General features: G+C 34.7%; 9 protein-coding genes, 2 long non-coding RNA genes and 9 pseudogenes across 20 annotated transcripts; 14 read left to right on the top strand and 6 right to left on the bottom strand.

Moving 5' to 3' along the window:
- Nucleotides 1–2,452: 2,452 nt before the first annotated feature.
- Nucleotides 2,453–3,944, bottom strand: LOC144573533 (transcription factor WRKY45-2-like). The gene is made up of 3 exons (XM_078323320.1): nucleotides 3,516–3,944; nucleotides 3,310–3,414; nucleotides 2,453–3,105 (listed from the first exon to the last, which is right to left on the bottom strand). The coding sequence occupies exons 1-3, from the start codon at nucleotides 3,803–3,805 to the stop codon at nucleotides 2,616–2,618; spliced, it is 885 nt and encodes a 294-aa protein (XP_078179446.1). The 5' UTR covers nucleotides 3,806–3,944; the 3' UTR covers nucleotides 2,453–2,615.
- Nucleotides 3,945–40,997: 37,053 nt separating this feature from the next.
- Nucleotides 40,998–42,593, top strand: LOC144573639 (uncharacterized). Its single transcript, XM_078323416.1, has one exon. The coding sequence runs from the start codon at nucleotides 40,998–41,000 to the stop codon at nucleotides 42,591–42,593; it is 1,596 nt and encodes a 531-aa protein (XP_078179542.1).
- Nucleotides 42,594–51,631: 9,038 nt separating this feature from the next.
- Nucleotides 51,632–53,666, bottom strand: LOC144573202 (uncharacterized). Its single transcript, XM_078322914.1, has 3 exons — nucleotides 53,085–53,666; nucleotides 52,570–52,701; nucleotides 51,632–52,356 (listed from the first exon to the last, which is right to left on the bottom strand). Exons 1-3 carry the CDS (start codon nucleotides 53,612–53,614, stop codon nucleotides 51,924–51,926), a joined length of 1,095 nt encoding a protein of 364 aa, XP_078179040.1. The 5' UTR covers nucleotides 53,615–53,666; the 3' UTR covers nucleotides 51,632–51,923.
- A 33,932-nt stretch (nucleotides 53,667–87,598) lies between these two features.
- On the top strand, nucleotides 87,599–92,217 carry LOC144572957 (trans-cinnamate 4-monooxygenase-like). Its single transcript, XM_078322600.1, has 6 exons — nucleotides 87,599–87,951; nucleotides 88,049–88,327; nucleotides 88,483–88,844; nucleotides 89,493–89,614; nucleotides 91,403–91,790; nucleotides 91,929–92,217. The coding sequence occupies exons 1-6, from the start codon at nucleotides 87,808–87,810 to the stop codon at nucleotides 92,134–92,136; spliced, it is 1,503 nt and encodes a 500-aa protein (XP_078178726.1). The 5' UTR covers nucleotides 87,599–87,807; the 3' UTR covers nucleotides 92,137–92,217.
- On the top strand, nucleotides 90,870–91,339 carry LOC144572959 (uncharacterized). Its single transcript, XR_013517849.1, has 2 exons — nucleotides 90,870–90,998; nucleotides 91,151–91,339. It is a non-coding gene; the product is annotated as an uncharacterized LOC144572959 (long non-coding RNA).
- A 171-nt stretch (nucleotides 92,218–92,388) lies between the features above and the next one.
- LOC144572958 (uncharacterized) lies at nucleotides 92,389–93,776 on the bottom strand. The gene is made up of 2 exons (XM_078322601.1): nucleotides 93,576–93,776; nucleotides 92,389–92,987 (listed from the first exon to the last, which is right to left on the bottom strand). The coding sequence occupies exons 1-2, from the start codon at nucleotides 93,729–93,731 to the stop codon at nucleotides 92,499–92,501; spliced, it is 645 nt and encodes a 214-aa protein (XP_078178727.1). The 5' UTR covers nucleotides 93,732–93,776; the 3' UTR covers nucleotides 92,389–92,498.
- Nucleotides 93,777–96,782: 3,006 nt separating this feature from the next.
- On the bottom strand, nucleotides 96,783–98,238 carry LOC144573638 (uncharacterized). The gene is made up of 4 exons (XM_078323415.1): nucleotides 97,709–98,238; nucleotides 97,530–97,595; nucleotides 97,290–97,406; nucleotides 96,783–96,851 (listed from the first exon to the last, which is right to left on the bottom strand). The coding sequence occupies exons 1-4, from the start codon at nucleotides 98,138–98,140 to the stop codon at nucleotides 96,783–96,785; spliced, it is 684 nt and encodes a 227-aa protein (XP_078179541.1). The 5' UTR covers nucleotides 98,141–98,238.
- Nucleotides 98,239–117,746: 19,508 nt separating this feature from the next.
- On the bottom strand, nucleotides 117,747–129,504 carry MAN6 (Glycosyl hydrolase superfamily protein). Of its 2 annotated transcripts, XM_078323041.1 has the most exons (7): nucleotides 129,440–129,504; nucleotides 121,841–122,114; nucleotides 120,590–120,784; nucleotides 120,322–120,444; nucleotides 119,800–120,011; nucleotides 119,227–119,690; nucleotides 117,747–117,795 (listed from the first exon to the last, which is right to left on the bottom strand). In XM_078323041.1, the coding sequence occupies exons 2-6, from the start codon at nucleotides 122,078–122,080 to the stop codon at nucleotides 119,258–119,260; spliced, it is 1,203 nt and encodes a 400-aa protein (XP_078179167.1). In that variant the 5' UTR covers nucleotides 122,081–122,114; nucleotides 129,440–129,504; the 3' UTR covers nucleotides 117,747–117,795; nucleotides 119,227–119,257. The 2 variants fall into 2 exon arrangements, with proteins under 2 accessions (XP_078179167.1, XP_078179166.1); XM_078323040.1 differs by lacking the exon at nucleotides 117,747–117,795 and having other exon boundaries at nucleotides 119,124–119,690.
- A 4,778-nt stretch (nucleotides 129,505–134,282) lies between these two features.
- On the top strand, nucleotides 134,283–135,980 carry LOC144573018 (receptor-like protein kinase FERONIA pseudogene; annotated as a pseudogene). Its single transcript, XR_013517862.1, has one exon. The product of XR_013517862.1 is annotated as a receptor-like protein kinase FERONIA pseudogene (transcript).
- A 2,342-nt stretch (nucleotides 135,981–138,322) lies between these two features.
- LOC144573017 (receptor-like protein kinase FERONIA pseudogene) lies at nucleotides 138,323–141,389 on the top strand (annotated as a pseudogene). The gene has a single exon (XR_013517861.1). The product of XR_013517861.1 is annotated as a receptor-like protein kinase FERONIA pseudogene (transcript).
- A 14,655-nt stretch (nucleotides 141,390–156,044) lies between these two features.
- LOC144573610 (receptor-like protein kinase FERONIA pseudogene) lies at nucleotides 156,045–258,100 on the top strand (annotated as a pseudogene). Its single transcript, XR_013518046.1, has 2 exons — nucleotides 156,045–156,168; nucleotides 255,423–258,100. The product of XR_013518046.1 is annotated as a receptor-like protein kinase FERONIA pseudogene (transcript).
- LOC144573608 (receptor-like protein kinase FERONIA pseudogene) lies at nucleotides 156,246–159,163 on the top strand (annotated as a pseudogene). The gene has a single exon (XR_013518044.1). The product of XR_013518044.1 is annotated as a receptor-like protein kinase FERONIA pseudogene (transcript).
- Nucleotides 182,091–184,625, top strand: LOC144573609 (receptor-like protein kinase FERONIA pseudogene; annotated as a pseudogene). Its single transcript, XR_013518045.1, has one exon. The product of XR_013518045.1 is annotated as a receptor-like protein kinase FERONIA pseudogene (transcript).
- Nucleotides 191,996–193,452, top strand: LOC144573611 (receptor-like protein kinase FERONIA pseudogene; annotated as a pseudogene). The gene has a single exon (XR_013518047.1). The product of XR_013518047.1 is annotated as a receptor-like protein kinase FERONIA pseudogene (transcript).
- LOC144573607 (receptor-like protein kinase FERONIA pseudogene) lies at nucleotides 213,431–216,461 on the top strand (annotated as a pseudogene). Its single transcript, XR_013518043.1, has one exon. The product of XR_013518043.1 is annotated as a receptor-like protein kinase FERONIA pseudogene (transcript).
- On the top strand, nucleotides 232,164–235,400 carry LOC144573430 (receptor-like protein kinase FERONIA pseudogene; annotated as a pseudogene). Its single transcript, XR_013517964.1, has 2 exons — nucleotides 232,164–232,298; nucleotides 232,383–235,400. The product of XR_013517964.1 is annotated as a receptor-like protein kinase FERONIA pseudogene (transcript).
- On the top strand, nucleotides 244,742–247,742 carry LOC144573606 (receptor-like protein kinase FERONIA pseudogene; annotated as a pseudogene).
- Nucleotides 258,101–261,903: 3,803 nt separating the features above from the next.
- Nucleotides 261,904–263,414, bottom strand: LOC144573457 (uncharacterized). Its single transcript, XR_013517980.1, has 2 exons — nucleotides 262,867–263,414; nucleotides 261,904–262,340 (listed from the first exon to the last, which is right to left on the bottom strand). It is a non-coding gene; the product is annotated as an uncharacterized LOC144573457 (long non-coding RNA).
- A 5,145-nt stretch (nucleotides 263,415–268,559) lies between these two features.
- On the top strand, nucleotides 268,560–270,271 carry LOC144573500 (pathogenesis-related genes transcriptional activator PTI6-like). The gene has a single exon (XM_078323280.1). The coding sequence runs from the start codon at nucleotides 269,207–269,209 to the stop codon at nucleotides 269,978–269,980; it is 774 nt and encodes a 257-aa protein (XP_078179406.1). The 5' UTR covers nucleotides 268,560–269,206; the 3' UTR covers nucleotides 269,981–270,271.
- Nucleotides 270,272–270,956: 685 nt separating this feature from the next.
- Nucleotides 270,957–274,209, top strand: NAP7 (non-intrinsic ABC protein 7). The gene is made up of 6 exons (XM_078322880.1): nucleotides 270,957–271,256; nucleotides 271,535–271,585; nucleotides 272,168–272,389; nucleotides 272,781–272,903; nucleotides 273,258–273,434; nucleotides 273,946–274,209. Exons 1-6 carry the CDS (start codon nucleotides 271,002–271,004, stop codon nucleotides 274,030–274,032), a joined length of 915 nt encoding a protein of 304 aa, XP_078179006.1. The 5' UTR covers nucleotides 270,957–271,001; the 3' UTR covers nucleotides 274,033–274,209.
- Nucleotides 274,210–287,050: the final 12,841 nt, after the last annotated feature.

Genomic DNA, 287,050 nt, shown 5'->3' with positions numbered 1-287,050 from the left:
GTGAACAGTATTTTCGGGATTACATCCAAACAAGTCCTTAGAATGGACACCTTCAGTTAACATTTAAGGACATATTGGTCAATTCAATTTTTAAAATAGTTAAATAAAATATTAAATACTTAAATGGAGATAGAAATAAGAGTGTCACATTTTTATGGAGACATTAAATATTATGATGTTTTTATGGGGATATTGGCTATTTCAAAAATTTGTGTAGATACATAGAAAATTTTCCCATATTTATAATTCGTTTTGAATCATTATTTCGTTGGTTCGTTGGTTCTTTCTTTATTTTATTTTTCTTTTGTTTTATGCATAGAGGTGAAAACAGTATGGATAATATTTGATCCGTCTTCGATCTGTATTCGAAAATTTAGATATGGATATTCGATATCCGTGTGGATAAGTATACTAATATGGTTTTAAGTTTCAATTATTTGTATCCGAATAGTAGATATATACTATATATTTTAATATATATTATGAAAAAATTATGTCATTCGCCATTATAATTAGATAAATATTACGAACTTTAATATTTTATATTATTTTAATAAATATCTGTATCTGTATCCGTCTGATATCTGATCTGTATCTGTATTTGTATCCGAAATATGAAAAAAAATATATATAGATATAATTTTACCACTATCTGCTCCGTATCCGCCCGTTTTCATTCCTAAATTGTGCATCATGAAAAACCAACCTCTGCAGATTCATTTTTCAATTTCATTCCACAAAAACAATATAAAGTTTAAGCAAGGTAAGTAAATTAAAACAAAATGAAGCCGCCACTGTTTAGTATAGAAATGTGATCAGTTCTTTCTTTATAAATATTAAATATTCAAGAAGAGGGAGGCTACAGTAATATGTAAAGCGTGAATTGGTTCTTATTATATACAAGTAAGGCTTGGGTGCTATGGATAGCATAGAGGCCTACGGTGCTACGGCTCAATATTCGAGTTTTCAAAATCCTAACGGTCGATCTGAACCGTTCATCTTGTTCTCCATATTAACAAGTGTTTGGAGACCAAATTTTACATTTTTTGGAAATTTTTTACTATTTTTTTAGGTAGGTAGAAAATCACTTGATCTAAAAAATTCCGCACCATTAAGATATTTGTTTTTCTACCTATCTAAAAAAATAGTAAAAATTTTCCAAAAAATGTAAAATTTGGTCTCCAAACACTTATTAATATGGAGAACAAGATGAACGGTTCGGATCGACCGTTAGGAATTTGAAAACTCTAATATTGAGCCGTAGCACCGTAGGCCTCTATGCTATCCATAGCACCCAAGCCTTACTCATTATATACCAATATATTGATTTCAAAGTCTAAATAATCGATCAAAACTATTTAACATTATCATTTGAAAATTTACTTGCAGACAAATTTTATATTTTTAATAAATTTGTATGTTTTTTTTAGATGGGTAGAAAATTATTATTTTTGAATGATCTAATACCTTTAAATTAAGTAATTTTCTACCTAAGTCATACCTAAAAAAATAATTAAAAAATCTAAAAAAATAATTAAAAATCTAAAAAAAATATGATATGTACATTTTTTGTTTGAAAATTATGTTAAATGGTTGAGAATAAATTTGTGAACTTTTAAGATGATGTTGATCCATAGTACGGATCAATATGCTCTAATATCTATGCATTAGACCGGAGCCTAACTCTTCTGAGAAGTTAATATCAACTTTACTAAAGACAAGAAGCCTTCAAAAAGTTACAAAAAGTACTTCAATCATATAGCATTACAAGACATTTAACAGTTCTACCAAATAATTGAAGGTAAAATACTCGTCATGTTTAGACTAAATATTCAACAACTTAATTTAAAGGTTAAAGTAATGTTTTATGTTAGAGAGGTTCCATGACTCGAATAAATAATTATTTGTGAATATTTAATATTGGATGCTTGATCTCTGTCCTTATTTAAAAAAATAATAGAACTAATTCATGGAGGCCATATATCTTAGTTATTCTTCTGTTAAAACCAAACACACAGAATTAGCTCTGTAAATTTATTTATAGCCACAGGTAAAGAGAAATCCATTTCAGGGAGAACCATTAAACATTTATTTCAATTTTGAAGATAATACCAAGACATATTTTGTGACGAAACTAAAATTTCCTTGTAGCTTAAAGCTTTTTTATTGTTGAGAATTTTGTAAATTTCATTTCAAGTAAAAAGCTTAAAGGCATACATCATCTCTACTTCCGACAAGCAAAAGGGGAAAATTATCTTGAAAAACAAACATGGAAGTACAAGAAAAACTCTAAAGACTAACAGTTTCCCCCAAATTAGTATCTCTAGTGTGGCAATCCTCAAAATCACCAATGTTTATCTGATCAAACATGTAGTCCATAGCTCGTCTCCCTTGTCTCGACAAATTATGAACATTTTTGGATTGAAACCGTCGAACGACTTGGAACTGGGTCTTCGAACTGATCTGAATCATATTTGTATTACGAAACAGCACCACGCAGTACGGGTTACCAGATATGAACAGAACAACAAAACATTCACATTTGCATTTTCTCATTTTATTCTCGGCATTTGTTCCTCCTGTGTATTAGAGATACAACAATATATTACCCGGAACTAAAAATCATAGAATGAATCCAAATCACCGAGATCAAATTCAGTCACCATTAGATGCATATCTATATCAACAATCGGACAGTTCAGACCGGATGTCACGTCCCCTCGATCCTCTGCTTGATCTGAAATTTGTGTTATTGGGTCCGAATCACCGCCAGCTGTCAGACTCAGATCAGCCATGGTCAAGTTACTCAGGACATCGTCTTCACCGTCTAGCTTGGGGGTTTGAACAGATGAGGGGACTATGTTGTCTTGACCAATTAGTTTATTATTATTATTAGATGTTGCGGTGTTCGATTCAAAACTAATTAGGCAAGAGCTATTGTCAGGGGAGAAGTTTTCTATGATTTGAGGAAGAGATGATGCATTCTGGCAAGTGTGATTGCCAATGTAAGTGATAATAAAAACGGTAGGATCTTCTTCTGATTTTTGTGATTGTTTCTGAGCCTTACAGCCCTGTTCGAATTTGTGCGTGCACCGAAAGTAGCTCCTACAATACAAAAATTAATTAACAGGTTATTAATTGTGAATCGTTTTCTCATTAGTTTTGACATGATGAATCTATTGTCTCCTTAATTCTCTTTAAAGTTGACTTTGTCTGAATGAATTATAAACCCCCAGTTTTATACTCATTTGTACATATAAAATTTGAACAGGAAGTTGACATGCTTTTAGAAAAGAAAAGAAAAGAAACCTGGGGTTTGTGGAATTTAGAATCTCTTTCTGGCCGTACTTTCGCCATGCTTGACCATCCTCTATTGTATTTGCCTTTATCACTCTTGTTGATGCCTGTCGAATGCTGCATAATAATTCAGCACAAGATGAAGTTAATAACCCATACAATATATAATCATAATCAAGCAAATAAATTTTTAGAAAAGAAAAGAACAAAACCCGAACCTTTTTCGCGACCCGTTTCTCTGATCGGACCCGTCAATACCCTTCCTCTTCTTGTTGGAGATCTCGCTTGTCGGATCAGCCGACTCAGTCAAACGAGTTCCTTTTAGTGCCTCATCATTTTGTAAATAAGTAATAGCCGTAGAAAAACTATTCAAAATCTCTCCCATCAGATTTTTAGCCTCTACAGAGCCCTTGATCAGGGCATTTAGTTGATGCGCAGATTCTTGCCCTTTGAGCAAATCCTTGAGAGTCCAGTTGAGGTTTTTCTTGGGAATATTTGAAAGTGCCATGATTTTTTTTTTTTTTTTTTTTTTTTTTCTTGTGGGTGTGGGGGTTTCTAGCACGCTGCCTTTTGAATATATACTGTTTCTTTGAATGAAGCTTTTTGTGTTTCTGCTATGGAGTTATCTAAGGGAGACCAAGGTAGCTTGCTCTGGCAAAGGACTCGCTTTTTATGGCTTGATGAAGGTACTGGGCCAAGGGAGCAAATAAATAAATAATACAGACGGGTTAATAGTTCACTCCAGTATACTATAACTGGAGATCTCCAATCACGGGATATTCAGGATGAAGCAAGAGCTGTAGCATACGGAGACTATATATGAATGTGACCAATATATAGCTATTATTGCTCTTGCTTTTCAAGCATTGAAGTAATTAGAAAAATTAAATCAAAATATTGTTAAAATTTATTGTTAATTGATATTGGGGGTTGAAATATGGCTTCACAGTTAGGTAAGATCAAAATGAATTTATTAAATATTATGAGCTTATGAGTTTTGATGGAATATAAACATTTTAAAGTGGATGTCAATAACATAAGACTTCAAATTGTTTTTTGTTAAATTGAAATTTCTGATGAATATACTGGATTTTATATTTGAAACAATGAGATTGTTACCTACATTTATAAAATATTGTGTAATAATAATAATAATAATAATAGTTTATAATTAATAACTTTGGTTTAGGTTATGAAATATAATAATTCCGAAAATATATTCCTCTTCTTCTGATATTCATCCTACAAAATTAATGATTTTCATAATGTACAATCTATAAAACGGATAAAATCACAGAAAAAAAAAAAAGAATTCTCCAATATAAGTATATAACACAGTCAATTAGATTTAAACTCTAATCATTTACTCGCGTTCTAGACTGTAGGGAAGAAACAAAAATGGACGCTCAGTTTTTATTGAACTGGAGATGGTGATTGTGCAGTAAGAGAAAACGTGTGATGAGGTAACTAGCATGACGCCAAAGGTTCTACGTCACGCAGAACTGATTTAGCTGGCAATGTCTCGGCAACTTCCGTTTTTCCACGTTCCAATAGGCTACATGGATTCTCAATAAAAAAATAGGCTACATGGCCAAATTGGCCAATGGATATGGTTGAACTGAGATTTTTTTTTCAGATGGGATTTTAATATTTGATTTCCACCACTGCTAATTTTTTAAACAAAATATGAAAGGAGATTGTGCTCAATCCAGTTTTTATTGTGCCGGCTGGTGCGGTACACTGGTTTTGTAATCTAGGTATTCCATTTTTGTTTTAAAAAAAAAAATAGAAATAAGTTATATTTTTTATTTTTATGAATGAAGAAAGATTTAGGTCCCTCTTCCATTAAAAAAGATTGTCATGCAATATGAATCACTGTTTAAGATAGGTACAAAATTACTTTGTTTAGAAGATTCTGACTATTTAAAAATACCGATTTTATACCTCTTTAAATAATTAGTAAAAAAAAAATTCTAAAAAATTTTAAAATTTGTTATTCAAGAATATTTTAATATGAAAATCATGTTAAATGGTTCGGATCGATTATTTAGACTTTGAAAATAAAGATAATAATATTAGAGTATTGGATTTTTAAAATAAAGATAATAATATTGGACTTTAAAAATAAAGATAATAATAAAGATTATTTAGACTTTGAAATTTGATTTTTAATGTGCTTACATCATAGCACACTGAAATGGTCATACCGAAATTTGATTTTGAATTAGCTTATCATAGCACACTGAATTGCAGTACGGTTGTCAATACTTATATTGTACTGTACATGTTGACATGAAATAATTCATATTGCATGACAAGCTTCGGTGACTCATATTATAATTTGCAAAGGATATAAATTAAGTTTCTCAAACGAAATGGTACTCTAATTTCATGCTAATTTTTCAAGCAGTTATTTCACGAGAATTCGGATTTTAGTCCCCGAAATTTTAGCAAAAATTAAATTGATTCTTATAGACTTATATTACAATAAATTGGATTATAATTTTTTTTTTGGAATTTCAAGTGAACCCCTCACAAACCTCGAAATTACGTATTTTCCTCTCTTAATTTTATGATATCATATTTACCCTTTTAAATTTCAAAAACTCACAAGTTTATCTAATTTATTGTCTTTTCTATTAAAATCATTTTATATTTATAAAATATTAATTTATCCTTTGTTAAGAAATAAAAAATAAGTAATTTGGTTTAGAAAAACATTAAGTCTTCTAAGGGCAAATTATTCATTTTTCTTACTTGTCGCACATACAAGCATATTCACAAGTAGAGAAATAAAATTTAAAATGAATAAGACTGAATATTAATTTTACACATAGTACATATTTTTTTTTAAAAAAGGTATAATGCAAATTTTATAAATTTAAAATGAGTTTCAATAGACAAGACAATATATTGGATAAATTTGAGGAATTTTGAAATTTTGATAAACATGATAGAGGGACAAGCAATTTCGAAGTTTTTTTAGGGGTATACATGAAATTCCCTTTTTTTTTCCTCCAAAGAAAAACAAGTTGGTACTTAAACTCCATGTTGCGTCAAATATGTCCTTCAACTGTCAAAAAGAAAATATTAATTGAATCTTTCAACTTCTCTCAAATTAATCTTCTAAATTAGTTCTTTATGGGAACTTGAAAGATCCATTCGGTTCATATAAAAATTTAGAGATCAACATTCCCTTCTTTCCAAAATTTAAGAACTAGCTTAGACTTCTTTTACAAAATTAATGACTAGTGTGATGCAAATGGAAGTTCATACAAACTTGATATAAAAAAAAAGTTTCTGAACAAAATTTGAATTTTCTCTTTCTTGAATGCACAAGTTGATTACCCTATCTTTCAGAAATGAGAATAGACTATTTTTATAATTAGACTATTTGGAATAAATTGTTCTATGTTTATTATATATAAATAGTTAAAATAGAGAATTTAAAGTTGGAGACACTACTAGAATACTGCAAAGATTTTCAATTGGAGTGTTGTATTAAGGTTGTGACTACCCTCTTCTCCTGTCATATCGAGACACTACTAGATTGCTGCAAACACCTTCAATTGGAGCGTTATATTAGGAGTGCAATCACACTCTTCTCTTGTCATCTGGGGACACTACTAACAATCTTATGAGCAATATCACAAAGCAACATTTACTCTAGGACACTAACTCTATCAGGTAGTTGCAACCCTAATATAACACTCCAATTGATGGTCTTTGTAGCACACTAGTAGTGTCTCCATATGACAAGAGAAGAGGGTGGTTGCAACCCTAATACAACACTATAATCGAAGGTTTTTGCAGCACTCTAGTAGTGTCTCCAAATGGTAAGGGAAGATGGTTGTTGCAATCCTAATACAACACTCAAATTTAAGGTCTTTGCAGCATATTAGTAGTGTCTCCATATGGCAAGAGAAGATGGTTGTTGTAATCCTACTATAAAACACTATAATTGAAAGAGTTTGCAGCACTCTAGTAGTATTTCATGATAGCAAGAGAAGAGGGTAATTGCAACCCAATACAACACTAAAAATTGAAGGCCTTTGCAGCACACGCACGATCAATTGGAGACGATCTTACAATAGAACATGCAGTCAATCCTAAGCAGTTTATGGATCATGCCACACGCACGATCAAGCAAAGTGAATTTCCGTTACCAAGTTTATTAAGCCAACAAATGAGAGTTGAGGTTTAGGAATATTAGATACGGTCAGTAGAACTTTACACAAAGAAACAACGTAGAAACAAACGCATGCTATATAAATGATTATGTAACACCAAGTAAATCAAAATAATAAAATAAGGTACAACCTAAATAGTATATAAATTTCTCTTTCATTTATTTAACTTAACAATTCACAAATTATTCAAATTGAAATACCGTGACAAGAAACAAATAATTCTGATACCTCTGAAATTATATACTCCTATAAATATCGTTGCCAAGTCATGAAAATCCCGATAGAATTATCCATTTTATTATCTGCCAACCTTAAAATAAAAATAAAAAAAACCAATCATACAGTCATATAAACCAATATAACCCGATTATATATATTCCAATTATATATATGTCTGACAGACGGTGTATTTATGAAAAGGTACAAATCTAACGTAAATAGATAACAGTTCAAAATAACCGGCGCCGATCCAAATTAGAAACTGTCTCTGTAAAAATACATGAATTAATCGATTTGCATCTCTTTGTCTCCTTCTCCGCATCTTCACAGACCCCGTAGTTTTTTTCAATTGTTTATTCATTTCCTCCACTATCTTCCCGAAATTTTTAAATATATCATTATTCAAAAAATAATAAACCAAAACACTATTTTTATGTGGAAATTTTAAAAATAACATGGCCTCATCCCCTAGAAGCGGCCACTGTTTTGGTGGCCGCATCTACAGAAATCGGCCACTATTTTGGGCTGCTTTTATGGGCTGCGGCCATGGCCGTTTCTAGGGGATGCGGCCACCCCTCAGGCCTATAAATAGTGGCCGCTGGTTTCATTTTTGGTCACAATTCCATTTGGTTCTCAATCCCTTCGAATCAGGTAATTTTCTTCTTCTTTTCTAATTTCAATTTTTAGTTTAGATTAGGAATAAGAGTAGGTGTAGAATTAGGAGTAGGGTTTAGATATGTACCAAACCTAGTTATTGACCAAAATAATTAGTTATGGACCGAAAGAATTAGTAATTGTCCAAAAAATTAGTTATTTACCAAAATAATTAGTTATGGACCGAAATAATTAGTCATTGACCAAAATAATTGTAAATTCTAATAAAACCAAAATATAAAATACAGCATGGCATCTACGAGAGATATACCTTCTTCCAGTCAAGGTGCAGCCCCTATACCTTCTCCTATTGAGATGTCACAGTACGTCGATGAGGCGTTGACATCTGTGGTGCCCGGTATCCGGTACCGCACTGATTGGGTGTCAAACTTTCTCTGGTACCCGAACGCGGAGCACCGTATCTTCGAGGCTGCCACTGGGGTAAGTTTTATATTATTAATAAAATTATAATTTTATTGCAATTTATATTTATATGAATGCTATGACATTTTTAAAAATTTAGGGACTAGATGCAGTTACAGTACGCCACAACAAGATGTGGCTTAAGTACCAGACGGCCTATGCTGGGACATTGCGTGCCATGGGATTATATCAGTTACCCCAGATGGCCGAGGAGAATGCTGACAAGGGATTGTGCTCTGGCCTCATTGAGCAATGGCGTCCCGAGACCCACTCATTCCATCTCTCCCCTGCTGAGATGACAGTCACCCTACAGGATGTCAGCTGTCTGTGGGGGCATGACTATTGTTGGGGAGCCTGTGACGGGCGTCGAGTACGGGGATTTCAGGTCCTTGTGCTAGGATTTGTTGGGGGTACCGCATGCACAGCTACAGAAAGAGAAGAAAAGAGACGCAACAAAGACACAGATCTCCTCCGGTATCATCAGGTATATAAATTTTATCTTATTTACGAGTATCCAGCTCCTAGTAGTCATCCCTCTCAGGTATATAAATTTTATCTTATTTATTTATGAAAAATTTAAGTTGTCTTCTATCTAAAAAATGTTCTAATTAGAATAAATAACATGCCACCATTGATCAGCACTTGCGTTCATACATTATGGAGATGATCTCTTTCAAGTTGTTCCCTGATTCACACGGAGATCAGGTGCGGCTGTGCTATCTCCCATTGCTGGCTGATTTGCCCAATGCGGGGAAGTACAATTGGGGGGCTGCGACTCTGGCGTGCTTGCATAGGTATGTGTTTTGAAATTGTTGTGCAAAAATTTTAATATGGAAAATACCATCATTAGACCTGTTGTTAACACTAACATTGTACAGGGGTCTTAATCAAGCATGCCTAAAGAAGAACAAGACCTTTATTGGACCATGCATGTTGTTGCAGCATTGGTCCTGGGCGATTTTTATTGTTGGCCGTCCGACAGTCACTAAAAAGACAGATGTGCCGGATTGGGGCAGGCCAGAGCCAGACACATGCCCTGCATACGCGCATAGGCATGGCTATCCGAAGACCTATGTCGAGAATCTCAGGGATGATCCAGAGTATGTGACCTGGGAGCCCTACAGAGAATATGTAAGTTCTTATTTTATTTTAAATTTGATCTAAATAAATTTGTAAATCTTGGCACTTGGATTGATGTGAGTGTTAAAATCTGTAAATTCAGCTCGAGGTAGATGGGGGTACATCAGACCTACCTTGAGATATTACCCGAGAGATGTCGACAGCAGGAGCGTTACTGGCGTGCCGAGGTGCCGCTCATATGTTTTCAGGTACCGTATTTGTAATTTACTTTATAAATTTCAGAAAAACAACCTTTATTAAAAAACCTACTAAATTTCAGATTGTCGAACATCATTATCCTGGACGGGTCATGAGATAGTTCGGATTGCGCCAGACAGCTCCTCCCCCGATGCCGATTAGTGAGGACACCTGGCGACAGCTTCATTTTTCCAGGGACATCTCTCCGGGCAGAGACTGGGGGCATTGGCACAGAGAATACGTCTAGCTGGCATCCGCTGCCGTCCCACCCATAGCTGAGGAGCACCGTCGCATGAATGTACCGCCAGTGTAAGAATCTCTTTTTTTCAATGTCTCTATTGAATCTTTATGATTGTAATATCTTACTTATTTTTAAAAAAATATAGGCCTTACAGAGATTGGTATCAGGAGAATGGCGCGTACACGGTGTATTTAGAGGGGTGTATGACCGATAACCCTCTCGAGCGCGTACCGAGGCCGAGGGATCGGAGAGGACGGGTTCATGGTATCATTCCAGCCGGCGCACCGTTTGCATCTACGGTATGTTTACTTTAAAAAAATTGTAATATTTACATATGTACAATATTTATATATTGTTTTACTCTCATTTTTGCAGGCCTTATATATGGTGAAGAGCTACGTCATAGCAGCGACAATGGCCACAGTGCGGGGCTGGAAGAGGCTTGGGAAAGCCATCCTCAAGCACAATGTACCTGCGGTGTGCCAATGTGGGTACAAGACGCGCCTCGACTCTCTCCTGAGATGTGCAGGATTGCCTGGATGTGATGCCATTGATGACATATCGGATGAGCCAGATATCTACGTCCAGTACACTGGTGACGAGTCTATTTGGACTTCAGTCCGGGATACGGAGACTGTCGATCAGGCGTTCGACAGAGGTGCTGAGATGTTGCGCCAGCGCGCCACAGAGCATACCGTCCCTACTCATGAGCAGGCCGTCCCTACTCAGGAGCAGATCCCTACTCAGGCCTTCTCTACTCAGCCCACGCAGACGCAGGTATGTTTTTTAAAAATATACAACTTGTGCATTTAAAAAAAATTAAAATAATGCATAACTAATTTGTAAATTTGTAGGAGGACGACGGGCTAGGCTTCAATATCAATATAGACCCCGATGGTTTGTATTCTCCGGGTTACATTGCGACTCAGTCGTTGCCTCCTACATATCTACCAGGGTTTGTTCAGCCGAACCCCTTCCCGCCGTTTCCTGGCACCTGCACATAGCCGACTCAATATCCTCCCATCTCGGACATTGCTGGCACCTACACGCAGTATCCTCCCATCTCCATGGAGGATCCTATCATGAGATGTGCCTATGGTTTATTCCCGCCTTCTGAGACTGGACAGACAGTAGCATTCGGTCCTGCAGTCCAGCAGTCGACCGACATTGAGATTTAGGATGCTCAGGTAGAGGATGCTCGGGCAAAGGACCAGCAGTCGCCCGATAACTCAGATGATTCTATGGATGATCATACACCGATTGCAGTTTTGATTCGGAGTATGAGGACTAGGAAGGCAAGGCAGCCGTTCACTCCTAACTATTAGTGATGTCAGATACTGTGATTCGTTTTTTTTTTACTATAGTGATGTCAGATACTGTGATTTGTTATATCATGATGCTTATTTTGTCACATACAGTTTATTTATCGTACTATTCCGCTTTTATCTTTTATCATTTTGGCGTCATAGTAAAATTTAAACGTAACGACATGTTAATTTTTTTCGACAAAAGTAAAATATTTTTAAAATAAGAGACAAAAAAACAATTACAACTATTTTTAAAACAACAAATAAATCAAAACCAAAAACACAATAAATCAAAACAAAAAACAAAAAAAAAATTTGGGTGGCCGCATCCCCTAGAAGCGGCTATGGCCGCAGCCCATAAAGGCGGCCCAAAATAGTAGCCGATTTCTGTAGATGCGGCCACCAAAAAAGTGGCCGCTTCTAGGGGATGCGGCCATGTCATTTTTAGAATTTTCACAGAAAAATGATGTTTTGATTTATTATTTTTTGAATAATGATATATTTAAAAATTTCGGGCTATCTTCACAGAGGTGATCAATTATTATATTATTTTTCATTTGTTTTACTCCTTTCCCTTCATATATTCCATGAGTTACCAAATCCGTACCGTCAACGTTTCAAATTTCTATTAAATTAAGGTTTCTTACATTTGGATTTTGTTTCCTTCTGTTTGCATTCGTTGGGGATTTGATTACTTTATACTATCTATATACATATAAATATACATGTCTCCGTTTAGATAGTCAGATTGTGCCTCTTTTATTTTTTTTTTTCTGTTTTCATTCGGTTTGAATTTGAGTATCTTATACTATATATGTGTGTGTCTATATATATATATATATATATATAGAGTTAGACTGGGGTGCTATGGATAGCATAGTGGCCTCCCGTGCTACGGCTCAATATTCAAGTTTTCAAAATCCAAACGGTCGATCCGAACCGTTCATCTTATTCTCCATATTAATATCTGCTTGGAGACCAAATTTTATAATTTTCTGAATTTTTTTACTATTTATTAAGCCACTTTGAAAATCGCTAATCCAACGGTTTTACTGTTTTGTGCAGCCACCGTTGTATCAACAATTTTGTAAAATACTTAATAAATAGTTGATATCTCCATATTTGATCTATTGTTCCGACCAATTCTTGTACCAAAATCTGCTTTTTAAACCACCAAATCGCGTATTTTACATTGAATATCCATAGAATGTGGTACTGCTGCGATTTCATTCTTATGTTGCAGAAAACGGGCGAAATCAGGGAAGTTACTGAATTCTGAGACATCTGATGCGACCCTCATCACATCTGACGCGACCCTCATCAGAGTCCATGCGGGTAGCATCAGGGTCGATGCGGGTAGCATCAGACCTGACGCTGGTCGCATCGCGAGTTTCCAGAGCAGACAACAAAGGCCCAATAAGGGCCCAGAATTGAAAGACTCGTTTTAAAAAGCCTATAAATAGGTCACCTCTGCTACCAGAGAGGGAGTTCCGAAATTTGAAGATTCAAAGCCTCAAGAATTGGAGTGTTGATCAAGAAAGAGAGAAATGAGGGAAGATCCTTGCAAGATTGCTTCAATTGGTTCTATCATGATCCTATCTCTTCTCTCTTCTTTTATGATGTTGTTTGAATAGATCCTTCTTTGTTTCTAGGGTTGATGTAGTCTAAAGCTTTGATTATGTGTATTTCACTTGAATTTGAGTTGTTCTTGTGATTAATTGATTGTGTATCTTTCTTTTAAAGCTTGATTGAGATTGTGTGATTGCATTTTGTTGACTATTGTTGAATGAATCTTTCATCTCTTCTAATATCTTGATCTAGATATTTCTTGCAATTTAATCAAGCACTTGAGGTAGATTAGAAATCTGAAAAGATAGATCAATTGAACCGAAAGGTGAGATTTCCATTTATTAAGAGATAGTGGATACCTTTAGCAAACCGATCAATTGACTTAGATTGAATACAAATAAACGAGAGTTGAAAGTTGTAGATCTAAGAAGGTGAAATTGCAATTCCCTACTAGGTTACTGGTGCTAATAAACGAGAGTTGAGGCTCAGGAATCGTGGGTAGGGTCAGTAGAACCTTGCACAATCGAATAACTCAGAAACAGGTGAAATGCTGCATTCACTCGATGGCCATGCGAGTCGCATGGGAGACCATGCGGGTCGCATCACTAGGGTCGCATCAGAGATGATGCGAGTCGAGTGAAGGTCCAGAGAGGCAAAGCTGAGGATGAAATCTGAAACCTTGGAAACATCCTTTTAAACTTGACTGAAACAAACATTTACTTTCTTTTGCAATATTTTGTTATTGAATTGAGAAATTGAAACGAATTCAAACCAAACCTTTCACACTTCTAGTACTTAACTCGGATTTGTAGAAATTTAGAATCGAATTAAACCGTCCCTGAGGATCGATACCTTATTATGCTATACGGATAGGGTTGTGCACTTGCAACCTTAGACGAGAGTAGATTCAAGGTTTAAACTGGTACAACTTGTTGTACCTGAGACTTTGTAGCATACCTTTGTAAGCGAACAATAGTAAAAAAATTCAGAAAAATGTAAAATTTGGTCTCCAAGCAGATATTAATATGGAGAATAAGATGAACGGTTCGGATCGACCGTTTGGATTTTGAAAACTCGAATATTGAGCCGTAGCATAGAGGCCTCTATGCTATCCATAGCACCCCAGCCTAACTCTATATATATATATATATATATTAGTTTGATAATAGTCAGATAGTCAGTTTGGAATTCGACTATGTTATTAAATTTGTTTATATAAGTCAGATTAGATGACAATAAATTTATTTGATTATATCTTGAATGACAGTCAAATGAAAATATATAAGTACTAATTTAGAAACCGTGTTACATGGTCTAGGTCTGAGTTCTAAAGTAAAGAGTGACGAAGAAACAGTAGCAAACTACACCACAATAGCAGGTACGGGTTTCCTGGATATTGTCAAATTGTTACTTACCGTTTTGTTTGCATTTATTTATTCATGAATTATACATGTTGAATCGAACGATCCCTTTGGCTTTGTTTAGAGAATATTAGGATAGGATTATTCGTTTGGTCAACGGACTCATAGGATGTGTTGTGTTGAGTATGACTTGTGTACAATTAATGAGACAAATATGGAATGTAATGGATAAGTTAAAGGAAAGGGGCCAATATGCGTTGAATGCATGTTGGAATGTATACATTGGGTCTAGTGTCCGACTAGACCCCTCGTTAACGTGGCGTTGGTTGGACTTCCCGTCAAGGGTCAATATCTTGCGGTGGTTCGAGTCCCCGTTGAGTGAGACAGTTGAACTAGTGGTGGTTCGAGTCCCCCTAGTGAGACGCCAATAGATGGAGTGGTTCGAGTCCCCCTGGTGAGGCAAAGAAGATCTAGCGGTGGTTCGAGTCCCCGTCTAGTGGCACGGCCAAGATCTAGTGGGGTTTGAGTCCCCCTGGTGAGGCAGTTAAAAACTTGAAAGATAACTTAAGAAGTGTGTGTGTGTGTGTGCCCGTGTGTGTGTGTTTTAAATATTCATTAGTAAGATCGCATGTAAGGATATAATTTTAATATCCTGTTTGTGTTAATAAGTGAATTTGACAAATTTCGGGACTGGAACTAAATCCCGTACTGAGAGACTGTTCGATCTCTCACCCGTTCCACTTTTATGTGGGTTCCAGGAAATGGAGCACGAATAGGAGGGATACGGATGAGGAGGTCAACGAGCAGATGGCTCAAGTATCTTTTTATTTTCTTTTTTGTTGAACTTTAATTCTCTCTTTGAAAGTGGATACATTGACTAACATGGCAATTATCGGTTTGTTTGCCATGTTTGTCTTGATCTCATGTTGAATTTATGTTATGTGCTTGAATTACTTGTGATGTTAAAAAACTTTGTTTGACTTGTAAATGTTGCATGAGTATTTATTATTGATAATGTATGTGATGTGCACACGCCTTACGTATAAATACGTGGCGGGTTGTCTGGGGTGTGACAGAGTTGAAGATGAAATCTAAAACCCTGGAAACGCCTTTTTATATCTGATTTAAAATCAAATTTTACTTTCTATCATTTAATTCTTAAAATTGAACTTAGAAAATTAATCAAACCAAATCAACCCTTTTAAACTTCTAGTACCTAATTAATTTAGGTAGAGTCTAGTTTACATTTGAACTGTTCTGTGGATCGATACCTGATTTTACTATACGATAGGATTGTGCACTTGCAGTCTTAATCGGAAGTTAACTCAAGGTTTAAAAGGTACAACTTGTTGTACTGAAACTTTGTGATATACTTTTGTGCGAACATGCATCCGTGAGATTAAATCGACTACCTGGTCGCTATGATATGTGAAAGTTAATCATCCTAATTTAATCCTCACACTGATCTTACATGCAATTAGAGTTCCTTGCTAATTACCTCGATCAAGGATAATTTAGAGTTTGTTACTTATGATAGTGTTTCACAATCTAGGTTCGTAACCTAATGAACTATCATATAACCAAACTCAAGGCAACAAATTGAACAAGTCACCCATTCTATGATCAATATGAAAAGCAACATAAACATGATTGCTCTAGGACACTAATTCCTTCAATCTCCCACTTGGACTAGAGTCTAACATGTACTCTAATATCCAACATGCATTGGCATCTTCAATGAGAATTTCAGCAATTAGATGTTCGATTTTCAAATATAAATGATTTTATCTTGTGGTATATCTAACGTTGTTATGCAAAGAATGGTTATATGGAAAACTACTCGAGATGATATTCCTTATAAAGAGAAGTTCGTGAATATCAAGATGGAAATTACCCTTATGTAATACTCGTAGATATATTACATCATAGATATTGTATAAGTAATAATATCTATTAGGCCTGAGACTATAATGTATGCAGTATGATCAATGTTGATTGTACAAGATTCAGTCGAGCTTCTAATTCAAGTAACATAATAGATATAGTTCATGATGATGACACACTCCTAATACCTGAACATATCGATTATAGATATTATGAGTAATGGATAATTACATGGGCAGTATACTGTATTATCTATATTGGATCAATGATACTGTTATTGTACATGTTGTTTGTACTAATTGGGTAATCATAATACCTTATGCTCAAAGTTGTTTTATGATCATTAGAACTTGGTTCTATTGCCAATACAAGTATAGATCCAAAGAGGTCACACCTGATAAGGTCCCTGATGAGATGTTATACAGTGATGTGATACTTAATAGTGTTATAGAATAATACTAGGTCAAATCCTAGAATGTATGATGTGATACTGGGTATTTACATGTGACATTCAATCAACACTAAAAGAGTTGATCAAAAGGACGAATTAATTTGATACGGATTGCATGCAAATTAATAGAAGAATTATTTAAATCAATTAAACAAAAAGGGAACAATGATATGACTTATCCATTTGGTCAATATTACTGTGCCATTGGATAGAGCTTGATTCAATGATCGTGTAGATATATGGAATGCGCAAAATGGAGTTAGGGTTTGGATTTTATGGCAAAAATGGTTTTGACTCATTGTTGGTCAACAAAGTCAACTGCGAGAAAATGGGTTGATGTAGACTAAGTGTTGATCTGGTGAACAGCTGAAGTTGAGAGGAGAATTCTTGGAGAAGGGGCTTAGTCCATGGATATTTTAAGGAGGCTTTTGAATAGACTAATGGTCTATTGGACTAGCTATTTGTTCGATTACTATTCTGCCCTTAAGTATTGTGTAAGAGGGATTCTCATCCGCATCCAACATGGGCAAGCTAGTAATTACACAAATAAGATGACATGAGCCATTTAAAAGCTCATCTCTTCTCTCTCATCTCCCTCATGCCATTCTCTCTTCTTCCCTCCACATTCTTCTTCCCTTTTCCTCTCTCTTTGGCTGAACCCAAAGCCTCCCCTCCTCCTTACCCACTAGCCACCACCACCACTCCTCATTGCCAGTTGGCCGGCCCTAGCTACCTCATCTTGAGGCCGATCGACCTACGAAGGTCGGATCACCTTGTGTGAGGTCTCGTTCTTCTCGTCTCATCGAGTTCGATCTAGATCTCTATCTTAATCGTTCTTTACTTTTCTTGTGCTAGCTAGATATGATGGAAAATAGAAAAATTGTATTCAGCCGTAATAATTGTTATGATAAATAATAATAACTACTAATGAGGCAAGTGTACACCCTCACAAAAACTAAAATGGGCCCTCAAAATCAACAGTAGTCTGAAATACTGTACAATATTTGCAATCAGAAACTAGTTATATTTGCAACGGTCAAAATAATGTCTTGGGTTGCTTCAAATCACAACAGACTGGACAACTACAATGCTATCAAAATATAATTCACAAAAAATGGCACTATACTTGTGTGTGAACATCACAAAGAGTTCATACAACGGTGGAGCTCAAAATGTAAATCTGTTTAGCTTCATTACAGTTCATTCTTTATTTAGCAATACAACTTTCATTATAGATACATGCTAATTGTGAATGATTATTATGTTTCCTATAACTAGTGATTACATATATCGGTCCTCCCATAATTGGCAAGTATGAGAAACTATTGCCTATTTGAGAAAAACAGTAAATGTAATGATTCCAATATGCAAAAGAACTCAATATTACCAACATGCACCCTTAGTCAGACAATGATAGTTACACCTTCAACTGAGATCGAGCCAGTAGTACACGCGGGCACATTAATCTGATATGCTCTACATGCCTCTTCTGGTGTCATGTTCTTGTACTTTACCTAAAATAATCTTAAACATCTAGGTTATTTTTTTAAAGAGCAACATAAAAAATCAAAAGTAGCATAGGAGTTTCTCTTGTCGTCTTTTTATTTTTCTTCTCTTTTTTACAATCTTTCTAATTCTAATCGCAAGGTCAATCCAAAATAATATGAAAATCATGAGATTAAGCAAATATGTAGATTTCCAGTCGGATCCCCTCTAAGTTTATAAATTTCCCAAATAACACAACACAATAGTGGTGCTACGCCCCTCCCCGCCTGGCAATGCACGTAGCTAGATCTTCTTATGGTTGGTACAACGATACCACTTAATAGGCATTAGTGAAGGTTGATATTATATAAGATGTTGTTGTGCAGTGAAGGGCTAATTGGGCCATGTGAACTAACTACAGAAAACCAAAGAAAACATAATAAAAGGCTAATTATGAAGGACCATGCTGGTCACAAAGAAGAGCGTTAGTACAGGGTATGATTTGAACCCTCCTCTATAATAATAGTGCCCAAATTTTGCCTCGATTGACATGGGAAAGATAAAGGCATTGTGTCAGCTTAATCTACTGAAAATTTAGCCATAATTTAGTCGTCATAATTAGCCCACACAATTTTTGAAGTCAATTGGATAACTAAATCTGAAACTCAATTAACCACCAATGTAATCTACTAATTCAATCATATAATTATTTACTTGTACTGTTCTATTCTTCCACTATGAGTGCACTCAAATGTTTAACCTAATTGCAACTAACATTCTACATATTGAGTCAATAAAGCATTATATTTCATTGAAAATAATACTATTATTGATACAATTATAAAATCAGTGAGCTGATGATCCATTTTAGATAATATAACAACAACAAACTAAAGAAAAAAGAAAGGTAGTATTTTACCTCTGTACCGGTAAAGAGAGGCAAGAAGACTTCAAATTTAAGCTAGCACTGACTGTTAAGATAAACAAACAGAAGAGCATAAATTCTTTAATTTGTAAATTACAGTTCAACAAAAAAGTAATTTCATTAATAAAAAGGAAAAACAACAAAAAAATGTGGTTTGTACAAAGTGCATATTGAGTAGAGCAAGAACAGTTCAAGCTAGCCCGACACATAATTGGTTGATCATCTAACAACACTAATTTTGTTGTGGTAAATTATCTTCTTAGTATATTAAAATGGGTTTCTCTGCATAAAGTTGGTTTGACAAGGGCCAAATTTATTAATTTGACAACATCTTTTCAAATATAGCATATTACAATGCAATAATTAAGTGTAGACAAGTGGTTGTCAACCAAATGTTGACAATTTTGCCTCTAACTTCAGTAATTATATAGATATAACAAAAATGGCTTGTACTCATTGCATATAAATTTTTTATTCCTTAAACCCTGAAAAAAATTGATAAAGAAAATTGAATAACATTATATCATATGAACTTTAGTTGCAACACAATAGATTTTTGGAAGAAGAGGAATATAAGAAAGCAAACTGATGTTGATTTTTTTGTTTATGCAAATTTTTTTGGCCTTTCTTTTCAAATTGTCTAATACATCATTGCATGTTGTCTAGAGCTTGATTAGTCTACTCATAATTGTTGAGTAGTACATGCTATCGGCAAGTTTAGTAGGTGCGGTCGTTGTGTTCTGTATATCTATCTGCAATGTAAATTTAGAAAAAAATGTGTTAGATGTTAGCAAAAACAGAAGTAATATATTGTTTTCATATTTTTTTTCAATAATAGCAGTATTGCTTTGACATGGTTACAATTTTATTTTTGTTGTGATGAATAAATGTAATGTCTATGTGGAAACATACCTAAATCTTGTCATAATTTTTTCAATAACAAAAGTATTGTTTTGAGGTACTGACTTGTTAGAATCTATACATTTACTGGTGCAATTAATGATAAGTAATTTTATTTGTACTGAGTTGTATTTGTTGTACATATTTAATATATAATAGTAAGTAAAGTAATATGTGACAAATTTCTAATTTGGCAGAATGCATTATAGCAAGTATTTACTGACTGATTGAGTGTACTGATTGTCTTCTACCTTTTTTTTCTTTAAATCAGTAACTTCTTTTTATGTTAACATATTAGAAGAAGAATAATAATTCTAACATAAATAGGTACATAAGGCAGTATAAGACGAATGTAATATTGAAATATAAATGGGTGCATAAGACAATGGAAGAAAAATATAAATTGTGAAAATATTTTTGTTGTTGTGAGCGAAAAATATGAACTGTCGGAAGTACAATAGCAGGAATTTTGTAAGCTTAAAATTGTAAATAGAAGTTATATGTGCTGTAATTATTGAAATGTTGTATGTTACAAGAGCAATACTAGAGAAAGTAGGTCATATTAATATCCCACTATACAGTAGTTCAGTTTACAAAAGTTTCTTATAAAATACTGTTACAAAATCAGTGGGCACACTTGCAGGAGAAGTTAACAATATACATAGTACTTAAACAAAAGGGTAGCTGGATGGTTAACATTTCACAGCTCGTTAAGTTGACATTGGCAGTAGCAAGGGGGCAACATTTTGTGTTGTGTTGCCGTTGATTGTGGCCTGATTGTTGCTCACCTGTGCCGGTGTCTCATGTGGCATTGGTACCTGGAGCAAGCTGTGGTGGTTTGTGTAGAGGAGATTGTTCACGCTTTCTACATAGCGTACACAATTTTTTAGCATATGATTTGACATTGTTGCCTGACAGTTCTCGTAGAAGAGAGTTTGTTTGCAATGTCTCCAACATGTGGGTGTTGTTCATTTTCTCAGATAAGTTAGTGTGATTAAGTCTGGTTTGGTATATTGGTCATGAAGGTGTCTGATTGTGTCTCTTGCTACATCGAGTTGATGGGCCAAGCTGTCAGTGACTGCTTTCCATGCTTTCTTGGTTTGTATGAAAATTTCAGAGTTGAGATAGGAAGAGACACAATTGTCTCCTATGTAGTACGCCTAGATAAAGCGTAATGTCATTCGTGACACAATATCTTTCACGATTATGCAGTTGTCCTTAGGCAGAGAGGAGAAGGTTTTTTCTAGGGTTGGTATATTTGGACGGCTGACATATATAGTGACCATGATAGTGGTTAGCCCTCGCAAGTCGGTTTCATGTTAGTAGGTTGGGAGGCGCAGTTTTAGGTCTATATTAAATTTGGTAAGCAATTGGCGGACTGTTAAAGACATTAACGCCATTTTTGTTGTTGTTGGTTTAGAGAGGGGATTTTTTTTCCTTTTATAGATATGTTGAAGAGAATGTTGTAAGGCTGCTTCCAATTATATAGATGTAAGGGCGAATACATTAAGGAAGGAGTTGATGTACTGGATAGTGTAATGGAGTAGAGGACACATGTTTGTTATTGGTGTGATGAAGCTGACAAGTGGCATTTTGTAATTTTTGAATGAGACAAGTGTCTAATAGAGGGGGAGTTGGAAAAATGCATTGTAAATTTGTATTATCTGATGAAATGAGATGAGTTACTGTGGTTTACCTTGGATTGATGGGCCTCATAGTTCAGTTGGGCTTTTATGACTTCAATGGCGTATTTATATTGTAGAATGTCTTTCCTGAAAAATGAAGCAATTGTAATTAATTGGGAATGAATTTCATATGGTATAAAATATGGGTTGTTGCAATGTAGATAATTTTGGTAGTAAATGCACTGTCTACAACACCTTAGTAATATTGATTGAAATTTACTTATGTTGGTTTTTCAGAGTTGCCTATGTTGTAATGATGATATCAATTAATGAAATTTTTTATGAGAAGCATAATGCCTTTCGTGACGCGTAAGTGGAGAAATGATTGAAATATATTGTAATGATATCGAAATGCATCTTGGGGAGTAAAAAGAAGAAGTTGGGAGCTTTCTACGTATGGTCTATGACGAGGGTGGAAATATTCATTGGAAGGAAGTATGGGAGATCATGAGTATATTGGATGTGAAATTTGTATTAGTTAAGTCATATGCAGCTGCCCATAAAGTGAAGCATGTTTACTTTTGAGTATGGCATATTATGGTAGATTGATTTTGATGAGTTATTCTATTATTTTTGAGATGATGTTTCTCTTGTACAACAATATGGTGCAGTTGATATTGACATAATGCTAAGTTGAAAAAAAGTTAGAAAGAGATTTTATTGTGAAATTATATAAGTAGGGGTTGTCATACATGACAAAAGATGGGGTTGTTATGGATTGTAGCTTATATGTACTGTCATTCAAAATAGAAATACAATGTTCTATTACAAGTAATGGAACAAAACAACAGCAAACTTCGGATGTTATGATGTAGCATGCCAAAAAGTTTTGCTACGGTGTCTTAGCAGTGGAGCTGATATCACTGGAGTGTGAAGCACTAACGACAATGATAGACAGAAGAATGTCAAAATAGAATGTCATTTAGTTGATGCACAAATTACTTTAGGGTAATATTTCATAATAATGTATCGGAATACGTCAATTTTTATAGGAAAGTTTTGGTACGAGGTTTGCTGTGCGAATTGAACAAAGTTGGTTAAGCATTTTACTTGATGGTGGTTTTTTCTTTATTCGATGTGGACAAAATCTTCCTTCTTGTTCTGTAAGAATGGAAGTATGTGGGGCACTCTTGGGGTGAACTGTATTAGATATATACAATTCAAACAAATGAAGTTAAATGATAGAAAATGAGTTTTATAATATAGTGTGTGCAAGTAAAGTAAGTGATTCAGAGATTGTTGTAAATATTGTCTGTGACATACTCAATGTAGAGATGAGTCGTTTGCAACGAGAGCCATGTATAGCTTTCCTTTTTGTTGTCGATGCATGTGAGTGAGATTCTGTATGAGATTTTGTAGAGAAATGGTCCTCATGGATGTTGAATGGCAGCAAGTGAACTTGTGGAACAATGGGAAGTATTGTCGGAACATGTTCAATCTTGTTGACGTTGTACATTAAGTGTTGTCTATGCAGTTGATTTATATTTATATCTACAATAAATAAGAAGTGTTTTTCACATACATTCTTCGCTTGTTTTCCCATTACAGTGAACTTTGTCGTGGCATCTCCATCGGTAACTTGCAAGAGCAGACGATACCAACAGCATGTTAGGAAACAATGTTACAATTGGGATGGGAAGGAACATAGTCAAGGACATAAATAAAATTTTATGGGCACCATTGAATATGACGGTGTGTTATATTTTCGATGTTTTTGTTTGTTGAAGCATGGTAGTATAAGGTTTATTTTTTATTGGTGTTTGTAGGTTTTCATGTATCCGACTTTTTGGTATTGGTAAGAACAGATACAAGTATTTTTTTTCAGCACTTTCTGGTTTTTTTTTTTCTGATATGTGAACAGATGTTGGTAGTGCTGATTTTATTTTTCTACGATTTATATATTTTTCTAATATTCACTTAGTTTTTGCTAGTTTTGACGTCGGGTGGCTGTTACAACACTCCAATTGATGATTTTTGGAGCGCTCTAGTAGTGTCCCCAAATGGAAAGATAATATGGCATTTATAACCCTAACACAACACTCCAGTTGAAGGTGTTTTGAGCACTCTAGTAGTGTCTGCAGATGGCGAGATAACAGGGCATTTACAACCCTAATACAACACTTGAATTGAAGGTCTTTGGATCGCTCTAGTAGTGTCCATATCTGGCAAGATAATAGGACATTTACAACCCAAATAAAACACTCTAATTGAAGGTGTTTGGAACACTCTTGTAGAGTCTCTATCTGGCAAAATAATAGAGCATTTACAACCCTAATACAATACTCCAATTGAAGGTTTTTGGAGCGCTCTAGTAGTGTCACGAGATAGCAAGATAATAAGGCATTTCCAACACTAATAGAATACTCCAATTGAAGGTCTTTGAAGCACTCTAGTAGTGTCTCCATATGGCAAGAAAATAGGGCATTTAGAACCCTAAAACAACACTCCAATTGAAGGTGTTTGGAGCACTCTAGTAGTGTCCCAATATGGCAAGATAATAGGGCATTTACACTCTAGTAGTGTCCCTATGTGGCAAAATAATAGAGCATTTACAACCCAAATACAACACTCTAATTGAAGGTGTTTTGAGCACTACAGTAGTGTCCCTATATGGCACGATAAAAGAGCATTTATAACCCAAATACGACACTCCAATTGAAGGTGTTTGGAGCACCCTAGTAGTGTCTCGAGATGGCAATATAATGGGGAATTTACAACCCTAATACAATACTCCAATTGAAGGTGTTTTGAGAACTCTAGTAGTGTCTCTAGAGGGCAAGATAATAGGACATTTACAACTCTAATACAACCCTCCAATTGAAGGTTTTTGCAGCACTCTAATAATGTCACCATATGGCAAGATAATTGGGCGCTTACAACCCTAATACAATACTCCAAATGAAGGTGTTTGGAGCACTCTAGTAGTGTCTCTATATAGAAAGGTAATTGGACAATTATAACTCTAATACAACACTATAATAGAAGGTGATTGGAGCACTCTAGCAGTGTCTCCATTTGGCAAGACAATAGAGCATTTACAACCCCAATATAACACTCCAATTGTAGGTGTTTTGATCACTCTAATAGTGCCTCCAGATGGCAAGATAATAGAGCATTTACAACCCCAATATAACACTTCAATTAAAGGTATTTGGATACTATACTAGTGTCTCTATATGGCAAGATAATAGAGCATTTACAACCCTCATACAACACTCGAATTGAAGGTGTATGGAGCACTCTAGTAGTGTCGCTATATGGCAAGATAATAGGACATTTAGCAATGTCTAGTAGTGTCTCTATAGAGAAAGGTAATTGGGCAATTATAACTCTAATACAACACTATAATTGAAGGTGTTTGGAGCGCTCTAGCAGTGTCTCCATATGGCAACACAATAGAGCATTTACAACCCCAATATAACACTCCAATTGTAGGGGTTTGGATCACTCTAGTAGTGTCTCCAGATGGCAAGATAATAGAGCATTTACAACCCCAATATAACACTCCAATTAAAGGTATTTGGAGTACTCTACTAGTGTCTCCATATGGCAAGATAATAGAGCATTTACAACTCTCATACAACACTCTAATTAAAAGTGTTTGGAGCACTCTAGTTGTGTCGTTATATGGCAAGTTAATAGGGCGTTTACAACCCTAATACAATACTCCAATTGAAGTTGTTTGGAGTACTCTACTAATGTCTCTATATGGCAAGATAATAGAGCATTTACACCCTCATACAACACTCTAATTGAAAGTGTTTGGAGCACTCTAGTTGTGTCGCTATATGGCAAGATAATAGGGCGTTTACAACCCTAATACAATACTCCAATTGAAGTTGTTTAGAGTACTCTACTAATGTCTCTATATGGCAAGATAATAGAGCATTTACAACCCTCATACAACACTCTAATTGAAAGTGTTTGGAGCACCCTAGTTGTGTCGATATATGACAAGATAATAGGGCATTTACAACCCTAATACAATACTCCAATTAAAGGTGTTTGGAGCACTCTTGCAGTGTCTCTATATGGCAAGACAATAGAACAATTACAACTCGAATAAAACACCACTATTGAACGGCTTTGGTCCGCTCTAGTAGTGTTTGGATAATAGGGCATTTACACCCGTCATACAATACTCCAATTGTTGGTGTTTGGATCACTCTAGTAGTGTCTCCAGATGGCAAGATAATAGGGCATTTACAACCCCGATATAACACTACAATTGTAGGTGTTTGGATCACTCTAGTAGTGTCTCCAGATGGCAAGATAATAGAGTATTTACAACCGCAATATAACACTCCAATTGAAGTTATTTGGAGTACACTACTAGTGTCTCTATATGGCAAGATAATAGAGCATTTACAACTCTCATACAAAACTCTAATTAAAAGTGTTTGGAGTTCTCTAGTTGTGTCGTTATATGGCAAGATAATAGGGCGTTTACAACCCTAATACAATACTCCAATTGAAGTTGTTTGGAGTACTCTGCTAATGTCTCTATATGGCAAGATAATAGAGCATTTACAACCCTCATACAACACTCTAATTGAAAGTGTTTGGAGCACTCTAGTTGTGTCGCTATATGGCAAGATAATTAGACGTTTACAACCCTAATACAATCCTCCAATTGAAAGTGTTTGGAGGACTCTAATAATGTCTCTATATGGCAAGATAATAGGGCATTTACAACCCTCATACAACACTCCAATTGAAGTTGTTTGGAGCACTCTAGTAGTGTCTCCATATAGCAAGGTAATTGGGCAATTATAACTCTAATACAACACTATAATTGAAGGTATTTGCAGCACTCTTGCAGTGTCTCCGTATGGAAAGACAATAGGCCATTTACAACTCAAATAAAACACTCCTATTGATGGTTTTTGGACCGCTCTAGAAGTGTCTCGAGATTGAATGATAATAGGGCATTTACAACCCTAATACAACACTCCAATTGAAGTTGTTTGGAGTACTCTAGTAGTGTCTCTATATAGCAAGGTAATAGGGCATTTATAATTCTAATACAACACTATAATTGAAGGTATTTGGTGCACACTAGCAGTGCCTCTATATGGCAAGACAATAGAACATTTACAACTCAAATAAAACACTCTAATTGAATGTTTTTGGTCCGCTCTAGTAGTGTCTCGAGATGGCATGATAATAGGGCATTTACAACCCTCATACAATACTCTAATTGAATGTGTATGGAGCACTCTAGTAGTGTCTGTATATGGCAAGATAATAGGGCATTTACAACCCTAATACAACACTCCAATTAAAGGTGTTTCGAGCACTCTAGTAGTGTCTCTATATAGCAAGGTAATTAGGCAATTATAACTCTAATACAACACTATAATTCAAGGTGTTTGGAGTAATCTACTAGTGTCTCTATACGACAAGATAATAGAGCATTTACAACCATCATACGACACTCTAATTGAAAGTATTTGGAGCACTCTAGTTGTGTCGCAACATGGCAAGATCATTGGGCGTTTACAACCCCAATACAATACTCCAAATGAAGGTGTTTGGAGCACTCTAGTAGTGTCTCTATATAGAAAAGTAATTGGGCAATTATAACTCTAATACAACACTATAATTGAAGGCGTTTGGAGCACTCTAGCAGTGTCTCCATATGGCAAGACAATAGAGCATTTACAACTCAAATAAAATACTCCAATTGATGGTTTTTGGTCTGCTCTAGTAGTGTCTCGAGATGGCATTATAATAGGGCCTTTACAACCCTCACACAATATTCCAATTGAAGGAGTTTGGATCACTCTAGTAGTGTCTCCAGATGGCAAGATAATAGGGCATTTACAACCCCAATATAACACTCCAATTGAAGGTATTTGGAATACTCTACTAGTGTCTCTATATGGCAAGATAATAGAGCATTTACAACCCCAATATAACACTCCAATTGAAAGGATTTGGAGGACTCTACTAGTGTCTCTATATGGCAAGATAATAGAGCATTTACAACCCTCATACAACACTCTAATTGAAGGTGTACGGAGCACTCTAGTAGTGTCTCTATATGGCAAGATAATAGGGCATTTACAACCCTAATACAACACTCGAATTGAAGGTGTTTGGAGGACTCTAGTAGTGTCTCTATATAGCAACGTAATTGGGCAATTATAACTCTAATACTACACAATAATTAAAGGTGTTTGGAGTACTCTACTAGTGTCTCTATATGGAAAGATAATGGAGCATTTACAACCCTCATACAACACTCTAATTGAAGGTGTATGGAGCACTCTAGTAATGTCTCTATATGGCAAGATAATAGGGCATTTACAACTCTAATACAACACTCCTCCAATTGAAGGTGTTTTGAGCACTCTAGTAGTATCTCTATATAGTAAGGTAATTGGGCAATTATTACTCTAATACAACACTATAGTTGAAGGTGCTTGGAGTACTCTACTAGTGTCTCTATATGGCAAGATAATAGAGCATTTACAACCCTCATACAACACTCTAATTGAGGGTGTATGGAGCACTCTAGCAGTGTCTCCATATGGCAAGACAATAGAGCATTTACAACTCAAATAATCCTATTGATGGTTTTTGGTCCGCTCTAGATGTGTCTCGAGATTGTATGATAAAAAGGGCATTTACAACCCTCATACAATACTCTAATTGAAGGTGTTTGGATCACTCTAGTAGTTTCTCCAGATAACAAGATAATAGGGTATTTACAACTCTAATCTAACACTCCAATTAAAAGATATTTGGAGTACTCTACTAGTGTCTCTATATGGCAAGATAATAGAATATTTACAACACTCATACAACACTCTTATTGAAGGTGTATGGAGCACTCTAGTTGGGTCGCTATATGGCATGATAATAGGGCATTTACAACCTTAATACAACACTGCAATTGAAGGTGTTTGGAGCACTCTAGTAGTCTCTATATAGAAAGGTAATAGGGCATTTATAACTCTAATACAACACTATAATTGAAGGTGTTTGGAGCACACTAGCAGTGTCTCTATATGGCAAGACAATAGAACACTTACAACTCAAATAAAACCGTCCAATTGAAGGTTTTTGGTCCGCTCTAGTAGTGTCTCAAGATGGCATGATAATATTGTATTTACAACCCTCATACAATACTCCAATTGAAGGTGTTTGGATCACTCTAGTAGTGTCTCCAGATGGCAAGATAATAGGGTATTTACAACCCTAATCTAACACTCCAATTGAAGGTATTTGGAGTACTCTACTAGTGTCTCTATATGGCAAGATAATAGAACATTAACAACCCTCATACAACACTCTAATTGAAGGTGTATGGAGCACTCTAGTTTGATCTATATATGGCAAGATAATAGGGCATTTACAACCCTAAAACAACACTGCAATTGAAGGTGTTTGGAGCACTCTAGTAGTCTCTCTATATAGCAAGGTAATAAGGCATTTATAACTCTAATACAACACTATAATTGAAGGTGTTTGGACTACACTAGCAGTGTCTCTATATGGCAAGATAATAGAGCATTTACAACCCCAATATAACACTCCAATTGAAGAGATTTGGAGTACTCTATTAGTGTGTCTATATGGCAAGATAATAGAGCATTTATAACCCTCATACAACACTCTAATTGAAAGTGTTTGGAGCACTCTAGTGGTGTCGATATATGACAAGATAATAGGGCGTTTACAACCCTAATACAATACTCCAATTGAGGTTGTTTGGAGTACTCTACTAATGTCTCTATATGGCAAGATAATAGAGCATTTACAACCCTCATACAACACTCTAATTGAAAGTGTTTGGAGCACTCTAGTTGTGTCGCTATATGGCAAGATAATTAGGCGTTTACAACCCTATTACAATACTCCAATTGAAGGTGTTTGGAGCAGTCAAGCAGTGTCTTCATATGGCAAGACAATAGAGCATTTACAACTCAAATAAAACACTCCCACGGAAGGTTTTTGGTCCGCTCTAGTAGTGTCTCGAGATTGCATGATAATAGGGATTTACAACCCTCATACAATACACCAATTGTAGTTGTTTGGATCACTATAGTAGTGTCTCCAAATTGCAAGATAATAGAGCATTTACAACCCAATGTAACACTCCAATTGAAGGTATTTGGAGTACTCTACTAGTGTCGCTATATGGCAATATAATAGGGCATTTGCAACCCTAATACAACTCTCGAATTGAAGGTGTTCGGAGCACTCTAGTAGTGTCTCTATATAGCAAGGTAATAGAGCATTTATAACTCAAATAAAACACTCCAATTGAAGGTTTTTGGTCCGCTCTAGTAGTGTCTCAAATTGAAGGAGTTTGGAGCACTCTAGTTTTGTCCCTCTATGGCAAGATAATAGGGTAATTACAACCCAAATACAACACTACCATTGAAGGTGTTTGGACCACTCCAGTAGTGTCTCGAGATGTTAAGATAATAGGGCATTTACAACCCTCATACAACACTCTAATTGAAGGTGTTTGGAGCACTATAGTAGTGTCTCTAAATAGCAGGGAAATAGGGCATTTATTACTCTAATACAACACTATAATTGAAGGTGCAAAGGATCACTCTAGTCATGTCCCTATATGGAAAGACAATAGAGCATTTACAACTCAAATAAAACACAACTATTGAGGGTTTTTAGTCCGCTCTACTAGTGTCTCGAGATTGCATGACAATAAGGCATTTACAACCCAATAGAACACTCCCATTGTAGGTGTTTGGTTCTCTCTAGTAGTGTCTGCAGATGGCAAGATAATAAGGCATTTACAACCCCAATAGAACACTGCAATTGAAGGTATTTGGAGTACTCTAGAGATATGGCAACATAATAGAGCATTTACAACCCTCATACAACACTCTAATTGAAGGTGTACGGAGCACTCTAGTAGTGTCACTATATGGCAAGATAATAGGGCATTTAGAACCCTAATACAACACTCCAATTGAAGGTGTTTGGAGCACTCTAGTAGTGTCTCTATATAGAAAGGTAATAGGGCATTTGAAACTCTAATACAACACTACAATTGAAGGTCTTTGGAGCACTCTAGCAGTGTCTCTATATAGCAAGACAATAAATCATTTACAACTCAAATAAAACACTCATATTGAAGGTTATTGGTCCGCTCTAGTAGTGTCTAGAGTTTGCATGATAATGGGGCATTTACAACCCTCATACAATACTCCAATTGAAGGTCTTTGGATCACTCTAGTAGTGTCTTCAGATGAGAAGATAATAGGGCATTTACAATCCCAATCTAACACTCCAATTGAAGATATTTGGAGTACTGTACTAGTGTCTCTATATGGCAAGATAATAGAGCATTTACAACCCTTACACAAATATCTAATTGAAAGTGTTTGGAGTACTCTAGTTGTGTCGCTATATGGCAAGATAATTGGGCGTTTACAACCCTAATACAATACTCCAAATGAAGGTGTTTGGAGAACTCTAGTAGTGTCCCTATATAGAAAGGTAATTGGGCAATTATAACTCTGAAACAACACTATAATTGAAGGTGTTTGGAGCACTCTAGCAGTGTCTCCACATGGCAAGACAATAGAGCGTTTACACTCAAATAAAACACTCATATTGAAGGTTTTTGTTCCGCTCTAGTAGTGTCTCGAGATTGCATGATAATGGGGCATTTACAACCCTCGTACAATACTCCATTTGAAGGTGTTTGGATCACTCTAGTAGTGTCTCCAGATGAAAAGATAATAGGGCATTTACAACCCCAATCTAAAACTCCAATTGAAGATATTTTGAGTACTCTACTAGTGTCTCTATATGGCAAGATAATAAAGTATTTACAACTCTCATACAACACTGTAATTGAAAGTGTTTGGAGCACTCTAGTTGTGTCACTATATGGCAAGATAATTGGGTGTTTACAACCCTAATACAATACTACAAATGAAAGTGTTTGGAGAACTCTAGTAGTGTCCCTATATAGAAAGTTAATTGGGCAATTATAACTCTAAAACAACACTATAATTAAAGGTGTTTGGAGCACTCTAGCAGTGTCTCTATATGGCAAGACAATAGAACAGTTACAAGTCAAATAAAACACTCCTATTGAAGGGTTTTGGTCCGCTCTAGTAGTGTCTCGAGATTGCATGATAATAGGGCATTTACAACCCTCATACAATACTCTACTTGTAGGTGTTTGGATCACTCTACTAGTGTCTCTCTATGGCAAGCCAGTAGAGCATTTACAACTCAAATAAAACACTTCTATTGAAGGTTTTTGGTCCGCTCTCGTAGTGTCTCGAGATGGCATGATAATATGGCATTTACAACCCTTATACAATACTCCAATTGAAGGAGTTTGGATCAATCTAGTAGTGTCCCATATAGAAAGGTAATTGGGCAATTATAACTCTAAAACAACACTATAATTGAAGGTGTTTGGAGCACTCTAGCAGTGTCTCTATATGGCAAGACAATAGAACAGTTGCAAGTCAAATAAAACACTCCTATTGAAGGGTTTTGGTCCGCTCTAGTAGTGTCTCGAGATGGCATGATAATAGGGCATTTACAAGCCTCATACAATACTCCCATTGAAGTTGTTTGGATCACTCTATTTGTGTCTCCAGATGGCAAGATAATAGGGCATTTACAACCCAATAGAACACTCCAATTGTAGGTATTTGGAGTACTCTACTTGTGTCTCTATATGGCAAGATAATAGAGCATTTACAACCCTCATACAGAACTCTAATTGAAGGTGTATGGAGCACTCTTGTAGTGTCGAGATAATTGGGCGTTTACAACCCTAATACAATACTCCAAATGAAGGTGTTTGGAGGAGTCTAGTAGTGTCCCATATAGAAAGGTAATTGGGCAATTATAACTCTAAAACAACACTTTAATTGAAGGTGTTTGGAGCATTCTAGTAGTGTCTCCATATGGCAAGACAATAGAGCATTTACAACTCAAATAAAACACTCCTATTGAAGATTTTTGGTCCGCTCTAGTAGTGTCTCGAGATTGCATGATAATAGGGCATTTACAACCCTCATACAATACTCCAATTGTAGGTGTTTGGATCACTCTAGTAGTGTCTCCAGATGAAATGATAATAGAGCATTTACAACCCAATATAACACTCCAATTGAAGGTATTTGGAGTACTCTACTAGTGTCTCTATATGGAAAAATAATATAGCATTTACAACCCTCATACAATACTCTAATTGAAGGTGTATGGAGCACTCTAGTAGTGTCGCTATATGGCAAGATAATAGGGCATTTACAACCCCAATACCATACTCCAATTGAAGGTGTTTCGAGCACCCTAGTAGTGTCTCTATATAGCAAGCTAATAGAGCATTTATAACTCTAATACAACACCATAATTAAAGTTGTTTGGAGCACTCTAGCAGTGTCTCTATATGGCAAGCCAATAGAGCATTTACAACTCAAATAAAATACTCCTATTGAAGGTTTTTGGTCCGCTCTAGTAGTGTCTCGAGATGGCATGATAATAGGGCATTTACAACCCTTATACAATACTCCAATTGAAGGAGTTTGTATCAATCTAGTAGTGTTTCTATATAGCAAGGTAATAGGGCATTTATAACTCTAATACAACACTATAATTGAAGGTGTTTGGAGCACTCTAGCAGTGTCTCTATATGGCAAGACAATAGAACATTTACAACTCAAATAAAACACTCCTATTGAAGGGTTTTGGTCCGCTCTAGTAGTGTCTCGAGATGGCATGATAATAGGACATTTACAACCCTCATACAATACTTCCATTGAAGATGTTTGGATCACTCTACTTGTGTCTCCAGATGGCAGGATAATAGAGCATTTACAACCCAATAGAACACTCCAATTTTAGGTATTTGGAGTACTCTACATGTGTCTCTATATGGCAACATAATAGAGCATTTACAACCCTCATACAACACTCTAATTGAAGGTGTATGGAGCACTCTAGTAGTGTCACTATATGGCAAGATAATAGGGCTTGATATAATATTTAATGATCCACTTGTTCCACAGTTCCACTTGTGCTTGAAGCCTGGAAGATGAGTTCAGTTCAATGTATGTTCTCATCTTAAAAAGAAAAAAAAATTAAAAAAAAGTACAATGTATGTATGTAAGTATATATTTTTTTAAATAATTGTTGTGCAGTTGTACCCAATGTCCAAAGAAAAAGTCCATTGATTATAACTGGGGTAGTTAGCAGGTACTGAATAGTATAACTGTCTATAACAATAGGAAATTTTTTATCTGTAAAAATAAAATAAAAAATAGAGAGAAACAGAAAGAATATATCATATTTCTATTTTATAGAAAGAGTAGATTTTTCACCGATCTCAAACTTATTTTTTATTTTATTTTTTTAATGTGACCTAAATTGAGGGAATTTTTATATTAAATCTCTAGTAAAATTTAATTTTTTTAAAAAATAAATGAAATGTTTCTATTATACATAGATTTTAAGATATTCTATCTATTTTTATAAAAACTTTTTATATTTTACTAGAAATTTTTTTAAGGAAATAAATACAAATTGGTTTAGATCGGTAGAATTCCTACCATTCCAAACTTTTAATTTTTAGTTTCGGTAAAAATTCTACCTATCTTTGTACCAATAAAAATACTTCTATTTCACAGAAATTAAAAAATAATTTTTAGCATGTAATTGTTTGTTGGAAGTGGAGAGGTTTCCATCATCCAGAAATTAAACCACCTTTAGTTTTGTGCCAGTGGTACATATCTGCTTTCTATGGTGTATTACGTGTTACTGCCAATAATTAATTGTTTGCATCTTGTGTATATGGTGGATCTCGATTTATTTTTTAATAGAACTCTATTTAACTCTTTTAATCTTTTAACATAACAAGCACGGCGCGCGCGGAGAATTATTATAGAAATAGCCTCCACCGATTCTAGAGATTGGTGGAGTAGGAAAATTATTTTCTCCACCAATTTCTAGAATCGGTGGAGCCATTTTTATAATAAACTTCACATTTATCTCTATGATCGGTGGAGAAAATGATTTTCTTGCTACACTGATTCTAGAGATCGGTAGATGCTATTTTTATAAAAATTTGGTATAAGGTGCTTGTTCTTTAAAAGAATTAAAAAAAGTTATATTTAAAAATAATAATCGTTGATCTGTGGCGGAAAAAAATTATAATTTCCTCCTTCAATTATAGCTCAATTCGTTATGTAAGTTCATTTTTATCAATAAATGCACGGATCAGAAACTTATTAAAAGTTGTATTTTATATCATTTGTTTCCCTAGATGTTTTATTATTCGAAATTTTTTTAGTTAGCACCCTCATAAATCAGAATTAAACAACTACCACCTAAAACCTCAAATTTTAGTTTTTACCAAGAATGCATATCCAGTCTGCACATCATTTTTTTGGTGCGGGGACTAGGTATGCGTACCAAATTTTTTTTTTTTTTTTTTGATGTGCATCCTTAGTATGCGCAACGGTTTTTTTTTTTAGTTATGTTTTAAACTTTTTGAAAATTTTGGTCTAATTTTTTTTCTGTTCTATTATATTTCGTTCTGTGGTATTTAGAATTATATGTACACATAAAATTTGACAGTGAAATTGTAGAAAATAAAACACACTTATTTAACAAATAAATTTTTGGACTAAATTTAAACTAAAAATTACTACAACAAATTATACACACAATCTGAGCAGCATTTTGTTCTAAGTTAATGCACAAATTGCTACAAATTATACGCACAATTCCATAAACGTTTTGATACTACAAATTATACACATAACATAAAAAAAAATTAGTCAAAAAATTTCAAACAATTCGGAACATAATTAAAAAAAAAAAATCAGTGCGCATACTGAGGGTGCGCGCCAAAAAATAAAAAATAATAAAAAATCAATTTTGGTACACATACCCAGTCCGCGCACCAAAAATTTGGTGCACATACTGGATATGCGTTTGTGGTAAAAACTCAAACTTGAGAAGTTGAATGGTAGTTGTTTAATTCTGATTTATTAGAGTGCTAACTAAAAAAATTTCGACTTTATTATTTGTTGAAACAAGAAGCAGATGCTCTATCTAACGCAGACAAACTCTATCTTGAGTTTGATTCAGTTCAAGTCGTGCTGGCTCAATTTTTTTTTTCATCTGATCGCAAAAAATAATTTTCTAATTTTTATCACAGATAAAAAAAATCATGAGCGCATATAATTTTTCTTTGTGCTCATTACAAGAAAAGAAAAAAAAAATTTCAGACTCATGATTTATATGCGCTCACAGATAAAAAAAAAATTATATGCGGTTCATAATTATTAACAAACTGTTCTGACTTATAATTGACTTGTTTAAAATCAGGCACAACTTGACTCGCTTCTTTCTGATATGAAATTAGTTTGAAGTTTTATAATTTTTGAAATTTTTTTACTAATTTTTAGGTGGAAAATCACTGTTTTTTAATGGTCCAAAAACAGTGATTTTGTACCTATCTTAAAAAATAGTAACAAAATTTCAAAAGTTATAAAATTTCATCCTCAGACATATTTTAGTATAAATATCATATTGAGCGGTTTGGATTAATAATTTAAAATTTGAAAACGAAGATATAAAATATGAGATACGATAAAGTATGAAAAATACAAGGTATTGGAACCCTCATAAATGATACTCTTTTCAATATTATTTCATGGAATAGAACTAGTTCTTAAGCTCACCAAAGTGTTTGGTGAGCTTTAACTCCAAAATTCATCAAATCAATTTCAAATGACGAATTCGAACCGTTGAAACCCGCCTACCTTACAAGTGATGCATCTACATGTGAAAATTTTAAACATTCAAATTAATTTAGTATAAAGTCAAGCGGTCAAAAAACGTTCAAAAAATGTATGCACTAAAATTAATTTATTAACCTTCTAATTTTGACCGATTGACTTTATACTAAATTAATTCGAATGTTTAAAATTTACACATGTAGACGCATCACTTGCAAGGTAGGCGGGTTCCAACGGTTCAGATTCATCATTTGAAACCGATTTGATGAATTTTGAAGTTAAACTCACCAAACACTTTGGTGAGCTTAAGAACACCCTAGTTCTACTCTTATTTCATGTTGGAGTTTTTTTTTATAACCCATAATTAGAAAAAATATTTTTATGAAACCAACATGATTACTTTTTTTTTTTAACAAAAATTATAAGAACCGAAATGTCATTTCGGTTCCAAAACTTCTTTTTTTGGGACCGAAATGACAATTCGGTCTCAAATATTTTTACAATTTTTCAATGTATTTTTTTTTTTCAAAATCTATGAAAACGGCTAGAAAAAAAAGAACTGAAATAGCCTTATCAATTTTGTAAAAAATAAAATAAAAATAAATGGCGTCTGACATGTGGGTTGATCCGTGTCGTCTAGTTGAGAATGGTAAACAGACGGCTTAGGTCCGCTTCACATTCATTTGACATGGAAACTTCTGAGCGCTTTAGCTATGGAACTTCTGAGCGTGCATCCGAGGAAGCGTGAGAGTAAAACGGGTTGAATAAATGAACTTTCCTAGTGACCAAGGACATATTTAGAATTTTCGAAGACAAAAAAATATTAGATTTAAATAGTTAATTGGATTTAAATTCATTAACTAATTAAATACTTTAACTTTTAATTTTCAAAGCTCACGTATAATTTTTTATTCTCTAACTTATAATTCTAATTAACAGTTATATTTTAAGAAATTTATTTTAATTTTAACTCTAAATTTAACTCGAATTACAAATCAAACATCTATAGTGGGGTAAAAAAAATTAGGGGGGCAAGTCGGTTCGAACCGATAGATCTCTACTAAAACTCAAAATTCATGAAGGCAGCTGGCTCCCCTGGTAACATGTGGGTCCCGCCCCTACTTGTGACAAGTGACAAATGACTTATTTGGGTTCGGTTCGACGGGGTCAAAACTTCATGATTCGGTCCCACAAGAGAGAATAAAAATAAAAATAAAAATAAAAATAAAAACTGCATTTTTTCACGTTTTATTCGTAAATAATTCATTTATTTGCATTTATTTGTAAATAATTCAATAAAAATTCAATCAACCGAATAATTCGCCGTTCGGTTAGAAAACCTCCAAAAAAACATTTTATTTGCGAATAAAACACGAATATTGTCAATATAGTGACAATTGACAACCCATAAAAAGATCATGTGCACATCATGCGAGGGTCTGATAAGCATAAATTATATACACATTTGATCTAGATTTTATCATAAAACAACCTCAAATATCTTGTTCTTTTAAAATAAAGTGATTTAAATACACCTAGAATCAAGTTACTGCGGTTGTTTGGCTTTTCATTGCAGGAAATGATGAAAAATGGCGAAAATACCCTTAAGTGCGGATCAAACCACCAGCAGTACGGATCAATGCAGCCGCACTGAGTACTTAGCCGCATTTCCAACATCCAAGCGCTGCACAGGAAAAGTCCGAGCCTAATGCGGATGAACTTCCACCCGCAGTGCGGATGAGCCCAGCCGCACTCAATACTTAGCCGATTTCAGAAACTTCAGAAAAACAGACTCCACCCGCAGTGCGGATCATCCATCCGCACCCAACTAATTCGCAGAAGTTACAAAAGGAAACTTAGAGCCAATGCGAATGAGACCACCCGCAGTGCGGATCAGCCATCCGCACTAGACCCGCAGAAAAGCCAAATTTACACAGTTTCAACACGGTTTCTATTTTTGGCACTTCATGGACGCGTTTTATAGCCAAATGTGGACAAGGCATCCTGGGAAACAATCTAAATATAACACCCACTAACTCCACTTTCTAGGCTCTTAATTGGGCATGATCCTTGGCTATAAAAGAGGGGGTTCATTCTCCATTCAAATCATCTCTTCCTCTTTCATTCTCTCTCTACACACACAATACTTAGCGATAAATTCTGAAGTAAGGAAAGCTTTCAAGCAAGGAGAAGAAGGGTTTCCTGAGCAAGAAGTCGGCAAGATAGAGGTTTTTGATTTGTTAAAGGGTGTAATTACTTCTTTTATTTCATTTCTTCTTACTTTGCCAATTTTTGTAATGGATCTCTCCATGAGGGAGTAGTTCTCTCTCTAGGGGTTTAGGTCAATGCATGAACTTGTTTAATTGTATCTTATTCGGTTATTTGTCTTTGTTATGATTGTTTATTGGGATTTGATGTTAATTTCTGTGATTTATCATTTGTGTTAATTACATGATTAGTACTTGAAATCGCAGTAGTCCCACTTTGGCATCTCTTTGTCATGCAAATGATCCAAAGAAGTTAGGATGAGAGGAGAGTACCAAATTATGAATGCAAATATCCTAGGTTTGGATTAGGATCTAACCAATTTGTAATCTAAGTCAGAACTACAGAAATTAAGGTTAGGAATTTGGTGAAGTACCTAACCGTGAAGGCAAACCCTAATTAGGACATCTCAAATCGAATCGGGTATTGGTATGAAGGACTTAATCGTGAAGTATCAATATTTGAGGAGAGAAGAGACTAACAAGAGCTTATGGTCTAAGTAGCTAGGGTGAAGGACCTAACCGTGAAGTCCGAATTACTTAGACACGTTATTAATTCACGAAAGTGACCCTTAATGACATATTAGGTTAGAAACCTCATCAAATCATACATGAACTTAAACAAATACCGAATAGATAGAATTAGCAAGAAATTGTAGACCGAATACCCCTAGATCTTCTCATCTAGAAAGCAATCCAATCTTTCTTTCATTCATTTACTTTTATTGTTTTAAACTCTCTATTCGGGTATTGAACTCAAATTTAGGAATTGTTAGAACAAACCCCCCAATTTACTTTTATTGCACTTTACTTTATTTTATTTTCTGAAATTTATTACTAAAGTTTAAACTAAGTTTTTATCGTACTTCCTGTGGTTCGACACCTTAAATACTACTTTGATAGAATTGTGCACTTGCAATTTAACTCAAACGTGTGTTAAAGGTTTAAAAAGTAAATCTTTGTACTGAAACTTTGCACCATACCCTTTGGACGCATCAAGTTTTTGGCGCCGTTGCCGGGGAGTATAGTTTAAATTCTAAGTTTTTACTTTACAAATTTATTTCAGATTTTTGTTCTCTTTTTGTTTGAGAGCTAACCTTACTTCTTTTTCAGTTTTTTATGAGCTTTGGGAAGACCCCTTTAGGAACGCTCCATTACGAAGAAGAAGTTTACTCAAGCATGGCCACCCGATCCCTACCCATCAACTTCAATAACCACGTAGAGAATCCGGTTTTCGAACATGACGACCGAAACGCATAAGACAACCGTGATGATCTATCCGTTCATGACGCAAGTTCCCGTGTATGAGGAGTAACACTATCTCCTAACAGGAACCACGACTACAATAACAACAACAATGGAAACGGAAATGGCCGTAACCGTCAACAAGGACACCGCTTCGGCTTCATCCCTCACAACCAAGATCCACGCGACATCAAGCCCTCTCTCATCCACCTACTTAGCCAAAATCAATTTGGAGGAGCCCAAAATGAAGACCCACATGCTCATTTGGCGGTCTTCGAAGAGCATTGCGGCACTTTTGCGCGAGAAGGAGATGATCTAGACAACCTGAAACTCAAATGCTTCCACTTGTCCCTCCGAGACAATGCAAGAACGTGACTACGAACCGTCAACCGAGCCACATCGAGACATGGGACAACATGGAGAAGTTATTCTTAGGAAAATACTTTCCTCCATCCAAAACCCAACATTTCCGGACGAAGATCACGACGTTCAAGCAAACCGAGGGGGAGTCTCTAACCGAGGCATAGGACCGATGGGCGGAGCTCCAATGCTTGTGCCCTAACCATGGCCTTGACATGTGGTTGCTTTTTCAATTCTTCTATGGGGGTTGCACAATAGCTACTAAAACTCATTTAAATTCAGCTGTAGGGGGAAACATGTCACGAATGGATCCGGCACAAGCTATGGCAATGATTGAAGATATGGCGATCAACCAAAGGGAGTGGACTGCCGAGCGAGGGGGACGTGCCCAAACCACACCGGGAATCATGAAGGTTGACGAGGTTACCGCCTTGAGAGCACAAATGGAGGCCTGACAACACCAAATGGCACAAATGCAAAATGCCAAATCCGTGACGAAGAAGGCTCCATGTGGCATATGTGGAGAGGCGACTCATATCACCGCCGATTGCCAAGTCCTTATTGAAGGCAACGAGGTAGAGCAAGCAAATGCCATGTTTTATAACCAAGGCGATAAGAGGAATGACCCGATCTATAATAAGGTTAGGCAAACCGACAATTTCAATACAAACTCTTACAACCCTAACAATAGGTGGAACCATCCGAACTTCAAGTGGAAGACCGAGAATAACAATGCCAACCAATATCAAAGCCGGCCCAACCAAAACTCGTACCAAGGAACCTCCCAAAATAACAATCTAGAAAAGATGATGCAAGACTTGATAACCCAACAAAGCGACTTCATAGCATATCAAAGGAACACCAACACGGATTTTTCGGATTCCTTGAGGGACTTGAAGAAGAAGTTTGAGTTCTTAGATACCAAGACCTCGATGCTAGAAACACAAGTTGCACAACAAGCATCTTCCTCCTTCCGACAGCAAGGCACACTACCGGGCAAGCCCGACATCAACCCTAGGGAGCACGCAAAGGCAATAACCTTGAGGAGTGGCACGGAGTACGAAGGACCCGAGATGCCCATCATTGAAGAGCAGCAACAACCACCAAAGGAGGCACAACCACCTCCAGCTCCTCTCAATGCGGAAACACCGGCATCAAAAGAATCTCAAGAACCGGGTAATTCCAACCCGGCCAAGGTAAAACCTACTGAAACTCCTAAATATATTCCACCGCATAGGTTTATACCCTTTCCTCAAAGGTTGGTAAAGCATAAACTTGACCAACAATATGCCAAATTCATAGAACACCTCAAGAAATTGAATATCACCATCCCTTTTACCGAGACAATTACTCACATGTCCGCTTATGCAAAATTCTTGAAAGACATACTCTCTAACAAAAGATCGATTGAGGAAGTAGGTACGGTGTCCCTTAATGAGGAGTGTAGCGCTCTTTTCTTAAACAAGCTACCTCCGAAATTGAAGGACCCCGAGAGTTTTGCAATTCCATGTATAATTGGTGATACCAATTTCGAGAGGTGCCTATGTGATTTGGGTGCAAGTGTGAGCCTTATGCCAAAGACCGTATATCAAAGGCTCAATCTTGCTGATTTGAAACCCACAAGAATGTTTCTACAACTAGCCGATAAGACGGTACGCTACCCCGAGGGGATTGCGGAAGACGTGATTGTTATGATTGGTAAGTTCTTTGTCCCGGTAGACTTTGTGGTAGTTGAAATGGAGGAGGATACCCATACCCCTCTCCTATTGGGACGGGATTTCTTAACCACAGCCGATGCAAACATAAATGTCAAAGAAGGAAAAATATCCTTCGACATTGGAGGCAAAAATGTAAATTTTCACATGTTTAATGTCATTAAATTCCCTTCAAATGACAATGATTCTATTTGTAGATTGGATGTTTTAGATTCAATTTTAGCTACTCATGAGGAGGAAGAGATGGTGAATGAACAACTCGATCCAGATCTAGAAGAAACCGGGTCTCAAAACGATGAAAATGGTGAAAATTTTCCCCACTGCGGATGGAGTGATCCGCATTGAGCCCCCTGAAGCTGCAGAATCGACTTCCTTAGCCCAGTGCGTCCTCACTGACCATCCAGTGCGGGTCAGCCACCCGCACTCAGCTATTTCAGCTCAGATTTGTGAGGTTTCGACCAATTCCCCTGCACCGAAAGTCGACCTTAAACCACTACCACCTACCCTTCGCTATGAATACTTGGGGGAAGACGAAACCTACCCGGTGATTGTCAATTCTGAGCTCAACAAAGAACAAACCGAGAAGAAAGCAATCCAATCTTTCTTTCATTCATTTACTTTTGTTGTTTTAAACTCTCTATTCAGGTATTGAACCCAAATTTAGGAATTGTTAGAACAAACCCCCCAATTTACTTTTATTGCACTTTACTTTATTTTATTTTCTGAAATTTATTACTAAAGTTTAAACTAAGTTTTTATCGTACTCCCTGTGGTTCGACACCTTAAATACTACTTTGATAGAATTGTGCACTTGCAATTTAACTCAAACGTGTGTTAAAGGTTTAAAAAGTAAATCTTTGTACTGAAACTTTGCACCATACCCTTTGGACGCATCAGGGTCCGGACTTATGATGCTTTTTCTGAAATGAAAGGTGGAGCTATAACCTATCATCTTCCTTCAAACACATGTTTACATTATATAATATTTTCTCACTTTGTGAATTTTAAACTCATGACATTTTACATGAGAGTTATGTGTTTTTGTCATTAGACTAAAGACTGATTCTTTAGACTTATAATGCTAGAGCAAAGTAATTTTTGACAGGTACAATTAATGGATGGTTGGAAATCTTCTGATCCACTTGATCTAGTTAACTATAGAATATGAAGAAAAAATGAGAAAATTTTTGTTCATAAAAACTAATAATAAAAAATAAGAGGAAAATAGAAATAATACTTTCATTCTTATATTCATAGAAATATGCGAGATATTGCTTCCAATTCAAAATTAAATCGGAAAAAAAAATTGAAAGTACTTCATTTTTATACTCATAAAAGTATCGGAGACATTGCTTCTTATTCAAAGTTTGAATCAGAAACGTCTCCGATTCAAGCTAATTTGTTTATCTAATTTTGTTGACAGGATATTCTGTATCTAAACTGGCATGTTAGACATGATTCTTGTAAATTCTTTACATTTTTACCATTAGAAAAAAAAAAGTACACACTAAAATAAATAGTAAAAACATTTAATGATAAAACTGTAGTGCCCCAAATCCAACTAGATGCAATTAAATCCCCAAAATATTTAATGATATTTTAGTGTAGCAGGTTCAATTTTAACGTTACAAACAATCTTTAACATTGTTCTCGGTCAACATAATTGGATATAAGAATTAGATTTAGAGAATCCAAATAAGAGGAATAATAACAACAGATTAGTTTGGATAAGAGGCATTGTTTCTGATCTGAAATTTAAACCAGAAATATTCCAAGACGTGTAAGAATTAGAGCCGCTCTTTTTATTGCCCTCTATCATTTTTTATTAATTTCCAGGAATAAAAAATTCTCACGAAAAGTCCTCTGTTCGTTTCAAAACCTTACAGTATTTATTTAAAGAGGTGGGCCAAACGGCTGCTTTGTTGGGTGACTTTTCGAAACCTTCTGATTGATCGAATGCAACTTTGGTATGGTATTTCGCAAATGATCCTTCTTTTATGTTCGTTAGACTGAAATTAGGTGGCCAAAATTTACTTTAGTATGCAACAGAAGTTGTAGGAGATTGACATATATCTAAACAGATTAGATCATGATTCTTTTCTCTCTTTTTTTTCTTTCTTTTTTTTTTTTGAGTGGAAATGCCGAGGCTATTACATCATGATTCATGATTTGATCAAATCGTATTAAATTGCTTTCCTGCCTGATGGCGATAGTTGGCTACATTGGAGACCGGTCGAACCCACACAGATGGAAACAAATCTGCTGTGATTATTGAGAATCACACTGCTTTTGTTGGAACGCATTATCCTTTTTTTGTTCGTCATGTTTTTTTGTTTCAGGGATCAGCGCATGCATTATCCTTTTTTTATCATTATTGATGGTTAACTGGTTATACATCATTCCCCGAGTTAATTAAGATTAAAAAAAATTAATGAAGCTATCGATGAAAACTACTAACTTAGCACAAAAAATTTTTCCTAATTAATTTTATGTACTTATTTATTTATCTGAATATATATATATATATATATATATATATATATATATATAGAGAGAGAGAGAGAGGTTGGCTAAGATCAAAGTGGTAGCTCCTGAGCTTTGGTGCTACCAATTTGTTTTTCAATTTTCAAAGTTCAAAACGTCGATTCGAACCGTTCAAGTTGTTCTCCATATTAAATTGTGCTTGGAGACCAAATTTTACATTTTTCTGAATTTTTTTTACTATTTATTAAGCCACTTTGAAAATCGCTGATCCAACGGTGGCTTAACAAAACAGTAAAATCAGAAGCCACCGTTGGATCAGCTGTTTTCAAAGTGGCTTAATAAATAGCAAAAAAATTAAGAAAAATGTAAACTTTGGTCTCCAAGCACAATTTAATATGGAGAACAACTTGAACGGTTCAGATCGACGTTTTGAACTTTGAAAATTGAAAAACGAATTGGTAGCACCAAAGCTCAGGAACTACCACTTTGATCTTAGCCAACCTCTATATATATAAGATCAAAGTGGTAGTTCCTGAGCTTTGGTGCTACCAATTCGTTTTTCAATTTTCAAAGTTCAAAACGTCGATCCGAACCGTTCAAGTTGATCTCTATATTAAAATATTCTTGGAGACCAAATTTTACATTTTTCTGAATTTTTTTACTATTTATTAAGCCAATTTGAAAATCACTGATCCAACGGTGGCTTCTGATTTTACTGTTTTGTTAAGCCACCGTTGGATCAGCGATTTTCAAAGTGGCTTAATAAATAGTAAAAAAAATTCAGAAAAATGTAAAATTTGGTCTCCAAGCACAATTTAATATGGAGAACAACTTGAACGGTTCGGATCGACGTTTTGAACTTTGAAAATTGAAAAACGAATTGGTAGCACCAAAGCTCAGGAACTACCACTTTGATCTTAGCCAACCTCTATATATATATATATATATATATACAGAGAGAGAGAGAGATAGGCTAATCTGTTTTCGGAAGCATATGGGCCGAAATACACACAGTCAAAATTTGAAATTTCAAAATCCAAAAAGTCGATCTGAACCGTTCATCTTGTTCTCCATATTAATATGTGCTTGGAGACCAAATTTTACATTTTTCTAAATTTTTTACTATTTATTAAGTCACTTTGAAAATCGTTGATCCAACGGTTTTACTGTTTTGTTAAGCCACCGTTGGATCAGCAATTTTCAAAGTGACTTAATAAATAGTAATAAAAATTCAGAAAAATGTAAAATTTGGTCTCCAAGCACATATTAATATGGAAAACAAGATGAATGGTTCAGATCGACTTTTTGAATTTTGAAATTTTAAATTTGGACCGTGTGTATTTCGGCCCATATGCTACCGAAAGCATATTAGCCTATCTATCTATCTATCTATCTATCTATCTATATATATATATATATATATATATATATAGAGAGAGAGAGAGAGAGAGAGAGATTGACTAATGTGCATTCGAATGTATATGGGCCGAAATATATACGGTCTAAATTTGACTTTTCGAAATCCAAACGGTCGATCCGAACTGTTCATCTTGTTCTCCATATTAATATGTGCTTGGAGACCAAATTTTACATTTTTCTGAATTTTTGTACTATTTATTAAGTATTTTACAAAATTATTGATCCAACGGTGGCTGCTGATTTTACTGTTTTGTGCAGCCACCGTTGGATCAACAATTTTGTAAAATACTTAATAAATAGAAAAAAATTCAGAAAAATGTAAAATTTGGTTTCCAAGCACATATTAATATGGAGAACAAGATGAACGGTTCGGATCCACTGTTTGGATTTCGAAAAGTCGAATTTGGACCGTGTGCATTTCAGGCCATATACATTTGAATGCACATTATTTACTATATATATATATATATGAGTTGGGCTACTGTGAGTTGCGAAGTAAAGTGACTATTTTACTTCATGCTCATATTTTGCGATTTTAAAGTTCAAAGTGTCGATCCGAACCGCTCAACATGATCTCCATATTGAAATGTGGTTGGAGACCAAATTTTACATTTTTTTGAATTTTTTTACTATTTAGTAAGCCAGCTTGAAAATCGCCGATCCAGCGGTCCAGAAGTTTTTACTGTTTTTACAGTTCACCCGAATTTTCAGATTTTCAAAGTGGCTTAATAAATAGTAAAAAAATTTCAAAAAATGTAAAATTTAGTTTCCAAGCATATTTTAATATAGATTAAACATCTAACAGTTTGGATCGGCTATTTAAACTTTGAAAATGAAGATATTGCGTGAAGTAAAAACGTGTTTTACTTCGCAACTCACCGTAGCCTTACTCTCTCTCTATATATATAGAGAGAGTGGCTAATATCAAAACGTTTGCACCAACCCTCCCGTGCAACCGAGTCAGTTTCTGATTTTTAATGTCCAAATGATAAATCTAAACCGTTAGATGTGTTCTCCATATTAAAATGTGCTTGGAGACCAAATTTTACATTTTTTGGAATTTTTTTACTATTTATTAAGTCACTTTGAAAATCGCTGATCCAACGGTGGCTTCTGATTTTACTGTTCCAAACAGCCACCGTTGGATCAGCGATTTTCAAAGTGGCTTAATAAATAGTAAAAAAATTCCAAAAAATGTAAAATTTGGTCTCCAAGCACATTTTAATATGGAGAACACATCTAACGGTTTAGATTTATCATTTGGACTTTAAAAATTAGAAACTGACTCGGTTGCACGGGAGGGTTGGTGCAAACGTTTTGATATTAGCCACTCTATATATATATATATATATATATAAAGTATGGCTAACGCGCTTCCTCTAGCATATGGGCCGAAATGCTTTCGGTGGAAATTTGAAATTTCAAAATCCAAAAAGTCGATCTGAACCGTTCATCTTCTTCTCCATATTAATATCTGCTTGGAGACCAAATTTTACATTTTTCTGAAATTTTTTACTATTTATTAAGCCACTTTGAAAATCGCTGATCCAATGGTTTTACTGTTTTGTTAAGCCACCGTTGGATCAGCGATTTTCAAAGTGGCTTAATAAATAGTAAAAAATTTCAGAAAAATGTAAAATTTGGTCTCCAAGCAGATATTAATATGGAGAAGGAGATGAACGGTTTAGATCGACTTTTTGGATTTTGAAATTTCAAATTTCCACCGGAAGCATTTCGGCCCATATGCTAGAGGAAGCACGTTAGCCGTACTCTATATATATATATATATATATATATATATATATATATTATATATATAGAGTGTGGCTAATTTGCTACCGGAAGCACTTCGACCAAGGTGCTTCCGGGGCTATATTAGCATATGTGATGTTCAAACAACAAATCCAAACCGTTAGATGTTTAATCTATATTAAAATCTACTTGGAAACCAAATTTTACATTTTTTGGAATTTTTTTACTATTTATTAAGATGGTTTGAAAATCGCTGTTTTTATTAAAATTATGCACCGTAAAAAACAACAACTTTCAAACCATCTTAATAAATAGTAAAAAAATTCCAAAAAATATAAAATTTGGTCTCCAAGTAGATTTTAATATAGATTAAACATCTAACGGTTTGGATTTGTTGTTTGAACATCACATATGCTAATATAGCCCCGGAAGAACCTCGGTCGAAGTGCTTCCGGTAGCAAATTAGCCACACTCTCTCTCTCTCTCTCTCTCTATATATATATATATAGATGGGCTACGGTGAGTTGCGAATTAAAGCGACTATTTTTCTTCATGCTCATATTTTGCGATTTTAAAGTTCAAAATATCGATTCGAACCGTTCATCTTATTCTCCATATTGAAATGTGCTTGGAGACCAAATTTTACATTTTTTGGAATTTTTTAACTATTTATTAAGCAATTTTGAAAGTCGCTGATCTGATGGTCCAGAAAATTTTACTGTTTTTTACTGTTCACAGCAAAACATCAATTTTCAAAAATGCTTAATAAATAGTAAATAAATTCCAAAAAAATATAAAATTTGGTCTCCAAGCACATTTCAATATGGATTAAACATCTAACGGTTCGGATCGGTCGTTTAGACTTTCAAAATAAAAATGCGGCGTGAAGTAGAAACGTGTTTTACTTCGCAACTCACCGTAACCCATCTCATATAGGAGGAGGGTTCAAATGCACCCAAATTTTTGTGCACCCAAATGCATCCTATCTTTCAAATCATTTTTCTCCGTTTTCAAAGTCCGAATAGTCAATCCGAACCATTAGATGCGATATATATATTAAGATGTGCTTGGAGACCAAATTTTACATTTTTTGGAATTTTTTTACTATTTATTAAGCCACTTTGAAAATCGCTGATTTTACATTTTTTGGACCATTGGATCAATGATTTTCAAAGTGGCTTAATAAATAGTAAACAAATTCCAAAAAATATAAAATTTGGTTTTCAAGCACATCTTAATATATAGATTGCATCTAACGGTTCGGATTTACTATTCGGACTTTGAAAACAGAGAAAAAAGATAGGGTGCATTTGAACCCTCCTCCTCATATATATATATTTTATAAATCATTGTCCTTTTAAAGTTAACATTTGGAGACTACATATCTCAGCAATTAGAATTAAGAACATCGTATATTTGAGCGTGATTTTTTTTTAGGGGAGAGTATTGCGAAAGACGTATTAATTAAATAACACCGTGTATTTAATAATTAGCTGTGTCGATTAAGCCGTAAAACCCAGATTAATAGAGCAACATGAAACTTAGCCTGAAAAGGAAATAAAATGAGCATTAGAACTATAGTTAGAGAACATCAAGTTAACTGGACCCTTGTTTAAAAACAAACCAAAGAAAATGAACATAAATAAGAACAAACAATGGAATTATTCTTTGATTTAGTGATACAAAACAGTATTTTTCCATGTAAAAGGTTACAAGTTCAAAATATAATTAAAGTTTATAATGAATGTTTAAGTTAGGACGCTTGATCTCTAACTTCTATTAAAAAAAATAATAACAAGGAAGAAACAAGGTCCAACATTCCAAGGTAATTAAACATACAAAAATGTAGTTTGGTCTTAGAGGTTTGCTAAACCCGTTAGGGGTTGAACCCGTTTTGCCCGGTCCGTACCCGTTACCCGTGGTACCCGTACCCGTTGCCCGGGTACAAACGGGTAGATGGGTAGACGGGTACAGGTAATAAACGGACCGGACAACATATTTTTTTTAAAAACCCGTTGTACCCGTACCCGTCTACCCGCCAACCCGTACCCGCCTACCCGTACCCATCTACCCGCATACCCGTACCCGTTACCCGTACCCATCTACCCGCATACCCGTACCCGTTACCCGTACCCATCTACCCGCATACCCGTACCCGTTACCCGTACCCGACCCGTTTCAGTTAAAAAAAATTTGAATTTTTTTAATTTTTTGAAAAAAACAGAAAAAAACAAAGAAAAAAACAGGAAAAAAAAAAAAAAAACTGGCGGACCGGACCCGTACTCGGATACCCGGACCCGTACCCATCAACCCGCAACGGGTAATAAACATACCAGATAGAGGTTTTGGGAAAATTACCCGTCTACCCGTTACGGGTTTTACCCGTACCCGACCTACCCCTTTACCCGTCCTACCCGTTACCCCTAACGGGTGACCCGGAACGGGTCACGGGTAACCCGGAACGGGTAACCCGTTAGCAAACCACTATTTGGTCTGCAATATTTTATTTTATCGTTCTGTCTGAAATGTTTATTGTATAAAAAATAAATAAAAAATCAAAGTCAAATCAGTTGTATGATCTAAGGAGCCCACCTTATTATCTCCCCCAGATTTTAAGGGCCTTTATGAGGAAAGTCTAGAGGGGCCTTAATTTTTGTCAAAGTAAAATGATTGATGTAACAATCTTAGCATTGCAGGTCAATATACATCGGCCCAAATTTTGCTCAACAGGTAAGCGATGTTCCAAGAAAATTAATATGAAATATTATATTGTTCTTAAAAATCTAGCAGAAATTCCAGCAGGAGTTTTCAGTATTAAGGATGTCAACAACTCACAATTTAACCAAACGAGATCGACGAGGGATGTCTCAATGTGCGCAACACCTTCCGTTCAGACCTGGTCCTAGAGTGGGAAAAATGGCACGGTGGAGCCAGCTCCGTCACGGAATGGTACGGTTACGGCACGGAACGGCATGGCACTTGTGACTGTTATGTGTCGTGACTCGCGTGTCGTGTGCCATGCATGATCATCTTTTGAAAAATTTAGCACGACACAGCACAGGAAAGATCCGATCACAGCACGACACATTATGTAATCACGCGAGTCATGTGTAATTAAGACCGTTAGGTCTTAATCAAATGATGAATCTTAAATAAACTAACTTAAATTATGAGAAAAATAGTTAAACGTGAGAAACGTACGTAACCGGTTACGTAATTTGGACACGGCACGACACGTATCACTGTTCACTTGATCACGGCACGGCATGGCACGTTTTTTTCACTCTACCTTGTCCTATCCAAACCCGGTTCGACAAACCCTATGCGATATGGATATATGGTCAATTAGTTTAAAATTTTTATAAATTACCGTTCCAGTTGTTATGTAGAACTAGTTGTTCAGTTATAATGAAATGTAACTAAGACTGTTCAATTTTTAAGGAACTTCTATAAACAATTTGATATTTTTGTAAATTTAATTTCTTCCGTAAGTGACAAAAAAATGGAAGTTTTCTATTTTCCAGTTAATGGATGGAAGATGGCGAGACCAGCCTGAGCTAGGTGGTGTCATTCGTGTAACCCTCATATGAACATATCAAATTGATTAATTAGTTATTATTCGATTGCATGCACTGATAAAAGAATTCGACAGTGTGCATATATAGATAGACTGCTCGATCTTGTAAAGGAGAACCATATCAGCAGACAATAACATGCATATATAACGATTAGCGTATTAATTAATAACAGATTTATGACAAAATCAACTATATTAAAGTTACATGAGGTTTCTATGATTACAATTACATTGTTCAAAAATCGATGCACCCTTTAGTACACACAAATATACAATAAGGGATCGAATTTATTGTCAAGCCATAATTCAGGGGCTGAAAAAGAATAATATGAATAAATTACCTATCCTAAAATTACTCATCAAGTTTAACCTACTGCTCTATTTTGAGTATCTACTTGTATTAATTAGTTGTTGTTGCTTCAAATCTTCTTGAATTGTCTTTATCAATTTTCATGTTGTGAGGAGAAAATGGCATCCATGCTGCTGCTACTGCTTCCTGAGTTAAAAAGCACATCTGCCATGTCAGCCACAGGCCTACCATCTCCCAAATCCCTCGTTAACCAATTGCCGAGATGGATTGAGGTTGAAGGTTGCATTTGAGCTAGTGATGTTCCAATCATGGATGATTCTATGTGAGGATTAGTAGTAACATTGCTAGTATTGACAGTGAAAGTGGTGTTGATCGGAGCTACAGCTGAGGTGACTCCGGTATTCATCAGTGCAAGGGAAGATGTTAGCAACGGAGTGGTGGAGGTGAGACAGCTGTGTTGACCGCAATATACAATTTCATATGTATAGGGATCTTCATCAAGTCTCTGGACTTGCTTTTTCGCCTCGCATCCGTAGTAATTCTTGTGTGTGCATCGGAAGTAACTTCTGAAACAATTTAAGCTACCATGAGAATCATGTTTTGGCAAAAAGTTTATAGGAAAAGATTTGTAAAATTGGTGTTTGCAATAGCTTCAACCATAGCTTTTATATATATATATATATATATATATATATATATATGTTGAGTTTGTGTGCATGCTTTTTGTTAGTATGTTTGTGTAGACATTTGAGAATTTGAGCTAAAAGAGATTTACATACCGAGGGAATCTACAGCCGAGGATGTCTTTTTGGCCATATTTTCTCCATGTGTATCCATCGTCTGGTGGCATCTCACTGTTTCCTGTTCTGACTGCCGGGACCCGTTGCATCACTCTTTCACCATTATCCCTCCTATATATCACATGTATATACGTAAATGTATAAATAAATCTCTTAATACCAGACTTACAAGAGCGAAAATTAAGTTCGCCATAACCTTGTGAAACTGTTTAAGCAACATGGTCTACATTACCGTGTAACAAAATAGGAACGCAAGTGTAGAAAGAAGAAAATCTGGCATGGTTTGAAAATAGGGACCGGCTTTTGTCCAAAGGGCTCTGGACAAAACTTATCCAGAGTCAAATCTAAACTGTTCAATCAGTGTCAAGATTGGTGCAAAATTTCAAACTTTTTTGCATGAATCGATCAGACGGTTTAGATCATATTTTAGATAAGACTTTGTCCAGAGCAGTTTGGACAAAAACCCCACCATTGAAAAAATGTTCTATATTTACCTTCTCCTAGTGTTTCTTTGACCTGATGACCCAGCTGGTCCTCTTCCTGACCCTGAGGAACCTTCGGGAGCCCCTCGCGCATGTCGACGGGTCCCGCTAACCTCTGCATTTGTTGCTTCAAAGGCATTACCATACCCCGAGCCACCGCCAAGCTCCATCCCAGCAGTGGCAACATCTGGGATTGCCGGCATCTCCGAGCGGACTCTTGGCACCTGAGTAGGAATATCGAACAACGTTCTTGCTTGCTCGAACCCCTCCGATTGCAGGAGATTCAAAGCTTGAAAGAAGGTAGATGCGCCATGTGAGCTTCCCTCACCGGAACCACCAATGGTCATGTTTGAATTTACAGGGATATCAGGTGAATTGATGAGAGAATTCAACGACTTCATGGCTGTGTTGAAAGCAGTTATTATATCTTCAGAAGATTTTAAGAGGTAATTTGGGTTGATAGGGAATAGTTGTCTAATGCTGGTTTCAAGATCTCTGGCTAGTTTGCAACCTTCAAAGATGTGGTTTAGCGCTTCATCCATGGGAGAGGGATAGAATATTTATGATAAATTATGGTTTATAATTAGTATATTTATAGAGGTGAAATGGTCTTCGGAATGCTTATGTAATGTTTTTAACTTATTTGTAATTGGAGAAGACTGGTTAACGGTTTTTTAGAGGGGCTGGACTTGGTCTTGAATTCTCTGTCGTAACCATCGATCACTTTCTAAGGTCGTAGAGAAGACCCTGAAGGTTGAAGGATGACTAATCGAACCATTGAAAATTCTATGTTATTTATTTATCTTTGTCTTTTGATATGTTTCTTATTTTTTTATTTTTTTTATTTTTTTCACGCGAGGGAGCACGGAGACTTCGTAGATCACTTTTATTTTTAATTTGCACAAGTCTACGGGTACTGGATTTGAGAATCTATAATAAATAATATGTATATAGCAAAGTGACGCGGTGCTTTGCGTGCATTTACTTGATTTTGGTGCGGTTAATTAAATATGATGGTGATTAATTGTTGGTTGGTATATATATATGTTGTGTAATTTCTCATATCGCATGCTCTGGTACAATATATATGGTTGTAATATCAAATATATTAATTTAAAATTGTAATTTGATATAAAAAATAAATAAATAATGATATCTGAAACAGACATTTTTGAAATTCCAATACGGCAATACACCAGAGAATTAATAAGCCTCATAATATATATACATGCATGTACATACATACATACATACATACATACATACATACATACATACATACATACATACATACATACATACATATAGATACATGCATGTACATACATACATACATACATAATATATATATATAGAGAGAGAGAGAGTGTGTGTGTAGCTAAGCTCAAAACATTTTTTTTTCTAACCCTTGGAACACAGGATTCAGTCTTTTGATATTCATAGTCCAAACAGTCAATCCAAACTATTAAATGTTCAATCTATGTTAAAATGTGCTTGGAAATCAAATTTTATATTTTTGAAAATTTTTAACTTTTTTTTTAGAATTTTTTAAAATCAGTGTTTTGTGAATTTTTTTATTATTTATTAAATGAAAAATTGTGATTTAAAAAAAATAGTAAAATATTTCCAAAAAAGTAAAATTTGGTGTCCAATCACATATCAATATGAAGATCATGCTGATCGAGAAGTTTAGATAGATTGTTTAAACTTTAAAAATGAAGATATGAACAGAAAGCAAAACACTCTTTAATTTTATTTCCCGAAGTATGATAGCCATCTCTCTATATATAATTTTATTTTGAATTTTGCAACAATATTTTTTATAATGAGAAGAGGGTCAAATTTCTTAAATCATCTCTAGTACTTGTGTGGATTTCAAATATGTGACTCATATGAGGATATTGTCTTAGCAATTTCGGACTGTCGTGCTAACCAATGTTAATTAATATATACTAGTATTGTGCCCGTGCGTTGCAATGAGATATATTATAAGAAAACAAAACAAATTCTCATACAATTAAATTGACATATTTTTTATAAAAAAAATAGACCAATGAAAAAAAATAATTATTAAACAATATATCCATGAATGATATTAAAATAGATTGAAAATAAATAAAGACATGACCAATCAATTATCAATTAATTTAAAATTTTCTTGAATTACATTTAAAAAATGAAAAGAAATCAGGACCAAGTAGAAAATTGAGTATCCGGTAATCAAATAAGGGGGTTTAGGAAAGTTTTCGGAAAAAAAAAGAGAGAAAAGAGAAGGAAGCGTAGATTATGTGAGATAGAAAGTGCGAGAGGTGTGGATGAGTACGTGTGATGAGCATGTAACTAAATAAATTTAGGGTTTCACACTTAAAAATTTATCAAAAAAATACATAGAATAAAAAAAGTCCGACTATTTGATCGAAGAGCTGATATTCAATCTAAAATTTTATTTTTTAATCACAGTTGTTGGTAAATCAAGACATATACACGCTTAATATATAAAAGTAGAAATACGTAACCAAACAACATTGAATAGGTTGCGTCTCATGAATTGCATACTTGAAAGTTAAATACAGTATAATTATACATGTAATTACCTACATGCTTTAATTGGTTTTTAACTACTAATTTTATTAAACTAATAATTAATAAACATAACTCAATTTTGACTTTTATGATGAAAAATCACATTAATTGAATATTTTAAACAAGGAAATTGTTTTGATTAGTGTTCTAAATAGCGCGCTATAGCGTTTTTGGCCCCTAAACGCTAAACTATGGCATCAAAACACACTATTTGAGCTACAGACGCTATAGCGGTAATAGCGGTTCACTATAGCGCATAGCGTGTAGCGCAAATATCACCCGCTATGCAACATGAGCTTATTTTTTCAATTTATATGGGCTTTAAATAAAGGCTCAGATTGGATTTTAACCGTAATTTTTTTTTTGCAATTGACGTACTAAGCTTTATATTAAATTATTAATTATTAAATTAGAGATCCATCAAACGAAATCAAATAAAGAAGCTACAGCGTGCTATGCAACATGAGCTGTTTTTTTTTTTTCTTTTCAATTTATATGTGCTTTAAATAAAGGCTCAGATTGAATATATTAAGATATTTCTTGAAGTAATAAAATGATACTTACTATATGGTAGTTTGAATATTTTGAATAGATTAAGATAGCTAATTATGCCATGATGTCTAGGTTATTTTGAAATTTAAATAGAAAAAAGATAGATTATGTCATGATGCTGAATATATTTTGAATAGAAAAAGATCGATAGTTTATGATATTAGTATTACTATGGATATTTTCAGTCGTAATCAGTGTTCTAAATAGCTAGCTATAGTGGCGCTATAACTTTTCCGGACCATAAACGCTAAGCTATGAGATAAAATTGCGCTAACTCAGCTACGACCGCTATAGCTATAATAGCTGACCGCTATTACCGCTATATGAGACCCGCTATAGCTACCGCTATGCTACATGTTTTTTTTTACAATTTATATGGACTTCTGTACTTCTATTCTTATTTCTAATGCTACATGGTGTTCTACGATAAGTATAATAAACCAAACTATATGCTTCTATTTTTATTTGTGATTTATTATATCATTCTATATCGAGAAATATTCAAATACTAATTCTTCATTTTGATTGCTCTTTGCATAGTATTCATTTGTAAAATTATTATCGTTCATTTCAATTGAAAGCTAATTTTGATTATTATTATAATATATAAAATGTTTAAATATGTATATTGACTTCATTTACCTTAAAAAATTAATTGCTCTTTGTCTATTATAATATGTAATACTATGTAGTATAAACTATTAAATAATGTTACTTTTTAGATTTTTTTTTCCTTCTTATTTGCGTAATTGATAAAAAGTATAGACTTAGATTAGTTGTCATTTACTTGTTACATCAATTCTCTAATATTGATTATGTTGATAATTAGTAGAAATATATAATATAAAGTTTGAAAAGGAAAAATCGCTATGTATGATAGCTTCCGCTATAGCTACGCTATTCGCTATAGCTACGCTATTCGCAATAGCTTTTTATTTTTGTCTTCCCGCTATGCCGCTATAATCGCTATTTAGAACCTTGGTCGTAATTTAAACTTTGTATTGGTTTAATATGAATATTATAATTTTTTAATCAATTTGATGTTATTTATTGTTCTATGAGACTTAGATAGTGTTGATATTTAGTACAAATATATGATATAATTTTTATAAAAATGAAAAAAAGGGTATGTGGCATAGCTTTCGCTATAGCTTTTTTTTGTAGGCTTTCTGCTATGACGTGATAAACGCTATTTAGAACCTTGGTTTTGATTCACACAAAGTCTCTCAAAAATATAAGATAGCACCAATTACAAAGGATCCGGAAATGATGATTAATTCTCACGTGGAAAACCACAGAAATAGAAATTTGATGGTTGCACAAACACATATATGGTCATAGAATATGTGTATGCAAAGGAACCAAGAGGGGAATAATTGGCGTGGTTTGAGGGTTGCAAATTAAATGGTTTGTGTGTGTCTCCCTTTTGGGAACGCGGCTTTGAGACGCCTTGGTCTTATCCGACAGACGAATTTTACATTTTAATGGTCTTTTTTCATATAAAGATATCATTAAAGAAATGAACCTGACCAGTCACCACTAGACACTAGTTGATGATCAGATGGTGAAGTCTGAAGTCCAAGAATTTTACTTGAGCGTTGCTCAACGTGGAAAGATAATTATTTTTGTTTATTAATTAGATTGTGTTCTTATTTATTGGGAATCTATTATTGACACTCTTGTAGATTCAACGGGCCTCTTGAAGGTGCATGACTCCGTATTTTTTTTTTAAATTATAATTATGGGATCACATGCAATGAATTAATTCTTACATACATACATACATACATACATACATACATACATACATACATACATACATAAATATTGGCAAAAATTAAAGTGGTATGACAAAAATCTTAGTGCTATCAAATATTTGATTTTGCTTTTAAAATTTAAATAGTTGATTTGAAGTATTCAATGTGTTCTTCATATTAAAATGTGCTTGGAGATCAAATTTTATATTTTTTGAAAGTTTTTTACTATTTTTTATGAATTGTTTAAATTCACTATTTTTCATAATAAAAAATAAATTAAAAAGTTCATAAAAAATTGTAAAATTTGGTCTGCAAACATATTTTAATATAGAGAACGTGTTGAGCATTTCAGATTGGCTATTTAAATTTTAAAAATTACAAAAAAAAAAAATGATAAAACCAAGATCTTAATCATATCACTTTGATTTTAACCAACTTCTATATATATAGGGTCAAATATATATATTAAAAAAAAACATTTGTCTAACATTAAAATTACTATATATATGCATGTGCAATTAGAAAAAAAAATGAAAAACATAACCCCATTTAGGAAATGCAAATGGTAATGATGACAATAATGCAGTCAAATTGTAATCATCTGACAATTTAATTCTAAGATTCGATACATGATCATGTTTAGATTAATTAGTTTAGACAAAACTACATATTAGAACTCTAATAAGGCATGTTGATGTTGTAGAATTATTATTGATTTGAATTTTAAGAGATTTATACCCCTCAAAATAGGACGTCACAAACAATAACTAATTTATTATTTAATATTTATGAAGATGAGGGATCCAATTGAACGGTTTGGATCGACTATTTGAATTTTAAAATCGCAAAAATGACTTTTAAAAATATGGTGTTAAGATGTGTCATCATAAAATGATGTAATTGGATCCCTCCTCATTTATGAATTTTATTTATTTGATCAAATTATGTGGTATTATAATGGTTTTTCCGAAATTCTGAACTAAAAAAATTAGTAATCTTAAGATAATGGACTTAAATTAAGTCTCTTCTCCGCACTAAGGTGTGCATTCATATGGAGAGAGAAGGAATAATATCAATTTTAAATGTCGTACTTAAGACACTTAAAATTCGAATAAAACAAATTGAATACATATAAATACAAAAATAGTTTGATTTGATTTGATTAATTAATATTGTTCTGATTGATATCTCCAACTTAAATTGGTCCATGACAGTTGCGCGCAAGGCACGGCCCAAGTAATTTTCTTCCTCTGAGGCTCTTACCTTCTAGACTGTTGAAGAAGAAATAAGTACCACAACGAAGGGTTATGAGTACCTTATGAGTTATGACTTGGTAAAACTTCGGCTACAATCCACATCAGAAGCTACAAAGAAAAAGAAGAAAAATCGCAGGTTGGAAAAATACCCATGTGTCTTATTCGTGGGTCCTGACAGTGGGCCTCAGCCTCCATTTTGAAAATAATAACTGACGGTGACGAAGATTTGTGTTTCTGATTTTGCTTCTTTTGATGAGGCAACACAATATTTTGTCGACTCAGGTCGGATTCAATCAGAATCAGGTCAGTTTTCAGAAATTTTTTTTATTATTATTATTATTATTATTATTGTTTTTCTTTCGTTTTAGCTTTATGACATGCTACCCAGGTAAAGATTTTAACGGAGTAGTTTTGACTTAAAGCAGCGCATGAATCATGTACAAAACAATTTTGATTTTATGGTCCGTGTGTGCTATATGAAGCCAAAATTGCTCTGCTAAATCTTTACTTACCCTACTCCAGTGTTGTAAAAAATGGCTTTAAAGACTGATTAAACGCCCGTTTAATTATTAATCATGGTCAAACTGTTACGAATACACTAATCGATGATTTGTTTGTAGATTTTTCTGATTAATTGACCGATTATTCCTTATTATTCCGTTTATTTATGTTTTTTTCCATTTATTCCCGTGAATATTTATTTTTACGTTGTTTTTTTTCTGTGACGGTATGTGATAATAAGTTTCATAAATCATGTGTTGTAGTTTCTTTTGTGCTGAGATATACATCTAATATGTTTTATATTTTTTTTCTTACTTTGAAATTGTTTAATTTTAATATTATTTATATAACATATATATTTTTTACTTAATGATGTAATTTTTTTCACTTAGTACAACATGTTCATATGTGAAATTAAGTTGTTATCATATACTAAATTTAGTGATTTTATGTTGAAATATTTTATTTATGTCAAATAATATGGTATTGATATTTGAAAAAACTTAATTTTTAAATTTATTTTTGCATTAAATAAATATGTTAGTTACACATATATGTGTGTATGTTTGTTTAGAAGAAAATAAGCTTAATGTTATGTTATAATAATAGAACTGTCACACCCCGCGGCCACGGGTCGTAACAGTCCCCCGCCGTAAGCATACAACGCCGTGTATGCTTACAAGGCAATTAACAATTCAAACCAAACAACACGCAATTCAAAACAAGTTTCTAATATAAAATCAGAGTACACAGTCTGGACAGTAAATAATACAACATAAGTATCTCATCCGGATACCAACCATGAGGCCTACCCTAAAACTATACACCAAAATATCTAGGGTCCTGAGATGGTAAGCTACTATGGCCTACTACTCGCGTGCCTCTCCGGAATCAGTCGCACCAGTACCTGTAAAATAACCGGGAGGGTGGGGGTGAGAATAAATTCTCAGTGCGAATTTGCCACAGTTTAGATTATTGGACTTGCAATCAAACTCTATATTCAAAAATGAAACCCAAACAATAACAGTTCAAACAGATATATATAATCATAAATAACAGAATGCCAATGCTCGACAACAATTTATCAACCTGAAACACAGTTTACGGAATTTCCAAGATGGATTTCAAAACACAACATATATTTTGGCTTAACTCATTTCATTATGACTGGTAGCAACCACAGATGTTCTTTCGAGCTGAACCGTTATCAAACCCACATCTGTAGGGTTACAGACGCCTACAGATGGCCAACCAAGCTGGACCCTTTATCAGACACCCATCTGCAATTGCTGTTTGGCTTAACCATTTCCTAATGTCCGGTTACAAGTCACCAATACAGGTCAACTTGACTAATGCAATCACATGGAATCAAAGTTACCTATACAGGTCAACTTTGCTAAATCTCAAGCAAATATATATCAAAGCCACACATATAGGTCAGTCTCGCAAAATCATAACAGGTCAAACGCATAAGTCAGCAGCGTCACCCTATCCAGCCACCTAAACAGGTCGGTCTGGCAAATTCTAACAGGTCAAACGCATAAGTCAGCAGCGTCACCCTATCCAGCCACCTAAACAGGTCGGTCTGGCAAATTCTAACAGGTCAAACGCATAAGTCAGCAGCGTCACCCTATCCAGCCACCTAAACAGGTCGGTCTGGCAAATTCTAACAGGTCAAACGCATAAGTCAGCAGCGTCACCCTATCCAGCCACCTAAACAGGCCGGCCTGGCAAATTCTAAAACACAGGTCAACGGATAGGTCACCGTTACCTTATCCAGCCACCTAAACAGGTCGGCCTGGCGGATTCATTCACATCAAGAACAATTAATATAACTAATCAAATAATAACCATACCAACATGCCAAGTAATCTTAACCAAACAATTCAAATCATTCTCAGTTATGCAAGAATCAATCTACAGCATGAATTCCAAAATATGCAACAATTAATCATTCAACATGACAAACGAATAAACAGTTTAATTCCTGAAAATAAAGTATCAAACAAGTCCAAGAATCCCGCACCTTATATTGATGAGCGTACCGCTTAGTTACGGATCGGGCGTCTCGAATTGTCTCGCGATATCTTGCTCGACCGAGTCTACACCTATATTATACGTTTACTTGGTTTAATTCGGGTTCAGTGGTCTATACGTTTACTTAGGGTTGGTACAGTCCCAAATCAATTATTTTCGGTTCCTTCTTTCTTATTAAAAATCCCATATAACGGTGCACAAATGCATCTAGACCCTCTAGCCATATACCATTTCACTTTGGTAACAATCAATCACCGTTTTACTACTTTGGTTCTCGGATCAATTCAATTTACCGATTGGTTAACCCTAATTTGGTCAAAACCTCAAATCAGTCGTTAAATGTTCTAAAAATTCATGATCAGGAGGCAACCCTACCGATTATAAGTCTAATTGGTCGGGTTAAACAAATCAAATCACGATTATGCCAACTTTCAATTTTGGCACGAAACCCTAGAAATCAGATTTCACAAATCGGAAGAAATCGGGAAAAAGATTGACAAACAAACTAGTAAGGAGTGTAGAGGAACTAGTCCTCGAGCAATTTGAACACAAATCTCGAGTTTAAAACGAGAATCTGAGAAATCGAGAAAATTCGAGGTTTCGAAAGAAAGAAGGAGAGAAAGAAATACCAAATAAGAGGGTTCGGAGAGATCCTCGGCTGCCTACTCGGTTCCAAACTCGATTTCTCGCAACAATCGGAAGTCTGGAAGAAACGGGAACTTCTCACACTCTTTTTCTTCTATTTGGGCGAAAATCTCATGAAAATGGGGAATGGTGAAGAGAGAGAGAGAGAGAAGGTTGGATTTGAGTTTTAGGGTTAAATTTCCCTGAATGCAGATGCACCCATCCGCACTGCGGGTGGCTTGACCCGCACTCGAGACTTGGAAAGTTGTCAACAGAAATTTCAGAAAATCCGAGCCTAGTGCGGATGAACTCCACCCGCACTGCGGGTCAACCTCATCCGCACCCAGTACTTAGCCGATTTCAGGAAGTTTAACACAGAAATTCATGAGTGCGGCTGCACCCATCCGCACTGCGGATCCCTCACCCGCACTCACTACTTAGTCAATTTTAGACACAATTCCAGAAAAAGTCTGAGCCAACTGCGGATGCCTTCCACCCGCACTGCGGGTCCATCCATCCGCACTCAGTACTTAGAAAATTCAGACCAACACAGAAGTGCATGAGTGCGGATGCACCCACCCGCACTGCGGGTCAATCCCATCCGCACTGAGCCTATAAAATTTCAAAATCTCGAAATTTCGACGCGGTTTCGATTCACACTTAACTTACTTATTTAGGGGAACCTTAATTAAGGTTTAAACTTCCATTCTATTAGTACAATTAGCTTGATTCTTGCTTTTAATTCATTTGAATTTAATTGTAAAAATTTCGTAACGTAACAAGAACTATGTTAAATTAAGTATAATTGATACGTTTGATGAGTTAAATAAATCATTTTTAATAAACTACGAACATATACACATAATTTTGATGAAAAAGATTAATCGTCCGCATAATTCCGATTAATCACTTGACAATAATATGTCCTTCCGATAACACTACTACAAAAAAAAACCCTTTTATATCGGTTGAAATCGCATTCCGCCATCGGGTTTTGAATCGATGCATATCTTCCCGATAGAAAATATAGACATCTATGCTATCGGATCAAAAAATATGGCGTTAATCAATATACCATCGGCAGTGCACCTTTGGCCATCGGGTTTGACGAACCCAACGCCATCGCTTTCGTTTCGCCAACCGACGACAAATGTGATTAACGCCGTGTACTGAATTTCAATAGCCGATTGCAATAGTGTCTTGCACCATCTGTTTTGTTTGTGTTGGCGTTGGCAAATCCTAGAATTCTAGCGGGTCATTAATTTCTAGGCTGATGGTGATGTATATGTAATTATTATTATTTTTTACTATTAATTATCGTATTACAGGCTAGCCTAGCCATTTTTAAAACACAACTAGCAAAACAAAGATAAACATGCATGCGCTCATTCCATCATACCCATCTCTAAACCAACAATTAATATATACATACACAAGTACTCCAACATATAATATATATCAATTCATGTCACAAGCAATATCTAAAAAGAGTTTACAACAATTATTAAAAAGAGTTTACAACAATTATCAACCCGACCCCGTATTCCTTGTATAGGTACTGTCTGTCTCAGTAGCACCAATTCAGTAATACTCTTACTGGCCGTCTCATTAATCCCATCAACAGGCCCCTATCATGTATGATAGAATAGAGACAGATAGAGATGGAATAGAATGAATTATTGTATTTCATCATTAGTCTGAATCGATTACACTTGGGCTATTTATTGTTAGTTTGTAATAATCTAGAAGTCAATAATACGATAATTTATCATAAAGCTTTGTTCATGAATTGAATGTTTATTTATATATCATTTTGTTGCCTTGAGTATTATTGAATTTATGGATTATTTCGAGTTCATGACTGAAATTGTGAAACTCCATAATATAGATGATATATACTCTTAAAAAGTCACTGACCAAGGTAATTAGTAGGAACACTAATTACCGCGATAAGGTTAGTATGTGGATTAAAAGATGGTTAAGTTTTACAAACCACCTGACACGAGATGTCATTTTAATCACATAGATACATGTTCTAGGAACATGGTATTTGACAGACCCCGAATGAAACATTAAATAGAATTGTGTTCGTGTCATTTATGTTTTCATTCAGTGTCAAGTTCTACAGTATGAGGTATTTATCGTTCCCACTAAGAAATATGTATGTGTGAGTGTTATCTAACGCTGTCCGTAAAAAGCAGTCATAATGGTAGCATTTCCATATGTATAGCTTAGCTGAGGAAGTGATAGTTTACTAAGAATACTATTTGTCCCTCGTATCTCTATACGAGCTATAGCATCACTGGGCCCCTTGATAGAATAAGATTATCTGCTAGCGGTATAATTACAAGAGTAATTATATTTGATAATCTGCTCAAGATCAAGAAAAGATTCAGTTAGCAAGGATGACACACATCTACCTTGAAACTAATCTGATAGCTATGAGACAGAAGAACAGACACAAGTAAATTATTTACTGGATCGTGATATTGTACAGTACAGCATCATCTTTGTAATTGGATGGTCATGATGTGTTGCCAGATGCCGCTCATGATTATAGAAGTTAAAACAGTTTTAACTCTATTTACCAACATAACACAGATCCTATTGGGTCACACCATATAGGAGTTAATCGGAGAATCTTATTGTGATTGATTATAAATTGGTTATGATCAATAGTAAGATGGTTATAATTAATTATACGTGTTATAATTAAATTATAAATGTTATGTAAAAATAACAAGCAAAAACATTGGTTAATTTATAAACGTGTGTGACACGTTGTATAAAAGTTAACCGGTTAATTTATAAATGTGCCGGACACGTTGTATAAATTACCGAAACAACAACCGCAAGAAATATAATTTTTCAGAATAATTATACGAATATTATTTGTATTCGGGCCGAGGGCATTCGGGTTTTTTCATATTCGTCCTTATCCGCATGACGTGTCATCGATCCTATCCAGATGACACGTCATCGATCTTATCCACATGTCATCGTCCTTATCCATTCAATGACATATCTTGTAAATAGGCCGAACTTGGAGGGCATTTTGGTCTTTTGGCAACCGACCCTAAACCCTATAAATAGGGGTGGAGGGGTAGAGAGAAAATTCATTAATTCACTCGTATCGTTTCGTGTCGAATCGAATCGGTATTTTTTCTCTTTCTCGGTTTCTCTCCCAAATAGTATTTCGGTTGAGAAAAGAAAGTTATACGTAGTTGACGTATAATCTTGCGGGTTGTTGTGAAGTATATTTACGGGATCTATGAATAGTGTTTTACCGAATTTCGCGGTATGTCAATTTTGCTTATTGATGAAACTGAGCAACCGAAAATTCGTGTTTACAGGTTTTCGTCTTTTTCTCCGTGAATAGTGTTTTTGCATAATTCCGCGGTTTATAGTATTTCTGGCAAAAGAAATAAACCGCTCTCGGGTTAGTCCTGGTGGATAACCGATAGAGGCATCAGACGTCTGATGCTCTGAGGAGAATCATTCCCGTGATGTAGCTCTACTCGCTCGGTCTGCATTCCAACTGTGATTTGGAAACAAGGTATAAATATGTTATATTAATCTATTTAATTTGTAAGTAGATTAAAGTTTTAGAAATCAATCATGGAGTAGATCTGTAAAAGAATTAAATTGGGTTTTGATGCCAAATGAATACTGAAGGTGGACCGCCTGGGAAAGTTTCCTGACATACCCCTTTTAATCCTGAGCTTAAGTTGGCCGTAGAAATTTTTGTTCTACGGTCATTCCGCAGCTTAAGCCTAAACGGGTTTGGGTTACCCCGAAACCCAACAATTTATATAGCCATCAGCTTTATATCATAACAGCATATAAATAACTCTAAGGTTACAACTGTAACTAACTACACTAACAGCTATTACTAACATCCATAACTAAGTTATAACAAAAACAATGAATAACAGACTATAGGCTAGTCCTGACAATGTACATATATGATTGTATCACTTTCGTGTACATGTAGCAACTTATTTAAAAAAACACTAGTTTATTCAGTCAGGTGCCTTACCTTAGTACAGTTCGGGGAATCAGCTTCTTGGTTAGCATTTGGCTTTGCTCTAGCTAATATCTAATCCCTTGTTCTTCTTGCATTCCTCCTAACATGTATTGAATTGATGCAAATCTTCAAAAAATAAATTCTATATGATTGGATGTCAAGGCAATGTCGTTCTTGCATATTTCATGTTATTGAAGAATTAAAAATCAATAAAATGCCAAATTAGCAAATTTTACCCACACATCCAAACCAGCATCACCGTTAGTGGTAATATGAATTCATTGTTGATCAGTGTCGGGCCTTCTCAGTCTTTTCATAAGTGACAAATAATCTTGGACCGACATTGCTGAAATTAAATTACAAATCAAAGAGTAAGGAACCTCCAAAACTACAAATTAATGTTTAAAAAAACTAATGATCTAAAACTAAACCCTATAACCATATTATCCTAAAAACACCCAAACTAGAAAATCCTAGAAATTAAGATATAGACAGAGTGTCAGTTGCAGGAACCTTACGACGAAGAGCGATCGATCGGTGTTGTTGAGGTGGCGGGGATGAGTGTATTGTCAAGAGGGAGTAGCGGCAAAGAAAGCGAGCTACCTAGATACAACCAATAATTTCGAGAGTGCGATAGAACACTTCTGTAACTGTAATGCCATCGGCTAGTAGTCATGGTCAACAGTCCCACCGATGGTGGTATGTGGATAAATATGGTGGATAAATGCAAATAGTATGCGCGTATTTATATATATAACAGTGTCGAATTCAACTCCTCTCCGATACTGTAGAGGATGGGCCTCATTTACGGTTTGAGATTAAATCTCATCGCTTTGGGATTCAGACTAGCAGTATTATTGGGCTCTGTGATTCGTGCCAAGTTAAAAAGAATGGTCTAGATTCATTAATTGTAAAAGATTTCCAGTGCAGTATTGAAGAGGATGTAAATTCGAGTTAATCCACATCAATTCAAGCAATATTTACTAATTAATTTAAAATTTATGTAACTGTGCAATTAATATACATAAAAGTTAACGAGTTGTACATGAAATTAATAGGTAAACAATATATGAGGAAGGATCCACTTGCAATTAACATTTGTTGATGCATGTTTCTAATTATAAATTGGTATTTATTAGGCAATAGATAAACAATTGTAAACAATATTAATTGTAAGTGGATCCCTCCTTATGTGAACATATTTCGTTGATATTTCTTATATATGAGAGTTAGTATATATTTCTTATAGATTGATATTTCGTATTGATTTGTCAATTCTAATATAGAAGTTCACTATAATTCAATACGTGGAGCTTGACAACATCAATCGAATTGTACATGCAAGCAACATTCACTAATTTATCTAATTGTGCAATTAATCCACATAAAAGTTACCATGTGCATATATGCAACATAAACACTCAAATAAACATCCATATATATAATTTATCTCCTTATTTACAATTACAACACATCATATATATGCAACAATTTCTTTTGATTTGACTAATTAATTCACTATATTTTATTAGACAATAAATTTACAAGATCATTATCAATTATCTTGACTAGGTTACAAAGAAATGGGTCAAACTAACTTTCAACTAACAAAACATGTTCTGAACAATAAATCATGTTTTCATCCTAAGTCTTCGGCAGTACAAAAATAGGCATACGACAGTGGACTTACATTGTTGTTTAAACTTTTTCGCAAATCGCAGCTTAATTCAAAGGGAGTTTGTGTAAGAGATTAAACAACAATGCACTGTCGTATGCCATTCATACACTGCCAAAGAGTTGGGACCAAAATATGATTTAATTTTAAGAACATGTTTTATTAGTTGAAAGTTAGTTTGACTCATTTCTTTGGAACCTAACTAAGATAATTGATGATGTTCTTATAAATTAATTTAGTGTCTAACAAAATATAGTGAAAATCAAAAGAAAATGAAATTTATCACAAGCTGTCCAGCCAACATGAATCCATGCAAAACATGTTCTAAACATTAAATAATGTTTTAATCCTGAGTCTTCGACAGTGTAAAAATGGCCATGTGACAGTGGACTTACGTTGTTGTTTAAATTCTTTCGCAAACCATCACTTAATTCAAAGGGAGTTTGTGTAAGAGATTAAACAACAATGCACTGTCACATGCCATTTTTACACTGTCGAAGAGTTGGGATCAAAACATTATTTAATTTTAAGAACATGTTTTGCATGGATTTTGGACAGCTTGTGACACCTATCTCATTTAATCTACTACTTTTCATGAAGCAACAAAACAATAAAAAAAATAGATCACAATCAAGATCAACGCACAAATCACAATTAATACTGCTAGTTGTTTCTTGAGAATCGAAGATACTTCTACCTCATTTCGGTATATTGCAACTTGTCTGTAAGGTTGCTGCATATGAGGATTTAAACTTACGTTACTTTAGTTGGCAGTGTTGTCGCACTAGCTCATCCATTGATTGCATCCTGGACATGTATAAAATTTCCTCCCTGGATTCTGTTTGGTCTTCAAAAGCTTCATAACAGTTGGCTTAAGACATCTATTGCAATTATAAGATTCTGATGAGTAACAACTACTTTGGCTACTCATTTCGCCTATACAAAACAAAAAATAACATTAATTAATTAAACCCTAGTTTAAATTAATTATTCTCTAATTTAAGAAACTATTCAAAGTAACGATTAAAATAAACATAAATTAAAGAGTGAAGAGTGATCTAGCATACGAATTAATAACTCTGGGAGAGGAAATGCTGATCTTTGTCCGTCGATCGATTTGGGAAGTTAAAATCCGCAACGAGCAATATAGCAGAATACTTAATTTGGAGATATACTGGAAGGCTCTGGAGAGAGATGAATCGATCGACCTAGGGTTTATTGGAATATATAAAATATATAATAGCATCACCATCGGTTCAATATGGTAACGAGTTGTTATTACTTTGTACTACATCAACGGATCATGAAACAGTCAGATGGTAAAAGTAACCCCCTCAGTGCCATCGGCCGGTTAGCCGAACCGATGTTGAAGAATCACTCAATACTAACTGTTCGTGAAATTTAACCGATGGCAAAGGAGGGGGTTAGGAGGGGGTCCATCAACGCCATCAGTTTGTTATCCAGAACCGATGGTAGAAAGTTCAATGTAATTACAGCGCTGCCACTCGTAAGATACACCATATGTGCGAAAGCACCTGCGAATCTGCGATGGTAAAGGGGCGATGGGAAAATTATTTTTTGTAGTAGTGTAAGCGCATACCATTATTTACAACACTATCATGAGAGTAATTATCCAAAAAAAAAAAATAGTATGAGATCAGAATAAGTGAAATTTTCTGATATAAAATGGATGGTCAAGATTGGTCTAGGAGCATCAAATTAATGAGTTTAATACAACTGGATAGACGTCTGATTTGAACGGCTGGCAATAATTTGATCTGAGGGCTGAAAATTAAATAAAAGATTGATCGTTGAAAGCAGCTAGGATAAATGTTCGCATATCCAGAGCGAAACTTCTCGTCTCAACTGGCGATGGAAGAAATATTATAAAAATTTAGGGAGCAAAGCAAAAATTTTAATAAAAAAAGGAAGAAATATTATTTTTCCTGATGCGCATTTCTTTTGTACAGAGCCGGACTTAAGTCTTTGTCAAAGATGACTAAGTCAATATGTGATTTTAATTATATTAATTATGTATATTGGAATTTAGTTTAATTTATTTATTTTTAAATATTTTATATAATCCAGTCCTTATAAAATATTAAATTTTTATTAGTTAAGTGATTAGCTTTTCTTTGTGTTGGTGAAGACCTGAATTCAATTCTCAATTATTACAAATTGTGTATTTTAATTTGAACTATTTATGAAGATTTTCTAATTTGGTTGTGCTTTAGTAAATATAATTATGTGCCAGGAGTAGGGTTGCAAACGAATCAAATCGAATCCAACTTACTCTAGTTTGAGTTTGAAAAAGATTTGAACTTAACTGGTTTGATTTGTTTCAGAACGAACTATATTCGAATCAAATTAATTGCGAACTACAAATTTTTCGAATCGAAGTCAATCGAATTACAAACTACAATTTTTTTTTGACAGCCCTAGTTATACCGGTAGTTTATGCATTAGTTTTCTTATGGAGAAACAAAATTCACACAGTTTTATTTTACCTTTCACGAATTCACACTGATGGATTATAAGCCAGCTCAAGATTCCCTTACCTTTTACGCTGCTGGATTAATTAAAATCACGGTATGGACCTAGTCAAATAGAATTTATTCCATTGTTAATATGTTACGTTGCTAAAACATTTTCCTATTATAAGTTATCATTATATTAACAATTTTGAGCTCTGATATAAGTTTGGTTCCTGTATTATTTAAGATTGATGGTTGAATCCATTAGTTGCATTATTTGAGATTCGAACCTAAATAGTTCGCGAATCAATTTCAAACGAATTATATCCAGTTTGAATTTGATTTGAATAAGATTCGAACCGAGCTAATTTAATTTGTTTCAGAACAAACTAATTTCAAATCGAATTAATTGCGAACTTTCTTAAAATCAAACTCAAATCGAATCACGAACTACGAACTTTTTGTGCAGCCCTAGTCAGAAGAGCGGAAAAAGGGTTTTCACACCAATGCTTCTTTTTTTTTCCAACATTAACAGCTGGGACGGAGATTGATTGTTGCATGTATGTTCAATTATTCGGATATTAGTTGACAAATTAAACGAGGCTAGCAGAAGACCCCTCTTTTGCAGGTAATTGATCTCCATAATCTCCACGTGTTGCTTTTGCATCTTGTCTCCTGTTAAGTAGGTAATTAATTTTGTAGGTCAATGTTTATATTTTGCTGGTTAATTTGCTCGGAAGGTTCTGAGACCTGGTAAACTGATGCAAGTTTATTTTTTATTTTTTTAATAATAAAACAGAGGTCACCTCTATTTGATTGAAGAATGGTTTGTTACACGAGTCATGTTACAAATCATATCTAAATTAGAAAACGCAAACTGGATGCTTTAGGTAAGCTCTCCATGTGCTGCTCCAAAACAAGTAGGAGAAATTAATAAAAATCAAAATTATCATGAAGATTATCTCTGTGCCTGGGCTGTAATTCCACTCATGGACCGATCTAAAGAGGGTTGAGTGACAATTTTTTTTTTATGATACAGTATTATTTTATACTTGTGTTTATTTCTAATGGAAATAAAATTTATTTTTGAATTTAAAATTCATGTTTAAGTAGAAAAAAAGTTAATAATTTTTTACACGTGTATAGATAATATGATGTATATTATATCTAACCTTTTTATTTTGATTTTAAGTTTTAAAATTTGAGTTATTGAAGTTCTTAAAAATTGAGGCATTTGAACCCTCCTCTATAAAAATAGAAAAAAATAAAATAAAAACATAACCAATCAATCATCAATATTAATCTAAAAATTCCAAATGTCATTTAAAAAATGAAAAGAAATCATGACAAAAACAATTAAATAAACTTGTGGGGAGTATGTGTGGAGAGTACGTATCTAAATAAATTTAGACTCTTACATGTAAAAAAAAAACATTAAAAAATACATAGAACAAAAGAAGGCATGCTATTTGATTGGAGGGCTGATATTTAATCTTTTAATCACAGTAGTTGACGGATCAAGACATCTACATGCTTAATATAAGAATAGATATTATTGTATTATTTTGTATTATTATATTTGTTATTATTATTGTTGTTGTTGTTGTTATACAAAACTCGATATAATTTATTTAACATTAAAAATTGATTTAGGAAATGACCACAAGTTATTTTGTCTATGGATATGTGGTTCAGCACAACCAGCAAATCTATGTTAATACGACACAGTGATTTGCTTCATGTTCCAATTCGTCTGGGAAGTTCATGGCTAATAGTCTTTAGAAGTTATAAATGGTATTGGTCCATTGAAGTTTCAAGTTCTCTCTCTTAAAATGCTCCTATCAACACAAGAGTACTGGCAGAATCAGGCCATGCATGCTGTGCAGATGTGAAGGAAGCATATATATATGGGTTCAGATGTTAATTTTTCGCAAGTTTTATTTATTGTATAAAGTCTTTTAAATTCTGACAAATGAACTGATGTAATTGGTCTGATAGCCTCTATCAGAGTTTCAAAAAAAAAAAAAAAATTACTGAATGCAGAACAAGTCAATTTTGAATTATCCATTACAACAACACCAAAATTACTGAATGGTGCTGGCATTAACTTGTACTTACAACCATACTTGATCTTTGGATTTAAATAAATTAAGATGGCAGGGATTGAAATGCTAAATTACCTATAACCTAGGACAAAAACTTTAAAATCGCCAAGGAGAAGAGAAAGCATGTGCTTAGAATAAACAATCAACAATGATAGCAGAAAAGCATCTTTTAGTTGGTAGGCCTCACTGCACTGCTCCTTTGGAGGCCTTAAAAGGGTACATATATATTTCTTAGCCTACCCTTGGATTTCTATCCTTGAGTGATCAGCATCCAACCGTCGATCCATCGATCGATCATTTGACAAACCGGTGGATGGACGGTGTGGTAACCTTCCGTGCAATTTCATGTTTGTTCGAGACTGTCCATTTCGGTGATCATGAAAATTGTTAGACAGTTAAAAATATAATTGTTTCGATGACTTAGATCATTAAAGAGATGATGCTTTTTTTCTAATATTGTATTGAACATGTGAACATGGTATAGTGAATTGGGAAATTAAATTAAGGTTTTGAGGGACTTGGTGGAGAGTAGGGCTGTAAACGAGCTGGCTCGGGCCGAGCTGGGCCTTAACTCAGCTCGTTTATTTTGGCCCGAGCCTGGTCCGAGCGAGCTGGACCTAGGTCACCCGAGTCAAAACCTTTGGCTCAGCTTGTGACAAGCCAGCCCGAGCTAGCTCGCGAGCTGACGAGCTGGCTCGTTGGGCTTTATTGGGCTGTTATTATACAAATTCAAAAATAAAAAATAAGAAATCTTATTCAAAAAATTTAAGAAATTGTCCAGCAGGCACATCTTCAAGCAACTAAAGCCATATCCTTTCTTCCCAAACTGAAAATACATCAATTTTGCATAATTGCGCCTTTAAAAATGGAACTAGACTTAAAATTATACGGGACTAAACCCTAAATTCACTGTAGCTTAACGAGCCGAGCTGGCCCGGTCCGAGCTGACCCCTGGCTCAGCTCATTTATTTTGGCCCGAGCCTGAGCCGAGCTGGCTCGTTAACAGCTCGGTCCGCTACCGAGCGAGCTGTTAGCGAGCGAGCTAGAGGCGAGCCACGAGCTGCGAGCTTTTTTGACAGCCCTAGTGGAGAGCCACCATAAAAGCTTTAGTTGGCATTTATTAATTTATTTGTGTGCATTAGCGTTAGCATTTATCAACTAACCTGAGATGAGAAACTACTGTAGGGTTCAGAAAAAGAGGTCCGCTATAGGAATCTAAATATATATTATATTGTGCCATGACTTACAGTAATCAAGTCACATTAATACCTACCATGCTATGATCAAATTTAAAAGGATGGTCAGAATATGTGAATGGTCACAATATGTTAGTCACGTTATGACCACACGTAACGTGTCTAAACGTGAGTGCTCACGTTTGTCATATTTGGTCACATACAACTATATTTTTTTTTCATAATTTAGATTAGTTTATTCAAAATTCACCATTCAACCAAGATCTAACGATCCTAATTAAGGAGGGTTTGAGATTCGCAATTGGCAATAAAGATGAACGATTCAGATAATCCAGTTTGCAGAAATGAAATAACCATTTGTTTTGGCATCTTAATTAATGATTTTATGTGGGTTGAAATTTCACACAAGGCCCATGTAAAAAGCATCAACTCTATTGGCTCCATGCTGAGTTTATCAGTTCAATATTGTTTGACAAAATTAGCTGGCCAGAAACTGACTATTATCACTATCAGAGCACTAACGAACAGAGTTGAATTTTGTTCGTTGAACAAGCAATAGTCTTCTAAATTGATTATATTCTTCTTTTTCATTTGAAGAACTGAGGCATGATTGTACTGAAAAATCCTTTTGAATAATATAACGTATGAACTAGATCAGCACGAATTTTAAAGTTTTTTGTTCGACTTTCGATATAGGTCAGGAGGTTCTGACCTGAGATCAGACCGAATTTGATCTAACGCCCATTGGGCCGCAGCAGGATTCATTTTACTAGGCCTTCCCGGTCCAAAACTGAGATATTTGTAGTGGGCCCAGTGGCTGGTATTTGGGACTTGTTTTGGGCCTTTTCTTTAAGACTTGATCTTTAGGCCTAGACCAAGTAGAGGTTTTCTCACTTATTGGCCCAGTCTCTTCTGGGAATTAAGCCCATTAAAACCAAGTTCCATTTATTTATCAGCATCATGCTAAATTATTTTGTAGTCAACTAGCGAGTAAAGACAAAAGTGAGGTATGGAAACTCGAAAGCTCTACCTACCAATGTCTTCATATAATTAAACGACAAATTGCTTTCCTAGATATGTGCAAATATATAAAATATTCTCTACTTGATGGAAACGTCGGTAAGTTAGGTCGTACATATTTATTTTATTGTTTATAAACTTGTCCCATGTCACCAAAATCTGGCAGTTTTATTTATTAATATTATGTGATTGTAATACTTGTCAGGTCGGGGATGAAATATGGCATTGTTTTAAGGAAGTTCAGGGGCTTTTTTGCAAATTAACCTTTAATTTGTTATTAATCTATTGTTGCTGCCAGCTCATTCGAAATGTTGAACAAATCTTGAAACCAATCTAACTTTTAACTTCTTCTGGTTAGTTGGTTTATACTCTCTTCTTTGCTCCTAGGATGGAATTCACATCCTCTCCAATATCTGATAAGGAATCTTTTACAATTATTAGATCTGAACCGTTCTTTTTAACTTGACACGAATCTCAAAACCCAATAATACTGCTCCCTATGGTAACCCGAATTCCAAACTAGTTGAGATTTAATCTCAAACCATAAAGTGAGAGTAATCCTCTACAATACCTGAGAGAATACGAATCCCTTAGGATGAGGGTCCGGATCACCTAAAGTAATTCAATTTTTGAGTTTTGGATCGGGACCGTCCAATTCGAATCCGTCGCTCGAAATTGCTTCACGATTCAAACTCATTTTTCGAGATGTGTGCGCTCTACTTCAAATAGATTATCGCGGATACGAATCGGACGGTTCAGATTTAAAATTCAAAGATTGAGTTACTTCACTTAATTCCTAGAATGATTGGAGGCTCTGCTCAAGCTTCTCAAAAAATATATGCATTATTTGTTTATCATCTTTTCAAATTATTTTCGAATTTATCTTATTGAACGAACATCAAACTATTTATTTAACATTATTAATGTAAACTATAAATTTTTATGAGTGGAGCTATAGTGTTTTGTGATGTACACCTATCTAGCTAGTGTGTTTCAATGCAACAATCGTTGAATGTGCTTTGATTTTCATTCGGCGTGCATCTTGATACAAAGTGTATCGAGTATACTAGATAGCTGTACATTGCAAAGCATTGTAGCCTCACTCAATTTTTATGTATAGTATAACATATTATTATTTGATTTGGAAACAACAAATTATTTCACATTATACCCAAACCATGATTTAGACTTTGTTGGATTATTTTAGAATTACAAACTTATCATTATGCTGATATTTAACTTATAGTGTTTGCACCTTTCTATGATCATCTTTGTTTTGATACGGTCTTTTTTTATCATTAAATGAAGGGGAAATAATAATGTTATAGTACTTGTAATGTTTCAATTAGTATGCTTGGTTGGAAAGGCATTACTCTTAGAGCAAAAAGTTTGGAGACTAGTGTAAAATATGAACCAACAACTCCAATAATTTTTGTCATCAAGTACCACAAATTATTTGAATTATGATTAAAATTTTCGAGAGCTTGAAAGCCTTAAACATTTGGTAGTTACCCTATGAGCCCGTTCTTTCAAAAAAGAACATGTTTAATGTAATGCTATTTTTTTCGCTTAATGAATAACTTTTTGTTATCTCCATTCTTATATTCAGCACGTAGATGTTCTGATCCACCAACAACTGTAATTAAAAGATGAAATTTCAAATTTAATTTGAGCCCTCCAATTAAATAATCTGCATTTTTCTTATTCTATGCATCTTTTTTACGTTTATTTACGTGTAGAAGTTCAGATTTAGTTAGACACGTACTCGTCACATGCAAATTGTATTATCTTTTTTATTGGACCAGATTTCTTTCCATTTTTTAAATGTCATTTAAAATTAATTTTTAAATTGATTGATAATTGATTGGTCATATCTTCATCTTTCTATTTTTTTATATCATTTAAGGAATGTTATTTGTCATTTAATATGTCATTTTGTATGAGATTTTTTTTTATGAAAATATGTCAAATGATAAAAAAAAAGAGATCGAGTAACTATCCCCCAGTTAATTTTTTTCATTCATCTCCTAGTCAATAACTACCTGTGGGGACCACTAATTAACTGGACATCATTAATTACTTGGGGAACCACATAATATTTGATATATTTTACAACTGACACGCACAAATATAGATACATGTGTGCGCAAGTGTTAATATATAATTTATCAAGTATTCATACCTAAGATACCAAGTATTTCGGAAAAAAAATGGACACATCACACACTCATCTTTTACACATTTTTAGAGGTGAGTTTTTTTTTGTTCGTTCAATCTCGTCAATATTTTTGATAATCTGTGAGAAAATTTACAAATCTAAAACCATGAATGTCTTCTATGCAATTTTATCTTTCAAATGAGATCCATGATGACGTACTTTCGGGTTGTTCGTCGTGCAAGTATTCATGAATCGTCGTGAATACCTTGTCGTGTAAGTATTCATATCTTGTCGAGCAAGTATTCATCCCGCGCCACGCAAGTATTCATACCTCTTCGTGCAAGTATTCATACCTCGTAATGCAAGTGTAAATAATTCATGTCTGAAGTGTTTGTACCTAACATATTTTATTAAAAAAAAATTCATATGGCACTGGATGACGTCTGAAAGTATTAGTATCAAGTATTGCAAGTATTTATACATCATCATGCAAGTGTAAATAGTTTATATGTCAAGTGTTAATAACTAACATAATCTATGAAATTTTTATTGTTATTTTCATATGACACGGGATAATGTATGAAAGTATTAATTTCAAGAGGAGGGTTCCAATGCCTCATTTTTTTCATACCTCATATTTTATATTTTCGTTTTCAAAGTCCAAATTATCGATCCGAACCGTTCAACAAAATATTTATACTAAAATATACATGGAGATGAAATTTTATATTTTTTGGATTTTTTTTCCTATTTTTTAAGATAGGTACAAAATCACTGTTTTTGAACTGTTCAAAAAACAGTGATTTTCTACCCATCTTAAAAATAGCAAAAAAATTTCAAAAAATATAAAATTTCATCCCTAACCATATTTTAGTATGGATATCATGTTGGACGGTTCGGATCGACAATTTAGACTTTGAATACGAAGAAAATGAAGATATAAAATATGAGGTATGATGAGGCATAAAAAAATGAGGCATTGGAACCCTTCTAATTTTAAATATTGCAAGTATTAATACCTCGTCATGCAAGTGTGAATAGTTCGTGTATCAAATATTTGTATCTAACATATTATCTATCTTTTTTTCCCCTTGTAGCACTAGATGACGTTTGAAAGTATTAATCTCAAGTACTGTAAGTATTCATAACTCGTAATGTAAGTATTCATACTTATAACAAAAGTATGAATTGTTACGTTAAAAAGTATCTTAATTTAATATTTTTTACAAATTACTCTATTTGATACTTGATTGTATTAATACGTAATATGAAAAGTATTCACACGAGTGCATTTATGTACTAATATTTATGTTATAGACTATGTTACATGGATACGGGTACGAATATCGTATCAGATACGATACGGATACGACGATACAGTAATTTTCAAAATTTAGAATACAATATAGCTATTATACATATTATTTTTTATTATTTTAATTATATTATTAATTCAACACAATGATGCAAACAAAAATTTATAAAATTTGATAATTTTACTATGCTATCTGTCACATTTAAAAAAAAATTCAAATCCTTTAAAATCCTTTTAGTTCTTCTTCCTTTTCTTCTTATAAATACAATAATTATGATATTATAAAGGAACTAGACAAAATTTATGATTTTTCTATGAAATCGTCTTCTTCTTATAAATACAATAATTATGATATTATAAAGGAACTAGACAAAATTTATGATTTTTCTTTGAAATCGAAATATGAATACAATTCATCTAATATTTTATATTATTTTATGATAATTTATATTAATAAAAATTTCTGAGAATTATGGGCTGGGAATAATGTCAGTATATATATATAATGTTAGAAACAAAAGAATGAAATGATGAATCTGGCTGGCTCAGGCTGGGGTAACAAAACCAACAATTTAATGCCTCTAGAAGTGGACCTTATCTTGGTCAGAGGCAACCTGTCGGAAATTTTTTATTCGTAGAAATTGAAAAAAAGGTAGAGAGAGAAACAGAAAGAGTACATTATTTGTTATATTGATAGAAAGATCGGTACAGATTTTACCGATCTAAAAATTCAGAACACTTAGGATAGGCAGAATTCCTACCCATCCTAACTCTTCTCGGATTTTCTGTGACGCCGTCTTCAAAACAGGAATAGCAACAGATCAATTCTTGATCTTCTCAGGCACCGTCTTCACAGAAGATCCGAGAAGAGTTAGGATGGGTAGGAATTCTGCCTATCCTAAGTGTTCTGATTTTTTAGATCGGTAGAATCTGTACCGATCTTTCTATCAATATAACAAATACTGTACTCTTTCTGTTTCTCTCTCTATCTTTTTCTTAATTTCTATGAATAAAAAATTTCCCAACCTGTCTCGTTCGTACAGTTACCCATTCTTGGCCTATCTTTATCTAAATATCTCTCCGGAGGACCTTCCAAGTTAACAAATTTGTTCTTGCATATAGATTTTTATTTTTGATAGTTAATAAGTTAGTTGTAGAAAGGTAGTTAGATGGGGGATAAATGGGGGATAAAAATCTTTATTCTAAAAAAAAAACATATATATCATTTAAGGAATGTTATTTATATGTAGATGTCATTTAAGGAGTGTTATTTTTTATTTAGTCTAAAGTTTTTTTTTATGAAAATGACATTTTTTATGAATATTTTTTGTTCTCTTATAATATATTTTTGTTGCAATGTACATACACAATACTAATCAATGAAGAATTGCTAACTCCATAATTTGAAGTGAAAATGAATAAATGATATTCAAAATTAGTATGATGTCATATGAGATTTATAACAACTCAAGGCAAAAAAGAAAAAGAAGAACAAAAACAAAGTTCCTTAGCTGGATAAATAATGGTGAAATTTTTTCCTCTTTCATCTACTTTTGGTCATATATAGCAAATTAAAGCCTGTTGTTGTTAAATAAAAGTTTCATATCACAACTTATATATATGATATCTCTTTAAGTACTTGAATAATGATAAATAAGACTCTTCCAAAAAAAAAAAAATCGTACTATCTTCAGATTTATTTCGCATTTTCCGATTATTTTCCATTTATCTGAGTTTGCATTTTGCCATGCTTAGATCCATATTGACAAATGAATTATTCGGGTTCTGTTCGGTGATTTAGGAATAATTCAGGTATAATTCGGGAATGATTCGGAATTATCCAGACCAGAGATATCAATCCTGCAAGAGAGCAAAAAAAAAAAACAAAACAAATGTTATGGCAAAAATTCGCGAATAATTTGTACAATTCACAAATTATTCGGGTTTAATTCGGTCAAGTTCAGTCAAGTGAATAATTCGGCGTTCGGTTCGGTATCACTAAAAAAACGAATTATTCGAATTTGAATCTTATGACTATGCTTAGATCCTCACTTTTTTTCTTTTCGGGACCTGGAGAAATCTTCTGGGAAAAGAAAATGGAGAATGCAATCAGCCCCTTTCATTTATGTAAACCACATATCACATGGTAAGTAAGCGGTAAGCAGTGACCTAAGTGTTGGAAAGGGCGGCAGGTTGAGTTCAACATGTGAACCTACTGCTTATTAATTAATTTTTATTATTGCATCATGGTCAATTGGTAAAATCCCATGTAAAAAATTTACCAACTAATGGATGCAATTAAAAAATGATAAAATGCAATAATGAAAAAAAGTGTTATGCCACATCAAATGTAATGTTATTTGTTTGATCCTATGATTTGTACAATCTAATGGTTCACATTTTTGTTAGATTATATAAAAGTAATGTAAATCATGTTTCAAATGATTGCTTCACTATTGTGTGGTGTCTAATTTATTAATACATGGATTGAATTATATTATCTTGTGATTCTTTATCAGAATTTTCTTATATATTTTGGTATTGTATTCAATCTGATTGTCTATATCTTAATTTAAAATTTTAGTTTTTCTCCAACTTTTTAGAAGAGTCATTAAAATCTATAACGTTTTGTTGAAAAGTAGTGATTTTTATATAGAGATCATATTTGACGGTTCAGATCAATTGTTCAAGCTTTGAAATATAAATATAAATTCATAGTACAAGTTGATCTGTAATATGTATATTATTATAACCTCACTCTAGGGATGCAAACGGATCGGATAGATGTAAAATCATATTTGTATCTGTTTTTCAATTGATTAAAATCCAAAACAATATTTGCATCCGTATCCGGATATCTGTATCTAATTTTTGAATACGGACGGATATTATCCGAAGTAAAATAGTCGCTTTACTTCGCAACTCATCGTAGCCCATCTCTCTCTCTCTATATATATATATGTCTCTATCTAAATCAGTAAGCAATGGTTTACCTACTAATAGAAATCCTTAATTTGTTGTACTTCCAATTCTTTATTAATTATAATGTCGTTTTAATTCTTGAGTTGTTGGAGATCATAGGCTTTACTTTTATTACTTATTGAAGAAGAAACTTGGTAAAGAAATCCATTGAAATGTCAATCACGCTGACAAAATTTATCTTATCTGAAAGTTTATAAAATAGAAAGGGTCCAATTTTTAGGTGAAATCCTTAATTTGAATCATTCATAGTCCATTTTAAATTGATTCAAATTTAATATATACTATATTAAAAGTTAAAGGAGTTATAGTTTAATTAATTTAATGATGGAAAGATATATCTCATTTGAATAGTTCTTGATGTAGTGCTGAACCACAAATATTTATTGTGAAAGGATATAATAGTTTAGTAGCAAAGAGTCTCTGAATCAGCTTCAACGATAACATATAATATAAATTAATTGTTTTCGACTTAAAACTTAAATTATTTAAATAAAAATTATTATTAAACGGTTCAATTTAATAGTAGTAATATTGATTAAATATCTATAATTTTTTTAATTAATTTTTTTTTTGAGACATCAAATATATGCAGCATTAATCAATTCATTAATCTAAGATGCATGTGTACTGTTACTATCCGCAAGTAAATAAAAATAAATTAATGGTTCCAACAAGAAATAAACGTAAATAAATAAATAAATCATATCTTCGTTTTCTTCAAAATGTATAATACCTTGAAATTAGAAATAAATATCCCTGCGGTACTGCATAAGATAGAATAGTCCCAACCTAATGAAAAATAATATTGATGCTTATTTAAAATATGAAAACCACTTTAAATTTTGTACAAATTTAAATTAAACCATCCGAAATTAATCTAATAATAGAGTAACCTAATCCGAAATATGAGACTAGTTAGTAACTCATAAGGTCAAAACTTGGAATTCAGATCCAGTGAAGTAACTTAATTTTTGGGTTTTAAATCAGGACTGTCCGATTTGATTCTGCAATAATCTATCTGAAGTGGAACGTACACATCACGAGAGATTCGAATCGGACGGTCTCTATCCAAAACCCAAAGATTAGGTTACTTTAGGGGATTCGGACTCCAAAAATTGAATTCAAATCTGCCTCTCTTCTTAAGAAAATGAGCATCCTCCTATTCTTCCATCTGAACCGTTCAAAATTGATTACATGATTTAAATCACTTTTTTTTTTTTTATCAATATAATATATTAAAACAAATCAAATACAATTAAAGCCGTGTAATCAATTTTAAACGGTTCGGATAGAAGAATAGAAGGGTGCTACTTTTGTGGAGCAGATTTGAATCCCAAAAATTGGGGCTATTGAAAGTCAACTGTTCCTCAGGTCATTTGGACTTGGAGAGGGGAGTAGTTGTACTTGTACCATTTCTGATTCTACTTTTTATTTATAATAAAAAGCTGTCCGATTTTCCCTTTTGACTTGATAATTTATACTCAATATTAAAACTGAGTGCTCTTCGCCTCTTCGGCTCTTCCTGCTTCCACAGATTGACATGTTACCCCACGTACGTAACCAATATAAAATTATTAAATAGTATAGAAAATTCCAAGCTGTCCTGTTCAAAAATAAATAAATAAATATAATGTCAGATCTGAAGACTGGAGGAGCGGTGGTTCTTAACATGTGTATAATAATAAAAGAGGCAGATATGCTTGAATAAGAATAGTTGTCACCAGGAGTCGATTCATAATTTTCGTCAGATGGGACAAAAAAAAAATATATAAAATCAGATTTAAATAGTTAATTAAATTTAAACTCATTAACTAATTAAGTACTCGATATAAAACAATAATTTGACTTATATTTTTCAATGCTCCGACTTGTAATTTCTGATGATTTAACTTATAATTATAATTTTCAATCATAATTCAATAAATTTATTTTGATTTTAATATTAAATTTAACCTGAATTATAAATCAAAGATAGCACGATTCATAATCTTAAGTTTGTGAAAGATTTGCCAATATGCCCCTAAAAAATTGTACCTGTGCACATTGAGATTTTGCCTATTTGATTAAGTTTCTTAAAGAAAACTTTAATCAGTTGGTTTGCATATTGTGCAGACAAGAAAATTTAAAATCTTGTATAAATTCATTAGTCTCCTTAATTTTAAATTCAATGCGCAGAATTATATTTCTCACCTTACATGTGTGCACTTAATTTAGGTCCAATATCAGAACGCACCATGCATCCACCAACCACCAATAATTGTTTGTAAATGGTTTTTGTTTGTCAAAGGAGCCAATGAAATGCCCCACAAAATATTTTTTTAAAAAAATGCTTAATTATAGCCTTAAATATGCAAAGTTTAGTTGCATACACCAAGTTCTGATTTTGACTCTCAACTTGGCTCAATTCATGCTCAGTGTGCATTGGAAAAGTTTATGGTGAAATTTTCTTATATATCCTACAACTTTTGGAATTATATTTTACTGATCTTAGAAGGGCGTCTGATCCTAGAAAATATAATTATGTGAAAATAATTTCTTCTTTGTTCAAGTTGCAAGAAAGATAATACTAATAAAATAGTAGCTACACTTTCATACACTTGCATTGGAGAAAGGAAATTAATCACACTGATTCTGTCATATCAAGTTAAGTCATGGAAAGTGATTCACTGATTTTATTAACATTATTTTTTAATTATATTTATTTTGTAATAGTTTTATATTTTTGGAAATATTTTGTTCTTATTTTTTTTTAATTAACTTAAAACTTGAAAACAATAATTAAACGCAATCAGTCATGTCATGTGTGGTCACGGCGTGGCCACACGTGATGTGATTATTTGTGTGATATGACTATCATTTATCATTTTAGTCACGGTACGTAACAATAAACTTTGGTCATGTGCACATGCACAATATTATTTGTTCTTTCTCTTTTGATTTCTTTAATAATAATAATAATAATAATAATAATAAATTACACCAATCTAAAAAATAGTCAAATACAATATATGACAGTAACAGTTTATTTTATTTTAATAAAAACAAAGAAAAAGTAATATTTTCATTATTATAAACGAAATAGTTTTGAATATTAAAAGTGGCTTGTGCACGTTTAACCTTTTATAAACGAAATAGTTATGACGATTTAACCTCTTACAGAAAAAGTAATAATTTCATAATTATAAACAAAATAACTATCATACAGATTTTTTTCAACTTTTTTTTATGATCTTATACAAATAAACTTCAAATAATATATTTAAATAGTTAAATACATAAATATTTGATGCCATTCAAATTCCTTTCACACCAAGCAACCGAGATCTAGAGATATTAAAAAAAAACAATAATAATCGATAACCATATAACAGAATCTTTACAGAATATTTAAAGGATATTTGGCCGCTTTATTTTTTTTTCTCATGTAATAAAATTGTAATCTAGTTATTAATCGAAACATAAATAAATATCTCACAATATCTAAATAAAATGTATTCATTGTTCATTTGTTTTATTAATGGCATGGAGATTTAAATAAGATTAAAATATGAGGAGGGTTCAAATGACTCCATTTTTTAAAACTTTAATAATTTAAAATTTAAAACTTAAAAGTCAAAATAAAACCGTTGGATATGATCTACATCGTTTTATTTATGCACGTGTAAAAAATTATGATATTTCAATTTTAGTTTGATTGTCATCAAGAGCTTATAAAAAACACAATAATGTAGATGATTTCTAGACGTTGATTTTTGAACTTATTGATTCACATAAAAACAAAATTGAAATGTGATATTTTTTATGAGCACATAGAGAAAATAACATAGATCACATCTAACGGTTTTATTTTGACTTTTAAGTTTTAAATTTTGAGTTATTAAAGTTTAAAAAAATAGAGGCATGATGAAGGCACAAAAATGGAGACATTTGAACCCTCCTTTTAAAATATATTGAATCAAAACTTTACGCTAACCTACATAAAACACCTCTTTCTCATTTGTATTACACAATAATACAATTATAACGCGGATTTTGGTACCAATTTTAGGTATCAGGTCGATTGTGCTATGGATTCTGATTTCAATGAAATCGATGGTATATACCACTATTTTTAAAAAAAAAAAAATTTATAACGCGAATTAAAGTAACATTAGTACCGTATGAAAATTCATACAGGAAAATAAAAATATCGATTGTCTCAAATCAGAGGAGAGAACATGAGACAAAAAAAAGGGCTTTGAATTGTTCAAATTTTTTTTTTTTGGTTACTTGAATTGTTCAATTGATTGAAGATTTAGAATTGACCATTTCCAAGCTATATAAATCTACTTCGTGTACATATTTTTTTTTCAAAATAATGATAAGATTTAAGAAATTTAATATTAAACTCAAAAAAATATTCAAATTGAATTTTGAACCAATAACCTTTCACGCAAAATATATTATCTTAATTACTAAACTAAAAAATATTTTTTCACACATAAATATTGTAACGTCAAGGAACTCAAATTATAGGATAAATAATGATCTCTTGCCGCAATTGGAGAAAAAAAAAATATATCCATACACATAAAGTTAATGAATTTCAATTATCCGATCTGTTTTAAAATTCGCACGTACTAGATCTGTACTAATATTAAAGGGCTCCTTAGTTATAAACAGGAGCCGAATTGGTGTCATTTTAAATCAACGGTTGAGATTCATTAACCCAAAAGATAATATAAATTAAGTCAAAAGATAATATAAGTATACCTACCAATACCATTATATCTTTATACGTACGATCTATATTCTCTTGAATACGTCATCAGTCATCACGCTCCAAAATTTCAAACTAGATCGACGCATTAAAATAACCTTTACAAGAAGGTGGATAATTTTAAGATTTTGAAAGAAAGATAAAGATGCTATGCACACCTAATCAGCTGCCTATAGAATGAAAAGTTAGAAAAAAAAAAAAGACTCTGAGACACAGGAAGGGGCAAAGGAAAAAAAAAAAAAAAAAAAAAAAAAAAAAAACAAAAGAAATTGTCCCGAATTATAGCTTTCATTTTCTGAGCAAAAAGTTCTATCCCTGATGAAATATCTGTGATAAAGTCAGAAATAATAATTGTAAATGTACTTAAAATTTCTGTTTTGAAGTGGTGAATGTACTTGCTGAATGCACTACGCAGAAAATAAATTTTTCTGAGGCAACACTAGTTAGCTTGTAGTATGTGGCGGGTCAATTATTAGAGAATGCACAAAATTTAGCGTTTCTCAACAGCATAATCTTGAAAAAACATTAAAATTAAATTATTTTGTTGTAAAATATAAAAAAAAAATATGAACATCAGGATCATTTTAAATGGTGATAAATCTAGTATTTTTATGGATGACGCATATTTAGTTTATTTCGATGACATAAAAAATATAAAAAAAAATGTCAGGACTAACAAGAAACGTTTAACAGTTATCAATATTGTCATTCATTTCGTAACATTAGCATATCCTACAATAGTAATTTTTTTTTTTTCTAAACTTTAAATCTCTAAATATACATGAAAAAATATTGGTATGTAAATTTGCAAAAACACACAACCATGCTAAAAATAAAAAGAAGCAGAACTATACAGATAGTTGATGGCAACTGATTATTCCAACAAGAAGATCATCAACAAAAATATGGAATAGAAAGAAATAGGCTAATCGTCACACCACCTAACGGTTCTGTAATCGCCACAGAAAATCGCTACCAACTCTTTAATTGTTCAACTTTGTTTTTCTTTGAACAAAGTCACAAACGCAACCCAGCCGTACAAGATCAAGTCAAACCCAACCGCCCTTGAATTCGAAACCTCTGAGATATCTCAAATTTTGCGTGACCGACGTGTCCGGTGCCTATCGGGGACAGCGCAAAAACCAAGTATTATTTTTGCTTTCAAATTCGTGCAAAATGTATTTAACTGTTGTGATTTTAAGAAAAGTCACGCAAAATATGAGATATCTCAGAGGATGCGAATTCAAACACCCGACTCACGTGAATCAATTCTGAAACGGTCCAAACGGTGTCTTAAATTTTGTTTACATCTGGACCGTCGATTAAAATTCTGATCGGACGATTTTAAGTTTAAACTCAAAATTTGAGTTACCTATGAATTGAATTGGTAAAATTATCAAACTCTAAATTAAACTATACGAGTTATTTTAAGAAAGATAAAATTATTTGATTTCATTCTCCCACTTCAGAACGGAATCTCCATTGATAACTAAGTCACATGAGTAAAAGTCCTCTTACTGAAATTTGCAAAATTACTCCATAAATTTTACAGATTAGTTAAGAGGTTTTTAACAATTATTTAATTGTCGCCTTACTCAAAGTCTCGTCTCCTTCCGCCCCTGCCTTAATCAAATCTACCATCTTTTTCCCTCTATAAAACCCTTTAAAATTCAGAGCAACACACCTACCTCACCACTTCTCCTAGTTCCTACCAATGGATCTCGCTTTACTTGAGAAGGCCCTTTTGGGCCTCTTTGCTGCCATTGTTCTCGCTATTGTCGTCTCTAAACTCACTGGCAAGCGGTTCAAGCTGCCACCTGGCCCCTATCCTATGCCAATCGTTGGCAATTGGCTACAGGTGTGTATTCTCACAATCCAAATTAACCTCGACTTATACATTGAAAATGTTGATATACACTTGTGTGCATTCTAATTTGATTTGTAATGATTTGCAGGTGGGAGATGATCTGAACCACAAGAATCTGATGACCATGGCAAAGAAGTTTGGCGAGATTTTCCTGCTTCGGATGGGCGTCCGCAACCTCGTTGTGGTGTCCTCGCCTGATCTGGCTCGCGAGGTGCTCCATTCACAGGGAGTTGAGTTCGGGTCACGTACCCGTAATGTGGTGCTCGATATCTTTACTGGCAAAGGACAGGATATGGTGTTCACTGTGTATGGTGATCACTGGCGCAAGATGCGCCGGATCATGACTGTCCCCTTCTTCACCAACAAGGTAATTATACATCTTGCTGCTATGAAAGGTGATTTGAAATTTATTTACAAAAAAAAAAAAAAAATGGGGAAAAGGTGAATTGAATGTTGTTGATTGCCGAAGGAAATTAACGAGAAAAAATAACATTAAATTTGCAATTGGTTGTACTTTTATAGGTGGTCCAGCAGAACCGTGAAGGATGGGAGGAAGAAGCAAGACTTGTGATTGAGGATGTTAAAAAGGATCCCCGGTCATCGGTCGAAGGAATATTGATCAGAAAAAGATTACAGCTCATGATGTACAATGACATGTTCCGGATCATGTTTAACAGGAGATTTGAGAGCGTTGAGGACCCGTTGTTTAAGAAATTGACGGTGCTAAATGCTGAGAGAAGCCGGCTTTCACAGAGCTTTGATTTTAACTATGGAGATTTCATTCCCGTTCTCCGTCCATTTATGAGTGGCTATTTGAAGCAATGCTACAAGCTTAAAGATGTTCGGCTTAAGGTTTTTGAGGAACATTTTGTCAAGGATAGGAAGTAAGTGATTAATTGTATTTAGTTAAATTGTTTTTATTCATCAATCCACTAGTCATGTAGTCATACCTTCTTTTCAAAGATGGACAATTTTAGTGGTCTCAAAATGGTACTACCTAAACTGCTCCACATTAGCCATAGAGGTAGTTGGTCATACAGCCACATAAATAACCAAGCATGCACAGGTATCAGGAAAACTAAGGGCTTTTTCAAAGATCATGACCATCACTTCATTTAAGCTTATCCCATGCACCCAGTTCCCGGCTCTTCATGCTTTAAACATAGTGGACCAAGTTTTCTACAAATAAATAAATAACTAATTAAAGAATGATAAAGTGGACCAAGATCCATGAGGTGCGCTCTTGAAGAGGACAATGCTAAATGAGAGTGAATATTCTTAAAATGTACAATTGGAGATAGAGAATAAAATTATTTTTATGTAGCAATTAGGTATTTCAATCTGGAACCGGTCTCATGTTACTGTACCAAACAAAATTGAGAAAGAAACAAGCATGGTAACACCAAAAGAAACCATATATGGATGTAAGTTTTATCGGGAAAAATTAATAATATATTCACCATGGAAGCATTTAATATTACTAATTTGATATTTTACTCCATATGTACTAAATTGTTGTAAAATCTGAGCAGAATCGATATGGATCAGAAGAAAGAAATAAAGTGTGCCATGGATCACATCCTTGAGGCTGAGCAAAAGGGGGAAATCAACCATGACAATGTACTTTACATTGTGGAAAACATTAATGTTGCTGGTAATTTTCTAATCTTCCTAAATTTCTTTAGATAATCTTTTGATGTAATAAATTGCAACAATAATCATTTTCTAATCAGTGGGAGACATTAACTCCCAACCATTTTCAATATAAATAATAATACAACAATAACTTATTTCCAAAACTAAAGTTGTTTTCTCTACTTAAAAAAATAAAATAAATAAAGTTGCTTTCTTAGAAGAGGTCACATGTATGACCCTAGAAACAAGGCAAACATAGCTCTTACTCTGCAAATATGAAATGCATAGACAAAAAACTATATTCCAAAAAAGTTTGGTACATGTTCCATCCCATTTTCCATATGAAAAACTAGCTGACAGTTATCACTGGTTCTTCACATCAACGAATGAAATCAGATGTAATTAGCATTCTTATTAATTAGATGGGCATGTGGGAACTGTATGTGATGTTTTTGGGTTTTATGAGGGCTTTTAGGAAAATACAAGGCAGGGGGAAAGAGAAAGTCTAAACTAATAATGTGGTCCCCGAGCACCACAGTATGGTAACATGGCAATCCAAGTTGGAAACCATTAATTATATATTTTATTAATTTATTTGGTCTCACACCCTTAGATTGCAGCCTCAAGTTGCCATTGGTTGTATTATGGAACAAGTCACCTCTTCAGATATAATACTTCCAAGTACATGTGCAACTTGTAAAATTATCCCCTTCATATTTAAAATCATATATTGCACTTATATTGATCTGTTGGGTCCCTAGAACTTAATAGCTACTGGTCGAATTAAGAAAAAGAAACTTTGAATTAATATTTCTTACTGAAACTATCGTTAGATAACATCAACATCAACTCCAGCTGTCTAATATAGAAACTAATGCATCTTTGTTCTCAACAAATCATGAAAATTGCATCTGAAGAGAGACAAGTATGTATAAAATTAAATGTTGGTAAGTTAGCTGATAAATACTACAACAGAAAGGTAGAGGGTATTGGGGTTGGTGGTCACTTGCTCCACTAGGGTACTTAACTTTTCATATTTGAGGTTTGTCTTAATTATTTACTAAATTTTTAACAATTATATATAGAGAAGTTGCGTAACCCATCTTTTGCCAACAAGCTAAAAACAATCAATTTTTTTTACTCTTTATACAAAAAGGTTTGGTAAGTTTGGTAGGTTTGGCACTTATTTTGGAATATGACATCTCTTCATATTTTACCATCTGAATGGAATCACTTAAAAGTAGCATCCAACAACCCACTTTTTATTTATTTGATAATTTAAAATTTACAGCTGACAAGAACTGACTATGAAACTGACAAATTTTAAACCATTTCTGGGTCGTAAATAATGTAGTGATTCCGTTCTACATAATACAGCAAAGATAAGTCCGCAAACCAAAAAGGTAGTTCCTGTCCATTATCGGTGAACCTCCTGATTTTAAATTTTGCATGTTTTTCTATATCTTCCTTTCACTTCTCCTTTTCACTTTATCGGGTGAAAAGTGACCCAAAACAGGGGTATTTTAGCAGTACTATTCTGGTATGCCAGTTAAAGGCTTGCTAACAATATTAAACATTGAATTTAGTTTGACAAAAATTATATTGAATAAAGGTTATCTTCAGATGAATAATGTACATGTGGTAGATATGGCTTCCAAGTAATTATGGACTTTGGGCATCTTCTTTCATGAGAAAATAGAAATTATCTGGATTAATCAATGATCAAATGAAATGGCTACTTTTTTTTAAAAAAAGAAAAGAAAAAAACTATGTAAAGTTTCCTTCTAATTTTCTCTTGGATATACAGCAATCGAGACAACACTCTGGTCGATTGAATGGGGCATAGCCGAGCTAGTCAACCACCCAGAAATCCAAAAGAAGATTCTAAAGGAGATGGAAGCTGTGCTAGGCCCCGGCGTGCAAGTTACTGAGCCAGACCTACCAAGGCTTCCCTACCTCCAAGCCGTTGTCAAGGAGACGCTGCGTCTACGCATGGCCATTCCTCTCCTTGTGCCCCACATGAACCTTTCTGATGAGAAGCTCAGGGGCTTTGATATTCCTGCAGAGAGCAAAATCCTCGTCAATGCCTGGTTCCTCGCCAATGACCCGGAGAAATGGAAGAACCCTGATGAGTTCCGCCCTGAACGTTTCCTTGAGGAGGAGGCAAAGGTGGAGGCTAACGGCAATGATTTCAGGTACACTTTGTATAAATGTTAACTTCAAAGATGTAGTCTTGATGCAATAGTACTCTCTCTTTGTATAAAGATAGACTCGAGCTGCATTCTCTGGAATAATTTAAAATATTCTAACAAAATGCCTTTTCAATGTTGCAGATTTATCCCATTTGGTGTTGGCCGGCGCAGCTGCCCTGGGATTATTTTGGCATTGCCTATCATAGGCATCACACTCGGGAGGTTGGTGCAAGCTTTTGAATTGCAACCGCCGCCCGGGCAGAAAAAGATCGATACCACTGAGAAGCCTGGTCAATTTAGCAACCAAATTCGCACGCATGCTACTGTCGTTTGCATGCCCAGAAATTAGCAGGAGATATCTACTTCCATCTAAGCTCCAAATTCTTGCTTTTGAGTTCCCTTTATGCTATTAATACATTTCTTCTTCCTACTTATCATTTATGTATGATTTCACGAGATGAGTTGTCAGTTTGTGTAAATTTGGTTGTACTTGTTAGTTGAGTTATTTAAAAAAGATAATCTGAAACTTTCTTTAATTTATTCTTAGTTTTTAGTTTGATGATGATGATGAAAATAAAAATAATATTTGTGCTTGATGATATATGAAGAATGCACTACACTTTATTCATTATTTCATACTAAATTAGTCACAGTAAAAGCATAATCTGCTGTAAAAAACATTCATCACGTCTTGCCATTGTTTGCACATCTTTATTTCTTCCGGGCCACACTTTGATCAAAATCAACAGAATAGAAGAAGCCAATCAGCAGAGCTGATGACAAAGCAAGGGGTACAGGACCAAACAGCCAAATCAAAACTGGTCCAGTTGAGTATAGAACACGATTCCCCACCGATGCACAAAACCATCCTCTCTTGAGCAATCTTTCGGTCGTGCAATTGAACGTCTCACCAGACACATTGATCATAAAATTTGCCTCTATTATAGAACCTATTGCTATAGAACTGAAGAAGAAACTGGTAAGCAAGAGGAAGGAGGCCATTGCAAATTTTACGAGGATGATCTGGTCGCCTTGGGAGCCGAAGATTCGATGCTCTGAAAGATAATTTGAGCGGTACGCATTGTTGGTCAGAGCAGCCAGTCCAGTGGTTATTAGGATGGAGACTGTTGCCGATAGGATAGAACCCATAAGAGGATTGCGCAAACTCTGTACTCCGAGCATGTCTTTCTTCTTGTTCTCCTGTGTAGTTACAAAACAGAATTTACCATTGTCATGTCTGATGAAGCAACAAATTCATTGTTTTTCATATTTCTAACCTACTAGTTGTCAATATGACAAAAACACAAGTTCTGGAAGTGATGCATTTTTTTACTCTGTAGTAGTTGGAACTCCTCATGATGCTAGGATGCCATTATTCCTTATATATGAATTAGTTTTTCTGCTTTTACACAATTGGTTTAAATTTACATCATAAAACTAAGGAATAGGACTTGGTATTTGCTCATTGGTATAGTTGGTTCAGTAGAAAGGTAGTCATATATAGTACCAGTATGCACAATTTAAAGCAGCAACTGGCAGTTTGTGACAGTAATTTAAGATCCTGCAGAATGAAGTTCTTAAACTTTTAATTGATAAATAAAAGTAGGTATTGGAGCTCAAATCTAATTTTACATATCCATAGATTATTTCATTAATGTAAGGACAATAATTGATGTAATTTAACATAGATATGTATGTAAGAGGATATGCATGTACTCTCAACTAATTTTGAAGCTAACTCTTCTTCAGTTTGAAATCATGCAATATAATTTAAGTCACATATCTGACCTTAAGAACGCTTTCAATCCAGATTTCCTTTACGCCGCGATTTGTTGCTATGTACCTTTTCTTGATGCATTTCCATCGGAAAACATGGTACAAGGCCGTGAGACAAACTGTTGCGGGAACAAGTACTAGGTCTAGAGAATACCTGCTTAATTCCATATTTATTTCAACAAAATGCAATGAACAATGAATAATTGAACCAGAGAATACTATTTATATAGTCTACAAGTTAATGGGATCATATGCATGAGCTAGTGGAAGTTAGGTACAGCAATTCTTTTCTGTATGCAATTACAGAAAAGATTGTGGATCTGTAATCCGCTGAAAGTGAATCACGTCGGCTAAATTGTTTTGACTCCTCTCCATTTGGTACAAACCGCAGACCTCCTTTTTACATATATAACCATTTTAAATTATTTATTACTTATTAACAAAAGAGCAACCAAATTAGCTTTAATATTCATAACATTTTGTCTCGAATTTTTATATGATAGTCAGATACTGGCAGTGGTGGAGCCTATGGCAATTGTCTACCTCTAAAATTTTAAAATCGAGTATGAAGTAGTATAAATATGTTGGTCTGCTTACTCCTGAAAATTAGATTGCCTACTCCTGTCTTTTGACAATTTAATACTGCAATCAAATCGAATGAATTAAATTGCAAATTACGACTGATAATTGACTAAAATTGTTGAGTGTTAATGTTTTTCTTAATTTCTGTTTAAATCTGATTTAGAATTTGGTGAGATTGATTAAAATGATTCAAGTATATAAGTTAGTTTTGCCCACTAACCTAGTAACTCGGTAACCGAAACTTGTTGCCAATCCTGACTCAAATTCTGACTACGCCACTGGATATTAGATCTTTTCTACTGGTCCACAGCCCACAGGATGCTGTAATGCAAACTCATCTTGATCAAAACATTATTTAATTGCTGTAGTGGTTTCATCATCGTTGCGCAGCTGCAGGCTTCTTTCTTTGCAACCCCAAGAAGCACTAATGACAGCAAGGTGCATTCGCTGAGATTAAAACAAGTTGAATGTTTGTCACCTAATTAATAAAAATATAGCAAAGATATATAGTTGTACTCTTTAGTTTCACCATCAGAGATTAATTAAAAAATATTTCATACTACTTATTTAAAATAATGATTTCATATTACAATTAATTATTCTTATCGTTATATAATACCAACCACGTGAAACTAATTAAAACCAAGAATAAAGAAGAGAGCAAAGAGACATTCCAGAGACAGTAAATACAATTTCTTTAATCTGATTTTTATTTTATTTTATAAGAGTCTTAACATAAACAACATAATATAAATATATATATTTCATTGGATTCAAATAGCAATTTGGATCAAACATAACAAAATTACTTACATTTTTTTTTCTAAGAGCGTATTTACTAGTGTTGTAAAAAAGTTCGTTTAGGCCGATTAATCGGACTAATCATTGGCGGTGACCAATCCGTCATGGATATTTTCGACTAGCCGACTGATTATTTTCGATTAATCGTTTGGCGGTACCCTGTCCGTCTGACGACCGCATACATTTACAACACTGCTTATTACTAGGTCAGAAGGAGGTGCTTATCCCCTCCCATGATTTTTAAATAATTTAATTATTTAAAATAAAATTTACTTGATTTTTTTTAATATAAATTCACCCCCTCATAAAATATTAAATTTATGCATGTAGTTTAGTGTTAGAATTTTATTTTGTTAATAGTGGAGACTTGAATTTAAATCTCAGCTTCACATATTATGCATTTTACGTTTCATCCTTCAAATTTACATTTTTCTAGTTTCAGCCCTGCATCTTTCTCATAATTACATCTTGATTATTATAAAGAAAACTATAATATTATAAAGAAGAACGATCGAGTTAACGAGGTTTTTGTTTATACATGATTTAATTGGTAGGAATTTTGATTCTTTGTCTTTGAACGTTGTGCTCAAAATATTGAAATAACAGTTTTCTTTTGAATTAAATAGCTAAGAATGTTGCTATCATGCCAACTGGCCCGTCTCAATCCTTGTCTACTTTAATTTGGGCCGGATTTTTGGGCCCATGCCGAAATAAGCGTTTGCGCAGTGTAGAAAACTTTTGGGCCCAATTCTCATACACAACCTTTTGTTTCATATTAACATTCAGCTTTTCACAGAAAATTTCCAACATTTAAATTTCTTTCTTTCTTTCATAACCTAACATTTAACTTTAAATATTGTCCAATAAGTAGCATTGCTCCGATTAGCCTTGTAATTTACTAGAAAGATATAGCATTATTTATAAAGATAAGGAGGGTTCAAATGGATCGTAATTTTTGTGCTCTAATATGCTCAACATTTTTTATCTACGTTTTCAAAGTTCAAACAGTCGATCCAAACCGCTCATAATAAAATATGCTTGGAGACCAAATTTTACATTTTTTATAATTTATTTACTATTTTTTAGATAGATACAAAATTACTGTTTTAAGGAAATTCTGGACCATCCGATAAAGTGATATTGTACCTATGTAAAAAAATATTAAAAAAATTCTAAAAAATATAAAATTTGGTCTCCAGAAATATTTTATTATAAAGATTTTGACTGTTCGAATTTTGAAAACAGAGATAAAAGATGTGAAACATATTGGAGCATAAAATTATGGTGCATTTGACCTTTGCAATTTTAATAGCTTTTAAGTAAAGTTGTTCAACTTTTCTAGAATAATTTCAGTATAAATTTTTTAACTTTAGCATCATTCTTGTTCCACTTATCTGTACATGTTTGTCAATTATTTTTAAATTTTGTGTAACATGAGATTATAATGTGCAATTACATTATTAAGTTAAACCAGCAAGAAATTTTTCTGGCATGATAATTAAATTAATAATTTGTTTTTGGCTTCATTTATAAATCAGTTTGATATGGACGAAACTTAGTAAACCATGAGAAAAAAAATTTAATTTACAATATCAATTCTCAACTGCATTTCAATAAATAAAAATTTCTTCTCATTTTTCGGATTCAATTAATCTTACCGGGTCACAATTGGTATGAAAAATTAGCTTGGAAACTGTAAAAATTCTTGTATTGTTTCAACATATTCTACTCAAACAAGATATTTGAAATAGATAAAAGGCAAGGAAATTGGGAACAACAATTGCTAAAGAACCATAATAACAAGAAAGCAAATTGAGAACCCAAATTCTAATTTAGTTATATTGCGGCTTTTCCTTTATCCTGAACATTGGAATTTCCACTGTTTAGCTCCGCACAAGCTGATTCCTGCAAATGCAATTAATTACAAATTAAATAAGGATATTGTATTATGTATTATTGTATCACTAGTAGGGGTGTTCATTGAGTCCGATTTATTCGGTTTTGAACCGAACCGAATTAGTTTGGACCAAATGGTTCGGTTTGTTTGGTTTAACGGTTCGGTTCGGTTTTCTTTTAAAACCAAAATGACCGAACCGACTGAACTTTTATATATTATGAATTTGGTCCGGATCACATCGATTTATTTCTTAATAAATTGCTTTTAATACATCGGTTTATTATAAATCAATTGCTTTAAATAAAAAATTAATATATTTCGGTTTGAACCGTACAAACCGAAATAAAACTTCGGTTCAGTTGCAATTCTAAATCGACTCGGTTCTATTTTTGTCTAGTTCGAAATAAAACTTTGATTTGTCTAGTTCAATTCGGTTTCAACCGAACCGAACCGATGAACACCCACAGAAAAGAAAAACAAAAAGCTGAACTTGCCTCTGATTGGGTTCCTCTGCTTTTCTTCTCTTCTTCTTTTTGCCTCAGCGTTTTAACAGAATAAACACCCTGGTTTCATTAGTAAAATAAGGATAATGCTTGAGCATTTAATTTATGAAATGAAGTCTCAATTCATAAATTTTGAAAAAATTAACATATGCTAGAAAGATGAACTTGGCAACAATTAATTACCTCTGACAATTCTCTGCTCTTCTTTTCTTCTTCCTTCATTCTCAGTGACTGAACAGGATAAACCCTCTGCCAAGCATTTATTTTTTCGCAATAACCAATAAATAATCAATAAATGCACAGATAACAAATTATACCAAGAATTTCTGGTAACCCAAAAATAACAAGTGCAAATCACTAACCATAGATGAAGTTCTGAGATCCTTGAGCAAAATGAATTTATAAATCTCTAGCTCTATGCTGTTCTGTTCCTCAGCTCTCCTTTCCATCTCTTTCATGGCTCTCTCCAGTACCAAATCCCTCTCTCTGAGCATCTCCTCTGTTTTCTCTCTCCCCAGTCTCAGCCTCTCCCTCTTTTTTCTCACAATCTCCAGCTCCTCTGCTAAAGACGCTTCCCTCAGCTCATCATCTTGCTCCTTCTCCTTCTTCAAGTTTTCTTCGCATACACTGGGTTGAACTTGAATCAGATGGCTCTCCTTGCTCGTATTATCTTGAATCAAAGGTTGGGTTGTAGTTTTCTGATTGAGCTTTTTTAGTTTCTTTGGTGGGTTTTCTAGCGACGGTATAGAGTTCAAATTCTTAGGCTGTAGGGGTCTTCGGATTAGAGTCTCCATTAGAAAGAGGAGAGCTAGAGAGAGAGAAGGGGGGATTAACTTTGAATTTGAAGCGTCAGAGAGGTAACGGCTACTTGAAAAAGCTAGTCTTTTTCTAATTAAAAAATGCATAAAGAAAGGGAAGAGAAGGAGAAGGTGGTTCTCAGCGGAAATAAATCTCCTACGATCCTAAATGGATTGTAAGGTTCTACAATTCTAAATCCAACCTTTAATTTGTTTCCAGATTCGTGCGAAAAAAACAACCTCTATAGAGATTCGTACAACTCAAAAAAATGAAAGGTTAGATTTAGAATCGTAGGACCTTACAATCCCTTAGGATCGTAGCAGATTTATTTCCGGTTCTCAGATGAATGTACGGTTTTTGCCTTGGATAACACATGGGATCAATGAGTGCACTAAATATGTAATTACACATGGTGTACATTAAGTACGTACTCCCATTGCCACAAAGTGTAGGTCCGGTTTGAAACGGTTCAAGAATATTTGTGTGATCCACAGATGTGGGAACTTCTGTGGGGTACGCAGAAGAAATGGGCAGATTTGGGAGTCCGTGTCACCCCCAGGTACCTGAGATACAATTAATAAAAATGAACGGTCCAGATTAGTTCCATCCAGGCCAAACTCAATCCCGTAAGAGTTGAGGTGTGGGGGTCTGCTTTGAGATTCGTTCCAAGTGAAATGAACGTTCTAGATTCACCGTTTGCACCTCAGGTACCTGGGGTGATATGGATCCCAGATTTGGAACATAGTGTGTTTTTTTAGGAGATGCTTCGGTGTAATAATTTGACTTGTTCTGCTTGGGGGCACTATAGAATTTGAATTCATTCAAGTTTTATGTTGTCATGTCATAATTCCCATCTGAACCCAAACAACCTTTTTTTTACTTTATTTATGATGTTGCACGAGGTTAACATTTGCGGGAACAATGGGCTGGGTTTTGAGGACATAAGTGGACCCGCTTGGTTTAATTTTGTTCAACTTAATGAATTATTTTTCAAGGACCAATTTTCCCTCTTGGGTCAATTCAAGTTTCGGTTTTTTTTTATTATTAATATCCAAAGTTAAATAAAATTAATAGAAATGCCCACAAATCATATATTAATTAAAGGGCAAACCAAACCATATAATAAAATTATTTTATAATACATGAAAATAAAATGCAAAATATATGTTACTTATGCAATGCAGTGAGAATTACGTATTAATTATTTGCTTATTGTAAAAGTGTTGTACTTTTATTTGAGAAAATTTTAGGGATGATTTGAAAATTTTCTTTTTAGCATTCACACGTGTTACTTTATTATAAAGAGAAGTGTAGGATCCAACACGTGGGCCGTGCCAAGCACTGTGTAGCACAGTGGCTGAGGTATATGCCCCTATGTGGGGTTCCTAGGTTTGATCCTGGCTAGCACGATTTAGAGAGTGTGTGTGTCTACGGGTTAATGTAAAAAAAAAAAAAAAAAACACGTGGACCGTGACCTATAGGGGTGCAAACGGATCGGATAGTGCTAAACCCATATCCGTATCCGTATTTTTTTTTTCGGATACGGATACGGATACGGATCGGATAATAACCGGATACAGATCGGATATTAAACGGATACAGATACAGATCGGATATTTTCGGATATGAATACAGATACGGATATAATTCGGATTTCTAATTCAAAATATATATCTAATTAACTTGTTACACCATTACAAAATATATATCTGATTAACTAAAATTCACCAACATAACTATACCTTTAATTAAAAATACCAACACAAAAGATATTCTAATACAAAAGATAAATAGACACAAATTTTTTTTCTCAAATCTTAACATATCCGGATGGAATATGCTAGCATGCTATGCATAGCATAGAACCCCTCCATGCAACGGCTCGGATTTCGAGTTTTCAAAATCCTAATGGTCGATCCGAACCGTTCATCTTGTTCTCCATATTAATATGTGTTTGGAGACCAAATGTTACATTTTTTGGAATTTTTTTACTATTTCTTTAGATTTATTGAAAATTGCTGTTTTTTTATGGTCCAGATTTGCTGAAAACAGTGATTTTCAATAAATCTAAAGAAATAGTAAAAAAATTCCAAAAAATGTAAAATTTGGTCTTCAAACACATATTAATATGGAGAACAAGATGAACGGTTCGGATCGACCATTAGGATTTTGAAAACTCAAAATCCAACTTGTTGCATGGAGGGGTTCTATGCTATGCATATCATGCTAGCATTCCTATCCGGATATCCGAAAAATTAAAATATCCGGATCCGGATAATTATCCGTATCCGTATCCGATTCCGAAACTCAACCCGTATCCATATCCGAATCCGCATCAAAAAAATATGTATCCGTATCCGAATCCGCAAAAATTCGGATACGGATCCGGATTCGGACGGGTAATATCCGACCCGTTTGCACCCCTAGTGACCTATCATATGGATATATTTGATTCAAGAATTCAATTTTTTATTGTTTAAAAATTTCTAAACAATTGCATTTGAAGTTATAAATTAGCTATTACTTAAAATTAGAAAATAAGTATTTGTGAAAACATAGAGCTGTAAACATAAGAACTAGCTGTTACGTACACAAAAATTTGAATCTAATTAAATGTTTCCGATAGCTTAATGAATCTGTATACTGATCTTGACAAAGGATAATATACCTTGTCGGATTCATATTTGAACCTTGCAAGATCTGAATCTGAAAATTCATTAAGAAATAACAAGTAATGTTATTCTAATATACTAAATATGATTTGAGTTGTTCAAAGTCTTATTCATCAATTAATGTAGAGTTAGGCTAATATGACACTAGTGTTATATCAAACTAAATAACACCACATCTTAAACCCTTAGATATGCTTTAAGATTCGTACAAAATGAAGTGCTTGAACAGTAAAAGCGGATAGTACGAATCTTAAAACAGATCTAAGGGTTTAAGATGTGGTGTTATTTAGTTTGATATAACACTAGTGTCATATTAGCCTAACTCATTAATGTATATATGAAGAAAAAATCATAGTTAGTACCAGCTATAAATTAATTATTCTTAATCTTTCATAATATAAAATAGTTATATTCGTTTCTTATGCATTTTATTATTTAGTTATTTTAACTTATAATTTGAATCGATTAAAAATCTACTTCGATAGTAGATATGAATTCGGAGTTACAGTTCACATCCGGATAAATACTTAAATATTAATTTTATGACTGTATCTATAATTTAACCGATTATACTTTTTTAAATCATCATCTATTCAAATTAAATAAATTCGAACCAGAAGTAACAGTTCAAGACCGAATAATCGAATAAAAGTAGTACCTCTATTGAATATTAATAGATTCACTTTAAATTATACTAGACTTCAATCTGAATCTGCTCAATATGCATTCTTTTTTTCTTTTTTTTTTTTATGAAGAGATTTTGGCAAGGGAAAGTATTACCAACAAAAGTATGCGAGAAATTTTAAACTGAAGAAAAGTTTATCAAAGTTTAGATAGCAGCTATGGGCCATGTTTAGGTAAAATTTTAAAGGCGAGAAAATCAATTTCAAGAAAATGGGCCGACTAGTTTCGGCCCGTCACAGCCTGTCTAACAGGATGGATCTTTAGAGCATCTACACGTGTGGTATTACAAAAGATGACACTTTTCTCCACATTAGTAATTTCTTGGAGAGCTGCGGGTGATGGCGATTCTCTACCAGGGAGAGGTGACATGAATGCTTCTACCTCACACAACCTGAGCTCACTACCACTAGAACCATACGCCTACACACAGCTACAGGCAAGCAAGCCATTTAAGGCATATTGTTAGTTACTACCATACCTAACTCCTCAACAGAAAAGACCACATCATTCAATAACTCAATAGAAAGAAAGTACCAAAACCACTCCAAAATACATTTTATTGTTTTTTACCTAGCTGATTTTAGAACCTTCATAAATACACACTGAACTTTTTTTTGGATTTTCCCCTCCAGTCTTTGAATTTTTTTCTACAAGGTCTCTTTGTTCCCAAAGTTGAGTACTGTCTTCCAAACTCAACTCTTTCCTCTTCGTGTCTTTGCACTTTGGGTTTTTTCACTACTGTTTTCTGAAGCTCATCTCTTTCCTCAAAACCTTTTGCTACTGAAAACTCGTCTTCCTGAAATGGTAAGACAGTTTCCCCTTTGTACTCAACAAATCCAACAAGGCTGTGCTTATTTTCAACAAAATGACATCTACCACCAAAGGATAGAGGAACTGGAGGGTTCCATAAGAGTCATGGCTGCGGGCAGAACTCGTGACTTTGGAGGTTCTATCAGACAGGTACAAAGGTTTCTAGCTACAACCTTTGCAGGTACTGTTCATGATTACAAATACTGGAAATGTAGTCCTACGGCGTTTCGTATCCAACTGCCACATACCTTGAGCAGATTCCTGGTAATTCAGGAAGGTAATGTCTGGGGAGAGCAATATGGCTGGAGATTCACAGAATGGGATACCGACTGGAATGCTAGACACCAGGTTAAGCCTTACAGAGTGCGGGTTAGAGTGACAGAATTCCCAGAAGAATTTTGGCACCCCTTCTTCATACAGCAGCTTGCGGCACAGTTCGGTGAAATAGAAAGTACTGATGAAGAGAACATACAGGGGCCTAACCATATGAACCTTCACTTATGGGTTAGGCTAATTGATCCGCGAAGAATCCCGTACTTCTCGGTTTTACCGTACGGGTGTCAGTGGAAAGAGTGCACCATCACTGTAATAGCATGGGAATTCATTGGTGAAATGCCGGCAGATGCCGACCTACCTCCACCTGAGGACAATGGCAACCGTTATGGCCCATATGCACAAGAAAATGAGTATTATGTGCGGCAATCTTTATTACAGTTCCATGACAGTCTCACAACGGCCAACCAACCGCCGCCATCACCACCGGAACCATCCTCTGACTCTAATCAAACGGATAGCAATGCACCAAATGTTCACAACTTTGTACACCAGGAGTATAGAGCAAATACTGGGCAAAATGCAGTGCACCGGGTGCAAGTGCAACCTCCAAAAACAGAGGGGAAAATGGAGAAAGGGTTAAACACAAAAAAAGGTTTCTGGAACCCTTTTACTACTTACAGACAAAAAGCAGCAGTGCAGATAGGCAAATTTACCATCATGGTAAAAGACAATGGCAAGCTAGTGCCAGCTAAACAACAGGAGGAGAAGGAAAGCCAAAAAACATATATGGTTAATTTTAATATCGCAGTTGGGCAAATTATGGTATTAAAACTATCCCAAACATTTAAAGCTTTCCAAACAACAAAAGCTCAGGAAAAAGAAGGAGGTACTGGTTACTACAAAAGCAAGGGGGGTGCACAAAGCTGTGTTGCTACAGAAGCATGCAAGTACGACAAAGAAAAAGAGAAATTTCGTGCAGTGCCAAAACAAGCTCCAGACCAAAATAGCACAGTCAAAGATACAAAAGATAGCTTCAATAAGCCCAAAACTGAATTCCTGTCCCCAAAAATACTTGCTCCCATTAAAAAGCCCTTTTCCACCACCCAAAAGAAACACACACATACAGTCATCACATATCCTGTAAAAGTCTTCTCTACTCAAACCTCTCTCTCCCCAACAAAAATATTACATACAAACACGCACACAAATTCTCAGCTGACAATGGATTTGACTGATGAGCAATTTGTTGAACAATTTGCTGCACTGAGTTCGGGTGGGGAGTCATCTCAACCGGTACGTCTCCCACAAGTTGGCCTTGCCAACAGACAATGGAATCTGTGTGCACTCCTGAGGGTAGCAACAGATAAATCTGTCATAGACCACCATTTCGCTTCCACAATGATGAAGGCATGGGGGGTGGACCCGGCCACCGACATCTCAATCTTGGCACGTAACATGTTTCTGGCACAGTTTACCAACAGGGAGGACCTGGAGAAAGTGATGCAGAGAGGAATATGGACGTATAGAATGGATGCGGTGTTTCCAAAGCGAGTGGGAGGCCCGAGCGACCTCGAACGACCAGCGGTGGACGTAGCTGAAGTCTGGACCCAGTGGCATAGAGTGCCACCGGCAGCCATCTCCAAGGAAGGTATCCATATATTGGCACGTGAGTTGGGCACGCCAATAGCAGAACCAGTGGAGCTGTTTGTGGGAGGACATAAAATCTACAAGGTGAAGATACTGATCAAAATAGATGGCAAACTCAAAGACAGAGTGGATGTTGAACACCCAGAACTAGGTACAATCCCACTTTATATCACTTACGAAAAACTTCCAAGGATTTGTCTCTTTTGCTCCAAAATTGGGCATGATCCTTTGGGCTGTGCTGAGAAATTGAGGCTAGAGAGACTAAGGGTGGACCCAAGATTTAGGGATTTACCACATATGCAACAGCCGATTAGGCTTAAGGTTGGAGTCTGGATTAACAATTCGGCAAAGGTGCCGTTGACTGGAACAGGGAGCAATATACCAAATGGTCCTGATTATTCTGGGCCAAGAAATGAAACAAACCCAAATTACGGCCTAGCCTTTTACTCGGGTTCATGGGGAAGGGACGGCAACCAAGTTGACAACAATACTTTGGGCCTAAATCTGAATAGAACTGCTAACATGGAAGGATTCCCAAATAATCCTGCGGCAGAGAGCCCCCTAAGTCGAGCTAGGCCTTTCAGGGCCCGAAAAATTGATGAAGAAAAAAATGATTCCCACAAAAGAGCAAGCCCGATGGATGAAAGTGAGAAAGGACAACAGACGGAAGTGCTACACTTAGATAGTGCAAGCAGAGAGGATGTTTTTGACGCCCAAACCTCGGGTGTCGCGTTCGAGGGTAACGCACATAAAAAGAGGACCTTGGAGGAGAGCTCGGCTCGGCCTCCGCAGTACCAATGAGTACCATACTTTCATGGAATTGCCGTGGAGCCGGGGGGCCACAGAAACAACGATTCCTAGGTGACATCCTCCGGGCAACAAGGGCGAATATCGCCTTTATTTCGGAAACAAAGCGTTCGTATGAAAAATCCAAAAATATAATTAATCTTCTACCTTTGCAAAATAATTCTCTTGTACCGGCACGAGGCCGGTCCGGGGGACTTTGGTTACTTTGGGATGCTACAACAAATCTGACGGTTGTGACGCAAGACAGATTCAAAATACATGCAAGAATACATGAACAAGGAGGTGTGTCATGGACTCTTGTGTGTGTCTACGGGGACCCAGCACACGGGGGGAACCCAAGGTTATGGGAAGAGATAAAACAAATTTTGAGTACGGAAGAGACGGCATGTATTGTGGGAGATTTTAACGCGATAGCAAGTGAATATGAGAAATATGGGGGAAATCCGGCAATGAACTCAAATAACAGATCTTTTAGGAGATTTTTATTTGAGGCTGGATTGGTTGACTTGGGCTTCAAAGGCCCAGCCTACACATGGACAAATAAACCGAATGCCTCTGAAGCAATTCACGAGAGGCTTGACAGAGCGGTTGCAACGGCCCAGTGGATGCAAGCTCACCCGAATGCCTTTGTGAATCACATGCCACGAATTCACAGTGACCACTGTCCAATTTTAGTGAGAGCAAAAAACAAACAGTTTAATGCAAGAAGATTTAAAATTGAGAAGTGGTGGCAAAATTCAGAAGGTTTTAATGAAATGTGTGAAAGAAATTGGCACCAATCAGTGGGCCTCTCATGGGATGTGCGAATTGGACTGTTAAAATCCAAAATCGCCGAATGGGCCAAAAGTCAACAATCCCCGCAAAACAGAATAAAATTTTTCCAACAAAAGATTTTGGAGATCCAAACAGTACACCCTAGCCAACAAATCCATGGGGCGGAGGAGGCGTTGCAAAGGGAGTATGAGAAGGCAGAAGAGGACTTGGAAATATACTGGAGACAACGATCTAGGATCCAATGGCTGGGCGAGGGAGATCAGAACACTTCGTTCTTCCATGCCATGGCAACACAGAGGCTACGGGCGAATCTCATCTCCCATATCAGATGGAGTGATGGATCGATCATTACGGAGGAGGCCGAGATAAGGAGAGCTTTTGTCAGTTATTTCAAAGAGTTGTACGGCACGTTGCACCGGCAACAGCAGCGGGACCCAGTTCGGTTCTTGGCACAACTAGAGATAAATGAAGAGCAAAAAATCCCACTACATGCTCAGGCCTTGCTAAGTTCAGCCCCAACGCATGAGGAAACCAAAAAGACCCGGTTCAGCATGGGGCCCGACAAGGCGCCGGGGCCCGACGGGATCACAACACGATTTCTTCAGCAAAATTGGAGCTTATTTGGCAATGAGATAACAGCGGCCATTCAATTAGCTTTCCAAACAGAAACATTGCCAAATCAATGGTTGGCCAGTCATGTAATTTTGATCCCAAAAATGGAGGAGCCGCAAACCCCAAAAGACTACAGACCGCTCACCATTGGAAATACCATCTACCGTCTGTTCATGAAGATAATAGCAAATCGAATACAACCTTACATGAAGAGCATTATATCTAAACAGCAAACAGCTTTCCTTAGGGGAAGAAACATTGCTGATAATGTAATCCTTGTGAAAGAGGTAATGCATTCTTTCCATAGCTCAAATTATAAGGAAGTAGCTTTCTTGTTAAAAGCGGATGCGAACAAGGCGTTTGATACAATACAGTGGGATTTTGTAGAGGCGGCAATGAACATGGTGAGAATTCCAACCAAAATCACATCATTGGTACAAGCATGCTTGAAGGCAAGCAGAACCACAATTTTAATAAATGGATCGGGTAGCGGGTTTATCAAGCCTAAGAGGGGGCTTAGGCAGGGTTGCCCTCTATCGCCCTATCTATTTATTTTGGCAATGGAATGTCTCTCCAAGCAGATTAATGATGCAATGCAGAAGGGTCAGATTTTCGGAATCAAATTAGCCCCAACAGCGCCAAGCCTATCCCATTCTCTCTATGCTGACGACCTCATCATAATGGGTAAGGCTAGCACAAGGGAGGTTAATACATTCAAAGATATCCTAGATACATTTGCTTTGAATTCGGGTCTAGTTATTAATCCTAGCAAATCTACAATATGGTTTAGCAAGTCTTGTGATGAGACATGCTGTGAGCATATTAGGAATGTGTTGGGGGCAAAACTGGCGGAAGAAAAGGAGAAGTACCTAGGAGTGATCATCAATGCAACACAAACTGGCCATGACCCAAACAATGAACTGGTATTGGAGAAGGTATACAATCGACTGGCAGGATGGAAGGCAAACCAGCTCTCACATGCAGGCAGGGTAACCTTGATTAAATCTGTAATAATGTCAATGCTGGTTTATTTCATGAGTATAGCAACACTTTCAAGGGCTGCTATCGATGAGATCAACCAGGTCATGAGGAAATTTTTATGGGGAAAGTTAGGGAAAACCCGCTATATGTCGCTGATTGCTTGGGATAAGGTGTGCAGGCCAATTGAAGAAGGAGGATTGGGGATAAGAAACATCTCAGCTTTTAACGAAGCCTTGATGTTAAAATTGGCATGGCAATTATCAGCAAATCAGGATAAAATTTGGGTTGCCATCATGAGAGCCAAATACTTTCCAAGAGGGGGTTTCTGGGGAATTAAAACAATGACTGGTGCAAGCAAGACATGGAAGGATGTGCAGCGACTCAAGGAGTTCTTTAGAGAATCGGCCACATGGGAAGTGGGGGATGGAAAGAATATCACAATAGTTAACCAGCCATGGTTCGAGGGCTGGGAGGTACAAAGAATTACAACAAATAGGCAAAGAGATACTACAGTGGCACAGGTGTTTGACCAACAGCAAGGGACGTGGAGAGTGGATGTATTATCTCAAGTATTAGGGCAACAAGCAGTGGCTATCATTCAGGCAACAGTTCGGCCACCAAGGGAGTCTACATTGTTACCAGACAGGTTAATTTGGACCCCGAGTGCGAGCGGTATTTATACTGTGAAGGCGGGATACCACATACTGGCAAAGAGGAGGCAGAGGGAAGTGCAATTTGATGAATATCAAACTGAGTTATGGAAGGTGATGTGGAAATGGAAGGGAACGGTACCAAGGGTAATGACTTTTATTTGGAGGGCACTACATGAAGGAATTGCAACAGCTCAAGTGCTCCATCGAAGAATCAGAACCTCCCCTCCAATCTGCCCGCGCTGTGCTCAGGAAGACGAATCCATTATGCACGTCCTTTTTTTCTGCCCTCTGTCAAAGGTAACATGGTTCATTTCGCCTTTTGCATTGCGTGTAGATGACCTTCCTGTTAATTTTGCAAAGACCCTAGTGACTATAATTCGGGATTTGGATAATTCCCAAATTGTGGTTTTCACTAACATTCTATGGTGCATTTGGAAATCAAGGAATGACAAAATTTTTAATGGGAAAAACCTGACACCGCAAGCTATCCTAGCACAAGCAAAAGCCTTGAGCATGCCAAGAATGGAGGGCCAACAGTTGCCAATAGCAGCCAAATATACCCCTGAACTAGTTCCAAGGGGCAATATGGTCATGCTATTAGATGCCTCATGGGATATCACAAAGAAAACTGGAACAGCCTTCGTGCTATTTGATGAGAGGGGTAGACTACAGTATGTCCACGCGACGCATACCTCAGGTGCAGACCCACTACAAGCTGAAGCAATGGCCTTGGTGCAGGCTCTCAGGTATGTGGAAAGGGAAGTAAACACGGCAAGACAAGTGTTGGTGTGCTCGGATTGCAAAGTCCTGGTGCAAGCAATCATCCAGAACAATGTCTTCGACTTACCTTCATGGCAGGCGGCTGAGGAAGTGGCGGTGGGAGCACTGTTGTATCAAAAACTGGGCTGTAGAATCAATCTCAGACATGTCAGTAGAGTGTTGATCCCGCAGCCACACCTACTGGCAAATTGGGCAAGGACATATGGGGAATCCTGTGCAGGGTCGGTACCGACTGAGATAGCAGAAAGGGTCAATTTGGATACTGAGATTGACCCGGAAAAATTCATGCTGCTGGATCAACATGAAGACTGCTAACAAAAGGGATGCTGGTACAACAAGGGGGATTATTGCCTTAAGCAATTAATCTGTCAGTAGCTTTTATAACTTTTCCTTAGGATGTTTTCTTTTTTACCAAATGCTTGTTTCTGGTATATTTCTTTTAAGAGTACAGTAGGTAGTTACTTTTTACAATGATATTGTAATTCAGAACTTAAGTTTATTAATGCATGCCTACGGGTTTTTTCAAAAAAAAAAAAGTAATTTCTTGGAGATGAAAATGGACTCCAGTTATAATTTTTTAAATATTTATAAAAAGAAAAAATTTCAGAGATATTTCGAAAATATAATCTTCCACTTAGAAGATGTTAACTTAGTTACTGCACTAAAACTGATTCTTTATTATACATTAACAAGTTTAACAATTATTATTAATAAATTTTATATCATTTCTAGTTATGCAATTCAATTATGTAACTTATTTTGTAATTTCAAATTTAATCTACAATTAAAAATAAATAAATTAGTGGTAATATTTGTTAGTTTTTATTTTATTATGTGACCTATGTTATTATTGTGTACCAATTTCATTTATAGAATTAATGAAAAGATATATGAATTTTTGATGAAAAAAATTCATATTACTATTTATAAAATATACTGGTCATAAAGGTTGCATCAGAGTTATTAAACTATTCTTCTCTTTTTTGGACGCATTCTATCTTGAAAAATTTCGTCCATAAAATTAAATAGAGAAGAAAAAAAGAAAAACTCCTAAGGTCGATCATCATTACGTATGAGAAAAATCATTGAAGATCAATATTTACATTTCCGTCTAACAATGACATCATTCTAGAACTATAATATTTAAATTCGTTTGCTATTTTATTTTGAATTTATGCATTCTATATTATTTGTGTTCTAATTGCAAAATACACGATTTTAATTATGTCTATCACTATTAATTTAATAATTAATTATTTGACTTTTCGATAATTAAAAGTATAATTGTTACATCAACATTTGCAATCATGCATTTTAATTTAAGTGAAATATAGATGTGGCTTGAAAGGTCAGCCATCCCTGTTTTAATTTGTTTTGACCTCAATTCGTGTAAGATGGACAGTTCATGCATATATTCTCGTTCAACTCGATCAGCAGCGAATACATAACTGAGAACTAAAAATAAAATAAAATTAGAGAGCCGAGAAATCTAGTACAGTATAATTTTACAAAGGAACTAAAAAATATTGATGCATATAAAATTTACAAAATTTAATGGATAAAATCATAAATTTTCAATTTGCAAGGGAGGCACCTTTATTTTTTCTAAAAATTATAGAGGAGTCTGACACCTTTTCCGAAGATTTTTATTAATATCTCTGAAACAAATGTAAATTTTAAAAATGCCCCTGTTTCCAATTTTTTTTTAAAAATGTCCTGACCGCCTGGGCCCAGGGCGGCCCAATATTTCCTGTGAGGCGCCACCCCCTGGGGCGGCCCATAGCACAAGTGAGGCGCCACACAGCAGGGCGCCCCATATTTAATCTGATTTATAAACCCCGTTTTCTGCCTCTGTCACTTCTCGATTTGAGAATTTCGCTCGAGGCGAGAAACTGAGTGAATAGGTATGTTTTTTAATTATAATAATTAGTCATTACTGTAGATAATTAGTCATTACTGTTGATAATTAGTCATTACTTTAGTTATTTTTGACTGTTGTAATTACTGTAGCGTACCGTACATTTACTGTAGTGTACTGTACGTTTACTGTAGCGTACTGTACATTTACTGTAGCAATTTACTTGTACACGCACTGTAGCGTACCGTATATTTACTGTAGCAATTGCTGTACACGTACTGTAGCAACATTGTAATTTTTTTACAATTTTTTTTAATTATTTTTCAATTAGTCATTTATTATTGTACCCATTATTATGTCATGTAATACTTGTAATTTTTTTTAAAAAATGTAGTTTGTTAAATAAGAGATGTTAGTTGCACTGTATGTCGGCGGCAAGCTAGAAAGGGATGAAGATGGCGTGCATTACACGAAAGAAGTCGCATTTGGCTTCGAGATTAATGAAAATATCACATTTGAGGAACTGAAGGAACTAATATACGAAAAGACATCTGTAAACCCCAACAGGTATGAAATAGAATTGGCTACACGGATTGACAACTCACGTGTGAGGGGTAGACCTTACTTTGTTAAGTTTCCAATAACAGATGCCAATTTGTGGAGAGTTGTGTATACTCAATTTGTGGCTTGTGGGGTCCCGGTGATGGACATATATTCGAAGAGGGTTCCCCGGACGAGGGCTGGACCTTCAAGTTCGGCTGGGGCTGGACCTTCAGGTTATGACAATTCGGGTTATGACAACCAGGGGTACCATCAGCACTCCCCTTATGACAACCAGGGGTACCACCAGCACTCCCCTTATGATCACCAGGAGTACCACCAGCAATCCCCTTATGACAACCAGGGATACCACAGCCCCGGTTATGACAACCAGGGGTACCACAACTCCCCAGAAAATACTGAAGAGTTGCCACCACCACCCAGACAGACACCCATAATCCCTAGATTTCCAACTATGCCAGAGTCAGGACCGGTACCCGTTAATCGAAATGATATTGATATTGATGTTGATGCTATTGATGCCATACCAGAAAGGGAAATGGAAACGGGGGACGAATACCAAGGGGTTTGGGAAGCTGATGACTTATCAGATGGTGATGCAAATGTACCAGGTTTATCCAGGGCAGAAAAATTCCCGATTACAGGTCGGGGAAGTAAGCATCCGGTCGCCACATTCAACGACACCACAGCTTTCGAAGAGGCAGACATTAGTTTCTTCGGTCCTCGTGTTGAATACAATAAAGAACTTGCCGCAGGGCAAGTTTATACCAACATAGACGAACTTGTAAAGAAAATAAATGAGGCTCATGTTCACAGCAACTGGGAATGTATACTACACAAAAGGGACCGAACAAGGTTAGTTGTGCTGTGTAAAACTCACCCGCGCTGCGAGTTCCGCCTTTTTGCAACCCCTGTGGGTTCAGGGGAAGCATGGATGATTAAGAAGTGTGAACCACCTCATACATGCAAGTCTGCGTCCACAAGGACAGACCATGCGCAGCTGACGACATCACTAATTGCCGATGCAATTGAGGAGGACATTAAGCTGGATCCATCGATGAGCATCAAGGCGGTGGCTATGACCGTCAGACACAAATACAAATATGTAATCCCAAAATACAACAGGCTGTGGAGAGGTCGTGAACTTGCTATCTGCAGGATATTCGGTAGTTGGAAGGATTCGTATGGCTATCTGGCACCATTGCTCCAGGCCATGGCAAGTACAAATGTCGGCACCGTATATGAGCGATGGCATGGCCCTTTTTTTGATAAAGACGGAGTACTAATAGAGGGAGCTCAACAATTCAAGGGCATAGCATGGGCTTTCGGTGCTTGTATCCAGGCTGTGCCATACATCAGACCCGTTATCAGCATTGATGCATGCTTCATGTCTGGCCGTTACGAGGGGAGGCTACTGATAGCATGCGCATATGATGCTGAGAACCAGCTGTTGCCTTTGGCGTTTGCAATTGTTCATAAAGAGGACGGCGAGAACTGGGGATTCTTTATGCAGTTTTTAAGAAGACGGGTGATTGGGGAAGGGAAGTTTTTCTGCATGATATCAGACCAGCACAAAGGAATAAAATATGTTTTTGATCGTGAAGATTACGGTTGGTCAACACGTACTGGCCAGTGTGTGTACAGGTTGTGTATGCAACACGTTGCGGAGAACCTTTCCAAGGCAACCGGGGGCGACAAGTGGGTTACTGATACATTTAGATGGAATTGCAGAAAGAAAAAGCCGAGAAGGGTGGTAGAGATGACTAGCAGTTTTGCAAAGGTACATGTATTTCAATTGTTTACATATATTATTGTACTTTAAGAAAACAATTTTTTTAGTACAATTGTTTACTTGCATTATTCTATTTCCTTATTTTTTATGTAGTACATGCCAAAGGCAAATCTCTACTTAATGAAGGTGGGCAAAAATAATCCCCGAGATGTCAACGAAGATCCAGCATACGAGAAAATATATCAATCCCGTGATGGAGGTTGGCATTGGGGAATTATGACCACCAACGGGTCCGAGTCGCTGAATGCAGTATTCAAGCAGAGCCGGATGTTGCCTGTGGCTGCAGTTGTAGAGGACACATTCTACAAGTTAAATGCCTGGTTTCGTGATCCCGATGGGTAATGATGGAACAGAATTCGAAGTGCAAAATCCAAATGAGTACGTTCCTACCAGCCGTAAACCAGACGGCACTATGGCGTTTGTCAAGAGGGCTTGCAAGTACGTGGTTAAATTCGGAGATGCCAGGGCGGTAACCTGTACATGCCAGGGACCCCAACTAAGTCACATACCATGCAGTCACGTGATGGCGGTATGCCGAGTGAGGAACTACTGCGAGGATCACTATGTTGCTGACATGTACCGTACCGATTACCTTGCTTCCACTTGGGGTGGATCTTTCCATTCTTATCCCGATCAGCATGAGTGGCCTGCATATGAAGGTGATAGAATACTCCCTTCAGAAGGATGGATAAGGAAGGGGAGGAGGAGACACAAACGTGCTATAATGACCATGGACGAGATGGGTGGTAGGAGGCCATCGGGAAATCAGGCTCGCCGTTCCGTTTCTGACAGGCGCAGGGCAGGTATGTAGCATTTTTCGGAATTCATTTATGATTTTATTATATTACTAACTGAATTGTATTCTTATTTTCAGATGCCATAAACGCGCACAACGAAAGAGAAAATGCTAGAGTTGTTGCTGAAGCAACTGGTAGAACACAACCCCCCCTCCTCCGAGCCAATCATCTAGTTACCAAGCCTCTACAAGTAATGCCGCACCTGCAGCTCATACCAGTACAACTAGTCGTTTGTTAGGTTTATTGAGACGTCGTGGTAGGGGCAGATAAACTTGCTATTTTGCTTGTGTGAACTTTTTTGTTTATTGTAATATATTTCTGACTGTAGTATTTTTACTATGGGACTGCTGTATTACATTGGCGCGCATTATGTTGACATTATGTTTTATTATTTCATGTTCATGTTGGTATTATGTTGTTTGCACTTTACATTTCGTTATTATAACACAGTTTAATAATACAATTAAAGTTCAACAATATAATTAAAAGCGTAACAATATAATTAAAACCGTTAGATGTTCAATCTATTTTAAAATATGCTTGGAGACCAAATTTTACATTTTTTGACATACTCATAATATTTTATTTTTTGACATACACATATACATAAACCCTAAACTTTTTTCACAAAATTATTCAAATCAAAATACTAAGATTTCTCTAAAAAAAAAAAAAAAAAAAAAAAAAAAAACACACACACACATGAGGCGCCCTGCTGTGTGGCGCCTCACTTGTGCTTTGGGCCGCCCCAGGGGCTGGCGCCCCACAGGGAATTTTGGGCCGCCCTGGGCCCAGGCGGTCAGGGCATTTTTAAAAAAAAATTGGGGACAGGGACATTTTTAAAATTTACATTTGTTTCAGGGTTATTAATAAAAATGGCCGCACCTTTTCCTTCCACTAATCTGGGCTGTCAATACAATTATATGTTGGAGGCAGAACTAGAAAATTTAAATAAGAGATTAGAGGGTGAAAGGTAAAATTTAAAATTACTTAGCATGGTTGGTTTTTGAACTTAAGTTTCACAATAGCATATTATAACGAGTAAAGTTATCATGCATTATGCTTATCAAGAAGTTTTGGTGAGTATAACTCAAAAACTGATTTTTTTTTATTTATATCTAAAAAATAAATAAAATTTCAAAAAATAACCAAATCCGGGTTGAATTTCAAAAAATACCCAAACAGGAATAAATTTTTTCCGAATAAACCTCTAAAACCGGATTAATTTTTTCCAGAAATCCAATTCAAAAATTGGATTAAATTTTTTCGAATTCTATTTCTGGAAATATTTTTTTCCAGTTTTTAACTAGAATTTTTTTTTCCGGACTCGCATTGAATTAGTTTATAAAAACCATGGACGCTCTCGCTTTCACTCAGTCTCTCGCTTTCGCTCTTTCACAGTAAGTTTTTTAATTTTAAAATATTTAAATTAATTTTATATATATTGTTTAGACTAAAATAATTTATAAAATCTAGAATTATTTATAAATTTCCAAAGTAGTTTAGAATATTACCTTATTAATTTAGAAAATTCAAAAACAGTTTAGAATAATTTAGGAAATGGTTTAGATATTGCCTTATTAATTTAGAAAATTCGAAAATAGTTTAGAATATCGTCCTATTAATTAAAAAATTTCCAAAATTATAGAATAATTTAAAATTTTTCAAAATGTTCTAGAATAATTTAAAAAAATTCTAAAATAATTTAAAATTATTTTAGGAACCTCTTTCCTTTTCGGATCCCTTATGGAGCTCTGACTGTCCGATCAATCGGCTCTTCGATTCAGGTTATTTTATTTTTCTTATTTTAATTTTAATTTTAATTATAATTAATTAGTTCATTCCAAAATTATTTTTATTTTTATTTTTTATAATATTGTCCAAATAATTTAGAATTTTTTTGAACATTCCCAAATGGTTTAGAATAATTTATAAAATTCCAAAATAGTTGCCCTATTAATTTATAGAATTTCAAAATGGTCTAGAATAATTTTCAGAGGCCGGACAATTTTTAATGACTTATATGTTGTTATTTTTTAAATTGTCAGACTAATCGAAACTAAAAATGATAACTATTTGTGTGAATTTCTTAAATTATTCTAGACCATTTTGAATTTCTTAAATTATTCTATACCATTTTGGTATTTCTTAAATTATTCTAGACCATTTTCAATTTCTAAATTAATAGGGCAAATTTCTAAAAATTCTAAATTATTTGGACAATATTCTAGACCATTTAAAATGAACTAATTAATCATATTATAAATTAAAATTAAAATAAAAAAAAATAAAAAAACCTAAATCGAAGAGTCGATCGATCAGACAGTTAGAGCTCCGAAAGGGATCCGAAAAGAAAAGAGGTTCCTAAAATTTTCTAAATTAATCGAACAGTTTTCTAAATTAACAGGGCAATTTACTAAACTATTTTGGTATTTTCTAAACTATTATGGACCATTATGGACTATTCTGGAATTTTTATTATTCTGGACCATTCTGGTATTCTCTAAATTATTTTGGACCATTATGGACTATTCTGGTATTTTCTAAATTATTCTGAACCATTCTGGACTATTCTGGTATTTTCTAAATTATTCTGGACCATTATGGTATTTTCTAAATTATTTTGGACCATTATGGACTATTATGATATTTTCTAAATTATTCTGGACCATTCTAAATTATTTAAAATTAAATAATTAATTTATTATAAATTAAAATTTAATAAAAAAAATTACCTGGGGCTGGCCGAAGAGGAGAGAAACTGATGTGGGGGAGAGGAGGGCACACCCGGGTCCTTATGTAGGGCATCCCATTTCTGGAATAATTTTTTGTTTTCCGGTTTTGGGACTTAAAACCGGAAAAAAATTATTCCGGACTCTAAAATCGAAAAATATTTATCCGGTGTTAGATATTGGATTTCCGAAAAAATTTAATCCGATTTTAGAGGTTTATTCCGGAAAAATTTATTCTGGTTTGGGTATTTTTCGAAATTCAACCCGGGTTTGGTTATTTTTTGAAATTTTATTTCTTTTTTTGGATATAAATAAAAAAATCGGCTCAAAAATGTATGAGATTGATTTCAAACGACATATTCAAACTGTTGAAACCGATGTACTTGATCACGAATGATGTGTGTACATGCAAAAAAATTCAATTTTTTTAAATCATCTAGTACAAAGTCAAGCGGTAAGAAAAAATGAAGGCTTATGAGTTATTTTAATGCATTATTTTTCATCATTTTTGACCGTTTGACTTTGTGCTAAATGAATACGATAATTTGAAATTTTTATATATATGCATCACTCGTGAAATAGATCAGTTTCAACGGTTTAGATTCATTGTTTGAAGCAAATTCAATAGATTTTGAAGTTATGCTTTTCAAGAAAAGCTTAGTGAGCATATATAGTGCAGGTTAGCTTTACTGATCAATTATAATTATGTAGACTAAAAATACATGTGATAATTTATGAGAGAGGTTAAACAATATAAAAATTTTAATTAGAAAAATAAAAATAAATAAAAATTTAATGTACAAAATTAAATTTTTTGAATTATAAAGGTGCTAAGCACCTGTGAATTATACATAAAACCGCATCTGACTATGCGAAGGTCTGAAGGATGAAGGATCACTTATCATATAATATTTGCACTATTTGTTGATAAAGAAGACGATAATTATTTGACTTTTCGATAATTGAAAGTATAATTGTTACATCAACATTTGCAATCATATATGTACTTTAATTATATCTTTATAAGTGAAAGATAGATGTGCTTTGAAAGGTGAGCCATCCCTGTTTTAATCTGTTTTGACCTGATCAATTCGTGTATGATCATCATAGGCTTGTTCTGACCCAGCCCCTGTAAGATGGACAGTTCATATATTCTCGATGGTTTGTCGTTTCAACTCGATCAGCCAGCGCATGCATACCTGCACAATGACAGAACTAAAAATAATATAAAATTAGAGGGCCCAGAAATCTAGTACAGTATAATTTTACAAAGGAACTAAAAAATATTGATGCATATAAAATTTACAAAATTTAATGGATAAATTCATAAATTTTCAATTTGCAAGGGGGACCTTTATTTTTTCTAAAAAAAAAAAAATTATAGGGGACTCTGACACCTTTTCCTTCCACTAATCTGATCTGGAGCACAACTAGAAAATCTAAATAGGAGATTGGAGGATGAGAGCTAAAATATAAAATTACTTAGCAATGGTTGGTTTTTGAACTTAAGTTTCACAATAGCATATATATTATAATGAGTAAAGTTAGCATGCATTATGCTTATCAAGAATGTTTAGTAAGTATAACTTCAAAATATATGAGATTGACTTTAAATGACAAATTTAAACCGTTGAAATCAATGTACTTGATCATAAGTGATGTGTGTACATGTAAAATTTTCAATTTTTTTAATTCATTAGTACAAAGTCAAGCAGTAAAAAAAATGAAGGCTTATGAGTTATTTTAACGCATTAATTTTTCATCATTTTTGACCGTTTGACTTTGTGCTAAATGAATACGATAATTTGAAAATTTCCATGTATATGCATCACTCGTAAAGTAGATCAATTTCAGCAGTTTAGATTCATCGTTTGAAGCAAATCCAATAGATCTTGAAGTTATGTTTTTCAATTATATATATATAGTGCACACTAGCTTTACTCAATTATAGTTCTCTAGACTATAAATACATTAAGTGATAATTTATGAGAGAGGTTAAACTATATAAAAATTTTAATTAAAAAAATAAAAAATAAATTAAAATTTAATGTACAAAATTTTAAAAAAAATCTGAAATTATAAAAGGTGTTAAGCACCTCTGAATAATTCATAAATCCGCCTCTGACTATGCGAAGGTCTCTGAAGGACTTACCATATAATATTTGCACTCTTTGTTAATAAAGAAGCTAGACGAGCTCTCCCAATAAAAGAATTTTAATAGAAGCAAAGGAGTAAACTTTGTTGACAGTGACTCAGTATAAGTCGTGTCATGGTCGTATAGCTAGCGCGCAAGAGCAACTTTTTCACTGTAATGAAAATCCCACGTCAACAGAGACGGAGCAGCCAGCAAGGTAGGGTGTCTTTTTCTTGTGTAAATTTTTCTCATAGAAATTCCTTCTTTAATTTGTACCATGTACATTGATGTCAAAGTTTTAATATCAAAATTTATAAGTATCGATCAAATTGTTGAGACGTGTCACAAAATAAATAGAGAAAGGGTATATATGGACGGTCATTAATTTGATCGAATAGATTATATATTATGTAATAAAGAAAGTTTCAAGGACTAGCTATCTGCATAATTTATTCTTTAATTACTATACACATAAAGGGATAAAAGTTAGCTAATTTTCCTCAACTATTTACTTTTTTTTCTTCTTCTTCTTTTCATATATATCTAAAGATCATCATGATGCGAAGTTTCATCTACTGAAGTCGTTTTCATACAATTCCAGCGGCAATTCCAGTTGCACCTTGAATTGAAACTCTGAATGCGCCTAGACTGCACCGACATAATACTTGCGATGCTCGGCTCTTTGTTCAACACGACTGCATAACCATCATCCATATTTTCGGTGCCCTCGGAAAGTAGCTGCCAGAAGAGGCATCCGCTTGCACTTCCACCCCTCCTCGTCGAATTCAAAACAGTTTTGTACACCGTGTCTATGAACGTGTCTCTGAAAGTCTGATTGAACCTCCCATTCTTTGTTGAAACACCAAACTCGCCAAACACGACCGGCATGTCGAGTATGTTTTCTGCATCCTCAATGTGGTCTTGCATCCATCGCTTCACAAATTGGATGTGTGCTTCTGGCGATGCATCGGATAACCTTACATCCATACAAGAAGTAGATTAAAACAAGAGAAAATATTCAAATGCAAATGCTACAACAAAAGGAAAAAGATATCCAAATATACTACAGTTGAATCATGACTCACCAGGTATCTGGGTAGATGTGAACGGAAGCAAAATCGATGCCCAGCACTCGATGGTTTTTAATGAAATCGGTTCCGACTTGACCAGCATATGAATTAGGGTTGACTTGTAACCGATCAGCAGTCGAGGGACCATAGAAGCCCTCCGTACCAATTGCTAGTAGGTGGATTGGGTCGATCAACTTCACATAGTATGCCATTTCTTGTATCCATCCCTGAAGTGTTATTATAGGTATTAGTCAGTACGTACATGCAGGACTGTACTCTGCGTGATCGAGCTTCTGCTTTCATTAGATATATATAACACAATATATTTGGACAATTTACGGGGGTATGAATTCGTATCCTCTGAGTGTTTTAATTTAGCAAACTATCAAAGAACAAAGTCTGCTGGTACATACAAGTATATAACATGTACATATGCATTGCAGCCTTGAGCCTTTGATATACTAGACTACAGACAAAATGAAAATATATGCACATAAACTTGAACACAGACTGAATAAGGAAAATGTAAGTACATACTTGTAACTTATTGCCAGTTGAATCTGATTCACATCGTGCTTCATTCATCAACTCCCATCCGAAAATTGTTGGGTCATCTTTGTAGGAAATATTATTAAATGTATTCACTCTTGTGAGTATAGTCTGCTTAACAAACAAGTTAAATTTCTCTTAGTTTCCATAGAGCTAGTAGATAATTACATCTTCAGAACAAAATTATTCAAACAGAGTAATAAACAGGATAAAACATAGTATATATATACTTAGAAAAACATGAAGTTAATTTTACCTTGATATGACATTTGAAGTAGCTTTTAATGTTTGGGTCGACAAAGAAATCATCATCAGAGGTTACATTTAGACCAGCATCTTTACCCCATTTTACATATTGCTTTTTTCCACCATATGATTCCCAGTTGTTTGTCAAAGATAACAAAAGTCTAATTTTGTACTTTCTTGCTTCATTCACCACAAAGTCCAGAGCCTAACATAAAGAATGAACAATATACTTCATTACAGACTCCTAACCTGTCTGTAAGAATAACCAATGTTTTAAAATGTAGTTTAGTTCATGCATGCAGAAGGTCAACGAATACTGCATATGCAGATTTTAATGCGGACTTTAAAATGAATTGTTGTTGGACCCTAAATAGTTTGAAATATGTCTAAGGAATACCATATTTCAAAATCTGCTCTTGCTTATACTGTGCACATGGATAATTAAATCTGCTCAAAATTTATGTTTATCTATAAAAATACAATCATCCATCGTGCTCTAATTAATTAACAGTTTGTTACTAGTGTTGCAAATAATATACAAAATCATTGAGAAGGATAAATGAGACTACCACACTGAGAATCTTAATAAATTTGTCATGCTTTCATGTATCATATTCATATATATGTAGACGGGAGAAAATAGAAGTATATATTATGAAGAATATTTAATATTACATATGTTATATCTGGTGCAATATCATTCTTTTGAGTAAAGTCTGATGCTATATTTTAGTCTGACTTTCAATGGCTCCAAAAGAAACAACGAGTTAATTGATGACTTGGCTGATATTTTCATTTTCCACCTACCACCTTTCATTCAAATAATATTTAGAGCACCATCTAAATGTTATTGTCAAGTAAACTAGAAGCTCATCAAAATTATACTCGTTTGACTTTGAACGTTTTCTCGCTTCATCACCAAAGCTTTGGAGTGAATTCCCTCAAAGATATGAGGAAAGAGACTTATTTTTGTTATATATATTCTATGTACTTTAATTTCTGTAAATTAATTTGAGATAATACTGCTGTACATACCAGATCTTTCGGTGAAGATCAGAGTATTTAAGCTAGTATATATTATATGCAAGATATCTTAAATAGGGTTATAGCAAAAGCGTATTGTATTATAAGTCTATAACCTTGTTAAGTCCAAATATATTACATGCATTAATGCATTATAATATTTTCACCAAATACTCCAAATTTATATTTTGGTAATACACATAAAAGTTAAACGAAACAGCTAGCGTTACGTTCATACCTTAAAAACATCTTCATCATAGACTGAAGGAGATTTCTGAAGTGCTCTCCAACCTCCATCATTAAAACCCCATGTCCGACACACCGTTAATCCAACAGAGGCAGCTTGTCGAAATACATCACTTACCTGCTGCCTAGTGGAGGTATCAACTGCTAATACCATCAACCAATAGGAATTGAACCCATTAACATAAAATGGTCGCCCATTTACCACGAACTGGTTTCCATTTCTCCTTACCATCTCCCAAGGTTCTAAACCTCCATCATCGTGCTTCCTATAGAATGATAATAAAAATTGTTTAAATCAAAATTAAATTATGATGGGCCACAAATAATGATGTAACTCAAGATATTGAAATGTATCCCAAGATAAGCTACCAATGATTAAATATTGAAATGTATCTCAAGATTAATTAAAAACAAAAAGAAAACATGCATGTTGTGATCTATCGTAGTAGAACTTTCTAAGCTTGTGTCGGCATACGCATTCTGTCCGTCGAAACAAATTACAGTTTTGGAAGCCAAAAGAAGTATTGGAATTAAAACAAGGAGTGGTGCAGTTAATCTAGTTGTTGCCATGGTTCTGTAAGCATAGATTAATGGTTTCTTGAAGTTGATCAATTCGCAAATATATATACACAACATGGAGGAGCTAGGCAATGTTTAGGGGTCGTAGCTTAGAAGCAAGAAATCCAATGCTTAGAAAACATAAATTCATTTTCTTTATGGTTTGCTAACATAGGAAGATACTCCTAAGTGCAGTAAGGAAATGGAGTATGCGGTCAATTTTTGATGTGAAATGATGCTTGCTTTAAAGGAAGTGCTCTGGGCCCAATTGGGCCAGATATACTACTGATGATGTAGGATTTTACCATTTTATATACATGTAAAAAAATAAGACGGTTCAAAATGCCTCCATGTTTTTGTGTCTCCATCGTACCTCTATCTCTCTTTATTATTTTCAAAGTTCAAACAGTCGATCTGAACTGTTCAATCTAACCTCCATACTAAAATATATTTGGAGACCAAATTTTATATTTTTAGGAATTTTTTTACTATTTTCTTAGATAGGTACAAAATCAGTAAATCTGAACCATCTAAAAACAGTATTTTTTTACCTATCTAAAAAAATAGTAAAAAAATTCCTAAAAATATAAAATTTGGTCTCCAAACATATTTTAGTATGGAGGTTAGATTGAGCGGTTCAGATCGACTGTTTGAACTTGAAAAATAATGGAGAGAGATGAAGGCATGATAAAAGCACAAAAACATGGAGTCATTTGAACCCTCCTCAAAAAATAATGCTACATACAAATAATCACCCCCGCATATAATTACAACTTAAATTGAAGAATTGCATGAATTTGTATTTGCGACACGTACCATATAGTGGAGATATATAAATATTAGCCAGTTTGCTAAATGACATATCAAATGAAAGATTAATTTGACCTTGATATTTTGAGGAAATGTATTTTAGCTATTCCGTACGTACGACGTTGCCCCACCCAATCAATCTCTCATTGTATCAAGTAGTTGAAGACAATTTGGCTACGGTCTATACTCTATACCAGGCTTCTAAATAGCTAGCTATAGCGGCGCTATAGTTACGCTATAGCTTTTCCGGACCATAAACGCTAAACTACGAGATAAAATTGCGCTAACTCAGCTACGACCGCTATTACCGCTATATGAGACCCGCTATAGCTACCGCTATGCTACATGATTTTTTTTTTGCAATTTATATGGATTTCTGTACTTCTATTCTTATTTCTAATGCTACATGGTATTCTACGATAAGTATACTAAACTAAACTATGTGCTTCTATTTTTATTTGTGATTTATTCTATCATTCTATATCGAGAAATATTCAAATACTAATTATTCATTTTGATTACTCTTTTTATAGTATTCATTTGTAAAATTATTATTGTTTGTTTCAATTGAAAGCTGATTTTGATTATTATTATAATTATAAAATGTTTAAATATGTATATTGACTTCATTTACCTTATAAAATTAATTGCTCTTTGTCTATTATAATATGTAATACTATGAAGTATAAACTATTAAATAATGTTACTTTTTAGATTTTTTTTCATTTTTATTTGGGTTATTGATAAAAAAGTATAGACTTAGATTAGTTGTCATTTAGTTGTTACATCAATTCTCTAATATTGATTATGTTAATAATTAGTAGAAATATAGAATATAAAGTTTGAAAAGGAAAAATCGCTATGTGTAATAGCTTCCGCTATAGCTACGCTATTCGCAATAGCTTTTTTTTTAGTCTCCCCGCTATGCCGCTATAATCGCTATTTAGAACCTTGCTCTATACTAATTACCTAAATCGCTTATAATATTGTATCCTTATGTGATGATGTTATCATAATTAGCACTTTTTATTTTGTTTCATGTACATATATAATATTAAATTCATATGGTTAGAAGTAATAAACCATGACTATGATGATGATGATGATGATCATATTGCTTTATCTACTAAATTATTTTTATCACTAGGGTTATTCAGAATATTTCATGTAATTTTGGCTTTTGTCCAGATAAAATGAGGGCCAATCTACCAACTTTAAATATTCACAAAGGATCCCCTCCAAATTTCAAACATGCGATAAAATATTGTCTTAATAATTAGTCATTAGATTAAAGATTAATTCTCACATTATTTTAGGAACATGATAAACAACAAAACAATGGTACAAGTATCTAATTAGATATTTTGTTTGCACCAATTACTTGTTGAGACACTCATAAAAGAAAGATCGATGAACATATATATATACCATGAAACCGAATCTCCTGACCTTTTGTGGGCTGTAAATTCCTGCCTCTAAAGACATGGATACATAAGTTCAGAGTGGATTTTGAAGCAATACTATATTGAATATTTAAATATCAAACTCACTCTGAATCCACATGTCAGTGACTTTATGGACAACAATTTGCTGCCCTTCCCATACCCTCTTTGTGTGGTTGGTGTATGAGAAGGAGACCATGAGCAAAATTCCTGATTTTGGTATACTTGCAAGTGCATTGGACTATAAACACCGGATTCAAAGTTCAAATGACCAATTCAAACTGTTCATCTTGTTCTCCATATTAATATGTGCTTGGAGACCAAATTTTATATTTTTGAAATTTTTTTACTATTTATTAAGCCACTTTGAAAATCGCTGATCCAACGGTGCCTTTTGATTTTACTGTTACCGTTGGATCAACGATTTTCAAAGTGGCTTAATAAATAGTAAAAAATTTCCAAAAAATGTAAAATTTGGTCTCCAAGCTCATATTTATATGGAGAACAAGATGAATGGTTTGGATCAGTCATTTGGACTTTGAATTTGATGATTTATAGTCCAATGCACAAAAATGTCTATGCATTGCAATGTATGGTAGACTTACACAAAATAAAAAATAAATATAAGAGTGAGGTTATGGTAAGTTGGTAACTATAAATATGGCGGATTAATCCATACTATAAATTTTAACGATCGATCGGAACTGCTCAATATAGTCTTAAAATGAATATGTACTTATAAACTAAAATTTATATTTTTTTAGAAATTTTATTTTTTTAGAAATTTTATTTTTTTTCTTAGATAGGTAGACTATCATTGAATGATCCAAAATTTTCAAATTAAGTGATTTTTTACTCATCTAAAAAAATAGTAAAAAAATTTAAAAAATTATAAATTTTAGTTTAGATGTATATATTCAAATATAAACAATATTGAACTGTTTGGATCAACCATTAAAACTTTCAATGAAGATTTAAATTCATAGCGCGGATCAATATGCCTTATGCATAATACCGTAGCCTCACTCAAAATATAGTGTCCTAAAGTCAATATTCCACTGACTCAACAGATTCAACAAAAAAATACCTCCTATAAAATGTTGACAGCCTAGAAAGAGTGAGTCTATGGTACTATGCATATCACGGGTTGTTACCGTGCTATGGCTCTATATTTGAGTTTTCAAATCCTAACAGTCGATCCGAACCGTTCATCTTGTTCTCCATATTAATATGTGTTTGGAGACCAAATTTTACATTTTTCAAAATTTTTTTACTATTTTTTTAGATATTTAGAAAATCACTTGATCTGAAAATTCTGAACCATCCAAAAACAGTGATTTTCAATAAATCTAAAAAAATAGTAAAAAAATTTCAAAAAATGTAAAATTTAGTCTCCAAACACATATTAATATGGAGAACAAGATGAACGGTTCGGATCGACTGTTAGGATTTGAAAACTCGAATATAGAGCCGTAGCACGGTGCCAAATCGTAATATGCATAGTACCATAGACTCACTCGCCTATAAAACCCGAAACTCGCTGATCTAGAGTCCGGATGCTATGAACTCAAATTTTGAGTTTAGATCCGAATCGTCCGATCAGAACCGAACAAATCCCTTCCAAGAGTTAATGCACGACCCCTTTAACACAGGGGAATTTCATGTATAACCCTAAAAAACTTCAAAATTACAAAATTTTCCCTCTAAACTTTAAAATTACGTATTTTCTCCCTTTAAACTTCAAAAACTCACAAATTTACCCATTTTATTGTTTTTTTTATTAAAACTCATTCTATATTTATAAAATCTTATTTTACTCTTTATTAAAAGCATAAAACACCCATCATACTCAGATTTTAATCTGAAGGGATCATCCAAACTACTTTAAGATTGTGCACGCTAGATCAACATGAATCTTGATGCGAACACACATATATTGAAGAGACGTGCACAGATCTTAATGCAATGCACGTGGATCAAATTACTTTAAGATCTGTGCATGCGAACATGCACAAATATTGAAGCGACGCTCCAGATCGGACAGTAGAGGAACCCTTTGATAGGGGTCAAACAAGTTGTTATTTTCTCTATCACTTAACCTATATTATTGCCATTTATCAAGTTACAATTGATTATTTTTTAGAGAATCAGATTCCTTTTTGTTATTTCACTTGATTTTAGAGAATTACATATTTTCAATGATATTAGAGCAAAAACAGCTATAAAACATGCAATTCTGACATCTTAGCCTCAGCCGCACGGATGCCTTCATCCGCATAATACCCAGAAGAGCTATCGCAGACGGTTATAACCGCCCGTGCGGATCTCAACCGAACCGCATGCTATCCAGGCATTCGCACGCAGAAATTGCCAGAACAGTGGTTACAGATCTAACTTCTCAATCAAATCCTATATAAACATATGGACGCCTGAAAAAGATCTATCTCTCGAACCACAGAAGAATATACATATCATAGAGCACTTAGAACTAGGGTTCCACTCTAGTGGAGGCTATAAAAAGGAGTAATCAAAAGGAATAACAAGGTCTCTACTAGAAGAGGAGGAAGGAACAAAGCGTAAAGACGGCATGCATGAGATAAGGGGCAGCATAGGTGTTCTCCCTCCATCTCTCTCTGCTCTCTTTCTTTATGTACTTTATTTCTTTTGTTGTTGATCCTGCCGTGAGCGGCTAAGCAACCCTATTCTAGGGTGAGGACATGTAATCTTGAATTCTTATGAGTTTAATCTAGTTGTTTATTTATATTATCTTTGCACTATGATCTGAATTCTTACTGAGATCCCTATGTCTTATGTTCTTGCTTATTGTGTGCTTAAAGTAACCTCGTATACATGGAGTGTATAATCCATTCATACTAATTGAGAGGTTAACCAATATTCAAAGAATATAAGTATCCTAGATACAAGTAGAATAGACTGAGAGGGTGCCTGCTTGTCTTCGAACTACAGTTAAGGAACCTATTAAGATGTGGTTTAGCAGACCAATGTCGCATTCCATGACTAGTGGAGTAATCTTGATTATTAGTACTGTGAAATATTAGTAATTATGACTTATCATTAATCTTAATGCAATTGTAATAAGTACCTAACAAGTACTTATTCAGTTAGGGTGTTGCGAGACCGATATGAGATCAACACTAGAATAATATTAGTAGCTCCGATACCAGTGCAGGGCGTGTACGATTTAAGCCAAACCGTGTGCGATTCCGACTGGAGTGGAAACCAGACTTTGTACGGTTTACCCAAGTGTGTACGGATGGTGACAGAGCCGCATGCTATTGAGTAACTTTACAACTGATAGGTATTAGCAATAGCATGCGGTTGGTGACAGACCGTGCGCAATTGTTATGACAAGCATAACCTAGATTAAACGAGTTTGAAGGATAGAATGTCTGATTCCCTAGAAGTCCATCTTCTAAACACTTAACCTACTACTACTCCTCTGTTGTAATCCAACATTACAACCGAGCAACCAACAAACAATCAACCAAAACACAACCAACTAACCTAAATGAACCGATAACCTAGACCTTAGTTTACACCTTAGATCTCTTAATACACCATTCATGCAGATCGACAACCCCAATTTATACTATACGATAAATTCATGCACTTGTGAATCGATAGCAAAGTAAACATTAGGGTTATAAATATTATTAGCATTAATTTCCACCCTATCATCATATTCAAATTTGAGTCCCTTTTAGTAAAGAGTAAAATGAGTATTTTATAAATTTAGAATGAGTTTTAATATAAAAAAAAAATACAATGGGAAAATTTGTGAGTTTTTGAAGTTTAGAGGGGGGGAATACGTAATTTTAAAATTTAGAGAGAGAAATATGTAATTTTGAAGTTTTTTGTAGGGTATACCTGAAATTCCCCCTTTAACATATCCAACGGTCAAGATCTAAACTCAAATTTGAGTTTACTTTAGGTGATATGAATTCCCTGATCTATGCAAAACGGGACCTGAATGGGTGCATGCAATACGGTGTGGGGCCTAGGCAATGGAAGCTATACTGCGGTCAAGATGAGTCCGGGTCATATGGGTTAATGCACCGTTTCAATCCTGACCATCCAATCGGAAGTCAGACAAATCTGACCCATAATGCACAGTCCTATACAATTCGAGTTAATATATATTATATAACAAACAAATCGCGTTCAAACTCAATTTTTTGAGGTACATTGGGTGATATGAATTCGGGGCAAAATAGTGTCGGTACTGATTATTTTTAAATTAGTTCACCGTCAGATCTCTAATATGTACGGTTTGGCTCAGACTATCAGTTTCTAATTTTAAGAGTACAATTTGGAAAGTAATCCAGACCGTAGTTCAGATTGAATGGTTTAAAATAGGATAGCAGAGCTGCAATTAATCTAGCATATATATATATATATATAAAAAGCAAAACTAGGGTGTGTTGTGCTCACCCAATAATTTGGTTCAAAAGAAACTAATAATTGTAAGTTCTAGATATGTAATTATTATATTTGGTTCAAAAGAAACGAACTTTATTTTAATCAAAGTGACCGTTCTTATCAATTTAAAAATTAAAAACATGCATTGAAGTAAATAATTAAAAGAAATTCCATTTGCTTCTAATTTTTATTCAAAAGCAAAATGTAGAGAAACTCACCCTAACTAGAGTAATGTACATATTTGTCATCCATATAAAAGAAATAAAAAGTTCTGCATAATGACACCGCTTTTAATTCAAGATATAAAAAAGAAAAGAGAAAGAAATTTCCTGTACCCGTACCAAGGAATTAACCAATCCAGCAGACACCTTATGAGAGCCAGGCAGCTGTCTTTTTGTGATCTGACCCTGCAAATATATAAAAAGAAACAGTGAATTAGTAAACGCTGGGAAAGTGTTAAAAAGAAAACTAATTAAAAAGGCGCGCGATTGAAAAAACGAAGCAACAATTACATTATTAGTTCGTAATCATGTACAAATTACTTCCGATTTCGAGTAGAACCACAGTCGTAGAACACAGAAAGGCAAGAAAAAGAATACGGGAGAGAAAGAGGAAGAGCAACTCATACGTGTAAGCTTGAGAGAAATACAGCTAAGCAGGCGTCCATGCACAAGCAAAGGAAGCAAGGCGTGAAAGCATCAACTAATTTGGGTCTATGGCTGGGTCAGATTTTTGGGCCCGTAGATTGCTAAAATAATGGGTCAAGAGCCCATATTTCCAATTTTTTGGGGCGCTTCACACCTTGTTCAGAGGATTTCACATCCTCCCTCGAATACCTGATAAGGAAATCTTTTACAATTACTAGATCTGGACCATTCTTTTTAACTTTGCACGAATCTCAAAGTCCAAAAATACTGCACTCAAACCATAAAGTGAGACGGTGATCCTGCAGTAAGGATACGGATTCGCTTCAGAGAGAACTCGGATGAGACTAGACTAGTCAAATTATTGCGTTTGCTAGCGTTGGATAATATTGTACTTATTCTCCTCTCTGTCTTATTCTCCGATTTTCTCAGAATTTAAGTTGTAGCATTCTTTTGTGAGTGAGTCTATGGTAATATGCATATTACGATTTGGCACCGTGCTACGGCTCTATATTTGAGTTTTCAAATCCTAATGGTCGATCCGAACCGTTCATCTTGTTCTCCATATTAATATGTGTTTGGAGACCAAATTTTACATTTTTTGAATTTTTTTTACTATTTTTTTAGATTTATTAAAAATCACTGTTTTTGGATGATCCAGAATTTTCAGATCAAGTGATTTTCTAAATATTTCAAAAAATAGTAAAAAAATTTCAAAAAAATGTAAAATTTGGTCTCCAAACACATATTAATATGGAGAACAAGATGAACGGTTCGGATCGACCGTTAGGATTTGAAAACTCGAATATAGAGCCGTAGCACGGTAACAACCTGTGATATGCATAGTACCATAGACTCACTCTTCTTTTGTGGCCGAAAAAATATATATTAAAGTGTAGAACCTTAGGCCCTGTTCGGCAATATAGAAATTTTATGAAAATGAGAATTTTAATTTATCAAAATCAAAGTTATTTAAGTTATGAGAAATTTGTTAGGATGCTGGTTTTTATTTTTATTTTTATAGAAGATTTAATACTACAATTAAACTATATTAAGTGTATTAATACTAATCACTGATTATGATCAATATAATTGTATTCTAAAAAAAACTAAATATTTAATTAACTAACAATTTTAAATCTTTAATTAACTAACAATTTGTAAATCATTGCTAATTAAAAAATTTAGTTAATTAAAGAATGAATTAAATTATGAATACATACATTAAACTAACACAAAAAAATTATTAAATTAAATCCGAAAGGTAAATCGAGATGTTAGATCTGAAATAAACAAGGGGTAACGATATAATGTTAAATGTTTACGTAATTTAAAATACAAATTTTGCGACACATTTAGTGATGCCTAAATTTTATAATAATTTACAAAAAATTATAACAAAAAATTATACACAATTTAAAATGGTGATGCCGCAATTTTAATTGATTGTACAAGTTAATTTTGATTTAATTTATTAAATAAGCATTAATTAGTACAATTTCATCTTTTAATTTCATCCATCTTTTAACTTGAGTGCTGCCACAAGTTAAGTTGGGAAAAAAAACAGAGGTGTGAGTGAAGTCTTTTTCTTTCAACAAAAGCTATTGTAGAGAGCATGGTGTGTTGCAAAATGTGTACAATAATGAGTAATGAGTATTTTATCAAACTGCCGAACACCATATAGATAAAAATACCATTACCTCAATTTTTACTTTTAAAACCCATAGGAATGGGTGCCACCAAACATGCCCTTATTCTCAAAACCATGTGAGTCAATATTACTCACTAATGACTAATGGACTGAAAAAGGGATTATCTGTGAACTTTAGTGGGATTTCAGATTATCTGTGAACTTTAGTGTTAGTGGGATTTCAGATTATCTGTGAACTATTTCGTGAAGCGTACATATAATCTCCTCAATGTAACTTCAAAACTTATGGTATGAGTTTTCATACCGTACACGGGCGCAGATTCAGTGTTACTCTAGAGAGGGGCAGTTGCCTCTTACTAGATTTTGAAGTTTTATACAAATTTATGAGTTTGGTTTTACTTTGCCTCATTCTGGAATTTTATTTGCCCCCCTCTGAATTTTTGGTTTGTAATTAATGTTAAATTTAGGATTAGAATTATTATAAGTTTATTGAATTCTAATTTGTAATTAGAATTAGAGGTCAGAGTACGTATTAGAAATTAAAAGTCAGAACATTGAAAATTAGAAATTAGAGTGTTGTTTTTTTTTTATCTAATACCCAATTAGCTAATATGTTTGAATATGATTAACTATTTAAATCGTTATTTTTTTGTTGACAAAAATTCTGAATCGGCACATGAATCCGTACACGTGAAATTTCATTCTGCATATTCCTGTTACAACTGCACATGTTCTTAATGTGACTTTGTTTTACTATAAATTTTTTGATAATATTGATGAAGGGAAGGAAGTGAGACTAACTACAAGAATGGAAATTGCGCAACGCGGTTGCATTTGCTCTCCAGCTCCTCAAGTCGAATAGACCAGACCAGTATGTATAGTCAATCCAGCATTCCAGCTGGAGTCTGAGGAGCAATTAGTTGGAGACCACTAAACTGGCTATGACATGTGGCCCCCATCTTTGCTTCTATAAATCTGGTCAAGTATGAGCTCTCCTAATTCGGTTCTTCTCCAATTTTGGAAAATATATTTTATATCTGTCATTTTTAGGTGATAAAAAAGGTAATTTTTTTTTTTTTTTTAGTTTGAGCTCCAAATTTCATAGATTAAAAGAGGTAATTTAGGAAATTAATCTGCTGCAATTCAAAGGAATTGCATGGTTTATGTTATTTCAAATCTTTTTTTTTTTTTTTTTGAAATGTACAGATCTCAATAGAAATTGTTTTTTTATGCATAACTCTCAAAACAAATGAAATGTTAGATTTAGAATAACAGGTCTCTGCAATTCCTTCGGATCTTGTATAATTTAAAAAAAAAAATGCTCAAATATATTCATTTTTGTGTTTTATCATGTTTCTATTTTTTAGAAATGCAATATTTTACAATTTATGACTTAAAAACCAAAATAAATCATTAGATATGATATATATCATTTTCTCAATTTCGCACTTAAAAGATCATATATTTCAGATTATTCAAATTTGTTTTGATTAATATCAATAGCTTGCAAAAATACACCAATATAAATAAATTATGGATGTTAATTTTTCAACTTATTAATTTATCTAAAATCAAAATTAAAAAATAATAATTGTATATATGCATGTAGAGAAAATAATATAAATCACATCTAACGATTTTATATTGATATATAAATTTTAGAATTTTTGTTATTAGAAAATTAAAAAGTAAAGACATGATGCAACAACAAAAAAAAATAGAGGCATTTGAGCTTTTCTGCTTCATATTTTCAATTTACATATAACGAAAAATGATCCATCTTATGACTATTTTCATATATATTTTTACTACGGTAATAATTAAAATTTTAAGTTTTTTTTTTGTAAAAAGGATATAACTTGAACATTGAAAGTTTTATGTCACATAGAACTTTTGTTCATAATAAATATGGAATATGAAATTCTTTTGGTAGAAGATAAAAAAGATCAACGATCATAATTAACCATGCATAACCTGCCGTCGTTTTCCGACGTGTTGTTTGGAATAAACAAACTGTAAATATTATAATTTTTCACATATATGCATTGCTTGTAATATTGAATGAAATCAATGGTTTATTTGCATGATTTAAAATTATAAAATTTAAATTATTAATACAAAACAATTATTGCAATCATATGTCACTAAAAATTGTAACTGAATGGATAATTATCAAAAACGGTGTCACCTTCACCGACACCATAAATCCTCCATTATTAAAGGCAAACAGTAATCATCAAAAATAAAAAATAAAAAAAGGCAAACACTGATTCCGACTATATTGACTCATATTAGCGGAGGAAGAAACTGTATTCATCGATCAAAAGTGTCAATTTTAAACGAAAAAAATAAAATAAATCTATAAATTTGTAATATAATTTGTAAATTTCAGGGAAGTCACTCCTTGTGCTTTGCCATTGTTGCCGAAATTTTTTTTAGTAACCACCCCGGAAAATCAAAATTAATTGATTACCACCCATTAAGCCAAATTTTATTTTCTACCACCTACACAGATCCAGTTCACGTACCAAATTGGATTGGTCTACCGATTTGGTGTGCAGATTCGATTGGTGCACGTAATTAGTGCTTTTTATGCGCATACTGGACAGCAGTGACTAATTTGGTGCACCAACCCAGTCTACGCACCAAATCGGTGCGCATCTCCAGTCTACGTGCTAGCCCAGTTTGGTGTGCGGACTAGGTTCGCATAGGTGGTATGTTTTGAAATATATTGATTGGGGTGATAATCAATTAATTTTGATTTTCTGGGTGGTAACTAAAAAAAAAAAAAATTGGCCATTGTTGACTCGGATCAAATAGCTTGCTCAGCAACAGTTGTACCTTAGACTCAACCAACTATATATATATCAATATTCCCAGCTGGTAATTTGGCACTAGACACTGATCAAATTCCTTCTCAATCACTTTTACTGAACAATGACTTACATCATCTCATCTCTCATCCTAATCTTTCCTTCCCTCTTGTTCTTCCATTTCACTGTCCTAGCTTTGGCAACCGATTCAACACTCATCCTTTTAAGCTGTGGTACATCAGGTACCATCCAAGACATCAAAAATAACCGTCTATGGGTCGGTGACATTGATTCAAAATACATTTCTCAGGCAACCAGAGAAACTTTGGCCATCCCGTACCGGGACGAGTCTGTACCAGAGGTACCATTCACATCTGCCAGTATCTTCACCTCAAGTTATACCTACACTTTCCCTCTCTCACCGGGCCGGTACTTCCTTCGACTCTACTTTTACCCCACCAACTATTCGAACCACCTCGCATCTGACTCGTACTTTACTGTCACTGCGGGCCCCTACACTCTTCTTTCCAATTTCAGTGCCTGGCTTACAGCGGAGGCTTTGAATTATAAGTATCTCATTCGGGAGTTCTCCATTAATGTCACTTCAACTACTCTAAAACTAACCTTCACGCCATCTACCAATTACCTAAACGAATACGCATTTATAAATGGTATCGAGATTGTGTCATCTCCAGATATTTTTAGTTTATCAAACGCTTACTTGGCTAATGGTGATAAGCCGACCGAGTTTCCATACAACCCAGGTATGGCTTTTCAAACCATGTACCGGCTCAATGTAGGCGGCCAATCCTTAGGTCCTTCGCAAGACTCTGGTGGTTTGTACCGATCGTGGGATGATGACTCGAGGTACATATTCGGTGCGGCTTTTGGTGTCACCTTTCAAAATGATTCAAATGTCACAATTGAGTATCCAAGAACTATGCCACAATATATAGCACCGGTTATAGTGTACGAGACAGCAAGATCAATGGGTCCGAACCCTCAAATCAACCTTAATTACAATCTCACTTGGATCCTAACCATAGATGCCGGATTCTTCTACCTCCTGAGATTCCACTTTTGTGAGATTCAGTACCCCATAACCATGCTGAACCAAAGGGTTTTCAATATTTATATTAATAACCAGACTGCACAGAGAGAATTTGATGTAATTGATCAGACTAGTGGAATTGGTATACCCGTTTACAAGGATTACGTTGTTATTACAACCGGATCGGGTCAAATGGATATGTGGATTGAACTTCACCCAGATGCACTGACACAACCTATGTACGATGATGCGATATTGAATGGTCTTGAGGTGTTTAAGATGAGCATGGCAGAAAACAACCTTGCAGGTTTGAACCCGGTACCGATAGCATACCATACAATTGACCCAAGCAAGGCTGATAGTAAGATGCATCATGACTCAAAAAGAAATGTCGTGGCAATCGTAGGTGGAGTCGCTAGCAGTATTTTGCTCCTCTTTTTATTAGGTGGCTGTATCTGCTTATTTGTGATCTACAAAAACCAGAAAAAGAAGGAAAGGGAGTCTGAAGAAGAAAAGACAAGTGACAGTACGACTATGTCGATACCAGTGGAGACAAATATTACAAGTAACAGTACCACTGCAGATAGCTATAACTCTTTTATATCAGCTTCTGTTGCCACTTTTCATGATGCCAGATGAGGATAGCTAGGTTCTGATGGACTCAATCTTGGTGCTGTTTTCTCTGAGATGCTGAACTCAAAAGGACTGTGCTAATGTATGAATTTGCTAGCTATGTTACAGAATATTGTATACTGTTAGGATTTCACTGGGGTGATTGGAAAAAGTTCATTTGAAGAAATACATATAATTTAATTTGAAAAAATTTATAGAGGTTTTGTTGATTCTGTTCAGTGTTTTTTTTCACCTGAGTTTCCTTCATTCATCATAATCAGAGTACAGTGGATAGAAAAACAGTGAATACTTGAAATTAATATATAAATACCTATATATAGCTTACAGAACCGAAACCATAATGATGAAATAATGGAAAAATAATAAGCATGGGAGAAGCTACAGGATATCTCAACGGATCTAAGGGTGCGGAGGAGCGATCGATTTCACCTCTGTGCAGTTGGCAAAAAGGGAAGAGAACGGATGTGGGTCTTTTCACCGGTGCACAATGAATTCTCAACAAATACCTTCATTTAAAATGAAATTCCACTATGTGATTTGTTGGTCGAAAAGTTGTGTGGATTGAATTTTTCTACCTTATCCACAATTTCCAATCACGGATACGACATGGAATTCCAGTTGCATTTCGTATTTGATGCCCATGCTGGCTTTCGTATCAGACCGCACTCGACTTCATTAAAAAATTTAATCAGCACCTTTGCCTGGACAGGTAAGGAGCAGCTTCGTTATGCTTTCTCTGGAAAAGATCAGGTTAATGACATTATCACACAGAGAGCCATTTAAGCATCTCTTAACTTAATCGGTTCAGATTAGGCTCCTCTGTTTTCACCATGCTTGACCTGTTCTTTTAGGTCTGTTTTTTACTGGTATAAAATTGAATTATTTGTTTGAACATTATTAATTATACTGATTGGCAAAATAAACTTCACCACGATGTTAATGAGCTGTCTTATGGTTAAAGATTTAGAATGTGTAGATGTTGCTTGTGAGAAATTGTAGATTATGTTGTTTCTTTCTTAAACAAATATTAAGAAAATTTCTATTTTCAGTCAGTTAGCTATTGTTTTAGTAGGTAGGTGATATACTGAAAATCAAAAGAAAGTTCCTCAAATTTAAATCAGCTGTGTAAACAATTGGCATGCATCTTTGAGGCATATCTGTTTCATCCTCTCTCTTTTGCGGTTCTATACTGTCCTTTCTCAAATTGAAACAAAATATGCATGTGTTTTTGTTGTATCAATGATTCTCCATTATCGGTAAATTATTTTATGGGTTGCTAATCCATAAAGCCACAATATTGAGTCAGGTTCTGGCCCACTGTACTATTATACTTTGAAAAATAATATTCAAATAAGATAATTTTGGGTCTGAAGCCCAGTAAATTGTTATGGACTCATCATTCAAATTATTGTTTTTTCTTTTTCATTATCTCTTTGCTAATTTTGTTGAGATTTATGTATGTTTATGCATTTTATAGAACTATAGGGTCATTTTGATAAGATAAGTATTATAGAGAATCGTAGAGTTATGAATGAAAATGTAACGTCTATATAAGTCCAAGAGAACAAAAGAATCCATACAACTCATTTTTCTAATTTTCCACTTGGTATCAAAGTTTTAAAAAAACCTAAACCTAACCCTAGCCGTTACAATACCATACTGCTACAGTAACCCTGCCGAATATTTCCAATTATGACCGATTATTCTCAATTATTTTCAATTAATTACTTGACAGTATCTTATACATCTGATAACCATTATTTACATCACTACTTGAAATAGCATTAGTACCTACCAATGTTGTAAATAATGGTATGCGGTCATCGGACGAACAGGGTAGCGTCAGCGATTAATCAGAAATAATCGGCTATCATCGGAAATAATCAGTCAATTAGTTAAAAAAATTAATGATAGTTTGATCACCGCCAAACTAATCGACCAATTAATCAGCCTAAACGAATTTTTTTTACAACACGGGTACATACCACAAAAATTAAAATAAAAATTCCATCAAGATTTACAAGGGGGGAATAAGGCAAACGCGCTCACATTTTCTTGAGGCTACAGATAACCCCCATCCCATCTGCAGCCTCAAGAGCAATTCGTTAGAATCCACTAGCCTGATCATGACTTGTGGTCCCCACGTTTGCCTTTAGGAATCTGCCTAATTCTTCCCTCACTTTGACTCGTCCCCAGTTCTGATTTTTTTACATATATAAAAATAATAGATCAATTGCAGCCTTGTCGGTATGGTTTCTCATAATTGATGACTAGTTACTAAAGCGAAATTACACAACCTGACTCAAGTATAAAGATGATGTCACAGGAAATCCGATTTGCCTTTAGGAATCTGTCGCTGCCAGTCTGGAAGCCGTGTCCATGCTTCCAGTCTTAATTGACTACTAGTCTGCCTCAGCTATGATCATATCTCTATATAGACACATCCAAAACTAAACTAGTTTGGTATTAGACGCTCCGCACATAGTTCTCTCTCTGGTAACCTTTTCTCCTCTGTTCCTCTTACCTCAATTGTTGGTTCTACTGACTTCTATCCCTTTTTGATGCTCTTAGCTTATACTGGTAATCCCTTCTACTCCACTTATCACCTTCTTCTCAGTAACTTTTGCAGTTTTACACACTGATCTGATATAATTTTGGATCAACCTTGTGCTCAATTTCCATCAATAATCTCACAAAACAAGATCCCAAACAATGAAATCCGTGACATGTTCTCTAATCCTAATATTTATTCCTCTCTTAACCCTCCATTTTGCCGTCCCGGCTTTCACGGCAGACTCCAATGCCACTCACATCCTGTTAAGTTGTGGCACATCAGAAACCTCCCTCGATACTGATGAGAACCTCTCCTGGGTTGGAGACATTGGTTCAAAATATATTTCTAATGAAGCCAGCCAAAATGCAAAAATCCCGTACCAGGACCCAGCGGTACCAAAAGAACCATTCAGTACTGCCCGTATCTTCACCGCAAATTATACCTACTCCTTCCCTCTCTCTCCCGGCCGATACTTCCTCCGCCTCTATTTCTATCCCACAAATTATTCAAATTACCCGGCAGCCAACTCATTCTTCACTTCCACTGCTGGCCCTTACACTCTTCTCTCCAATTTCAGTGCCTTGATAACTGTAAATGCGCTGAACTATGCGTACCTCATTCGGGAATTCTCCATCAATGTCACGTCAAGTACTCTAAATTTAACCTTTTCACCATCTACCAAGCAGCCAAATGCATATGCTTTTGTAAATGGAATTGAGATCATGTCGTCTCCTGATATCTTCAGTTCTCCAAGAACTTACTATGCTGATGGTGCTGATACCCCATTTCCGTATGACCAAGGTACGGCTTTCCAAACAATGTACCGGCTCAATGTAGGCGGCCGGCCCTTAGCTCCTTCTGAAGACTCAGGTTTGTACCGCTCATGGGAGGACGACTCAAACTATCTTTTTGGTGCAGCTTTTGGTGTCACCTTTCAAAATGACACTAATGTGACAATTGAATATCCACCAAATATTCCACAATATATTGCACCAGTTCAAGTGTATGAGACGGCACGATCAATGGGGCCCAACCCACAAATCAACTTGAATTACAATCTCACTTGGATCCTAAACGTAGATGCTGGGTTCAATTACCTCCTCAGATTCCATTTTTGCGAGATACAATACCCAATGACCAAGCCTAACCAGCGGGTATTCTTTATTTACATTAATAACCAGACAGCACAAAGCCAATTCGATGTTATAGTATACAGTGGAGGAATCGGTATACCCACTTACATGGATTATGTGGTTATTACTGCTGGGTTGGGTCAAATGGATATGTGGGTCGCACTTCACCCGGATCTTTCGACAAAAACTGAGTACTTTGATTCAATATTGAATGGTCTTGAGGTTTTTAAAATGAGCATATCCGAGAACAACCTTGCTGGTCTGAACCCAGTGCCTATAGCCCAAAACACAATCAACCCAAACTCGACAAATGGTAACCATAATTCCTTGAAGCAAAAGCTTGCGAAAATCATTGGCTTGGCCATTGGGGTCCCTTGTGGTGTTTTGTTTTTTTCCTTAATTGTTTATTTCTTGTTTTTGACATGCAAACGTCAGAAAAAGAAAGAAACGGAGTCTGTAGAGGGTAAGATAAGTGATGGTACAACTGTGTGGACCCCACTCTCTATCTACGGGATTTCAAATTCGCAATCTGATATTTCATCCAATACGAATACTACTGGTAGAGGTACTGGTACCGGTAATGGTAGCTACAACTCACCTCTGCCAGCCAATATCTGCCGGCATTTTTCATTCACCGAAATTTTGGCAGCGACAAATGAGTTCGATGATTCCCGAGTTCTCGGTGTTGGCGGGTTTGGAAGAGTTTACCGGGGTGAAATTGATAATGGGTCAACTAAGGTTGCAATCAAGCGGGCAAACCCATTATCTGATCAAGGTTTTCACGAATTCCAAACAGAGATTGAGATGCTGTCAAAGCTCCGTCACCGTCACCTTGTCTCTCTTATCGGGTACTGTGATGATCAAAATGAAATGATACTGGTCTACGATTACATGGCTCACGGGACACTCCGAGAACACCTCTACAAATCCCGAAATGCACCTCTTACTTGGAATCAAAGGCTTGAAATTTGCATAGGTGCAGCTCGGGGAATCCACTACCTCCACACAGGTGCCAAGCATACTGTAATCCACCGTGACGTGAAATCAACCAACATTCTTCTAGATGAAAAATGGGTTGCAAAGATGTCAGATTTCGGGTTGTCAAAAACAGGGCCTACATTGGACCAATCACATGTAAGCACAGTTGTAAAGGGGAGTATCGGATACCTAGACCCAGAATACTTTAAGCGGCAACAGTTGACAAATAAATCTGATGTGTATTCCTTCGGTGTAGTTTTGTTTGAGGTGTTATGTGCAAGGCCGGTGATAATTGCTAATCTGCCAAGAGAGCAAGTGTGCCTGTCGGAGTGGGCCGTGTTTTGTCAGAGGAAGGGAATTCTAGAAGATATCATAGATCCATACCTAAGAGGCAAAATTGCACCTCAATGCTTCAAAAAATTTGCAGAGACAGCCAAAAATTGTTTGGCTGAGCAACCTATCGACCGACCGACAATCGGAGATGTGCTTTGGAACTTAGAATTTGCTCAGCAGCTGCAAGCCAGTGCAGATGAGAGTGGGAGTATGATTGGTGGGACCACCTCAGCAGAGGAGAGTCCATTTGTCCCCCATGGAAGGAGAGAGCTATCTGATGAACCTACTACCGAATCGACTAGCACTACAACTACTTTCAGCATGGGAGGAAGGAGCATTGCAAGTGTAGATTCTGACAGGCTCACGACTAGTGCCGTTTTCTCACAGATCATGAACCCAGAGGGGAGGTGAATCGGTGATATCGTGTGAAACTTGTTTGTTTCGTTTTAGTGAATGTAGTATATAAGTATTTATTGATTGGCAATAAATATGTTGCTTTGATATTCCGATAAACCAGATATGTGTAATTTGTACCGATGTTTGAAATAGAAAATAATAAAACTGGAGAGTGGAGAAACAATAGATGAACATATTCCATTAAAATACTTTGTTTGGATCATCTTAAAATGAATATCGAAGAAAATTTATGGTGTTGATTTTTTGTTTGTGAGAAATCTTATCAACATTGTTCGCTTGTGACCTAATGACCCCTTGCCTGATAGGTTTCCCTCATTCCTTGAGCTTGATATCTGATATTTTTATTCAGGTTTTTACTGGTAAAGGTACTGGACTTCATAGTGACAGGGACCCTGAGGTTGATTTCTGATAGGTTCCCTTGAGCTCTTGACTTTTATGCACTATGTATTATTAACAATAAAAAAGTTAGGATAGGTAGAAATTCTACCTATCTAAACTATCAAACAGTTAGGACAGGTAGAAATTCTACCGATCCTAATCTATTATTTTTATTTCTCCCATCTATTCGCAGCAACATGAATTACTATAGCTTTGTTTGAAATGGAGTTTAGATAGGTAGAATTTCTATATATCCTAACTATCTTAATTTTTAGAATCGGTAAAATCTATACCGATCTTTTTACCAATATTACAAATCATACACTCTTTCTGTTTCTCTCTCTACCTTTTTCATAATTTCTATGAATAAAAAATTTTCCAGAACCAACGGGTTTTCAATATTTATATTAATAAGCAGACTGCACAGAGTGAATTTGATGTAATTAAGCAGAGTAGTGGAATTGGTATACCCGTTTACAAGGATTACGTTGTTATTGCAACCAGGTCGGGTCAAAAATATGTGTGGATTGAACTTCACCCAGATGCACTGACGCAACCTATGTCTTTTGTTTTTTTTTCTTTTATTAGTTTTTTTTTTTGACAAAAGCGCAACCTATCTTCTATGATGCGATATTGAATGGTCTTGAGGTGTTTAAGATGAGCATGGCAGAAAACAACCTTGCGGGTTTGAACCCGGTACCGATAGCATACCATACAATTGACCCAAGCAAGACTGATAGTAAGATGCATCATGACTCAAAAAGAAATGTCCTGGCAATCGTAGGTGGAGTCGCTAGCAGTATTTTGCTCCTCTTTTTATTAGGTGGCTGTATCTGCTTATTTGTGATCTACAAAAGCCAGAAAAAGAAGGAAAGGGAATCCAAAGAAGAAAAGACAAGTGACAGTACGACTATGTCGATACCAGAGGAGACAAATATTACAAGTAACAATACCACTGCATATAGCTATAACTCTTTTATATCAGCTTCTGTTGCCACTTTTCATGATGCCAGGTGAGGATAGCTAGGTTCTGATGGACTCACTCTTGGTGCTGTTTTCTCTCAGATCCTGAACTCAAAAGGACTGTGATAATGTGTGAATTTGCTAGATATGTTATACAGAATATAGTATAATTAATGTTAGGATTTCACTGGGGTGATTGGAAAAAGTTCATTTGAAGAAATACATATAATTTAATTTCAAAAAAATTATAGAGGTTTTGTTGATTCTGTTCGGTGTTCTTTTTCACCTGAGTTTCCTTCATTCATCGTAATCAGAGTACAGTGGATAGAAAAACAGTGAATACTTGAAATTAATATATAAATACCTATATATAGCTTACAGAACCGAAAACATCATGATGAAATAATGAAGAAATAATAAGCATGGAAGAAGCTACAAGATATCTCATCGGAACTAAGGGTGCGGAGGAGCGATCGATTTCACCTCTATGCAGGTGGCAAAAAGGGAAGAGAACGGATGTGGGTCTTTTCACCGGCGCACAATGAATTCTCAACAAATACCTTCGTTTAAAATGAAATTCCATTATGTGATTTGTTGGTCGAAAAGTTTTGTGGATTGAATTTTTTTCTACCGTGTCTACAATTTTTTATCACGGGTGCGACATGGAATTCCGGTTGCATTCGTATTTGATGCCCATGCTGCCTTTCGTATCAGACCTCACTCGACTTCATTAAAAACTTTAATTAGCACCTATGCCTGGACAGGTAAGGAGCAGCTTCGTTATGCTTTCTCTGGAAAAGATCAGGTTAATGACATTATCTATGAGGTGGTCAACTTATTACTCACACAGAGAGCCATTTAAGCATCTCTTAACTTGGAAAAAAGATTATGGTTCACAGACCTTTGTCCACTATTTGTCTACAGTGTTGATTGGATCAGGTTTAAACTAATGTTATCAGAACCGAACCGGACATCGAACCGCTAAAGCTTCGGTTCAATGGTTCACTGGTTGGACCAGTGATTCAACCGGTTCAATTACTGATTTTTTAATTACTTATATATTTACAATATATATTGTACATATAATTTTTTTTATATAATGAAGACAAACATACATATTTAATAATAATTATAAATTTGTAGATTAATTAAAATTTTATTCCCAAAATATAATAAAATTACTTCTTTTATCAACAAATGACAAAGTTTTTTTTTTTTGGGAAAAATATAACATCCCACTATTTTAAATTTGTGTATGATAAGTTTACTGAGTTATAAAAATATATGAATGTATAACTTTTCAGTACCAAATTTCATAAAAATGTAATTAATAAAATAATAATTATTATTGTTTTAAGATGTGTATATAAATAATTGTAGTGTGTGTATATAAAAATTGTAGTGTATACTATGCTTGATTGACTTATTTATAATATTTAAAATACAAGGGTCTTTTATAAAAATTATATGAGATAAAAATTAGTACTAGTACTAGTACTAGTACTGGTGACACGTGACAAAAGGCCATACCCCTCTTAACCAAGAGGGTCTTTTGTGCTCTCTCTCTCCTCGTTATGCGTGAAAAAGTGAATCAAGATTAAAATCGGGTTTTTTTTTAAGATTGGTTCACGGTTTTTGAATAAAAACCGGTTAATTAATTCGGTTTTTTCGGCTCAATTTCAGAAGTGATATTTCAACCGAACCGAACCGAACTGGTGACCGGTTCTGGTTTTTTCCGGTCCAACCGGCCGGTCCGGTCCGGTTTTGATAACACTGGTTTAAACTGTCACTAACTTTCCTATTTTAACTGTTCGCCTCTAACTTTCTTATTTTAAACAACCGCCTCCAACTTTTCTAAAGGGCTTTCAAATAAAAAAAATCCTGATCTCATCGTCTCGTCTCGTCTAATCTTCGTCCTTCCCCTCGCCTCTCCGACCCCATCTACACCTCCACCTCCTGCTCTTTCTCTGACGAACTTGTCTCCTCTATTTCAGATCTGGTGAAATCAGTCAATTCGATTTGGAGAGGCAGAAATCGCGAGGTTTAGGATCTAACCCTGATTTCTCACAAAGATGTACAAATTTGATTATGATTGCATCTTACTTGGAAGCAGCGACTAAAATTTACTTACGATTACATCTCACGAAGAACATGGCAAATTTAAATCTAGTGAGTTATTTCTTTATTTATGTTGAATTTGTTGTTTGATTTGATAAATTAACGGATCTAGCATTTTTTTGAACTTTTATTTGAACTTTTATTTGAATTTGTTGTTTGATTTGATGCAGTAAGGGATCTCGTAATTATTTTTTTATTTCTGTTGAATTTTGATATGGAGGAGATATGAGGAGATGATCTGAGAGATGCGATATGGATGAGAGATGATAGAGAGGCGATATGGAGTATTGATCTATTAATTTTATAGTATTTCTCCTGTTAATTTTATAGTATTCATCTTGTGGAAATCTGAAGAAAAGAAATGATAGTCAAGCGATATGGAGTATTGATCTGTTAATTTTACAGTATTTCCCCAGTTAATTTTACAGTATTCATCTTGTAATTTTACAGTATTTATCTTGTAAAAATCTAGAGAAAAGAGATGATAGAGAAGCGATATGGAGTATTGATATGTTAATTTTACAGTATTTTTATGTTAATTTTATAGTATTCATCTTGTAATTTTACAATATTCATCTTTTGGAAATCTGGAGGAAAGAGATGATAGAGAAGCGATATGGAGTATTGATATGTTAATTTTACAGTATTTCTCCTATTAATTTTATAGTATTCATCTTGTGAAAATATGGAGAAAATAGATAATAGAGAGGCGATATGGAGTATTGAACTGTTAATTTTACAGTATTGAACTGTTAATTTTACAGTATTGAACTGTTAATTTTACAGTATTTTCCCTGTTAATTTTACAATATTTTTCCTGTTAATTTTATAGTATTCATCTTGTAATGTTACAGTATTTATCTTGTGGAAATCTGGTATGTTTTGTTTTTATAGTTTAATTTGACAATTTTATAGTATTGAATTTTGTATTTTTTACATTTTGTTTTATCGTTTTCATCTGCTTATTTTACATTATTGAAATTTTTATAGTTTTTACGTTTTGTTTTCATAGTTTAAGTTGACAATTTTACAATATTGAAAATTGATACTTTTTAAATTTTATTTAATCATTTTTATTTGCTAATTTTACATTGTTAAAAATTTATAGTTTTTACGTGTTGTTTTTACAGTTTAACTTGATATTTTTACGGTATTGAAAATTGATATTTGTTAACATTATATTTTATCGTTTTCATCTATGAATTTTGCATGTCTGTAATTTTATAGTTTGTACATTTTATTTTTATAGTTAAAGTGGTCAATTTTATAGTATTCAATATTTTAATGATTAATTTGTGTGTTCATTAAATCGAGAAAAAAAATAAAAAAAATTAATCGAAAAATTTAATTTTGCCTTTTTATCACGTTTTTTTGTCAAAATAACTGCTAATAACTAACATTAACTGTCAATAACTTCCTATAACTGCAATATTCGAAAGTACAGTTTGAAAGTATATTTTTTTTGTCTTGTAATGCAAGTTGCAATTTGTTTTAACTATAATGGGATCACTTCAAATAGTTGCTGGATGTTTTGTGATTAACTGATATATTTTATGTGATATATTATATAATTATACAGCATCTAGAAGTAGTTTTACAGTATTCGCGCAAGTTAAAGCTGTGAACAAGTGGTGGACAAAAGATTGTGGACAATTAGACGTTTCCCTTAACTTAATCGGTTCAAAATAGGCTCCTCTTTTTCTCCTCTGTTTTCACCATGCTTGACGTGTTCTTTTAGGTCTGTTTTTTACTGGTATAAAATTTAATTATTTGTTTGAACATTATTAATTATACTGATTGGCAAAATAAACTTCACCTTGCTGTTAATGAGCTGTTTAAAGATTTAGAATGTGTAGATGTTGCTTGTGAGAAATTGTAGATCTGTATTCAATCATTAATTATGTTGTTTCTTTCTTAAACAAATATTAAGAAAATTTCTATTTTCAGTCAGTTAGCTATTGTTTTAGTAGGTAGGTGATATACTGAAAATCAAAAGAAAGTTCCTCAAATTTAAATCAGCTGTGTAAACAATTGCCATGCATCTTTGAGGCATATGATCTGTTTCATCCTCTCTTTTGCTGTTCTATACTGTCCTTTTTCAATTTGAAACAAAATATGCATGTGTTTTTTTATTTTATGGGTCAGGTTCTGGCCCACTGTACTATTATACTTTGGAAAATAAATTCAAAGAAGATAATTTTTGGTCTGAAGCCCAGTAAATTGTTATGGACTCATCATTCAAATTATTGTTTTTTATTTTTCATTATCTCTTTACTAATTTCAACTTTCTATTTCCTATAGGAAAAAATTCTGGTGTACCAATGTAAATTTTTTTGTTAAAATTATTTCTCATTAAAACATCTTAATATCTAATGTCTCCATAAAATTTAACATCATTTCTTTTATTTTCTTTTTATTTGTTAAATTTGCTATTTAGACAAATATACCCATTCATTGCAAATGAAGTTGTCCCTTTAAATTAGCAACATTATTGAATTGAACAAGAGAGAAATAAAGACGCTTCATCTTCGCGCGTAAACTACGTACCCCTTCTCTTATGGAACAAAGAATAGCGTTTTGTCAGTACATATCAGTACCAGAACAACTTTCTCCACAGGTATTCGACACACAATCAATAAGATTTATTATTGACTGCAAGGAGTAAAGAACTGATCTAATCTACATTTCTATTTAGAAACATCAAGTCACTGGGCTTTGTACTTAATTTTATATGGTAACTTAAAACTGCAAAATCTGCATTAAGTGATTTGGTATTATGTTTCTTGTTGGATTTATTGAATGGTACGCCCGTTATGGGAAACCCGAATCCAAAACTGTGACCCGTTATGAATAGGTGCTGACCCTTTATGAAGAGGTGCAGACCCTTTATGAATAGGTGTATTGGTTTTATATAAACCATTCATATCTCTCTCTCATTTAATCAGTACAAAAACGTATGTATAGTGACTGCCAAAATAGAGAGAAAAGATATAGAGCACCAAGGAGCACTCTGTTAATACTTGAAGGTCTTAGGTCGTGGAAAACGCAGGACTTCCGACTTCGGCTTGTGATTTCTTGCAGAACCAGTGATACTGCTACGCTTGCAAGATCCGCTTCCGCACGAAGATTAACGGAGTAATTTGTAAGTTTTATCCGTTAATTAACATTGGTATCAGAGCTTTTATAGCATGTATTCTGGTTTTAATAAATAACACGAATTGTTCCGAAAATTAATTTCATGTTTAAGAAAAAACGAATAATTTGAAATTATAAAATTATTTTATTTTCGAATTTTTTTTTTTATATCATGGTTAATTTTCAGATTTAATTTACAATTTTTTTTGTAAATTTGATCAATTTAAATACGAATTTCATTTTTTTTAAAAACGTATTTAATTGTATTCACTGTTTTTGGAGATTTTTTAAATGTATCTTTTGGAGATGCATTACAAAACAGTGATCTTGTATAGTTGAAATGGGAGATGTAAAGCAAAACCATGCATCTTTAGTTGTTTACGGATCTTATACAACTGAATTGGACAATTTTTTGGTCCAAATGAATCACAACCATCCAAAGAACCATTTTTTCTCAACAATTTTTTCAGATTTGATGGTTCATGAATCATGATCGGTGTGCACAATTTTTATACTTCTGAATTATACAGGATCCATTTCTAGTTCAAACAGCGGCAATGGACGTGCCCATTACTGTAGGAAATGGAGAGGTTGTATACACCAGTTCAAACTAAATAAACTTGGTCCATATCTTTCTTATAGAACGCGAAAAATAAACTCATTTTTGAGACCGATGGGGCTTGAACCCAATCAAGCACAATAGGAGACAATGGTCTTACCACTATACCACAATTTATTTCATATTATGATATTCATTCTATATATTATATACACTATAAAACAGATTTTTCTCTACTTTGCAACTGGAATTTTTTTTGTTTGTATATATTATATATATACTATATATTATATATTATATATTATATATTATATATTATATATTATATATTATATATTATATTATATCTATTTCATGGAAATTTTTTTATGGTTATACGGATTTTTTTTTAAATCTGTTTACATAATTTTTTTTTGTTTGTTAAAATTATATATTAAATGTATAATTTCAGTGGGAGTTTTGCACAGTGAATAATTAATGGTAATAAAATTTATAGAATTAAAGGATGATTGTGAAACTTAGTGATCTTTCGATTTTAATCTATAAGTATTATTATTATTATTAAATTATTTCACAGTTATTGTAAAACTAGAAGTGTTATGCTAGGTATTAAATAATTTCTATTAAGCCATCAGAATTGCAATATGTCCTAACTTAGTTTAATTGTAATTTCTTAGTGAAATGACATCTGCATCTAGGAATATTGTGGCAGAACTCAATAAGGGTGAAAAACTGAATGACGATAATTATGAGATTTGGGCCATGAAAATTCAGTATGTCCTGGAGGAACAAGAGGTTCTTTCGGTCCTGGATCATATTCTAACCGAACCAGAAAAATGTACAACTGAAAAGCACATTGCTGATAGTGCTGCATATGAGTCCTGGAAAAAGAAGAACTCCATTGCTCGCATTACATTGCTGAGCAGTATGGACAATGATGTGATGCGTGAGTTTAGGCAATATGAGATTTTAAAAGAGATGTGGCTTGCTTTGAAGCAAAAGTTTGGTGGAACTTCTGTTACAAAACTGAGACAACTCACCATCAAGTTTGACACTTACAAGAAGCGTCCTAATCATAGCATGCGGCAACATCTCAAGGAGATGTCAAATATGATTAGTGAGTTGAAGGACGCTGGCCATGTTTTGACTGATGAGCAACAACTTCAAGCAGTGATTCGTTCACTTCCTCATACTTGGGAACACATGAAGGTGAATCTGACCCACAATGAGAGTATTAAAACTCTCAACGATGCAGCAAGGCATCTGGAACTTGAGGAAGATCGTATTGAGGCATCCAAGCCTCAAAAAACTGAATCTGCTATGCATTTGGCTGGTTCAAGCTCTCATGGAGGGCAAGGCCAGAAGCATAAGTCAAATTATGGTCACAAGGGTAAACAAGAGAAAAAGCATAAGGGGCAAGATCGTGGCAAGGGAAAGGCTTCTCAGAACAATTTTAAGAAGCATAATAAAGCCAAGATCAAGTGTTTCAATTATGGCAAGAAGGGTCACTATGCTCGTGAATGCAAAGAGCCCCGCAAGGTACAAATTATAGAAAAACTTTCATATTTTTCATATGTTTTCAGTTATGTTTTTATTGCTGATTCTCAACCTTTGTCGACTGTAGACTCAGGGGCAACAGACCATGTAGCCAAAGACCGTGATTTGTTTGTGGATTTTCGTCGAATTCCGCAAGGTTCAAAATGGCTTTATGTAGGAAACAACTCTCGTGTACCAGTCAAGGGTATAGGCACATGCAAGTTGGATATGCGTGATAGTCGAACCCTCCTCTTACATGTTGTTCTCTTTACACCTGACATTCGACGAAATCTTGTATCTGTAGTAGTTCTTCTTAGATTTGGATTTACTTTGAACATGTGTGGTACTAGTATTAAGTTGTATCTGAATGATGTATGTTATGGTTATGGATATGTATCGAATGGTTTTATTATTTTTGATGTTATTAATGTGATGACTTCTTCTAATACCCATTTTTCTTTAATTACATCATATGCTGATTGAAAATGTTGATATGAATGTATGGCATATGAGATTAGGCCATATTGGACATCAACAGATGGATAGATTAGCCAAGGAAGGCATGTTAGGCCAAATTGAAAGGGTTAGTCTACCAACATGTGAAAATTGTTTAAAAGGAAAAATGGCAAGAAAACCATTTGGAACAGGAACCAGATCTGAATTTCCATTGCAATTAATTCATTCTGACATTTGTGGACCAATGAATGTGAGGGCACGACATGGAGGTAGATACTTTATCACCTTCATTGACGATTATACGCGATATGGTCACGTCTATTTGATATCTCATAAATCTAAAGCTCTTGCTTGTTTCACAAAATTTATAACTTTATGTGAAAATCAATTAGACAGAAAGATTAAGGCCTTAAGAACTGATCGCGGTCGCGAATATTTGTCTGATGAGTTCAAACAAATGTGCGAAGAAAAAGGAATACTAAGGCAACTAACCATGCCATATACTCCACAGCAAAACGGAGTGGCTGAAAGAAGAAATCGGACTCTTTTGGAAATGGTTAGGTTAATGATGGCTCAAGCAAATCTGCCAATCAATTTTTGGGGTGATGCATTATTGACTGCTGCCTATATTCTAAATCGTATACCTTCTAAATCTGTTTCTTCAACTCCTTATGAACTTTGGACTAATAGAAAACCAGATCTTAGTAATCTGAGACCTTGGGGATGCGCTGCCTTTGTTCATGATTTGTCTCATCAACATGGTAAATTAGGTCCACGAGGTAAAAAGAGTATATTTATACAATACTCCGAACATTCCAAAGGTTATGTGTTCATTGGTGAACAATCGAGTGAGAGTGTAACATAATTTGAGTCCCGAGATGTCATTTTCTTGGAAAATGAATTTCCAAGAAAGGGTGAGATAGGTCAGGAATTTTCTCTATATGAAGTAGATGAGCAAGATGATTTGATTATTGCAAATCATTTGGTGCATATTCCTGAACCTCCAACAGTATCTCATCCAAGTGGGAGCAAGTCTATAGATGATGCTGAGCCAAGTTCAGCACAATCACAAATTAGGCATAACAATCGTGCTAGAGTCCCTAAACGTCATTTTCCAATCGAAAATGAATCTTACATGATTGTCATGCAAGATGAAGAAGAGCCAAGAAATATTCGAGAGGCTCTCACTTGTCCTGCTAAAGAGAAATGAATGAAAGCAATGGAAGAAGAAATGGAGTCAATGAGATCAAATAATGTTTGGGAATTAGTTGATCTCCCTGAAGGACACAAGGCAATTGGGAACAAATGGGTTCTCAAGATTAAGCGTCTAGCTGACGGCTCAATTGAGAGGTATAAGGTACGTCTTGTTGCTAAGGGGTATACACAGCAAGAAGGGATAGACTACGAAGAGACTTTCTCTCATGTTGTAAGATTTACTTTCATACGGTTGATACTAGCTATCGTTGCCAGTTTAGATTTGGAATTGCATCAAATGGATGTTAAAACTGCATTTCTAAATGGCAATCTGGAAGAATAGATATATATGGAACAACCTGTCGGTTTTGTTGCCGAAGGACAAGAGCACAAAGTGTGCAAATTGTTGAGATCCATTTATGGTCTCAAGCAATCTTCTAGACAATGGTACATTCAATTTCATCAAGCAATCATATCATTTGATTTCGAAATGATTGATGAAGACCATTGTGTTTATGTCAAAAGATCCAAAGACAAATTTGTGATTCTATCACTTTATGTTGATGACATACTGTTGGCTAGTAACAATAAAGAGTATGTACAAATCATTAAAGAATGGTTATCCTCCAATTTTGATATGAAGGATATGGGTGAAGCAGCATACATTCTTGGAGTGAAGATTGAAAGAGATCGTTCCAAGAAGATGTGAGCTCTATCACAAGAGCATTACATCAAGAAAGTACTTGAAAAATTTCATATGCAAGACTGTAAACCCATTGATACTCCGATAGCAAAAGGCGAAGGTCTTAGTTTAAGAATGTGTCCAAAGACTCCAGATGAAAAAGCACAAATGGAAAAAGTTCCTTACTCAAGTGCTGTTGGCAGCCTCATGTATGTTATGATGTGTACTAGGCCGGATATCAGTTTCGCCGTTGGGATGGTGAGTAGATATCAAGCAAATCCAGGACAGTCCCATTGAAAAACAGTAAAAAGAATACTTAGATATCTGAAAGGTACTGCAGATTATTCATTGTGTTTTCAAGGAGAAAATCTGCAACTCATGGGTTACGCAGATACTAATTGGGGAGGAGATTTAGATGAAAGAAAATCTACCTCAGGCTATGTTTTCTTACTTAGTAATGGAGCTATCTCTTGGAGTAGTAAGAAACAGAGTTGCATATTCTTATCCACAATGGAAGCTGAATTTGTAGCATTTTCAGCAGCAGTACAAGAAGCAGTTTGGCTTAAAAGATTTTTGAATCACTTGAGATTTGGTGGGAATGAAACTAACTCAGTGTTGATATACAGCGATAGCCAAGCAGCAATCGCTTATACAAAAGATCCCAAGTATCACTCAAAGACCAAACACATTGATACTAAGTATAACTTCGTTAGAGACATGGTGGCGAGAAAGCAAGTTTGCATGCAGTACATATCTACACACAAAATGGTGGCAGATCCTTTTACAAAGGCAATACCTAGAGATGTGTTTATTGGCCATGTGAAATCTCTAGGGTTACGTAGATTGTAGTTATATTTTTGATTGAACAGTATATATTATGTATATTTGTATTTGTGGGATAAATGCAATGAATGCTATTTTCTTATACATTTTATGTTATAATTGTTACAAATTATATAATACCGTAACATATGTTTCATACCATATGTGCAATTGACCAACATGGTAACATAAGATATGATCTCTTCTTCTTTGTTGTGTGAGACCCGTGAGATCAAAAGGATCTCATAGTACTCTTCTATTTTTTTACTAAAGTTGAAGTTTCTTTTCAATTAGTTATTTTGGAATGTTGCTAATTATCATGTATAATGCGATCTAATAAAACATATCTGAATAGCAATTGATTTGGAATGAATAGATTCTAGATAAAAGAAAAAAATTATTTGAGTGTTACATTAAGTTATATTCACTGGTGCACCAATTATGTTTATGTAACATAATTGTGAATATATAAGTATGGTTGTATCAATAAATAAAAGAGATCATGTAATACTTAAAAATGTAACTTGATGATCTGGGGTACTGCATATTTACTCTACTTAGATGTTGTTATACATACCTAATAGTTAGATAACAACATAGACTCTCAAATTAAAATATGCTGGTCACGACCTATTTTCTTGTATGAATTTAAACAGAGATTAGAGATTACGTTCTCTTAGTTTATAACGGGTATCCCATTTTGTGCGAGTGGGAGATGTTGGATTTATTGAATGGTACGCCCGTTATGGGAAACCCAAATCCAAAACTGTGACCCGTTATGAATAGGTGCTGACCCTTTATGAATAGGTGCATTGGTTTTATATAAACCATTCATATCTCTCTCTCATTTAATCAGTACAAAAACGTATGTATAGTGACTGCCAAAATAGAGATAAAAGATAGAGAGCACCAAGGAGCACTCTGTTAATACTTGAAGGTCTTAGGTCGTGGAAAACGCAGGGCTTCCGGCTTCGGCTTCGGCTTCGGCTTGTGATTCCTTGCAGAACCAGTGATACTGTTACGTTTGCAAGATCCACTTCCGCACGAAGATTAACGGAGTAATTTGTAAGTTTTATCCGTTAATTAACATTTCTGATAACTTGTATTCCAAGTTGAAGCATATTAACTAAGATCAGGTTAGATTTGTATATGTTGTCATATATGGTCTCTTGGCTCTCCACTGGTACATGGCCATAATGCCAAATATTTACAATTCATGCCAGTATAAAGGACTGAACTGAAAATGAGATACAACCAAATGAAGAAGATAAAGCATCTCTTTTCTTTTCCCTCTTATTCAATTTAATTATATTGCTAATTTAAAGGGATAAGTCCATTTAAAATGAAAGGGTATATTTGTCTAAAGAACAAATTTAATGAATAAAAGAGGATAACAGAAAAAAATGTTAAATTTTTATGGAAGATTTTGGATATTAAGATGTTTTTATGGGGAAATTGATTTTTTTTCCCTCTCATGATAAAAGAAAAAATCTGATCTGCTTTACATATAACAAAGAAAATTGAAATTGGCATGGTTCCTATCCTGATATCTGAGATAATGGGCTTTACTGCAATAACCCCCAGTTTCTTTCTAATTTATCCAATGAAGGTATGAAACTTTGATTTATTGGAGGTCTTAAGATTTAAGAATGAACAAGTTGTGTACATCGATTGCCGCTGCATTGATTAGAATATACTTTGCGAAACCTAAATATCAAAGCCAACTTTTTTAATCAATGCAGCGGCAATCAATGTACACAACTGGACTCTATTTGCCTAGAGCAAAAGGGGACCGTGGGGGCCTAGATATTTTACAAGCTTTTCTAATTAAGTTAGCTCAACTATGTACAATCTAATCTATGTATATATTAGGGTCTAAATATTGCCACAAGTCCATTTGGGCTGGGCAATGACATTGTACAAAATCTTTTACTAACCATAAAAAAAAAAAAGAATGAACAAGTTTTACATTTTCTAAGAGAAAACTGACATCATTTTAGTTCATAATAAGTTCTTTAAAGGATAATTAGTTCAGACGAGAGACAATTTAGGCTTTATAAACAAAAAAGTTGGCTTTGATATTTAGGATTCGCAAAGTCCATGGTTCCAAAAAAAGTTATGGATGTCTACTTTGAATCATAAAGTTTATAAAGATGTTAACTTGGAATCAGTGTTGTACATAATGTCCATTTAGGCCGATTAATCGGCCAATTAATCGTTGGCGGTAATTAAACCGTCACGGATTTTCTCGATAAATTAGCTGATTACTTCTCATTATAGCCAATTATTCTCAATTATTTTCGATTAATTGTTTAGCGGTAATCTGTACGTCCGATAACCATATACCATTATTTACAACACTGCTTGGAATAGCATTAGTACCTACCACAAAAATTAAATAAAAATTCCATCAAGATTTACAAGGGATAAGGCAAACGCGCTCACAGTTTCTCGCTCTAGATAACACCCATCCCATCTGTAGCCTCAAGAGCAATTCGTTAGAATCCATTAGCCTGATCATGACTTGTGGTCCCCACCTTTGCCTTTCGAATCTCGCTAATTCTTCCCTCACTTTGACTCGTTCCCAGTTCTGATTTTTTAACATATATAAATAATATATCAATTGCAGCCTTGTCGGTATGGTTTACCAATAGTCTCTCTAATTGATGACTAGTTAATAGAGCGAAATTACACAACATGACTCAAGCATAAAGATGATGCCACAGGAAAACTGATTTGCAGAGTAGAAAAGTAATGAATAAGATCAAATGTGTCACTACCAGTCTGGAATCCGTGTCCATGGTTCCAGTCTTAATTGACTAGTTTGCCTCAGCTATGATCATATCTCTATAAAGACACAGCCAAAACTAAACTAGTTTGGTATTAGGCACTCCGCACAGAGTTTCTTACTCAAGAACTTTCTCTCTCTGTCTCTGGTAAGCTTTTCTCTTCTGTTCCTCTTACCACAATTGTTGGTTCTGCTGACTTCTATCCCTTTTTGGTGCTCTTAGTTTTTACTGGTAATCCCTTCTACTCCACTTATCACCTTTTTCTCAGTAACTTTTGCAGTTTTACACACTGATTTGATATAAATTTGGATCAACCTTGTGCTCAATTTCCATCAATAATCTCACAAAACAAACAATGAAATCCATGACATGTTCTCTAATCCTAATATTTATTCCTCTCTTAACCCTCCATTTTGCCGTCCCGACTTTCACGGCAGACTCCAACGCCACTCACATCCTGTTAAGTTGTGGCACATCAGAAACCTCCCTCGATACTGATGAGAACCTCTCATGGGTTGGAGACATTGGTTCAAAATATATTTCTAATGAAGCCAGCCAAAATGCAACAATCCCGTACCAGGACCCAGCGGTACCAAAAGAACCATTCAGTACTGCCCGTATCTTCACCGCAAATTATACCTACACCTTCCCTCTCTCTCCCGGCCGATACTTCCTCCGCCTCTATTTCTATCCCACAAATTATTCAAATTACCCCGCAGCCAATTCATTCTTCACTGCCACTGCTGGCCCTTACACTCTTCTCTCCAATTTCAGTGCCCTGATAACTGTAAATGCGCTGAACTATGCGTACCTCATTCGGGAATTCTCCATCAATGTCACGTCAAGTACTCTAAATTTAACCTTTTCACCCTCTACCAAGCAGCCAAATGCATATGCTTTTGTAAATGGAATTGAGATCATGTCGTCTCCTGATATCTTCAGTTCTCGAAGAACTTACTATGCTGATGGTGCTGATACCCCATTTCCGTATGACCAAGGTACGGCTTTCCAAACAATGTACCGGCTCAATGTAGGCGGCCGGCCCTTAGCTCCTTCTGAAGACTCAGGTTTGTACCGCTCATGGGAAGACGACTCAAACTATATTTTCGGTGCAGCTTTTGGTGTCACCTTTCAAAATGACACTAATGTGACAATTAAATATCCACCAGAAATTCCACAATATATTGCACCAGTTCAAGTGTACGAGACGGCACGATCAATGGGGCCCAACCCACAAATCAACTTGAATTACAATCTCACTTGGATCCTAAACGTAGATGCTGGGTTCAATTACCTCCTCAGATTCCATTTTTGCGAGATACAATACCCAATGACCAAGCCTAACCAGCGGGTATTCTTTATTTACATTAATAACCAGACAGCACAAAGCCAATTCGATGTTATAGTATACAGTGGAGGAATCGGTATACCCACTTACATGGATTATGTGGTTATTACTGCTGGGTTGGGTCAAATGGATATGTGGGTCGCACTTCACCCGGATCTTTCGACAAAAACTGAGTACTTTGATTCAATATTGAATGGTCTTGAGGTTTTTAAAATGAGCGTATCCGAGAACAACCTTGCTGGTCTGAACCCAGTGCCTATAGCCCAAAACACAATCAACCCAAACTCGACAAATGGTAACCATAATTCCTTGAAGCAAAAGCTTGTGAAAATCATTGGCTTGGCCATTGGGGTCCCTTGTGGTGTTTTGTTTTTTTCCTTAATTGTTTATTTCTTGTTTGTGACATGCAAACGTCAGAAAAAGAAAGAAACAGAGTCTACAGAGGGTAAGATAAGTGATGGTACAACTGTGTGGACCCCACTCTCTATCTACGGGATTTCAAATTCGCAATCTGATATTTCAGCCAATACGAATACTACTGGTACAGGTACTGGTACCGGTAATGGTAGCTACAACTCACCTCTGCCGGACAATATCTGCCGACATTTTTCATTCACCGAAATTTTGGCAGCGACAAATGAGTTTGATGATTCCCGAGTTCTCGGTGTTGGGGGGTTTGGAAGAGTTTACCGGGGTGAAATTGATAATGGGTCAACTAAGGTTGCAATCAAGCGGGCAAACCCATTATCTGATCAAGGTTTTCACGAATTCCAAACAGAGATTGAGATGCTGTCAAAGCTCCGTCACCGTCACCTTGTCTCTCTTATCGGGTACTGTGATGATCAAAATGAAATGATACTGGTCTACGATTACATGGCTCACGGGACACTCCGAGAACACCTCTACAAATCCCGAAATGCACCTCTTACTTGGAATCAAAGGCTTGAAATTTGCATAGGTGCAGCTCGAGGAATCCACTACCTCCACACAGGTGCCAGGCATACTGTAATCCACCGTGACGTGAAATCAACCAACATTCTTCTAGATGAAAAATGGGTTGCAAAGATGTCAGATTTCGGGTTGTCAAAAACAGGGCCCACATTGGACCAATCACATGTAAGCACAGTTGTAAAGGGGAGTATCGGATACCTAGACCCCGAGTACTTTAAGTGGCAACTGTTGACAGATAAATCTGATGTGTACTCCTTCGGTGTAGTTTTGTTTGAGGTGTTATGTGCAAGGCCGGTGATAATTCCTAATCTGCCAAGAGAGCAAGTGAGCCTGTCCGAGTGGGCCGTGTTTTGTCAGAAGAAGGGAATTCTAGAAGATATCATAGATCCATACCTAAGAGGCAAAATTGCACCTCAATGCTTCAAAAAAATTGCAGAGATAGCCAAAAATTGTTTGGCTGAACGATCTATCGACCGACCGACAATCGGAGATGTGCTTTGGAACTTAGAATTTGCTCAGCAGCTGCAAGCCAGTGCAGATGAGAGTGGGAGTATGATTGGTGGGACCACCTCAGCAGAGGAGAGTCCATTTGCCCCCCATGGAAGGAGAGAGCTATCTAATGAACCTACTACCGAATCGACTAGCACTACAACTACTTCTTTTAGCATGGGAGGAAGGAGCATTGCAAGTGAAGATTCTGACAGGCTCATGCCTAGTGCCGTTTTCTCACAGATCATGAACCCAGAGGGGAGGTGAATCGTTGATATCATGTGAAACTTGTTTGTTTTGTTTTAGTGAATGTAGTATATAAGTATTTATTGATTGGCAATAAATATGTTGCCTTGATATTCCAATAAACCAGATATGTGTAATTTGTACCGATATTTGAAATAGAAAATAATAAAACTGGAGAGTGGAGACATAATAGATGAACATATTCCATTAAAATACTTTGTTTGGATCATCTTAAAATGAATATCGAAGAAAATTGATGGTGTTGATTTTTTGTTTGTGAGAAATCTTATCAACATTGTTCGCTTGTGACCTAATGACCCCGTGCCTGATAGGTTTCCCTCATTCCCTGAGCTTGATATCTGATATTTTTATTCAGGCTTTTACTGGTAAAGGCACAGGACTTAATAGTGACAGGGACCTGAGGTTGATTTCTGATAGGTTCCCTTGAGCTGTTGACTTTTATGAGCTATGTATTATTAATAAGATATTGTAATTAGAATAGTTAAATACATAATATATCTTGCTTAGCAAGTGGAGATTAGTAAATAAAAATAATCTCTGAAGAAGAAGATGGAGAGGAAACTGTGAATATAATTTACTGTGATATAATGTCTCAGAAGCATAGGCTCTTCAACAACATTGTACCAGGATGAGAGAGGTCCATAATCAATTTTGGTACTTTACTGTGCTAGAATTGTGGGGTTAATTTTGCAGGATCTAAGGTGGCTTTTCCTTTTTCATAAAACAATTAATTAAAAATTCTGTGATATTGAGTTTTTGTATTTCCAGCTGGGCTGTATTTTGCTGTTATAGTCCCGAATTATTTGCAGTTTTGATGGTGATGTAAACTGTGTTTTTCCATTATATAGATCCAGCTGGCAGCATTTTGATACCTTTTTCATCAAAAATTCCGAAGGAAATTTCAATTTATCGCACGAAGTTTTATATCTTTTATGGCTCAAAACATGTTAAAGATTTTAGTATAATAATAACAATAACTATAAAATTAAATATTAGCACAAAAATTGAAAGAAACCGAATCAATTTAAACATGTGTGGCTTGTGTTGGATTTTTGTGAAGGAAAAGTTAATGATTCAGTAATTCTTTTAAATTTTCTGTAAATTGTGTGGCCGGTGCTGATTTTTTGCCAAAACTATTTTAAATAGAAAATCGAAAATAATAATTAAAATGAAGATTGGTAAGAACAAATTAAAACCGGCCATTTTTTTTAATACCCTAAAAAAAAAGAAAATTTTAAAAATACCCTCCGATTTTTTTTTTATATAAATGTCCCGACTGCCTGGGAAGAACAAATTGAATTTGGGTTCATTTGGAACTAGTTTGAGTTGATTCAGACTTGAAACGTAGAAGTTATGGCTAAAAAGGACTGAGAAGGGCTTGTTTGTGAAGTTTTTATACTTTCAGGGAGTTATTTGTAAATCTCTGGAGACCTGAGACTGTAATTTGGGCTTTTTACAGGGTTGAAATACAAATATGGCTTCCAAGGGCCAATTTGAAGAGATTTCATGCAGCCAGGGACCTTTTGTAAGTTCTTAGGGGCTTTTTTGCTAATTTCATATAAACAGGGGTATATTTGCAAAAGATCTTTGTTTAATGATTTCTGGTCTTTGAGATTAGTGTTGAGACATTAAGATTTGGATTTAGGTCTTTAAAATGTGTGCTGGATCTCTTAATCAGTGTGCAAAGGTCTGGATTTCATCACATAGGCTCTGAGATCAATGCAGAATATGATTTGATCAATAGGACATTGAGTTGGGTTTTTGAGCTTTGAGGAGTGCACTGGATCATTAATTAGTGCACAAGGTTCGGAGGCCGCTCATTTATGCTTTCAGATTTCTGCTGGATCATTTAATGAATTAAACAACTGACAGATGGGGTTCTATATCGGGAAACGTTGGATTTAGTTTGAATATGGTTCATCGGATCAAACGGGTACATAAAGATTCGCGCAGACCCGATATGGTTTAGGGTTGCTTCTGACAAGGACGATTCCGGCCGACTCCGGTCATGGCTGTGCCGGCCAAAGGCATGGCTGTGATCGTGAAGGTGTCAAGAGTCCAGTGATACGGTTGTCGTCCGCCAGAGGCCATCGAGGACGGCGGTGTTGGCATGAACAGTACCGATCAGTATCGATCGAGCATTGGGTCGGTTTTGGTTGATTTATTTGTTTATTTGTGATTTTCTTCAGGATTTCGATTTCTTGAGCTTATATAGGATCATTGAAGGTATTAGGAGGTTCAATTTGAGGTTTGCACAGGGTTTGGACCTGATTCAAGAATCTCAGGTACTAACTGCACACTGAATTGGTACCGATGGTAGGTACATCATCATGGGAGCTAATTCAAAGGTTTAAGAGACCGTTTTTTATCATTTAGAAAGATTCCAAGTGCATGAGGAATTTCAATTTGGTAGAACTTAGGCTCTGATCAAATATAATGCATGAGAGCATATATTTCAAATTCTTCTGAACAGAATTCTCATGAAAAAAAAATTTATGTAATGAAGAGATTTCTTTTTATAAAATCAAAGAGATATTTGTCAGGAACATGTATGCCAATTTTTATAATTTTAGGAATTTTATTTCCATTTTTAACAATTTCATGAAATCCAGGGGTATTGAAGGAAAATATATATGTTTATTCTCAGAATTTCAGATTTAAAAAGTCCAATTCAAAAATTCATAGAAAATAGTAGAAAAATCATAAAAATACAAATAAAGACACTAAATTGGTTGTTTTTGAATTCTCTATCTATCTGTGAATTTGAATTTTTGGTTTAAGTGACATATCAGTCTGCACTGACTGATCTGTCAGACTATGTCATCTGGTGCATGCATAGTGCCAGTATGACCTCCAATGGTCATGCCTTGGTATAAAGGCTGGTACAAGCCTAATATCACCCTAATAACTTTATGGATATGCATAAAATCAGTATTTGGTCAAGGTCTGGTAATGGATCATGAGTTCCTTTGTACCAGCAACACCATATATGCATATGAGTCCTTCAATTTGCACAAATTACTTATTTAATGACTATCACTGAGCATTAATCCTGGAGCATGGTCATGGCTCTATTTCACTTGCTCTCTGTCATGTATTTGTGTAAATAAGTCCTTGAAGTTTCACTATTATTGAAGAGGAACAATTTAAGAGAGCAAAGTGTATAGGAAGATGTAAGCAACATCAATTCCTAACACTTTTACCCCCTCTGCCTTCCTTTCAACACATGAGTCCATGGATTTAACATTTTTATTTAATTCCATATTAAGCTTTGTATAATAAGGTAATCAATAAAAGGATGTAATTCAACATCAACTTCTCATGACTATTTCTTAATATACTAACTCATATGGAGCTTATCACTTTTAATCCTTTTATCTATATTTGTGTTTTGGTGTTCTTGACAAAAAAGAAAGAAAAGGAAAAGGGAAGAGATCAAGACAAATAAGAAGAAAATAAAAGGAAATACAAGTATTTATATTTTTAGACTCATTGGCTTCTAAAATCAGCTATATAGCTGCCATTGCCTCATCTCTTTATTATTTCTTTTATTTTATACTTCAATATAGCATGGATTGTTATAAGAAGCTTTTATTTGAACAACTCAATGCCTTGAGCTTATGAACCTGAGCTAAGGCACTGATAGTAGTAAAAAGAAATCAAAAGGGAAAGAAATAAACAAAGGCACAGATCAAAGAAGAAAAAGGAAGAAAAGAAAAGAGAAAAAAAAAAGAAAGACAAGCATTTCAATTAAAACAAGCTCCAAGTAAGCTTGCATTTCATTCATTTATAATAGTATATACATGAAACTAAGCCACACATGGCATCTACATTCCTTTAAAGTGGAAATCTACCTATGCTTTTAACTTGGCAGAAAAGAGGAGAGGAAGAAAAGAGCTTTAAGCTTTGAACTATGGCTATGTTAACAGGGTGTTTGCTTGTGTGTATATCTCTCTCTCTCTCTCTGTATATCTCTTCTTTATAGCATGGCATGGGTATATATAGTCTTCAAGGCTAGGGTTTTGGAGAACCTATGCTGGTATGATCTCCATCCTACATTTTTTCATCATGTTATCAAGGGTTCAGATTATAGCCCATCACTTGTAGGAGTTTGAACCAATTATATTGTGCCATCTCAGCAATCCATGCTATATTGAAGAGGGTCATGTTTTCTTTACTACCCTGGAGTGGATATTCCCTTATTTTTTCACCTTACTATGATGTCAGAATAACTGAGCAATTTTATTTTTTTGCAGGTCACAATAATGGTCCCAAAACGCACCAGAGAGGCAGCACAGGCTAAAAAAAAAAAAAAAAAAGCGTAGTACGCCACAGAGAGATATTGAAACAGGAGTACAATGAAAAGATCAGCTCTTGTACAAGACATGATCCCTCACCCGCCGCATGCATGCTTAGTATTTGGAGCGAGGTGACTACGAGGAGGAGGAGATGCCCGCTCAGCCGCCTCGACGTTTTAGCCGCACTCAACAGCAGGACCCACATGGGGGGTCAGATTGAGTCGACCCCCGCAACATTACCATCACCCATTGTAAGATTATCATGTCTCATTTCTTTTTTTTTTATGACTAGAATTGGAGCATTTAGGGCAATGCTCGGTTTAAGTTTGGGGGAGAGAAATTGAGATTGTATCTGCATTTGCACGTAGGGTTTGCATGACTTCTATTTGTTTTCTTTTATTTTCTTTTATGTTTTGGTGGACAATTTTGAAAAAATCTGAAAAATTTTGAGGAAAAATTTCAAAGGAATTGATCTTGTTTGGGAATAAGGGAAAGTAACAAGGAATATTGATCAACCATTTCTAAACTAACCCATGGTGAATGGAATTGGAAACCACGATAGAAGTTAAGGTTTGGTATGTTATGATATTCTTGGGATTAAAGGTTTTGGAATTTGGACTTGTCCTACAAATGGAACCGAACCCGCAAAAATCCGAAAATCAATGAGACTAATTAAGAGAGAATGATGTAGTAGCCAGTGGATCCAAAAATATATAAATCAATGAATTCATTATTAGGATCTCACTTGGTTGCATGTTGCACGCGAAGCTACACGCTCGACACACAAAAAAAAACTGTAAGCCTTAATAAGTGCTAGGACTTAGTCCACGGGCAAATATACCACATAAGGCACGAGGCAGCCTTAAGAGCGCAGAAATTTGCAAATTTCAAAGGAATTCGAAGTAAAAAAGCGCGAAGTTTAGGATTAACATGGACTTTCTTTCAAATTTCCTTGGATAAATTTTTGAGTGACAGGTTCCATTTGTAGGGGGAAGAATTAAGAAACTTACGATCTTTTCGAAAATCATAAAGCACAGGGCAATGTGGAAAGAATGAGTGTGGGTTGTATACTCAGAAAAGACACCCGTGGAGCGAATCGGAAATAATTGAGCATTACTCTTTTTGTTAGAATTTTCAGAGATATGAGCAAATGTCATGTGAATTTGAGAGATTTTCAAAACAACCACTATCTTTTGCATGTAGGATTAGGACATTTCTTTAGAACTCGATTAGTTGAGAGACCAGCCCTCGGCTCTCGAGCTTAAACTTGCTTAGGGACAAGCAAGAACCAAGCTTGGGGGAATTTGATAAGCCCAAATTTTATATACATTTTTGGTAGGATTTGGTCTCTAAAACTATCCCCTTATATTAGTTTAAAGCCATTTTGTTTAGATATCACACCATGTTCGAGATACTACTATATTTTGATGTGTTTTCAAGTATTAGAAGCAAATGGGAACAATTTGGAGCAAGTCCAAACGCGATGAGAACTTAGACGGCACGTAGAGGCAAGAATCAGAGGAAAATTATGACCTGCAAAGACAGAACTACTTGGAGCAGCTCACTGCCACTATTTTGCACCAAAATTGCGATCCGCAATTTCCTTGATTGCGACCTGCAATTTATTCGCAGTTTCTGATTCTTTGGTTACTATAGGCCTAGAACCATATGTATAGCCCGTATCTCTTTCCAAAAAAGGAGGCAGACACTGCACACTTCTCTCCAGCGGGGAATGATTTCAATAGCTAGGGTTTCAGATCTAGGGCGATTTGGAGAAGGAGAAGCTTGAGGGAGAAGAGATTTGAGCTTGGATTTGTATTCTCTACTCTATTTTTCTTTCTCTAGACTTTGGTAACAAATTGTTCATCCCATTTGTAACCATTCGCACCCATATGGGATGCTAATCTCCTCTCAAGGGGCGATGGTATATAAAACTTGAAACTAGGTGCACTCTATCTTACTCGATTTGTGGTTTTTATTGACTATTAGCGTTTTACTCTTTTGATGCTTGATTTATACATGGATTGGGTGGTTTAACCTTACTCCTCCGATACATGGATTTAGAGATTTATTCAACGACTAAAAATCACTTGTGTTAATTCCCTGAACAAAAGAGTAAAGAATAGGTTATTAGGGCGAAGTACTTAACCGAGAAGTCTGAGGTAACCTAAAGGTATGATATTAGCCCGCGAAGTACTTAACCGTGAAGTGAACGCTATTATCACTTTAGACAAGACGCCCACACATGCTTTAGAAACACGAATCGAGTAGATTGAGACTCTAGTGGATAGGAATGCCAAAGTCCCTGGAACTCCTACACTTGAATCAGACTCAAGAAATTTATTATTTGCTTCTTTCGATTTAATTAGATTTAGAAACCAACCCAAACTCCGGCGGTCTAGCTTAGTGAATTGGCACGAACCAGTACTTTACGAGTTGTCCCTGTGGATTCAACACCCGAACTACTACTTGACAAGATTGTATGCTTGCAACCAAATTAGTTGTATTAGGGTTCATAATTAGCTATAGAGAAATACGAACAGAGAGACTGCCGGATGGGACCCGCATGCCAGATCTCCCTCTGTGATCTTTTCCCTCTTTTGTTCAAGCTTGGCGTAGCATGGACCATGTATAGGTCTTAGCGCGGTGCATAATGCTCCGAGTGCATACGCCTTGAAGGGGTCAAGAGCGCACTAGCGCTGGGGTTTTAATCAAGCTCAAGCTTAGCTGGGTTTGGAGTATGGCTGACGGCTTGGTTCACACGTTTACTTTTCATGCTCTGGGTTTACCTATCTTCAGGAGTCAACGAAATTTTCACTGAGAGGCTGACAGTGGGCCCAAGGCATCAGTTTTAAGCTTGAGTGCTCCAAATTGCACACAGAGAAGTTAGGGTTATTGATATGGGTACCCAGAGCCATGTGACACCAGTCAGAGGTTGCCATGCCAGCAATTTCTTTGAAAATTCATAACTCTTCAACCATTTTGAGTTAGAATGTGCATAATATATCAAAATTCATGGTTTCTCATGAGGAATCACAATTTAAACTTCAATGCATTGCTCTTAATCCAACTTAAAGAGCTGTTGATATTTTCCAAGAACTAAAATATTGCTATTCTCATTTTAGCAACATTTTAGGGTACAACAAAAATCCAACGCATAAACAATGCATGAAATCTATACGGCTTAGTTTAATTCTTGTTCTTTTCTTTTATTTATTTATTTATTTATTTATTTCTTTGTTGTTTTATTTCATGCATAGTTCAACCTATAATCGGTGCAAGACACCTACATGGGTCATGTTACGATGACAACCCCAAAAAGGGACCATAGACGTTCCAATGGTTGAAGTAACGATGATTTTTAATCTCATACAATGATTATATCAAATCTTTCTTGCATGTGATTTCCTCCCAATTAAAAATGATTAGTTCCATGAATAAACATAAGTATTATCATGAATTTCTTTTCTGGATACGTATACCCTATTTTTTTTTTACTCAAGCAAGATATCTGAAGTTAGAAGAAAATCAGTATTATCATACAATTTAATGATCGTTAAGAAATGGTACTTTCCTTTAATAATGCACTCGCAATATTTTCATATAAATATTGTAACGTATTTCTTCCTGGTCTATTGATTTATTTCTCTTATATACACTTAACTTATATTGATAGACATATTTTTACCAAGTGTTGATGATGCATATCTAAATCTATCACATGATTCAAAAGTCCAAGATTTCCATTAGTAATATATATATATATAGAGAGAGAAAGATGAGCTACGGTGAGTTGCGAAGTAAAGCGACTATTTTACTTCACACTCGTATTTTGCGATTTTAAAGTTTAAAACGTCGATCCGAACCGTTAGATGTGATCTCCATATTGAAATGAGTGACTTAATAAATAGTAAAAAAATTCCAAAAAATGTAAAATTTGGTCTCCAAGCACATTTCAATATGGAGATCACATCTAACGGTTCGGATCGACGTTTTGAACTTTGAAAATGAAGATATTGCGTGAAGTAGAAACGTGTTTTACTCGCAACTCACCGTAGCCCATATATATATATATATATATATATATATATACACACACAATTAATAAGATTTCATCCTTGAATTAATTACTCGTCAATATTGTATTTTTCCTTACTGTCTCGACCAATCTTAAGATAGGTTCATTTTGTTTCATTAAAATTAATAAAGATGGTTTCCTAGATTGAACTTTATTAAACTATTGAGATATTGGCATTCGTTCTTGTCTCAGTTGAATGTAGTCAGTGTATTTCTTTATTTAACATCCATTTAAAATAATAGTATTAAGCTTCTTAGAATTGAATAAGTGTTATAAAATATATTTATGTGGATGTTCATTCTATAACTTTCAATATTAATTATCCACTACCTCCACTATCCCCACTACCATGGACATTTATTTTCTCCTTTATTGTAACATCTCTTTCTAGCCTATAAATAGAGGCTTTGTAAATAGAGAATATTGGACACACATATTATATACAATAGTGGAGAATACAATTTTGTTGTTGCTCTCTTTATCTCTCTTGTTATTTACTTACTTTTGTTGTAACTTTATATTAATTTTACAACATGTTATCAGCACGAATTGCTCGGAAGAAGTTGCAAAGTAATCATGTAAGTAATTTGTGTGATTAATTATTATATCTTTCATTAATTTAAATTTCATTTAAATTTTTGATTATATTTGTTTTAGTTTATAAGAATCATTCCTTGAAGTGAATGATGAAATAATAACCTGAAGTTATTATCAAAACTAAATGTTTATCAAGAACCTGAAGTTCATATTACATGAATATAATAATAAGAGTAATAACCTGAAGTTATTATCACAACTAAAATTTTATCAAGAACCAGAAGTTCGTATTACTTGAATAAAATAATAACCTGGAGTTATTATTAGAATTATTTACAACCTGAAGTTCTATTATAAATTTTAGTATAAAATTAATATAATAACCAGCAGTTATTATAGGCCACTGGATGAATAATAACCTGAAGTTATTCTCAATTAAAACCTGAAGTTTTATTAGAAATTTTCATATAAAATCAATATAATAACCAGAAGTTATTATAGGTCATCAGATGAAAATATAACCCGAAGTTATTTCAAATTAAATTATACAATTGTGCAGCCAAGCAATTTAATAACTAGAAGTTATTAAATAAAATATTTTATTATAACTTGAAGTTATATAATATTAACCTGAAGTTATTAATACATTTAATTTATTTATTTATTCATACAATTTACGTATTCTTTTATTTATATTTATTTATCTCCCTTTTCATAATATGAAGTTATGATATTAATAACCTGAAGTTATGACATTGATAACCTGAAGTTATGACATTGATAACCTGAAGTTATGACATTTATAATTCAAAATTATGGCATTCATAACCCGAAGTTATGGCATTAATAACCTGAAGTTAATGCGTATCTATTTTGTAGTACATATGACAAATCTCACAAAGTTTGAATTTATCTCATTTTTCATTTATCATAACTTGAAGTTATGGTAGTAATAACCTGATGTTGTAAATACATATTAATGAGAAAGAAAAACGTCCTAAAGATGTTTGTTTCAGATGTGGGATGATAAATCATTGGTCGCGTACTTGTCGTACGCCAAAATATTTTGTAGAGCTATATCAAGCCACAATCAAGAAATAAGGGGAAAATGTGGAAACTAACTTTACTGAATATGACTCCAAAATGAATGCCATGTGGATATACATCTTGATGTATCAGATTTCTTCCATAATGTCAATGAAGAAATATATATTATTACTTAGGGAGAAAATATAGTATAAAAATTTATATTTATGTTTAATAAAAGTTTAGTTTACTTTTTAATTTTTTTTATGAAAATGAATAAAAGTAATTTATTTTTGCATTTTAAAGGAAAATGGCTGACGCAATGATAAGTAATGAAGATTCATGTCTGGTAGACAGTGGAACAACTAATACCATATTGAAAAGTAAGAAATATTTTTCACTATTGTATCTTGGTGAGACTAATATTCACACTATATCTGGCACAAGTAATTTAATAGAAGGCTCCGGAAGAGCTTGTATTTTGTTACCTGAAGGAACAAAATTAATAATAGATGATGCATTATATTCAAGTAGATCCAGAAGAAATCTACTAAGCTTTAAAGATATTCGAAAGAATGGTTATCATATTGAAACTATGAATGAGAAAAATTGCGAGTATCTTCATATCACATCTATTAAGAATGGCCAGAAGATCATAATTGAAAAGATGCAAGCAATGTCATCTGGATTATATAGTACTTATATAAGTAAAATAGAATCAAATATGGTTGCTAACCCGAAGTTAACCGTTACTAACCAGAAGTTAGTTGATCCAAAATTATTTACATTATGGCATGACAGATTGGGTCATCCAGGAAATATAATGATGAGGAGAATAATTGAAAGTGCAAATGGGCATCCCCTAAAGGACCTGAAGATCCTATTATCAAAAGATATGACATGCGAAGCATGCTCTCTTGGAAAACTAATTATTAGACCATCTCCAAATAAAGTTGGACCTGAAGCTCCTTCATTTTTAGAAAGAATTCAAGGAGATATATGTGGACCTATTACACCTCCATGTGGACCGTTTAGATATTTTATGGTGTTAATTGATGCATCAACACGCTGGTCACATGTGAGTTTGTTAGCAACAAGAAATGTTGCATTTGCTAGACTATTAGCACAAATTATCCAATTGAGAGCTAATTTTCCGGATTATCAAATCAGAAGAATCCGGCTTGATAATGCAAGTGAGTTCACTTCTCAAACTTTTAATGATTATTGCATGTCTATTGGAATTACAGTAGAACATCCAGTGGCCCATGTTCATACACAAAATGTTCTGGCAGAATCGTTGATTAAAAGATTACAATTAATTGCTAGACCATTACTCATGAGGTCTAGTTTACCGTCTTCCGCATGGGGACATGCCATATTACATGCCGCTGCACTAATTAGATTAAGACCAACTGCTTATCATAAATATTCCCCATTACAATTGGTCTCCGGAAGAGAACCAAATTTGTCTCATCTAAAGGTATTTGGTTGTGCAGTATATGTTCCAATTTCTCCTCCACAACGCACAAAAATGGGACCTCAAAGAAGGTTGGGAATTTATATTGGTTTTAACTCTTCTTTTATTAGATATTTAGAACCATTAACAGGAGATGTTTTTACAGCAAGATTTGCTGATTGTCATTTTAATGAATCAGTATTCCCAAATTTAGGGGAAGAAAAACAAAAACTGGATAAACAAGTAACTTGGAATTCATCGTTATCTTATCTTGACCCCCGAAGTGGTCAATGTGAACTCGAAGTTCAAAAGATCATAAATATGCAAAGAATTGCAAATGAATTGCCTGATGCATTCACAAATACGAATAGAGTTACTAAATCACATATTCCAGCTATAAACGCACCCGCTCGAATTGACATTACAAAAATATCTAATGAATCTAATGTGCGTAGAAAACGTGGAAGACCACTTGGTTCTAAGGATGTAAATCCACGTAAAAGGAAAGAGCATAATAAAGCAGTTGGTCCAACCCCAGAAGAGGTTGATGGTAAAACTCCTGCAGAAGTCAATAAAACCCCAGAAGAGGTTGATAGTAAAACTCCTGAAGAAGTATATAAAATCCCAGAAGAGATTAATGGTAGAACTCATGAAGAAGTTGATAAAAACCCAAAAGAGGTTGATGAAGTTCCAGAAGAAACTCAAGTACCAAATGAATATGAGATTTCTATAAATTATGTAATAAATGGTACTATATTAAATAGAAATAAAACACATGTTGATGAAATCTTTGCATTCGCTATAGCAAGCGATGTTATAAACGAAGAAGATAATGTGCCAAAAACTCTAGAAGAGTGTAGACAAAGAAATGATTGGCCTAAATGGAAAGATGCCATACAAACAGAATTAAGTTCATTAGACAAGCGGCAAGTATTTGGACCTGTAGTCCAAACGCCCAATGATGTTAGCCCTGTAGGTTACAAATGGGTATTTGTCATAAAAAGAAATGAGAAAAATGAGATTGTGAGATATAAAGCAAGGCTAGTGGCACAAGGCTTTACACAAATACCTGGAGTTGATTATGAAGAAACGTATTCACCTGTAGTGGATGCGATAACTCTCAGATTTCTAATAAGTCTCACAGTTGCAGAAAATCTAAAAATACGACTTATGGATGTTGTAACAGCCTATTTATATGGTTCACTTGACAGTAATATATACATGAAAGTCCCAGAAGGATTGAAAATGCCTGAAGCATATAAGTCAAAACCTAGAGAGATGTACTCTATAAAATTAAGAAGATCTTTATACGGGCTAAAACAATCTGGTCGAATGTGGTATAATCGACTGAGTGAGTACCTTCTAAAAGAAGGATATAAAAATAATATAATTAGTCCGTGTGTTTTTATTAAAAGATCAAATCTAGGTTTCACAATCATTGCAGTGTATGTTGATGATTTGAATATTATTGGATCTCCTGAAGAGATTGAGAATACTGCAAAATTAATGAAGAATGAATTTGAGATGAAAGACCTTGGTGTAACAAAATTTTGTCTCGGCCTGCAGATCGAACATCTAAAGAATGGAATATTTATCCATCAATTAAATTATGTTGAAAAAATATTAAAAAGATTCAATATGGATAAAGCTCATCCTTTGAGCACACCAATGGTTGTACGATCGCTAAATGCAGAAAATGATCCTTTTCACCCACAAGAAAATAATGAAAAAGTGCTTGGTCCTGAAGTACCATACTTAAGTGCAATCGGGGCATTATTATATCTTGCAAATAATACGAGACCCGATATCTCATTTGCAGTAAATGTGTTAGCAAGATATAGTTCCAAACCAACCAGAAGACATTGGAATGGAATTAAACAAGTATTTCGGTATTGTCACACCCCGCGGCCACGGGTAGTAACAGTCCCCCGCCGTAAGCATACAACGCCGTGTATGCTTACAAGGCTAATCCAAATTTAAACCAACAACACGCAATTCAAAACAAGTTTCTAATATATAAAATCAGAGTACACAGTCTGGACAGTAAATAATACAATATAAGTATCTCATCCGGATACCAACCACGAGGCCTACCCTAAATCTATACAACAAAACATATCTAGGGTCGTATACTGGTAAGCTACTAAGGCCTACTACTCTCGTGCCTCTCCGGAATCCATCGCACCAATACCTGTAAAATAACGGGGAAGGTGGGGGTGAGAATAAATTCTCAGTGCGAATTTTGCCACATATGAATTATTGGACTTGCAATCAAACTCTATATTCAATAATGAAACCCAAACAATAACAATGCAACAGTATATAAGAAAACATAAATAACAGAATGCCACTACTCGACAACAGTTAATCAACCTGAAACACAGTTTACGGAATTTCAATATGGATTTCAAAACACAACAACTATTTTGGCTTAACTCGATTCCTAACTCAGTTCATTAGGGCTGGTAGCAATTACAGATGTTCTTTCGAGCTGAACCGTTATCAAACCCACATCTGTAGGGTTACAAGCGCCTACAGATGGCCAACCAAGCTGAACCTTTATCGGACACCCATCTGCAATTGCTGTTTGGCTTAACCATTTCCTAAGGTTCGGTTACAAGTCACCAATACAGGTCAACTTGACACAAATGCAACACACAGAATCAAAGTTACCTATACAGGTCAACTTTGCTAAATCTCAAGCAAATATATCTCAAAGCCACACATACAGGTTAGTCTCACAAAATCATAACACATGGTCAACGGATAGCTCACCGTCACCTTATCCAGCCACCTTAACAGGTCGATCTGGCAAATCCATAACAGGTCAAACGCATAAGTCAGCAGCGTCACCCTATCCAGCCACCTAAACAGGTCGGTCTGGCAAATTCTAACAGGTCAAACGCATAAGTCAGCAGCGTCACCCTATCCAGCCACCTAAACAGGTCGGCCTGACAAATTCATAAACACCGGTCAACGGATAGGCCACCGTTACCTTAACCAGCCACCTAAACAGGTCGGCCTGGCAGATTCATTCACAACAAGAACAATTCATAGAACTAAACAATTAATAACCGTACCAACATGCAAATCAACCTTAACTAAAACCATTCAATCCTTCTCATTTATGCAAGAATCAATATGCAGTATGAATTCCAAAATATGCAACAATTAATCATTCAACATGACAAACGAATAAACAGTTTAATTCCTGAAAATAAAGTATCAAACAAGTCCAAGAATCCCGCACCTTTTTGACGAGCGTACCGCTTAAGCTAAGGATCGGACGTCTCGTATGGTCTCGCAAGTTCTTGCTCGACCGAGCCTACACCTATATTATACGTATACTTGGTTTAATTTGGATTCAGTGGTCCATACGTTTACTTAGGGTTTGTACAGTCCTAAATCAATTCTTATGTTTTGGTATCGATTCTTTTCGGTTCTTTCTTTCTTACCAAAATCTCACATAACGGTACACAATTCCATCTAGGCCCTCTAGCCTTATACTATTTCACTTTGGTAACCATCAATCACCGTTTCACTACTTTGGTTCTCGGTTCAATTCAATCCACCGTTTGGTTAACCCTAATTTGGTCAAAACCTCAAATCGGCCGTTAAATGTTCTAAAAATTCACGATCAGGAGGCAACCCTACCGATTACAAGTCTAATTGGTCGGGTTAGGCAAATCAAATCACGATTATGCCAACTTTCAATTTTGGCACGAAACCCTAGAAATCAGATTTCATAAATCGGAAGAAATCGGGAAAAAGAATGACAAACAAACTAGTAAGAAGTGTAGAGGAACTAGTCCTCGAGCAATTCGAGCACAAATCTCGGGTTTAAAACGAGAATCCGAGAAATCGAGAAAATTCGAGGTTTCGAAAGTAAAAAAGGAGAGAAAGAAATACCAAATAGAAGGGTTCTGAGAGATCCTCGGCTGCTTTCTCGGTTCCAAACTCGATTTCTCGCAACAATCGGGAGTCTGGAAGAAACAGAAACTCACGGGATCTTTTCCTTCTCTCTTAATTGAAAATAACTTAGAAATGGGGATAATGGTGAAGTGAGAGAGAGAGAAGGTTTAATTTGGGTTTTAGGGTTAAAATTACCCTGAATGCGGATTAGCCAATCCGCACTGCGGGTTACCTAATCCGCACTCGAGACTTAGTCGGTTGTCAGCCGAATCCAGGAAAAGTCCGAGCCTACTGCGGATGAACCTGATCCGCACTGCGGTTCACCCTCATCCGCACTCACTACTTAGCCGATTTCAGGAAAATTCAGTGCAATACAGAAATTCATGAGTGCGGCTAAACTCATCCGCACTGCGGATCCCTCACCCGCACTCACTACTTAGTCATTTTTTTGGCAAAATTCCAGAAAAAGCCTGAGCCACTGCGGATGGCTTCCACCCGCACTGCGGTCAACCTAATCCGCACTGGGGCTATAAAATTCCGAAATCTCAAAATTTCGACGCGGTTTCAATTCACAATTAACTTACTTATTTAGGGGAACCTTAATTAAGGTTTAAACTTCCATTTTATTAACATGATTTATCGATTCTTTCTTTTAAATCATTCGAATTTAATTGTAAAAATTTCATAACGTAACAGGTATCTCTGCGGAACTAGAGATATGGGGTTATACTATCAAAAAGATACAAAATCCAATTTAGTTGGATATGTAGATGCAGGATATTTATCAGATCCACATAAAGCACGATCTCAATCGGGATATGTATTCACCTATTGTGGAGCTGCAATTTCATGGCGATCGACAAAACAAACTCTTACAGCTACATCTTCAAATCACGCCGAACTGATTGCCTTATACGAGGCGGGTCGAGAATGTGTTTGGTTACGGTCAATGATTCAAAATATTCAAGAAGAATGCGGACTTGAAAACATCAAGGTAAATCCTACTCCGCTATATGAAGATAATGCAGCATGCATTGCACAAATCAAAGAAGGATATATCAAAGGAGACCGAACTAAACATATTGCACCAAAGTTCTTTTCGACACATGACCTACAAAAGGAAGGCGTAATAGATGTTTGCCAAGTCCGATCAATTGACAATCTTGCAGACCTATTCACAAAATCTTTACCAACAAAGGTTTTTGTACAACTCACGAAGAAGATAGGTCTACATCGATTGAAGGATATTCAATGATATCAAATTGAGGGGAAGCATTATACGCACTGTACTCTTTTTCCCTTAACCAAGTTTTTATCCCAATGAGTTTTTCTTGGTAAGGTTTTTAATGAGGCAGTACATGGTCCTGAAGTATCATGTTAATATCGATCCTGAAGTATCATATTAACAGCGTATAATGAAAGATGAACATCCAAGGGGAAGTGTTATAAAATATATTTATGTGGATGTTCATTCTATAACTTCCAATATTAATTATCCACTACCTCTACTATCCCCACTACCATGGACATTTATTTTCTCCTTTATTGTAACATCTCTTTCTAGCCTATAAATAGAGGCTTTGTAAATAGAGAATATTGGACACACATATTATATACAATAGTGGAGAATACAATTTTGTTGTTGCTCTCTTTATCTCTCTTGTTATTTACTTACTTTTGTTGCAACTTTATATTAATTTTACAACAATAAGCCTTTTCTTTTATTTATTTATTTCGTATTTGTTGCCTAAACAATTAGTTAGAGAATTACTGGTTAAATCCTTTGTTTAATGCTTCGGTTAACTGTTCGACTTTTCGGAATTTAATTGACTTCTTTCTTGGTGCTTTTATTCCCTGCTAGGAGTTTCATGAATATTTTTCTTTCGGATATGATTCACCTTTTAAACTTTAATGATTCATTATTTTCCCTTAAAGGACTTAATCAAAGCAATCCAGATTATAGGAATTATTACATGATTTAGTTAGTAACTAAAGAACTTTGGACATGAAATAGTAACTTAGGAGTAACGTATATATGTCGTTTAGGTTCGAACTCTCGAAATTTAGAAGATCTTGGGATGTATAACGACTTTCCTACGACAACAGGTGCAGGTTTTCTAGACTTTATAAAACTATTTTACTTTCCTATTGTCATTCAATTGTTTATTATTATTGCATTAGTTGGATTTATGCATGTTGTTTTCGAACCATTCGTATGATTTGAGTAGACATACATAATTTGCATAAAATGATAGGATTCATATATTGACCAATGGACTTGCATGAATAGGATGTGTTGAGCATGATATGAATTGTGTGATTGAACAAATGTGTTTTGAAAAAAGAACGAGAGTAGAACTAGGGTGTTCTTAAGCTCACCAAAGTGTTTGGTGAGTTTAACTCCAAAACTCATCAAATAGGTTTCAAATGACGAATCCAAACCGTTGAAATCTGCCTACCTTACGAGTGATGCGTCTACATGTGAAAATTTTAAACATTCGAATTAATTTAGTATAAAGTCAAGCGGTAAAAACACGTTCAAAAAATGAATGCACTAAAATTAATTTATTAACCTTCTAATTTTGACCGATTGACTTTATACTAAATTAATTCGAATGTTTAAAATTTTCACATGTAGACGCATCACTCGTAAGGTAGGCGGGTTCCAAGGGTTCGAATTTGTCATTTGAAACCGATTTGATGGGTTTTGGAGTTAAGCTCACCAAACACTCTGGTGAGCTTAAGAACACCCTAGTTCTACTCAAAGAACGAATATGGTAATTGAACAGGGGCCAATATGCTTGCATATTGGAATGTATATATTGGGTTTAGTTTCGACTGGACTCCTCGTTAACGTGACTGTAGGCAAAAGCGGTCCTGTCACGGATGTGACCGTAGGTTGACGCGGTCCCTTCACGGATATGATCGTAGGCGCAAGCGGTCCTAACACGCCAAGACCTAGCGGCATATGAATTCACTGTCTAGTGAGGCAAACGAACAAGATTAATAGATTTTTCTCTAAATAAATGAAAGTAATAAGTAATGATAGGATATGTATTGCATTAGAAGAAGCATACGCATTTTATTTATCTTCTTATCATATTTGTGAATACAAGTAAATGTTTTATAAGCTCTGGACTGAAACTAAATCCCGCACTGAGAGAAGGTTCAATCTCTCACCCGTTCCACTTTTATGTGGGTTCCAGGTAATGTAGAAGAAAGATTCGAGCAAGAACAAGAATGAAACTAAGCGGAATGATCCATGATTAATAATTGCCACATGTTGTTTAGTTTTTTAGTTTTCTTTTCTATGATTCAATAATTGATACATTGAGCAGGCATGGCAGTGTTTGTGTTACTAGTCATGTCCGCCATGATCGTTTGTTAAACTCAGTTGATTATGAAATAAATGTGGCATTATGTTTTGTTGTTATTGATAATGTATATAATTTGCATACGCCTTACGTAGAGATGTGATGAGTTGTCCCGAGGTGTGACAATAACCAAGTCACATGTCATGACGTACTTGAGTGTTCCAAGTATATAAATTCAAAAATTAGTACGGCATGGAACTGGTTCTGTCATGGCACACAGTTACGCGCCATTAGATCTTAATCTTGATTGAATAAACTAACTTAAGTTAGAAATTAAAATCAAGATATAATAATTCTGATCACGCGTGATCGTGTGCTATGATCAGACTAGTACGCATGCCATATTGATTCCCAGAAGATGATCATAACAAGGAACATGAAAATCACGGCACGCGACTTAAGTCACATGTGTTGGCTTTTGGAGCTCTCGACTTGTTCGTTTGACTAGATTTGCAAAACATACATAAATTGCATTTTATAGTTTTCCTTGAGAATTTGTGCAGGTTCATAACAACTGAAGATTCAATAAAAACACATCAAGGATGAATTAATGAACTGCAATATAACATCAATGATGTAGTCATGAAGCACAAGATATTGGACAGCAGAAGAATTAACTTAAGATTAAGGACAATTAATCTGTAAAATTGGTAAAATAAGCTTGAGATTAACCTAAGTGAGGCCTACCATTGCAACGGTCCAGGAACCGTTGCAACAGAATAAATAAATTCCTCAGATGTGCTGCGTCAATTTAAATCGATCAGAACCGGCGCCCAACGGTTCTCTATCGTTGCACTCCAAACCAGTTCAAATTACCCTACTGTTGTAACGGTCCTTGTACTGTTGCAACGGTTAGCACCACTTACTTACTTTTTCTTAGCTCTCTATAAATAGAAGCTATACCAAGGTTTGGATAGACACTCTAGCTGCCTCCAACTTCAATAATTCGTATTTTCAGATCTAGAGAAAGCCGTTGTTACTTGTGCACTTAAACTTCAATACTTACAATCTATCTCAAGCTTATTCAATCAATACAACAACTCCTAAAGTGATCTTGCATGATCAAATCAATTACTACTTGGAGCCTTGTGCTCACCTTGCAATCCTTGAATCCTCACGAATCAGATTGTTTCCTTTTGAGCCTTTAGTATTCATGTTCAGGCCGTGTGACTTCCCAAAAGATTGTAAGGGCTCACCGATTCCACCTTGTATTCATTTCTCATTGGGTAAAGAAAGGCGCGTCATCTCGAAGGTCGCGGGACCCAGAGACGTAGGTGTTAGTGCTGAACTCTGTAAATAACTCTTGCGTCAAGTGTATCTAAACTCTACTATTTATTTTATATTCTAGTTTCTGCCAAGAATAACTATACGACACACTAGGATTTTATAACTTAGATTAAAATTTTAAAAATATCCTATTCACCCCTTCCTTCTAAGTGCCTTTGAGACCAACAACATATCGTACCGTAACATGACAAAACTGTATCGTGACAGAACCATGAGTCACATATCATGTCGTGCGGAAATATATAAATTTATCATAAGTGTATGTACTCGTCATACATATGTATTTTTTAATTAAATAAAGTCACATAATTATATGTGAAAAATAAAGTAATATGTATTTATTTTATTAAATAGTCATATATATGTGGATTTTTTTTAATTGAAGTTTAGAGGTCATAAATCGTGGCATTCAATTTTTTTTTTATTCTCACCTAAATGGTCTATTTTATGGCAATCTATATATATATATATATATTTTTTTTTTTGCAGTGAGAACGCTATGGGTTATAGCGTTCCTGCTGGATGCTCCAATTTATGGCTGGTTTTGTATTTTTTTTTCTTTTTTGAATAAAAGTGGGTACACTTTTCCAATTTTCATTAATAAAAACCCACAATTTCAAGGAATCGATATCAAATCTCTGGTACAGAGCACCTCTTTATATCTGATTTTGTATTTCTAATTTTTTTTTTAACTATCCTTTTTTAATTATTATTTTTTCAATTTTATATTAAAAAACTATTTCGGAAACTTTTGTGGCAGATCAGAGGAAATGCTTTGGTTCTTTTATGGATTAAATGAATAAAAGAACCGAATTATTCTATTAAATTGAAATTTTCAGACGATCTATATTTTTTTTATATTTTTTTAATGAATTTCTAAAATTAAAAATTTTGCTGGGATTATTTTAGCTGATGTATTGGATGATGTATAGTAGGATGCGTAGTGCTGTAGGTGCCCTTTTTTTTGGCACAGATGTAATCTGTCTGATAGCGACTATCAATTTATCAAAAAAAGATAAAAATTGCTGGGATGGAAACTGGAGGAAATTTTTTTTATAAACCATAATTTTAAAAAAAAATTATGAAACTAAGATGATTACTTTTCTTTTAAAATAATAATAATAATTGAAATGCCATTTCGATTCTGAATTTTATTTAGTTTATTTTATTTTTTGGGATTGAAATGATAATTCGATTCCATATATTTTCACAATTTTCAATTCATTTTTTTTTTTTAATATGTGAAAATGGCTGGGATCGAAATGATAATTTGATTTCAAAAAATAAAATAAAAATGAAATTGAAATGACATTTTGATTCTTACGAATTTTGTAAAAATCAAAGCAGCCAAGTTGTTTGATAAACTTTATTTTTTTTATTTATGGTTTCTAAAAAAAATTCAACTAGAGGAGTGCACTTTGTAGAATCCGTATCCTCTTCGGTATTGTAGAGGATCACCTTCACTTTATGGTTTGAGATTAAATTTCAACCGGTTTGGTATTCGGGCCACAATAGGGGCAGTATTTTTGGACTTTGAGATTTGTTCCAAAGTTAAAAAGAACCGTTCAGATCTAGTAATTGTAAAAGATTCCATTATCAGGTACCCGTGTCCGACACGTATCCGACACCGACACGCCTCCGATACAGGCACGATACGTATCAGACACGCCAACTGGCGTGTCAGATGAGCTGGCGTGTCCCAACCATCTTGATACAGTCTCCGATACGGGTTGACTCGCTGGGATACGCCTCTGACACGAATGGATACGTCTGGGATACGCTTGGTTCACGGTGAACCGCACATACAACCCTCACAGCGCATGGTCCACCATGCACCGCACAAAACCAAATTTTTTTTGTGGTTGAGGCAAATTGAACCAAGAACCTATCACTGCATATCAACAGCGCATTACCACTACGCCACTTTGTGTTTATGTTAAAATGCAGTATATAATATATTTAATGTATACTAATCTGTATTTTAATATGTAATTTATATAAAAAGAATTAATAATATAATTAAAATAATAAATATATATATATATATATAATAGGCGTGTCGTATTCTTGATTTTTGAAAATTACCGTATTGCCGTACCCGTGTCGTGTCCGACACGATACCCGTACCCGTATCCATGCAACATAGGGTATTGGAGATTTGTATTGGAGATTTGGAGAGGATGTGAATTCCACTTTGTAGTCTTTCACTGAATACGACTTGTGGTCCCCACCACTAGACGATTGCGCTTCGAATCTGAACTTCTTTATTCCTGTCTTTACAAAAATAATAAATTATTTTTTCATTTACATTGCGCCACTTTTTTTATCTGAGTCATAAAGTTGGTGATTAAATAATCCGATTCATACTCTAATTAAATTACACGAGTTACTTTAATATTATTTTTAAATCATTATAATATCCGTGTGTAGTTTGATTATATAAACATTATGCTTCTCTCGTTTATATGAACGCATAGATAGCAGTATAGCACTCAACACTAACTGCTTCTCTCATCTTTCTCTCCTCGCTCTCTGCTCAGGTAAACCCTTTCTTAGTTCCTTCCCTCAATTTTTCATATGTTTACTTAATTACTCGCACCTGATACTATGTTTTTTGCAGTTTTACACACTGATTTGATATAAATTTGGATCAACCTTGTGCTCAATTTCCATCAATAATCTCACAAAACAAGATCCCAAACAATGAAATCCGTGACATGTTCTCTAATCCTACTATTTATTCCTCTCTTAATCCTCCACTTTGCCATTCCGGCTTTCACGGCAGACTCCAACGCCACTCACATCCTGTTAAGTTGTGGCATATCAGAAACCTCCCCCGATACTGATGAGAACCTCTCATGGGTTGGAGACACTGGTTCAAAATATATTTCTAATGAAGCCAGCCAAAATGCAAAAATCCCGTACCAGGACCCAGCGGTACCAAAAGAACCATTCAGTACTGCCCGTATCTTCACCGCAAATTATACCTACACCTTCCCTCTCTCTCCCGGCCGATACTTCCTCCGCCTCTATTTCTATCCCACAAATTATTCAAATTACCCCGCAGCCAATTCATTCTTCACTGCCACTGCTGGCCCTTACACTCTTCTCTCCAATTTCAGTGCCCTGATAACTGTAAATGCGCTGAACTATGCGTACCTCATTCGGGAATTCTCCATCAATGTCACGTCAAGTACTCTAAATTTAACCTTTTCACCCTCTACCAAGCAGCCAAATGCATATGCTTTTGTAAATGGAATTGAGATCATGTCGTCTCCTGATATCTTCAGTTCTCGAAGAACTTACTATGCTGATGGTGCTGATACCCCATTTCCGTATGACCAAGGTACGGCTTTCCAAACAATGTACCGGCTCAATGTAGGCGGCCGGCCCTTAGCTCCTTCTGAAGACTCAGGTTTGTACCGCTCATGGGAAGACGACTCAAACTATATTTTCGGTGCAGCTTTTGGTGTCACCTTTCAAAATGACACTAATGTGACAATTGAATATCCACCAGATATTCCAAAATATATTGCACCAGTTCAAGTGTACGAGACGGCACGATCAATGGGTCCAAACCCACAAATCAACTTGAATTACAATCTCACTTGGATCCTAAAAGTAGATGCTGGGTTCAATTACCTCCTCAGATTCCATTTTTGCGAGATACAATACCCGATGACCAAGCCTAACCAGCGGGTATTCTTTATTTACATTAATAACCAGACAGCACAAAGCCAATTCGATGTTATAGCATACAGTGGAGCAATCGGTATACCCACTTACATGGATTATGTGGTTATTACTGGTGGATTGGGTCAAATGGATATGTGGGTCGCACTTCACCCGGATCTTTCGACAAAAACTGAGTACTTTGATGCAATATTGAATGGTCTTGAGGTGTTTAAGATGAGCGTATCCGAGAACAACCTTGCAGGTCTGAACCCTGTACCTATAGCCCAAAACACAATCAACCCAACCTTGACAAAGGGTAACCATAATTCCTTCAAGCAAAAACTTTTGAAAATCATTGGCTTGGTGATTGGGGTCCCTTGTAGTGTTTTGTTCTTTTCCTTAATTGGTTATTACTTGTTTGTGACATGCAAACGTCTGAAAAAGAAAGAATTGGAGTCTGCAGAGGGTAAGATAAGTGATGGTACAACAATGGGGACCCCACTCTCTCTCTACGGGATTTCAAATTCGCAATCTGATATTTCAACCAAGACGAATACCACTGGTACAGGTATTGGTACCGGTAATGGTAGCTACAACTTATCTCTGCCGGCCAACATTTGCCGGCATTTTTCATTCATCGAAATTTTGGCAGCAACAAATGAATTCGATGATTCCCGAGTTCTCGGTGTTGGCGGGTTTGGAAGAGTTTACCGGGGTGAAATTGATAATGGGTCAATTAAGGTTGCAATCAAGCGGGCAAACCCATTATCTGATCAAGGTTTTCACGAATTCCAAACAGAGATTGAGATGCTGTCAAAGCTCCGTCATCGTCACCTTGTCTCTCTTATCGGGTACTGTGATGATCAAAATGAAATGATACTGGTCTACGATTACATGGCTCACGGGACACTCCAAGAACACCTCTACAAATCCCGAAATGCACCTCTTACATGGAATCAAAGGCTTGAAATTTGCATAGGTGCAGCTCGGGGAATCCACTACCTCCACACAGGTGCCAAGCATAATGTAATCCACCGTGACGTGAAATCAACCAACATTCTTCTAGATGAAAAATGGGTTGCAAAGATGTCAGATTTCGGGTTGTCAAAAACAGGGCCTACATTGGACCAATCACATGTAAGCACAGTTGTAAAGGGGAGTATCGGATACCTAGACCCAGAATACTTTAAGCGGCAACAGTTGACAGATAAATCTGATGTGTACTCCTTCGGTGTAGTTTTGTTTGAGGTGTTATGTGCAAGGCCGGTGATAATTCCTAATCTGCCAAGAGAGCAAGTGTGCCTATCCGAGTGGGCCGTGTTTTGTCAGAGGAAGGGAACTCTAGAAGATATCATAGATCCATACCTAAGAGGCAAAATTGCACCTCAATGCTTCAAAAAATTTGCAGAGACAGCCAAAAATTGTTTGGCTGAGCGACCTATCGACCGACCAACAATCGGAGATGTGCTTTGGAACTTAGAATTTGCTCAGCAGCTGCAAGCCAGTGCAGATGAGAGTGGGAGTATGATTGGTGGGACCACCTCAGCAGAGGAGAGTCCATTTGTCCCCCATGGAAGGAGAGAGCTATCTGATGAACCTACTACCGAATCGACTAGCACTACAACTACTTCTTTCAGCATGGGAGGAAGGAGCATTGCAAGTGTAGATTCTGACAGGCTCATGCCTAGTGCCGTTTTCTCACTGATCATGAACCCAGCGGGGAGGTGAATTGGTGATATCGTGTGAAACTTGTTTGTTTTGTTTTAGTGAATGTAGTATATAAGTATTTATTGATTGGCAATAAATATGTTGTCTTGATATTTCGATAAACCAGATATGTGTAATTTGTACCAATGTTTGAAATAGAAAATAATAAAACTGGAGAGTGGAGACACAATAGATGAACATATTCCATTAAAATACTTTGTTTGGATCATCTTAAAATGAATATCGAAGAAAATTTATGGTATTGATTTTTGTTTGTGAGAAATCTTATCGACATTGTTCGCTTGTGATCTAATGACCCCGTGCCTGATAGGTTTCCCTCATTCCTTGAGCTTGATATCTGATATTTTTATTCATGCTTTTACTGGTAAAGGCACAGGACTTAATAGTGACAGGGACCCTGAGGTTGATTTCTGATAGGTTCCCTTGAGCTGTTGACTTTTATGAGCTATGTATTATTAAGATGTTGTAATTAGAATAGTTAAATACATAATATATCTTGCTTAGCAAGTGGAGATTAATTAGTAAATATAAATAATCTCTGAAGAAGAAGATGGAGAGGAAACTGTGAATATAATTTACTGTGATATAATGTCTCAGAAGCATAGGCTCTTCAACAACATTGTACCAGGATGAGAGAGGTCCATAAAATCTCGGTACTTTACTGTGCTAGAATTGTGGGGTTAATTTTGCAGGATCTTAAGGTGGCTTTTCCTTTTTTATAAAACAATTAATGAAAAATTCCTGTGATAATGAGTCTTTGTATTACCAGCTGGGCTGTATTTTGCTGTTACAGTCCTGAATTATTTGCAGTTTTGATGGTGATGTAAAGTATCATAGTTATAAGATTCGCGAATTAAATCTGAATAATTTGTTTTTTGGTAATGCCGAATCGAACGCCGAATTATTCGGTTGAACAAACTTTGACCGAATTAAACCCGAATAATTCGTGAATTTTACGAATTTTTTTTGAATTTTTTCTAGAACATTTTTTTTTTAATTTTTGCTCTCTTACAGGACTGAGATTTCTGGTCCAGATAATTCCAAATCATTTCCGAATTATATCCGAATTATTTTCGAATCACGAAACTTTGACCTCGCCAAACCGAACTCAAATAATTTATTTGTTGCCATGATGTAAACTGTGTTGTTTCCATTATAGATTCAGCTGGTAGAATTTTTATACCTTTTTCATAAAAAATTACGATTATGTAATAGATAAAGTAACAGCTATTCTTGATGCTTGAACCTGAACTTGACACGTGGCATCCAATATTATATACTTGATTGTGATAATTGATGCTACATACTAATTAATTAGTCCTAAAAGTAAGCCTCCTTAGGCTTGAATTAATCTGGTTTAGTTTAAGAGTAGTTAGTTTGATTACGCACATGTTATAGAAGTTATTTTGTAGTAATTGAAGGAGAAAGTGACAAAAAAAAAAAGTATTTTTGACGCATTGTTCTTGTCACGAATAGGAAATTAGGATTGCTGTACAGCTCGCAATCGTTCAACGCATAGATATCTAGTCTATTAAATACTGCTTTGAGCTTAGGAAACTTACACCTTGTTTGGATGGAGAGTAGAGGAAGGGAATGGAAAGAAAATATATATATATATTTTCTTGAAAGTTTGGCAGTGGCGGCCAAGTTTACAGAAGTTAAAAGAAAAAAAAAATACTTTTCGTCGAATTGTGTTTGGTGGATAAAATTATGTCGGAAGTGAAAGTATAGCAGGTGAAAAGTTTAACTCTGTATCATTGTAATTAATAGAATTGATTTTTCTTACAATTTGAGATGTAATGGATGAAAAAAAATTTGTTTTAAATATTTTTAGAAAAAATAACACAAATGTCTAACTATATATCTTACCTATATAATTCTTATACAAATTTTTTATCACAATTCTACAACTACCACCAAATTTATCATTAATCTTCTAAATTTCAATCAATCAAACAAGAAATAAGACGGAAAGAAAAGTTAAATTTATTTTTCCTCATTAATCATTCAAACAAGAAAAAGTTAATTAAATATATTAATCTTCTTTTCTATTCCATTCCATTCTTCACCTCGACCATTTCTCCCTCGATTCTCCATCCAAACATAGTGTTATTGGATTATATATAATTTGCACCTTATTTGTCCAATTTTGAAGGAAATCTTAATTTATCGCACGAAGTTTCACATCTTTTATGTTTCAAAAGATGTTAAAGATTTTAGTATAATAATAACAATAACTATAAAATTAAATATTAGCTTAAAAATTGAAAGAAACCGAATCAATTTAGACATGTGTGGCTCGTGCTGGATTTTTGTGAAGGAAAACTTAATGATTCAGTGATTCTTTTAAATTTTCTGTAAATTGTGTGGCCGGTGCTGAATTTTTGCCAAAACTATTTTAAATAGAAAATCGAAAATAATAATTAAAATGAAGATCGGTAAGAACAAATTAAAAATGAGAAATCAGTCATAAACTATGGCGTCCAGTAGCAGGGATGTCATAGAAAAATGAAAAAGAAAGCAAATCTGAACATCATAGATATGACCGTGCAAGTGAAAAAATATAAAAAAAAAAAGTTTGAAGGGCTCGGTTTTTTTTTTTGGTTCAAAGTCCGTAGACACTTGTATTCACTCTAGAGTTTTAAAACATAGCAATTACACATATTCCTAATTACATCAGTGTTGTTAACAAGAAACCTATATATACATCTCGCTAGAAATAATAAAAAAAAAAACTAATTCGCTATGTCCTTGAGTATCGGATATGTGAAGCCAGAGAAGACGAATTGTTCAATTCGCACTCAATTAATCAGTAGATGGACCATTTGATTTTGTTCTCTAAGAACGTAGACACAACAATATCTCGTGTGAGAGATAAGGAGGTCAGCATTGCTTAAGAGAAGGTTGTAACTCCTCGGTTTATGGCATCCATACTCTTTAATTCAAAATTTCTTCTATTTAATTCGTATGTATGACTAGTATATAAACTTATGGAAAGTTTATATAGCAAGTTTTCACGATACGGTTATGTTACAACATGTGACGTTAGATTTCGTCATAATACGGTTTTGTCATAGCATGGTACGATATGTGATCCAAGTCGCATGTCATGACTTGAGTGTTCCTGGTTGTGATTATCGAAAAATTGATACCACATGGAACTGGTTTTGTCACGGCACATGCTTACACACTGTTAGATCTTAACCTTGATTGAATAAACTAATTTAAGTTAGAAATTAAGATCAATATCTAATGATTCTGATCAAGCGTAATCGTGTGCTGTGATCATACCAGTTTGCATGCCATATTGATTCTCAAAGGATGATCATAACAAGGAACATGCAATTCATGACATGCGACTTGAGTCACATGTCGTACCATAACATGACAAAATTGTATTGTCTAAACTGTGTCGTGATGAAACCATGAGTCACATATTGTATCGTGTTGGGATAAAATTGTATTGTAGCGGAAATGCGACTTGTATATAAATTTATCATAAGTGTATATACTCGTCATACATATGTATTCTTTTATTAAATAAAGTCACATAATTATATGTGAAAATAAAGTAATATGTTTTTTTTTAATTGAAGTCTAGAGGTCATAAACCGTGGCGTTCAATTTCTTTTTTTGCTCTCACCTAAATGGCAATCTAGATTGTTTTCTTTTTTATTTTGCGGTGAGAACACTATGGACTATAACGTTTCTATCGGGGAAGAGGATCTGCTGCTTTTCTTACTAGAAAAGCAGCCTCCTGATATCCGTTTCCTCTCTATATCTCTCTTCAAAGAAGAGAAGAGAGAGAAAAAAGATCACGTGAGAGAGAGAGTAAGAGGAGAGAGATAGAGAGAATAGCAGAGGAAGAGCAGGGAAAGAATAGCACTGGATCCCATTCCTCCTGCCGGACGCTCCAGTTGATGGCTGGTTTTGTATTTGTTTTCTTTTTTGAATAAATGCGGGTGCACTTTCCCAATTTTCATTAATAAAAAACCACAAATTCAAGGAATCGATATCAAGAGTAGAACTAGGGTGTTCTTAAGTTCACCAAGCTTTATTAACTCAAGTCTAAAATCAATCAAATCTGTTTTAAATGATGAATCTAAACTATTGAAATCTGCTTACCTTACGAGTGATATGTCTACATGTGAAAATTTTAAATATTCGAATTAATTTATTATAAAGTCAAGCGGTAAAAAAAGTTCCGAAAATGAATGCATCAAAATTAATTTATTAAGCTTCTAATTTTGATCACCTGACTTTATACTAAATTAATTCGAATGTTTAAAAATTTTATATGTAGACACATCACTCGTAAGATAGGCGAATCTCAACAATTCAGATTCGTAATTTAAAATCGATTTGACGAATTTTAGACTTGAGTTCACCAAGAAACTTGGTGAACTTAAGAACACCCTAGTTCTACTCTCGATATCAAACCTTTGGTACAAAGCACCTCTTTATATTTGGTTTTGTATTTCTAAATTTATTTTTTACCTATCCTTTTTTAATTATTATTTTTTCAATTTTATATTTAAAAAATATTTTCGAAACTTTTGTGGCAGATCAGAGGAAAATGCTTTGGTTCTTTCTATATTTTTTTTAGAGTAAAGATGTTGTCCCCTTGAATCTGTTCCCTATCTATTTCCTTAACAACTTTTCTTTTTTGTTCCCCCACGTGATCAAAATTCACCATCTTCAATTTTCTCTTAGAAAGAAAAACAAATTTTCAACACAACTCAAAACCCACCCTGTTCTTCTCCTCTACTGCTCGCCACTAGCTACCCACGCCGACGGTTGTGATGGCGGTCGAGATCCGACGAGAGGAGAGCGTGGTGCACCGTTGAGATCCGGCGAGGAGAGCATGGTGCACCGTTAAGATCCGGCGAGGAGAGCGTAGTGCACCGTCGAGATATGAATATTTCATGTAATACTAGGCTGTTGGATATGAATACTTATATATATAAATACTTCATTTGTTAGATATGAATACTTCATGTTGTCAACAATAAATACTTAATAATTAGTATATAGATTCGTTGTAGTAGTTCTCAATCTTGGCAAATGTCACTTTCAGACGGTTGCAGTCTCCAATCCAGACTGTCAGACGTCGTCAGCGGTCCCCTTAGTCGTTACTGGTCCCCTCCAGTTTGTATCTATATATGACGAATATTATAGATAATAAGTATGAATACATTAAATTCGTAGGTATGAATACTATACATTTTGACAATAAATAAAATCGCATTAACTCTCCTCATTGGCAGTAGTTATTACGTGCGTGTCAGTTAGTGGTGATAAATTATTTTTCTATGAAAGGTACTGTTCGTCGCTCCCTTTTATATATTATTTTTAATGAATTTCTAAAATTTAAAAAATTGCTGGGATGGCGATTCGAGGAGCGCATTTTCTAGTCTTTCTAAGAGTCGAGCCACTAGACTTAATACGACTTGTGGTCCCCACCACTAGACAACAATTGCGCTTCGAATCTGAACTTCTTTATTCCTGTCTTTACAAAAATAATAAATTATTTTTTCATTTACATTGCGCCACATTTTTATCTGAGTCATAAAGTTTGTGATTAAATGAACCTGTTTCATACTCTAATTAAATTACATGAGTTGCCTTAATATTATTTTCAAATCATTATAATATCCGTGTGTAGTTTGATTATATAATTTCTTAAATCAGCACGAACATTATGCTTCTCTCGTTTATATGAACGCATTTGTAATTGATATCAACTCGTTACATGTTTGGATACACCACAAGTGCACGTAAAACCCGCACTGGAATTAAGAATAATAAAATATCTATGAAGTGCCCTTCCCACTAAAAAACGTGGTCTAAGGATTCTTTTTAGACTTTAATCAATAACCAGTATATTTAATGAACTGCATCTGGTAATGTTAAAGATGGATCATGATGCACCTATTGCTTAAGGCATCTAGTTAAGTTTTGTTTTTTTTTGTTTTTTTTTTAATATTGAGTCAGTTAGTTCTATTATATATATATTTGTCTAACTAAGATTCCCAAGAACTTGATATTTAGTTTGTTGCCTATTGTTTCAGTGGTTAGTAATGGATAACATGGATGTCTTTCGTTTGAGGCTTCCCTGTTTTTTTCTTTTCCTTAATATTTTGCAAATTGAAAATAAAAAAGGTGCACAATTATGTAGTGTGATTTTTTAAGTTTCTCTAGCCTACTGAACATGATTTTTTTGGTTGGTACTTCTTCATCAATATGGAATCTGCTTTTTAGCTCATACCTATCTGGAGTGTTTCTTTGATATATCAAATTTTGCTTTGCCAAAGCCTAATCTACATCAATTAATTAGGGGTCACTTTTAATTGAAGTCTAGAGGTCATAAACCGTGGCGTTCAATTATTATTATTATTATTTTTGCTCTCACCTAAATGACCTATTTTATGGTAATCTAGATTTTATTTTTCTTTTTTTTTCCAGTGAGAACGCTATGGACTGTAGCGTTCCTGCTGGACGCTCCAGTTTATGATTGGTTTTATATTTATTTTCTTTTTTGAATAAAAGTGGGTACACTTTCCCAATTTCCATTAATAAAAAGAACAATTAAATCATTAGAATATCTGTGTGTAGTTTGATTATATAATTTCTTAAATCATCAGGAACATTATGCTTCTCTCGTTTGTATGGACACATTTGTAATTGATATCAACTCGTTACATGTTTGGATACACCACAAGTCCACGTGAAACCCGCACTGGAATTAAAAATAAAAAAAGAATCTATAAAGTGCCATTTCCACTAGAACCGTGCATGTTCTAAGGATTTTTTTTTTTAGACTTTAATCAATAACCAGTTTAGCATAGATTAGTGTGTTGCAACTCGGGCGGGTACGGGTACCCCGGGTATACCCGTCTCGGGTACGGGTACGTCTCGGGTACGGGTATACTCGGGTACGGGTATGGCGGGTATAATTTTCAAAACCCATACCCTACCCGTCCTATACCCTTATCCGTGTACCCTTGACGGGTAAGGCGGGTACGGGTATTTTTTTTTTTTTTTTTTTGCTGTTTTTTTTTATTTTTGCTGTTTTTTTTTTGGTTTTTTTGTTTTTGTTTTTTTGTTGGTTTTTTTTGGTTTTTTTCTGGTTTTTTTCTATTTTTTTCTGGTTTTTTTTGTTGATTTGGGAGGGAAAAAATCAGATTTTTTGAATTTTGAAATGGAATGAACAGTGGTCGGGTATACGGGTACGGGTACTCGGGTAGTCGGGTACGGGTTTAGTCGGGTAAACTCGGGTAGGGTATGGTCGGGTATTGGTCCAAAATAACGGGTCCGGTCCGGTTTTTGCCCGTACCCGCGTACCCGAGTACCCGACCCATATCCGGGCTCGGGCACGGGTACCCCGGGCGGCGGGTACGGGTGGGTACGGGCGGGTATACCCGACCCGGGTTTTTGCCAACCTCTAGCATAGATAACAGTACAGCACTCAACACTAGACGCAAAGGAAGCTTTTTTGTCTACTTCTCTCATCTCTCTCTGCTCAGGTAAACCCTTTCTTAGTTTCTTCCTTCAATTTTTAATATATGTACTTTACTTAATTTCTCGCACCTGATACTATGTTTTTTACAGATAATTCTCCTACTCCACAGAAAAATATTCAACCCTCCAAATTTCACAGCTAACCAAGACCCCAATTCATGTAAAAAATGAATTACGCAACCTTTCTTTCTGTCCTCTTAATATTTGGGGCTCCTCTGTTGTCATTCTATTTCACTGTCCCAGCTCTTGCTGCAAACTCTACTACCAATTCTACTCACATCCTACTAAGTTGTGGCACATCAGAAACCAGCTTAGACAATGTTAACAACCTCACATGGATTGGAGACAGTAAAACAAATTACATCTCTCAAAAAGCCAGCCAAACTTCACCTATCCCATACAGAAACCCATCGGTACCGGCCACACCGTACAGTAATGCCCGTATCTTCACCTCAAATTATACCTACACTTTCCCTCTCTCTCCTGGCCGCTACTTCCTCCGCCTCTATTTCTATCCCACAAATTATTCAAATTACCCCGCAGCTAACTCATTCTTCACTGCCACTGCTGGCCCTTATACTCTTCTCTCCAATTTCAGTGCCTTGATAACCGTAAATGCGCTGAACTATGCGTGCCTCATTCGAGAATTCTCCATCAATGTCACGTCAAGTACTCTAAATTTAACCTTTTCACCATCTACCAAGCAGCCAAATGCATATGCTTTTGTAAATGGAATTGAGATAATGTTGTCTCCCGATATCTTCAGTTCTCCAAGAACTTACTATGCCAATGGTGTTAATACCTCGTTTCAGTATGACCCAGGTACGGCTTTTCAAACAATGTACAGGCTCAATGTAGGCGGCCGGCCCTTGAACCCTATTGAAGATTCGGGTTTGTACCGCTCATGGGAAGATGACTCAAACTATATATTCGGTGCCGCTTTTGGTGTCACCTATCCAAAGGACGCTAATGTGACAATTGAATATCCACCAACTATTCCACAATATATTGCACCAGTTCAAGTGTACGAGACGGCACGATCAATGGGTCCAACCCCACAAATCAACTTGAATTACAATCTCACTTGGATCCTAAACGTAGATGCTGGGTTCAATTACCTCCTTAGATTCCATTTTTGTGAGATACAGTATCCGACAACCAAGCGTAACCAGCGGGTTTTCTTTATTTACATTAATAACCAGACAGCACAAAACCAATTCGATGTTATAGCATACAGTGGAGGAATCGGTATACCCACTTACATGGATTATGTGGTTAGTCCTCCTAGTTCTGGGTCAGGTCAAATGGATATGTGGGTTGCACTTCACCCGGATCTTTCGACAAAAACTGAGTATTTTGATGCAATATTGAACGGTCTTGAGGTTTTTAAAATGAGCAAACCCGAGAACAACCTTGCAGGTCTGAACCTAGTACCTATAGCCCAAAACACAAACAACCCAACCATGACTAATGGTAACCATAATTCCTTGAAGCAAAAGCTTTCCAAAATCATTGGCTTGGTGATTGGGGTCCTTGTGGTGTTTTGTTTGTGACATGCAAACGTCAGAAAAAGAAAGAAACGACGTCTGCATTGGTGCACCGAGAACACCTCTACAAATCCCAAAATGCACCTCTTACATGGAATCAAAGGCTTGAAAAATTTCAATTGATATTGTTAATGATCCTTAGTTAGATATTATTGAGTTGGGATTATGTATTTTATTAATTACCAGAGAATACTCATGAATGTTTAAATTAAAACATATCCAATTAAGGTCGAGTCGACAAAATTAAAATAATGAATTTCATAAGAATTAAGTTTTCGTAACTAATTAGAGTAACATAACTATGTATACATGCAAGAAAGTTAAATTAAACATATGCATATATAAATTACAAAATATCCAAATTAATTAAACATCCAAAATAATAGACCCCAATTCAACATATGCATATAATACAAAACATCCAAATTAATTATACATGCATCCATGCATACATAAAATATGTTGTTCATCCATACATCCACCCAAGTTAATTTAGCAAATAAAGAACAAATCACAGCACACTAATCATGATATATGTGATCAGCTGGACATGATGCATTTACTATCAAAAGATAATTAAACCTATCCAAATGTTCATAAGCCACACACACTGGGGCAAAGGTATATCAATTACTAATAACAAAAAACATCCTCCTCATTCACAAGTACAACTCAATTAACTTCATAATAAAACCATCATCCGGGCAATAACGGTCAAACACCATTCTCGAAAATTGCCATGCTGCTTCCATTAACTCCTCGCTATACTTAAATGTATACGACATTATTTGAAAATTCTTAGCGACCTTGTTTTTGTGGCTATGTACGTCACAATTGTTCGAATCGATCACGAGGTATTCTACGAGTGACAACTAAAGCATAGTGCCTAAAGTTTCTCAATTCCCCTTTATCCAACATGAGATACTGAATCTCTCGTTTCACCATGGTATCAAACCTCCAAAACTTAACCTGAACCCTCTGGAGATCTCTTATGTCAGATGCTTCAACTATTGGAACTGGAACTAAAGTTTTTTTTCATTCTTCATAATCATTATCTCACAGCTGCAATAAATAGTTGATCAATTAATATATAACTAGCTAGCTAGATTACTGATGATCTTTATTTAATGTTGTCACACCCCGCGGCCACGGGATGCGACAGTCTCCCGCCGTAAGCATACAACGCCTTGTATGCTTACAAGGCTATTCAATTTATACTTAACAATTCAAAACTAAATAATATAAACCAAGTTTATATATACACAAATCAGAGTACACAGTCTGGTCAGAATATAATTCAACAAAAAGTATCTCATCCGGATACCAACCACGAGGCCTACCCTAAGACTATACAACAAAATGTACTAAGGTCATGAGATGGTAAGCTACTATGGCCTACTACTCGCGTGCCTCTCCAGAATCAGTCGCACCCGTACCTGTAAAAATAACCGGGAGGGTGGGGGTGAGAATAAATTCTCAGTGCGAATTTGCCACAGTTTGAATTATTGGACTTGCAATCAAACTCTATATTCAAAAATGAAACCCAAACAATAACAATGCAAACAGATATATATACAATCATAAATAACATAATGCCAATGCTCGACAACAATTAATCAACCTGAATCACAGTTCACGGAACTTCCAAGATGAATTTCAAAACACAACATATATTTTGGCTTAACTCATTTCATTATGACTGGTAGCAACCACAGATGTTCTTTCGAGCTGAACCGTTATCAAATCCACATCTGTAGGGTTACAGACGCCTACAGATGGCCAACCAAGCTGGACCCTTTATCAGACACCCATTTGCAATTGCTGTTTGGCTTAACCATTTCCTAAGGTCCAGTTACAAGTCACCAATACAGGTCAACTTGACAAATGCAATCACATGGAATCAAAGTTACCTATACAGGTCAACTTTGCTAAATCTCAAGCAAATATATATCAAAGCTACACATACAGGTCAGTCTCGCAAAATCATAACAGGTCAACGCATAAGTCAGCAGCGTCACCTTATCCAGCCACCTAAACAGGTCGGTCTGGCAAATTCTAACAGGTCAACGCATAAGTCAGCAGCGTCACCTTATCCAGCCACCTAAACAGGTCGGTCTGGCAAATTCGAACAGGTCAACGCATAAGTCAGCAGCGTCACCTTATCCAGCCACCTAAACAGGTCGGCCTGACAAATTCGTAAACACAGGTCAACGGATAGGTCACCGTTACCTTATCCAGCCACCTAAACAGGTCGGCCTGGCAGATTCATTCACATCAAGAACAATTAATAGAACTAATCAAATAATAACCATACCAACATGCCAATTAACCTCAACCAAACAATTCAATCATTCTCATTTATGCAATAATCAATATGCAGCATGAATTTCAAAGTATGCAACAATTAAGCATTCAACATGACAAACGAATAAACAGTTTAATTCCTGAAAATAAAGTATCAAACAAGTCCAAGAATCCCGCACCTGAATACGAATAGCGTACCGCTTAATTTATGGTTCAGGCATCTCGAAATGCCTCGCAACGTCTTGCTCGACCGAGCCTACACCTATATTACACGTATACTAGGTTTAACATTGGTTCACGATCGAGAGGTTTACTCGAGTTACTTCTAGGGCTCATACCTTCTTTAATCAATTTCTATGCTTTTGGTATCAATTCGTTCGGTTCATTATTTCTTACCAAAATCCTCTAAAACCGCACACAATCTCATCTAGGTCCTCTGGACCATACAAACTCTCCATTTGGTAACAATTTAGGTACCAGTTCGATTTACCGTTTGGTTAAACCATAATTTGGTCATATCTCAAATCAGTCGTTAAATGTTCTAAAAATTCACGATCAGGAGGCAACCCTACCGATTACAAGTCTAATTGGTCGGGTTAAACAAATCAAATCACGATTATGCCAACTTTCAATTTTGGCACGAAACCCTAGAAATCAGATTTCCCAAATCGGAAGAAATCGGGAAAAAGATTGACAAACAAACTAGTAAGGAGTGTAGAGGAACTAGTCCTCGAGCAATTCGAACACAAATCTCGGGTTTAAAACGAGAATCTGAGAAATCGAGAAAATTCGAGGTTTCGAAAGAAAGAAGGAGAGAAAGAAATACCAAATAGGAGGGTTCGGAGAGATCCTCGGCTGCTTTCTCGGTTCCAAACTCGATTTCTCGCAACAATCGGAAGTCTGAAAGAAACGGAAACTCACGCGCTCTTTTTCTTCTCTCTTGGACGAAAATCACTTAGAAATGGGGAATGGTGAAGAGAGAGAGAGAGAGAAGCTTTGATTTGGGTTTTAGGGTTAAAATTACCCTGAATGCGGATGCACCCATCCGCACTGCGGGTGGCTTGACCCGCACTCGAGACTTGGAAATTTTTAATAGAAATTCAGGAAAAATCCGAGCGTAGTGCGGACGAACTCCACCCGCACTGCGGGTCAACCTCATCCGCACCCAGTACTTAGCCGATTTCAGGAAATTTAACACAGAAATTCATGAGTGCGGCTGCACCCATCCGCACTGCGGATCCCTCACCCGCACTCAACACTTAGTCAATTTTAGACAGAATTCCAGAAAAAGTCTGAGCCAAATGCGGATGCCTTCCACCCGCAGTGCGAGTCCATCCATCCGCACTCAGTCCTTAGAAAATTCAGACCAACACAGAATCGCATGAGTGCGGATGCACCCACCCGCACTGCGGGTCAATCCCATCCGCACTCAGCCTATAAAGTTTCAAAATCTCAAAATTTTGACGCGATTTCGATTCACACTTAACTTACTTATTTAGAGGAACCTTAATTAAGGTTTAAACTTCCATTTTATTAGCACAATTAACTTGATTCTTGCTTTTAATTCATTTGAATTTAATTGTAAAAATTTCGTAACGTAACAAATGTAAACAACAAATTAAAAATGATTAGAAGCGCTATGTATTTGGAAACTTACACAAGACCGATGTTGTACTAGTACAAGCTTTGTCAGCTTTGGACAGCTCTCTATGATCCAATATTGCATTTCAAGATATGAATAAAAACACAGGGCAACAGTGAGAACCGTCAAGTTTTCAAATATGGGTTGTATTTCCAGCAACTTCTGTGTTAACAAATCCTACACATGTTTTGAATTAATATAAAATTTATATACAATTAAACACAAGTCAGAATAACCTATGTATAGAATTATATTAATTAATTGAGGGATCCAATTACACCATTTTATTGTGTGACACATCTTAGTTAACACCACATTTTTATAAGTCTACATCCCTAGACAGAGTTTCTAATTAAATAACTGTTAACCACTTTGTAGAAATTAAGGCCTCTAAAGTTTGTAACTCTCACATCTCTAAAACTAATTTTAGAGTTTTTATTAAGTCACATCAGCAACAAATTAAAAAGGAGAAATAATTTGAGCCAATCATTTAGTCAGCATGGAGTTCATAAACAGTTTCTTAATAAGAAACTTTACTACAGAGTTTCTAAATAAGAAATTCTCTCACATTCCTGAAACTGAATTTGAATCTGCCACATCAAATTAGAAACTCTAATAGTTTTCGAGATGTAGATGCTATCATTTTTGCGATTTTAAAATCTAAACAAACGATCTGAACCGTTCAAAATGATCTCCATACTAAAATGTGCTTGGAGACCAAAATTTACATTTTTTTTATTTTTATTTTATTATTTATTAAGATGTGTACAAAATTGTTGTTTTCAGGCAATTTTGAACCATTAAAAAACAACAATTTTAAAAAACAAGTTTAAAAACAACAATTTATTAAGATGTGTACATAAATATTAATAAATTTCCAAAAAAATGTAAAATTTGTTCTCCAAGCACATTTTAATATGGACATCACGTTGAATGGTTTGGATCGACTATTTGGATTTTAAAATTACAAAAATAACTTATAAAAATATGGTGTCAAGATGTGTGATCATAAAATATAATGGTGTAACTGGTCCCTCCTCTAATTAATTATATTGTAAAAATGATACGATCAAGCTATATATATAGGTGTGCATACACAGCGCAGATGACATCTGGGGAAAATCTCCAGAATGTGAATATCCTTAATCTTGTGAAGTAGAGAAGTGATCCCCTCCACGGAAGGCGGAGGCGACGGTCCTGGCTGTTTTTTTCGCGTTTTGCCCCTGGCTGCTCAGATGGGAGAGACAAGATAGGAAAGAAGTTTAGGGTCTAGGGTGGCGCAACGCAGAGAGCTCAGTGGCGACGATCGATTCTCGGTGGTGCGATGGCAAGAGAGAGAAAAATAAAAAGGCGGGCTAGGGTTTAATAACGCGAGCTGCAGGCACCATCTCCTTTTTTCAGAAAAAAGAGTATCAGCGACCGGCGAAAAAAACCGGTCGCTAATATGGCAGCTAATAAGCGTCGTCGCCTAAGCAGCCCGATTTTTTTTTCGAAAATCATTTTCTGCGACTAGCAACAGCCCTGATCGCTGATACCGGTCGTAGAAAATATGTTCTGCTGTAGTGTCCATACGAACAGACTGGGGGGTCCCGGATGAGCACATAACTAAAAAAAAGATGAACCAATAATAATAATTAAACAACAAAAAGATCTTTAATTACAAATATCAATAATTAATATTAGGAAAAATTAAGAACTTACACAGCTCTCATGTTGTACTATTACAAGCTTAGTCAACTGCGGACAACTCCTTATGATCCAAGTTTCCATTTGTAAAAGTGAATACGAACAGATAGAAATAGTGAGAGTTGTTATGTTCTCGAAGACTAGGAGCTTTTGCGACAAAATTGTTGATGGCGGGTCCTATATGTTTGGATTAATAATAGTAATTGTAAAATTAAACACATGTGAGAGTAATTAAACTATAGAATTGAGTGTATATATATATTAGTAATGTCACACCCCGAGACAACCCGCCACGTAATGATACGTAAGGCGTGTGCACATCACATACATTATCAATAATAAATACTCATGCAATATTTAAAAGTCAAACGAAATCTTTTAACACCATAAGTAGTTCAAGTACATAACATAAATTCAACATGAGATCAAGACAAACATGACAAACAAATTGATAAGTGCCATGTCAGTCAATATATCCACTTTCAAAGAGAATATTAAAAAGTCTATAACTAAAACTAAAATTAAAAAGATACTTGAGTCGTCTCCTTGTTGTCCTGTTGATCCATATTCCTTCTATTCGTACTCGCCCTCGGCTTCATCATTTCCTGGAACCCACATAAGTGGAAACGGGTGAGAGATCGAACAGTCTCTCAGTACGGGATTTAGTTCCAGTCCCGGATTTTGTAAAATTGACTTATTCACACAAATATGACATTTAAAAACATATCCTCACATGCAGTTTGACTAATGCATATTTTAAACACACACACGCACACACGCACCCCTTTTTAAATATCTTTCAAGTTTTCTGTTAATCCATTTATTTGTCAATCCAGTAGGAAATCCATCCAACACTGGAAGACCGCCACTCCGCTGGGAAATCCATCCAACAACGGAAGACTTCTCACTAGACGGGGAATCCACCCTACGCTAGATATTGGCTGTCTCACTAGACGGGGAATCCACCCCACGCTAGGTCTTGACCCGTGACGGGAAATCCAACCAACGCCACGTTGACGAGGGATCTAGTCGAACCTAGACCCAATGTATACATTCCAACATGAGTTCAACCCATGTTGGCCCCTTTCCTTTAACGTATCTGTTACAATTCATGTTTGTTTTATTTAACACTACATAATGACATGCTCAACACATCCTACTTATAAGTCTCATGATCGATATGAATAATTCTATTGTATCTCTAAACAATTCAAAAGGGATCGTTCGATTCAACATGCACAATTCCAAAACTAAATAAATAAAATGCACACAAAATGGTAAGTAACAATTTGACAATATCCAGGAAACCCGTACCTGTTGTCGTGTGGTTGTTCACTCTTGCCTCTACGTTACTTCTTACTTCATAATTCGGACCTAGACCATGTAACACAGTTTCTAAATTAATATTTTATACATATTTTTATTTGTCAGTTACCAGGCCGACTGTTGTTGAGTAAGTACAATCCGAAATGTAAATCCAAAAATAAACAGTATAATTTTATCATACTATCACACATGTACTAAAATTTATTTGACCGAATACCTTGCCTAATATTTAAATAAGAACATAATTGTTACTGTGGGGTGATATACATAAAGACTTTGTTTCTCATGAAGAAAGATATATATTATTGATATGTTTTAAAATATAGTTCCTTGTAATATAAATAGTTTTAGGGTTATCGCTAAAAAAATTACCATCTAATAAGATAACTGATGTAAATCAAAATAGTTTTTTGTAATAAAAATAGTTCTAGGGTTATCGGTGAATAAATTCTTAGGGTTATCGGTGAAAAATTACAATCTAAATAAAATAATAAATGCAAATCAAAGATTTTGATAAAATTCGGTCTATGTCCAAGAACAATCTAAACAAATTAAAACTTCTGACAATTGTAATTATGACCATAATATATCATTTTAAAAATAACTATTCATTCAAAAACAAGTGAAAACTCTACACTTCATGAAATTTCAAAAATTAATGACTATTGAAAATCATTGCTAATTTCCAGCGGTTATCAAGAGATTTTATCAAATAATATTAATACATCCCTATAAATAAAATAATTTCAGAAATTATTGAAATCTTTATCAAATAAATAAGTATAACATAAAGAAGAATATATAATAGGATACAATTCTGATATAATAAATAAGTATAATAATTGAAAATCATCAACTACTGAGATATAATCAGCGGAGAAAATCATCACTACAGATATCTAACCTTTTTCTTTCTTAATATTTTCTATGAATAACGAGCGGAGAGAGACAGAAATATACAGACAATTGCCGGTTTTAATCATATATATAAATAAGAACGGTTTTTAAATTGATCACTTAGGGACTAGAGAGAGGCGTCAGTTATTTTGAGAAGTTTTCAATTTAATTTACATGTTTATGTCGCAACCTTTGACAGAATACAATTTTTGGCTGATGAACCAATTGGGTTGTATTGGACTTTCAATGTTTGAAATGATCTACTATATGTGATATCGGAACTTGGTTCTTTTCACGGTGGTTTAATTTGAATAATTTGTTAAGTAGTTCAATTAAATAAATGAACGAAGAAAATTGACATATATGGATAAACAAATATATATACATTATTTATATTGTATCTTATATAGTATTTTGATTTAACGTGGCGTTACATTCTTTCTCTCTTTAAAAAGAATATTGTCCTCAAAATTCAAACACTAAATTATAATTACTTTTATACATTAAAATATAACTAATTGCTGAAGTGTTACAAGTAAAAAAAAATACGATACCAGGCACAGATCACACTTTAGGTGTAACTCCATAATACGGGCATCTTTAATCTTATGGAGTAAAGCAATGATCCCCTCCATAGAAAATCGGGCATTAGAATCTCTAGCATTGATGTTGAGGAAAGGCAAAGAGGTCCACAGTAGGTTGTTCCACCTCTTAGACAACACGCACGTCCGCACTGCCTCGTCGGTTGTGAGTAGCCCTAAGATAATGAGAAGTAAATCGTCCGAAAAATTACTTATGTAATCAAACATCATTGCGTAAGACCAGAACTAAAGACTAGTTAATAACAATGATGAATTTGTAACAATAATTTTTCTATTCAATTACATTTCCTAATCATCTATTATATATGTACACATAACATACAAGAGACTCTTTAATTAATTAATTGCATGCATCTATATGATATACCCATATATGATCCGTCAGGTATTTATTAAGAGCATGAATATAAAAGTTCAAGTTTAAATCCAGAAGTCAAATATGAAATAGCATGAATATTAACTCAAATAATTACAAATCGGACCATCCAGTTGACAACACAAAATTCGCAATAATTTAGGCCAACTTTGCATAGCATTTATTATAATTGAAGTATGCGACTTCGAAAGCCATGTCCCGACTTTTCGTTTAACATCACCATTGGTTACAATCCGACAGTAAAACAGATTAATTATTATATTTTATAATTTGTAACCTAAAAGAACAATATATATTTACTTTGGATCGTTTCAACTCCCCCAATTTCAAATTTCACAACTTTACTCTCTCTCTCTCTCACCTAAGTCCTAAGGTTCCTCGCTAGCACTCTCTGTGCACGTAGGTCGCGATCTTACTAAGTTTTTATGTAGTGTTTTAATTTCTAGTGCTTTTTACTGATATATATTAAATACCTAGGTCTAGATCTTACTGTAGTATTTTTCTATTATATACTGCTTAGTTTTTAGGGGGTTTTGTAGGGGGTAAAGTTTCTTAGAGGGTTACTGTAATTAATGTTGATATATTTTAAATTTTTAGTTTCAATTTTTTTTTTGAGCTTAGTTCTTTAATTAGGTTTAGGTTTATTTTTAAGGGGTTTTTGGGTTTAGGTTTAGGTTGAGGTCCAGCAATTTTTTTTATTTTTTATTTTTAGTTTTAAGTTTTGATTTTTTTTTCTGACCTTAGGTCTTTGGGTTTAGGTTTATGATTTTTCTGTTTTTGTTGTGGTTAAAGTCTTAGAGTTTTTTACATATATTTTGATATTTTTTTTAATTTTTATGTTTTGAGTTTTGCTTTTTCTGAGGTACGTACGTCATAATACAGGGGGTTTGATTTTTAGTTTTAGTTTTAAGTTTTGGTTTTAAGTTTCTTGACCTTAGGCTTATGTTTAGATTTCATTGGGTTTTATAGGGGGGGAGAGAGAAAGAGCTTATATTGTGGTTTGGTGCATGTTGATCTATCCTTCTTTGTAGATGGACTTGAACGTTCAATAACCCAAGAACGTGATTTTAAGGGGTTATTGAACATTTCAGTTCATCTACATGAAGGATTTAGATCAAATATTTAGTAGATCATTTCAATAACCACAAAGGTTAAGGTTTGAGTTCAAATCTGCGAGTAGTACTCCCTCTCACAGTTAATAATTGGGTGGAGATTTAGGTTATCAATTATTTGGGATCGCAAATCTATCAAGATGAGCTACTGTTTTTGGAGCTCATATATGAAGATGAGCGGTCCAATATAATTGATGACATACATCTCGAATTCCCACGTGAATTGCTTCATTTCTCTAATTAATGTATATCTCCTTCTCATGGTTATCTAAATTATAACAAAATTGTAATGCTTGTTAATTAATGATATGTAGTAATTGATATGGACAAGTTCAACGTGATATTGGAGGAAAAACCAGATGAGGCTGTATCAGGAAAAGGTAATAAGTCCAATCATTTGTATTATGTTTCAATTTTAAAAAAAAATATTCATTGTTACTTTTTCATTATACAACTAATGAGTCTTTGTATTTCCAGCTGGACTGTATTTTGCTGTTACAGTCCTGAATTATTTGCAGTTTTGATGGTCATGTAAAGTATCAAAGTCACAAGATTCACTAATTATTTGCGAATTAAACTCGAATAATTTGTTTTTTTGGTGATGCCAAATCGAACACCGAATTATTCGATTAACCGACCTTTGATCAAATTAAACCTGAATAATTTGTAAACTTTACGAATTTTTTCTAGAATATATATATATATATATATATATATATATATATAGAGATGGGCTATGGTGCATTGCAATGCATAGGCCATAGTGTGCATTGGACCATAAATCACCGATTCAAAGTCCAAATGACCGATCCAAACCGTTCATCTTGTTCTCCATATTAATATGTGTTTGGAGACCAAATTTTATATTTTTTGGAATTTTTTTACTATTTATTAAGCCACTTTGAAAATCGTTGATCCAACGGTGGCTTCTGATTTTACTGTTCCAAACAGTCACCGTTGGATCAGCGATTTTCAAAGTGGCTTAATAAATAGTAAATAAATTTCAAAAAATATAAAATTTGGTCTCCAAACACATATTAATATGGAGAACAAGATGAACGGTTTGGATCGGTCATTTGGACTTTGAATCGGTGATTTATGGTCCAATGCACACTATGGCCTATGCATTGCAATGCACCATAGCCCATCTCTATATATATATATATATATATATATATATATTTGCTCTCTTTTAAGACTAAGATTTCTGGTCCGAATAATTCCGAATTATTCTCGAATTATACTCAAATTATTTCCGAAACACGAAACTTTGACCTCGCCGAACCGAACTCGAAATAATTCATTTGTCACTATGATGCAAACTTTGTTGTTTCCATTATAGATTCAGCTGGTAGAATTTTGATACCTTCTTCATCAAAAATTACGATTATATATGTAATAGATAAAGTAACAGCTATTCTTGATGCTTGAACCTGAACTTGACACGTGGCATCCAAAATTATATACTTGATTGTGATAATTGATACTACATACTAATTAATTAGTTCTCAAAAGTAAGCCTCCTTAGGCTTGAATCGTAGTCTGGTTTAGTTTAATAGTAGTTAATTTGATTACGCACATGTTATAGAAGTTATTTTGTAGTAATTGAAGGAGAAAGTGACAAAAAAAGGATTTTTGACGCATTATTCTTGTCACGAATAGGAAATTAGGATCGCTGTACAGCTCGCAATCGTTCAACGCATAGATATCCAGTCTATTAAATACTGCTTTCAACTTGGGTTAACGTTGCACCTTGTTTGGATGGAGAGTAGAGGAATGAAGGGAATGGGATGAATTTTTTTTTTTTTTTTTGTCAAATTGTGTTTGGTTGATAAAATTATGTCAGAGGTAAAGGATACAGGAGGTGAAAGGTATAACTTTATATCATTGTAATTAATAAAATTAATTTTTCTTTCAATTTGAGATATAACGGATGTAAAGAAATTTTGTTTCAAATATTTAAAAAAAAAATAACACAAATGCCTAACCCCTATATCTCCATTATTATATTATTCACGCAGTTGTCTTGATTTGCCAATGACTAAGATTAAAAGATGAATTTTCAAATTGAATATTAACTTTTCAATCACATAATATGTGTAGAAATCTAAATTTAGTTAAAAACAAACTCGCCACAATAACTGCTATATGGTTTGTCATAATTAAAATTGAATGAATCCCTAACGATCCGTTTTCTTATTTCTCTTTATAACTATCTCCAATTCCTGCAATTAAATTATTTTCTTATTTCTCTGTTTCCTCTATTTCATTTCTCCTATTCCTCCATAGTTTCGACAATACAAATAGAAACTATCATATCTTTTCGGATTTTGTTTAAGGCTATTGTATCTTTATGAATAGATGAATAGCAGATCTTGTGTTAATTGAAACAATCATATCTTTCAGATCTGAATATATATGTAGGAAAATAATCCTTATTTGAATTGTTTAATCATATATTTCCCAATTTTGTTTATTTACATATTATTTCTCCTCTAAATCGTTTAATAACTTATCTTGCTTGTGGAGAAAATTAGATATTAAACCGCAATGATACTTCAAAAAAAAATTCATATTATTTTTGTTCCTTTTTTTTCCTTTGTTGTTGTATCTTTTATTGTTATTTATTATTTGAATATCTATTTTTTCTCATTTGTGTCTTTTATTTTCATTTAAATATATATTTTTTTAATTTATGTGAGTGCCAAACAAAAAGTTCTATTTATATTATATTCAATATTATAATATGTTTCCGTTACAACGCACGGGCACAATACTAGTCTTACATATATAATTCTCATACAAGTTTTTTGTCATAATTCTACAACTGCCATCAAATTTCTCATTAATCTTCTAAATTTCAATAAACCAAATAAGAAATAAGACGGAAAGAAAAGTTAAATTTATTTTTCCTCATTAATCATCCAAACACGAAGAAGTTAAATATATTAATCTTGTTTTCTATTCCATTCCATTCCTTTCTATTCTTCACATCCCATTTCTTCCTCGACTCTCCATCCAAACCAAGGTTCTAAATAGCGTTTATAGCGGCATAGCTGGGAGACCAAAAAAAAAAACTTTAGCAATAGCGCAGCTATAGCAAAAGCTATCATAAATAGCGTTTTTTTATTTCAAAAATTATATTTTATATTTCTACTAATAGTAAACATGTCTCATCAAGAAAAAAAAACACCAAATTGATTAAGAAATTCTAATATTCATATTAAATCAATACAAAGTTCAAATTGTCATTCAAAATATCCCTAATTCAAAAACAATCGATATATTTTATATTCAAAATATACCACTACCATATATTAATGCATGATACAAAATTTAATTGATATAATGGTATAGTCCGCACATGTTCCATTGAATTGATATAGCTTGACAAAGTAAAAAAAGCTCATCTTGACATTAAAGCCCATTAAAATTGTAAAATCATAAGCCCATGTAGCATAGCGGACCGCTATTACCTCTATAGCGGCCGTAGCTCGATTAGCGCAGTTTTACTCCGTAGCTTAGCTTTCTAGGTCCAAAACCGTTATAGCTAGCTATTTAGAACACTGATCCAAACATATGTTATTGATTTATATAATTTGAACCTTATTTGTCCAATTTTGAATGAAATTTTAATTTATCGCATGTAGTTTCTCATCTTTTATGTTTCAAAACATGTTAAAGAATTTAGTTTAATAATAACAATAACTATAAAATTAAACTAGCATCGTACCCGTGCATTGCAACGGAAACAGATTATTTCATTATAAAATATTATAAAATGAAGAAGATCAAGCGTTTCATTATTTCATTATTTCATTATTTGTGTGATATTTTTGAAAATCAACCGTTCAAATACGTGCTGCACAAATCTCAAAGCAATAATAATACTGATACGATACGGATACGGCGATACGGCAATTTTCAAAAAATGAAAGATACAATATAGCTATTAATATATATATTTTTTATTAATTTATATATGATATTTATATAATTATAATTTAAATCAAATTTGTAGAGAAAAATAGTTAAATACTATATTTATCTACAAGATAACACGTGAACTCTAGTGTAGTGGTAAGAATTTTGGCACCAACAAAACCCAACTGGGTTCGAATCCCGCCTTCAGCACAAAAAAGAAGGGTGCGCGGTGCACAGGCTCGGTCCGCATGCGACGTGCGTTGTTCAGAGGCACGGTCCACGGGTGCGGCGCGCGGTCTACGGGCGCTGGGATCATATGCGGCGCGACCAGTGCATGCTTAAGTGTTGAAGCACATAATTTGGAAAATTCGTCTATGTGCGATCTGGAAATTCAACGGCTAAGCATCCTTCTGAAAAAAAAATCAGTAAATCAGGAACCTTGTAGGATCTAGATATTAAGCTCCTTAATAAGGAGGAGAGATATTAGCATAAAAATTGAAAGTTTAGACGTGTGGCTCGTGCTAGATTTTTGTGAAGGAAAACTTAATGATTCAGTAATTCCTTTAAATTTTCTGTAAATTGTGTGGCCGGTGCTGAATTTTTGCCAAAACTATTTTAAATAGAAAATAAAAAAAAATAATTAAAATGAAGATTGGTAAGAACAAATTAAAAATGAGAAATCGGTCATAAACTATGGCGTCATCAGTGTTGTTAACGAGAAACCTATACATTTTGATCGCTAGAAATTAAAAAAAAAAATCCTAATTCGCTATGTCCTTGAGTATCGGATATGTGAAGTCAGAGAAGGCAAATTGTTCAATTCGCATTCAATTAGTCAGTAGGTGGGTCATTTAATTTTGTTTTCTGAGAATGTAGACACAGTCTGTAACACCAGATAGCTTCTATATCCGTTTTTAAAAAAAAAAAAAAAAAAAAATGTAGACACAGTGGTATCTTTTGTGAAAGATAAGGAAGTCGGCAATGCTTAAGAGAAGGTTGTAACGCCTCGGTTTATGGCATCAATACTCTAATTCAAAATTTTCCTTATTTAATTAGTATGTATGAATAGTATATAAATTTACGGGTAGTTTATATAACATGTTACCACAATACGGTTATGTTACAACACGTGACGTTAGATTTTGTTATAATACAGTTCTGTCACAACATGGCATAATACGTGATCCAAGTCGCATGTCATGATTTGAGTGTTCCTCGTTGTGATTATTCTTCAAAAAAATTGGTATGGCATGGAATTAGTTTTGTCACGGCACACGGTTACGCGCCGTTAGATCTTAATCTTGATTGAATAAACTAACTTAAGTTAGAAATTAAGATAAGGATGTAATGATTTTGATAACGCGTGATCGTGTACTGTGATCAGACCAGTTCGCATGCCATACTGATTCTCAAAGGATGATAATAACAAGGAACACGCAAATCACGGCACGCGACTTGAAGTCACATGTCGTACCGTAACATGACAAAAATGTATCGTGACAGAACCATGAATCACATATCATGTTGTATTGAGACAAAATTATATTGTAGCAGAAATAAGACTTGTATATAAATTTATCATAAGTGTATATACTCGTCAAGCATATGTATTTTTTTATTAAATAAAGTCACATAATTATATGTGAAAAATAAAGTAGTATGTATTTCTTTTATTAAATAGTCATATATATGTGATATTTTTTTTAATTGAAGTCTAGAGGTCATAAACCGTGATGTTCAATTTTTTCTTTTTTGAATAAAAGTGGGTACACTTTCCCAATTTCCATTAATAAAAAACCACAAGTTCAAGGAATTGATATCAAGAGTAGAACTAGGGTGTTCTTAAGTTCATCAAGCTTCTTGGTGAACTCAAGTCTAAAATCCATCAAAATTAGTTTCAAATGACAAATCCAAACCGTTGACCGCCTACATTACGAGTGATGCGTCTACATGTGAAAATTTTAAACATTTGAATTAATTTAGTATAAAGTCAAGCGGTCAAAAAACGTTCCAAAAATAAATGCATCAAAATTAATTTATTAAGCTTCTAATTTTGACCGCTTCCCTTTATACTAAATTAATTCGAATGTTTAAAATTTTTATATGTAGACGCATCACTCGTAAAATAGGCGAATCTCAACGGTTTGGACTCGTAAGATAGGCGGGTCTCAACGATTTAATTAAAATTCGTAGTTTAAATCCGATTTAACGGGTTTTAGACTTGAGTTCACCAAAAAATTTGGTGAACTTAAGAACACCGTAGTTCTACTCGATATCAAACCTCTGGTACAAAGCACCTCTTTATATCTGGTTTTGTATTTCTAAATTTCTTTTTTTACCTATCCTTTTTTAATTATTATTTTTTCGAAGACGAGGGTTCAAATGCACCGAAATTTTTAAAAATACCATTTTATTAAAATTAATAAACCAAAACACCAAATTGGACTGGAATTATTAAATTTCGCATGGCCGCTGTGAGGGGAAGCGGCCAGCTAGAACCGGGCCGCTGCGAGGGGAAGCGGGCACTTATTTGGGCCGCTTCTGGGCCCAGAGGGCAGGGCCGCTTTGGGGGCCAGCGGCCACATTGATTTTGCCTCTCTTTTTTTTTCTTTTTTTTCTTTTTTTCTTTTTTTTCTTTTTTTCTTTTTTGGAAAACAGAATTTTTTTTTGTATTAAAATATTAGAAATTTTGAATATATTTCTTTGAAAATAGATGAAATACAATATAATTTGATTTATTAGAAAGACTGCAACAAATAACCCGGATCAATATTTTTCGCAGCTGTAAGAAAAATTAATATATTTCTTTATGTGTTATTGGAAAAAAATAAAAATAATTAGATTCTGAGTTATTGATCCTGGTTCAAAAGTCACTTCTAGGTAATCCAGAAAATATTGTGACCTTTCTAGTACATTTAATTTATAAAAAGTTGTATCTATTTTGATAATTCTTTTTGAAAAACAATAATTAAATAAATTAAAGATTTTGATTTTTTTCAAAAATAGATACAACTTTTTATAAATTAAATGTACTAGAAGGATCACAATATTTTCTGGATTACCTAGAAGTGACTTTTGAACCGGGATCAATAACTCAGAATCTAAGTATTTTTATTATTTTCCAATAACACATAAAGCAATATATTAATTTTTCTTACAGCCGCGAAAAATTCGGCCTGAAAAATATTGATCCGAGTTATTTGTTGCAGTCTTTCTAATAAATCAAATTATATTGTATTTTATCTATTTTCAAAGAAATATATTCAATATTTCTAATATTTTAATAAACAAAAAAAATTTGTTTTCCACAAAAAAAAAAAAAAAAAAAAAGCAAAATCAATGTGGCCGCTGGCCCCCAAAGCGGCCCAGCCCGCTGGGCCCAGAAGCAGCCCAAATAAGTGCCCGCTTCCCCTCGAAGCGGCCCAGTTCCAAGTGCCCGCTTCCCCTCGAAGCGGCCCAGTTCCAAGTGCCCGCTTCCCCGGGAAGCGGCCATGCGAAAAATATAATTTCGAGCCGAAATTGGTGTTTTGGTTTAATAATTTAAAAAACATGGTATTTTTAAAAATTTCGGTCAAATGCACCCAAATTTTTGTACACCCAAATGGACCCTATCTTTCTTCTCCATTTTCAAAGTCCGAATAGTCAATCCGAACCGTTAGATGCGATCTACATATTAAGATGTGCTTGGAGACCAAATTTTACATTTTTTGAAATTTTTTTACTATTTATTAAGCCACTTTGAAAATCGCTGATCCAATGGTCCAGAAAATGTAAAATCAGCGATTTTCAAAGTGGCTTAATAAATAGTAAAAAAATTCCAAAAAATGTAAAATTTGGTCTCCAAGCACATCTTAATATATAGATCATATCTAACGGTTCGGATTGACTATTCAAACTTTGAAAACGGAGAAATAAGATTTGAAAGATAGGGTGCATTTGGGTGCATTTGAACCCTCCTCTTTTTCGAATTTATATTTAAAAAATATTTCGGAAACTTTTGTGGCAGATCAGAGGAAAATGATTTGGTTCTTTCTATATTTTTTTTATATTATTTTTAATGAATTACTAAAATTTTAAAAATTGCTGGGATGGAGATTCGAGGAGCGCATTTTGTAGTCTTTTTAAATTCTAAGAGTCAAGCCACTAGACTTAATACGACTTGTGGTCCCCACCACTAGACAACAATTGCGCTTCGAATCTGAACTTCTTTATTCCTGTCTTTACAAAAATAATAAATTATTTTTTCATTTACATTGCGCCACATTTTTATCTGAGTCATAAAGTTTGTGATTAAATGAACCCGTTTCATACTCTAATTAAATTACATGAGTTACCTAAATATTATTTTTAAATCATTATAATATCCGTGTGTAGTTTGATTATATAATTTCTTAAATCAGCAGGAACATTATGCTTCTTTCGTTTATATGAACGCATTTGTAATTGATATCAACTCGTTACATGTTTGGATACACCACAAGTGCACGTAAAACCCGCACTGGAATTAAGAATAATAAAAAATCTATGAAGTGCCCTTCCCACTAAAAAACGTGGTCTAAGGATTTTTTTTAGACTTTAATCAATAACCAGTATATTTAATGAACTACATCTGGTAATGGTTAAAGATGGATCATGATGCACCTATTGCTTAAGGCATCTAGTTAAGTTTTGTTCTTCTTCTTTTTTTTTAATATTGAGTCAGATAGTTCTATTATATATATATATATATATTTGTCTAACTAAGATTACCAAGAACTTGATATTTAGTTTGTTGCCTATTGTTTCAGTGGTTAGTAATGGATAACATGGATGTCTTTCGTTTGAGGCTTCCCTGCTTTTTTCTTTTCTTTACTATTTTGCAAATTGAAAATAAAAAAAGGTGCACAATTATGTAGTGTGATTTTTTAAGTTTCTATGGCCTATTGAACATGATTTTTTTGGTTGGAATCTGCTTTTTAGCTCATACCTATCTGGAGTGTTTCTTTGATATATCAAATTTTGCTTTGCCAAAGCCTAATCTACATCAATTAATGCCAAACAAATATTCTCTTTTCTGGTACAAAGTGCAATTGCAAATTTGGGGTCACTTTCCAGCCAAGAAGGTTCACACAGCATTTTGAATTGTGGAATCACTATAAGCCATATACACATGGAATCACTCAGCCATATTGATTCTCAAAGGATAATCATAACAAGGAACATGCAATTCACGGCACATGACTCGAGTCACATGTCATACCATAACATGACAAAACTATATCATCTGAACTATATAAGTCGTGACAGAATCATAAGTCACATATCGTGTTGTGTTGAGATAAAATTGTATCGTAGCGGAAATGCGACATGTAGATAAATTTATCATAAGTTTATATACTCGTCATACCTATGTATTATTTTATTAAATAAAGTCACCTAATTATATGTGAAAAATAAAGTAATATGTATTTCTTTTATTAAATAGTCATATACTCATATATAAGTGAATTTTTTTTAATTGAAGTCTAGAGGTGATAAACTGTGGCGTTCAATTATTATTATTATTTTTTTTTGCTCTCACCTAAATGGCCTATTTTATGGTAATCTAGATTTTTTTTTTCTTTTTTTTTTTTTCGGTGAGAACGCTATGGACTATAGCGTTCCTGCTGGACGCTTCAGTTTATGGCTGGTTTTGTATTTCTTTTCTTTTTTGAATAAAAGTGGGTACACTTTCCCAATTTCCATTAATAAAAAGAAGATGTAGTTTGATTATATAATTTCTTAAATCATCAGGAACATTATGCTTCTCTCGTTTGTATGAATACATTTGTAATTGATATCAACTCGTTACAAGTTTGGATACACCACAAGTCCACGTGAAACCCATACTGGAATTAAGAATAAAAAAAGAATCTATAAAGTGCCATTTCCACTTGAACCGTGCATGTTCTAAGAATTTTTTTTTTAAGACTTTAATCAATAACCAGTTTCGCATAGATAGCAGTATAGCACTCAACACTAGACGCAGAGGAAGCTTTTTTGTCTACTTCTCTCATCTCTCTCTGCTCAGGTAAACCCTTTCTTAGTTTCTTCCTTCAATTTTTGATATGTTTACTTAATTTCTCGCACCTGACACTATGTTTTTTACAGATAATTCTTCTACTCAGAAAACTATTCAACCCTCCAAATTTCACCACTAACCAAGACCCCAATTCATGTAAAAAATGAATTACGCAACCTTTCTTTCTGTCCTCTTAATATTTGGGGCTCCTCTGTTGTCATTCTATTTCACCGTCCCAGCTCTTGCGGCCAACTCTAGTGCCAATTCTACTCACATCCTACTAAGTTGTGGCACATCAGAAACCAGCTTAGACAATGTTAACAACCTCACATGGATTGGAGACAGTAAAACAAATTACATCTCTCAAAAAGCCAGCCAAACTTCACCTATCCCATATGGAAACCCATCGGTACCGACCACACCGTACAGTAATGCCCGTATCTTCACCTCAAATTATACCTACACTTTCCCTCTCTCTCCCGGCCGCTACTTCCTCCGCCTCTACTTTTATCCTACCAACTATTCAAACCTCATTGCCTCCGACTCGTATTTCGCTGTCACTGCGGGCCCCTACACTCTACTCTCCAATTTCAGTGCTTGGATAACCGTGACCTCATTGGACTATGATCACCTTGTTCGGGAGTTCTCAATCAATGTCACCTCAACTACTCTAAATTTAACATTTGCACCATCTACGAAGCAACCAAAGGCATATGCATTTATAAATGGAATTGAGATCATGTCGTCTCCTGATATCTTCAGTTCTCAAAGAACTTACTATGCCAATGGTATTAATACCCCGTTTGAGTATGACCCAGGTATGGCTTTCCAAACAATGTACCAGCTCAATGTAGGCGGACGGCCCTTAGCTCCTTCTGAAGACTCAGGTTTGTACCGCTCATGGGATGACGACTCAAACTATCTTTTTGGTGCAGCTTTTGGTGTCACCTTTCAAAATGACACTAATGTGACAATTGAATATCCACCAGATATTCCAAAATATATTGCACCAGTTCAAGTGTACGAGACGGCACGATCAATGGGTCCAAACCCACAAATCAACTTGAATTACAATCTCACATGGATCCTAAAAGTAGATGCTGGGTTCAATTACCTCCTCAGATTCCATTTTTGCGAGATACAATACCCGATGACCAAGCCTAACCAGCGGGTATTCTTTATTTACATTAATAACCAGACAGCACAAAGCCAATTCGATGTTATAGCATACAGTGGAGGAATCGGTATACCCACTTACATGGATTATGTGGTTACTACTGGTGGGTTGGGTCAAATGGATATGTGGGTCGCACTTCACCCGGATCTTTCGACAAAAACTGAGTACTTTGATGCAATATTGAATGGTCTTGAGGTGTTTAAGATGAGCAAGGCCGAAAACAGCCTTGCAGGTTTGAACCCGGTACCCCAGATATTGGATCCATCTCAGACTTTTAACAACAAGCATAAAGAGTCAAAAGGAAGGGTCACGGCGATTATTGCTGGTGTGGTTGGCAGTGTTTTGCTTCTCTCTTTCATTGTTTGTATTTGCTTGTTTATGATTTACAAACAGAAGACAAAGAAGGATAAGGTGTCTGAAGAGGGAAAGGTAAGTGAAGAAGCGACTGTATTCACTCCACTCTCTTTTTATGGAGTTTCAAATTCCCAATCTGATGTCTCAAGGAAGACAAACACCACTAGTACAGGTACCAGTACTGGTAACGGTACAGGTACAGGTAGCCATAACTCTTCTTTACCAGCTAAGCTTTGCCGATATTTTTCTTTTCACGAGATTTTGGCAGCCACGAATGGATTCGATGAAGCCTTAGTTCTCGGTGTTGGAGGGTTTGGAAAAGTTTACCGGGGTGAAATTGATAATGGATCGACTAAGGTTGCAATTAAGCGGGGCAACCCGTTATCCGAGCAAGGGATACATGAATTTCAAACCGAGATTGAGTTGTTGTCCAAGCTTCGTCATCGCCACCTTGTCTCACTTATTGGTTACTGTGAAGAGGAAAATGAAATGATATTAGTATACGACTATATGGCCCATGGAACACTCCGAGAGCACCTCTACAAAACCCAGAGTGCACCTGCACCACTAACATGGAGACAGAGGCTCGAAATTTGCATTGGTGCTGCTCGTGGGCTGCACTACCTCCATACAGGCGCAAAACATACTGTAATTCACCGTGATGTGAAAACTACCAATATTCTTTTAGATGAAAAATGGGTGGCGAAGGTGTCAGATTTCGGATTGTCAAAAATAGGACCCACATTGGACCACACGCATGTGAGCACAGCAGTCAAAGGGAGCTTCGGGTACCTGGACCCCGACTACTTCAGAAGGCAACAATTGTCCGAAAAATCTGATGTGTATTCCTTCGGTGTGGTTTTGTTTGAAGTATTGTGTGCAAGGCCACCGATAATAAGCGGTGATGTACCGAAACAACAAGTGAACCTGGCAGATTGGGCCCTGTTTTGTCAGAGAAAGGGTGTTATAGAAGAGATAATAGACTCATACCTAAGAGGCAAAATTGCACCTCAATGCTTAAAAAAATATGCTGAGACAGCCGAGCAGTGTTTGGCTGATGAAGGTATTGACCGACCAAGCATTGGAGATGTACTTTGGAATTTAGAATTTGCACTGCAATTGCAAATAAATGCAGAAGAAAGCGGGAGTGTAGTTGGCGGGACCACCTCTGGAGAGGAGACGCCAGCTGTCATTCGCAGAAAGAAAGAGCTAGCTGATGAACCTACTTCAGAATCAACTAGCACTACAAATACAACTATGAGCATGGGAGGGAGGAGCATTGCGAGTACAGATTCTGACAGGCTCATGCCGAGTTCTGTTTTCTCGGAGATCATAAACCCGAAGGGACGGTGATAATTACTGTAAAATTTTCTTGTTCATTTTTACATAATTCAGTAAATAGGTACTGATTATCAAATAAATTTTCTTTTGATTTTAATGAACTGCATCTGCTAATGTTTAAAGATGGATCATGATGCACCTATTGCTTAAGGCTTCTAGTATATTTTTGTTCCTTTTTTTTTTTTATATTGAGTCTGTTACTTCTATTATATATATTTGTCTATGTAAGATTACGAAGAACTTGATATTGTTTCAGTGGTTAGTAATGGAGTTGCAATCAATATATAGCTCTTCAATCAAATTTTTCCGTGTGAATAACCTGGATGTGTTTTGTTGGAGGCTTCCTGTTTTTTTTTTCTTTTCTTTACTATTTTGCAAATTGGAAATAAAAAAAAAGGTGCACAATTATGTAGTGTGATTTTCTAAGTTTCTCTGGCCTATTGAGCATGATTTTTTTTGGTTGGTACTTTTTCAATATGGAATCTTCTTTTAGCTCATACCTATTTGGAGTGTTTCTTTGATAGATCAAATTTTGTATTTGGAGTGTTTATTTGTCAGCCCTAGTTATACGGGTAATTTATGCATTAATTTTTTTCTCACGGTACAAAATTCACACGGTTTTTCTTTTACCTTTCACGAATTTACACCAATTAATTATGAGCTAGTTCAAGATTTTCTTACCTTTTATGCTGCTAGATTGATTAAAATCACGGCATGAACCTAGTCAAATGAAACTTATTCTATTGTTAATTTGTTACGTTGTTGAAATATTTTTCTATTATAAGTTATCATTATATTAATAATTTTGAGCTGTGATATAAATTTGGTTCATGCATTATTAAAATTAATGATTGAATCCATTAGTTGTATTATTTGAGATTCGAATCTAAATAGTTCGCGAATCAATTTCGAACGAATTATATCTAGTTTGAGTTTGATTTGAATAAGGTTCAAACCGAACTGGATTTGATTTGTTTCAAAACAAACTAATTTTGAATTGAACTAAACTCAAATCAAACTCAAATCGAATCACGAACTGCGAATTTTTTTGCCACCCCTACTTGTCATACATATGTATTCTTGTATTAAATAAAGTCACATAATTATATGTGAAAAATAAAGTAATATGTATTTCTTTTATAAAATAGCCATACACACACACATATATGTGTGTGTGACTTTTTTTAATTGAAGTCTAGAGGTCATAAACCGTGGCGTTCAAAATTATTTTTTTGCAGTGAGAACGCTATGGACTATAGTGTTCTCCAGTTTATGACTGGTTTCGTATTTATTTTCTCTTTTTTTTAATAAAGGGGGAATTTTGTGTATACCCCTCAAAAAAGTTGAAATTACATATTTTCTCCTCTAAAATTCATAATATCATATTTACCCTTCTAAACTTACAAAACTCACAAATATACCAGTGACCAGTGACCAGACCGGCTAATGACCAGTGACCCAAGAAAACGAAAAAATCAATTACATTTTTCATATGTTCTCCTCTTATAGATAGGGCTAACAAAGAAAAAGTTATTTTTCTATCATCACTTATCCTTTCCTTTTTTGATTAATTTCTTTTTTTGGGAGAATGTCTTAATCTTATTTAAGATTAACTTAAACTCATTTGAATCATGAAGTATCTCTTATCCCTTGATATTTTTTCTAAATAAAGAAATAACAAAAGAGTTTCTAATATACTAAGCTAAGTACAGATGAGCCGATCTGGGAATCCCTCATCCTTAAATTAGTCCTTACCCAATTTACTTAAAACTCATCTTAATTATGTTAATCTTCTATAGAATATGATTAATTAATCACTTAATTAATATTACGATCCTACTCCTGCGTCAAGAAGTCTCCTTCTTTGACGCTAAAACTCTACGTGCCTTGGGTGAAAATTCACGTGACATTTTCATGCTAGAAACCCGGAGAAGCAAGCCTGCTGAAATCGTTGCCTTTGAAATTCACCAGGTCGATTGAGAGGAATGCACACCACCTGTTCGTTGAAATGTCCGACCATTCCTTCCCTGCTCTATGAAACTGAGACTATCAGCACTCACCTTTCTCTACTCTTCTCCTTTACTATCTTGTCCTCAAAACCTTTCTATACATGACATTGCTCCCTACCTTCATTAATATCTTCCATACACTACACCCATTTTCAAGAAACTTCCACCTTTATTCACATCTGCTACATGAACCAAATAGTACGCTAAAGCCAATCATACTATTCTGCAAGCTCTCATACTCTGTTGATGAGACCCAAAGTAAAAATAGAGAAGAACAATGGAAACAGAACAAAAAGAAAAAGAAAAAGAACAAGTGGAGCAACAAAGAGAGACGAAAGAAAACATGGGTCAAACATAAAATAGAGTTCAAACATGACAATAGAGAGGTCAGAAACTGAGTTATGTGATTAATTATACTTTTTAAAATATTAAACATGATTAATTCAAATTTTGGGTATATTTGATATATATTAAAATTGCAAAGGGTAAATATGTGAATTTTCAAAGTTTAGAAGGGTAAATATGATATTATGAATTTTAGAGAGAGAAATACGTAATTTCAACGTTTTTGAGGGGTATACACGAAATTCCCCCTTTAATAAAAGTGGGTACACTTTCCCAATTTCCATTAATAAAAAACCTCAATTTCAAGGAATCGATATCAAAGCTCTGGTACAAAGCAACTCCTTATATCTGGTTTTGTATTTCTAAATTTCTTTTTTACCTATCCTCTTTTAATTATTATCTTTTCAATTTGATATTAAAAAAATATTTCAGAAACTTTTGTGGCAGATCAGAGGAAATGCTTTGGTTTTTTTATGCATTAAATGCATAAAAGAACCGAATTATTCTATTAAATAGAAATTTTCAGACTATCTATATTTTTTATATTATTTTTAATGAATTTCTAAAATTAAAAATTTTGCTGGGATTATTTTAGCTGATGTATTGTGATAATTTTTATAGAGACAGAGATGAGAGATTTTCTGATTTTTCTTATGTATATCTAAAGCATATACAGTGAGTATATATATCTCCCTTTCTATTTACCGTTGACATTCCAACGGTTCATTTCTAACTATTCTAAATTACAATTTTACCCTTCTCTTTATTTTACAATTTAACCCTTCTAGTTTATTTTATTCTTCAACACTCCCCCTCAAGCTAGGATTATAAATGTCGATTAATCTTAGCTTGCTCGTTATTTCTTCAAACATTCTCGGAATTAGTCCCTTGGTGAAGATATCGGCTAATTGGTCTTGACTCTTCACATAAGGGGTTTCAATCTCTTTTGCTTGTACTTTCTCTCTTATGAAATGACAATCAATTTCAATATGCTTTGTTCTTTCATGAAATACGGCATTTGAAGCAATGTGCCTTGCCGCATTGTTATCACAAAACATCTTCATTGGCTTGTCAATTTTGAAGTTCAACTCTTCAAGCAATTGTTTAATCCACGTGAGTTCACTTGCGGTGGATGCCATGGCACGATATTCCGCTTCCGCGCTTGATCGTGCCACAACATTTTGCTTCTTGCTTTTCCATGTGACTAAGTTTCCTCCTACAAATGTGCAATAGCCAGTTGTTGATTTTCTATCAAAGCTCCCGGCCCAATCTGCATCGGAATAGCCACATACATCATTAGATTTATTATTTTTCATCAATACACCCTTTCCAGGTGATTTCTTTAAATATCTTAAAATCCTATCAATTGCATCCAAATGAGGTTTTCTTGGTGCGTGCATGAATTTGCTAATTTGGCTTACCGCAAATGATATATCTGGTCTTGTTACCGTTAGATAAATTAGCTTACCTACAAGTCGTTGGAATTGGTTGATATCTTCCAATGGTTTCCCTTCTTCAAGATTTAACTTATAATTGCTATCAATTGGTGTTGAGGCCGATTTGGATCCTAATTTTCCCGTTTCTTTTAGAATGTCAATGGTATATTTTCTTTGCGAAATAAAAAATCCTTTGATAGAATGAGCTATTTCAATTCCTAAAACATATTTAAGTCTACCAAGATCCTTAATTTCGAATTTTTCTTTTAAGTGTTTTTTAACATTGTTAATTTTTTCACAATTGTTTCCGGTTATAATTATGTCATCAACGTAAACAAGGACAATTGTGGTATCATTATTTTCATGCTTTGAAAATAGTGAGGTATCCGATTGGCTTACTTTAAAACCAAGAAAAATTAAAAATTGAGAAAGTTTTCCATACCATGCCCTTGGAGATTGTTTAAGTCCATAAATTGATTTTTTTAACCTACAAACAAGGTTAGTATTTTTTTCTTTTACATGACCCGGTGGTAGGGTCATATAAACCTCTTCCTCAAGTGTTCCTTGAAGAAATGCGTTTTTAACATCCATTTGATATAAACTCCACCCATTATTTACCGCTATGGAAAGTAATATCCTTATGGTGTTCATCTTTGCTACCGGAGCGAAGGTCTGTTGGTAATCAATACCATATGTTTGGGTATACCCTTTGGCAACTAGCCGGGCTTTATACCGTTCTATAGATCCATCGCTTTGATATTTTATTTTATAGACCCATTTGCATCCAACCGGTTTTTTATTTTTTGGTAATGGTACAATGGTCCATGTGTCATTTTTTTCTAACGCTTGAAGTTTTTCTTCCATAGCCTTATACCACACCGGTTGGTTAATGGTTTCCTCAAAATTTCTTGGCTCCTCTATTTTAGAAAGTGAACTAATAAATGCACGGTGGGATTTTGAAATATTTTTATATGAAATAAAATTTTCAATAGGATATTGAACCTTATAGGTTACGAAATCTCGTAACCTTGTTGATGGTTGTCGATGACGAGTTGACCTCCTCCTAGGTTCCTCTTCATTATTTCCACCTTCTTCAATATTTTCTTCTTCAACGTTTTCTTCTTCTTCTTCTTCTTCCTCCGCTCCATTTTGAGAGGTGTTATCACTTTCTTCCATTTCTTCTTCTTCATCATTTCCTACAATTCTTTGCTCAATAATTTGATTAGTAGACATAGGAATGACAAAGTCATTTGTACTAATTTGATTATCAATCTTATCTTTGTTTTTAAAATATGGCTCGTTTTCAAAAAATGTTACATCTCTAGAAATATAAAGTTTTTTATTTATAGGGTCATAGCATTTATAACCTTTCTTTTGAGATGAATATCCTAGAAAAATAGCCTTTATAGAAGTATGGTCTAATTTATCTCTTTTATTTTTGTGTACATAACATGTACATCCAAAAATTCTTAGGTGATTAAAAATTATTTTTCTTTGGTAAATAATTTCTAATGGACTTTTATTTTTTAAAACGACACTTGACAATCTATTTATCAAATAAGTTGCGGTAAGAACGGCATCCGACCAATAGATTTTTGGAACATTGGTTTGAAACATAAGTGCTCTTGTCATTTCAAGTAGATGACGGTTTTTTCTTTCGGAAATTCCATTTTGTTGTGGAGTATAAACACAAGTTGTTTGATGTACGATTCCCTTTTGTTTCAAGAAGTTTGAAAAACTTTGATTTACAAATTCCGTTCCATTATCGGTTCTAAGAATTTTAATTTTAACATTGTATTGATTTTCAATTAAATTTGAAAATTCTTGAAAGTAAGAAAAAACCTCACTTTTATTTTTTAATAAATATAAGTATGTTAGTCGTGAAAAATCATCTATGAATGTAACAAAATACTTAAAATCATTGTAAGAGTTTATGGGAGCGGGTCCCCAAACATCGGAATTAATGAACAAGTTCAAAAATATGATTACTCTTTGAATTTGAGCTTACAAAAGGAAGTCTCGTATGCTTAGCTAGTTTGCATACTTCACAATTGCTACAATCCAAATTAGAAAAATCAAAAATATATTTTAAAGTTCTATCGGAAGGATGCCAAATTCTTCTATGCCATAAGTGTCCCATGTCTTGCACTTGGGTGTTGAAATTGTATTTTCGGCTATACAAAAAATATAATCCATTTTTGAAAACACCTTCACCAATCATCCTCTTGGATATTAAATCCTGAAAAAATACATTTTGAGGTGAAAAAATAATTTCACAATTTAATTCTTTTGAAAGTTTTCCCATAGATAATAGATTGGCGGTGCAATTTTTTACATGCAAAACATTTTCAATTTCTTTTGAAAAAACAATAAGTGAGCCATAACCACAAATTTTCATTTTTTCACCATTTGCAACATAGACAAATTCTTGACCATTCCCTTTTTTATAATTTTGTAAAAACTTTTTATTTCCGGTCATGTGGTCAGTTGCACCAGAATCTAAAATCCAATCTAAGTTATTTTTTTGGTATTCACTATTTAAATTTCCTAAATTTGTACATTTTATTTGCTTTGTTTCAAATTTATTTGGGCTTATACCATTTCGTTTGTTTGGTATAATATACAAATTTTGGTTTGGGCTACTAGTTTTAATTAATTTTTGAGATTTAAAAGAACCTGGATTGGGCCCTCTATTTAATAGCCCACTTAGTTGTGAGAGAATAGCTCCCAATTCAGATCGGGTTGGAGCAGATCCAACTGGAGCAGCGCATGTAGCAGCCATCAAGGCAGTAGAGGCGGGCATGTGTGTTTGAGAGGCGGACCCGTTAAGGAGAGGAGCAGACACAGTTGGAATTAATGCAGAGGAAGCGGACCCATTAATAACAGGAGCGGGACTGTTATTGAAAGGGGCGGACCCGTTTAGAAAATCCACAGAAGAAGCGGACCCAACACAGAAGGTCTCGTTTCTTTCTTCTTCGAATCGCGCCGCCCCAGCAGACATCTTCTCCCCCTTAGGGTTTCTCCCTCTGTCACTTTTACCATTGTTGCCCCACCATTTCGGTCTCAATTCGGGATAGAGAAACCAACACTTATTCTTCTCGTGTCCCTCTTTCTTACAATGTTCGCATTTTTCGGTGATTCCTCCTTTTTTTCCAAAATTTGGTTTCTTGGCAGTGGCAAAGGCGTGAGTCTCTCTTCCCTCTTCAACTGTGACTTGTGCACTACCCATGGCTTCTCTTCTGCTTTCTTCCTGTTGGATCATATTTTTTATTTGAGAATAGGAAGGAAGAGGGATTGTATTCATGATCTGAGCTCGCACAGACTCATAGCTCGGGTTTAATCCTGCAAGGAGCTCGAATATGTCATCTTCTTCCTCACGTTTTCTAATTACGGCCAAATCAGCAGTTTGCGGCCGGTACAAGCGAAGCTCGTCTCTTTTCTTTTGAAGAGCACCAAGGTACTCTACATATTTTCCCTCGCCTTATTTTTCTTGCTGAATTACTTGCTTGAGTTGGTAAATGCGAGAATAATTGTTTTCTTGACCGTACATGGCTTTGACAGCTTCCCATAGCTCAAAAGCCGTGTCGGGAAGGAGAAATAGTTCTGAAATGGACGGCTCCATAGAATTTGTGAGTCACGTTATGATTTTGTCGTTCTGAGTTCTCCATTTTCTCATTGCCTTTTTTTCTGCTTCTGTCACACCCCAAATCCACGGGTCTGACAGCCTGCCGCGTGTATAAATCAAGTGTCACATATATACGCGAGGCAGTGGATCTTTTATATGCATTACCAATATCCTCACTTGCTGCGTCCGCAATATAAACCTGAAAATAATCGGGGAGAGGGGGTGAGAATAAATTCTCAGTGCGAAATTTGCCACAGTTTAGATTATTGGACTTGCAATCAAACTTTATATTCAAAAATGAAACCCAAACTCAAAACAGTTCAAACAGATATATATATTCATAAATAACATAATGCCACTACTCGACAACAATTAATCAACCTGAAACACAGTTTACAGAATTTCCAAAATGAATTTCAAACACAACAGATATTTTGGCTTAACTCTATTTATTAGGGCTAGTAGCAACTACAGATGTTCTTTCGAGCTGAACCTTTTATCAAACCCACATCTGTAGGGTTACTGACGCCTACAGATGGCCAACCGCTGGACCCTTTATCTGACACCCATCTGCAATCGCTTGGCTTAACAGTTTATTAAAGTCTGGTTCGAATCATATAAAAAAAATCCTCTTTGGAATCATTCCAATAGTCGTAATATTCAATTGACCTTCCAAATGCATTAACACGTAGGAGAATGCCACCGAGCCATAGACGTTACACATGTCACCCACGATTTCCAATCACATCTCATAACATAATCACCCTCCCTCGTCCCAACCGGTACTGGGAACATCGATGGCCGTTCACCTAAGGCCATTTAGGATCCTGGGAATCCAAGTCAGCATACAGCCCGACTTGGCAAATTCATTGGATCCAAGTGCTTAACTTCGTAAATCCATTCACATACATATCAAATCAAATCGTGGTGACTTTCAATCAAATCAGATCATAATAGATCGACACAACCTACAACCATACCAGCATGCAAATCACTCAAGTCACATCAATTTCGAGTTTAATTTGATTGGGCTATGCAAATGCTATACACAATTCAATGATGCAATCAATGATATTCAACATGACAAACGAAAACACAGTTTAATTCCTAAAAATAAAGTATCAAACAAGTCCAAGAATCCCGCACCTTAGTATGACGAGCGTACCGCTTAATTTAAAGATCAGGCATCTCGAATTGCCTCGCGAAATCTTGCTCGATTGAGCCTACACCTATATTATACGTTTACTTGGTTTAGTTCGGTTACATTATCAAAACTTAAATTCCAAAAGCCGTCTTTCAAATCCGTCAATTCTTTTATACCTTTCGGCTCATTTATAATCATTTTAATTCAAGTCCAATTCCAAAATTTTCATTTCCAATACCAAAGTCCAATTTCAATTCCTTTTCCCTATTCTAAGATTGGGCCCATTTATACATATATGCATGTCATGTCATAATCCAATTAATTCAAAGGCCCAATCTATTAATCAAATTCATTCACAAGCCCAATTCCTTAAGGCCCAAAACAATCAACATTTAATTTATTTATGCATAGCACAACAGTAAAGTCACGGCCCCCTTTATACTATATAAATTCGCATTTTTCAGATTGGCCCTTAATCAATAAAATTTCACACAAGGGCATGCATTTTACATTCAGATCCCCAAGAAATAATTTTTGCAATACGACTGTTCGCTTACAAAAGTATGCTACAAAGTTTCAGGTACAGCTAACTGTACCAGTTTAAAACCTTGAGTTACTCTCGATTAAGGCTGCAAGTGCACAGCCCTGCTCGTATAGTAAAATCAGGTATCGATCCTCAGGGATGGTACAATTCGAGTCTAAATTCTTACAAATCTGAGTTAGGTACTAGAAGTGTGAAAAGTTGGGTTTGGTTTGTTTATATTTCCTAATTTCGAGTGACAATTCAATTAACAGTAAATGAAAGCAATTAAAGGTTTTGGTTTTGAACAATGATAAAAGGCGCTCCCAGGGTTTCAGGTTTCATCTCAAACTTTGCCTTCTTTCGGGCCGTATGATGCGACTCGCATCATCTCTGATGCGGGTCGCATGGCCCTCAAGCAGAGCTGACATGTGTTCGTATCTAAGTTGATTTCTTGTGCGAGGCTTCAACCTGTAGCTCTCACCTACTGGTATCTAACCTAAATTGATTGTCTGCTTTGCTAGAAGTATCCACAACCTTTCGATAATGGAAAGTTCACCTCTCGGCTACTATTGATCATAAATCTACTTCAAATACTCAATCACAATTGCAAGAAACATCAAGGTCAAATTACTAGAAGAGATGCTATAGACATCTAACAGTAGACAATCAAGAATCAATCAAGCAATCAAAATCAAGCAATCAATGAATACTCAAACAAAGAATCACACAAGTTCAAACTTAAATCAAAACAACATGCAACTCAAAGACAAGGTTTAGAGACTACATCCTAACCCTAGGAACTAAAGATCTACTCAAGCATGGTGAAAGAAAGCATAAAAGAGAGAGAGAATAGGCAGATAATGATGAAGCTTGAAGATCCAAGGTGGATTGGAGAGGATCTTGCAATCTTCTCTTCTTCTCCTCTTCTTCAAGCAAGCTCCAATCTCTTTCTTCTCTCTTGATCTCTGCTCTCTAAGTGATCTGGAATGTAAAGGGGGAAAAAGCTCCCGAAATTCTGGCATATGACCTCCTTTTATAGGCAACGGGTCTGACTTGGGGCTTTGCTGTCTGCTCTGGAAGCTCGCGATGCGACCCTCATCACCACCGATGCGACCTGCATCGACTCTGATGCTACCTGCGTCAGGTCTGATGAGGGTCGCGTCAGATGTGATGAGGGTCGCGTCAGATGTGATGAGGGTCGCGTCAGATGTGATGAGGGTCGCATCAGATGTCTCAGAATTCAGTAACTTCCCTGATTTCGCCCGTTTTCTGCAAAATAAGAATGAAATCGCAGCAGTACCACATTCTATGGATATTCAATGTAAAATATGTGATTTGGTGGTTTAAAACGCAGATTTTGGTACAAGAATTGGTCGGAACAATAGATCAAATATGGAGATATCAACGATCCCTGCCAGTTCAATATTCTGGTAAGTATACAAAACCAGACCTTATATAGTATCAAACAACCACAACACGGCAGATCAAAGAGAAAATTTGCACCATGTCAGCATGGCATCAAACACCAAAATCAATTCTATTTTATTTGAGTAATTAGCATCATACAACACCTCAACAAGGCACCAGAGAAATGAGAGGAATAACTCAATTCAGATCAAAACAAGGCAGCACCTAGGTACTGACTCGAACACCGGCCGTCAGAGATCAACACCAGAACAGCACCGGGACAGCATCAATCGAACACCGAGGCAGCACATACCTCAACCCTAGAAACTAGGGTTTCATGGGAGGGGAGGGGGCAGAAACCAAGAGAGAGAGAGGGGTTTCTGGCGGGTCTGGCGGGTCGGACCGAGAAGAGAATGAGAGAGATGGGGCGGCGGCTGGCGGACTGGCCGTGGCAGCGACGGAAGGGGAGGGGGCGGAGCCCCCTGTTTTGGCGTAGGAGAGGGGAAGGGGACGGGGCTGGGGGGGTTTTCTGTCACGGGTAGAGGGAGAGGAGAGAAAGAGAGGAAAGGGGTTTTAATAGGGCTGCTTCAAGATTCGTGCTGGGCTGTGATGAGTGGTTGATATAATTCCAAATTTTAAATTACAACATTTAAGATCCGTGTTAGATTAAATCCAAAGGTCCAAACAATTCTGAATTTCAATAGGGTCATTTAATTGGTTTAAAAATCTGTTTCTACTATAATTTCGAATCGAAAATTCATAATATTTTTGTAACTATATTTGTACATATAATTCGTATTTTTATTTCTCAATTTAAGATTCGAATAATTTAATTTTCCTTTTATATAATTATATATATTCAATTTTTAGAATTCGAATAAATTGATATCGGATAGTATCTATGTCTATATATATATAAATATCAAATCAAATCCTTAAAATTCTCAAATAACCGAAATTTGTAACTTTTATATAATTTATCTCGTATGAATAATTTCGTATAATTATACTCTTAATTTGGAATTTAATTTATTTATTTATTTACACGAATCTAATTAAATCAATTTCTTCTTTCCTAAAACTTAAAAAGAATTGTAACGGATTTTCTAAGTTTCTAATTTACCGAATAATTATAATTTTATTCCTAGTGCTATATTTTATTTTATTTCTAAATCTCTAAATCTTATTATACTTAATTTCATACATTATTTATATTACGAAATTTTAGTTTCGTTTTAGTCGGTCAGAAAATTTCTGAACGATCGTTAAGTTAATTAAATTTTTTTTATTTAAGCCAAATGATCGATTTATTAATTTAATCATGTTTTAAATTTCGGAATGTAACAGCTTCAGTCAGTAACAGCGGATTTGCGACTTCGGGCACTTTATTTTCTCCTGTGATGTATTCTCGCATTTCTCGACCGCTGAGCGCTCTTGCCGCAGCCTTTGCCCATGTAAGATAGTTTCTATCGTTGAGCAAAGTATTGGTGAGCTTGGGAACATTAGTGGAACCCTCGTTGTGTCCCTCGTGAGCCATTCTTGCTCTTTTCTATTTTTTTTCTATTATGGGTTTTTGTGTGTATTTTTCTGATCTCAAGAGCTTAGTGCTCTGATACCATAATAATTTTTATAGAGACAGAGATGAGAGTTTTTTCTGATTTTTCTTATGTATATCTAAAGCATATACAGTGAGTATATATATCTCCCTTTCTATTTTACCGTTGACATTCCAACGGTTCATTTCTAACTATTCTAAATTACAATTTTACCCTTCTCTTTATTTTACAATTTAACCCTTCTAGTTTATTTTATTCTTCAACATATTGGATGTATAGTAGGATGCGTAGTGCTGTAGGTGCCTTTTTTAACAGCAAAATGTTTGCTCAAAACAACAAAGAGGTGAGAGAAATTTTTAAAAATGACCATTTACTCCTTCTCTAATAGATACTTTATTCATTGAGTATAATCAATTAATAATTCTTTCTTTAATAGACCAATCTTAGTTAGCTTTTTTGGCTGAACCATGCTTCAAAAAACATCCAGAAAGAAAACAAATTAATAATTTAAAAGTAATTTACAAATATTTAACTCTTAAATCAAAGGTAATTTACAAATATTTAATTAATTTTATTTTCGAAAGTAACAAATGTCAGTTCTATCATCAACGTGGACGGAACTTTTGTTTTTTAAGTAAATTTTATTAAGTTTTGATGCTTGAAGTGGCCATCTAATTTTTCACAATAAGAAAAAATATTTTTTTACAATATTTTAAAAAGTAATCTGATTTTTTTTTACTTTATTTATTTATATATTTTTTTTGTTTATAGATGGATATTGATGTCAGCAAATCTATTTGAAAAAGAGGTTGAAAAACTTGAATTATTCAATTTCAAGTATGAAATTGGGGAAGATCTATTTATTGGTGTTATATCATTTTACTCGACTAAAGGATACACATTATCTATTTGTAGTTCAAAGTCAGAGAAATATGTAGCTTTACAATGTGATAGAGGTCAATTGTCCTTTTAAAATTAAGAGTAAAAAGACTGATGAAGAAATTTAGATAATTGAAGTACGTAACTTGTCACATAGTCATGAAGCATTTCCCAATATCCCGAAATTCGAGAAGATCTATTTATTGGTGTTATATTATTTTATTCGACTACACATTATCTATTTGTGGTTCAAAACCAGAGAAATATATAGCTTTACAATGTGATAGAGATCAATTGTCCTTTTAAAATTAAGAGTAAAAAGATTGATGAAGAAATTTAGATAATTGAAGTACGTAACTTATCACATAGTCATGAAGCATCTGTCGATATCTCGGTCATCATTTTCTTCGGCAACTAGATATCGAGAGTGTGAACCATATAACTCGATCTGGAATACATCCCAAATAAATTATCTCTTCTTTACACTGAAAGAAATATGAGCTTAAAGCTATCTTTAATACAATGTATAGTGTGAAAGCAAAGATTTATAGAGAAAAGTTAGAAGTTCGAACAATAATTCAAATTTTATTGAGAGAACTAAGTGCTTTTAAAGTTCAATTTGTGACTTTTTTTATATAAGTATATAAACGTCATTGAATAAAAATAAATAGAATACATAATAGATATTTTTATGTTATACAACAAATTTTGATAAATATTTACCATCTATCACTAATTAATAATTTGAAAAAAAAACTAAAATGGAATTATGTAACGTGATTCTTGATTTCCCCATTTGTTGCCTCTATTTCCATTATATGTCATATAAAATGATTCTTCATTTCTTGTCGCATTTAATATGTAATATAAAATGAATGTCCGATTACGGAGGTGATGTCCAATTTTTTAATGTAAAAATTAATGTTCAATTTCAACCAAAATTCCAGAAATAATATCCCTTTTTTTTTAACAATAATAGGTAATACAACATTCTGTATTTTATCCCTACGTCTGTGAATTTATTTGAAGAAAATATTTCCATTGCAGGATGATGCTTTATTAAATGCTCTTTTATTAGTTTCCTTTATAAAACATTGACATAATGGTCCAAATAGAAAAAAATATCTAACCTTAATGCTGCCGAAATTTTTATAAATATCCAAATCAAATAACAAATTACGGAATATACCCTGTTTTGCAATTGAATTCGAAAAATACCCAATCCGGTTATCCAATAACCGGATTTGATACAAATGTCCGGTTAACCATTGCCCGGACTCAAAAAAATTACGGAATATACCATGTTTTGCTTTTTTTTTTTTAAACAGAAATTTTTTTTTGTATTAAAATATTAGAAATGTTGAATATATTTCATTGAAAATAGATGGAATACAATATAATTTGATTTATTAGAAAGACTGCAACAAATAACCCAGATCAATATTTTTCAGATCGGATTTTTCGCGGCTATAAGAAAAATTAATATATTTCTTTATGTGTTATTGGAAAAAAAAAAATTAGATTCTGAGTTATTGATCCCGGTTCAAAAGTCACTTCTAGGTAATCCAGAAAATATTGTGATCCTTCTAGTACATTTAATTTATAAAAAGTTATATCCATTTTTGAAAAAAATCAAAAACTTTAATTTATTTAATGATTATTTTTCAAAAAGAATTTTCAAAATAGATACAACTTTTTTATAAATTAAAAGTACTAGAAAGGTCACAATATTTTCTGGATTACCTAAAAGTGACTTTTGAACCGGGATCAATAACAAAGAATCTAATTATTTTTATTTTTTTTCCAATAACACATAAAGAAATATATTAATTTTTCTTATAGCCGCGAAAAATCTGATCTGAAAAATATTGATCCGAGTTATTTGTTGCAGTCTTTCTAATAAATCAAATTATATTGTATTTCATCTATTTTCAAAGAAATATATTCAACATTTATAATATTTTAATACAAAAAAATAATAATAAAAAAAATTATGTTTTCAAAAAAAAAAAAAAAGAAGCAAAATGCACAAATCCGGTTAACCATTAACCGGATTTGTTTTTTTGAGTCCGTGCAGTGGTTAACCTGAAATTTGTATCAAATCCGATTATTGGATAACCGGATTGGGCATTTTTCGAATTCCATTGCAAAACAGGGTATATTCCGTAATTTGTTATTTGATTTGGATATTTATAAAAATTTCCGTTAATGATGTCTTGAGTCAAAAAATTGCTGTTAAAATCCGCACCCGATGTAATGTCTTGTAGCCACTATTAGTTTATCAAAAAAAATGCTAGGATGGAGACGGGAGGAAATTTTTTTTTATAAACCATAATTAGAAAAAATATTTTTATGAAACCAACATGATTACTTTTTTTTTTATAAAAATCATAAGAATCGAAATGTCATTTCGGTTCTAATTTTTTTTTTTGACCGAAATGACAATTTAGTCTCAGACATTTTACAATCTTCTAACGTATTTTTTTTCTTAAAATATATGAAAACGGCTGGAACCGAAATAACAATTCGGTCCAAAAAAAAATGACAATTTGATTTTTTTTTTTTAAACACGGAACTTATATTATATTTCAGTTCTTATGATTTTTAAAAAAAAATAATCATATTGATTTCATAAAAATCTTTTTCATAATTATAAAATTCGACTGGAGGAGCACACTTTGTAGTCTTTTTAATAGTCAAACCACTGGACTGAATACTTGTGGACGATTTCGCTTCGAATGTTAACTTCTTTATTTCCGTCCTTACAAAAATAATAAATTATTTTTTAATTTACATTGCGCCACGTTTTTATCTGAGTCATAAAGTTTGTGATCAAATGAACCCGTTTCATACTCTAATTAAATTACATGAGTTACTTTAATATTATTTTTAAATCATTAGAATATCCGTGTGTAGTTTGATTATATAATTTCTTAAATCATCAGGAACATTATGCTTCTCTCGTTTGTATGAACGCATTTGTAATTGATATCAACCCGTTACATGTTTGGATACACCACAAGTCCACGTGAAACCCGCACTGGAATTAAGAATGAAAAAATCTATAAAGTGCCCTTCCCACAGGAAACCGTTTCTTAGCATAGATGCAGAGGAAGCTTTTTGTCTACTTCTCTCATCGTTCTCTCTTCGCTCTCTGCTCAGGTAAACCGTTTCTTAGTTTCTTCCCTCAATTTTTGATATGTTTACTTAATTTCTCGCACCTGATACATACTATGCTTTTTACAGATGATTCCTCTACTCCACATAGAACTATATATATCCTTCCTTTCTGTTTTTGTCAGCTAGTTTGTAATTTAGCCCTCATAAATTGAGCAAATCTTCACTACAAAACCCACCAAATTTCACAACTAACCAAGACCCCAATTCATGTAAAAAAATGAATTACGCAACCTTTCTTTCTCTCTTCTTAATATTTGGGGCTCCTCTATTGTCATTCTATTTCACTGTCCCGGCTCTTGCTGCCAACTCTACTTTCAATTCTACTCACATTCTACTAAGTTGTGGCACATCCGAAACCAGCATAGACAATATTAACAACCTCACATGGATTGGAGATAGTACAACAAATTACATCTCTCAAAAAGCCAGCCAAACTTCACCTATCCCATATGGAAACCCATCGGTACCGGCCACACCGTATGGACATGCCCGTATCTTCACCTCAAATTATACCTACACTTTCCCTCTCTCTCCTGGCCGCTACTTCCTCCGCCTCTACTTTTATCCTGCCAACTATTCAAACCTCATTGCCTCCGACTCGTATTTCGCTGTCACTGCGGGCCCCTACACTCTACTGTCCAATTTCAGTGCTTGGATAACCATGACCTCGTTGGACTATGATCACCTTGTTCGGGAGTTCTCAATAAATGTCACCTCAACTACTCTAAATTTAACATTTGCTCCATCTATGAACCAACCAAAGGCATATGCATTTATAAATGGAATCGAGATCATGTCGTCTCCTGATATTTTTAGTACTTCGCCAGCGTACAATGCTGATGGTACTAATAGCCTGTTTCCATATGACCTAGCTGGTATGGCTTTTCAAACAATGTACAGGCTCAATGTAGGTGGCCGACCCTTGAACCCTTTTGAAGACTCGGGCTTGTACCGCTCGTGGGATGACGACTCAATCTATATATTTGGTGCCGCTTTTGGTTCCACCTTTCAAAAGGACGCTAATGTGACAATTACATATCCATCAACTATGCCACAATATATAGCACCAGTTCTAGTGTACGAGACCGCACGATCAATGGGTGCAACCCCACAAATCAACTTGAATTACAATCTTACTTGGATCCTAAGCGTAGATGCTGGGTTCAATTACCTCCTCAGATTCCATTTTTGCGAGATACAATACCCGTACACCAAGGTTAACCAGCGGGTATTCTTTATTTACATTAATAACCAGACAGCACAAGACAGATTCGATGTTATAGCATACAGTGGAGGAATCGGTATACCCATTTACAGGGATTATGTGGTTATTACTGCTGGGTCGGGTCAAATGGATATGTGGGTCGCACTTCACCCGGATCTTTCGACAAAAACTGAGATTTATGATGCAATATTGAATGGTCTTGAGGTGTTTAAGATGAGCAAGGCCGAAAACAGCCTTGCAGGTTTGAACCCAGTACCCCCACCAGAAAATATAGTGGATCCATCTCGGACTTTTAACAACAAGCATAAAGAGTCAAAAAGAAAGGTCACAGCAATTATTGCGGGTGTAGTTGGCGGTGTTTTGCTTCTCTCTTTCATTGTTTGTATTTGCTTGTTTATGATTTACAAACAGAAGAAAAAGAAGGATAAGGTGTCTCAAGAGGGAAAGGTAAGTGAAGAAGCGACTGTATGGACTCCACTCTCTTCTTACGGAATTTCAAATTCCCAATCTGATGTCTCAACGAAGACAAACACCACTAGTACAGGTACAGGTAGCCATAACTCTTCTTTACCAGCTAATCTTTGCCGACATTTTTCTTTTCACGAGATTTTGGCAGCCACGAATAGATTCGATGAAGCCTTAGTTCTCGGTGTTGGAGGGTTTGGAAAAGTTTACCGGGGTGAAATTGATAATGGATCAACTAAGGTTGCAATTAAGCGGGGCAATCCGTTATCCGAGCAAGGGATACACGAATTTCAAACCGAGATTGAGTTGTTGTCCAAGCTTCGTCATCGCCACCTTGTCTCACTTATTGGTTACTGTGAAGAGGAAAATGAAATGATATTAGTATATGACTATATGGCCCATGGAACACTCCGAGAGCACCTTTATAAAACCCAGAGTGCGCCACTTACATGGAAGCAGAGGCTCGAAATTTGCATTGGTGCTGCTCGTGGGCTGCACTACCTCCATACAGGCGCAAAACATACTGTAATTCACCGTGATGTGAAAACTACCAACATTCTTTTAGATGAAAAATGGGTGGCAAAGGTGTCAGATTTCGGATTGTCAAAAACAGGACCCATATTGGGCCACACGCATGTGAGCACAGCTGTCAAAGGGAGCTTCGGGTACCTAGACCCCGAGTACTTCAGAAGGAAACAATTGTCAGAAAAATCTGATGTGTATTCCTTCGGTGTGGTTTTGTTTGAAGTATTGTGTGCAAGGCCACCGATAATAAGCGGTGATGTACTGAAACAACAAGTGAACCTGGCAGATTGGGCCCTGTTTTGTCAGAGAAAGGGTGTTATAGAAGAGATAATAGACTCATACCTGAGAGGCAAAATTGCACCTCAATGCTTAAAAAAATATGCTGAGACAGCCGAGCAGTGTTTGGCTAATCAAGGTATTAACCGACCAAGCATTGGAGATGTACTTTGGAATTTAGAATTTGCACTGCAATTGCAAATAAATGCGGAAGAAAGCGGGAGTGTAGTTGGCGGGACCACCTCTGGAGAGGAGACACCAGCTGTCATTAGCAGAAAGAAAGAGCTAGCTGATGAACCTACTTCCGAATCGACTAGCACTACAAATACAACTATGAGCATGGGAGGGAGGAGCATTGTGAGTACAGATTCTGACAGGCACACACCTAGTTCTGTTTTCTCGGAGATCATGAACCAGAAGGGACGGTGATAATTACTATTAAATATTTACCTGTTCATTTTTGTTCCTTTTTTTTTAATATTGAGTCGGTTACTTCTATTATATATATTTGTCTAAGTAAGATTACGAAGAACTTGATATTGTTTCAGTGGTTAGTAATGAAATTGCAATCAATATATAGCTCTTTAATCAAATTTGTCCGTGTGAATAACCTTGATGTGTTTCGTTTGAGGCTTCCTGTTTTTTTCTTTTCTTTACTATTTTGCAAATTGAAAATAAAAAAAAGTTGCACAATTATGTAGTGTAATTTTTTTAGTTTCTCTGGCCTATTGAACATGATTTTTTTGGTTGGTACTTCTTCAAATTTTGTTTTGCCAAAGCCTAATCTACATCAATTAATGCCAACAAATATTCTCTTATCTGGTACAAAGTGCAATGACAAATTTGAGGTCACTTTCCAGCCAAGAAGGTTTCACACGGCATTTTGAATTGGAAATATCGTGGAATTCATTGGTGAACGACAACTGAATTGGGTCAAGTCGTGCCCTTTAATTTTCTTTTTCTATTTGTTTGCGGTTGTTATTGATTGCGTCGTCTATAGGGGTAGAAGATATAATCATGTAATAAATCTTTGAATAGTTAATGGTCTCTCTCTGGTGGGCTCCACTTCTCGTCTCTAGCTCTGATGGTCGAAGTGGTAGGACCCAGTGAATAGGAAAGGTTTTGATTAGTCAAAGATGGAGCATTAAAAGACTTCCACGAAAGCTACATTCTGACCGAACAGTCAACAGTCAACGTCAAGTGCCCCTTACATAGGGGTGTTCAAGCAGATGGTTCGGTTCAAACCGAACTAAAATGATCAAACCAAACTTTTCTTCCGTTTTCAAAAATAGAACCGAACCGATTAAACCTATCAAGAACCGAACCGAACAAACTGAAATAAACCTATTAGTATCATTATTAGCGAAAATAATATATTGTCATACACAACAATTGAAGTTTGGTTTGATTCGGTCCGGTTTGGTTTAATGAAATCATTATAACACCAATAAAATTATAGTCAAACCAATACAAATCGGTCAGTTGAGTTTAATCGGTTTGAGATGTCTAAACCGAACCGAACCATTTAAAACGAAATTATTCAAAATTTCAACCGAACTGATCCATTTAAACTAAAATATTCCGGTTCGGTTAAAAACCGAACAAACCGAACCATTTGAATACTCTACCCCTTAGTTCACCACTATCATTATTTTATTTGATAATATAATTAAAGACAAATTATTGTGCAACCTTGTTGCAACAACATATTTAATAAACAAGTTACATAAATCTGAATATGTAAGTGTCTATTTTAATATACAAATATATATATTATTTTTCTGAATAATCATAAATAAATTTAAGTAAAATACTTTATTAAATAAATAAAACTTTAAAATTACAAAATTTTGATTACGAGAGTGATAGGAATACACAGTTTTATCATTAATATAAGTATATTTCGAAAAGTATAAACATATATAAAGTGCAGATAAGAAATACATAGATAACTGATAAAGTTATCACCATGGTCACAACATTCGCGAATTAAATCTAAATATTTTATTTTTTTTGTGATAATGAACTGAACACCGAATTATTTAGTTGACCGAACTTTGACAGAATTAAACCTGAATAATTCGCGAATTTTATGCATTTTTCCTAAATTTTTCCCAAATTCCTCCCAGAACAAATTTTTTTTGGGTTTTTTTTTTCGCTCTCTTGCATGATTGAAATTTCTGGTCCGGATAATCCCAAATCATTTCCTAATTATACCCAAATTATTCTCGAATCACAAATAATTAACCTCGCTGAACTAAACATGAATGATTCATTTGTCACTGTGATTACCACTCCTATTTAGTTTCATTCACTTAGTTTTACTTTTGACATTGTTAAGTAATTTCAAATATTAACGCATCCGTTGGGAACAAAATAATGCATCAAGTAATGACAGAGGCCATATAAGTTATTAACAAAATAATGTACGAAAACGGATTATCACTAGTTTTTCTGGATCCTGGGCCTCTTAAAGGTTTCAGCCTCTTTATCTCTACCCGAATGCCCTCTCAGCTCACTTATTCTTTATTTATTCTTATTTAAACTTCTGTGTTAATTTTGGGCTGGGTTTTTTTTATTTAGGTGGGTTCATTAATCTTTTCTTAAGGTTTTTGTAAGATTTCTGATAAAATATAATAAGGTTTATGAAGAGATACTTAAATAATATATTAGTAATGATGGGAAATAAACTCCGAAAAGATTCGGGAAGATATGGAAGAAAAATAATTCAGATAAAAAATAATACGAAATAAGGAAATATTTATGATTAGCATAGCCCTTATTAATTAAAACAGCCAACAAATTGAATTTGTGAGACATCTCGTTCGAATATTTTCGACAAAATAGAACATTGCCAAACAAAGGACTTTTTGAAAACAACATAATTTAGATTCTTAAATTTTGAAAATCAAGCGCTGCACAATTATAACCAGAGATTAGATGCACTTTCAAACAGTGATTTAGGCGAAGATTTCAGAATAGGTCTGATGTTCATCAAATTTACTTTGATTCAATAAGTTTAATCACCGTCTAATACGCATTAAGATGTGTGCACTTAGCATTAAAGTATGTACGAGTCTGCTTAAATTTCCGTGCACACAAATTTTAATATTAATCGAAAAATGTTGACTAATTGGACCCAAAAATAAATCCGAGTCCATCGGATCTACTGCAAGACCTATCAAAGCAGACTTTTTACAGCGCTCGAGTAAGTATACAAGGCCCGTAAATAATTTCAGATATTTTGCCATTGATTTTAGGCTAAGTCAGCCCAGTTATCTTTTCAATAAATAGAACAGAAAAACTTTTTTCGTTAATGCTCTTGTTTTATTTTGGTTATATGATTTATTAGAATGTTGAGATTTGAGAGAACCTTTTGGTGGATTTACCATCTCTAAGAAAAGAAGATAAATCAAATAATCACTGTTTTTGAAAATTTTCATATTTATCATTTCTGCAGATCTAAATTGTACTGCCACTGCTAATATCACAATTTAAAACTGCAAACATGGTATAATCCGAATTTTCAAAAAATTGTGGTTAACAAATATGGATGTTGATAACAAAACGAGAATAAAAAGAGTAAGGATCAAAATTTGAAAGAAAGTTTAAAGAAACGAAAAAAAACAAAATCAAATAACAAGGTCTGTATCTTCCTTTCTTCCAGGTTGTCATCCGTTTAGAAATAGTGCCTAAAGTATCGGTTTTATTTATTTGTTTATAAAACACCGTTTTTATTGAATTCAAATAAGTACAGTATCAGTTTCAGTTTCTATATAAACACTAAGGCTGTGCTCCAGAAGCCTGTCGCACAGAGGAAGGGGACGGGAGAGGAAGGAAGGGGAACGCGCTCGTGTTACTCCGTCTACACCCCAAATCGGGGGGTACGAATTTCGCAGCTTTGTACACTTGATTTCCCCCTGCCACAGTGCCGTCTCCCCTCCTCTCCTCTCCTCTCCTCTAGGATCTCCTCGTTTCTGGAGCGAGTAAACGAGGCGGGCAGCAGCGGTCTGAGCGCGTCTCCCCTCCCTTCCCTTTAATGAGCGTTACCCTCCGCGTTCTGGAGCACAGCCTAAACGAACTACGACTATTTAGGCTAAAATCATATCATAAAGCAAACTACCAAACGATTGTAACAACGGTTCGCAAAACGCACACAGGATAAAAAAAAGTACAAACGGGCGACCACTAACTAATGAGCACATGTGATAACTGCCAGGGATAACGTGATTTTATTCATCATCAAAACGTATAATATTCATATCTATGAATTTAAGTACTATTATTTATTATCTATAATATTCGTCAAATGTAAACACAAACTAAAGAGGACCATTAATCTTGAAGACCAGTAACGACCAAGGAGAACCGCTAACGACGTCTGACAGCTGGGATTGGATACCACAACCGTCTGAAAACGACATTTGCCAAGGGAGACCACTACCGCGAATCACAATATCAACGAATCTATATACTAATTATTAAATATTCATATCTAAGTAATGGAGTATTCATATGTTGACAACATGAAATATTCATATATATAAGTATTAATATCTAACTAATGAAGTATTCACATGTACGAAATAATTTATACAATTCAAAATCAGACACCTCTTTCAAAACACCTCTTCAATTCACTTTAAAAAGTCTTTTTTTTTTATAGTAAGTATATTGTGTTCATATCTAACTAATGAAGTATTCATATCTAACTAATGAAGTATCTATGTCTAACTAAAGAAGTATTTATAACTAATTAATGTAAATATGAAGTATTCATATCTAACGAATGAAGTATGCATATCTAACTAATGAAGTATTCATATGTTGCACTCTGACAACCTTCGCAGGGCTAGCATGGACCCCCTTCGACGGTGCACCACGCTCTCCCCGCCGGATCTCATCGGAGACGAGGTAAGATTGTGCCGGATCGCACCGGATCTCGACGGTGCACCACGCTCTCCTCGCCGGATCTCAACGGTGCACCACATTTTCCTCGTCGGATATCGATGGTGCACCACGCTCTCCTCACCGGATCTCGACGATAAACCACACTCTCCTGTAGTCAGCGATCGCAACTGGATGAGCGAAGGAGAGGTGATGTGTGAGGGAACAAGATTAGAGAAGAGAGCGCGAGGTGGAGTGAGAGAGACGATTTCTATTTTTCTAAATGATTTATTTTTTTGAATATGGATAAAAATAGTTATTAGACAGTTCGAACGGGTTGACTGTTAGAGAACTAGAAGTAGAGGGATAATATCTTTACTCTATAAGTAAATCTAAATATCTTCAAAATAGTGCTTCCAATGATTCAACGAAGATATAAGTAAGAGAAATGTTCCTGTACCCCGAGCCACCAAACCCGAGCCCGTCCCCGAACTGGTTTAACCGTCCGCTAATAACGGTAATTTATTAATTTGTCATTAATTAACGAATTATTGTTTTAACACATTGTAGTTTTACATTGATTGCTTTAAACGTTAGCTTTGCATGCTTTTGTCTTGCGCTTTAATTTCGTGGACAGTCTGTTAGGAACAGTTATAATCACCAATCCCCGAATTAGTCCCCCAGATTGTTAACGGTCCTCTAATCATTAATTAACTACTTACTTGAACGTACTTTAAAGTACAATTTAAACCCAGTTAGCTCGGGAACGCGATGGGGGATTGGTTCTAATTTTAATTATACAAATTAACAGCTTTTGATATTTAATAACTAAAAATACAGTCTCCATTTTGAACAAATATTCCATTAAATGAAGATTTTTCAATGTTTGTAAACACAGGTTTATATGCTTTAAAATGTGTTTGAAGAATAAGCTTTAAAATGTGTTTGTAAACACAGGTTTATATATTTGTAACAAATTTTTCAATGTTTGTAAACACATGTTTATATGTTTGTAATAAATTTTTCAATGTTTGTAAACACAGGTTTACATGCTTTAAAATGTGTTTGTACAGGTTTATATGCACAAATTTTTATTGCTTTGTTTATGTTGTTTTCTTGCCAGTATATATTGATTTACTTGCTTTACACACAGGTTTATATGCTTTAAAATATGTTTGAAGAATAAGTTTTCAATGTTTGTAAACGTTTACATGTTTGTAACCACAGATTTTTCAATGTTTGTAAACACATGTTTATATGTACAAATTTTTAATGCTTTGTTTATGTTGTTTGCTTGCCAGTACATATTGGTTTACATGCTTTACTTGTTCACATGTACTGTTGTTTGCTTGCCAGTACATTTATCATCATCCTGATTGGCAAAAGATCTGCTCATCATATCTAAGCTACTCTCACTAACACAACAACTCCTTATATATGAAATGCATGTGCATCAGTTTCATGGATAAAATTTCAATAGCAGTGAAACTAAGAAAGAAAGGAATAAAAACAATAATTGCAAATGCTCAACTCGAATAGCTGGTACCAAAGTAAATGGGGGAGGGGTGGGGATTTGATTGCATTACTACATTATATATACACAAAAATAGTTGGGCACAGGAAGGAGCAATTTTTAATGGAAAATGAAGTGCTTTTAGGGAAAAAAACATTGATTGTGGTAGAACATACCATTTCTGACAGAAAGATGAGATCCTCGGAAATAATTAACGTTTCTGGAATTTCAAGTGCTCCATCTCCAATAGATAAATCATATGAAGCTATCAGTTCTCTTCCAGCTCCTTTAAAGCCTAAATAAATAAATAAAAAAACAAACATTATGCACAACCTGGATAAATGAAAAAAATGTTTAACCACCCTATGAACCATGGATATATGAAAAAAATGTTTAACCACCCTATGTTTGTAAACACAGATTTTTCAATGTTTGTAAACACAGGTTTATATGCTTTAAACACAGGTTTATATGCACAAATTTTCAATGCTTTGTTTATGTTGTTTGCTTGCCAGTACATATTGGTTTACATGCTTTACTTGTTCGCATGTATTGTTCCTGGCACATTCTGCACAAATGAAAAAAAAATTGTGCTTGGGGACGCCCTCGGGGATTAGTACAAATTTAGAGTTGTAATTAATTTCGTGCTCGGGGACGCGCTTGGAGATTGGTTCAAATTTAGAGCTATAAATTTTTGCTCGGGAACGAATTCGGGGATTCGTTTTTGTTTTAAAAAATGAAAAATTAACTCATTTACAATGAAAGTTAAACAGTTGAATGCAGTTGTTTAAACGCTTTCCTTTATATGTTTAAATTATACGATTGTTTCGCTGCATTTGGCGGTGCTTTTGTTATTTTTTTTTAGCAGAGCGTTTTTCTCTTCGTGCAGCAAAATTCTGTATAATAAAGAAAGATTGGTACTGTTATTGCGATATATAAAGTAAAACCTGATTTTTTGTCGCCGACATTCTAGAAGGTTGGGGGACCCGCGCGGGTACTTTATTTGGGGTACAATTATCAGCTTCCTATAAGTAAATCAAAATATCTTCAAAATAGTGCTTCCAATTAATGATTCAGTATTTCCAGTTTGAAATATAGCACCTTGAAGTAAAATATATTTGACACTAGTGATCATGAAAGGAAACAATCATTGGTATAAAAGAAAAATCACATTTCAAATCATAGCAGTTAACTGGATGAGTTTTAAAACTGGGGCATCAAAAGAGAAAATAAATCTGCTGTTATTCAAAAGGAATGATCTCAACCGTCATGTTATTTCTGTTATTCAAAAGGAATAACAATCATGCGTCTCTTAAAAAAAAAAAAAAAAAAAATCGTACACAAATCTCAACAAAGATCAACTGTTGATATCAAAATAACAGTTTCTGTTATTCCTTTGGATTAACAACAGATATATTTCCATAAAATAGGCCAAGCTTTAAAATGAACTTGACATCAGTAGTTATTATGAACTAAAACAATCATTGGTCTAAAAGACAGTTCAAATCTTAGCGGTTTTGAATAGTTGATTGGATGAGTTTAAAAGGGTGAGGGTCAAAAGATGTGGAGTTTCAAACTTTCAATGCCTTCTTTAAGAAAAAATAGTAACACGTTGGTAGCCATTGCTAACCACCAAAAAAAAGAAAAAAAAATAGTAAAATAAAATAAGTTAAGAACCTGATATTATAGTATCTAAATGGGAGAAATGAAAAAAAAAAAAATTGCACAGTAAGATTAATTGCAGTTTGGTTGAATTAAATTGAAAAAGAATTAAGGATATTTTAATAATCACTTATAATTAATTAAACCCTTATTAATATATGGTACTAGTCAGAGGCGGATTCAGGATTTTTGTGATGGGGGAGCAAAAAAATAGCTAATCGGATTTAAATCCATTAAGAGCATCTCCAACGTCTTGCAAATTGAATTGCAAAGGCTGACCTGTCACCTTCTCTCTCCTACGTGTCAATTTCATTCTCTCTTTCACGACTGCGACGCTCTTTCAAATTTTGCAAGCTTGCAAAATTTGCAAGCTTTCATTGTGCCTTTCATTTCGCTTGCGTGGCGGAGAAAAACTAATTAAATAAATTCGTCACAGAAACCAATCGAAATACTTTTCTCCCTTCCGTGAGAGAGATTTCGCGTTTTACCTATTCGTGCTCGCCAAATTCCAACCAAAGGATTGATCTCTTTACTAGCGTCGGTGTTTCTTCTTCTCTTCGGTTCCCCATGGATCTGACGACTCAAGAGGGAACGGACGATCGCTCCTCTATCAAATCCCAATTTTTTTTTTTTTTTTTTTTGAAAACTTGGTAGCGGCTACCAAGATTATATTAATAAACGGGTTTACAACATCCAACACTAGATATTACACTAAATATTACACTAAAAACTAAGTGACCCCTTCTATAGCCCCCCTCCATTCACTTGATAAGTCCTTCTTACATTTGAGTTGCCACAGTATCGGGTCCACAAACCCGCATCCTCCCTTGCCCATTTAGCACCTCGAAAAATTAATTCAAACCCCAATTTACTAGCCCCTATTCATCTCAATTTTGCCTTCTCCAATCGAATTGGGTTCGTCTTCTCCAAGAGAGGAAGGGAGAGGGGTGCTTGTACTGGTCATCGTGGGGAGAGAGAGAGAGAGAGAGTTGGTTACTGAAGTGAAGTGGTGAGGCGAAAGAAAACAGAGAAGAAAATGGAATGGAACGATGTGGTGAGGTGGAAAAAGGAGAAAATAAAATAAATGGAAACGACAGAGAAGAAAGAAAGAGGTCAACTCAAAAAAAATATCGCTGATGTGGCGATCAAAATGAAGTTAAATTCAATTTCATGAATGCAGAGTTGTTGAAATTAAAATGTATTGAAATTGTAAAGAATGTTATAACAGGCTGTTTGCAATTGTAAAGATTTTTTACCAGTGAAGATACTCGATTAAAAAATAATATTTCAACTTATATTTTTCAATGTTCTAACTTGTAATTTCTGATATTTAACTTATAATTCTAATTGCTAATTATAATTTAAAAAATTTCTGATGCCCGTAGTCTTTCTAAGAGTCAAACCACTGGACTGAATACTTCGAATGTTAACTTCTTTATCTCCGTCCTTACAAAAGTAATAAATTATTTTTTTAATTTACATTGCGCCACATTTTTATCTAAGTCATAAAGTTTGTGATCAAATAATCCGTTTCATACTCTAATTAAATTGCATGAGTTACCTTAATATTATTTTTAAATCATTAGAATATCCGTGTGTAGTTTGATTAATGATTATATAATTTCTTAAATCATCAGGAACATAATGCTTCTCTCGTTTATATGAATGCATTTGTAATTGATATCAACCCGTTACATGTTTGGATATACCACAAGTCCACGTGAAACCCGCACTGGAATTAAGAATAAAAAAAATCTATAAAGAGCCCTTCCCACTCGTTACTTGGCAGTTAGCTAGCATAGAAGCACAGAAAGCTTTTTGTCTACTTCTCTCATCTTTCTCTCTTCGCTCTCTGCTCAGGTAAACCGTTTCTTAGTTTCTTCCCTCAATTTTTGATATGTTTACTTAATTTCTCGCACCTGATACGTACTATGCTTTTTACAGATGATTCCTCTACTCCACATAGAACTATATCCTTCCTTTCTGTTTTTGTCAGCTAGTTTGTAATTTCCCCTTCGGTGAATTTGAGCAAATCTTCAGTAAAAAAAACCCCAATTCATTTAAAAAATGAACTACGCAACCTTTCTTTCTCTCCTTTTAATATTTGGGGCTCCTCTTTTGTTATTCTATTTCACCGTCCCAGCTCTTGCTGCCAACTCTACTTCCAATTCTACTCATATTCTACTAAGTTGTGGCACATCAGAAACCAGCTTAGACAATGTTAACAATCTCACATGGATTGGAGACAGTAAAACAAATTACATCTCTCAAAAAGCCAGCCAAACTTCACCTATCCCATACAGCAACCCATCCGTACCGGCCACACCGTACAGTAATGCCCGTATCTTCACCTCAAATTATACCTACACTTTCCCTCTCTCTCCTGGCCGCTACTTCCTCCGCCTCTACTTTTATCCTACCAACTATTCAAACCTCATTGCCGCCGACTCGTATTTCAGTGTCACTGCGGGTCCCTACACTCTTCTCTCCAACTTCAGTGCTTGGATAACCGTGACCGCATTGAGCTATGATTACCTTGTTCGGGAGTTCTCAATCGATGTCAATTCAACAACTCTAAATTTAACATTTGCACCATCTACGAAGGAACCAAAGGCATATGCATTTATAAATGGAATTGAGATCATGTCGTCTCCTGATATTTTTAGTACTTCGACAGTGAGCTATGCTGATGGTACTAATAGCCCGTTTCCATATGACCTAGCTGGTATGGCTTTTCAAACAATGTACAGGCTCAATGTAGGTGGCCGATCCTTGAACCCTTTTGAAGACTCGGGCTTGTACCGCTCATGGGATGACGACTCAATCTATATATTTGGTGCAGATGCTGGTGTCACTTTCTCGAAGGACAATAATGTGACAATTGAATATCCATCAACTATGTCACAATATATTGCACCAGTTCTAGTGTACGAGACGGCACGATCAATGGGTACAAACAAACAAATCAACTTGAATTCCAATCTCACTTGGATCCTGAACGTAGATGCTGGGTTTTATTACCTCCTCAGATTCCATTTTTGTGAGATACAGTATTCGGTGTCCAAGGTTAACCAGCGGGTATTCTTTATTTACATTAATAACCAGACAGCACAAAGGCAATTCGATGTTATAGTATACAGTGGAGGAATCGGTAAACCCATTTACAGGGATTATGTGGTTATTACTAGTGGGTTGGGTCAAATGGATATGTGAGTCGCACTTCACCCAGATCTTTCGACACAAGCTGAGTATTATGATGCAATATTGAATGGTCTTGAGGTGTTTAAGATGAGCATGGTCGAAAACAACCTTGCAGGTTTGAACCCGGTACCCGCACAACAAAACATAGTGGATCCATCTCGGACTAATAACGACAAGCACAAAGAGTCAAAAAGAAAGATCACGACAATTATTGCCAGTGTAGTTGGCGGTGTTTTGCTTCTCTCTTTCATTGTTTGTATTTGCTTGTTTATGATTTACAAACAGAAGAAAAAGAAGGATAAGGTGTCTGAAGAGGGAAAGGTAAGTGAAGAAGTGACTGTATGGACTCCACTCCCTCTTTACGGAATTTCAAATTCCCAATCTGATGTCTCAGCGAAGACAAACACCACTAGTACTGGTAACGGTACAGGTACAGGTACAGGTAGCCATAACTCTTCTTTACCAGCTAATATTTGCCGACATTTTTCTTTTCACGAGATTTTGGCAGCCACGAATGGATTCGATGAAGCCTTAGTTCTCGGTGTTGGAGGGTTTGGAAAAGTTTACCGGGGTGAAATTGATAATGGATCGACTAAGGTTGCAATTAAGCGGGGCAACCCGTTATCCGAGCAAGGGATACACGAATTTCAAACCGAGATTGAGTTGTTGTCCAAGCTTCGTCATCGCCACCTTGTCTCACTTATTGGTTACTGTGAAGAGGAAAATGAAATGATATTAGTATATGACTATATGGCCCATGGAACACTCCGAGAGCACCTCTATAGAACCCAAAGTGCACCACTTACATGGAGACAGAGGCTCGAAATTTGCATTGGTGCTGCTCGTGGGCTGCACTACCTCCATACAGGCGCAAAACATACTATAATTCACCGTGATGTGAAAACTACCAACATTCTTTTAGATGAAAAATGGGTGGCAAAGGTGTCAGATTTCGGATTGTCAAAAACAGTACCCACATTGGACCACACTCATGTTAGCACAGCAGTCAAAGGGAGCTTCGGGTACCTAGACCCCGAGTACTTCAGAAGGCAACAATTGTCAGAAAAATCTGATGTGTATTCCTTTGGCGTGGTTTTGTTTGAAGTATTGTGTGCAAGGCCACCAATAATAAGCGCTAATGTACCGAAACAACAAGTGAACCTGGCAGATTGGGCCCTGTTTTGTCAGAGAAAGGGTGTTCTAGAAGATATAATAGACTCATACCTGAGAGGCAAAATTGCACCTCAATGCTTAAAAAAGTATGCCGAGACAGCCGAGCAGTGTTTGGCTGATCAAGGTATTAACCGACCAAGCATTGGAGATGTACTTTGGAATTTAGAATTTGCACTGCAATTGCAAATAAATGCAGAAGAAAGCGGGAGTATAGTTGGCGGGACCACCTCTGGAGAGGAGACGCCAGTTGTCATTCGCAGAAAGAAAGAGCTACCTGATGAACCTACTTCCGAATCGACTAGCACTACAAATGCAACTATGAGCATGGGAGGGAGGAGCATTGTGAGTACAGATTCTGACAGGCACACTCCTAGTTCTGTTTTCTCGGAGATCATGAACCCGAAGGGACGGTGATAATTACTATTAAATATTTACCTGTTCATTTTTACATAATTCAGTAAATATGTACTGATTATCAAATAAATTTTATTTTCATTTTAATGATAATGGCTAAAGATGGATCATGATGCACCTATTGATTAAGGCATCTAGTTTATTTTTGTTCTGTTTTTTGTAATATTGAGTTTGTTACTTCAATTATATATATTTGTCTAAGATTAGGAAGAACTTGATATTTAGTTTGTTGCCTATTGATTCAGTGGTCAGTAATGGAGTTGCAAACAATATATAGCTCCTTGTGCTGTTGTGCATAATCTGGTTGTGTTTCGTTTGAGGCTTCCCTACATTCTCTTTTCTTTACTATTTTACAAATTGAAAATAAAAAAGGTGAACAATTATGTAGTGTGATTTTTTAAGTTTCTCTGGCCTATTGAACATGATTTTGTTAGTTGGTACTTCTTCATCAATATGGAATCTGCTTTTAGCTTATACCTATTTGGAGTGTTTCTTTGATAGATCAAATTTTGTTTTGCCAAAGACTAATCGATCTACATCAATTGACGCCAAGCAAATATTCTCTTTGCAGCTGGTAGGCAGTGCAAATTGCAAATTTGGGGTCACTTTCCAGCCAAGAAGGTTGACACAGCATTTTGAATTGTGGAAATATTGTGGAATTCATTGGTGAACGACAACCGATTTGGCCATTTGGGTCAAGTCGTTTCCTTTAATTTTCTTTTTCTATTTGTTTGCGCGCGCGCGGTTGTTATTGATTGCGTCGTCTATAGCCTATAGGGGTAGAAGATATATATAATCATATAATAATTCTTTTATTAGTTAACGGTCTATCTCTGGTGGGCTCCACTTCTCGTCTCTAGCTCTGATGGTCGAACTGGTGGGACCCAGTGAATAGGAAAGGGTTTTGATTAGTCAAAGATGGACCATTAAAAGACTTCCACGACAGCTACATTCTAACCAGACAGTCAACGGTCAACAAAATATTTTATTTAGTAATATAAAGACAGAAATTATTGTGCAACCTTGTGGCAACAAAATATTTAATAAACAAGTTGCGTAAATCAAAACAATACTTGTGTAGGTATTCAACATGGAGACCTTTAACAAGCACCATCCTGTTCAGTTTATATATTACAAATTAAATGGTCCTGCCAAAAGAAAGAAACTATTCATCCTGTCAAAATAACAAGTTTGGAATATAAACAGAACCAAAGCACAATAGAACACTTGAAACTAAACACTAAACTCCAGATCACTCCAAACAATGGAGAAAGCATCCTCATCGATCATTAGCCGGTACGTCTCCAGACATTCCATTCCCACCTATTGGAGCTTTTGTGGCCACCATATCCCCCGCAAGGTCCTCCTCCATGGTGGACATGACAAGGAGTAGATCCACAGCCTCCTTCTCTGTTGTTAACTGATCTGGGAGATCCTTTACGTCAGAGGGTAATATTAGAAATAGTTTTAAAAATAAATTATCATTTCTAGTTTGACACCAAAAAAAAGTTATATATATATTTTTGGTATTAACAAATTTCACTATTAAATAAAAGATTACAGGAGTGTTCTAATTATTAGTGCAAACAATAACTCTATTTCACTCTCTATCAGCGTAGGTCAAAGAAGAAATAGAGGGAGGGAGCCATGAAGAGATATGGGCCAAAGGACGATTTGGGCCTAAACCCAAAAAAACCCAACAATTTCAAATAAATAAATATTAACGCACGCCTCCATTGGGAACAAAATTAATGTATCAAATAATGACAGAGGCCATATAAGTTATTAACAATTTTGGTCATGTTTGGTTGTGGAGTAAAGTTAAACCGGATTAAATTTCTTACTTCAAGCTAAACCGGAGTAAGTTAATCATGTTTGGTGGAGTAAGCTAAACCACCTCTCTAGGTGGTGTAAGTTACTCCGGTTTAGCTCAAATGTTACTCCATCTTAAACCGCCTATGTTACTCTTTATTTGGCTCCTTAAGCGTGGAGTAAGGGGTTTACTCCACCTCTTACTCCATAACCAAACATGACCAAAATAATGTATGAAAACGGATTATCACTAGTTTTTCTGGATCCTGGGCCTCTTAAAGATTTCAGCCTCTTTATCTCTACGACTCTACTCCAATGCCCTCTCAGCTCACTTATTCTTATTTATTCTTATTTAGACTTCTGTGTTAATTTTGGGCTGGGTTTTTTATTTAGGTGGGTTCATTAATTTTTTTCACAAGATTTTTGTAAGATTTTTGATAAAATATAATAAGGTTTATGAAGAGATACTTAAATAATATATTAGTAATGACAGGAAATAAACTCCGAAAAGATTCGGAAAGATATGGAAGAAAAATAATTCAGATAAAAAATAATACGAAATAAGGAAATATTTACGATTAGCATAGCCGTTATTAATTAAAACAGCCAACAAAATTGAATTTGTGCGACATCTCATTCGAATACTTTATACCAAGGTCACATGGTTTCGAAAAATTAGAACATTGCCAAACAAAGGACTTTTTGAAAACAACATAATTTAGATTTTGAAAATCAAGCTTTGCACAATTATAACCAGAGATTAGATGCACTTTCAAACAATGGTTTAGGCAAATATTTCAGAATAGGTCTGATGCCCATCAAAATTACTTCGATTCAATGGGTTTAATCACTGTCTGATATGCATTAAGATGTGTGCGCTTAGCATTAAAGTTTGTACGAGACTACTTAAATTTTCATGCACACAGATTTTAATGCTGATCAAAGAGTGTTAGAGCTAATGTCTTTCAGACCTACCAAAGCGGACTTTTTACAGGGCTCGAGTAAGTATACAAGGCCCGTAAATAATTTCAGATATTTTGCCATTAATTTTGGGCTAAGTCAGCCCAGTTATCTTTTCAATAAATAGAACAGAAAAACTTTTTTCGTTAATGCTCGTGTTTTATTTTGGTTATATGATTTATTAGAATGTTGAGACTTAGAGAGGACCTTTTGGTGGATTTACACCGAAAATTTTTAAACTTACCATCTTTAAGAAAAGATGATAAACCAAATGATCACTGTTTTTGAAAAATTTTCATATTTATCATTTCTGCAGATCTAAATTGTACTGCCACTGCTAATATCACAATTTAAAACAAAATCAAATAACAAGGTCTGTATCTTCCTTTCTTCCAGGTTGTCATCCGTTTAGAAATAGTGCCTCAAGTATCGGTTTTATTTATTTGTTTATAAAACACCGTTTTTATTGAATTCAAATAAGTACAGTATCAGTTTCAGTTTCTATATAATTAAACATTAAACGAACTGCGACAATTTAGGCTAAAACCATATCATAAAGCAAAACTACCAAATGATTGTAACAACGGTTCACAAAACACACACAAGATACAAGTAAATCTAAATAAGTTCAAAATATATAGTGCTTCCGATGATTCAATGAAGATTTAAGTAAATCAAAATATCTTCAAAATAGTGCTTCCAATGATTCAGTATTTCCAGTTTGAAATATAGCACTTGAAGTAAAATAAATAAATTTGACACTAGTGAGTAGTGATCATGAACGGAAACAATCATTGGTCTAAAAAAATCACATTTCAAATAATAGCAGTTAACTGGATGAATTTTAAAACTGGGGCATCAAAAGAGAAAATAAATCTGCTGTTATTCAAAAGGAATGATCTCAACCGTCGTGTTATTTATGTTATATATTCAAAAGGAATAACAATCATGCGTCTCTTAAAAAAAAAAAAATTCTTACACAAATCTCAACAAAGATCAACGGTTGATATCAGAATAGCATGTTCCTGTTATTCCTTTGGATTAACAGCAGATATATATATTTTCATAAAAAAAGCCAAGCTTTAAAATGAATTTGACATCAGTAGTTATTATGAACTAAAACAATCATTGGTCTAAAAGACAGTTCAAATCTTAGCGGTTGGTTTGATTGGATGAGTTTAAAAGGGCGAAGGTCAAAAGATGTGGAGTTTCAGTGCCTTCTTTAAGAAAAAAATAGTAACACGTTGGTAGCCACTACTAGCTAACTATAGTGACAAATGAAATATTCGGGTTTGGTTCGGCGAGATCAAAAATTTGTGATTCGGGAATAATTTGGGTATAATTCGGAAATTATTCAGAATTATCCGGATTAGAGATCTCAGTCCTGCAGGAGAGCAAAAAAAAAAAACAGTTTTGGAAAATATTCGGAAATTTTTTGCAAATGATTCGTAAAATTCGTGAATTATTCAGGTTTAATTCAGTAAACCGAATAATTCGGCATTTGGTTCGGTATCACCAAAAAAACGAATTATTCGAATTTAATTCAGATCTAATTCGCGAATCTTGTGACTATATATGTTGCTAACCACTAAAAAAAGACAAAAAAAATAGTAAAATAAAATAAATTAAGAACCTTATATTATAGTATCTAAAAGGGAGAAATGAAAAAAAAAACCTGCACAGTAAAACTAATTGCAGTTTGGTTGAATTAAATTGAATAAGAATTAGGAATCTTTTAATAATCGCTTATAATTAATTAAACCCTTATTAATATATGGTACTAGTCAAGTGCGGATTCAAAATCTTCGTCAGGGGGCAAAAAAATATCAAATTGGATTTAAATTCATTAATTAATTAAGTACTCGATTAAAAAACAATACTTCGACTTATATTTTTCAATGTTCTAACTTGTAATTTTTGCTTTAACTTATAATTCCAATTTTCAATCATAATTTAAAAAATTTCTGATGCATGTAGTCTTTCTAAGAGTCAAACCACTGCACTGAGTACTTGTGGTCGTCCCCACCACTCACTAGACGATTGCGCTTAGGGGTGTCAATGACACCCGTTTACCCGTTTACCCTACCCGTATCGTATTCGATAAGACGGGTATGGGTAAAGTTTTTTTTTCGTTAGTTTATTGGGTATGGGTATGAGTTCCTTCTTGATAAATTTGATAAAAAGTTACAAAGTTGGAAAGGTAGATTACTGTCCCTTGGTGGAAGGTTGACTCTCGTAAATGCTGTCCTTACATCCATTCCTCTTTACGCTTTGTCCATTTTTCGCATTCCCAAAGGAGTCCTTACCAAATTAGATAGATATAGACGCAAGTTCTTATGGCAAGGGTATGGGGCCACTACCAAAAAACACTCTCTTTTAAATTGGCCTAGTGTATGTTTAACCAAACAAAATGGAGGGATGGGGGTTTTGGATTTAGATATAATGAATAGGGCCTTACTTGCCAAATGGGTGTGGAAATTTAAAGACCCTACATATACCAATCCTTGGAAAATTTTAATCACTCACAAATATGATGTAGAAAACCTACCTCCGTCTGCTTTTTGGAAGGCTATTTTAGATATTGATCCTTTAATACAAAACAGTATCTCCTTTTCCCCTAATTGCACTACTACAATCTCGTTTTGGCATGACATTTGGTATGGGGAGTGTAGTCTTGCCACAATGTTTTCTCACTTGTACAACAAATGCATCACTACTGACTTATCTTTGTGTGAAGTTCTTGAGGAACAGGGAGGGAACTTGAGATTCAATAGACAGCTGAATGGGGTAGATTTGAGAGATTGGGCAGCTCTCCAAGATATCCTTTTCACTTTAGTAATTGATGAAAACCAAAACCACCCTCCTCTTAAATGGAGATGGTCTGCTTCTGGGTTGTTTACGGTCAAATCTTTGTACCAATTTCTAAATTTTCGAGGCATTACTCCTAATCAGCCCATGCTATGGTGGAATTTGAAAATCCCACCAAAAATTAAAGTTTTTATGTGGTTAGTTCAAAAACGAAAGATTCTTACTAAATCACAACTCGTTAAACGAGGTTGGACTGGTCCTACACACTGCCACTTTTGCCAAGCATATGAAACTGTCAATCACCTGTTTATTCAATGTCCATGGGTTAGGCAAATTTGGTTCTGGTTTGGTCAATGCCAAGAGGAATTTAGTCAATGGCATTCAATACAGGATATCATCAACTTCGCACACTCTTTACCACGCTCAAAACAGCATGCTTTCCTTACTGTGTTTAGTGCCCTCACATGGACAATTTGGAAAATTCGCAATGACATTTGCTTTAATCATGCAGCTATACCTACCGGACGTAATACAATCATACTTATTTCCTCTCTTGTTTTGTATTGGACAGGCAATGAAGTAGGAGCCATTGATGAGGAGGTGAAGACATGGATGCCGCAGCAAATGGAGCACATCCCTCTTCGCGCCTACTCTGGTGAAGATGGCCTTGAACTGGTGGTAACAGCTCAAGTAGGGGACTCGGCTGATGCTACATGAAGACCTATGGCTAATTTTGATTTTGCTTTTACATGCAATATTTTGCTGACTGTGATCAGCTGCACTTTTAGGAATTTTGCTGTGCTGTTTTGTTATTAAACTCATTGCTGATTACCACCTTAAATTGTGGTATCATTGCTTAGGAGAACGGTCGTGCAATTATCAGGTCTATCTGGTAATTGAAACTGGTTACTGTAATTAAGTTTCTGCAATGAAACGGGCCTAAGCAGCCTTATTTTCAAAAAAAAAAAATTGGGTATGGGTATGGGTAAAGATTTTTTTTCGTTAGATAAACGGGTATGGGTACGGGTAAAGGTTATTTTGTATCCATTGGGTAATGGGTAATTATATGAAATATATTATATATAAATATATCAATATTATATCCAATTTATTTATTTTTCTTCTTTTCATATTGTTGTATGCATGTATCAACGCTAGAGACATATATATCAACGAATTCATTTCCTTGTTTTCTTCCTTATTCATCGTTATTGTCTTTTTCTCAATTCTACAAATGAAAATATTCCATGTTTTAAAGAAAATATATCCTCACCTTATTTTATGGCAATAATATATTGTTTGGTCTAAATAAGTAATCCATTAATGTCAGCTCAGGTGTTAGCGTCTAAATTTTGCATTACATGTCAGCTTTCTCAAGGTTATACTATGAATATATATATTTAATAATTGAATGAGATGGAATGAAATGTTAGAAGAAAGAATGTAACAAATGACAAAATTGACCATATGCTATCCGAACCATTATATTGGTATTTTCGTTATTCGCCCACTACCGTTTCGTTACCCGTTAATCATAACGGGTATGGGTAGGGTAGGGTAAGACAAATTCTTAACGGGTATGGGTAGGGTATGGGTAAGGTCAATTCTTAGTGGGTATGGGTATGAAAATGGTTCCACCCTCCCCGTATCGTACCCATTGACACCCCTAATTGCGCTTCGAATGTTAACTTCTTTATTTCCGTCCTTACATTGCGCCACATTTTTATCTGAGTCATAAAGTTTGTGATTAAATAACCCGTTTCATACTCTAATTAAATTACACGAGTTACTTTAATATTATTTTTAAATCATTATAATATCCGTGTGTAGTTTGATTATATAAACATTATGCTTCTCTCGTTTATATGAACGCATAGATAGCAGTATAGCACTCAACACTAACTGCTTCTCTCATCTTTCTCTCCTCGCTCTCTGCTCAGGTAAACCCTTTCTTAGTTCCTTCCCTCAATTTTTCATATGTTTACTTAATTACTCGCACCTGATACTATGTTTTTTGCAGTTTTACACACTGATTTGATATAAATTTGGATCAACCTTGTGCTCAATTTCCATCAATAATCTCACAAAAGAAGATCCCAAACAATGAAATCCGTGACATGTTCTCTAATCCTACTATTTATTCCTCTCTTAATCCTCCACTTTGCCGTCCCGGCTTTCACGGCAGACTCCAACGCCACTCACATCCTGTTAAGTTGTGGCACATCAGAAACCTCCCTCGATACCGATGAGAACCTCTCATGGGTTGGAGACACTGGTTCAAAATATATTTCTAATGAAGCCAGCCAAAATGCAAAAATCCCGTACCAGGACCCAGCGGTACCAAAAGAACCATTCAGTACTGCCCGTATCTTCACCGCGAATTATACCTACACCTTCCCTCTCTCTCCCGGCCGATACTTTCTCCGTCTCTATTTCTATCCCACAAATTATTCAAATTACCCCGCAGCCAACTCATTCTTCACTGCCACTGCTGGCCCTTATACTCTTCTCTCCAATTTCAGTGCCTTGATAACCGTAAATACGCTGAACTATGCGTACCTCATTCGGGAATTCTCCATCAATGTCACGTCAAGTACTCTAAATTTAACCTTTTCACCCTCTACCAAGCAGCCAAATGCATATGCTTTTGTAAATGGAATTGAGATCATGTCGTCTCCTGATATCTTCAGTTCTCCAAGAATTTACTATGCTGATGGTGCTGATACCCCATTTCCATATGACCAAGGTACGGCTTTCCAAACAATGTACCGGCTCAATGTAGGCGGCCAGCCCTTAGCTCCTTCTGAAGACTCAGGTTTGTACCGCTCATGGGAAGACGACTCAAACTATATTTTCGGTGCAGCTTTTGGTGTCACCTTTCAAAATGACACTAATGTGACAATTAAATATCCACCAGAAATTCCCCAATATATTGCACCAGTTCAAGTGTACGAGACGGCACGGTCAATGGGGCCCAACCCACAAATCAACTTGAATTACAATCTCACTTGGATCCTAAACGTAGATGCTGGGTTCAATTACCTCCTCAGATTCCATTTTTGCGAGATACAGTATCCGATGACCAAGGAGAACCAGCGGGTATTCTTTATTTACATTAATAACCAGACAGCACAAACCGAATTCGATGTTATAGTATACAGTGGAGGAATCGGTATACCCACTTACATGGATTATGTGGTTATTACTGCTGGGTTGGGTCAAATGGATATGTGGGTCGCACTTCACCCGGATCTTTCGACAAAAACTGAGTATTCTGATGCAATATTGAATGGTCTTGAGGTGTTTAAGATGAGCAAGGACGAAAACAGCCTTGCAGGTTTGAACCCGGTACCCCCACCAGAAAATATAGTGGATCCATCTCGGACTTTTAACAACAAGCATAAAGAGTCAAAAAGAAAGGTCACAGCAATTATTGAGGGTGTAGTTGGCGGTTTTTTGCTTCTCTCTTTCATTGTTTGTATTTGCTTGTTTATGATTTACAAACAGAAGAAAAAGAAGGATAAGGTGTCTGAAGAGGGAAAGGTAAGTGAAGAAGCGACTGTATGGACACGAAATTTTTCTTTTCACGAGATTTTGGTAGCAACAAATAGATTTGATGAAGCCTTAGTTATCGGTGTTGGAGGGTTTGGAAAGGTTTACCGGGGTGAAATTGATAATGGATCGACTAAGGTTGCAATTAAGCGGGCCAACCCATTATCCGAGCAAGGAATACACGAATTTCAAACCGAGATTGAGTTGTTGACCAAGCTTCGTCATCGCCACCTTGTCTCCCTTATTGGTTACTGTGAAGAAAAAAATGAAATGATATTAGTATACGAATATATGGCCCATGGAACACTCCGAGAGCACCTCTATAAAACACAAAGTGCACCACTTACATGGAAACAGAGGCTCGAAGTTTGCATTGGTGCTGCTCGTGGGCTGCACTACCTCCATACAGGCGCAAAACATACTGTAATTCATCGTGATGTGAAAACTACCAATATTCTTTTAGATGAAAAATGGGTGGCGAAGGTGTCAGATTTTGGATTGTCAAAAATAGGACCCACATTGGACCACACGCATGTGAGTACAGTAGTCAAAGGGAGCTTCGGGTACCTAGACCCCGAGTACTTCATAACGCAACAATTGTCCGAAAAGTCTGATGTGTATTCCTTCGGTGTGGTTTTGTTTGAAGCATTGTGTGCAAGGCCACCGATAATAAGCAATGATGTACCGGAAGAACAGGTGAGCCTGGCAGATTGGGCCCTATTTTGTCAGAGAAATGGTGTTCTAGAAGAGATCATAGACTCATACGTGAGAGGCAAAATTGCACCTCAATGCTTAAAAAAATATGCCGAGACAGCCGAGAAGTGTTTGGCTGATGAAGGTATTGTCCGACCAAGCATTAGAGATGTACTTTGGAATTTAGAATTTGCACTGCAATTGCAAATAAATGCAGAAGAAAGCGGGAGTGTAGTTGGCGGGACCACCTCTGGAGAGGAGACGCCAGCTGTCATTCGCTGAAAGAGAGAGCTAGCTGATGAACCTACTTCCGAATCGACTAGCACTACAAATACAACTATGAGCATGGGAGGGAGGAGCATTGTGAGTACAGATTCTGACAGTCTAACGCCTAGTGCTATTTTCTCAGAGATCATGAACCCGAAAGGACGGTGATAATTATTGTAAAATATTTACCTGTTCATTTTTACAGAATTCAGTACATATGTACTGATTATCAGATAAATTTTCTTTTCATTTTAATGATAATGGCTAAAGATGGATCATGATGCACCTATTGCTTAAGGCATCTAGTTTATTTTTGTTCTGTTTTTTGTAATATTTAGTCTGTTACTTCAATTATATATATTTGTCTAAGATTAGGAAGAACTTGATATTTAGTTTGCAAACAATATATAGCTCCTTGTGCTGTTGCGCATAATCTGGTTGTGTTTCGTTTGAGGCTTCCCTACATTCTCTTTTCTTTACTATTTTACAAATTGAAAATAAAAAAGGTGAACAATTATGTAGTGTGATTTTTTAAGTTTCTCTGGCCTATTGAACATGATTTTTTTAGTTGGTACTTCTTCATCAATATGGAATCTGCTTTTAGCTTATACGTCCTATTTGGAGTGTTTCTTTGATAGATCAAATTTTGTTTTGCCAAAGACTAATCGATCTACATCAATTGACGCCGAGCAAATATTCTCTTTGCAGCTGGTAGGCAGTGCAAATTGCAAATTTGGGGTCACTTTCCAGCCAAGAAGGTTCACAGAGCATTTTGAATTGTGGAAATATTGTGGAATTCATTGGTGAACGACAACTGATTTGGCCATTTGGGTCAAGTCGTTCCCTTTAATTTTCTTTTTCTATTTGTTTGCACGCGGTTGTTATTGATTGCGTCTGTTTGGTTGTGGAGTAAGTGGTGGAGTAAACCCCTTGCTCCACACTTAAGGAGTCAAACGAGGAGTAACATAGACAGTTTAAGATGAAATAAGATTTGAACTAAATCGGAGTAACTTACACCACTTAGAGAAGTGATTTAGTTTGGAATAAAAAATTTAATTCGGTTTAACTTCACTCCACAATCAAACATGACCTATAGGGGTAGAAGATATATATAATCATGTAATAAATCTTTGAATAGTTAACGGTTTATCTCTGGTGGGCTCCACTTCTCGTCTCTAGCTCTGATGGTCGAACTGGTGGGACCCAGTGAATAGGAAAGGTTTTGATTAGTCAAAGATGGACCATTAAAAGACTTCCACGACAGCTACATTCTGACCAGACAGTCAACGGTCAACAAAATATTTTATTTGGTAATATAAAGACAGAAGAGTAAAGCTAATATACACTTAAGTGTACCGTACTCTTAAGTTTAAGCCGTTTGATTTCTTTAAAAATCGTGTAGATTTTTTAAAAGTCGTGATAGCACGACTTTTAAAGAAATCGAACGGCCTAAACTTAAGAGTACGGTACACTTAAGTGTATATTAGCTTTACTCAAGACAGAAATTATTGTGCAACCTTGTGGCAACAAAATATTTAAAAGTTGCATAAATCAAAACAATACTTGTGTAGGTATTCAACATGGAGACCTTTAACAAGCACCATCCTGTTCAGTTTATATATTACAAATTAAATGGTCCTGCCAAAAGAAAAAAACTATTCATCCTGTCAAAATAACAAGTTTGGAATATAAACAGAACCAAAGCACAACAGAACACTTGAAACTAAACACTAAACTCCAGATCACTCCAAACAATGGAGAAAGCATCCTCATCGATCATTAGCCGGTACGTCTCCAGACATTCCATTCCCACCTATTGGAGCTTTTGTGGCCACCATATCCCCCGCAAGGTCCTCCTCCATGGTGGACATGACAAGGAGTAGATCCACAGCGTCCTTCTATGTTGTTAACTGATCTGGGAGATCCTTTACGTCAGAGGGTAATATTAGAGATTTTTAAGTTATATATATAATTTTTGTATTAACAAATTTCACTATTAAATAAAAGATTAGAAGAGTGTTCTAATTATTAGTGCAAACAATAACTCTATTTCACTCTCTATCAGCGTAGGTCAAAGAAGAAATAGAGGGAGGGAGCCATGAAGAGATATGGGCCAAAGGACGATTTGGGCCTAAACCCAAAAAACCCAACAATTTCAAATAAACAAATACTAACGCACGCCTCCGTTGGGAACAAAATAATGCATCAAATAATGACAGAGGCCATATAAGTTATTAACAAAATAATGTACGAAAACGGATTATCACTAGTTTTTCTGGATCCTGGACCTATTTATCTTTACCCCAATGCCCTCTCATCTCACTTATTCTTTATTTATTCTTATTTAGACTTCTGTGTTAATTTTGGGCTGGGTTTTTTTATTTAGGTGGGTTCATTAATCTTTTCTTAAGGTTTTTGTAAGATTTTTGATAAAATATAATAAGGTTTATGAAGAGATACTTAAATAATATATTAGTAATGATGGGAGATAAACTCCGAAAAGATTCGGGAAGATATGGAAGAAAAATAATTCAGATAAAAAATAATACGAAATAAGGAAATAATTACGATTAGCATAGCCGTTATTAATTAAAACAGTCAACAAATTGAATTTGTGAGACATCTCGTTCGAATACTTTATACCAAGGTCACACGGTTTCAAAAAAGAGGAGGGTTCAAATGCACCCTATCTTTTTTCTCCGTTTTCAAAGTCTGAATAGTCAATCCGAACCGTTAGATGCGATCTATATATTAAGATGTGCTTGGAGACCAAATTTTATATTTTTTGGAATTTCTTTACTATTTATTAAGCCACTTTGAAAAATCGCTGATCCAATGGTCCAGAAAATGTAAAATCAGCGATTTTCCAAGTGGCTTAATAAATAGTAAACAAATTCCAAAAAATGTAAAATTTGGTCTCCAAGCACATCTTAATATATAGATCGCATCTAATGATTCGGATTGACTATTAGTACTTTGAAAACGGAGAAAAAGGATTTGAAATATATGGTGCATTTGGGTGCACAAAAATTTGGGTGCATTTGAACCCTCCTCTTCAAAAAATTAGAACATTGCCAAACAAAGGACTTTTTGAAAACAACATAATTTAGATTTTGAAAATCAAGCGTTGCACAATTATAACCAGAGATTAGATGCACTTTCAAACAATGATTTAGGCAAATATTTCAGAATAAGTCTGATGCCCATCAAAATTACTTCGATTCAATGGGTTTAATCACCGTCTAATATGCATTAGGATGTGTGCGCTTAGCATTAAAGTTTGTACGAGACTACTTAAATTTTCATGCGCACAGATTTTAATGCTGATCAAAGAGTGTTAGAGCTAATGTCTTTCGGACCTACTCTGATTTCTTAGACGAGACCTACCAAAGCGGACTTTTTACAGCACTCGAGTAAGTATACAAGGCCCGTAAATAATTTCAGATATTTTGCCATTGATTTTGGGCTAAGTCAGCCCAGTTATCATTTCAATAAATAGAACAGAAAAACTTTTTTCGTTAATGCTCATGTTTTATTTTGGTTATATGATTTATTAGAATGTTGAGACTTAGGGAGCGTTTGGTTTGCGTTATAGGTCATTCCAGGGAATAGAAGGATTCCATGGAATGTAATGCCAGGGAATGTCATTCCAAGGCATGTGTCATTCCCATGTTTGGTTCGCGCATGGCTATTGCTTCAATATTCCTTGGAATGAGTTATTCCCATGTTTGGTTCGCGCATCTATAGACATAATTTCACTATTTATTAATTATTAACTAAATAACGTTACGTTACCAAATTTTTTATGTATTGTTTAAAGATAAATTATAAATCAAATAAAATACATTTGAGATGACATGCCTATCACATTAACTATGTCTGTCTTTTCATACTACCTATTGTATGTTCTATATTTCTACAACATTATAATGGTTTCACAATTATTTACACATTTTTCTGGCAACTCTCTTTTCAAGTTTACATGGGCTGTTATACTGGTACTTTTTTCTGACAAGCTGTGAAATAAATATTTCGGACAAAACCTGAGTTTTTTTTTTTGCATTTCTGGACTGAAATGGCAAAATTTTGACAGACATGGACAATTAAATATAGAAAAAAAATATATATTGTAATTGAACTTCTGATACTGAATAAGAAGTGAACTAAGATATTCATATACAAGGAACAATATAAAATCCTCTAGTACGGCCGTACCAGTAACAAAGATGATGGTGGTCCATTGATATGTATCAAAATTGAAAAACTGTATGTTATTAGTTACAAAAATAATTATGACTTTTTGAAGTCCCTCAAATGAAGCAATGAACTATGAACAAGACAACAATATTAACACACATAAAGAATACATGTATATGAACATCGATGTTCTTGTTTCGTGCAGTAGAGTTGCTAAGTCATTGTAGTAGCCATTGGGGCAATTGAATTGCTTGAAGTTGCCTGATCGTTTATGTGGTAAGTGACCATAACATCACTTACATCAAACAGTATCAAGCCTCCTGCTCCAAAGAGATCGCACTCGCCAGAATTGCACAGCTCTATAAATCCCCTCAAAACCACCACTGCCAAAGCACTATCAGTTTTTCAAAAACATAAATATGAACTCATGAACCGTAAATAAGAATATTTGAGGAAAATCAAAATCAAAAGGTATTTGACAAAACAATCACAAGAAAACAAGATAGTCTTAATAAAGAAAAGTCTCAAGTTAAAAAAAAATCCTTAAAATAATAAATTTGGTGTAAAGCCAACTTCATTGTTGTTACTGGCACAAGGAACCAAACGAAATTGCTATTTACTTGAGCACTGGTATTCCCAAATCCATCAAACATCTCTTATGTTTACAACTAGGCTAAATTTAATCTAATGGCTTATTTACTCTTAATTATGCATATGAAGTTACTTTGATCCAATTAACATCCTCATTTCGACCCAGCAGTGATTTATACTCTGAAATAAGGAGGGGCTAAAATAAAATGTCCTCAAACTGGTACAGGGATCATACCAGTACTGAAACCCGGTACTGCAACTCCTCTATGGCAATATCATATCCTCTCAAAAAAAATAAGTTCTAAGAAAAATATAACTGAGATACCAACCCTTGAAATGGAGTTTTCAATTTTATCCTTGCCACCAACACGAATCAATACAGGTCCTAATTTGAGAAAATTTTTACTGAAAGAGGAGGGATAAGAAGGAGAGGAGGAACTAGGCAGATCGGTGATGGATTGAGGCGGACGGAGGCGGTGAAGAGAAAAGGCGGAGATGACGTCAGACTGGTGGCGACGTGGCTGAAATAGAGTGGAGAAAGGAGAGAAGGCGCCGGAGATCGACGCCATTGATGAGCTTGGGATGCCATCAGGTCTTGGAGAGAGACTGAGAAGGAGAAGAGGAAAAAAATTTCACTGAAAGAAAAGGAAAAATCGCACGTTGGGCTGTATGTCCATCGAGCGGGCATCGAAGAATTCCGCGTTTTTTTCGGCTATCGCGATAGCCACAAATCAGGCCATCGGCATAGCCAGGAATCACCGATTCCCATGGCTATTTCCTCGTTGATTTTGCCAAACGCGGACATCGCTTTCCAAGGAATTAGAATGCCAAGGAATCCCTGTCTAAAAGTACGAACCAAACGCCCCCTTAGAGAGAACCTTTTGGTGGATTTACACCGAAAATTTTTAAACTTACCATCTTTAAGAAAAGAAGATAAACCAAATAAGTTATACTGTTTTTGAAAATTTCCATATTTATCAAGGTTCTAAATAGTGCGCTATAGCTCTGTTATAGCGTTTTCGGATCATAAAAGCTATGACGCTATCAGCGCTATTCCACACTATAGTGCTGCTATTTGAGTATAACGCTGTTTTTTTAGCCAGTCCGCTATGATACGATAAACGCTATTTAAATCTTTGATATTTATCATTTCTGCAGTTCTAAACTGGGGTACTCGCATAGTGGTTAGTGTCATATTAAATGCACTCCTACTGCTAATATCGCAATTTAAAACTGCAAACATGGTATAATCCGATTTTCCAAAAAATGTGGTTAACAAATTGGGGTGTTGATAAAACAAAAAAGAGAATAAAAATAGTAAAGATCAAAATTTGAAAGAAAGTTCAAAAAGCAAAAAAAGAAAAAAAAAAATCAAATAACAAGGTCTGTATCTTCCTTTAGAAATAGTGCCTAAAGTATCGGTTTTATTTATTTGTTTATAAAACACCGTTTTTGTGGTGTTTTATTGAATTCAAATAAGTACAGTACAGTTTCTATATAAACATTAAACGAACTGCGACAATTTAGGCTAAAACCATATCATAAAGCAAACTACCAAACGATTGTAACAACAGTTCGCAAAACACACACAAGAGATAAGTAAATCTAAATATCTTCGATCGAAATAGTGCTTCCAATGATTCAATGAAGATATAAGTCAATCTAAATATCTTCAAAATAGTGCTTCCAATGATTCAGTATTAATTTCCAGTTTGAAATAAATTTGACACTAGTGATCATGAAAGGAAACAATCATTGGTCTAAAAAAAATCACATTTCAAATCATAGCAGTTAATTGGATGAGTTTTAAAACTGGGGCATCAAAAGAGAAAATAAATATGCTGTTATTCAAAAGGAATAATAGAAACCTGTTATTCTGATCTAACTGTTCATTTTTTTTCATGCGCGTCTCGTAAGAAAGAAATTTTTTATATATCAGAATAACAGGTTACTGTTATTCCTTTGGATTAACAACAGGTTTATTTTCATAAAAAAGGCCAAGTTTTAAAATGAATTTGACTTCAGTAGTTATATAATTATTTCATATTCATTTTAGTCTTGGTTGTGAGATAATGAGTGGGTCTATGATACTATGCATATTACGATTTGGCACCGTGTTACGGCTCTATATTCAAGTTTTCCTAACGGTCGATCCGAACCGTTCATCTTGTTCTCCATATTAATATGTGTTTGGAGACCAAATTTTATATTTTTTGAAATTTTTTTACTATTTTTTTAGATTTATTGAAAATCACTGTTTTTGGATGGTTAAGAATTTTCAGATCAAGTGATTTTCTAAATATCTAAAAAAATAGTAAAAAAAATTGAAAAAATGTAAAATTTGGTCTCCAAACACATATTAATATGGAGAACAAGACGAACAGTTCGGATCGACCATTAGGATTTGCAAACTCAAATATAGAGCCCTAGCACGGTAACAACCCATGATATGCATAGTACCATAGACTCACTCAATGATAATATAATCCGGTCTCCAATTTAATTGTTTTTTCGCTGGTGATGGTGCTACAATAACGCTATTTTATTTCTTTTTTATCTTCATTTCTTCACTCTCCATTCTTTTTCATTGAAGACTTTAGCCCGTGAATATAATATGTTTTTAGTTTCCATTAAATTGGTTTTAGTCATTGTTTCAAGATAATAACAAGACATTATTTTGTATCTTAAAGTGTATAAGTCAATGATCCGACAATTATATTCGCAGATTATTTGTTCTGTATTCGTATCTGTTTAAAGCGGATATGATTTTAAATTTTGATATCCGTTTACTATCCGTATCTGTATCTATATTAGCTCATTGAAAGGCGAATACGGATATAGTATTAACATTATCCGCTCCGTTTACACCCCTCAGCCACTGCTAACCACTAAAAAAAGAAAAGAAAAAAGAAATAGTAAAATAAAATAAGTTAAGAACCTGATATTATAGTATCTAAATGGGAGAAATGATAAAAATATATATATATATATAGAGTAAAGCTAGCGTGTGACGTGCTCACCAAGAAAGTTTGGTGAGCATAACTCCAAAAGTATATCGGATCGACGTCAAATGTCAAATCCAAACCATTGAAATCCATGTACTTCATGAGTGATGCATATACATGCAAAATTTTGAAAGTTTCGAGTTTATTTGCTATACGGTCAAGTGGTCAAAGAAATGAACATTTTATTATAAGTTATTTTATATATTCAATTTTTATTATTTCTTTGACCACTTGACCGTGTAGCAAATAAACTCGAAACTTTCAAAATTTTGCATGTATATGCATCACTCATGAAGTACATGGATTTCAACGGTTTGGATTTGACATTTGACGTCGATCCGATATATTTTTGGAGTTATGCTCACCAAACTTTCTTGGTGAGCATGTCACACGCTAGCTTTACTCTATATATATATATATATATATATAGAGTTAGACTGGGGTGCTATGGATAGCATAGAGGCCTCTATGCTACGGCTCAATATTCGAGTTTTCAAAATCCAAACGGTCGATCCGAACCGTTCATCTTATTCTCCATATTAATATCTGCTTGGAGACCAAATTTTACATTTTTCTGAATTTTTTTACTATTTATTAAGTATTTTACAAAATTGTTGATCCAACGGTGACTGCACAAAACAGTAAAACCGTTGGATTAGCGATTTTCAAAGTGGCTTAATAAATAGTAAAAAAATTCAGAAAATTATAAAATTTGGTCTCCAACCAGATATTAATATGGAGAATAAGATGAACGGTTCGGATCGACCTCTATGCTATCCATAGCACCCCAGCCTAACTCTCTATATATATATATATTGCACAGTAAGACTAATTGCAGTTTGGTTGAATTAAATTGAATAAGAATTAAGGATCTTTTAATAATCACTTATAATTAATTAAACCCTTATTAATATATATGGTACTAGTTGCACGAGTCTCCTGTGAACAGAATTAGTTTTGAGCATTCTCAGTATCTTTTACCAGTGATCGATTAATAGCAGTGGTCCCTGGTTCCACACAACACTGGTCCACTTGATCAGTCGCGTGAGTGCTATTAACTATTAACTATTTTATTTATTTTATTCTCTTCTAAATTCACAGAAGAAACAACCTTTGATAGCGCAATTTGTGAATTCTTCCAATTCAAGTAGAACAAAAATAGACAAGGTTTCCCCATTCGCCGTCCAATCCTTGGATGAACGGCCGAGATTGTCCGAATCCCTACACGTGCTCACCCAGTGGAGAAGTGAAGCGTGGGAATTACAAACACTCTCCTCTCGCCATCGCCTTTCGTTATTCAAATAACACCGCCACGTGACGGTTCGTGCGCCGTCAATTTTGGCAATCACACACGTGGCATTATCTGATGCCGTTGCTTTTTCTTCCCGCTACCGAGCTTGCCTCCGTGGCGGTGTGCTGAGGTGGTCCTGGCCTACGCCGGCCTATCCTCACTTCTTTTGGGTTAAATGACGGTATTAACCTTGAGGCTTGAATCAATTTTTGAGGAATATATCACAAATCATGAGAAAAATCAGAACATTTGGACTGGATATAATTGGATATAAATAAGTACATAATGTCATAATCCGATGTGACTTGGCGAGAGATGGTAGTTAAAATCTCTAGTCATTAGTCACAAAGTTGCCGAATTGTTGATTCTTAATGGGGAATTGTGGTTAGATTTTGACGGAATAATATAATTTTTTTAACTTTAAGTAGCAAAATTGTAACTATTGGTTAAAACTTGGAAAGTTAATCCAGATTTTTTTTGGTCATTTTTCTTTTTAATACAAGCACATGCAAGTGTACTTGCATATAAAGGATTACTATTCAATATTCCCAAATTCATGAAGATTTTTTTATATATTATACTTAAGAATCTGTATATATTTTTATTTAAACCGTTCAACATAATATCTATATCAAAATGTGTTTGGAGATCAAATTTTACATTTTATTGAATAATTTTACTATTTATTAAGTATTTTACAAAACTGATATTTTTCATTGGTATATAATTATTTAAAAACACTAGTTTTGTAAAATACTTAATAAATAGTAAACAATTTAAAAAAAAATTATCTCCAAACATATTTTAATATGAATATCATGTTGAACAGTTTGAATCAGTTATTTAAAATTTTTAAATATCAAAACTAAATTATTATAAGATATTGTAACTTACAAATATTGTACCTCCTCAAAATATAATTATTGGTTAAAACTTGAAAAGTTAATCCAATATTTTTGGCCATTTTTTTTTAATACAAGCACATGCAAGTGTACTTAGCTTATAAAGGATCACTTTCGAGATTCCCGAATTCATGATTTTATATATTATACTAAAGAATCCGTATGTGTTTTCATAGTCACAAATCACAATTACAACACACAACTTGAACTGTTTTATTTAAACCACTTGGATGGAAGGATGAAATACATATACACATGCACTGGCGGACTCAAAAAGTGTCAGGCTAGACACTTGTTTATCTCTAATTTCGAATTTTTTTTTAAATCCAGTGGTATTTTATACTTGTGTCTATCTCTAGATGAATATAATATCTGCCTCTGAAATTAATGTATGGTCTAGTAGAAGAAAATTTTGTGAAAATGTAAGTCAACTCATATTGATTAGTTATTTCACTTAGAAGAATCGTTGATTTATTAGAAGAAAAAAGAGATCCGCTGCTAAGGATATAAATATGTACTGTGCCGTGACGAAACCGTATCATGCTGTGATGTATCCGGTCGTACTATTACTTTTTTAGATTCCTATCTACTAATCCGCTCCAATTCATCATGAGAAAAAAAAATTATACTCTTATCAATATTTTGTGAAAAATTATACTTCCATTAATAGATATCTTAGGCAAATCCTATTAATATTCCCGTGAAAAATCACGCTGTCAGTGATAGCTCACACGGTGCGACTTGTTCATTAACTCACAGAAAATCTGAATTTCTCAAGAAGAACTTGATCTGCCACGTGGTCAAAGTCTGCAGGATGAGTAAACGGGCCACGCCGAATCTCATAAGGCTGACTGTGGGGCCCATCCGACCGAACCCTGCTACCATGGCGCATAGCCCGGTCACTCTGGGCCCATCCGAGGCGGCCTTAGGATACGAATTTACCATCCTACCCATAGCTTAGCCAGCTGCTGACGTCCACATCTATAGTTAGTTACATGGTTGACAACGAACAGTTCTCACTGTTCTGACGGCTATCTCAAATAATGGAGAGATCACAGCAAATCAGAGCCGTTGAGTACCCATCAGGAATCTACAATAAGGGTAATTTCGTCCTTTTACCAACCCTGTACTGAGAACCACGTCAGCTTGACTGCCAGCTGGACGGAGCAAGCCGGGGCATTGATGTAAATTCACACAGGATAAGATCAACAAAGTGCGATCTCTTGTCTTAAAAATTCCCACTATCTCGTCTGCTATCTTTACTTTCCTCTCTGTGATCTTTTTCAATTGCTCACCTGTTCTCTCTCCTTCTTCCCTCCTTTTTTTCCCGCCATTGATCCAACCCCTTGGCCAAGACTAAACTTTAACCCGCCAAAACTAGAAGTATCAAGGGTTGTAACGCCGAGTTTTACAAAATTTCGCATGAAACCTCGGATTATCTTGTAGCAATAATTCTGTAAGCTCTGGTGCGATGAAATCACTTGAAATCAGACACCAGAGCCAGTGCCAAGGGGCTTCGAAGGTGAAGTTCTCAGAACACGTTACAAGCACTTGTAGATCCTTTGCTGACACCACAAGATTGGGTAAAACAGTGCGCATCCGCTTTGCTGATCCTGATGCAACCGACTGTTCGTCATGCGACGAAGAAAGCTCCTTTGATCGCCGTCACGCTAGGCACCATGTGCATGAGATCAGTATCAAGATTCCTGCACCTACACCTGTACCCGCACTGGTGAGGCACAAGCCAGTAAGGAAGGCATCAATAAGAGAGCTCAATTCGGGTTCAAGGGATAGGTTTCGTGGGGTGCGAAGACGTCCGTGGGGCCGGTGGGCTGCTGAGATCCGAGACCCGTTAAGGAGAAAGCGGGTCTGGCTTGGTACATTCGACACAGCTGAACAAGCTGCAGCTGAGTATGACAAAGCTGCTATTGCTTTAAAGGGTTCAAAGGCCGTTACAAATTTTTCGACCCGTAACCCACCGGAACCAAAACCAAGACCTGTTTCAAAACCTGATCCGCTTTATCGTTTTGACTCTCCAGTTTCTGTTCTCAGTTACAAAGAGGAAGAGATGCTCTCGGAGTTCGGCTTTGGGTGCGGTTTTGGTGATGTGGATGCTTTTGGTCTCAGTGTCGACTTTTTCTCACCTTTGGATCTGACGGATCTCAACTGCGCACCGTTGGATCTGAAGATGGAGCTTGGCGACGTTGATGCAGACGTGTTCTCTTCTATGGGAGTGAATGACTGAAATGCCCTTTGACACTTTGGAAAGGCGGGAGTTTGTACGGATTGTTTAATGATACAATGCTTACTGTTTAGCTAGTTAATGCTTAGCTTTGTATGGTGTGGTGTCACGCGCGACTCCTTTAAGAGGGGCGTGCCTTAAATTCTCCGACTCGTTTTTAAGATCTCTATGTAAATAATTAATATTATAGGCTGTCTCTAATGTCTCCTCTTCTAAAAAACTTGTGTATTTTAAGAAGTTTGGAATGCGTATCTAAAAGATCAAGAATTAAAGCGAGTTATGGAAAAATAAAAATGTATGAAATTAACAGCGAGTAGATATTGTATTTGTTTCTGAAAAGGAGCCGAACAGAGTAAATAAAAATAATTACTTTTCGGTACTTTTCGGTACCTGTTGTTGAGATCCACGCAAGTAAAGTGGAAATGAAGCAAGTTATAATTTGCCTATATATAAAAGCATAGTAAAGTCGGAATGGTTGGAAATTCAAGTCACATGGTCAGACTGGTCAAGAAAAGGAATATTATTCGAACATATCACGCCAATTTATGCAACGGGACCCACCCATACTTCACGGATTCCTCTTGAGGTGTCTTTATTTGAAGTCCCTATCCCCCCCACCCCAGGTACCTGAGATGCAATTAATAAAAATGGACGGTCCAGATTAATTCCATCCAGGCTAAACTCAATCCTCAATCCAGTAGCTGTTGAGGCTATGGGGATCTGCTTTGAAATTCGTGCCAAGTGAAATGAATGGTACAGATTCACCACTTACACCTCAGGTACCTGGGGTGATGCGGATTCCTTTATTTGATCTCTTTCTTTAATGATCCGAATTAGGTCCAGAGCCACATTAAACGTATCTTGCAAAAGAAAAGCCCATTAGCATCTTATTGGACCTTAGACACTCTGTGCAAAGGCCCAATATGACCCAGTAGTTATTTCGGGTATTTGAGCCCAATTAGAAGACCGGGTTCGGAATATCTCTTTTCAACAAACACGAGCTTCGGTCAGAGAAGGTATTCTCATGGCGGTCGCTTCCTTCTCTTCATCCTTCACTATCTCGCCGTCTCCACCAATCCGCCCCGCTAACCGGGTTTCGATCCAAACCCGATTGCGCAGCATCCCGAGAGCGACGGTCACCATCGATTCCGGCTCCTCAGGCGGTGTCGCAGCGGGGACGCCGAAGGTTTTGCTGGAAGTAAGGGGCCTCAAGGCGGTCGTGAAGGAGAACGGGAAGGAGCTTCTCCATGGAGTCGATATCACTATCCATGAAGGCGAGGTATATTCTTCTTCTTTGGTGTTTTCCACTGATTTCATATGTCAGCATGAAATCTTAGGTTCTAATGGAATTATTAGGGAAATCTATTGGAAGTTACAGAGAGAATAGCTAGTATATAGACTGAGAGGCGTTTGAACTTGATTGTTTTTGTTTGAATTGAGTAATTTGAATAGAAAGGCAAGGTCTGCAGATTATTAACCTTTTCAGTTGTACTGTTAGAGAACATAGTAGCCCTGCTTCTTCTTTTCATTTTTGTAAATTTCATGATTTTGTAACAGGTTCATGCAATTATGGGGAAGAATGGATCAGGGAAAAGCACATTTTCTAAGGTGACTGATTTTCTAAACTCATGCTTTTACTGTTTGTAAATGCTCTTGAAAATCTTAAGTCCAAAATATTAGTCCTGGATTTGATGGTTTAGTATCTGTGTAACAGTGTAAGTGTATTCGAACAAATTTCCAGATAGTGCATCTTATTTAATGTAAATCCATCTTCGCATTGAGATTCTGTAAATTGAATTTAATGAGAATTAGGTGAGCCTTTTGGCAGGGGTTATTGGTTAACAAAACATTCTTAGTCCTGTATGTTGGTAAAATAAAATAAAATAAATCACATAAAAGCCCTTGATAAAGTGGAAATTCATAAGCAAAACATTCAATGCTTTTTGCTTGTCATAGTTAAAGGACCTTGATACTGGTATGTACCTTCTTATACCGACCTATGCCAACCAGGTTAGAGCAAGTCCCCTTTGTCTCAGGAAGGGATTTTGTTCCTAGTGAAGTATGTACAAGCTGAAATTTAAGGACGTTACTATTCTTTTTATTAAAAAAATGGTGCTGTGAATATGTGTCACTAGTTCCTCAAGCTCTCCGGCAAATTTCTGAGCTTTGAACACCATTTTTTGGTTTCAGGTTCTTGTTGGACATCCTGATTATGAAGTAACAGACGGCAGCGTCATATACAAAGGAGAGAATTTATTAGAAAAGGAGCCTGAGGAAAGATCACATGCTGGTATTTTCATGAGCTTTCAATCACCCATTGAAATACCTGGTGTGAGCAATTTTGAGTTCATGCTTATGGCACTCAATGCTCGTCGTGAGAAAAACGGATTGAAACCCATAGAACCTCTTGAGGTACATTAAGTGTTTTGTTGACTTGTATTTTTTTTTTCTTTTTGAAAAATTACATTATAGTAATGAAGAATTAGGGTCTGTCCAAGTGACTACTCTGCTCAGCAAAAATGCCTGTTGATGAAGATAAAAGTTTGCAAAGATAAAACTAAAATTATATGGTTTCAAACCTTTTCTTGTTGTAGCATTATTATCGAGTTGTTATAGAGTTTGAAGGCTGATATTATCTTTTTTATTTATTTTTATAATGAGCGTTAATTTTAAACAAGTAACCCAATAATATTTTCCTTATTTGCAATTGCTTCAACAATTGCCAAGCCCATAGGCTTTTTTGCTTTGGGTTGAACCCTCATGAAAATTAATTACCTTATTTTTCCTTTTAATTCCCTGCCAGTTCTATGGTTACTTGGGTCCAAAGCTTGCTGCCCTGAAAATGGAACCGACTTTCCTGGATAGAAATGTTAATGAAGGTTTCAGCGGAGGCGAGAAGAAACGCAATGAAATTTTACAACTAGCTGTAAGGAATTTGTTACATTTAAAATTTTGAGATCTAGCCACTTGTTGTTGGAACTACCATTCTTTATCTTGTGCTGAGATTTAGACTTGTTGATGTAACTGGCAGGCTAGCTTCTTATCCTAAAAGTATTTATTACCACAAAGACAGATCACCTTATTTACAATACATTTGTCTGACGCGATGTGCTTTTCTTGATGTTCCTTTTGGACCTATGATGGTCATACACAATTTGAGCAGCATGCCTTTGATTTTACATAATAAGATTTTGAGACACTAACCAGGCCTTTTTTGCTTTCGAATGAGATTACCATTTGATGTTTCATGTTTTCTTTCTTTTCTCTACTTAAAATTTAGGTTCTTGAGGCTGATTTGGCTATTTTAGATGAAGTTGATTCGGGCTTAGATGTGGATGCACTTCAAGACGTGGCCAGTGCAGTTAATGGCCTATTAAAACCAAACAATTCTATTCTAATGATCACACATTATCAGCGCCTCCTGGAAATAATCCAGCCTAGTTTTGTGCATATAATGGTAAGACTTTTCAATTAGATTATTTAAATCATGCATTGTACATATAAATAATAGGGTAAATTTCCTCAAAGGTCGTAACTGCACTCATTCCAAAAATTAGTCAATCAACCTTAACTCATCCCTTGTGAAGTATTGAAGTTTCTGTTATTTTGTCCAAGGAAGGCCCACTATCTCTCTTATACCCAATAGCAAACATAATAAAAGATCATTTTCATTTCTATCTTCTATAAAATCCATTCAATACCCTTTTTCTTGTTGTTCAGTCAATAATACAGTAGTACAAATTATTTGAAATGGAGCGGGAAAGATGTTAGGTAATGAGAATTTGGGAGGGGGAAACAGAGTGGAATGGTCATGTTGTTTGTTTTGAAGGTAAGGAGACTGGCTTACATGATTCTATATTAACATTGAGTGGGAATTTGTGAGATGAAAAATTTATCTTAGTTATCACGAGAGAAATTGACCTATTTGATAAGCAGCTATTACTGATTGTGTCCTTTTGGCAACACAGGAGGGGGGTAAAATTGTCAGGACCGGTGATAGTTCTCTAGCAAAACAGCTTGATGAGGAGGGATATAAAGCCATCTCGACTGTATAGTCTTTTTCAGAATAGCTTGTTGGCATTTCTTGTAATGATTTACAATTTTGGATTCCTGTTTCTGGTTCTCATGTATAGAGAGGAATAATTTATGGTCAATTTAAATTAAATATATTGAATTATGTTGATTGCCAATTTTGTAATGCGAAACAATTTAAATTAGATGTTTTTATTCCATATTATTGTTGTCATGATTATTTATCAGCGGAATATGTCTGAAGAAGTTTTCATTTTACTTTTAGCAGTAATGTTATCTTCTTCTTATTATTATATTGTGAACTCTAAGCCATATAAACATCACTGGCTACTGTTATCTGATCACAATAGTAATATTGCAATCTTCATTTGTGAAGGCTCTATATAAGTTATATTTTACTCAGATTCTGTAAACCTCTTTTTACCTGCTCCAATTTAAAAACTCAAAATGTGTAACAAAAATGAGCAGCATGCGCTGGTGTCTTGCATCCCTTTTTGTTCCTACTTGCTATCCTTTTAGGAAGATATTCAGAAGCAAAAAAAAAAAACAAGAGTCAGAATTCAAATTGAGAATCAAAAGAGTAAATATATATTTGATGAGGAGGGATTTAATTACACTCTTTTTTTGTGACACTGAATTACACTCTTCATTTTCGAAGTTTTCAAATTTCAAACAGTCGATTCAAACCGTTCAACATAATGGATATGTTAAAATGTGCTTGCAGATCAAATTTTACATTTTTTGGAATTTTTTTACTATTTATTAATTATTTAACAAAATTGGTATATTCATGCCGTTGAATTTTTGTACCCATCTTAATAAATAGTAAAAAAATTCAGAAAAATGTAAAATTTGATCTGCAAGCACATTTTAACATATCCATCAAGTTGAACGGTTTGGATCGACTGTTTGAACTATGTAATCCGATGTCACCAAAAAAGAGTGTAAATTTTCCTTGCCTAACCAGTTTTGTTGCGAATTGTTATCAAATTGTATGGTTCGTATGAACTATGGCATGATACTGGTATTATTGCGAATGTGTTATTTTGATAATAATGAGCGAGATGTTTCCCTTCAATCATTGAACGCTTCCTGAGTTCCTGTGCTGTGCTGGAGGTGGAGTTGACTTATTGTGAGTTAATGTGAAGGAAATTACTAAATCCATTTTTATAAATTATGTATTTGTACAACATTTGGATGGTACTTTAAAAATAGCAGGGATAAACATATAACATTTTTATTTACATAACCACTAAATTCGTGTCATATCATCAATATTCGGTTTGTCGAATTTGTAATGTGAGTAATGCGATAGAGATCATAGTGCTTACGTAGAAGTAGAATTAACAAATGCGAGTATGTGATTAACATCATAGTCACAAGATTCGTGAATAATTCATTTTTTTGGTGATGCTAAACCGAATGTCGAATTATTCGGTTGACCGAACTTTGATCAAATTAAATTCTCTGAATTTTGCGTTTTTTTTCTAGAAATTTATGAATTATTTGCAAATTTTTCTCAGAATATTTTTTTTTGCTCTCTTGCAGGATTGAGATCTCTAGTCCGGATAATTCCGAATCATTCCCGAATTATACCCGAATGATTTCCGAATGACGAACTTTTGACCTCGCCGAACCGAATCTGAATAATTCATTTGTCACTATGATTGACACTCACCGATGATGTTTCTTTTTCTCTGAAAAAAAAAAGAAAAAGAAAAAAAGAGGATGGGAGACTGATGGCAGATGCAGATGCTGGTGAGTTTGAATTCGTATCCTCAGTTAACTAATATTTTGAGTTAAGATCTGGATTGTCCGATTTAGATCCGTTAATGTTAATGTGTTATAGATGTGGGCTGAATTGGCCTGAATTCTGATCGTACTGCCCGAAAATTAACTCAAATGGTACATTAACACAGAGGATGCAGATTCGGTGTATTTGAATTTTTAGGGCCACCTAGAAACAGCACAATGAATCAAGTTGATATCGCGGAGGCATAGTGGGGGGCAGTCGCCACCCCTCGATTTCAAGTTTTAGTAGTGATTTATTGGTACCGATTGACTTTGCTCTTTCTTGAAAATTTTTTCACCCCCTCTGAATGTTTGATTTGTAATTCGAGTTAAATTATAAGTTAAAGTATTGAAAAATATAAGTCAAAACATTGTTTTTTTTTATCAAATACCCAATTAGTTAATGAGTTTAAATCCGATAAGCTAGTTAAACCCGATTCGATATTTTTTTGTCCCTCTCTGACGAAAATCATGGATCCACTCCTAATTGGGGGAGTCGGTTGTGTGATCGAAAAGAGTTGTGAGTTGGTGGGGGTATAAAGTGGCACCATGTAGGGTCTGTTGTCCAATACAAGGTGAAGCAGTTGCAATGCGAGATGCCATCTTGTTCGATTAAAGCTTGGGCATCCTCTCATGCACTTTCATATCTGACAATCAAACTCCAGTCAGTTTATGCATGTCTTTGGATCCTCCTATAGATGCGGATTGGAGAGCGTATAAGGAAATTTGTGAGGTGCATCTGGTGCCTGCTACAAGAAGGTGAATACAAATGCACACAGATGGATAGAAAGTAGAATTGGCGTGGCAGATTATCTTGCAAAGCCATGTTTAATCTCTAGCGTGTGTATTTTCTGTTTTTTTGGAGTTGATAGGATATGCTTAAAATATTTTGTCTAGGGGCTGTATGAGATTGTAACTTCAAACATTTCTCTGTGTTAATGGAAAACAACGGGGAAATTTCATGTATACCGCTCAAAACCTTACGTATTTCCCCCTCCAAACTCCATAATATCATATTTACCGTTCTAAACTTCAAAAACTCACAAATTTACCCATTTGGTTGTATGATCCGTCCTCGTTTGCTTTTATTTCATGGAAGAAATGGTACAAGTTTTTCAGGTTTTGAAATAAAACCTGTTACATAAAAGTGCACGTAGAAATATTAAGGTGACCTCATTCCTACTAAAAAGTAGAAAAAAAAAGCCAAAACTTTGAAAGATAAAACCTGGTAACTTAATAATAATAATAAAAAAAAAACAGTAAAGAACTGATAACTGACATTTAGCTAATTAGTGTATCTCCATTCTATTATTAAGCACGTTGGGTGTCCGATCCGCCAACGGCTACGATTGAAAAATGAAACTTCGGATTTGATCTCAGCCCTCCAATTACATAATTTATCTTTTTTGATTAAATGCATATGTTTTATGTATAAAAGTCTAAATTTAGTTAAAAACATACTCACTACATGTGCTGCCACACGATACGTTACAATTAAAATTGAACAAATTCTGAAATTTAGCGATATATTTATCCATTTCCTTATTTATTTATTTCCATATATCTCTTCTTCAATTGAGAAGACTCCACCTTCCATTTTCTTATTTCTTTGTTTCCTAACTTTTTCGTTTCTATACAGATCACAATGGAAATCAATTTTTTTTCTTATTTCTCTTTCTTTGTTTCTATACATATTGGTGTGAGCAATATAAAATATATCAGTGTGTGTGTGTGTGTATATATATTCTAAATTAAAAACAAAGAAGGAGAATAATATAAATTGGAAACAAAGAACAATATAAATTGAAACGTGTGTGAATATATATTTCTTTTATAATATGTGTGTGTATATATATATCATATACATACACACGATAACACTTTTTATTTATGTTTTTTGATATCATATTATATGTCGATATTGAATTGTTTGTATGATATTTGATATTAGATTCGAATCAAGCTATTATTTGATATCATTGGTACTTAAAAATAAAGAATCATCACATCATCAAATTGTTATCAGATATCATAATTAAAGTTAATTAAAAATACAGAATCATATAAATTTTTTATTAACATGTGTCTTGATTTTTAGTAATTATTATTTTTTATTGATATATTTGTTTCTTATAATATGTCTCCGTTGCAACACACGGGTATGATACTAGTAACAGTATAAGCCTCCATTACAATAGAACTTCTTCCACCAGATTTGTCCAAATGCTTACTCACCTTTCTCCACATAAGATAAACATCGTGATAGTCAATACTTCCGCTTGCTAGCGATCTCTGTTCTTCATCATGAGTCACATGATCATACCATAATCTTTTAGTCTCAATCTAAAGTTTATCCTCTGTTCTGGACACAACTGAGAAAACAGCATTTATCATTAAAATTGATGCAATGCTGATACTAGGCAAGTTATATCCTCTTGGAAAGATTATTTGTTGTTAAAATCCTGCTTGAAAAAGCCAACCATGTAAAAAGTTTCATAGTATATCGAGCTTCTAGATTTTGTGGAGGTTTGAGATAATTATCCGTCCATTATGTATTCCCCAATATACCGATTTTACCTTTACTGAGAATTACTCTGAATTGGCCAATTTCCATGAAGCATTATCAGCTCCTGTCGTATTTGTTGCCTGATTTGTGCTTCCAACTGGTACAACTGTAACATAGCTCTCGAAGATAAAACAGGTGCAATCAGATCTTGCCAGATTAGGGAATAACTTCCATTAATGCTCTTGCTTGGTATAAGAGTTTTTCTGATTTATCCCTCTTCCGGACAAAACCCAATATTTAACAGTCTCAATTGAATCCCCTTGGCCCCCCATAGTTATAAACCCGCTTCAACCCATTAATCTCTATTTGTGCTATTAAGTATTAATTTAACTTCAAATCACCTTATATTTTGATTTGTGTTTAATCCAAATTAGTTTCAAATTTCCATCCTAACGACACCACACGTAATGAAACACTGATAACATGTTAGTGCATTCTTTCAAGAATATTGTTGTTGTCTCCAAATATACTAACTTTTCAAGATATTTGTATAAAGCAAATTTAGATATATATATATACTCATCATAACTTCATCAATTACATATTTACCCATTAAAACTTTAAATTTAGTTATTTCCTTATCTACCTTACATAATTTATTAATACCCCCCTGCTTTAATAAACTAAAAACACAAATTAATATTAATAAACAAATAAATTGTCAATTTTACCCTTGTGTGCGCTACCCGTAAAACTGGAGCCTGGAGCCCCAGTTTTAATTCGAGTTTTCTTGATTAAAACCTATTTACTTCATGAGTTTTCTTGATTAATAATGAACGTGTCAATTACATATCACCTTAAATTTTTCTTCTGATGCTATGGAAGCTTTGGTGCGCTACCTTGAAAATTTTGCAGCATAAATTTGAAAGGCACAACAAAAAGAACACACCTTCCAATCGTGTTAGCTGCAACAAAACTTTAGGCACAATGCAAAAGGTATCATAGTTACTATAATTAACAAAATACCCGTTCTTAGTGCCAAATTAATGAATTTGTGATCAATCATTAAAAACACAATTAAGTGGGTTGAAATTTTTTTTGTTAAAAATAGGAAAACGTCAAAGAGATTCATTTGGCGAAATCAGAAGAAAAAATTATGATCGCAATTATACAATGCAAATTTTTGTTATAAATTTAGAAAATGTGATCAGATATTGTGGCATTGGAATAACAAAGATATCCAAGCAATCTTCGTCTGGTCAAAGATAAATTTAGGCTCTATGCGGCAGACAAATTGCCATTAAATCTGGCAATCGCTGTTGACTCTTTATTTAGAGCCCTAAAGTTTTGATTTACAACAAAATATGATCTGATATTGCATAGAATAAAAGTACAGAATATAAATAATCACAACTCAATCCCACCAAAAACCCATAATTTGAATAAAATAATTCATAATCGGAGCGATTTAACGAAGGAAGCCAAAGTATGCTGATTAACAAATTAACTTCCAACAACGATTCAAAATCGAAACATAAAATTTCCCCAATAATAAAAACACAAATCTTTAATGATTTTTTTTTTTTTAATAATGCTGCTTAGGTCTGTTTATCTTCAACAAGATAAAACCCTAGTAATTATAAGACCAAAACAATTATTATGAAGCTAAGAAAAAAATGAGAAATTTACCTAGCATCACCAAGAAGCGGCGCAATTCGAAGAGATCGAAAAAAAGATCGCTAGGTTTATTTATATTATATAGGAAAGGTAACGTGCTCTCATTTTATTGAATAATTCGGCCCATTTACGGCCCAATAAGCAATGACAATTTTGTAACCAATTTTTTTTCGATTTTAATATTCTAGTAGGGAAGTAGCTTGTTCAGCGTTAACAAAATCAGCCCAATAGTAGTTATGCGAAATAATATTAACACTTGGGTGTTATAGATAGTATAATATTTTCTGTGCTATTGTTTTAAAAAAATACGTTATAAATTTTAAACTCCCATCTAATTCAATAAATTAGTTATATAATAAATTTGTAGATTTTTAATTTTTATTATTTTGAAATTTTTTTACTAATTTTTATTATTTATAAAAAAGACAAAAAATGAGTTATAAATAAAAGAAAATTTTCAATATTTTAGACTATTTTTTGTCATATTTCATAAATCATAATAAATAATAAAATTGTTATAAAAATAGTAAAAATTGGTATTCTACAATTTCATTATATAACCAACTTCCTCAGCTATTTAAATCAAAGTTTGAGATTTATAAGATAGGTTTTGTGAGACAATATCATGAAAGGTCTTATACTATCCATAACACGTCTTACTCAATAATATAATACCAGTTATGTACACAATGACAAGTTTGAAATTTATGAATAATTTGACAAAATTTATAAATTATAATTTATAATTTAGATATAATACGGATGTAAAATATTTTCTATAATTTAAATACTATTGGAATATCGATAGTTTATAAAATAAGTAGAAACTTTGTAACTTACTAGATTTTATGGATAATATGTAATGAATATTGTATTGTTTGTCAAATTAAGGACTTGATCACAAAAACAAATCAACTTGGCATAAACTTCTATCAGTAATGATCAATTCATAAAAGATGATCATGATAAATGTTTTAGTAACATTTACCATATAATTCGCAGATTGAAATAAAAAGTAAATTGGGTTAATTTTTAATTTATTATTTCATACAGAACATGAAATCTTTTTATTTTGGATCGGTAAATTTTTTACAGATCTTTCTATATATCGAGAAACACGAATACTATTTTTCATTCTCTTTTATTTTATAACATTTTCTATAAATAAAAATTCTCGAAATTTATTAATTATGTCAGAAAAAAAAAGTATAATGTGTACGGACTTTTTATCAAAGAAAAATAATAATAATAATAATAAAGCGGGCTTGGTTTAAGATGTGGCTAGGGTGTAAACGAATTGGATATTATCCGATTCCGTCTGGATCCGAATCCGAAAAATTAGTTAAATTAATTAGCCTTTTAGCCTTTGTCTATCTAAATACAAACAATTGCTATATCTTCTCAACAAATAAAATATAAGATAAACAAATCGCTTCAAAATGGAAGATCCGCCATCCACTCTTCCCGAATGGGCCCACCTCCCCACAGTCAAATCCATCACCGACTTCGTTTGATTTCGTGCTACCATGGCGCGCCGCCTCCCTTGCACTTCCACAGCCAAACCAGCTCCCTCCTGAGCTCCCATAGCTCATGATTTAGTACTACCCCGGTCCTAAAGAGTAAAGATGCCTATCGAAGAAACAAAAATGCTTCAAAATACAGAGAGGACGACAATGGGACCTTCCTTTTCTATGACCTCTGGCAATCTAAGATGCATAAGCTCCACCTCCGAGAGACCAGGGGAAAGATGTGTTGCGCCACGTACCGTGGGTGGCTCATGCTTTTGGCGACTCATGTTACAGACACTACTAGAATCTGAGTTTATTGCATGGGTAACACCGGTTTGTTGCAAGGCAAGGATGGCCCTTGCAACATAAATGACGTTTCTGAATTCTTCAAACTTGTTGCAAGGGTAGTCCCTTGCAACACCTCTCGCATGCAAATGTGTGATGTGCAACCATGCAACTGTTTTCTATATACCCTTGCAATTACGTTTTGAAGGTCAGATATTGTAATTAATTGGAGGTCCTTGCAACAACTGAACCCCTTGCCCATGCAACTACTCAAATACATGGTGGATATTATATTTTATTAACCGGCCTTGCAACTACTTAATCCCATGTCCATGCAAATACTTTACCCCCTTGTTTATATTATATTTTAATGAAGCTCCTGTTTATATTATTTTCTCATGCAATTGCATGAGACTACCCTTACAACTGTTTAGTTCCTGGAGACAGATTTGTTTCTGTTTATTCTGCATCTCCTTTTCAATGAAATTTTTTATTATAAATCACAACAACATGAATAATATTAGTTTATAAGAATTCAATACTTTGATAACTTAAATTTTAGAAGTTAGAACAAACACTCATTAAATTTTTCTTTTTTCTCATCACCATGGAATATTATTCTAAATATATACCCATACATGGGCAACAAAAATATTCAAGAGCACAAAATAACATATATATATTCATAATAATTTGTTCAATATCACTTCAATACAAGAACTATCTTCTGACGAGATTGTAACATCCACCTATCCATGTAAAATAAATTAATAAATTAAACAATTAATTATATTGATATCTTCAACTTGAAAGTAGACAATTCTTACAAGAGTTAAACAAAAATTTGTAATTACTGGTACAACATTTTCAAAAAAACAATACAAGATGGTTATTGTCTTATAACATAAACAAACTTTTCTATTTTTGGAATTTTCTACGATTTATTATGAATTCTCAAAGTTTAGCTTCTGGAAATGCAAATACAGGTACAATAGTGCTGCTGTTGCAGAACTTCCCTATACAGAAACCCCAAATTCGACTCAGTTACAAAATCCATAAAAATGTTAAATAAATCATGGTAAAAGATCTTAATATTCTAAGAATTTTGGTACCAAGAACACTCAATTTGGAGCTGTAATTTGTCTTGTAGAAATTATACAATACTGTTTGTCAGAAAATAAAATCTGGTACAGAACCAAAACTGGTACAGAACTGATCTTGAGAAAAACTTAAGTTTGGCCTAGCTCTTGGTAATACAATAAGTTGAAATTAATTGTGGGTGTAGATCATGATTTCCTGAAATTTTAGACACAAAAAACATCCAATTTGGATCTATGGTTTGTTCTATACAAAAATAATAAAACAACATGTCAGAATGATCCAAACTGCACCTCACAAACTGAAAAGTGATGAAATAAATTGTTAAAAATATTGCAAAAATAAGGAAACATGCACAAAGGTTGTATGAAGGTCTTTGGGTAAGTTGTGCATACATTTTTGTGATAAAATCATCAAATGGACAGTGGATGAAGGAATACTCATGATTTATTTTGTAAAACATAGGCAGAACCAAATCCAACTCATGATATGGAAATAATATTTGTGTATAAATCTATCTGTCAAAGAATTCAGAGTTTTGTGAACTTCCCTCCCGAGTCCCATCTCTAAATCGATTACCGACCTTGTTGCATAAGCAGTAAACTAACCCATCAGCAATCAATCATGGTGCCAATTGGTGAGCTGCGAATTGAAAATAGTTACTTAAGTTAGAGAAGATAAAAAAATAAATCCTACTTTTTTTTGGATTTGTAGGCACTGGCACAAAAGGTTAAAAAATGAATAATTTCATTGTGGCAATTTGTCGAACACCTTGTAAGCATCAAGGATATATACATATGCACCTCTCTCTCTCTTCTCTCTTTGTGCATCTCTGTTGGAATTTGCGAGAGGCGAAGTACGGAAGGGAGAAAAAGAGAGAACAGTAAAATGGATTTTACAAATACTAGCTTAAGCTTGCCGGGTCCATGGGGCAAGATGCATGTAAAAGCCAACAGTGATTCAGCCGGGCATTTCAGCAAACACCACATGAGCGTAGGGCATTTTTGTTTAGGAGGCGAAGAAGAAGGCCAGTGAGCATGAACGCTGGTGCTTTTATGAAAGAGATGAAGGAAATGTGGAGGGAAGTTCTAAAAAAATAGGTGGGAGTCAAAAATTAGTTTGCCAAAATGTGGAGGGAAATGTGTATAATTCAACCCAACACTAGTCGCCGAATTCAAGGTAGAAAATTGGTTTGGCGGCAATCAAAATATGTGGAGGGAAATTGCCAAAAAAAAAAAAGGAAGGGAGATCAAAATTAGGAGAAAGTCTGAGAAGGGAGTCAACTAGTGAATTCATATCCTCTAAGATATCTCATATGTTGCGTGACTTTTTGCAAAATCTCAACTGTTCAAATACATTCTGCACGAATCTAAGAGCTTAAATATTACTAGCCCCTGTGCCATCTTAAATGGGAACCTGAAACGTGGTCACTCAAATTATGAGATATCTTAGAGGGAACGCACTCTCTTTCGTAAAATAGCATATGAAACGGTTACAGTGAATGGACACAAAAGATTACAGTGAAAATAGCACATGAAACGGAGAATCCATTGATAATATGCACACTTCATCACAGATCAGACGGCTCGTATTTACAGCCCTAATTTGACTCTAAACACATGTACAGAATTAAATATGAAAAAAATCTAAAAAAAATAAAAAAAGTTTTTAACATCTTATATTTACAAATCATAACAAATATTGACAATTTTATAGAATTTCATTATTTTTAGCCTCTTCAAACTGAGCCAAAGATTGTGGACCGTTGATTTCCGCATGAGCATTCAACGGTCGATCTACAATAAAATGACGCCTAATTTATTTTAAAATGATCAAGTTAGTACCAGGAACCTTAATGACCAAAAAAATTTAGAGTTCCAACAATTATAAGCTTCGATCTAAAGTAAACTATTTATAGCCGTAAGATGTTGCTATATTGTGTCGCTTGGATGGATGTGTAAATGACCATCAAATTAAATCAAACTGATCAACAATGAAATTAATGGAACACTATTTGATTTGAACGGTTCCGATCGACCAACATACGACGTTTGGCTTTGTTCCTTCATTAACTCACCCAACAAGAGTTGATGTTCTATGGTCATGCATGTTTGACATAAGTCATTGATGCAACATGCATTACAACTATACAATTTAATTTGTCAAAATTATTTAATAATGCAATAAAAATGTTCTAACATTATATTTTGGTATAAATTCTATCAATATCATTTTAAATTATTGTCATTTTAATAATTACCATTTTATTAATCCGATAATAAAAAATTGAACTAGTTAAATTTATAATAAATAAAACCAATATCAATTATTACTTGTAAACATTTAAACATATATGTACCATCAATTATTCTACTAATTTGGCCATAATAACCGTAAAAAAAAATATTTTTTAGAATTCTTTTCATGTTAATTGTTATGAATACATTACTTAATTTTATTTTGTTTCATTTTCACTTTCCTCTAAATTTTCCCTCACGGGATTTTGAAATTTGAGATGATTTTATTAGCAGAGCAGTTTTAATTTTATGTAACGCACAACCTATATATTTTCAAGAGTATACAATATATTTAACACACTGATTGAAGCTAAATCTGCTCTGTTAATATCTGTACTTGAAGAAATTTTTGTTCCCATCGCATCTAGAGGATTTAGGAGCCGACATCTCTCTTGTACTCATTTCACCCTAAGATATTTTCATTTCCCCCTCTCTCTCTGAGGGTTTTCAAAATTGATCTCTCTGCCGCTCACCTCAAATCCGGCTCTCCCCTTTGTCCACCGCTCAGCAACTTCAGCCCCTCTCGCCTTCCGCCGTTACCTTCGCCACACAGCGCAACGCCTAGGCATAGCTCCGTTGATTAGAAGCCGTCCGCCGAGCCAGGCGGCCGCCGTGCTAGGGTTCAGAGTTAATAATATTTGTTTTGATTTGTTGTACCGACTTGTGCATACTGGTAGTTTGATTTGATTTGTTGAATTTGTTTTGTTGTCGACATACATTTAATAATATTTGTTTTGTAGGTATAGAAGTATAATTGAAAGGCTTTTAAAAGCTAGGCTAATTTATGAGAGCTCAAACATGAATAGATCAGTGAGCTTTGAGTATATGAACCGCCAAAAGGGTAAAAAATGTGGTCGATGTGGTAGTGGCACAGCACTGGCATTTCATACTGGCACAACACAACACTGGCAATATAAATAAACAAAGCGTCAGGTACTTCTAAATTCCTGTTATTCTCTTTTTAGATCCACAAATTAGCTTTTTGAATCCAACACCATTACATATCAAAGCCCTAGTTTTGGACTTTTGAAGGATGAAGTTATTGGTAGAAAGGATTGCAACTTGGACTTTGCAAGTGGCACTGAAAATAGAGGAATCTTGGTAAAGACTAAAGACACTTGGGGCTTATTCAATCAATTGGGGCTTATTGGGTTAATTAATCACAAGTGCATAAAAGATATATTGCTTGAGGTTCAATTTGAACTATTCAAAAAAATATTGATCAAACTAGGAGTAATTCAGTCTTGGTAAAGACTAAAGACACCATTATGTAGTTGATGTTACATTGAGATGCAAACTGAGGTGTACTTTGCACAATTAGAATTTATTTAGGTTTTTATGTCATTAAATACAAAGATGTAAAAATTTTTGTTTAATCTTCCTACTAATTCTGATTCTCCTTTGTTTTAATTTTTGGTTATACCTTTTTGAAATTTTTAATGTGCAGCGGTGTCAAAGTTTAAGTTGAAACAAAAAATAGTTGCTGCTAGTATTGTGCTGACTCTTCACACAAATAATTGCCAGGTCCAAGTTAGCCAATTTTAATCTCCTACTCCAATTTATCCAATGTCTAATTATTGATTGGATTGCATTTATAAAAACTAAAAAATGATTGGGTTTGCATAGATGAGACTCAGGAAAAATTGCTTCCAGTAAAACAACACATAGAAAAGAGAGAACACTGTCTCATTTTCAACACTTATAGTTTTAAAAAATTGTTATCTGAAATTTTCTCTTAGATGTTGTGTTCTTATAATAAAAGAACCAAAGTTAGGCATATCTCCTTATTTCCTTTAAGTTAATCCTTATTATATCTCAATTTCTTTTTGACAAATATGCATCTGACAACATCTCTTAGATTGAGCAAAATCTGGGTTAT

The sequence above is a fragment of the Carex rostrata genome, chromosome 21, assembly GCF_964058835.1.
Source record: "Carex rostrata chromosome 21, lpCarRost1.2, whole genome shotgun sequence".
Classification (NCBI taxonomy): Eukaryota; Viridiplantae; Streptophyta; class Magnoliopsida; order Poales; family Cyperaceae; genus Carex; species Carex rostrata.
This window is presented reverse-complemented; position numbering and strand designations above follow the sequence as displayed.

Bases quoted from the DNA above. Each gene is read 5' to 3' on its own strand.
- LOC144573638 (XM_078323415.1), bottom strand. From the start codon at position 98,140: ATGGAGACTCTAATCCGAAGACCCCTACAGCCTAAGAATTTGAACTCT. The intron at 97,407-97,529 runs GTAATTAATTGT...TAATGAAACCAG, and splicing joins AGAGCAGAGAATTGTCAGAG to GGTGTTTATTCTGTTAAAAC. The intron at 96,852-97,289 runs GTTCGGTTGAAA...TTGCATTTGCAG, and splicing joins TGTGGGTGTTCATCGGTTCG to GAATCAGCTTGTGCGGAGCT.
- LOC144572958 (XM_078322601.1), bottom strand. From the start codon at position 93,731: ATGGAATTAAGCAGGTATTCTCTAGACCTAGTACTTGTTCCCGCAACA. The intron at 92,988-93,575 runs GTCAGATATGTG...GTAACTACACAG, and splicing joins GGATTGAAAGCGTTCTTAAG to GAGAACAAGAAGAAAGACAT.
- LOC144573533 (XM_078323320.1), bottom strand. From the start codon at position 3,805: ATGGCACTTTCAAATATTCCCAAGAAAAACCTCAACTGGACTCTCAAG. The intron at 3,415-3,515 runs GTTCGGGTTTTG...ATTATTATGCAG, and splicing joins AGAAACGGGTCGCGAAAAAG to CATTCGACAGGCATCAACAA. The intron at 3,106-3,309 runs GTTTCTTTTCTT...TTTGTATTGTAG, and splicing joins CTAAATTCCACAAACCCCAG to GAGCTACTTTCGGTGCACGC.
- NAP7 (XM_078322880.1), top strand. From the start codon at position 271,002: ATGGCGGTCGCTTCCTTCTCTTCATCCTTCACTATCTCGCCGTCTCCA. The intron at 271,257-271,534 runs GTATATTCTTCT...ATTTTGTAACAG, and splicing joins TCACTATCCATGAAGGCGAG to GTTCATGCAATTATGGGGAA. The intron at 272,390-272,780 runs GTACATTAAGTG...ATTCCCTGCCAG, and splicing joins AACCCATAGAACCTCTTGAG to TTCTATGGTTACTTGGGTCC.
- MAN6 (XM_078323041.1), bottom strand. From the start codon at position 122,080: ATGGTAAGGAGAAATGGAAACCAGTTCGTGGTAAATGGGCGACCATTT. The intron at 120,012-120,321 runs GTATGTACTTAC...ATAACACTTCAG, and splicing joins CAACTGGCAATAAGTTACAA to GGATGGATACAAGAAATGGC. The intron at 119,691-119,799 runs GTGAGTCATGAT...TATGGATGTAAG, and splicing joins CACATCTACCCAGATACCTG to GTTATCCGATGCATCGCCAG.
- LOC144572957 (XM_078322600.1), top strand. From the start codon at position 87,808: ATGGATCTCGCTTTACTTGAGAAGGCCCTTTTGGGCCTCTTTGCTGCC. The intron at 88,328-88,482 runs GTAATTATACAT...GTACTTTTATAG, and splicing joins TCCCCTTCTTCACCAACAAG to GTGGTCCAGCAGAACCGTGA. The intron at 89,615-91,402 runs GTAATTTTCTAA...TTGGATATACAG, and splicing joins GGAAAACATTAATGTTGCTG to CAATCGAGACAACACTCTGG.
- LOC144573639 (XM_078323416.1), top strand. From the start codon at position 40,998: ATGGCACAAATGCAAAATGCCAAATCCGTGACGAAGAAGGCTCCATGT.
- LOC144573202 (XM_078322914.1), bottom strand. From the start codon at position 53,614: ATGGATGAAGCGCTAAACCACATCTTTGAAGGTTGCAAACTAGCCAGA. The intron at 52,702-53,084 runs GTAAATATAGAA...TGTGATATATAG, and splicing joins CAAAGAAACACTAGGAGAAG to GAGGGATAATGGTGAAAGAG. The intron at 52,357-52,569 runs GTATGTAAATCT...AAATTGTTTCAG, and splicing joins CTCGGCTGTAGATTCCCTCG to AAGTTACTTCCGATGCACAC.
- LOC144573500 (XM_078323280.1), top strand. From the start codon at position 269,207: ATGAAATCACTTGAAATCAGACACCAGAGCCAGTGCCAAGGGGCTTCG.